Here is a 248,397-nt window from a genome sequence, read left to right on the forward strand (position 1 = left end):
CAGCAGCCCTGAGAACCTGGGGGAAACCCATACACAAAAAACAAACACTGCTACAAGTGTGAGATTTAAATCCCCTGACCTGCTGTGCAGCGGTGAACTTGCCACCGTATGCATTTAAAAGGTGTTAGTCAAGCATGGATACGGGCCTGCGGGTGGGCTTTTAGTTGACACACACACAGATGCACAGACACAACTCGCAATTACAGTCATCGCATCACTCTGAAAGGAGAGTGAGTAAAGCTGTTTGTCTGTGTTTCTGCACTTAGCTGGTGTAGTCACACAGGTGACCTCAGGAGAGCCTCAGAGTACGTGCTGACACCTGCTCCTCAGCACGTGTAAATGTATCTGAAAGAAAACCAGACAGTCCTTATATGGAAGTCACAATGCAAAGTCCAAAACAGATACATAGGGTTGTGAATTTCTTTGTACTCTTTTAGAATCTGAATACATGATTATAAATATGTGTATATGTCCAATTCATTTCAGCCTTACTTTTCTACCTTCTACCTAAGCTGAGCTATCCCACTGCCACATTAGTTTCTGTCCTTTCTACTCAGTCACAGTGAATATCTTAGCATCTTCCAGTCTGCCACCTCCAGCTCTGCCTCCTGTGGCCATTAGTTCCACTTGCTCCATTCTGCCTGCACTCTTTTCTTCACCTCTCTTGTTCAGTGTCTGTAACTTTGGATGGTTACTCATCCACCTTCACTACCTCCGCTCCTTGCAGCTTCACTGTGACACCTGTGTCCATCCCATTGACACACATGTGTTCTGTCTTGCATCTCCTTACTTTCATTCCTCTTCCTCCTGAGCATACCTCCACTTCTCCAGGCTCTCTTCCACCTGCTGCCTACCCTCGCTACAGACCACAATGTCATCTGCAAAAACAGTCATGGTCCACAGAAACTCCTGCTTGACTTCATCTGTCAGCTTGATCATCACCAGTGTAAACAAAAAGTAACTCAGACCTGACGTCTGATGTAATCCCACTTTTTGCAATATATTTACCTTCATATATCCCACCCCCGCCTTGAAACCACACGACACTCCTACCGCACACCTGACCACTGTCTTGTTGTCTTCATACATGTGCTACACCACCCTCACATGCTTCCTTGCCACTCCTGATTTCCTCATGCAGTACCTTTCCTTCTCTGTACTTCTTCAACAACTGTCTAAAAGTAAACATTGCATCTTTCTCATGCCATTTTATTTCATGTCATTTTAACTTTGGGGATAAAGATAAAGAAAAAACATTTTTTCTTCTTTTCTTTTTTGTTTTGTCTTTACTGTATCTCCTTGTTACCCCTTAGCCTTATCCTGAAACCCCTCAAGGGAAACCCTCCCCTACAAAATTGGACATGACATAATCTAAGTGACATCACTTATGAAACACAAGCTACTCCACCTGCATCTTTGAACATTCAGTTTGTCAGTGATGTCTTGGTTTTCCCCTCTATTTACCCCACTGGCTGTATTTTGCTTTAATAATTTATACATCTGCTTAACCTTTCTTCCCTTATCTACTATCAAAATCCAGCATCATCACACGCTCATCCTGCTATTTCAACAGGATTGTTGGGTTAGAGTCCAGCTCGCCATTCTCCTTCCAGCTCTAAATTCATGTGGCTTATTGTTCCCATTTCATCCGCTAAACTAAACAGAGGATATCCAGTAGGATGTGTTCCTGTTCACTTCCTCTGAAAGGAATACAAACAGTGACAACTGCTATTGTCCTGCTGCTTCGTTAACAGTAAATGGCATGACAGTTCGTCAACAATTATCGTGTCACATTTGGCTAGCTGAAAATTTATTCATGAACGCATGTACCTCAGTGACTGTCACTGTCTATCACTCCTGTCTCAGTCAGTTTCAATCATTCAGAAGAGCCATTGCAGCAGCTGCTCCCCATTTGTTGTATAACAAGCAAAACTGATTTGTAATGCAGTGATTATGGCTCTCAAATTACCCATATCATATGGGTTTTTACTTTATATATTATATAGCATATTTACTTGCCATGTTTTTGTCTATTTTAAAATGCCTAAACTTTGCTCTTAACTCCGGGGTATTGTCAAATGGTCCAAGTAAAACATCTGTGTAACTTGTTTATGCAGACGGTGTTATCTGGGTGGATACTTCCTGTGGGTGTCAGGTGATTAACACAAAATAAACACAAGTGTAAAGTAAAAGCATGGTGATAAGGAAGATAAGTTTTGGCAAAAAGCTAAGACAAAGACAGTCTGAAAATACTGTTGCAAGCATCATGAGCAAGTTACCAGTAAGCTGAAAGCAATGAGAGAAAAGAACAAAGCTGTGATTAGGAGAGTCATTTGTGAATCAACTCTTGCAACAATATGAAGTTCACAACCTTAGTTTTTTTGGTCACCATAACATAAAAATTGTTTAGATATTATCACTGATTAAATCGAATTCATATTATGTCTACAGTAAGCCAAGAAAAATGATAAGTTCATTTACCTACATCTTTACTATGGCCTCGGTGACACAGTCCAAAGGTTAATGACCACCCATCACCTATTGATCACTAGATAAAACTATTCTCCAACTGGTTGGCAAGTGGTTGTTGGAGGTTTCTGGCTGTTGCTGGGTGAAATCAGTCACAAAGAGCATGTTGCCAGAAACAAATCCTTGTAATTGCTTTGGTCACGAGCAGATTTGCGTGGTTGCCTTTAGTTTGTATGGAAAGTCGTCGTCGACAAACACTTACCAAAACCATTCGCCAAGTGTGAGTGAAACTGGAAACAGTGCAATGCAGTTGCACCTTTTGGAACACCTTAGTTGTAGCAGCAGGGATGGCAAAACTATTACTATGAAAGTGAGCGTTCTCAATTTCAGGTTTGTGCGGCACTTTCACTGTGTGCAGTTTCACTACTGCTCTGAGAGTAGTTAACGAGTGTTTTGAGACAAGTCTGTGTTTGCTATACAAACTATGGGCGACCGCAGCAACCTGCCTACAATCAAACCAATCACACAGAGGTTTCTGGTGTACTGATGTGTACTTCTTTGTAACAGTATTAACTTAGCAACTGCTAGCAAACACTCACCCACCAGTCATGAAATATGTATAAAACGTGGATGTTGCTTGGAAACATTAACGCAATGCAAAAGTGTACTTGCATTGTATATAAAGGCCAAGAAATATCTCATAAACAGGACTTTCACAAGTCAGTGCATGACATCACAGCAACTACATCCATACTGTCTATGAGCAATACACATTTCTAACTGCATAACTTTTGCTCTTTAAAGCATTATGAGCCCTTTTTTTTATTCGGTTGAACGTTTTAAATGATGTGTAGGGAAAGATCTCAGTTTAGATATAATGCTTTCGCATTTGTACCCTGTGAGACTTGGTTATCAGTCTATGAAATAATATTATTGCAATGCTTAACCAAGGAGGTGTGCACGCAATTCAGGATGACTAACAAAGCAGCCAAATTAATAACAGCTGGATGTTTACATGCGGGCGAGGATGAGAGTGCCAGTTGCCATAGGAACAGTAGTGTCTCCCACTCAGCTCAATAGCAGAGCAAGTGCACACTGCAGATCTATTATTGCAGATGATGCATTGATTGGCTCATTGATGGGGCCGTCAGGCAAGCCGCCGGAAACATTTATCTTGACCACGCGAACCTCATACCTGACCCTCCCATTTCCTCTCTGTCCTGGCATTTCAATTTTTCTCTCTCTTGCTATTTCTATGCCAAAGCTGATTTTTTCATGAATGAGTGAGCGTAGACAAAGGAGAGAGCAAGAGCATCAACAAAAGGCAGTTTCAGCTATATAATGATAGCTTCTTTTCTTCCCTTCAGTGAATATTTGCACCTGATACCCTATATTTAACAGCACACAAATACAGTTTAGGTTGTAGCTATTCTCAAACAGAAATTTAGATTTGAAAAATCGCAAATTAAATATAACTTTAAAAATGTTTTCCCTTGAGTGTGTAAGCACTGGCCCTGTGGAGATTCATCTTCCCCCAGCCGTCATCATGGAGAGTCCTCCTCCATCCAGCACCACAGTCCATTTGTCCACCCCTGCACTTGCCTAGTGCATGCTGGGAGAATGGCAATCTGGGTAACAGTACTTTTGGCATTTACCAGACGAAGGCGTGTTAATGTGGGCATGGAGAAATGCCAAAGGTCCATGGCTTTTTGACACAGACTTTTCAGTTAGAATAGCTGAACAAACTTTATTACTGAGTCAGAGATCTAAACTCCTTGAAGTTCAGATCTTGTTACAGCAAGTTGACATTCCTACAGCGATATTAGGAAAAGACAAGAGCTTCTGAAGAGCTTAAAGAATACACAGTCCTCTGTATCGAGCAGTTTTACTGGCACTTAAGTGTGTGGGCAAGTTATGACAATGTGAAAGGTGCAGCACTGAATCAAAGCTTTTTGTATCAACAATGCTGAATCGGCTAGATTCAGTGACTCTGACATATATTTACATAAAAATATAAGATTTATATTATGTTTAATCTTTGCAGCACATGAGCAGCTTCAGCACAACTCTACAAAGGCAGGTTAACATTAAAGTGTGAACTTGTTGAGCAACCCAGCCCCACTTCTAAGCGTGTGTGCATGTGAGTGCCGTGCAGGATTTGCTTTGTCCATGTGTCTCCAATGTGAATCACCGGATTGAAATGCTGCTTTGAAGCCTCGGGAGTTTCCTCCCTCCACAAAGCAGGGCTGTGTTTCAACACTTGCCACACGTTGCAGATCGTTACTAAAAGCTTTCCACACTTGGTGACACTAACACTGCTTTCCTTAAGTACCCTTTGAGCCGTGTGTCTGTATTATTTGGCATGACAGAATCATGAAGAGAGGACCACACTTTTCTTTTAATCTCACGCAGTGTGAGCAGTACAGCAACCAGTCAGTTTGCTTTTTAATTTGAATTTTATTTTGTATTTTTATTTGGTCGTATTGTATTACTTAGCCGGATTGTACTTTTACAAACTACTGTGGCAGCTTTTGAAAAAAAAATCACTAAGCTGACCTTCAAAATGACAGCTTGAGGTGATAGCTGGAACAAATAAAATTGCGAGTGACTCAGCTGTAACTCCCAGACATGTTGAAACTTTGCAAATGTAAGAATTTTAATATGAGAAAGGGACTTTCAGAAAGCCTCACAGCACATCCGTTTATGTGCTGGTATGGATGGAATTTTTACTTAGCGATACCAAACCATAATTATCTCCCAACCCGATGCATTTCAGTGATCATGTGTAAAACCACAATGCTATAATGAAACGGATGCGAGGATGCTGCAGGACTTTTGGACGAGCTTTAGTTTCCACAGGAATTGCAACCAAATGCCTGTAATGCTGGTGACAGAGACAGGTCTGACTGTTTGTGCTACCCTAATCAACGGTCTACAGAAAATCTGTATTATGTATCGTGTTTTATGTGGTAATGCCATAGAGGGTATGTGAAAGATAATGGTAACCACATGTTTGAGGACAAGAGAGCACACTTGTAACTAATTGGATAATGCTTCCATGGACACTGCATGGGTCCGTGCCAGACCAAATAATTCATGGTAAGTAATAGACGATTAAAATACCACAGTTTCACTCCCCAAAACAGAAGCACAGGCTTCTCGGATGGCATCTTAGTGGAATTAGCTACACGGCAAGTCAGTTTTTTGGTAACACAGTTGCATTAACAGTGACTGAAGCTAATGAGAATCTAATGACAGCAAAAGTTTATTTATTGATTGATTTCACTGACCAAGATGTAAACATCTCCTGCAGAGTTGGGTATTTTAACATGAAAGTCTACAGGGACTGAGCTGCTTTTAGAGGAACTCCAGTTTTAGGAAGTTGCGCTGGCTTTATTTCTCACCCCCAGAGGTTGCCCCTCTTTTAATGCAGGCTCTAAAAGCAATTCAGTCCCCACAGGCAGAAGCGAATTGAATCATCCCAGTTAATTGTGTGCTATTTTCTGCTAGCAATAGTGGATTAAAACTTCTACGTGGCAGAATTTTTCATTTCAGATAAACCTCTTGCAGATTTTAAAACTTTTTTCTGTTAAGTTCCCCCCTTTTAGTTTCATCCTTTCCCTCTTGTCAGAGGTCTGCCCACACATTCATGTGATGTGTTTGTGGAAATCACCAGCAAGTCACATTCTCTACTGACATCACACAGGAGGATGCTGGCAGAGTCAGCGAAGACGTAAGACAATCTGTCCTCAGAAAGGGACCCACAAGAAATAAAAAAAAAAATCAGTCACTGAAATATAATGATCAGCCTGTGATGCTCATCCACTGCATGTGACAGTGTACGACAATCCAACAGCCTTGTTACGCAGGCTGTCTGCAGTGGTTCATCTCGGTTCATTCCAGTATAGTTAGTCTGACACATGTGACTAATATCTGAATAAAGAACCCCCTCCCCATGTAATTATGTGGTAATTAGATGCATTTAATAAAAGATGAAGCTCAAGCATTTAACTAATAGAGTGCGTTTGAGAACAGGAAGAACTGCAGCAGGCAAAATTATTATCTTGAGGAAACTGTGAATGACTGGATAGTATAGAAAACTGCTGATTTACCAGTTGTGTTACTGGTTCTGGTGAAAGGTTAGATCTTTACCAATACCCTTATTGATTACTAATGCATGTTTTTAACATCAGAGTAGAATTGGTAGAAACAGGCTTACATGTGGCTAAAAACATTTTGCATGTGATATGCATTTTACATGAAATTACACAATTTAGTACCGGTTTTTGATTCCCGTCTCTACAACATGGTGCAAGTGAAAGAAACTAACCTTTGTTGGAATAAAATACAAGCAGCGATCCAGTGATGTTTGCTTTTGCTCATGAAATCTGCCTTTATCCTTCTTACATTCTCTGAAATTGAGCTGGACAACTCTGTGATCCACGAATACAGCAGAAAGTATTTTAGACTCAAGAAGGTTCTATTTTCAGCCAGAGTAAAAGACCTTTTCCGAGAGTTGATTGTAGGAAATTATAGGATTCAGATGGGAGAACATGAACGTCACTCTGCTGAGCCACTGAATGACCACTGCATCGTGCAGGGTGACTCACTGGGAACATTATACGTCTTTGAACACCTGAAAGAAAACCAAACATACTGACAAGCAGTCACGTGCACACAAATTTTTGGCATGCTTGAGCACACTCAGGAAGCACATTTTCTTAATAAGATTACAGTAATTAGCTGGAGTTTGTGCTGTCAACTTTGCAAGTATGACTGCTGAGCATTGCTCATCGCTCTGTTCAGTAATGTAGGCTACAGCAGAGAATGGGCAAAGCTACAGTCATCCCAGCTCTTTCTACAGTACATCTGTTTTTGTACACATAGTAGGAGGAGGAGCATTGACATTTCATATGCAAAGGCTTTCTAATCCCTCGAGTGCATCCCAGTGTGTACGTGTAAGAAAGAGTGCTTTTCTCTTCAAGCAAAATATGCCTACCATCATTTTTAATACTAAACTGACTCATTCTTTGGCCTGCAGAGAACTTCATCATAGACGCTGAGGTATAAAGATCGCCTTTGTCATTTCAGCTTAGACTCGTTCCAGAGCTAAGCCTGCCCGCGTGCACAAGACTTTTCCCACCGTCAACGTGACATAGCAGAGTAGCAGCTTTGTGTGGGTGACACTGAAAACTAGCAAGTCTAAACATTTTCCCTCCAAACAGCAGTGACACTAAGAACATCAAATAAGCTTGCACTGCTTTCCTTTTTGGTCTCTGCAAGGTTAAGTGCTTTACTCACAAAAAGCCAATGCAGCTAGTCGGGTAACATTTGCTGACTCACTGGCAGAATCATTTATATGTATGATCTAGCCACCATAACATCATCCACTTTCAGGACTCTGCGTGCTGACCCTTCAATATTAGCTTGATGGCCGTCAACATGTTGGATTTTTTGGAGCAGGTAGTATGTTTCAGTTAATTTGAAATAGCATCTGTGCTTCAAAATGGATATGCTCCTAACTAAACTTTAATAAGAGCAATCAGAGAGCTCAACTCCCCACGATGGGTAAGGGCTTTACCAAAACTTTGATATTTTTATTAGTACAATGGTGTCCGCCTGTTATGGCATCATTGTCACATGACAAGGCATAAAAAAACAAAAACAAAAACAAAACATGTGCTGTATAGTTGTCACCTTGCTCTTTCGTTTGTTATTTTTCTTGATATGGTATTTTGAAAGAGAAAAAACGTCAAGGTCAACTTTGACCTTGGGCACTAACAATGAAGGTCAAGGTCAAAGGCTTAGCCTAGTTACTCATGTCGCCCAAATCATAGTATGTCAATGTGTAGTGAAGTTTGAAGATCATCCATAAATAATGTAGGAAATATAAAGTTTTTACTGATTTTCACATTTCATGTGACCTTGACCTTGACCACCAAAATATTAAAAAGTTGTTAGTAGCATCTACCGTCACACAAAATTCAAATGCGATATCTTGAAAACTGTGGATGCTAGAATGCTAGCAAATAGACAAACACATGGAACAGATTACACACTCCCTCCCTTCGGGATGGGACAAGGCTTAATAAGGTCCAGGGGCCAGAATCAGCCTGCCAACTATTCCAGTCCAGCCCAAAAGACAGCTTTGGACAATGTGAAGAATGTTTTGGCCTTTTTAAAATGCATCTAAATAAGTTTACAGATTTTCCCAAGAACTTCCCCATGGCAGTTCATACTACACTAAAGTAATTAAGTAATAAGTAAAAAAAACAACAAAAAAAATGGTAAATGACAGAAAAGTTTTTGTTTTTTCACTACTATATACTATAAGTCTTCTTTTGTTTGTTTGTTTTTTATGTGTTCCCAGTAAAAAAAAAGAAGAAGAAGAACATTTTCTGTGAATAAACAATTCTTTTACTGTTCTTTCACTGTGATGAATGAGGAGTGAATCTAGCCAGGAGATCAAGGGATGCTGCAAATTCATAGGCCTCCTGTTTGACTTTACTGTGCTATAACTAAATTCAAAAGTGTCAGTATAACTTGAAATCACAATGTCGTAATATGTAAGTGTTTACTGCGGCAAAGGAGCTAAACAGAATGTCTTTTGCAGCAAGTGAAGTCATTTCCTGCTCAATATTTAAGATGCTTTTGCATTGGCTTCATTTTTCGTCCCCACGGGCTGTCGCTTTGTTTTCGATCAAACAACCTCAGAGTAAGTGCCCTTCTACCTCTACCCTGCTAGCAAAGAGTTACCATCCTGTTGTCAATTTAGCTCTGCCCAGTGTATCCATCAGACAGAGATGCTGCACTCATGTTAAGATGTTAGGACCAGCGGTAAATGCCCTTGAAGAGCAAAAAAACTTTACATCGACAATGGGATCTATTTCTGTCTGACAGATGCATCCATTTCAGAGGCCATTAATGTCAAAAAAACCACACACTCAGACCCGGAGGTGTCGTCATGAATAATTCCTGAGCAACTCTTGCAGGCTACTTCCTGTTCTGGTTCTGTCTGTGTGGGTATGTTTATGCATGAGGCATTCATTATTGAACTCTGAAGAGCACAGATATTCTGAGATAGCATCCAAAGGGATGACTCAAGCGTCCATGTTCAACTTCCATCATTACATAAGCCGGGAAGGTGAAGAGGTGCTCAGCAGACAGCTAAATCAAATACTCGCGGTGGAGAACAAAGAGAGAGCGGCGAAAAGCCTGACCAAAAGACACAAGTTACACAATTTTATCACAACTGTGTGATGACACGAGCTCTGACTCTCAACGAGGAGACGCCGTGGCAGGTGTCTTACACGCAGCCCTCATCGATTTCCGACTCGAGCAAAATTGGTCGGTGCCGGCTTGTTTCTATGGTTACAGCCAGTGAACGTGAAAGGATGTCCAAGAACCACTGAAGCCACTTTGCCTTAAAAGCTGTGATGCAATCGCTGACATAGTTGGGCCAGCTCTTTCGTTTTGCGTCTCGCCTCGTAGCTTTACGTCACTGTCAGTGTCTTCTCTCTTTCTCTTCCTCTGAACAATCCAACAAACCCATGTGTTTCTGAGACAAGGCCAGCCATATTGCACAGTCACTCATCTTTGCCGTCTTCCATTTATCACTGCAGAAGAAAACTCAGCAAATGAGAGGCCTTGAACCACGGTATAAACAACTGCGCTGTAAACACAACCTCTATCAACCCATCTCTCTCACTGCACCCATTTCCTGCTGCAAGTTTAAACATAGGGAAGATAAAATACTTGCTTTGACCTAGGCCCCTGCACAGATATGGGCATAATTAGCTTGAATCTAATTCTCACCACACTGAACAGGAACCGCTTATTTTCTTATGAAACAAGGGCAGCCCCCGCTCCCCCAAGTATGTTTGAGAATAACCCTAATACATGGCATGTCCCTAATCTATTATTAAGGCCACTCTCAGAAAGAGTAACGGCATGAAACATCTTAACATCTTCAGGGAGTTTGAAAATAACAACAGTGAAAGGTCTGCACTTGTATACTGTCTTTTAACGTAGCAAGGCTCTAAAAATCAATTTACAGCACTTCACATTCACCCATGCACATGCACGGCAGTGGGGTGAAGCTTACATTCAACCTACTGGCTGATGTTGGGAACATCTTTGACTGTGGCCACACCCCAAAAAAAGGACAAGTACTCTTTTTTTTGATAGAAAAAGCTTGTTTATTAAATAAATAAATACTGCGCTTTTTTACACAATAAGTTATGCAGGACATTTTTTACCCAGGTGACAATGGCTCTTAAGGGATCCTCAGAGGATGTATGGTACTAGTTTTTTAGTTGTTTTTTTGTTGTTGTTTTTTTAACGTCATTTTCTCCTCCTGCCCCCTTCCCCCATATCACCCCTTTGGTTCTCAACTTAATAAGCTGAACCCATCTGTCAGTAAAGAGAACAAATCACAGTTTTTAAAGTTAGTGTGACATTACACCCTTCCCACTCAGACACACACTCACTCGTACACACAGCCAAACTCTGTAGCATCCTCACATATTAGCCAGTAATTCCTTTGCACTGGTGAGTTGGCCGCGACATAAGCTGTACAACATTTACATTATTCCACAGTCAGGCTCTGACATTCAGAGCATCAATATATGGATTCCCTCTGGATTAATTCAGCTATACTCTATACAGTGAAGCTGGTGCCAGCCCAGCATTTCTCTCTACTTCCCAAATATCCCTCTTTCCCCATCCCCATAAAACACTTGGGGATCGCATTCGTACCAACATACGCCCTCCTTTCTCTCCTTCCAACAATCCACATACAAGTCAGCCCTTTTCCATCCACAGTTATTGTGCTACATTTCAGTTTCTCAGTCTTTCAGTCTCTTGCTTTTTTATTTTTTTCCACACCTCGCACTGGTGCCCGAGTGATTATGACACCGCACAGCTGGATTAATTTACTCTGCTCAAATCCATTCTTGAAATCCACTCGTCTTCCACGGATTCTTTCGGCATCCTCATTCCACCGCAGTAACACGTTCGGTAGGTTTGCTCGTCTGTCCAGCACACGCTCTGTGTGGGTTTAGCTGCATCTCTGCAGAAGCATGTTGAGGGAATACACCATGCGCTCCCGCAGGTCAGTAGGGCAGCCAGACTTCAACAGGGAGCTGAGTTTGAAGGTTTTGGAGACGCGGTCTTCGTTAATGTATGTCAGCATGTACTCCTCCCTCTGGCAACACAGGATGATCTTGGTGTGATCGTGGTAAAAGTTAACCTTTAAAGATAAAAACAAACAAGAAAACTGATAAGTTTGGAGAACAATCTTTTTGTCTATTTGATTTGTGGTTTAAAGCTCCTTGATGCCATGCATCGCACTTGTAACTACGCTTCTACTGAGCATGCCCAGCAGCAGCTATGCTCCTGTGATAATGTGTGTTTACCTGGAAAGTGCCGTCATTAAACAGCATCATGAGGGCGCGGTCTGACTTGAGCCACTGCAGCAGGTAAAGTCTGGGCATGTGTGAGTCTGTTATAGTGCCAAGGTCCCCGCCCTGAGAAAGCAAAAGAGTAGCACATCAGGTTTAGACAAGCTGCAATGTCTCTAAGGCTACAGGGTGTGGAAATACAAAAGGAACATAACAGCAACATAACAATTTTTTTAAAAATGGATAAAGGAGTGGAGGAATAACGATTTTTTACTTACATCCATGAGGTTTTCCTCCATGTAATGGGAGAAGTACTTAAGCACAGTGACCTGCCCGACAAAGTGTTCAGGAACCTCACAGGTGGGAAAGACAGAGCGCTGGCCTAGCTCTGCGTAGTAATGGATGGTCCTGAAACCCAAAATAAAACAAAAAAGATCAGATTCGGTTAGATGACATTTTTGAAAGATTTGACACGATAACCGCAGCATGCTTAGACAAGTTAATGTTGTGACTAATAACTTTTAAATTTAAGGGAGGGCGTTGAGAAAGAATACATACTTTCGGTCGGGTAGGAGGCTCATGTGAGTGCCATTGTTGAAGAGAACTCCCACGGTGTGATCAGATAACTGGTATCCAAAACCGTACTTGTTGGAGTAATCCACCCATTTAGTCACCCATTGAAGACTGCAGCTGGTTGAGCCCTGAGGAATGTCACTGGCTGCAGGGTGAACAGAAAGAGGAGGAGGGTTAGAATACAGTTAAAGGTATAATGAAACAGTGAGCTTAAGTGCACTATTAATTGCAGCTAAGGCATGCATGTAGAGGTCAAGGCTTTGTTAGTTCACTCACCTTTAGGCATATTCTCCAGACACCCCCTCAGCACACTTGCAACAGTCTCAGCCACACTCCCTGTCGTGCTGTCTTCCAGGCCTTTTGGAGCAATAACAGGTGCTCAGTCAGCTTGACATGACAATGGTACTAAACACTCTAGCTATGGCAGCAGCTCTCTGTAACATTGATTTCTTTTCCATAATACATCAAAAAATAATTCCAGTCTGTCTGCGCTCTGTTAAACGTGTGGGTGAACTTACATTCACTACTGCTGCTGCAGCTTCCCAGACTCCCCCTGACGATCAGACGGATGGTGTCTTGCGTCGTCGGGGACTGGCTCTCTGTTGCCGGGGCAACGGGGCTCTCGGCAGATGGCGGAAGTAGACTTCCATTCTGAGGTGGGAATGAGTGACGACAGGGTTTAGAATCTGTGAGTTTAGATCATACCTTCCTACTATGACTCAGTGATCACCCACAGATGCAAAGAGGTTGGCTTAAAGGTTGAAAATAAGTGCTTTTAGCACTTCGGGAAAAATGTGCTCGTTATAACGTTTTGGCACAGCTCCAGAATGACTCACTGGATTCTCCTCAACGTGATATCTCAGATCTATTTAACTGCCGTTATGATGAATCTACCTGCAACATCACCCACACTCTTGCAAATATCCTGTCTTCAGTTCTTACCTCAGACACCTTTTTGCTGTGCTGTTGGCTGATGGCAGTTCTCTCCAAGTCATGCTGCAACTTGTAGATCTCCTCTTCCTCTTTGGTTAACTTATCTATGAAGGACAAAAGGAGTGCAGAAAAATGAGAGGATGACCTCCATGACCAGCCTAAGGGTGATAAAATGGGTCATGCACACTCAGTTAACGCTAGGTGTAATGATGCCCGTGCTTCGAGCATAAATTCAGACTCAAATACAAACTATTAGTGTGACAAGTAGTATACTGAGAACTTAAATGCTGTTGCAATACTCACTCAGAGTCTCGTAGTACTTGACCTTGTCCCTCTTCCCACCAAACAGCGCAGCAGCAGCTTTCTTGAAGAAACTCTTGGCAGGGCTAGAGATGTGGAAATCTGGTGCTGAATGGCAGCAGCTAGCAGGCAGACGTTCTGGACTGAAGCCCTGTGAAGAACCAAAGTGGGTCATCTGGTGGGAAGTGGGGGGGGGGGGGGGAGTGTAATTGTTAAACTCCTACGCTGTGACATTTACAGTGTTCAACATAGAGTGACATAGAGTTGGCAATCGTGTCTAACCTGTGTGAAGAAGTCATGCCTCAGAATGTGGTCCAGGTTGGGCCTGTCCTCTGGCATCTTGGCAAGCAGGCTGGCGATTAGCTGCTTAGCCTGTGGTGACAGGGACGAGGGGAGGGAGTAGCGGGCTTCTCTAATACACCTGTATGTCTCCTTCAGGTTGGTGGTTTCGAAAGGAGGTCTGCCCAGCAGCATAGTGTACCTGGAGGAGGATAGAGGGCATTGAGTGAGGGAGCTATTTATGCCATAGGAGATGCATGGGTAGTTTATCACACATATCACATATTTCTAAGTGAAAGAAGTAAGACAAGAATAGGCCTGTCCATAACACCCGATGCCAATATAGATAGTTTCTTAATAATTCATTACTAAACCTTTTGAAGTTCCCTAATGCTAAATTTATAGATATCCGACTCACATTACACAGCCCAAGGCCCAGATGTCTGATTCACAGCCGTGGCCCTGCTTGTTGAGAACCTCAGGGGACAGGTAGTTGGGAGTCCCGCAGATCGTCTTCCTCCTGTTTCCCGCTGGCTCCAACTTGGCAGCCAGACCAAAGTCCCCGACCTTCAGCTCCATCGTCTCGTTCACAAAAAAGTTACCTGTCGGGAAGAAAGGGAATGAGATGATGAACACTTGATATTCAAGCCAGGATCAAAGCATGAGCACAGCAAATGTAGAGGTACAGACTGAGGTTTAGTTACAAGGAATGATGTTCTCCCTGCACACAATGAAAGATTATGCACAGCACTGTAATATCACTAACCAAGTTTCAGGTCTCTGTGAAGGATTTCCTGTTCATGCAGGTACTTCAGTCCAGACACAATCTGTCTCAGGTAATAACGCACCTCTGGCTCAGTAAGCACTTTGCGGACCTTCAGGATATGGGCTAATGACTGCGGGAAAAAAAACAAAGCATAGAGATGAGAATAATTATAGAGCTTTCCCAAGATATAAGCACTGTCCTCTGTGCAGAAAAGCTTATCACACTTGACTACTTCCCTTAATTTCAAACCCCGTGGTAACACATTAAAGTTTTCTACTTTCGACAGTTAATTAAAACAGTAAAGCTCTTTATAGAGTGGGGCACATTCTGAATACCAAGTAGTGCCTCGCTGGATTTTGGGTGCAATGCAGGTCTTGTTCACATTAGAAACACGGCGGCAGTAAAGTCATTTCAAATTTACCATGTGGAAAAAACAGCACTTACTTTCCTGCTGCAGTACTCCAGCAGGATGTAGATGTTCTCCTTGTCCTCAAAATGGTGATAAAAATGCACGATGTGTTTATGGTGTAGTAATCTGTGCAGCTCAATTTCTCTGTCAATCTAGCGAAACGAAAGACAAAACATGTCTTAAATATATATATATATATATAAACATATAAGTTGAACATCACTGCGCTCAAGGATCGGAGTTGCGCGCTTACCTTTTCCCGTTGGTGAGGTTTGGAGACGCGCGCATGAGGGATGATTTTGGCTGCGTAAACTTTGCTGGTGGAGAGGTCGGTCATCTCATAACATTTAGCAAATCCTCCCTGGAAAAAGGAACAACACTGTTAACATGTTTTGTCTTCGGGTTAGGTAAATCCCAAGGGGGGAAAAAATGTTTTTAAAGAAAAGAAAAAACGATGGAATGCTTGCGCTACCTTTCCCAAAACTTTTCCACGGCAGTAGCACTTCCCCGTGGCAGGATCAGTGATTATCCTGGCCATTTCTGAGGGTGCACTGCGCTCATCCATTTTCTTTCGGCGAGGCTCGCAGGACCTCTGCGTGGATTCACACATGGTGCTGCCGTTTGTCTGTTGGTGCCCGGCGCTTCTCTGTACTTCCATCAGTTATAGGTCTGTCGTACAAAACTCAGAATGGATCCCGGAGAGCTCGGCCAGGAGTCTTTATACTCTGGCGCTCAACCCTCCCCCTGTCTGCCGCCCTCTCTCTGACGTCACGGGCATGAGAGAACGGGGGTCTGGCTGTTATCGATTACCTCACATGTACGTTTGTGTTGGTGGTGGCACAGATATGGAAATATGTAAAGCGACGTGCGAAACTTTGGTTTTTTAATAAGCATTATATATATGCTTATATATATATATATATATATATATATATATATATATATATATATATATATATATATATATACATTTTGATATATACATACAGTTTGATAATGAAGATAGACACGTGCTGTACTGTAGTATTTATTTAATCGAATCTGAATTCATCGAATAAATAGCCCCTTTAAGAAAATATACTTGCACATATCCACTATGCTGAAGAGAATCATTTGCATTTTCTTCAGGCTCACACCATCCGGTTGCTGCACCGAGGTCAGGTTGGAGCACGAGCGCCCTCAGGTGGAGATTTTGGACACTATTCAGATTAAAATGCGGGTTTCAGACATACCTTTGGGACCTGCAGTATGTTTATCAATGTAGTGCATGCCAGCTGAGCAGTGACACGTGGGACTTCACTCAGCTGGTTAGCGGTTGTATCTATAGATGTAGAAAATGTTGTTTTCAGAGTCATTTGCCTGTGGCAGTAGAAAGACCAGATTCATCCATGTGCAAGGCTGAATAACCCAACCTCATATGTATCCATTCCAGTCTTCTCTTCAGTGGCTCCTTGTTAAATTCAGAATTCACACAACTGTTGGGTTTTCTTTCTAATACTACTGAGGTGACTGTTGTTGTGAAAACTAAATAAATAAAACTGAATTGAATTGAAACAAAAACAGAAAGACACAAAAACTTCACCTCTTCTCTGCCTAAAAGTGAAATATTCCAACACATGTTGTTCAGATTGCTGTAAACAAACAGGCAAAGTGCATGCACCCATGTATTGCAAAGGGCTCAAATTACCACTTGCAGTTATGGCGTGGCTGTGCGGGCCATAACAACTACGTGCAGTGTCGAAAGACCAAACAAACCAATGTTAAACCTGACCTCCAGCTGTGGCCGCAGACATTTATTTTAGAAAAGCCACACACACACACAAGAAACCACAGCATTTGAATTTAATGTCAGTGTCACAAAACCAAAATGAAACAAAACTATTCACAGACTCTCCTGCAGCATCCCAGTGAAGGACATTTATCGGTGCTGATGCTGGAAATAAATGGCTTGCAGTGTGAGAGCTCTCGAGGAGAGATGCAGTCAGTCACAAACATATTCTTTATAGTGAAGCATGATAACATTTAAAACAAGGACTTCAGCATTATGGCTTAAACTCCATTGGTTCTGAAAGTGCAAAGACTTAAAAAAAAATAGTACACGCGTCAGGTGAAATCATCCTGACATTTTGCTGCCGAGTCAGAGTCCTTCCATGTTCAAAGACTTCTTTGAACAATCTCTCCTGGTCAGTGCTTATAACTGCCAGACTACCAATTTATGCTCTCTTTGTCTGGGATTCTTATCATATTATATTGCACTTACTGCCCAAGAACAAAGTCCCAGGAGGGTACAGTGCTGTTTTGAGTTACAATTCTAGAAAGTGCTGTAATTTTATTGCACTGCTGGTTTTGCTTCGCTTCTAAGGTACGAGCGCACAGTGCTGATGTCGTAAGCAAAGGTCTGATCAAGTCCGAAGCCAGCGGATGACTGCTGTGGCCAGTTAGGGAAAGGAAAGCGACAAGCGATAACAAGCGCGTCATCTGAAAGCTCTTTCAACAGCTTCTCTCCGAGCACCTCCATCTGTAAACCAGCAAGAAGAGCCAAATTAGCACAGCATCAGATGACCAAAAGCAGAGGAAAACAATCATTCTTCACGGGAAAAAAACCCACTCACCACTCCCGGAGCAAGGAACGCTGTCACATTATTGTATGGAGACAAATCGGTCTAAAAGCAAGAGACAAACATGGTCAAACTACAGCTATTACCAAGTGTAAAAGACTATATTTCTATCACAGTCTTACCTTCCAGAAATCTTTTTTAACAAAGACTGCCTCCCTGGAGGGGACTCCTGTCCAGCAGGCCTTGCTCCTGGCATATGCCACTAAAATGGAGTTTATTTCAAAGCCTGTGGACTGGAAACCAGCAGCAGAGGCTGCAAATACCTGGCAAGCAAACAGGAGGAGTTTCCAAAACAGTTCAACTCACAGCATATTCACAGATACCTTTTTCTCTAAGACAGGTACACTCACTCACCAGTCTTCCATCTCCTGATCCCAGATCTGCCAAGCGACCTGATCTACCCTCAAGCAGCTTCATCACGTTCGCAGTCTGATCTTTACTGGAGGGCAAATAGGGCACCTGGACAACAGTGCAAACATGCAGTGAGTCAGTACACATGGCAGGCATGATGTCTCAAGACTCTCCTTTTCAACACTGCCCTATTGCACAACTGACAGCATGCATTACAAAGTAATTGACATGAAAATATCCCAAATAAAATACAAATTGCTTCCATCTGTTGTTAAAGCTCCAAATTAAATGTACTTCTCTTCACAACAGTCAAGCCTGCTGTGACTATAGCCTTGAGTCAGCTCTCCCACTCACTGTCAGTGGAACTGCTTCACAATAATCTTCCAAATTACAATCTCAGCAGGACTCTCTGGTTCCCAGTTGTGGTAAACACTTTAAATCTGCCCATTGTACAAAACCATTTTTCTCCTAGCATAACATGTTTTATTTGAGCTATAGCTGGAGTCATGTCATTAATCCAAACCACACGCATGCGTACACACACTCCTCTATACGAGGTAAACTGGTAAAAGCAATTTAAATTATTGCATATTCATATTAACAAAAGATCATGGTGCAGTTCTCCATAGAAGGTCATCATGATTAGACTTACCGCTGTCTTCTTTCCCACATTTGTTGCATGGAGCTTTATGCTCCAAAGCAAGCAAATCAATGTTAATGTGCAAGTTATGTTACATGATCTGATTTCACACATGCAACATTTGATATGTGAGTCAGAGCAGGTAGGTAAAAACCCTAAATCTCAGGGCGATCTCAGGTACCTTGAGCCTCCATGGGATTTTGCGGAAGCCCGGTAGGGTGAAGAGGCTCCATAATCCGTACAGGCCTGTAAGCAGAGCACCTGTGCAGGCTGAGAAGATGGGATGAGGTCTGTTGGTAGGGAAGACCCCGCTATAGTTTTGCAGGATTACTTCAATGGAGTCTTCCATGGCAAACTGTGGCAGGAGGGGTTAAAATACAGCAAATAAGTGGAAATATTACTGCAGCCTGTATGAAACAAAATGCTACTTGTATGTGAGATATTCTGATTAACTTACTCTCTGTTGTAATAGAAGGAAACTGATTTATTCATGTTGAGTAATACTGATTCTTTTAAACATAGATAAAGATACAGGGTTTCAGAAGTATTTTTGTGATAGTGGTTTGGTCCTTCAGAAATTGTCTAAGTGGGAGGGTGGCTGTCTAGAAGAAATTCTTAAGGAAAGAAAAGAGCGAGAAAAGGCTGAGGTATGACCAATTACACAAGAGGAGATCAGGAGAACAGTGAGTGTCTACAGCCATCTAAAAAAAAATAACACGGTGGAAACTCTGCCATAGTTTGGAGCTGCATTTACAGCCTGTGATGCTGGGAATTGTGTCATAATCTATTAAATTATGAATGCAGAAAAGTCCTGTTAGATTTTGATCCACCGTGCAACACATTCTGGAAAGAATCTGATTGGTGACAGCTTCATTTTTCAGCATCACAATGATCCCAAACACACTGCTAATAAAGTAAAAGCAAGCATGAATAGAAAAAGACACACAGTGGATCACTATCAGTCATGAATTGGTTTCCCCAGAGCCCGGACCTCAACATTACTTAATCAGTGTGGGATCATCTTGACAGAGAACGGAACAAAATGCAGCGAACATTGAAAGAAGAGCTTTGAGCGTTTCAAGAAGCCTGGAAAACTATTAAGACTTCAAGACTATGTAATCAAATTACCAGAAAGCTTGTCTACAAGAGTTCAGTATATGTTGAAAAATAAAAGAAGACATGCCAAACATGGACTTTCAAGCTCATTAGAATTGTACAAACTCCTGTTTTTGCTTTATATACTGCATTTCCATGCATGTTTGCACTCGTTTCAACAAATTGCAGTGTCTATTTTCCATTTTCCTAGCAAAATATAAAGAAAAGAGGAGAGGCTCGAGGTTTTTCAATTCAATTCAATTCAATTTTATTTATATAGCGCCAAATCGCAACATAAGTCGCCTCAAGGCGCTTCATAGATACAGAGAAAAACCCAACAATCATATGACCCCCTATGAGCAAGCACTTTGGCAACAGTGGGAAGGAAAAACTCCCTTTTAACAGGAAGAAACCTCCGGCAGAACCAGGCTCAGGGAGGGGCGCCCATCTGCTGCGACCGGTTGGGTCAGCACTGTGGTTATCAGAGCAGTTAGAGGCAACAAAATTGCAGATTTCAATAAATTCACTGTGATTATCTGGCTCGACATTTTCCATTTCATAAATTAATTCTAATTTAAATGACTTCCTTTCTGTACTGCAGTTTCTAATTGGACAATAAAACTTAAGACCAGTAGTGGCCATCATTCTGACACAGCTTACCTGCTGGATTCTGAAATACTCCATATATACATCGGCACCTTTTTAAAGAAACTGGTTACCATGTAAGTTTGTAAATGATCATGGTGTGAGTTTGCCTTAAAATATTCACAGAATTCAGCATTTACAGCAAAAATCAAAAGCAAAAAAGTTTTAAACTATATATTTCACACAATCTAAGAAGAATTTGGTATATATATATATATATATATATATATATATATATATATATATATCTTACTATCGACCTCTTGTATTTCACGAGGAAAGCAACATAACAAATAATTTCAAATTCCTCTTATCACTATTAAGACTATAAAGCAAGCTGATTTCCACACCACATAGCATACACCACCAGAGCAGCGTTTCCGACAGCAGGTGGGGCTACAGTGACCTTTCACTCGCCCACAAACCTTCTAGAAAAAAAAAATATTGACAACATTTAGGTCATGCACCGAAACTACTCGAAGGAACAATCCTGTTTATTCTCGACAACAAGGAGTTTTACCAGTACAAACTATCCCGAAAGAGCTATTTTCAGACACGCAGACATATTATAAGAGTTTTAGATTCTGGATGAAGTCGATGCAAGCGCATGCACAGTTAACCCACTCACAGCAGGACAGACAAACAGTTCGGTGTGTGTGTGTGTGTGTGTGTGTGTGTAGACTGGAGAAATGTGCAAAGTTCTAACAACACCTGAAAAACTCAACTATTGTTGACAGTTAAGTCTGTCTACCTTACCTGACCCTCCCCCTCGTCTCCTGCGCACTCAGCAGCACGCACGCACGAACAGATCGTCCAGTCAAACAGCGTTCAGTCAGCATGTCCCGCCCTCTCGCTTCACGCACTTCACTCACACCCTATCAAACGTCTGCTTACTGCCTGACAAATGAGCTCTGACTGAATCCGAGTTGTACTCCACGGTAATTTCATGCCTCCTGGGTCTGTGCTGCTTATCGCATGGCGCAATAGTATAAGATAAGCCACTTAGGATTCAGGTGTGAACGCGTAAAAAAGCCTCTAATTAAGGCTGTTATATAAAAATAAATGTGTTTAAAATGCTTTAAATAGGTGTTTAATTACGATCATACATTTCAGGTGTGAATCTCTCTGCTCCATCTAATTATAGGCGCGATTATAATTGCAAAGATATTTTTTGTTGTTGTTGTTCATTTCCGCCGCGGCCTCATCCCAGACTCATTGAGCCGAAAGGTTCACAATAACAATATTCATCAGCATTCAGGGGTAGGCTCTTATTTGCACAGCCGCTTGTTCTCTGAAGTGGGGCTTTTTTGCTTCATGGGCGGGGGGACGGCAGAAAAACCGACCGACAGTGACGCAAAAGGAGAGGCTATTATATTTGCTTCCTGAAAAAAAAAAAGACGAAATTATGCTCCTGAGCTGGGAGTTTATTGGATGCAAGAGAGAGCTGTAAAACAAATATTTGGAGAGAAAAAAAACTGATAATAGAATGGACTTGTATGGGAAGGTAAGATTCGCCATTTTTAATATATAGGCAAACTATAGCAGATACCCATAAAAGGTTTTTATCCCTGCACTCTTGATTTTGCATGGCAGGGGTCTGTACACGACATAGCCTACTGTTATCTGTTACTCTGACGCCCGTCAAAGGGTGAACTACAAAGGTTTTCTCTTTCTCTAAATATTTCAGTTGTTGACAGTTGGACTGAGCTGCATGCTGAGTAATGTAGTCAAATCTCTTCTTTTGATGCTGCAGTTTTCCTCCGCTCTCCTCCGGTGCAAAAACTACAACCCCCGTCTACGGGGTGACGGTGACGTCGCAGACACGCACGAAACCCGCTTTTCCACCCTCCTCGTGTGCTCGTGCTCGGCTCACGCGGGCCAGCCTTTTTCGTCAGCTCGCGGGGTGGAGGGGAGGGGTGAGAGGCGGGCGCGTGCCAGATCGGAGGGGGACAGCTCCCAGGTGCTGAAATTGGTCGGAGCTCCACAGAGAGAAAGCGAGAGGCAGAGGGGGGAAGAAAACCAGCGCCCGCGTTAGATTCAGATATATACATATATTAATATAGATTTAAAAGAAAACGCATTCTACTAAAATAAAAAATAAAACAAAAAACAGGGCCAGATACAGATAGAACCGAGGCCTCCAAAAACAGGTTTGTTCACATAAATGTCCTCAACGCTTCTTCTTCTTCTTCTCTTTTTTTCTGTAGCTTGTAGTCGTAATTGCGTGGAAGAATTTCATTGATAGATAAAAATGACCTGCCCAGAATTGGTCGCCGAAACACTAGCTGGCATGCGGCTTCTCGCTCATCCGCGGGGTGTAATTTTATAGCAGAGCTTCTTGCTTTATGCGGTGCGTGTAAATGACATCGTTGCAGCGATATTTTCAACACTGTGTCCTTGCAAAAACACTCCTCGGTGGTGTTGTTTCATACGCGGAAGCGAACCGAAGTCATGATCTTGTGTGTGATGGAGGTCCGGCATCATTTATTAACTGCACAGGTTTGGCACAGAGGCTTTGTCGGAACATTCACCTTGGAGGCGGATATGACTGTGCTGGTGTCGTCCTGTTCGTAGTACTCTCGTCCTCGGAGGTCGCTGGCTGCTGACAGCTTGCACTGAAACGGTTTGGGTAGATGCTCTGCTAAGGTGAAAGATCCATGTGTGCTCTGTCCTTTGTATAACACCAGTGTGTGGTAATATGGGATGAGATTTGACGTTTTTATCAAACAGAAGTCAATTTCTAGAAGAAAACTTCACAGAGGAAAAAAATCAGTGAGTCTTAAGGTTTAAATAGCTCAATACAATATGAATAGGAGTTGTGTAAAATTAAACATTAAAAGATCTGAATCTGAAATATTGCCCTCGCTCTCTCTGCCATAACATTAATCATCTTCATATGTTAAAGAAAGTATTTTAAGAAAAAATCAGGCTTTTAAAAGTCCTGGTTATCCAACAGTCATCGATACAACAGCTTGTGGTGCTGCTCATGCTGGTTTGCCTTACACAGCCTTCTGTCACCTCTGATCTGGCCTTGTAGAACAAGCTTGCACTTTTTACTCTGCATCTGTCTGCAGCACTCTCTTTTACTTTGTGGTCAATGGACATGAACCATCTTAAAAAGCACTTTTCTAAAAATGTTTCCAACCCTTTGCATTAACCTCCCCTCCCCAATCTCTTTTTTTTTCTTTCTTTTTTTTGCAGATGGCTGCCACTCAAGATGCGAAAGGAAAAGGAGAGGGAGGGGAAAATTTTGACTATATGTTTAAGCTGCTGATCATTGGTAACAGCAGCGTGGGCAAAACGTCTTTCCTGTTCCGCTATGCAGACGATGCCTTCACCTCAGCTTTCGTCAGCACCGTGGGCATCGACTTCAAAGTGAAGACTGTGTACAAGAATGACAAGAGGATCAAACTGCAGATCTGGGTATGAAATATTCAAACGCGAGCATTAAACATTTAGCGACATTGAGCCACAAAATATTTGACTGACGACCTAGCCAGAAGAAACAACTTGACAAATTTTGTTGAGAAGGAACGCTCTTTTAGAATCCGGATTCCTATGTAATGCCGTCTGAGCACAGGCAAAAGTTTGTGTTATATTTGAGTCTGTTTGAGGACGTAGGAGACCTGAAATGACACCAAAGCAAGCTTTAATGGTGATAGTCCAGGGCATAAACAAAGTCCAGAATCTATCAAATGAATTGCAAAGTAGGAGTTCCAAAACTTAGTAATCACTAGGAACATCAGCTAAGTAGGAGTACTCGACAAAGGAAAAGGGGAGACTGAGATAAAATATATAAAAGGTAATACAGGAAGTGGAAACTGCAAGGAACACAGACACAGAGAGCAACACTTAGCAAAATAAAAGAGGAAGAGCCACAACTGAACTGATAAAAACAAAAAGACCAACACAAAGATGAGACTGAAGGAACAAAATGGGAACACTAAAGGGAACTAATAAACCTAAAGTCAACTATGCCTAAACTACAACTAAAGACACAAATAACAAAACAATAAAGAACCAATCCTGAGCATCAGAAGGAGGAAAAACTCATAAGCATAAGGAAATACAAAATGAAAACTATACAACAATCTCTCGTTTCCCTCCACCTTTGTGTTCCTGCTGAATGACCCCTGTTTGTAAAAGGCTGTCAATCTATCACTTTGTCCTGACCTCTGTCCATATCTTCTTGTGTTTCAAGGATTCGATTGCTTTATATTTGGCAAAGTAAAAAAAAAAACCCACAACTGCACACAAAGGTATTAATTTAGATATTGGATAGAACATAACCACTTTAGCTCTGTATTTGGATTTGAATTTTATCTATTATCTCAATTGACATCAAAACATATCTCTAGTGATTTCTTCATCATTCCTATGGATTTCTCACATTTCTCTCTAATTTGTTTACATTCTTCCAAAGCAGTTGATAAGTTTGCAAAATTTTCCCCGTGATTGATGTCTTTTCACACAGAGAAAAATCCAAGTGAACCAAAATGCATCACTGCAAACCACGTGAGAATGGTCAATCTGTTTATTGGCCAGATGTGACCGCGTGCGACGCAGCAAAAGTAAATACAGGAAGAAGGTGCTGTGCTCTAGACTATTGGAGAACATGGAGAATTTAGGTGTGAAGACGCTCTTAGAAAACGTGTGGTGCATTAAGCTGGTCGCTTAATTAACTCCATAAAGCTTCAGGAAAGGCTATAATGTGTTTGACACTCTAGTGTAAGCACTGAGACAGATGGAAGCTTCAACATCATTGACAAGATACTAGTAAGTGTTAGTTTGCCGCCCAGTGGGAGAGGAAACAGAAGCAACACCTTCTCTAGAACGTGTGGGAAACTGAAGAATGTCTGAGTTTGTTTAATTAGGAGTTCATCTGAGCTGTGAAACCAGATTGTCTCACTACACCTCTGAGATAGTGGGGAGAAGCAGAAAGCTTCTTGCTCTCTTTCTTTTTCTTTGACTTCCTTTCTACTCACTTACTTTCTGTTTTCTTTCTGTATTGCCACAAGTGTCAGCTTTCCTTCAGAGGTTCTGCTCTCTTGTTTGTCATCATAGCTGACTTTCTCAGCAATTAGCGATCCCCCAGACATTCGGCGTCTGCAAATCACATAGCGAGACAAAGCAAAGGCGCTTCGTCAGGATGTGGAAACAGACTTTGAACAGTCAAATAATTGGCTAATGGAGTTAATGTGTTTCCATCATAAGCACAGAAAAGCATAGTCAGAGAGAAAATCACTGGCCTCGCGTTCATGTAATCAGCCTATTGCTTTTAATTGGGCTAAGAAAGAGCTGTGGCACACACTAAGTGCCCATCTAAGGTGATGGGTGTTGGCTAATGTCACTGCGGTATGCACATCCTTAATCTGCTGAGGGATAAAACCGCATGTTGCATCACAGAGCTGTCCCTACTGTCGCATTAGGCTGAGCTGAATGAAACCAAGAGTGCTGGCAGCGTCATCATAGTGGAAAAACAGAAACTCACTTCACTCAATGAAGAAGAGAGTCGGGCTCCCTCTCCACTTGAAGCAGTCAGCTTGTTGGATTGATTTCTGGTGAATTGCAGACTACAAGCGAAGCTTTTCAAGGAGCTCAAATTCTCTGTACTCAAGCAGATTTTTTCCCTCTCGCTCCATCTTTTTAAGCAACTCACTAAAACATCCTTGAAATGCAAAGGTCATTGTCAAGCACTCGGCCAAGAATCAAAAGGCTTCTAAAACACTTCAAACTGAAAGAAAGGAACAAGACTGTGGTTACACTAGCATTCATACGATTGGAGGATAACTTCATATATGCACAGTGAGAGTGAACAAGTTTCTGAAACATATCTTCCCCTTTTTATGTTGGTCAGTCCACAAAAAAAGCTGTTTATGCAGAACCACACAGACTAGCTGCTGACATTAAAATGCACGTTTGCATGCATTCGTTTTTGCAGCATTGTCAACTGACAAAAGGTCCGAGCCGTGCTGTGCGTGGAAGCTCGGCAGGCTGTGAGCTCTGTCTTTGTGGAGTGAAGGTCAGAGCTGTCCTCTGGCTATAACAGGCACACTGTTGCGGTTATGTGCAGTATGACAGAAAGCAAAAGTACTGTGGCAAATACAATCCACTGCTGCCTTCTGGGCTTCTGTTTAACAAGAGCCAAGTAGATCAGCCAGAAGTCCTCTGTCATGTTTCACAGATGGCTGTGAGCACACTTGTTGTGGGTGTAACAACAGCTCAGTAAACATACAGTATCTTACTGGGATTTCTGGTTATGTAACTGTGTGTAAAATTGCAGGTCTGCACATATTTAAGCAATCACAGGAACATTTATCGTGATATAGCTGCCTGGATCTATTTTTCTTTGTTTCTCATGAACAAAAAACTTCATCTGTCTGTACTGACATCTCAGCAAAGCCTGTGGCGAGTGCTTGCTTTTGCCAGGGCGATCTGTGTGCAGTGTGCTGCTCCTCAAATGCTGTGTAATCACTCGCTTTGCTTCTGAGCATTTGGTCCAGACTCACAAACAGCGAGCAGGTTTCTCGAGGTTCAGATCATTGTACTTCTATATTTAACCCCCTTTTTCTAAGAAATATATGTCACGAGGCTGGGCTTTTAATCCTGCACCACTGAGTATTCAACACTACTGAGCGATTATCAATTATTACTGAGGAGAGAAAAGAATCAATCACATCAGCCAAAACTGAATTGCTCTTTTTTGGCACTTCATCAATGCATCACCAGTGAGGCAATTAGTATAATGATTGTTTCTGCATCATGGGCACAGTAAATGAAGCTGTGAACATGTGTACATAACATTCCAAACTTGAGTTGATTTAAACCAAGCAAATGTCTCAGTTTGAATCATGTTTGCGCAATCGGCTTATTCATATGTTGCATGTGGCTGAACCTGACAGTGTAAAGTGCAGTTAGCTGCTCACAGCAGTGATAAATCTTGTTTTCTGTGCACAGGACACAGCGGGCCAAGAGCGCTACAGGACCATCACCACTGCCTACTACCGCGGGGCCATGGGCTTCATCCTCATGTACGATATCACCAATGAGGAGTCCTTTGGTGCTGTGCAGGACTGGTGAGTTATGGCTGCCCATATTCGTCAGTTTTGTGTGACAGGTGTCATCTCTAGGCCCTTTTTATTCTGGATATCATTTGCATCACATCAGCATATCAGGCCTGTTTGTTTTCATAATGCATGCAGTTCATATCTGTTGAGGCTGATGTGAGTAATGGCAGTCTTTAGTCTGATTTTAAACATGCTGTGGTGGAGCCTGTTCCTAAAAATTATCCAACTTCAAACTTCATTTCTAAACTCTCTTTAATTTCCGAGGTCCTGGAGAAAGTCTTCATCTCCGGTCTCTCAGTTGGATCATGTTGTTGGAATTAAAGCAAATACAGTACAAAGGTTAAAATCATATTCAGCCGGGCTATACAAAATTCTCATGCACCCCACTTTTATGTGGGGCCCTCAGCCTTTTTTTCAACTTTTATACTGGTCTCAGTATGGTTCATATTAATGTTGCACAGTTTTATCTGCCACTGGAACATAAATCTATGATTCCTCTGAAAGGCGTACTGGGCTGTCTGGAGAATGTTAACACATGGATGCACTAAATCTTCTTAATTGAAAAAACAAAAACAGATTTTATTGTGTTTTTTATAAACCCTCACCTCCACCACTTTGACCTTTTTTTAAAAAAGTTTTTTAAAAAGCCCTTTGCAAGGAACCTGGCAGTTATCTCTTACTTCTGATAAATAGATAAATGCTGCATTTGAAAATCCGTTTTTATTCTTGGGCTTTTAAATCAGACTGAGTTCTGAGTATTTTTATTTGTGTTGCTTTTCTCATGTTTTCTCACTAAATGTTTTCCTTTTTAATTTCTTGTCTTTTTGTTCAGTGTTTTATGTCATTTGTTTCTTTTAACTGTACAACACTTTGGTCAGCAGCTGCTTTTAAGTGTGCTATAAACTAAACTGGACTTAATGTTGTACATGATCGATACTTCTTCTATTCCTCTCCTGTGAATATCAATGCATTTGCTATGCAGCTTTCTTTGAGTGTGCAGGAACTGTTTGCATGGACTGATTAAATTCTGGTGGTCTTTCTTTTAGGACACTGGCATAGGTCAAGTCTCACCTTTACTTTGTTTATTCATATTGTGGGACAACACTTTCCTTGCAATTATTCAACACCACAACTGTTTAATAGCAGATAAGACTGTGACATAGTCATGGATATAAACTTAACCTAACTTGTTAGCGGAGATAGTTTGAGTTCCTTGTGAGTCTGAGCTGTTTTAACTTTCCAAAGTCCTCGCAGTGGCCACAGCACTGTCTCACATTTGACAGGCTTGTTATGTAGTGTTTGCAGCGCTGTTGTCAGATTTAAGAATCAAGGAAGGGAACTTGTCAAGGTCATGGCTGCGGTCCATTCATGAGTCACTGAAGTGTCTGCGGGGTGTAACAGTAAGTCTGAGCCAAGTCCAAATATCTGTGATTCATGATGATGCACCCAAGTCTAAAACGGGACTTAGAAGGCTTCATCGAATCAGGAAGTGGGTTTTGGGTTAGAATTTTCACTCTAGCAACAAGAAGTTCTCCTCAGTGTAACCATTACAGCACAACAGCATCAAAGATTCATTAAAACATCAGATCCACACCCCCCCCCCCCCCTTTATATTTTGCTGATCCTTCCTCTTGACTGTACAAAGGTGTTGGGATGGGAAACATCTTGTAGTTTATTTACACTGTTTCTTGCACTTTCCCAGCCTCACCCACTGCCAGGCAAAAGAGATTACAGGAGCTCAAACATGCATTTTTGAGAGGAAAGATTTGTGAATCATCAGAGGCTCATCCTTATGATGTAAATGTTGTAGCAGCTGCACTGAGTTATACATATTGCGGCACTTTTGCAGTTGATCCAACTTCATACTTTATTTCTAAAGTCTCTTTAATTTCCGAGGTCCTGGAGAAAGTCTTCATCTCCGGTCTCTCAGTTGGATCATGTTGTTGGAATTAAAGCAAATACAGTACAAAGGTTAAAATCATATTAAGCTAGGCTATACAAAATTCTCATGCACCCCACTTTTATGTGGGGTCCTCATAAAAGTGGGGTGCATGAGAAATTCTTTGTGTGACTTGTATGATAAATACCATTACTGTAAGACCGCTGTCTTCTCCGCTCCAGTCACTCAGCTGTTAAAGTGTTTAATCTAACAAAACGCATATTTGTTGTTTAACTGGAAATGAAATGTTTAAAAAAAAATCTGCTGGGGTTCTGTACATCAGCAGGAACTGCTTCATATCATCTGCCTGATTGGTATTCAAGTGCTTTTTCTGTTACTGTAAGCCAGAAAGGCTTTCTTGTAAAGACAGCTCAGAGCCAGACACACCTATTATTCTTTTAAGGCCTGCTTGACACTTTAATAGAGCGCTGCAGTCTGAGCACAGTCTGTGATGGGTATCTCAATTAATGGAGCCAAGTGTGTCACTCGCAGCAACCATCCAGGAGAGTCACCTGTGAACTTGTTCACCAGACGGTGCACAAATCCATCAGCTGTACACAAAAGAAGAGGCTCTTTTTTTACCTGCCACATAACCAGAATCCTTCTTTTTTTTTTGCCTTTACCACAGGCCTCAGCTCTGATTTCTCTCTCTCTACCTTGTTCCTTGTGACAAGGTTGGAGGAAAAAAAATAGAGGTTGCCAAGGCAACGGCTGCTTCCCTGACAGTGGCTGACTAAAGCCTGTGACGCGCTCATTTCCTGCCTATGTCATAGGAAAATGAGGGAAGCGCTGTGAGATTGACATCAACTGCTTAAGATTCCAATAAAATAAATATTGGACAGCAATAGGAAAAAAGGCACTTACCTGTTTAATTTAACACCTCTTAATTACTTGTGTTGCTTCGTTAAATGCGATACAAACACCAGTGCTATTTTTTTCTTGGTCAGTGAATAATACCTGCACGTAGATTCAGACTGACCCACATCTGAAGCAATAAAACAAGACAGAACTGGACAGAGAGCAGCGGTGTGCCGACATCATGCTGCTTTCTCTCTCTCTCTCTCTCTCTCTCTGAGATGTTGTTTCTTCCTTTTTCTATGGCTGGCTCCTTCTCTCCTGTTTTCAGCCTGTGGTGTGTTTACTGCCCTACTTTCTGTCAAAACTGCAACACCACGGGAGGAATTTGTTCCTTAAATTCCTTCCCAGATTGCAAGCAGCCTGCAGAGGTAAGAGCCATTCAAGCAGCTCACTGATTTGCTGTGAAATCCTTGTTCATGTGGATGTCGTTATTAGCATGTAATGATATTAACACTTGACACAGTTCACAAAACTATTTTAACAATGGAATCCAGTGTTTCCCGTGTGTGTGTGTTTGTGACTAAAGCCAAAAAGCTTTATAGCTATCTAAATATAAATTGTATATATCTAAAAAATAGCAAATAATCACCTACATTACAGCAACAGTGACTACGAATTTTCAGAACAGAGCTGCCACTGACCCACTTTTCCGCAATGCCATCAGTGACTCAGATATGACACGATGCCAAACAAAAGGAGATGCAATCATTGTTCATGACCGACCCAAATGGTGGACAGATTTACATCTTGCCCTTTCTTCCGGTCCAATAAAAAAGTGGCACAGAATCTGTTTCTAGCACTTTCTGAGAAACCCGGCAAACAGCACTAATGTGAATGTGATGTATTTTTGTTGTGTTTTCTTTCTGATTACGTGCAGGTCAACCCAGATAAAAACCTACTCGTGGGATAACGCGCAGGTGGTGCTGGCTGGGAATAAGTGTGATATGGAAGAAGAGAGAGTGGTCTCGGTGGATAATGGCAGACTGCTGGCGGAGCAGTTGGGTGGGTCTCAGAGCAACATTCAGCACTTGGTGTTTTTAAAACTGGGTTGCATCACAGTCTGGTTTTTGCAGAAAGACCTTTGACATTTATTTGTTTTGTACAGACAGTCAAGGTTGTTCTAAACAAACAAAAACACCCCACATTTATCTTGTGATCATTAATCGGTCATTTCTACGTTCTGATCCCAAGGTTTCGAGTTTTTTGAGACAAGCGCCAAGGACAACATCAACGTGAAGCAGACCTTTGAGCGTCTCGTCGACCTAATTTGCGACAAGATGTCTGAGAGTTTGGACGCTGATCCAGCTGTCACTACGGGAGCGCCCACTGCCAAACTCACAGACAGCGCTCCACCCCTCCAGCAGCCCGGCTGCAATTGTTAGTGAGCCATGTCAAGGAGCAGGAGAGCAGCACAGGTCCTGTAAGGTGGTAAAAAATTGTTCTCCCTGAGCGTTATCACTCCTGCTATAGTGCTGCTTTCCCCTGGACTACACTTCAAACCCCGTTTAGTAGTAGAATTACAAAAATCTGTCCTATTATCTCTTAACTTTATCACCTTATATCAATAGCAAATAACCAGGAAAACAAACGTGGCTGTTGTAAGATGCATAACATTACAGTATAACTTGAATACACAGACACCATATTCTCATTCTTTGGCTAGTTAGTGTGGTTACAAACCAAGTATGTTTCATAGGCTGCAAATAGTTCACACTGTACACTTAATCCTTAAGACCTTTAAAAGCTATAATAATGATGATAATACCTTGAAGGATAGTCAGTGAGTGCTTTAATAAGCTTTTTATTTTTTATGTTTTTGTACAGTATGTTTTTTCCTTTTATAGGTTCCTGAAGCTGCCAAATCTATGATTTAGTGCACTATAGGATGTAGCGGCTTTCTTTTGTGTAACGCGTGTGTGTGTGTGGCTGTTGTGTGACTGCACAATAAGTGAGTGCGGGTTTGCGTGAATGCGAGTATTATGTCCGACTGCAACTTCGCCATCTTAAAATCATCTACCTTGGAAAAAAGTGGCCTTTTAGCATCTTCAATACGGCCTCTGTAAGTCCCTCTGTCCTGTTTTACTGTTGGAGTGTGTGTAACGTTGACGTGAGTACTGTTCCACCCTCCGCTGTCTGTAGATGTGATTCCTCTAAGTATATCTAATAAGTATATCTTAAGCAAACATTTCCATGTGCTTAGCCTCCAAGACACTCTTTTATAGTTCGATCCAATGAGCATGCTGCCAAAAACTCAATAATGTGTGCTGTTTTATTTTAAGATAGGCCTTACCCAAACCTAACCATCCCCTGCTCCATATGAAAACAGTGATTTAGCATTCCATTAAAGGAAAAATCTCTTACTGTCAAAGCACAGCTCACTGTGTGCGATACACAACAAATGATCAGCTCTGTCATGGAATAAACAGCCATATATTAAAATATGTTTAAGTTTTGACTCAGCATGCTTAAATTCCATGTTTGTATGATAAAATGAAGTCCTCCATCCTACCTCCACCCTCTGAAAAAATTGACAACAATGTAAAAAGGGAAACTTCTCATAGCGGGCATATACCGTACTCTAGTGTCTTAATGTAATTCCATGTAATAGAAACGTTGTAGGTTGTTTGAAAAGCCAGAAAAGTTTCAGTTCTGCTAGTCTTAGAAGAAAATAAATTGTGCCAAAACATTACAGTTCTTTTCACATCGTCGGTTGTTTGTCACATAGTTGAATAAAAGCTCTAAACAATTGCATGAAGTCAGTCCTGATATACCTGTGTAGATTTATATGATAAGATACTGTATATATCACGCTGTGTTACAGATTTAGGAGCATTGTCATGGCGTTCGCCGTGAGATGCAATGGGCCAATAAGTGCAATATTTTATGAATTATACCCTGTACATAGTTTCTCCCGTCCTCGAGTACAATGACCCCAGCTGCCGTATGTGAGTGACAGTAGGTCAGAATAACTCGTAAAACCCGAGGATGTGCTTCATTCAGTAACTGAATGTGCGACTGTAAGTGTGTATGTGTGCGTGTACCTGCCATATTGAAGAGACAAATTACGTAATATAGTGTACTGTTTGTGTATACCTTTTGTACAAATGTATTCACATACTATATGCTGTTCCTGCTAACTGTTGGTTGTTGACCGAACTTGTATTATCATGTCAAAATGCAGTGTTGTTGTGACAGATAGTCAGGGAGAAAACTTAGTCCATGACATATGCCATACTGTTTTACTAATGCCAAGAATAGGAATACACATGAACTAGTTTAAAGCGCCTGCGTGTACACATCTGTGTATGTGTGTGACATTATGATTTGATGCCAGTAGCCATGAAATAAATTACTGTAATGATCGCATTCATTTCATAGAGGGATGGTTAGCCTCAGCCCAACAGTCACTCGAGTAAAAATGCCATTTTAAAATATTATGTCTTTACATATAACTGAATATATTTATTTGTTGGAGTGCAAGCAGACTAAGAAGTATGTTTTTGAGATTATAGGAAATAAATCCAATTCTATCTGCGGGCGTTTGTGTCCTTCGTGACTCTTTGTTCACTCGTGAAGCGTGAAGATTGCTCTCCAACCCGCACCTGATGTTTCAGTGAAACTGCTCTGGTCCCATTTTAAGGCAAAGTGCGCCACCTAGTGACACGATGCTGGATTAGCACCAGAGCGGAAGTGACGAATTTATGGTGAGTCGAACCCACTATGACTATATTGTACATTTGAACGTTGTACTTTTATCGCACTTATTTTGAGTAGAAAATGTTGCATTTATCGTTTTATTTACTTTTTTACTATAGTTTTACCTGATAGGCATTGTCATAGGTACACACTGTTAACTGTAACTCCATTGGAGGTGCAATAAAAACACAATTGTGAAGCTACTTTAAGTATACAGTCACCAGACATTTCATTAGGTACACTTTGTTAGTATTGGGTCAAGCTTTGCTTCATTCTTCATGACAAAGTGCTGAAAACATTCTTTAGAGATTTTGGTCCATATTGACATGATCGCATCGGACAGTTACTGCACATCCATGATGCAAATCTCCCCTTCTACCACATCCCAAAGGCGCTCTGATGGATTTAGATCCAGTGACTGTCGAAGCCACTTGAGTACAGTTGTCATTTTTAAGACAACAGTTTGAGATGATTTGAGCTTTGCTACATAAACAGTTTGCTAGGTAGGCTGTGGTGTACTTTGGGGTGACTGTAGCTTGGTGGTTGGTTGGAGGTTCGATCGCTCACTCTACAATCCAAACGTTGCAGCAGAAATTGAGAAATTAAGACTCGTCTCCTGCTGTCCTAATCTGCTGAGCCTGCGTGAATTGTAGACCACACTGTCTAACACTTTTGACAGTTCTTAGTTGACAGTTCCAACTGCTTTAGTGTTCAACATGTTGTGTTTTCCCTGTTCTCTTGTGCATACTTTGGTTTAGTCTTTCATTTATTTAATGTTGCCTTCTGATCAGCTCGACGCATTCTGGCCATTCTACTCTGACCTCTGGCATCAACGAGTTATTTTCACCCTGAGAACTGCTGCTCACTGGATATTTTTTCTTTTTCAGACTGTTCTCTGTAAACCCCAGAGACGGTTGTGAGGAAAAATCATAGTAGATCAGCAGCCTCTGAAATACTGCCATGTTAAAAGTTGCTTAAATCACCATTCTTCCCCACTCTAATGCTCCAACTGAACTTCAGTAGGTCATCTTGACCATGTCTACCTACGTATCTACCCAAATGCACCAAATTGCTGCCACGTGATTGGCTTATTAGATATTTGCATTGATGAGATGCTAATGTTGTTTGTCCTAAATTGCTCACAAAGCCTATCCTTGTTGTCACAGGGCAAACTCTGGTGCGCATCCTGGACAGGCCGCCAGTCTATCGGGGCTAACGCATAGATGCACGGGATCTTTCACACCTATGGCCAATTAAGAATCATGAATTACCCTAATACCCACGTCTTTGCCTCAAAGACATCATGTCACTCAGATGTACAGCTGCTTTGTCTTGGCTCTTCCTCTTGAGCATTTCAAAGCAATTTGTGCATTCATAATTGCTGAGAGACACGTGCTCTACAGCAGTGGTTTGCCTTAGTATTTTGCACACCAAAGGGCAAGCCACAATTTCAAGGCACCGTATGAAGAATGCGAATGAATGTGATGTTGGTTTGGGATTCGACCGGAGAGAAATGTCAATATTAGTTTGTTCCTGATTTTTGGTGCCCACCGGTGATATAAGTTCGATGGTAGATAGGGGGCAGGGTTTAATAAGAATATTTTCTTCTTCCTGCTCCTTTTCACACATGGTTGTTGTGTTTTGTTGACAGAAGATGTGGTTGTTTTGTTTGATTTGTAGCACCAAGTGTGAAATAAATAAAAATGAAATGAAATGAAATGAAATATTCATATCAGCAGAAAGTTTCTATTTTTTCACTGCTGAAGTGTCAAAACTTATGCCTCAATCACCTTATGAGACACCTTCAGAGTTCAACAAGTGGTCTTGCTGAACCCTGATTCTTTTGAAGTAGGTATGAAGAGATTGTTTTATGAGGAAACTGTGACTCAATTCTCCAATACCTTAAAAAACAATCCAAGCAAGAAGTGATTAGGCAGAATCAACCCATGCTTTTATTTAATCCATTGCATATAAAAACTTTTTTCATTCTTTTTATTTGTTTTTTACATAAAGTTGTATGATCTACAGTGCTATCCAATAGACTGCAATTAACAAGGAATCCATTAAAATAAAATTTTAATTGTCCTGTGAAACGTCCAGACAAGTTGGCATTCTAAAGACATAACCCAAAATATAATTGTCCCAAAGACCTTTTTTTTCTTCTTTTTTTTGTCTTAAAGTTACAGTTTGTATTCTCCTTTCATACCATAAAAAAATAGAACACATAATGAGAAAAGAACCCACTATTTCCATTGGTCCAGGGCTGTTTAGAATCTACAGTATGTGTGTCAAAATAAGAGTCCATGTTTCAGGACAATGATGCAGTTGCCCAAACCCCTTGAATCCCACCCCATACCCCCACCCCTCCCTTCACTACACAAATATAATAAACCCTTCTCCTGTGCAGGCAGAGAGATGTCAGTGGTTTTGGATATTGCAAGTAATGTGAGTGGTCGTGCGGGCAGAGCATAGATAAGCAACACACTGCCAGTGTTTCAGCCATAATTAATGCAGCAGTGGCTGAACATGCAGATGTGTCTCGAAGCCTCTGTGCTTTGTAGGGCCGTAGTCAAGCAACAGCTATACACTACTGTTGCGCCCCATTCAGTGTTTCTGTAGCTGCGAGACAGCCACGCAGAAGCAGGTGATGCGGCAGCCAAAAAAGCGACTCCCGCATCACGTCTCCTGACAGGCTGAATCACATCTGTGAGTGTAGAGGCAGAGCGTAAAGGAAGTGTGAGCTGTTCAGACCAGGTCTACAGCAAACTCGACTCTGGGGACATCCGGCTGGCTATAGGCCACACATCACTCATGTGGTAAATCTCAGGCTTGCGGTCGAACCGAGTCTCCGCACACGTCTGCACCGACGGCGTATTTTCAAAGCAGCGCCGTAGCTGCGAGACAGAGCAAACCGTGTTTGGCTGTGATTGTGGAAAAGGCAACTTTTCTCAGCAGGAGATCGGGCCGACCCAAGCCAAAAAGATTCACCACTGCAGCAAAAAGAGAACTAGAGAATTCAAAAAATAAAAAGGCTAAAAGTAAATGACGTGTTGAATTTAAGGCACAGCCCATGGGCCAAGGAACAGTTTCTTTTTTTTTCTTAAAAAAAACAATTTGGCTTTCCCTCTCTCTTCACTGAGCTACTTCTCAGCTAAGCAACATGTCGATGGATCGTTTTTGTTTTGTTTTTTTCTTTTTTGTTGTTTTTCTTTTTTTTTTACACTGAAATTCATGTGTAAATAAACATTCTCTCAACAAGAGGTACATAATACAGCCACGCCATCACCAAAAGGGATGATAAGAATCAACCATTTACAGCAAACTGCATTATGATAGTAATAACATTAATAATTATATATTATGTACAGCACAATAAATATATGTTTGTAAACAGCGATAAAACCAGAAAATTTTTTATTACAGGTAAGGGCTCTGGGTGAGGATGGGGGGAAAAAAGAAAGAAAAGTATTGGCACAAAATGAAAGATTAAATAAAAAGTTTTAAAATGACACATAATCAAAACGAGCACTCTTTAAAAAGCGGTGTGCAGTACTTCAAGTGGTTTTTTTTTCTTTAAAGAGGTGGATTTTCTTTTAAATATTGTATGTACACTGGGGTTAAAAAGTATATTTGGATATTGTAACCTGCAAGCCTGCGATGTGGTCTATGCTACAGTAAAATATTTACTGTACCATCTTCATAATGCAAAAAAACCAAAAAAAAACACACACACACACACACACACACACACACACACACACACACACACACACACACACACACACATACACAAAGAGGGGGAAAAAAAAGAATCAAGCAATAAATAATAAATTGAGGCGTAAAATATGATAGAAAAAAGTGAAGAGTTTTGGCTGTGATGTAGGGCGACAACGTTCAAGCCTATGTGCGCACGCGTTTTGGCGAGTTTAAATAAAACAATAAATGTAATCATAAACGAATATATGTATCTGTGCAAGAGTATCTGGATATCTGTAGAGGATATCTGACGACTGCACGATGGAGCTGATTGTCTTGTCGAAAACAAAGACAGTAACTGGAGTTAACGTCGTGTAGGCAAAAAAACCCTATAAAAACAAAAATGTGTTCGTGATGAAAAGCACATTTACAACAGGTAAAAGAAAACACAGTGACTGGAAAAAAGCAGCAGTTCTTGATGTGCGTGTCAAATAAGGGCAAGAAAATGAAAAGAAGGACGATAAAAAGCTTTCGTAGCATTTGTATAAAATCACCCTATAATACCATTTCTATTTCTGTATACTTGGAGCACTAAACAAGCTTCTAAAAAAGGTGCTTTTTGTATCAACTACAAAGCATTGCATTGTCTTAGGATGTGTTCAAAAGAACTGCAGGCAACGACAATTAAATTTAAAGGCTTGTAACAATGTAACTGAAGTGTGAAAACCTCGGCTTTCACGCTTCCTTCTCGGTGAAGACGCTCACCAAAAACAATAGTTATTATGAATGAATTCCAAAATTCAAACTGACAGGACAAACCAAATATGAGTACAGTGGCATGGAAATAGTAGTATAAATGCTATTGGAGCAAGTGCAAACAGCTCAGAACACTCAATGTAACCCAGCTGTAAAGATATCCCCTTCAAGAAAAAAAACAAAACAAAAAAACACTGAATATCTACGACACGTTTCTCCCCCATTAGTTTCCAAAAGTTCCCTCGTTTTCTTTATTTCTAACAAAACAGAGCCTAAGATTGCAAAAGTAAATTCTAGAAAATATCTGAATCTTACATACAGTACGATACAAAAAAATTAAAGAGGTCTAGGACAGCGACACAGCCGTTTCGATTTGAGCTTGGTGTCAGTCAGGTTTTCAAGGAAGACTTCCACAGCAGAAATGTGTCTCAAAAAGTTCCCCGGTGTGCTGCAGCTTTCATCTCTGCGGCGCCCCGTCAGGTTTTCTCGACCGGATGACAGCATAACGTGCCTCCTAATTTGTAGCGGGAGGGGGGGGATATGACCTAACCGAGAGGGAGGTTCTCCTTGAACACGCCAACAACTGTCTCTGTAGAGTATGGGCACTTAATAAAACACGGAAACACTGGCAAACCTTCGGGCGAGGCTGAGACGAAGCAGAAAAGGAGGAAAACGTGATGTTACGTACAGTAAGAACAGCACGGAGGAGACTGAACTGCTGGTCCACAAACTTAAGCCTGTAAAAGGGAGGGGGCTGTAAAGGTGAAATAAAGACACACCACTTCAGTACAAATGGGAATGGAAAGGAGTTTTCCTGAGTGCAAAAAAACTTGAAGTAGTACCAGTGGGCGTGTCTGAACAAAGCGGGCAGGGAGGAGTGGCCAAGGTGGGGAGCAGCGCACGCTTTGGAACCAGAAACATGGATGTATAAAAACCACACACAGATTCAACAAAACCCAAAAAATATTCTATAAATAATCATCTGTCATTACTAAGAAGAAGAGTTAATCAGATGCTGTCCATAAACTGCTATGTGTCAGGGGATTTCGCTTTCTCTTCTTCCTCCTCTTCCTCCTCTTCCTCCTCCTCTTCTGCTACCTCTTCCTCGACAACACATGATTGTGAGCAGGGTGTTTCTCCCTCTTCTACTACCTCATCATCATCGTCATCGTCCTCCCCCACCTGTTCGTCCAAAGGTATCTCTGTTGATTCAGAGTCCTGCGTACAGAGTGTTTTAGAATCAGTACAGCTGTTTTCCTCCTCCTCCTCTTCCTCCTCCTCCTCCTCTGGCTGGCTGCCGCTGTCTTTCTCAGTGTCCGACTCCCCGTCCTCCTCCAGGGTGAGCTCGAATTGGAACTTGTCCCCTCCCGGAGGTCGAGTGCTGTCCTCAGGCTCGTCCAACGCAGGGGAGGGACTTTGGGGGATGGTGCTTTGGTACCACTCTCTGTTGTCTTCTAATGTGTCCAGGATGTCCTGGGCATCCGGATGGACCAGGTCAGCCCACGTCTCCCACAAAGGGTGGACGATATAGTCTATGAATCCAACCTACAGAGGACACGCAGGAAAAACAGGACTCTCAGTGTGTGTCTACACAGCACACAAGTACAGTACACTTATCTGCCTGTGTGTGTGTTACCTGGCTCTTTTCTACTGAGGCATTGTGTTTGTCACACATGGGGCTGATCTCCATGCCCCTCTCCCGTTCTCGGTCACCTTGGCTGAAAAACTCTTCCATGATGCGATCCGTCCACTGCCGGTACAGCTGCAGAGGCTTGGTGGGGTTGCTCAAATCTGCACAGTGCACCATGTTCTGGAGAACCTGAATGTGACCGGTAACACAATCTAAAACACAGCGCCAATGTCCCAAAAGACAATATAGACAGCAGCAGGAAATACTACAACAGAGACGTGGATATTAGACAGCCAGTTTTACCTGTATCCTGTCAGAATAGTTATCCAGCAGTAAGACACCAGAGCTGGTCACTTTCTTAGTTTCCACCATTGTTTTCAGATCAGCCAGCAGATTCATGTGCTTGGACATGTCTGTAGCTAGCACCTTATAAAGACCAACAACAAACTGTTACTAGTACTCAGCAAAGAACACTGTCGCTTAATTTGTACGTAATATACTACACAAGGCTTTCTACTCAGCCTTTATTACAAAAGATGAAACTCTTTTCACTTACGATGTCAATGACCATCTTTCGCAGTGATTGTCTTTGTTTTTTGGTCAAGTTTTGGAAGATGTCACAGTTCTCCTCTTGCAGGAGCTTGAAACCGACTGCTAGATGATGGTTCTCTAAGACGGAAGAGTCATTGTACATCAGTGCCAACTCTGAATCTGCAGGGGGGAAACGGTTGGTTAGTTTAGTTTGCAGAAACTTAGCAGGAAGCTGATAAGTCCGCTGGTACACTTCTGTACATCCAACTGGAAATTCTTTTCAAGTTGCTTTTAGGCTAAGCTTAAGTTGATACACGCTGCACGCCACTTTGTAACCCACCCCATCTCTTCCTTTTCATGCTTTGTCCTGTTAAATCAGTGTCTGCAGTCATGCATGCCTGCTCTTGTTCTGTTCTGGAGGTGTTGCTGCTGCTCTCAGTGCCTTGTGCTTTCCACACATGTGCATGTGCCAAAACCATACTGCCAAATACAAATTACCATAGATGGGAACAGCAATTCTAAACTGTGCATTTCAGTTTAATTAGATCCATAAGACAATAAATGTGCAACAATCGCCTATTAGTGCAACAAATTTCTCTAATGGTGTCTTGCTGAATTTTATGTGTGCTGCTATGGATTCCTTGGTGAATGAGCAGCAGAAGAAAGCCCCATCATGTTTACCGCTGAGAGATTTCCCACTCGCGGTCATTTGAAGGACCTCTAGCTGTATTTAGATTTTCCATTAAGATGCATTAGTCTTGGCCACAGTGAAACCGAGCAGCAGAACAGAGAAAGGGGATCCTGCTCCGTTGCTCTCTGGCTGACAGCAGATCATTCTGGTGGCACTTAACAAGGATGACTCACACTGCCTTTACTGCAGGGATTCCCCATTTGGGGCTTATGGTAAGCACTACACATTTATGTGTGTGCTACGTGTATGCGACTGCATAGTGTGCCTTCTGTTCTGAGGCTGGTGTTAGTAATACTCTTATGCATTTGTGCCCAGTGGATATAAACTGCTTTTGTTTGAGTTTTCCTCTAAACCGCCAAATTAAGGTGATATTTGTGATACTGCTAACCATAAGCAAGTGAGTCAGTTAAAGTGAGATAACAGGGGTTTAGTGTCTAGCTCAGGGATACATTAACAAACACAACAACATGAAGCAGGCATGCAAGTCTGGCATGGTTATAAGCTCAGTTGAGATGCTTCTATCACTACTCTTGGTGTTAGTGAGTCACACAGATTATCTGGCTTTTATTTCTTTAGGTTTTGATAAATCTGTCTTTGTGATGTCTACCCTTCACTCAACAATGGAGATTACTGGAATTTAGCAACCAAAATGCAATGGCCTATAAAAAGAAATAAGACTCTCAGCGTTGATTAGCTACCGCTTGATGTAAACAAGAAAATATTGAGGTCAGCACATATAGTGTGGCTACATTTGTCCTCAGAAGGACGTTTTCCTAAGAATCCTGAATGATGTTGAGTACAGGGATTAGGGCAATTATTGATCGTCTCTTTGAACTCCTCTGCTTTGGAATCACATGTCAAAGCCATCACACGTGCCTGCAAAAAACATGCTGGTAAACACGTGCATGTGTGCAGGCACTAAGTGTTTAAGCCCAACCTGCACATTTTGGAGTTGATGCAAGAATCAATTCAGAGTTTGGATTAATTATGAAATGCGATTTATGAGAGAAATTATATTTATAATGCAGAGTGTGTGCATATGTATGCTTGCTAACGAAGCAGAGGCATCAATGTGCATGTTCTCACCTTTGTGCCAGAGTGTGTGCGTTTGTGAATACTCGGTAATGACACAGTTGCTAACACTCATATTCAGGCTTACTGGTGTTAATGAGGAACTGGTTCGAGACTCCGGGATGGTCCACGTCATGAATTGCACTGGCAAAGATGGCAGCGAGGATCTCAAGGTCTGTGAACACAGCCTGGAAAGAAGAAGAAGCAAGTGTTGAAGGGAGAGCGGAGGGCACTGATGCGAGAGTCAGCTCGCTGGATAAAAATACCCTTTCAAGTTTAGAGCCATTGATTGGACGTGGAGAAGGAGTTTGATTGAAGCTGATTGTGGAAGCATGGCCTACGTGTTTGTGAGTATATGCATGTCAATGCATGTGTACAAGAGTGCTCCATGTCTTTGTGTGTGTGCGTGCACTTGCACCTCACCTCAAGGGCAGGGGTGGATAGCAGCACGTGAGTTGACTGGGTGACGTCAGCAGCATGGATGTTGTTATGATAGGCCACATCGGCATGGTAATGGTCTTCTAAGGTCATCAGGTAGGTTATAAAGGTGTCAAGTGGAATTTTAAAAGTTTTTAACAAGTCTCTCTCCTGCAAATAAGAAATAAAGGGGGGGGGTATTACAATTAAGACGATTTGGACAATTTGGGGATTCATCAAGCAGCAAAAGAGCCAGAAAAACAGAAGAAGGAAGTCTTTACCTGGAATATTGTGTACATCATGACTGTCAGTGGTCGATTCCCAGAAAATTCGGAGATTTTAAAAACATTAAGGCCCCATTTATTCACATGCTCCAACTCCTGAAAAAAATCAAAACCCCAAAAAACAATGAGATAAGATCAGAAATAAATTCCCTCAACTATATACATCAAATTGCACACACTGTGCACTATATTTATGTAAACTATGCACACAAACACACCTTAGCAAGTTCATCTTCGGTCTCGGTCTTGACCCCAAATCGAGGGATGTTCGAGTTTGTGAGGCTGGATGAGTGCTGCAGCTTTTTCACCCCACTGATCTGAGACATGGGCTTGTTCTTCTTCTCCTTCTCCTTTTGCGTTTGAGGGGATGGCATCTCGACTTCATGCTGCTTGTCTGGAGAGACACAGTGCAGGAAAAAAAAGAACAGAAAAGTGAATACAAAGATTGTCACGATGCAGGAAGGAGGGCGAGTCTATCTACCCGTGTCATCACTCACCCAGGAAGGTGTTGGAGATGAACTCAGAGACTTGGTTCCCAGAGCGGCTCATCTCCGAGAGGTGCGTGAGCTCTCTATTCAACATCCTCTTGAACTGAAAGCGGAGCACACACGTATATGAATAATGGGTTCAGTGTCTCGGAAAAAGGCATAATCACAATTACTTGGTTTTTCAGGTCAGAGGTGTTCAGAGGCACTTAATAATGTCATTTTCAAGTAAAGAACAGAAACTGAAAACATAGTTCAAGTTCCAGAACGTGAAAAAAAAAAATCTATGCATGTAAAGAAAACAGATGATTTGATGGCATACACATTCCTAATAGCAACAGTCTTTTGCAGACAGATTTTTAAAATTTCAAGGAACAATACAGTAGTTATTCCCAGAAATTTCACCTTCTCTCACTTTAACACACACACACACACACACACACACACACACACACACACACACACACACACAGATTTAGAGGGCTGCTGCCCTGAAAAAACTGACAGCATTTATTTATTCCTCATTTGCTCTTAGCTCTCCGGTGCCTAATTGAAGTGGCAGGCCCAAATTTAGCTGCAGCTTTGGTTTTGAAAACCAAATTGATTGATGTGGAGGCAAACGCTTTAAATCACTGATGTTCCAAACCACAAAGTTACAAAACAGATATTTAAAAAACCCCTCAATGCATTATTTAATTATGAATGAATTTAATTATGAAATTGTAAAATGCACAGTGTATATCAATGATTTATGTAAAGCCATACTGATCACTTTAAGCAAGCCATAACACCACAGGAGTCTCTTTAGAGCTCAGTCCGATTTAAGAACACCCACAGGCTTTTTTATAATGATGACACCAGAGGCTGCGAGCCACTTGCAGCCATTGTTGCAGAAAAGCGACAAATACAATAATTACAAACATATAAAAATAGCAACATATAAATAAAAATGCAACCTACAAGATTTCCAGATATCTGTATAAAGTAAAATTAAAAGATTATGGACCTAAAAAGGAGAGACCTAAGAGTTGCTGTTTTCTTTGACCTAAGAGGCCACTTGTGCCGTTTAACCTTTGAAACAACCAGAATGGAAATAACGATCCAGAGATTTTGCGAAAACATCTTTGCTCTTGAATCCAAAGTCACCTAAATTATCATTTTTTTCTGTGAATTACACCCAGGCAGCACCATGCGAGTACAACATTGGCTCTTCACATCAAATGCATCAAAATGGAAAACGGACCCAGAAATCTCACACCAATGCAGCAACAGTTTGAGGAGATATATGACGTGCTTCGTATATCTCAACTGGTCTGAGGGATGAAAGTTACAAAAAAACCACGTCCTCTCGATGAAAATTAATTTAAGCAATCACGTCAAACTAGGTGTGAAGCATATGAATATATAAAAAAACTACACTAATATAAGAAGGGATCTTACCTGTATGTATCCCCAGGACACAGAGAGCAAATAATTTGCTTCAGGCATTTTGACAAATCAAGCAAACCGATCCAGAAGCAGAAAAGGTGCAGGTTTATAGTCCGGTATACTGCTCAGTCAATGAAAACACTAGACAGCTAGTAAAACAAAGGCAGTTCCCGCCAGTTAAAAGACCTCAACCTGAGGAGCCCGCAGAGCTCGATTCCAAGTAAATCAGCTGTGCAGAGTCCGTAAGTGAAGCATTGCGTTCTTGCCCTGCAAATAACCAAAGAACCAAGCCGAAGAAAAACAGATTCTGACAGAGAAGCGGAAGAAACGTGTCTCCCCAAAGATCCGATGCGAGCATATTGTGACCACACACGGTGACACAGATTGGCATGTGAACACACAGAGTCAGGCACAGGGATGCACTGCTGAGTCTGTGAATAATTGATGATGGTGCGGATGCTTAGTAGATGCCAAAGCACCAGGACAGCAAAATTTTTCTCTCAGCAGCTCCCAAACAGGACTGCCTGGCTGCTTCTGTATGTGTGACACAAGCTCCCATGTGAAGCGCACAGGCTGCCTCCCTCACACGGTCGTACGACGGCAGCGAATCAGGGCCCGGATATGAAAGAAGTGTGAGCTCATCATCATCTCTGATTGGTTTGGATTGGAACAGACCTGAGACTGCCTGCTGTTTGATTGGCTGGGACTGAGGTCAGTGGAAAAATCTACCCCTTCCCTTTCCTTTAATTCCTGCGGTGCAAGGGGGATGTTAGTTTGCGTATGCATGTGTGTGTGTACAGTACACACCTACATTTGTGTGTATGCAAAACATGTTCATATAAGATGCATGGCCAACTGTTCTAACCTTCTGCACAGCTTGATATACAAGTGCAGGTTACCTCATCCAACATGATATAATATTTAAAAAAAGGTCACCTTCCACCCCGGTATTCAAGCGAGGTGAGTCACAGCAGCATCACTGATGAGATGATGTAAACACACACACAAAAAAACCCCATCATTAGTCTTACAATAAGAATGAGCGTCACAGTTATCTGAAGTGGGCTCAATAGGACAGAAACTAAAAGTGCTGCAGCCACACAGGCTGCTCCGTGTGCGTGTCAGCAAGCTCGGGAGGTCGTCGCTTTAATCGAAGGCAAAAGATGAAACCGTATTCAGGCTGGAGTTTTTTGTTTTTCTTTCTGAAGCAGCACCAAGCGACAAACACCTCCAAAGTGAGTATATCCACCTGATGCTTTATGAGTGCATTTCATGTCTCCAGCAGTCATTTTTTAATGTTGACATCCAGCATTATTGAATTATCCGCCGATAATCTCAAGTCTTAAATTTGAAATTTTACAGGAAAACCCACGTTGAGTCAGCTCGCCAACGATGTCCCAGTGAAAAAAAAGGGCATTGACAGAGAGCTGTTTGCAGTTTGCTGCAATTCAAATGTACAGGGCATCTGAATCTTGTCCTACCAAAATGAGTGATATTAGATGTGTAAGCTCAAATAATTACTGGACTGCTTCTTGTAATTGCAGGTGTGGAAAATTCTGAACTGTGATACTATTCTTAGGATCTGGACAGGGGGTATTTCTAAGAAAAGCAGAACCAAACTTTGGTGAAAAACATGTTTACTTTGGACTTTGGTTTATTTAAAGAAATGTCTTAGTATAAACACTTGTGTATGCTCTTCAAATTACCTGTTGAGGTACTGGTCCAAAAACATTTCCAATCAATGTTCAGAGTTCAGACAGCGTGCAAGTTTTGATATTACAGCTTTACTGATAAATATTGCAGTGATGATGATGATGATGGATCATTTTTCTAATCATCACCACCATCTAACTTACCCCACCCCATAAACCAGGGGTGTCTGACACATGGTCCTATCCTTATTAGGGTTGTGGGGGTGGTTGGAGCCTATCCCAGCTACCATAGGGCGAGAGGCAGGGTACACCCTGGACAGATGGCCAGTCTGTTGCAGGGCAGGGAATGTACAATGAAGAGATAAAACTTGAGAGAAGAGCATGTTTGCCCCTGAAAAAAGGGCGGCATCAAACATCTGGGAGATGAGGGGAAAAAAGGCCCAGCATTTTATTAATTTCTATCGGCTGGCACCACATGTAAAACAGTGGAACACAACCGCACGGTAATTAACGCGTAATCCATGACACACAAGCATAAATGTCGGGGATGATGTCGGCCGCTAACATAGCTAACGTCGAAAGGACTGCAAAGGCTGCCTGCAAAAGGCCTTAGTAATGCTGATGAGCATTAATAAACAGAATATAAAATTACAATTGTCAAAGTTAAAAAGATTATTCCAGATCTTTATATGGTTCATATAAACTTCTTTTTAAAAATTTGAATCTTTAAAAAACAGTGAAAATTTGAACCATAATCAGGTTATTGAAACTTGCGCACACCCACACAAAACATCCACAGCCCCTGCGTTTCTTTAGATTTAGAGTCTGTTCTTTCTTTTTCATGTTGTGTATGTAAACGCACATGTGTGCATGCATGTGTCGAGTGTTTACATTGATTGAAAAGGGACCAAATCTGTCTCTGATTACTTTACGCCCCACTTCCACAGCCTGTTTGGCACTGTGAGTAATTTACAGCTACACTGGAACAGATGAGCCCACCGGCTCGCTGAGATCCAGTCGCTTTGATTGACTCACAGCCAAGCAGGCCAGCACAGGCCCAACACACACGCACATGTGTGCACGCACAACACATGGTCTCCTCTCAGGTGGACAGTTTAAACAACGCCCGCTTACACCTCACTAATCCACACAAACTCCCACTCGCTGTCACGCAAACACACACAAAGCAATAGCTTAGCCAAGAGGTGTGAACTCAAACTATTGGGTAAAAATTGGAAAGTGTCACACCGAGCATAGATGTGTGTTGTGACCAAAAATATCTGTTCCTGCTGTGTATATATAGCTCGCAACACCTCCAGATCAATGTATTTTTTTCGTTTCTCACATTCTGCATTTATTCGGGCAGCAGACGCCCCCTCTCCGCAGAGGGAGCAGGAACACTTTAATTGTTGTCAGTGTTATAGATGAAATGGGTCTGTCACCCATTCATGACATACAGAAGACACCAAGGAGGAAATCCATATGTAGGAAGGCTACAAACAGGTAATGGTAAGACTGGTTGGTGGTTCGATCCCCCGGCTCCTCCAATCCACACATAAAAATGTGTCACAGGGCCAATACATAGTGCATGACTGTTAGGAAAAGGGCTGTACCACACAAATACTAGTCCATGTACCATTTATAGCACAAAGTATACCTATGAAAACTAAGATCAGCAGCAAGATGCAAAAGCAAAGAGAACTAGCCACTAATTCAGCCACTGAAGAATGAGTCTGAACCGCATCGCATGTGTAAGCCCTCCTCGCTGAACTAGATCCAACTTTTAGGGACAAGACAGTTTGAATTCTTAAGGGAAGCTACATGTTATTCAGAAAAAGCAGAAACCTCTCCTCGCACAGATCTGAGATCAGTGATGTGAGGCTGCTAAACTAGGTGTTTCCTAAGGAACCTCTTGCTCTTTCTTGAAATGAGCTGCTAAGAAACACTAATAGTGAAATATCAAAAGAATAATACTTTTAATCATTTAAAAGTATCACTGCAACAAGTGGAGGAGATATAATCAGTTACTGGTTATACTTGCACATATTGTCTGTTGGCCTCATTATTTGAAACTTTGGCCACATTTAATAGCAGCACCTGCCATTATAGCAGTGTACATATATAACAGGAAAAGCATAATTTAGCACAGGTCCATATTACAGACTTTGGTATTTACTTTATCTGCTGCAACAATTAGAGAGTCATTATGAAAACAGAAGATATCCACCAACACCCACTGGCTGCTGCTGATTTGCAAAAGACAGGGAAGCTCAACCTTACAGGTTTATGTTAAAAAGAGAAGTGACACGATCCAGATTCTTGTTCAGGTGTGGCACCAGTCGCACTGCAAGTGAATCAGACTTACTAAAACGGTGATGCCAGAAAAACAGAAAGAAAGTTTTAATGAGTCACTTGCCATATGCCAGGAGATCCGCAGATGAGATCACGACACAACCAAAATACACAAGTCTTAACTCCTTCCCACATAAAAAGACATTTGATCACCTCCCCAGTACCCTTAATGACGAGTTCTGAGACCTCAATAAACATCAATAAAGACAATTTTTGACGACCATCAGAATAGGTTCTAGGTTTTTCCAAGGGACGCCCTAGTAAGTTGTATACAAAAAGATCACAATCACTAACTTCTGATTCACACCTTGTCATTTTGTTCTGGAAGAAACCACTCAGTTCAGAAAAGAGTAACAACAGTTGCCCATAGTAGGAGTCCAAAAGGGGGAAAGAGTTCTTGCCTTTAGTAAAAAGGACACCTTCGAACCTGAACATCCAAGCATGACACCCTGATATTTCAAATGAGAAAACAGCCAACGCTAATCAGACTTGACTAGTGCACATCGATCTTACAGAAGAGCAAAAGAATCCCCGAAATACTTAATCACACACAAAGGAAAAATATCTAACCACGGGAGTATCCTGAACTTGAACCCACAGAGAACCAACAAGTGTCACCTCAGAGACCTATACGAGATTACAGCAAAGCGTCTAATAGACACGCTGTCTGTTAGACGTGTGTCAATTTCACACTTTGCCTCTGCAAAAGGGTGAAATAGACACACATGCAGAAGTTGAATTACCAGCAGGGGGAGATGATAATAATAATAATAATAATAATAATAATAATAATAATAATAATTTTAAAAAAGCCAAGAAGTCAGTAGTGAGTAAAAAAACATGTGAAGTACATTTCAGGGTCCTTAATCAGTAGAATCGATTAAGCTAGGTGGCTAATATGTACATATTGTCCGTGTAACTGTGTTAATAATGTCTAAGAGTCAAAGCTGGAAATGGACAAGCTATGCCAGTGGCTCAGCGATTCTATTACAGGTTTTGCCGTGATACTGGGTTGCAGAGACATGTGCACTTTTAATGTCAAAGAAGGTGTTACAACTGCAAACGACTTGTTTCATTTGGTGTACAATGGGTGTGTGTGCTGTGTGTGTTTTTAGCTACTGTGTGAAAGTGCATTAAGTAGAATGGCAGTACGAATGTCCTGGAGGGCAAACTGACCTTGCCTAACCTACTGTTACAGCAGCCTCTAAGCCTAACAGAGTAACCTTGGGAATAGTGATATTCCGAGGTGACGTGCAGTATTTTACCAGAATATATTGTGACCTGATTTGAGAGCAGAGATGATGAATGGGAACCCACAAGGAACTGTACTTTATGGGCGGTGAGTTTTAACAATGGTCCCAAACACTGAGAGAAGTGATTTTTCTGTAATTTTATTCCATTTTCCTCAAATGAATTCAATCTTTTTTTTTTTTTGGTTTCTTTTATTTATCTCGACGATGAGCTGAGGATACCTTTAAACACCGATGTTAAAGTCTGCGGGCTCCACACATAAAGTAATGGCCATGTGTGGGAGATGTAGCGACTGTATTACATGTGATGTCTTTGTCTGTACGTGTGTGAGTGTGTATGTGTGCATTGCTGGAGTGAGATAGCAGGGCGGCTGAGCCTGTGGCTGTTGCCATGACGACCAAAGATAGCTGTGCTGATAAAAGAGAGCATGTTACAGTTTTTCTTTTACCTCTCTCTCTCTCTCTCTCTCTCTCTCTCTCTCTCTCTCTCTTTTTAAAGAAGTGATTTTTTAAAATTTAAATGAGGTAGATGTGCAGCGTGATGTGTGTGATCGCACTAACATCAGAGGTGAACCTGTGCTTTTTGTTTGATTCCTTTGTCTGTCTCTCCTCTTGGTTCGTCCCACCTCGTGTGACATCACAGTGTGTGACATCACCACAGCCCAGAGCTGATCAGCATTCAGAGCAGCACACTAACACTCTCACACACACGGACACACACACGCAGTGGAAGCGACTGAGCATGCTCATACCAAAACTCCTCGCTTGCATGACGATGCTATCGCTAACATATATAAATGGTAAATGGCCTGCATTTGTATAGCGCTTTTCTAGTCCATAGGACCCCAAAGCGCTTTACACTACATTCAGTCATTCACCCATTCACACACACATTCACACACTGGCGATATAGACCATACAACATAAACAGACCAATGTGCGGTGTAATGACTGACGAGTATTAAGAAAGACATTAAACCACATAATCAAGCAGCACATAGATCAACCACACACACAAAAACAAACAAAATGTGGAAGAATCAAGTTTCTACAGTGCTGCTTTTACAGTGGGTTCATAACGAGTCATTATTAGGGATGAGGAGGTCTAAAGACAATGGAATTATGTTTAAAATCAACTACATCGACAGCCTGTGATACAATGGATCTCACTATTGTTTGTTAGTTTGCTAATGCAGTGCTAAAAGTGACATAAGCTTTGTCCAAGAAAAAAACCAAGCCATTACGGCATTTAAACTTATACAAGAGTTTTGTATAAGATGAGTAAAATGACTGTATTTTTACATTTCTTTTTCTTTTAGATGGACGTGTAAAAACACAGGCGTGGGTTAGCAACATGACAACTCCCATGAAAGTGTGCTGCACAATTTCTTTTTAAAAGATATATAAAGTTAATCATTGAACGCAGTTCTGTTAAGCAGTCAAGCTTCATTTAGTAGTTTAGCTTCTTAGCACTTTCAATCTGCAGGAAACTCTGTATATACTGTAAATATTTGTAAAAGTGCAACTTCAAGTAGAGTTTAGCACATACAGTGTACTGCATGTCCCACACAGCATCAGCACTACACTATATTTTGCTCAAACGCCACAAAATTAAAACAAAGCAGACAAACACTAAAGTGAAACCCAGGAAGCAACTTCCACATTACAGAGACAGAGAATACTTATAACATATACTGCCATGAATTTAAAAAAAAAAAACCCACAACAACAACTTTTTAGCTATTCTTACCTTGTTTGAAGCCATCTCACTGACTGAGTGTCTCGTCTGCAGCGTCTCCAGCTGGTCCAGGCACCAGTCCAGCTCCTCCAGGGTCTCAGTGGCCAGTTTCTGGTAGGCCTCCTCTGCAGGGGCAAGACAGGAGGGCAGGGGATCAGTAAGGACCCGCTTCAGAGGGCTAGTGGACGGTCCAGGCCCGGGGTCTCCCACCCCACAAACAGCTAAGCTGGGATACCCCGAGTAGACACATGGGTGACTCTTCATACTGGACAGGTGAGCCAGCTGAGGGGGTAGGGGTGGGGGGCGTGGGAGCAGGGCCTTTATGTCCCGTATCCTAACCCGCAGATGAGCAGAGGTCAGCTGTAGCCAAGCTCATTGATTCCCCATGGAGAAAAGAAACCTTCACCGCAGTCCCACAGTTCCCGGCTTCTTCCTTTTAAGTCAGATACAATCCCTGGGAGTATGGCTGTGAGAGATGGGTGGCAAACAGCCACCCCGAGTCAATTCAGTGTGTCCAGATGCTCGTTAACAGTAAGGAAACATCGGCAGAGAATAGAGACGTAAACCACAGAGCAAAGAGAGCAACAGCAGAAAAACAGACTTCCTCACTATCACCCATACACAGCACACATATTCTACTCAGTGATCTGGGTGTATAGGGTTTACTGTATGATTCATAAGAGAAGTATAATTCCAGTCATGTAGCAAGATGAACAACAGTCTGCTTAGCAGGCCCATGTCTGCCATAGGAGGGATGGAGCGAAGACGGGGATCAGGGAAAAGAGGATCCAGTGAGAGGCTCAGAACCAGGCAAGATCCATGTCACTATTGTCCAGGGTGGAACAAACACAAGATCGTTCACAGCAACTTGACATGGTTAAGAAATACATCTCACAGACACACACACATACAAATACACGGACACCAACAGACGCACACATGCATACACATGCACACTCACACCAGACAAAATGCTAACCATAACACATCATGATTTTGTCTCCATAGCCTCTCTGCCAATGAAAACATCCATGGTATCCGGGAAGCAAAGGGTATAATCCAGTGCTGTGTGTGTACGCTGGACAGTGTTTCCTATGGATGCTGTGTGTGTGTGTGTGTGTATAGGGGGTGGGCTGCTGTTGCTTCAGCGTCCCTGGTAGCCAAACGTGCTGCTCTCCCCAAGCTGTACCTAAAGCCTGAGAGGACCGCACTGTGGATGGGGAAGGGAGATCATCAAAACATGGACTGGACTGCTGGAAGTGAGAAGCCAGAGCTGGGAGCTCCCTATACTGAGTGTGCATGCATGCCAATATGTGCTCAGCATACAAATACACCAAAAGAGAGAGGTAAACAAATAGATGGCAGACCATATGGTGAAGATGGCAGCGGTTTAGCGTGATGAGCCCGACATCGCAGTGCCACGGTATCCTTTTCTTTTCGTTTGAGATCAAAGACATGCACCTCTCAAAGTCAGCCTATGTTAGCAGAAAATGTCACCTTGTCAGAAGCCAATTAATATTGATGCCTTAACTAATTTAGGAAAGCACACAGGGGTTTAATGCAATGTGATCTGTGATGTGTGGTCACTAAAGCCATAATTCAGTTACACAGACAAGGCAGCGGCAGATTAAAACACACGAGGACTACATTTAGTTTCGTGATGCCATATCAACTTAGCATTTGTAGGAAGTGTTTAAAGTGCCTTAAAGCCTTTGGGAAACACTGCTCTGTCTTCATATTGACTTTACTGATGTAAATGTGTACAGTTAAGTTTTCAAGTTCATAGCTCTCGATTGCACAAGTAGGACAAGATAAGTAAATTTTATTAATATCTCATGCTTTATATTTGGAAGAGATGCACACTAATTTTGTTACCATATGGGTCTGTTTTGTGCACAACAATGCCTTTCTATGACCTCATACTCTGAACCCCTATCCCGCTTCATTGTCTTTGACAAATCTTTCCCACCCTGCTTCCATTAGTCCCCTTCCTCTCCCACACTTCTCCACTGATCATCCTTCCCCTCTTTGTCTCTCTCTCTCTCTTGCTCCTATTTTTTGTCTCTCGCTTCGCTTCCCCTCAGTCTCCTTTTCTCTCTCGGTGTCTCTCTCCCTGGTGTGGTGTCAGTGGCTGGGGTGCTACTCTTTCTGACAGCAACTGCACTGACGTCAATGACATTCTTCTCATGCTTAGTGCGACATCAGACACCGGCGCTCAGAGAGGCCACTCTGCTGCACAGACGCAGGGCTGCAGCCAAACTATGTACCGGAACAGCTTGACAGTGAAGTTGGAGTGGGAGACGATGAGAAGAAGAGAGAGGAAGAGGAGCAGCAAGGAGGAAAAGGAAGGAGAACGCAGAGCTCGGGAGGAAGGACAGCTCTTGTGACACTGAGTTTAGCATCAGCTTTGAAAATAGCTTCTGGCCGCATCGCGTGCAATAAAAAAAGGAAAAAGAATGAATGTAACCAAAAACATAATTCTACTGTGTTGAATACTGAATGCGAGTGACACGTGCATCTCTTTAAACTCACCTCAGTGCCTAAATGTTTAAAAAGCTGCCATAACCGTTTGAATCAATTATGCAAATTACTGCCTGCCTGCATTGCTTGAAACTTGAAATCGTTGTCTGTCTCTCCCTCTTTACTTTAACCAGCAACTATTCTCATCCACAACAGGTAAAAGGTCAAAGAACTATTAGTGCATCTTTCCGATAACAGAAGAAAAAAAAAACTGCTCTGGCAAGCAGGGGCAGGAAGCTAAAGATGGAAAGACAAGCAGAGGAAGGGGCAAAGAGCCCTACATGCAATCTCACTTTTATTGACCAGCATCTTCTCCTTGACTGATTTACCGACTTAATTTTAATTATACTCCCTTTATTGTCTTTCTCTGCAATGCGACTTGTTGCAGGCTCAATAAGCCTTTGCGTTACAAGTATCAGTCAATAGTCTCAAATAATTATGCTCATGACTCACAGCTGTCACCAGTTTATGGCAGGGCTGTGCACCAGATTATTTTCTAAATATAGCACGATGTCAGTGGTTCTTAATATATAAGCAGGTTGGTAAGTCTTGAGATTTCGATTTTAACATCTGTAAGGATTGCCCACAAATACAAGAGTAAGCAAAAATTTGGCACCCTTAATAAATGACTATTATAAATATATAGAATAATATATAGTTTTGTCCTTTTATTGAGCATATCTATGTCCATGTGTTTGTGCGTGCGCGCTCATGATCATTTTACCGAGCAATGCACAGTGAAATTATTTATTAATGGTGAAGGTTATTTGGTCTTTCCTGCAAACACAAGCTGGGTTGCAGCCATTGACACTGCTAAAAAGCAAAGTGACTGTCAAGGGCAAGTCTATTCTAGCCAGCTAACACTGTCTGTGCCATGTCTTCCTCACAACAAAAACACTTAAAGCAGACCAGACAATCTGTGCAGTACAGGGTATCTGTCCAATGTGTTCAACACATTAGGTTATCCAAGACAAGTATTACTATATATATACACACACACACAACCTATTAATCTGTTATGGGAACAGTGATCTGTCTGTTGCTACAGCCCCATGAGTGCTTCTTAGAATAGAGACGTGTTACCAAATAAAAACAAACACTTCACCATACTATCGGACAGTCTAATTATTGTTGCTGTGAACCACTTCTCTGTGAAATATACAGTTCATATTTATATTCTGGCTCATGGGTTTGTTTGTTTGTTTGGACTTATTGCACAACTTTTTGTGTGCTTGACAGCCCTTCATTGTTATCATATTTATCATCTTAAAACTGATAAAAGACATCATGATAATGATAGCGCTTCCGTTTTGTTACTATAAACTATTTAATCCCAGTTTCAGTTATGGATGAGACTACTCTGGTAAGGCTCTCCTTTTAGTTCTACTCAGAATTGATCACCAGCTTTTAGACAATGAATGAGCCATTTATTACATATTTTAAGTTATTATCTGTATTTCACTATCGTTGCTTATCATCTGCTTCCGCACTAGAGATCCCTGTGTGCCAAAGTGAGGTAAATACTGCTTTACAAAGTGCTGTGAACCACACGCGTACACACAAGGACACACAGTAGACAAAGATATCATCAAGTCATGCCGTTCTTCTGTCTACGTACCTGTGAAGGTGGTCTTGGTGATAGGTGGTGGGTTACACATGGGTGATCTTCTGTCATGGGGGAAACAAAGAGCCACACAAAACAGTCGGTTATTAACTCTAAAAATAACAGTAAGTAAAGAAACGTAATCTCCTTTTGCTGGTTTTTTGTGACTATTACAACAGTCACACTGTTGTTGTAATACTGAATATATCCAGCAGAGGGCGAGCAAAGCCCGACTATGTGTGAGCACAGGAGACAGTGCAGGCAGGTGAAGGATGTGAACAGTAGCGGTTCTTGATACGGGCGACACGGGCGGTTGCCCGGGGCAGCATCGTGGTGGGGGTCGGCATCACGGGCATCGGCAAAAAAAATTTTTTTTAAAATTGCTCGTTCTCATGCTGCCCTGACGTCATGCCAGCGCATATTAGGAATGGCACAGGCACCGATCGGTTTTCTATCGCCCATTTGCTGGGAGTAAGGGCGCCCTCCGTTTGCAAGGTGCGCCTGCTGCGTGCGGCACAGGGAGGAGAGGACGGGGCGGCGGGGGATTCTCTGGCTGACTGAAGCAGCATCTAATAACCAACTCGCAAAATAAAACAAAATAAAAACAAACAAACCAACAAAAACACCAGACAAACAGCCTGCTGCTGAAGTCAAAGTAAACTTTACTGTCATCTCCGCTACATACAGTCCAGTATATAGAGAGACGAGACGACGAGGCTCCAGTTACAGCAGTGCAAGTAAACAAACAATAAATATAAGAAGAGTAAGAAAATAAACATACACTTTAGGACCAGGGGTAAAGAGAGGGGTAACAATTTAAAATTTCTATTTTACAGTTTGATGATTTAAAGTCTCAAACACACAACCCGTCGAAAGGGGAGGGGCCGGCTGCTTCGAAACAAAGCACATTTCATTCATAGTGTTGTAAATCCAAGCCCATTATGTTTTGAGTCCTGAGTTGTGCGAAATCCCAGAAATAAACCCTAGACAAAGCGAGTCTGTGAATTAAGGTGTAGGTCTATTAGGTTATGTCGTGGCGATCCTCGAGTTGGGGGATTTGTGTTCATATTGGAGTGCAAAATTAAAACCAATGGAAGATGGACAAGAAAAGTTCAAAGCCATCAGGTGCTCAGTTTAGAAAAAAGAGAAAAGAAGAGGAGGAGAAACGAGCAAAAGATACAGGTAAGCAGATGTGTCATTGGATAATGGCAGGTCATCCTGAAACCATCAGAATCAGAATACTTTATTAAATTAAGGAAATTATGTGGGTTACAGTAACAGACTAAACTCCAAACAATACAGTATGTTACAGATTTTAATATTAATTAGTCATTGTCAGTTGTTGATTGGTCCTGTTCTCATTGTATGATGAATTATGATGGCTGTTTGGTAGCCGTTTGCATACTATGCATACTCTCTCTCTTTTCATATGTGTGTGTGTTTCTCTGGTGAAATTCAGTATGGTTCCGACAACAGTTTTTTGTTAATGTACAATCCTTAATATGTTTTATGTGTGTGTGTGTGTGTGTGTGTGTGGGGGGGGGGCGCGCCAGAGGGAGAGTTCGCCCAGGGCGCCAAACAGGCTAGGACCGCCACTGGATGTGAATGACAAATTACTGCCACATGCAGAGTAGAACAACTCAGCCATAAGGTGACTGTGATCAGATATCATAAGCTGGTCACACTGATTATTAGAGTCCTCTCACTACAGCAAGGTTTTGTTTCAGTAAAGCTTTACAGCCTTCCAAACTTACTTATTGGATGTTCTGTCTTGTTGTAGGTTAGTTAATGCACCAAAGTTGTTTCGTACAGTTCTCAAGCTTGCAAGAACCTGAGGGGGACATGACAGAATTGAACGTCACATTATGGCAGTATGTAAGGCGTCAAGACATCAAAACTGGTGCAACCGCTCACCTGTGCAAAGGGTGTTACAATCATGTCATCACCATGACTGGAAGAAACAGAGAGAGTTTTATGTTAGACGTAGACTCACAGTATAATGATAATGATTCAGCAGCAGAAGGGTGATTCATTTCCATGCCTTTGTCCCTATGTTCACAAATCAGAGGAGGCCATATACTTCACAATGTTCAATAGTTTAAAGGCAGTATTAGGCTTCAGTGAGAGAACTGAGGGGCTTTATTGTTGTGTAACTGTACACGTAAGGTAGCTCAATGACATTTGCAGTAACTACCAAACCTATTCTCATGGTACTGGATAATGTAAAACATGGAAGCTGTTTTTGCATACACCTATAGGGATCATTAAGTTCTTCTTTCATGTTTTTACTGACTTTTATTTACCCAGGTAAAAGTTAGCTAAGCACATTTCTGTCTTGTCTTCACTGATTGCCCCCATTTTTTTTTATTGTCGCTAGACACGCTGCTCCTGGAGCTGGGGTTTATGAGCCTTGCTTAAGGACACCTCAGTGAACACTGTTAAGGGAGAGAAAAGCCTTTCTCAGTCAACCAAGGTAAAATAAATTTAATCAGTAAACTTTGAGTCAGTACCTGCTGACCTCCAAGTTATGTGAACACCATAAACAGCTTCAGGTGATGATTAGTGTCACAGAGCCTCTTTGCTTTACTGCACTGCTGAACAACCCCACGGCTCTGCTCTGCGAACACCTGGCAGCACCAGTGCAGTAAATACTGCAAATTTTGGTATCAATCTGACAGCAAATACAAGGCCAGTAATGGCACTACCAATACTGATACCAGTAGTTTTAACCTAAAAAGGCAGCTTATGGGAAAGCAGTCTATTTCGATTTATAAAGCAAATGTCATCAATTTGCAAATTCCACTAAATAAAAGCACTTTGGGTCGACTTCTGTTTTTTAAATGTAACAGGCAGGGGCGCGACGGGGGGGGGGGGGGGGGGGGGGGGATACATCCTGTCCTACCTCTATTTCGAGAGAAGCTGGGATAGGCTCCAGCCCCTGTGACTGTAATGAGGATAAGCGGAAGATAATGGATGGATGGAATTTTGAGTTTTCCTATAATTTCTGGAGAGTTCTGAACTTTAGAGGTCGCTGAAAACAATTTCCTTCCATTGACTTGACCTGGATTTATGTTTATAAAGCTATGCTATTAAGTATTTCATAAAGCTTTCTTATTGTACTTCCAAATTTCATCCTGTAAGATGTAAAAGAGAGAAACATGCAGGTTTTTTTAAAACATGGTAACTAGTGTAATACCACAGAGCAAAAAGCAGCAGCAAGAACAAGGTCTAAGGTTACTGCAACTCCTTATTATTCATCCTTTTGTCTATTTGTCTTTCCTTCGGGCAGATCCAAGTGCTCTTTTTGTCAATATTTTTATTTCCTGTAGCACAAAGTGTACAGTACATGTAACTGGATAGGCACCATTGTGTGGGAAACACGAAAGAGCTATCAATATATATACTCTGACCCTGGAGATACCAGCTGATTTGTGTGTTACTGGGAAGTCTGAGTTCTTTGCTACAGCTGTAAGATAATGTAAAATCACGATTATAAAAGATAAATGATAAAACAAAGACATAAAAGTGAACATTTCAGAGCACAAATCCTTCCCATTATCTTTAGGAGACACAAACCAGTAACTCTGAGAAAACAAACCTATAGACGGATGCTTGTGAATGGTTTGTTACACCGTGCCCTTTCTGTGCTGCTGAATGTGGCCAAGAATAGATATGACACCAGAATCATCTGCAGGCCATGCACACGTTCCATAAGGCCCAAAGGATGGAAGCTTTGAGACCTGGGGACTGTATTACAGGGCGAGTTGAAAATACCTGGGACATCTTTCTGTTACATGGCTCCACTAAGCCTAACAGCCACAACAATGCTAAGCAGTCACAGTGACCCTGACACTGCTTATAAACACAGTAAGTCAATCCACATTTTTTGGGCTTAGCTGTGTGCAAGTTCACGTAAAAAGCTTGGTGCTGTCGCCAGATGAATAATCGCAGACACGGACAGCTGCACATTTTTTCATATGAAGAATAAACTTTAATCTAGGAATAGTACGACGAATTAAAAGAACATAATACAGGCTCAAAGCAATACAGATACTGCAAGCAAAGCCAGAAAGGAAAGACTGCACACTCTGTCCTGTCATTAAAGCAAAGGAAGATATTTCTGCAACTACATCTGTGTACGCTATAAAAAGTGTTTCTTATATGCATTCAAAAGGTGTGTAGGACATGTTTATCCTTATTCCTTCAGCTGGAACCATGACCGAGAATCCAAATTCCTCTCAAAACTGGAGACACTCACACTATCCCTGCATTGAGCAACACAGGATCTTCTAAAAATTGTGCTGCTATTTTTTTAGAGAATGGGTTGGTCAGCTGGTCATGGTTTTCTGTGATCTGTTATACCCAACCTAATGTGCTCTGATGCCAGTTATGATTGAATTATCATCTTTATATAACTCTTTTAGAAGTAAACCAGCATAACTTTGCAAACCCAGATTTAAAACTAAAGTTATCTCACTAATCCCAAACTCTACCGGTCTCAAGTTCAAGCTGAAGAAGAAGACATTTATCAGGATTCAACAGGATTATTGTTAATTTTATGAAAGTTGGGATGGAAGCAGAAGATACCATTTACTCACATGTCACTGGCAATGGAGGAGTTTCGCGACATGGACTTGGGTGAGAGGTCATAGTCGCTGTCAGAGCGGTAGAGGAATGACTCTCTCCGTTGACTGTGGACAAAATTGGCCTGCAGGATGAGGCCTGAGCCCGGGCTAGCCATTGGGTCCAGGGGGCTTCGACCTGATGATGTGCCATTGTCCACATCGAAACTGTAATTAGATAAAGAGAAAAGAACAAATATCAGAATCAGTATGTGAAAAAAGTTATTTGATCTTGCAAAGTGAGATTTCTACCACTGACAGATTCAAGCAAAATTTCTGAAGTTCAATGGTGAAAAAAAGGAAGGGAAATTTCCAGAATAAAACCCAATTATCTATGCTTCCGGAAAACACAGGATTTATGTACACATTAGTCACATGTTAGCGATGCTGATGACTTTTCATTGCAGCACCAGGCTCTCATGTCCACTGGTTGGTTTGGTAAATCTCCAAATCCATAGTTAGGTTCATACCAGACATGGTTTTAATTATTAGCATAGACCGTACAGAAAAGAAGGCCTTTATAATAATTTTTTTTGATTTCTGGTTGGGGGACTTTGTGAGCAAGACTAAGCCATTACGCTGAGTTTTTCTCCCCCAGAGCAATATCGCTGACACAGCCCAAGTATCAGCCTTACACTCCTGGGACCATTCATTATGCATGGGCTGTCTCTTTCCCACTCACTCTCTCTGTTATATGTTATAATCCAAGTGTCACTGATATCCACGTGATGTCCAGTGTAGGAATTGCATACATGGCATAGGAATAAAATAAAACAGAAGAATTTTGATGTGCAGTTTTTTCTTAATCTGCCCAATCTAATGTGCATAACATGCTGGACTTATTTTTCTTTTTAAAAATGTCTTTGTAGGGCTTAGCTTCCAGGTCTGAAAAGCAAAGCATACAACCTGCATTCTGTTTATTTGCCAGCGGGAAGCAAATAATGTGGCTCAAAAAAAGAAATCCAGCTGTAGAAAGGTCAATGTGAAAACAAATGTATGTTCCCCTTGGATAATTACCACGGTAAAAACTTATTAAATGGAATAAGATAATCATTTTGTATATTATGGTACCTGCTAGTGCCCATGAGGGTAGTAATCCAACATACCTATTAGAGCTGGCCTACTTTGTTACTCACATGTTCTCTTCACAATCAGATCCACATCACACTTTAAAATCTAAGCTGGTGACAGACAAAAAATGTCCATGTTGTTTTCTATAGTCTATGATTCACAACGAGTTTAAGGGAGAGATAAAAGTATCTTATCACCCCAATCACAGTCACTTAATTAATTTAAGATTGGATCATCAACATAAAATAAACTGCGTAATTCTGACGCATTTTTTGTTCTCTTTATCTGAATGAGCCTTACACATTAGCTTTGTAGAGACTAGCTTGCCTTAACAAGTCATTACTAGCTCCACTTGGCTAACTAGCATGAGCAAAATGAGCATATGGCTAATTAGCATATTCTTACATAATGCTGTTATTCATCTTATATTCTTACATGTGCCCTGTCCACCAACACAAAATGTGCTCTTAAAGAAATAGTTCAACACACAGTCACACAATCCCTCAGTTTTTCTCCCTTACGTGCTGTTGCATTTGACTTCAGCAGCTCTAGGGATAACACGCTCCCCCCATTACCCAAGGTGATGAGCTTTGAAAAAGCATAACGCACGTCTACTCCATAGGTATGTCAGCCCCACGGGTCCACGCTACTTGTGGACTGTTGGCTGATATTAAATTACTCACGAGTTTCATCTATTACAATTATAATGAGCCATCCATTTATTATGTAGCTGATTATGATTGGTGGCAGGCTAATTAGCACATCATTAACAGTAAACGACAAATGTTGCACGATACAGAGCCATCAAACATACAACTACAGACATTAACCTTTGTTTAAAGACTGCACAGAGAGCCACTGGGAATACCCCTGCTCCAATAACGCCACTGACTCATAGCTGAGAGGTATTTCTTAACCAGTGACACCATTTCCGGCTGGGACGTCATGGTGAGCTTCTTAGTCTCCTAGGTGATTGTTCACCCAGGTGATGACTAACGCTAATCATCAGGGATATCTGCCTTATTGCTACAGCTACTAAGCAGTCCCATAATCTTGTCTGGTGTAAATGCAAAGGTCAGGGGGGATTCCCCTCAGGAAGCTGCTCAATGCACATAAGAATGACATCTCTATCATTATAATTGTTATCTTCTTGATTATCAGCATCCTCTGAAATAAAACTAACACAGATTTAACCTGTCAGTGGTGTCCAGTACTCGATCATCTTCCATGTGGAAGAGCACAGGAAGCCAAGAACAGAGCGAGCACTTCGAGCGTGCACAAATACATGCTTGCATAGTATAGAAAGCATGTCCCTAAAACATTACTGAAACATTCCTTCTCACTACAAAACGACAAATTATTGATCTTGTACGATTTCTGCAGTTTATTTCCCAACTTAACCCTTCATAAGTATCATAGAGTCATAATTCTCATCTTTCAGGAACCATTTTAATGTTCTCTCTAGCCCAAATTGGTTGAGGAGTTACGGTAACCTGAAACACATAGTAAAATCTAGGAAGCGCTGATTTTTTTACTGTGTTTAGACAGCAGTGCCTTGTGAGTGCTTTGGGCTACCGTGATACACCAAATATCTTCACAAAGCTCGTTTTCTCTTCTTTCCGAAACCGTTTGCATTTTGTCTCTTGCACAAATGGTAAAGGTGTTACAGTCGTTTGAAGACTGCTTATAAAATAGGCCCGCCGCCGGGTTGATGGTTACAAAAAAAAGGGGGCTAAGCAAAAGACAACTCACTGACCCAAGAGCTACATCTAATGACTTTATAATGACAAAATCTGGGTTTTTGTTTGTGAACACGAGGGACTTTGTGAGGAAGAACAAGTCATTATGCTGAATTTTCCTCCCCCAGAGCAATATCGCTGACACAGTCCAAGTATCAGCCTTACACTCCTAGGACCATTCATTATGGATGGGCTGTCTCTCTCTCCCACTCACTCTCTCTGTTACATGTTATAATCCAAGTGTCACTGATATCCATTTGATGCCCAATGTATGAATTTCATACATGGTATAGAAATAGGAATACAATAAAGCAGATTACGTTTGTAGTGCAGTTACTTTGTAATCTGCGCATCTAAATGGTCAGATACCCAAGGTAATACACAGGACATGCTGGGCATATTTTCTACAGTAATTAAATGGTTAAATGTCACCGCTGTAATCTCATGGAGTGGCAGAAAGATAAACAAGTGCAAGCTTTGATTGTGGAATTTGATAGCTTGGCTATCTGCCTTATGCAAGAAAAGGCAACGGTATTGCCCTTGTCACCTTGCAAAGTAGTTTGCAGTCATGGTACATGACTATATCCATCTTTCTCTCTCACACACACAAACACATGCCTACTCAAACTCTTATAGCAGCTCTTGCCTTGCATATCACCCCATCTCCTTCCCAAAGTACTTCTCTTCTAGAAGTGTGTCACTCTAAACCAGTTTTATCTTCACTCACACACACAACCCCCTTTTCCACACACTTTTTTTTATCACGTCAGGTAATCCATCTGTTTTCCTCACTGCAGGTGTGAAAACACATACTCACACAAGTGACTGATAAGTTGGCATTCCTTGCACAAGTCGGTCCGTTCTCCAGCTGCTCTGTAGTGAAGTGTTAATGGGTGTGCGGCTCATGTGTGCAAACAGGACAAAGATGACACCGTGAAAGTGTTGAAAGAGAATACTCAGCATATGCGTAACGACCGATTCATTATCGCACCTACTTTGACATCACCGTCTACTCCCATTTGCGCCTAAAACCAGAGACACGTAACCCCTCTCCCAGCATGCGAGGGTATGTGTACAGTGTCATTCCACTGACACACCCTCTTCAGGAATGACACAATGGATCTATGTGCTTGAATTAGTGGGGTATTGAACGGGCAATGACATCATAGTGGGAATATATAGCTTTTTTCCTGCGTTCAGCAAGCAGAAAACAGAAGAACAGAATAACGTCAACACCCCTATGACTATGTTGTGACAATCAACAACAACACATGAGTAAATACATGAGAATTACTGTTAAAAAAAACAGGGGGGAAAACCCCTGTGTTACCTCAGGGCTTAAGAGAATGGAAATCCTCTGTTTACCCAAAAAGGAGTGATCCAGAACTGAGATATATATAATAGGCAAGGAAATAAACATTTGATCTGCAAGCACTAGATTGATGACAGAAAGCTCTTTAATAGAGTTCCAGACATCCCATCTGCTGAACATCATAAGGATAACACTTGTCTTATTCCACATTGAAAGGTTTAAGGTTGCCTCACTATTTTGTCTTGGACAAAATAAGGGACAGACGAATAGATAATAAGAGTCCAGGCTAGTTTTACACTGGCCTTTCCTTTTTTGCACATGGTCAGAAAGCTTCCTTGGAATAGGTTTGTCAATTTGGGTTAAAATGCCAAATAGCTATAGTTATACACAAGTTTATAACAAAAACTTCATTAAATGCACTTTTCCAACCTATTAATTTATATAAATATATGTCTCTCTATTATACGTAAAGCTCAAAATCAGGCCTGTGTGAGAAGATGATTCACTGAAAAAAAAAGAGAAGAGGACACACATGCTAACATAAAAGTACCTTATAGAGTGCGTGGCATCCACAGTGCGCAGCTACAAGAGCATACATGAATATTTGGAGCAAAGTTTCTCACAGGAGTGGAGTTTCATGTTTGAGTTTGGGTTGCATGGGGGGAAAAAGGGAGGGTGGACTGTTGCCAAAAACCTTTCAAATTTACTGTAGCAAAGCAGTGGTCCATTTAAAAATAAGAAACTTTAAGCGCACTGAGATAGATGAATAGTGGCTGCTGTGACTTTCTACTGCAGGACGTGGCTGGGTCACATACATGCCTAAGGACACTGCACAGCTCTTTTATCGCTTCTCTTTTTGTGTCTGGCTCTACATCATTTTTGTCTCCGTCAGTTCTCCCATTCTGTCCGTCCGTCTCCAGCACACACTCTAAATGGCATAGATCACTGACTCATTCATTTTTAGCCCTGGGTCACTTGAGCAATTACAAACACCACGGGAGATGACGTGATAGAGCTACGGGGAGATGCACTGGAGAAAGAGGTCAGTGCACAAGTGTCTTTGACAAATAATAAGCCGAGTTGCAGATAGTGAGGCTCTGTTTTTCCAACAGTCATTCAGAGTTGGTGGACAAGAAAATCTGCACCAGTACCAGACACAATACGTAATGGAGACACAATGTTTTCCTTTGAGTTTATGCACAGTGTCTAAAAAGATCTCATAAACTGAAAAAAAGTGAAAGGGATCATTTTTAAAAAATATATATAAATAATCAAATTGATGCATATTTAAATGTGGAAAGTGTGCAGTTGTGCGAATCAGAACAGAGACGCGTTGAAGCAGACAGAGGAAAGATGACACTGGATTTATTTTAGAAAGCCGAGGGCACAGAGGGGAGCAGGCAGCAGAGTTGGACAAGGAAAGAACTGCGCATGTATAAGCATTCAAATGTGTATGTATTTAAGAGGATTGTGATCCCGTGCATGTTTGTAGGCGTGAGGTACATGATCCTGAAGTGTGTGGTAAACCTGGCCCTGCTCTAAATGCAAAACAACCACCCATGACTTAAGATAAGAAGAAAAAAAACCCACAGTACTGTAACATCCACAGATGGAAGAGTGGGCACGGATGACACATTTGTTGCAGGCATATGTTGAATAACAGAAAAGCTATGTTTGTTTGCTGGAGATACTGCAGAGCCAACACCTCTGCTTGATGGTATCATCAGTCCTAAATGTACGTGATTTATTTTGTGATTTTTCACCACTGAAAAGCACACAGGCTAAACACAATGTGCTCTGATAAAAAAAAGTAGCATATGTCTGAAACTTTTCTTTTTTTTTTTTTTCATATGTCTGAAACTAAAATTATGATAGTTTAGAACCTGTCTCGGAAACGACCATGTTGTTGGGTAGTACATGTGCACCTGGCTTGATTTTAGTTTCTATGAATGCAAACTTTTTGAATAGTTGTTAAAGGTAACACTGGATGTAATGCAAATACAGTACAGTACAGTACAGAGTGACTTGACTATTTTGCATACTTAAAATAAAAGCAACAATTTTTTTGAGGTTTTAAAATTATGTCTAAATTCTTCATTCTCAAGTACAAAAAGAGCTGTTTTGGTACTGATTAGAGCTGGGCGATAGAACGATAACGATATGTATCGCGATATAACTTTTACTCGATAGAGAAATTAAGCTATCGCGATAGACCTCGCCGCTCTCGTCCTCTTAAAAAAAAAAAAAAAAAAAGGTCAGCCAATCTAAATTAAGTAGCGCAGAGCCGAACCAATCACAGCCGCAGCGTCACGTCGCGTGACTTGTTACGTACAGCACAAGTGCCAAGCCGCACGTGGGTTTGTTTGGGAAGCAGCCAGCGGGTAATGGAGCCAGCGCGTAATGGAGGAAATGAGTGTGCCGACTAGAAAAATCAACCGAGCGTGACCGAAGAGAAAACAGATGATGGTTCCAATGCCGGAGAGATTGTCGAACGGAAGAGCCATAGAAGTTCCGTAGTGTGAAGGTATTTCGGCTATTTCAAATCTGACAAAAAACAGAGTAGCGTGCACTGTAAATTGTGCCGAAAGCAAGTCTGGAAATACAATAAACTGGTGCATGCGTCACACTGTGCGCCACGTTATTGTTTCGGTGAAATGAATTTCTACAATACTGTTTCTGTTAATTCTACTCTCTGCAGTGTTTAAATGCTTACATATATACACACAGTTACTGTCCCTCGACACATACGACTCGGTTCTGCTTCTATGCCCCAGCTTTGTTTACTTTTTCCCACCGAGGCTTCTAGACTTCTGATTGGCCAACATTTCTGCACGGTTAGGAATCTAGCGCCACCTGCTGCTTTGGCATGTTCATAACAGCGTTTTCCTTCATTTCTGCCTTTATGTGTGGACGGGATTATTTTTTAAAACGAAAACGGAAAATCTCCGCTTTCAAAAATACCCGTGTACGTGTGGACGTAGCCTCAGTCTCTGACTGGAAGCGCTAATTCGTCATTCGGCTTTTGTCAGACTAAAGTAACTGTTAAAACTGTTTGAAAAGCTAAGCTATACAACAAGGAGAGATTGAGAATTTCCTTTTAGTTCTCAGTTTATTTGATATTGACAAAAGTTAGTCAGTTTTGTCTGTTCTTCTGTAACACAAACTAAGATTTATTTTTAGAATTAATATTTTGTTTCTAAGTGGAATTGACAATTTAGTCTGTTTCGTTTGTTCTGTTTTGAAACTTAAACGCTTTAGCGGCTGCCTTTTGTGTAGTTTGCAATATTTGCCTTTATTTATCTGAAAAAGTTTCATGTTCCTTAAGTACATCTACCCTGTTGAACTTATTATGGGAAATAAATATTTAAATAAAAACAAGCTGCTGATTATTTCACATTTTACTTGTGAGCAACAGCACATTTAAATCTTACAAATATAGTTATTTGGCTTATATCGTGATAGATATCGTTATCGCCTGAAATGAAAAAAACATATCGTGATATGAAAAAATCTCATATCGCCCAGCTCTAGTACTGATATTGTATGTTTTAGTAAACTGAAACTAACTATCATAAAATAATATTTAAAAACTGTCTACAAAAGTTGAAAGCTGAAATGAAAAAAACATATCGTGATATGAAAAAATCTCATATCGCCCAGCTCTAGTACTGATATTGTATGTTTTAGTAAACTGAAACTAACTATCATAAAATAATATTTAAAAACTGTCTACAAAAGTTGGACGTAACCACAGACACGTCACCCGCTTATTAGTGAAGTCCCATCTTGAGGCAAAGATGACACCGTCAAAGTGTTCAAGCATAAAAATCAACATATGAACATAGAAGTTTTCAGTCTTGGGTAATTAGCAAAGAAACATGATGTGAGAATATAATTAAATTCTTTATCAGAAGGAAAGTGTGATTTTTTTTGGACACTTGAACCTAATGTTAGCTGGTATAATGTTAGCTTATTACTAGCTACTGTTGCTGTAGCAACTCGCTAACATTTTTAAAGAACATACTCCTCACAGTAGCACATTTCTGACCGGTGAGCACTCATTTATTGTGTCACGGTGTTATGATACCTCTAAGATTAAGTTGTGATGAGTCTAGAAAAAGGAAATTCAGTGAAACGACTCTGACTCTAAAGGAAAGAAATTTAGCTGTGCGAGCATCTGGGGCTCAACCTTCTTCTCTGCACAGGCTTATAAGCACAATGGTGAACCTAATAATGGGAGAATGGCTCCCTCATGTCTGCTGTTCCGCTTTTATACTAAGAGACCTGGCCAAAATACTGTACCATGGTAATGCTCAGCACTTTCCCTGTCATATTTTATTAAAAATGACAGAAAAGGCTGCTTTCAGATTAAATTAACAACAACAACAACAACAACATGAGTAACTGAAAAAACAGATTATGAGGAGGCCAATACCCTAAATGCATTAGGTCAGGCTGATAAGTGGCAGACTAGGGCTGGGCGATATGACCCAAAATTCATATCTCGATATTTTTTAGCTGGATGGCGATATAAGATATATATCTCGATTTTTTTTTTTAAGCCATAAAGTAAGAACAAAAAGAGAGTTCTTAGTCAAAGCTGTGTCCCAGATGTCACACAGGCACTTTTATTAACATACAGCACAGATGTACATGAAAAATTACTCAAAATTAAATTATGAGAATTCATTAAATAATAATGCTCCATAAATAAAAGAAAACAAGGTTGTTTTTGTGCTAAACAAAGAGCTCACAATTGTGCAGTCAAAATGTAAACTAAAAGACGCTGAGCGTAATAACAAAGACAGATTTCACAGCTGCTCTGTTCCCAAGTTTTACTGTGTGACTGATAGCCTGGAGTTTGAAATCCGCTTCATAACCACCTCTCTTACAGGTGCCATTTATGGTCCTTATACACACACAATACGGTAATATTACGTTGATGCACAGTACGTATCACTCCGCGAAGCTCCTCGGTAGCCGTAATGCGCTGACAATCTATCAAGCGGTGCAACTCCGTAGCTTACCAAAGTCGTACTCAAACATTTTTGACAGATTGCTGAGCGCCGTGTACCACATAAAATCGGTTCGCGGCCATCAAGCACAACCAGAATTCATACATAAGGCGCGCTATCAACTTTTGAGAGAATGAAAGGATTTTAGGGTTAGCGCTGTTAGCTCGTTAGCATGTTTAGCTCGTTAGCACGTTGACGCCGTCCAGCCCCACGCATGGGGCGATGCGCAGTAACTCGTTAACGGAGATTTGCCGTGTCCGTCTTGTCGCTGCCTGCACGTGAAGCGATGGGGGAGGAGGGGGAGTTGTCTTCAGTGAAGGCGAGGCGGAGTAACGTTGCGTAGAGACAAAAGTGGATGAAAGAGAGGCAAACTTGCGGCTCCACAACTATAATTATAACGTAACATAGACTATATCGATATAAAGGATATTGTCACATCTTATATCTCATATAAAAATATATCGATATGTTTTAAAAACTCGATATATCGCCCAGCTCTATGGCAGACTACTCGCTGATAACCAAGACACTCGTCATCTATCTGCCCCATACTCATGCACAGCCCTTCATCGTCACACATTCATTGGCACAAGCAGCTTTGCAAATGCACACACATTACATGAAATTAGCACTCATCCGTTGGCAAATGCATCAAAAATCTGTCTTTGGCGTTTAAAATCATCACTGAAATTCACTGTGTCACTGACTAGTGAATTTTAGTGATGGTAACATTTTATATAGGAGTTTATTTAAGTGTAACTCTAACATAGAAGAAAGCAAATTGTAATGTCCTTGTTTTCAGTAAAGCTTTATGTTTGTTTGAATTTAATTCCCAGCTTCTTGCAGTCTCTTGTTTTCCCACTTCTTCCATCTGGTTTTTCTTGCCCTGTCAAATACAATAATGCCAATCCTTCACTGTAAGCTGTGACACTACCTTAGCGCACTCTCTGCACCATTCAGAAAAGTCAGTCAATCATGAAAGACTGACAAAGACGGAGGTCACCATGGCAATGCTGCGTCATCTCGGTTCACATATTTCAAAGCAAAGCAACACAGCTCTGCTCCTACATACATTGAGCTCCACTTAAATATAGACCTATTTTCAGTCTAATGCATCATCTTAGGACTGGCTTGCTAAAGGTCAAACCTGGGAAAAATGTTTGATAACTTGCACATTTTCAGGCCCTATGACAGGCCAGACACGTACGTAACCTTTGGCATTTACTGCCTGCCTGAAATGCTCAACGGGGACTGACAAAAGCCAGATGCAAACGCTCAAGTTTAAAATCACACATTTCCTGCTCTTTCATTCTTTATCTGATCACACCAGATATTACTGATGATTACAAAGTGGGTGGAAAAGGGGAAAAAGCGCTTCTTCAGGTATGAAGTTAACCAGATATCACAAACATCCGATCCTTCCCATTTCCTTATCCATCACCTCCAAAACTCAAGCCATGTTTACTGAGCTAACACTCTGATGGATACCAAAAGTTCATGTACACAAGCCTACATTTGCAAGGTTGGGTGGAGAGGGGTCTGTTTGAGTTTGTTCAGGTCAGGGGACAGATCGCACATCCAGGCCGCGGAACAGTGTTATACAGACTCAAACACGCAATCACATGAGCATTCAATTGAGCATACAGACACACGCTCTGTCGCCATAACCATATAGCTACAAAAAAGCCTACAGTCACCCATAACTTGAAATAACGCTAACGATTCAGATATTTAAAGCGCCATTATTAGTCACAAATCTATGTTTGCCTTCTAAGTGTAGCAATAAGAACCATGAAAGAGAAGCAGTGCTGTGAATTAGTGAAAGAACCCTTCATATAACAGTAAATAACAGAAGAGAGGAGGGCAGGACAGACTGAGGAGGCGGCATGCTTCGTCCAGCTGAGTGCTGCTTTTGGTAGTTGTTCAAAAAGATGGCTCATACAAACCTAGCACTGCCAGATTCTCGGCTTTATTGAGAGAAAGCTACATGCTGCAGTCACCACTAGCACCAGTGTCAGTTTTATGCACGGCCACACTGTGAGTTTTACACCCTCTCAAACCGTATCAGGTACAGTAATGACTGTTAAGAGGACTATTTGGAGAAACTAGTGCAGTGGAAGACCTAATTACTGCTGCATGTCTTCACTTCATTTGAGCCTTGTTTTTCTGTTGGGGAGGTTGTAGAGCTGTTTAAAATATACCAGTGTGAGAAGACTGACGCAAGGTCGGTCAGGTTTAAAACACGTGCTGCTGGGCCACACAAGCACTGCCATCACCTCTGACACTTCAGCACATTATACACTTGCCTAAGGTTGTTCTGATCCATTATCCATGTGAAAAAAGTGAATTTTAACTGCCAAAGCTCAAGCCACAGGGCAGTTTCTTATACAGACATGAATGCTAACAGGCAAGGACAAGCTCAGGCAGGAGGGGGAAGGAGACAAGCCGGGGACGCCAGGACAAGTTGCGCTTCTGGCACTGCATTCTGCATCCTGAATTTAATGGGAGCCATGTGCATACACGAGAGCGCATGGTGCAACATGACACGCTCCTCGATGAATGATGCCTTTGCTGTCTTGTGTTTTAAATAATCTCCTCGGCTGAATAGATGAGAGTTGGGAAGAGCATACTCAGGGTAAGACTCTGGGATCACTTCGAGCCAGACTCATGTCAATGAAGTAGTCTGATGCAGTCTAACAAATAGTAAGGTTCATGATCGCAGAGGAAGCCACAGAAAACAGTCCCTGAAACACATAACTGGCATGTGGGAGAAGTTTTGATTGGAGAAGAATGACGCTACACACCACACAGTAAAGCATCACTGACAAAAACAATGAAAGGAAGGATTTTTGACTGTGCCAGCAAGGAAGAGCAAAAAATATTTGCGACAGAAACAAACAGGCAGATGGAGAACAATAGAGCAATACACACACCTACACACACAAACCACAAAAAACACACAAACACATGCAGCAGGATTAACATGGAAACGCAGCCAAAAGGGAAAAAGTTTCTGGTCTATTTACCATATTCCCTCTGTGTTCTTCAATGAGCTGGTGGAGCGTGACCGTGGCTTAAGAATGATACTCATGGTCTCGCTCTTCTTTCCACATTCAAACACAAAACATATGCGCAGTCCACATGCACATAGAACCAAACACACACCCGCCCTCTGGGCCACCTGGAGCCCACTGGCCAGCCTCCGCTGTGCTCCTAAAGTCCTCTCTGGTCTGAAGAGATCCAGAGAGAGCTCACTTCCCACAGTCCGGTAGAGTGGTTAGGTCTGCCGAGCTGTTCAACAGCAAAACCTCCGTCCCAGCACAATACCACGCTGCTGCTCCTCGTCAAGCTCAGATCATTTGAAAGTAGGCGGCTTGTTACCCTGCTCTTCCTCTCCCTCTCACTCAATTGCTCTTATCTTTCTTGCCAGATCAGCATGTGGTCTTCCACTTTCCTAATCCAGCCATGCACTTGCTCTGTTACTCTTTTTCACTCTTTCCCCCCTCCCCGACTGATTGAAATAAGATCTCCTCCTGTTCCTCCCCCCCTCCCGCCCCTTACCTCTGTCTCCCTTGCTCTGTCTTTTATATGTGTCCCTGTCAAAGAGTTACATGACTCCCCACTCTGTCTTCTTCCCTGAGCAGCAGCTATGGGCTATGTCCTGGGTGGAAGGAGTTGTTTTGGTAGTAGTAATTCTTTAAAGGGCGGGGCTTGTATCCCCAGGCAATTCAAACAATAGTCTCAAGTGTCAATCACTCTGCTATCACAGTAACCTGAAACCAGCAGCTATGAATGCCACTGGTCAAGACAGTCTGATACAGAAAGGTACAACCACACTACACAGGTGTCTTCTGTGAAGACTCATCACTCAAATTGAGAGTAAACACTGAGGGAATAAACTGCTAAGATATGAATAGAATAGAATAATCCTTTAACTGTTCCACAAGGGGAAATTTGGGTATATATATATAAAAATGAACTTATTCACCTCTAAACTTCTAAAAATGGCAACAAGATAAAGTCTGACTGCCTTGTTGTATTCAGGAAAATACATTTCTTTCCACTATTATCTTAAATATTTTAACATTAAGTGATCTCATTTCAGCACTCACACTCAAGATACATATATAAGAAGCTCAACTGGCTCTACCAGGCCCAAACAGACAGCTGTCTGTCACACCAGTCATTCAGCATCTGCAGCATGTGATCCCAAAAGAAATATGGCACCTTCCAAGCAGACAACACAGGGAATATTCAGATGCAAGTATGGTGCATTTATTGAGAGTCTGATTAAAAAATATTTAATCACAGCTTGCTTATTTGCTTAAAAAATGCTTTAAATATGGGATCAAAGGAAAAAAACAACAATTGTGCCCTAAGAAATAAAAATCTCCAACCAAGTGCAAAAACAGGGAAAAAAACAATCCATATAACAATAAACATTATTTGAGCACTTTTATTTTGAAAGCGCCGAGAAGATTTTCTTTGTCACCCACAGTGCGAGTGACATCAGTTGAGTTATCCTCGTCTTTTGTGAAAAAGTGGAAATAGAGCAAGAGATAAAAAGCATCAGAAAAAGGATTTACATACAATTCAATACAAGACAGAGTTTATATAAAAGGATCTGCTTCCAATGCACAGGAAGGAAGAACCATGAGGACCTGAGGAAAGTGAAAGTGTCACAGTATTGACATGGTCCACTAACCGTACATGTATACATGTAACAAATTAATCCCCACTAAAAACGTATATGTGCACAGTTACAAAGCACTAGCCTGCTTGTCTTAAATCTCATGCTGAGGCCCTGTGTTTAGGTTTACATAAGATAAGATAAGATAAGATAAGATAACTCTTTATTGTCATTGCACAGTCATACATAGTACAGTAGTACAATGAAATTGGAAAAACTGTCCTATGTCGGCACTACATATAACACAACACGACACGATATGACACATCACAACGTAACAAACAACACAACACAGTATATTAACTTAGTATAAAAAAGAAGAATAAGTGTATGTGTATTGCACACTGTTATTATTGCACATTAATTATTATTGCACCTTGTTATAAATATAAATATTATTGTTATCGTTTTAAACATTGTTACCTCCCCCTAAAAAGTCCAGGGAGGTATCCAGTCAGGTCAGCTATTTACATTGATCAGGGCTATTGCCCTGTTGTAAAAGCTGTCCTTGAGTCTATTTGTTCGGGACCTCAGCAGCCTGAACCTCCTGCCAGACGGCAGCAGCTTAAACACCCGGTGTCCTGGGTGTGTGCAGTCCCGTAGGATGCTGCGTGCCCTCTTGAGACAGCGAGTGCTGTACAGGTCCTTCAGGGAGGGAAGAGGATGTCCAATGATTTTTTGGGCCATGTTGATGACCCTCTGGAGTGCCTTTCTGTGTGCTGTGGTGCAGCTGGAGAACCACACACCGATGCAATATGTCAGCACACTTTCAATGGAGCAGCGGTAGAAGACGGTCAGCAGCTCCTTCTTCAGGTCCATTTTTCTGAGGATTCTCAGAAAGTGGAGACGCTGTTGGGCCTTCTTTAAGACCGCAGAGGTGTTAGAGCTCCATTGGAGGTCTGTGTCTATGTGCACACCCAGAAACTTGAAACTGGAGACCCTTTCCACGCACTCCCCGTTGATGCTGACAGGCTGCAGCTCGGACTTCCTCCTTCTGAAGTCAACTACCAGTTCTTTTGTTTTGGTGGTATTGAGGTCCAGGTTGTTGTCTGCACACCAATCTGACAGCCTCTGAACTTCAGCTCTGTATGCAGTCTCATCTCCCCCTGAGATGAGCCCCACCACAGTGGTATCATCTGCAAACTTGATGACTGTGTTGTCTGGGTGGGAACTAACACAGTCATGTGTGTACAGAGTGTACAGTAGGGGACTCAGTACACAGCCTTGTGGAGAGCCGGTGTTGAGGCTGAGGGCTGAGGAAAGATGAGGCCCCACTCTAACTCTCTGTACACGGTCTGAGAGGAAGTCTCTGATCCAGCGGCAGGTGGTGGAAGGAAGTCCAATTTCCAGCAGTTTATCTATTAGTCTATCCACTATCCACTTAAGATTTCATGGGAGACCAAAAATGAACACTTTGAGAGCTTTCACCCTGATGGATATCTCAGTGCCTCTGCCTCTATAAGCAGTGCCTTAGATGGGTTGGTAGTTTTTTATACAGTTAAAAAATGCAGTCATGTGATTCAAAGTAATTGTAATAGGCACATCTAAAGCTTTCAGTGTAGCATGGCAGAATGATGTACTTTATAACATGGCCAAAGTGGTGAAACTAATCCTATTACCACGGTCTGCACATTCCATGTGGTCAGAGAAAGAACAACAAAAGACATTCCTCAGAAAACTGGCAGCTTCTCTTCTACGTTAAAACCGCACGAGTCCCAAATCCCTCTGAGCATAACCAATATACGGCTCCCCTCCCTACTGTATCTTGTGAATAAAAATGTAACCCACAAGCAAACGCATCTATTCACACAAACACACATTTATACATAGTGAGTATTTAGTCTATACTAAGCCGTTATCCCCGGGGCACAGAGGTGCAAGACACAAAGATCAAGAACAAAATTATCCTGCTTAAGAAGAGAGTTGGGTGTGATCGTTTGAGGAGGGGGTGGGTGGTTTACACATGTGTGAAGTGAGGGTCTTACTTGCTGTACTCTTGGGGGGATTTTTACATTTTATTTGCTATTAGCACTTGTTTTATGCCTTGTTATGTTTAGTTATATATTGTTTATAGTAAGCTATGTATAACACATGCATAACCAATTACTATAACATGTATACGTACATTTTCAGAATATACTGTATATACTTTAACTACTCTCTAATAAGCACATTAAATTACTGGCTTTAAAACAACTGCATAGCAGACTCTGCAATTCAGTGCAACTCAGAGAAACACTACTGCCACCTAGTGTTGAAATGTGTATATTCCTCTTATGAAACCAGTAACATGGATGAAGCAACCTCATTAATTGACAGCATTATTGATTTCTTCTTCTCTCGCCCTCTCTTTTTTTTTAAAGAGCCTCTCTCGTGGACGATGTTCAGTATATGGTGCCCGAGCCAACGCTGATATAAATAGCACTTAACTAAGGGAGTGAAGCACAGATGGCAGGTCACAGTATTGACAGGGCTCCATCCATATCTATATGTTTACAGTCGCCACCAGCCATTACTGTTGCTTCATATTTAAATGCTACAGAGGCACACACACACACACAGACACACACACACACACACACACACAGACACGCACGCACAGGCTGATGAGCACACTTAGTTTCAGGGGTACATGTTTGTCAGAGAAATGCAGTTGGAAAATTGACCTAACAAGGTCTTAACAGTTCTGTGTGAGCCTTAATGGACAGAGTGCTCCGATGATTGGCTTACGCTCAGGTCTAGTTAGTGAAGGGACCTGTCCTGCAGAAGGACTTGAAGCTTTCCATAATGACTTGATTGGACCTGCATATTTTTCATTTACCTTGCTCGCAACCATGTTTTGTAAAAGAAGACATTTTTCCTCATGGAGATGCAATGACACTCAAAAATGCACACACACACTATTCAGTCCAGCACTAAAGGTTTAGCAGAGCCAAGACAAAAAAAGCAGAACTAAACTAAACAACACAAGCAGCCACCAAGCAACGACCATTTACACAACACTTGGGTGTGAACACTGCTCCAGGTCTGTGTTGTCCAGGTGAAACTATTTATCAGTTAATGCTCTGATAACAGAGAACACACAGACTTTGTGTACATTTATAGAAGTAGTACAAACACAAATTAAAACGCATGCATATAACATAGTCTCAATATACACACAAAGCAATAAAGAGAAATTACTCTGACGCATAACTACCCTTGAGATTCACTAAATTTCCCTTCTGAGTTCTCTTACCACTTATGTTCTTATTTACTCCATAATTTCGACACACAAGACAAAGAAAAAGTAAAAGAGAGAAAAAAAGCAGAATACATTGAATATCCAACAACTCGAAACATGCAGATGAAAAAAAATTAGGTCCCTTCTCTGGCATACCCTCTGCGACATAGTTTCAGTTTCTAAGATGAGCCATACCCTCTCCTGCCACGAGGTTTGATGTCGATGGGCTTGTTTGTAGCACAGGGTGACCCGGTGGAGCAGGCGTGCCGGTACCGGGCTATCTTTTCCAAAGACAGATAATTCACTGGCAAACTCATTTTGACGCGGTTCTTAACCAATGATGAACATGGACTCACGTCAAAGACAGATGTGGAGAGAGAAACAGGGAGAAGTGACAGAGCGGCACGCCTAATAGAGCTATCTCGAAAGGAAGGAGGGAGGAGTGTGTGAGGAGAGATAGGCAGGTGAAGAGGGGAGGAGAGGCGAGCAGAGGGCTCAGTATGGGTTTGACTAAAAAAGAGGAAAGCATGGAGAAATATGGAGACTGAGGAAGGGGAGATGCATGTGAGGAAGAGGGAGCTAATGAAGCTTTTCTTTCAGAAAATGAAACTGAGCAAAGCAATGCTTGAATTTGTTTCTTCCATGCTGATTTCTTCTGCATGCAAACTACTAGAAGATTTTAAAAAAATGTGCAAGAAACTGGGTGGGATGATTGCACGCTGGCTTGCATGCATTTAAACCAATCTATTTTGGAAATAGAGGAGCAATAAAATAACAAGCTTCTAAGGAGTGTTTTAATGTTAAATTCTCTCTCAGTTTTTTAAGAGTTCTTAAGCCACTTATTATGGGCCATCATGCAAATGATGAAATTAGCTTACACTGATGGTACAATGTGTAAAATAATACTTTCCAAGTACTCCAAGTAAACATTACACAAAACAGGAGGAAGGTTGTTTATAACGTTGCTATAGTATACTTTAATATATGTTAAACCAGACAGTGTCTTTTAAATTCTTTTTTTTTTTTGGGGGGGGGGGGGGGCAAAACTATGACTGTGCAATGCACATTTACACATAATATGACGACCTGAAAAATAACAGCAACAAAAGAAGTAAAGTACCTCATTCCATATAGGAGCGATGTTTCATCCTGGTAGTTCCTATATTTTACCTGTTGATGGCAGCAGAGCAGCACAAAACATGCCTTTCACTATATTACAAAATGTAAAATGAACAGTAGTAACTTAAGTTTGAGCCAGAACACTTGTAAACGAATTATGGAAAGACATGTTTATTATTTTTATTTTAATTTTATTTCAAATGAAGCCTATGGGTGGGTTTTGCAAGATAAGGTGTCATAATTAGAGTTGCGAGTGGAATGGGATCCACTAAGCAAGGAGATTTATGGCCTTTAAAAGACACAACTATCATTTATTATGTTATATCATTTTCAGATACTTCACTGCTATAAAGACAAAGAGCTCTAAATCAGCAGTCCCCAACCTTTTTTGCACCACGGACCGGTTTATGACCGACAATATTTTCACGGACCGGCCTTTAAGGTGTCGCGGATAAATACAACAAAATAAAACTAGTACCGGTACTGAAAAAAAGAAGATTTATTCATAACACACGTGAAAAGACCAAGGAAAACCGAGTTAACGATCAAAACGATAACAAAATAACGCTGAAAACCGATAAAAACCCTGAAAACCATACATTTCACACCTGAGCCTCAACTCTCTGTCACAGCATGCCAGCGACATGCTGTGACAGAGCGCCAGGTGACGGTTTGAACGTCGTCACTCAGTGTCCCTGAGGATCAGAGCTATAAAACTGGAACTACCGTATCTGAGCGCTACATGCAAGCTGCAACACCTTTTCAAACCAAAGGTGTGTGTTATACAAACTATTTTTAACAGTACACTGTAAATCATACTTAAAGGGATTTCATCACCATGACTGTGCTGTGACTAAACTCTGGAAAGAGGGTGGAAAAAAAAAATACTGCAGAGCCACAGAAGAAGAAAAGTGAAAAGAAAACAGTGGAGGGAAAAGCTGAATAGTGTAATCAATGACGAGGTCAGGTGACAGGGTTGCAGAGTAGTAGGTTAGGTCAGGTAGTAGTAGCAGGTTAGTACAAAGGTGAATACAGTACACGGCTAACAAACTGGCTGTGTGCCAGAGAGACAAGGAGGGCTTCGATTTACTGCGTCCTCTCATGACTGGCAGGGACAATGCACCCTGGGAGTGGGAGAGTGAAGGAGGCAGAGAGAAGACAGAAACAGAAGCATTAAGCAATCCGCAGGACATACTGTATGACATCAAGTCACTAAAAATATTATTCATTTCTTTCATTTCATGTCATAAATACTGCTGAAAAGGTGTATTCTCATGTTAAACAAGGCAAAAGTTTCAAATAATGTGGAAAAAAAACTCAAGGTTCTCAAAACTGAGTAGTACCATTATAAAAAATGTTCTCATTGCCTGGACTGATTTACACTTAATTGGCTGCTCTTTTAATATTCCGATGAGATCCAGAAAGCAAAAAAGCACTGACTAGTATGCAGCACCTTGCAGTTTTTGTAATATTTTGTTATCTTGTGCAACTACTATTTCTTCACAGCTCTGCCTTTTTAGTGAGTATCGCTAGAGTTTGGGCAACAGCAAAGATACTCTTCTCACTGCTCTGTGACTCATGGCTTCTTCAATGATTTAATGATTATAGGGCAGCAGATTAGTAAGATAAAATTATTAAGATGGGCTGTGAGGAATAGGCATAAGAAAGGGAAAGGGCTTTATTAGTTGGCCCACTGTTGCCAAGCTTTTTCTATATACGAGGACAGGGAATGAGAGGAGAAGCTAATGAAGAAAGCGTCTCCATTTGAGCTAACTGAACGGCAGTAGTGTGATATAAGAAGAAAAAGAGAGTCGTAACTATGAATTAATGCTACTGAAGCAGCTCAGGGCCATGGCAACTGCACCTACCGTTGCAAGAAGACTGAATATGATTAGAGTGATTGGATATTTGTTTTCAAGTAGATAAATCAGCAAAGGTAATGTGATTAAGAGACAACAACTGATTGGTAATTGAGCTTCAGGCGGTACTGTATTTGCAGCTCTCTGCCAGTCACGCCGCATTAAAGGCAGCTGTCATGTGTGTCAAGGAGCAATTCCTTCGCCTCAGCTCGACTCGCTCTTCCCGCCTGCCTTCACAGTCCCCCTGCTAGATTCATGTTTATAATGTGGTTGCCATGGTGACCTGGCAGAATTCAAAAGGGACAGGTAGGTCCTCGCAGCCAATCAGGTATCAGTTGCTAAGGACATGGTGGCAGACTGTGTAATGAGAAAAGGAGAATTGACAGGGTCAATGGTCCACTCAGGGAAAGGACATCTGTTGCCAAGAATTTCATTCTAAACAGCAGCCACCTAATGTGTGACAGCCGCCATGCATGAGTTACCTGTGATCTATTTATATGTCCAGCTGAGTCACAGGCTGGGGAGGATTTAAGCTTTCTCACCTATTGTTTAGGTCAGAAACTCACCAGAGTACAGAGGAGAATAGAAAGCACATGCAGCGCAGACCGGAGGGAGAAATAAAAGGCTGGAGAAGCGTGACTACTTAAGATAAGACCAACAAAAGCTCTTAGTTATGCTGTGCAATATGCTCTCTGTAAGTGCAGATGCATTCTGCTGCATGCAGTACTGAGAGCGCAAGTGGCGAGAGAGAGATGTCGTGATGTGTTAAAGCTGAAGCGAAGCCGGACATTATGAATGTGAGAACCGTGTATTGACACCAGCATGAAGGATTTTGTCTCAGAGGCATAAAAGCACTTGTGTCAGCACAGCTCTCAGAGTCACATCAGAAAGTTGGCGAACAGGATCATAAATGGCTTCAAGTAACCACTAACACTCCTTCCTCCTGAATCTGCCAATTTCATTTCTTTGTTCACGGTTTAGTTTATAAAATAGCAAAATTTTAAATGCTTTACATGGTCAACATCGTCATGATGGAGGGTGATATCAGAAGGTCTTTTCTTATGCTTTCATGTAGACTGACTAATTGTGTCTCAGCGTCCAAACTATATCTGAAACAGACACGTTTATACATTTAACACCTGCAAGTACAACAAATACTACTCTTCCTTCAGGCAGGGGTGGGTGGTATACAGGTTTTGACACCACCATCGCAACATTACCATCATATCGTGTTTCGCAATGTTGCAGTTTTGCAAGACATGTTTTGACTTTTGCAAATACACAAAGGACAACGTGCAATGAACAATGTCTAATGCACACGATAATAATTTGGAAGCTGATCTTATGGGTAACGTATATTGTCCCTAAAGGTTAGGGTAGTAACACTTGGATGAACTGCCACTTGCTTTAAGATGGTAGTTCTAAATGAAGTGTCAGTTTACCTGTAGTCTCCATTTAAGACAAAGGATCTTCTTGTTAGGTGTAATGAAACAAAGAAGTGTCTAATCTAAATATAAAGGGGTTTAAAGTAGGACTGGCTGATATTGTGCGTGTATTACAGTTTAAGAAAAATGGGGCAGTCTAATATGTTCAGGACACAGGTTACTCATTGCTGTGGGTTAGTTACATGTTCCACCTCTGTAAAATAAAACATGTGGATGATATCTACCTTTTATTTCTTCTTTCACAGGCAGAACTTTTAATTTTCTTTTTATATGTGCTCCCACACATTGCAGATTAAGGAAGGATCAAGATTGAAAGAAATACCTCTCTCTATATATTTCACATAGAAGCATTTATCGCATATATTTATAATACATTGTCTCCATTAAAAAGTTCCACAAACATTTTGGGGTTAGGCTTGCAGGCATGGAGCTGTTGTTGATATATCATCAGGGGTTTTAATATTCCATTGTTAGAAACAGCTGTGGTGCACAGACTTAGTCACTAGTCTGTTGGCTGCAACCCCAACAAAGACAACTGTTTACAATTAAGGCTGATGCTATTTAGCGGTTTTATAATCTGGAAAAAAACAAACAGTTTAAGTAGCCTTTGCTTGTACAGTCCAAATGTGATCACAGCACTAACTATTAATCTCAAAAGTGGTTTTTCTCAGTGACGCTTGCTGCCGCGCGTTAGAACAATAGAACAAAGCGCTGACATGAAATTTGTTTTGGGTATGACTTCCATGAGCCTTTGTGTGCTTTGGGCAGTATGCCAGTGTGTACTGACAATACATATTGAGTAATAATATTATGATATGGGTGTTGAAGTGCTTTTCATTGTCACGGCTGTTGACCAGCTATGTTGTTAATTCAAAACCACTCAGTAGAGACTCAGCTATGGACATCACAGATACTGTTTTGGCTGGCAAGCTGAGGCAGGTTTTTTTTGAAGGACACATTAATGGGAAGATGAATAGATGGAGAATAATGCAAATTCCCATGTCCTGCACAGCTTGCTCAATAAGCTCCTACATATCACACACACACACAGAGGGTCACAACTCCAGCTCTAGCGCACCTCAAGCACATGGTGAGGCTAATAGGCTTAACTTGGCAGCAGTCCCGGTGATGTCAGAATAATCCCTCATTAAAACCCTGATGACATCACCACGCTGTTGAGAGTAAGTAAGAGCCGAGGCCACATATTTACGTATGTAAGGGATACCCTGCCAGTATACGCCAAGGATGCCCTCCGTAAGAGATTATCCAGGTTAAGCTGTTCCTCAAAACATACCCAGGGAACACTAGCGTCAGAGCGGCTAGCTTAATTATAGTCTCTCCTCATATGCAGTTTATTAGGTACGCCTTCCCTTTCACGCAAACAGCTCTAATCTCCAGAAATGGTTGATGGGATCTTGTTAACCTTACATGAAGGGTTAATGAACTGCAGACCACGACTGTGTTTGCAGTTCAAATAGCGAACAATAAGGACTACCACTTCAAATTCAGCAAGACAAAAGGAACTAAGCCTTGTCTTGAAAAGCTTCTGTGAGTTATGCTGCAGCTTAAAATTAGCAAAGTAAATACTTTAACTAAACCATGCTTTGAAGACAACCCAGTATGCAGGCTTGGATCAGCAAGATGTGTAAAGTCGACTGATTTCTTCATTTTTTCTTTCATTTAAGGACAGGCTCAAAATGGGACAACTCAACAGTGTGTTGCCAGGCCCAAAGACTTGGATATTAAGGTCTAAATTTAGAGACAGCGGCATGGATCTATCCAGGTGTTGTCCACTGTGCAGGATTGCAAGCCTCACTCAGCTCACTGAAGTTTAACTGGCAGTTTGCATGGCAGAAAATGGCTTATGTGATAATGCAGTTAAAGCAGATGAAACCTGAAATACTGAAACAGCTATTCATGCACTTTTAGTACACACAACAGTAATGCTGCTGGACAGTTTCTGATTTAGGCTGTTGCAAATCTCCTAAATAACAACAACTAAATTAACAGGGAGGAAACAGTCACCACATCTGGGAGCATGAACTAATTTAACAGCTTTATTAGTTCAACTATTCCTAATTCTAAGACTAGCAGAATGGATGGATAAATAACTGAAAAATATTCAATTATTTTAAACAAGTTTTTAACAAAAACCCAAATTTGCTTCAGTTCAAAGCTTAAAACTTCCAAAGCCTACACTTAAAAAAACAGGCTCTTCTCTTGAACATGTTCCTGCCTTTACTTTGTCCCTCTCACAGTAAAGACAGTGCTGAGCTGCACTGTCAAAAATTACAAGTCTGTAGTGGTACTAATGCAAATGCATAATGCTTACATAGGCTTCTTTAATGGCTTAGTAAATACTGTCAGGGCACAGAGAAACTAGGCTGATTTTTACTTATTTAGAGAAGACACAAAGGCAGAAAGTCTCTAACAGACAGCTTCAGCGCTTGCCCTGTGTACCAAGTTAAATAGAGAATATGTGCAGGTAGTGTTGTCACAAATTCGCTCAGTGTCCACGTTCATTCCTTTCCTGCTGCGAGAGTGTTAATCTCCACCCCGCGAGTGAGAGTCTGTCTTACCGGATGGATGAGAAGTGTAACAGTTTGGATTGTGCAAGTGGGAGTTCCCTCAAAGGAAGCACTCAACAAATACATTCATAAAATGCCAGTGCTTATGAGAATACCGAGAAAGGCGCATTATGTAGACTGTTTAGTCTGTTTAGTTTACTGGTTATAAAAAGAGAATGGATGTGCAGCACCTGTAAAGGATCTCTAACTCAATGCACCAATAAAACTGAAACCGAAAATCTGTAACAAGTCATTGCAGTAACATTTTGACTGTCCAGGTTAGTGGTTTTATGTGGACCTGAATGTTACTTGTTGCTCAGCTTTATAATATAGCAAAATATAGTAATATAGAAAAAAACAAACAAGCAACAACCCAGAAATACATCTCAACAACTAACTTCACCTTCCTTTGTCTTGGGATTGGAATTAGTTGAAATAACAAAACTGCTTGTGTCTGTAATATTTCCAAATCCAGTCAGGTATGTGTGCATGCAAGAATGTGTGTGTGTGAGTGTGAGGGGACTCCCTCTCAGCCTAAATCCTCCTAATCTGTTTCTATGCCTCCTCATAAATGCTGCCGTCATCATGGCAATCCTAATCCCCATCATCGTCACGAGCAATTCCCCCCCAGAGACAAACTCCGTCATCAACATGTTTTCCTGCTATTATGAGGTAACTCCCAGTACGTGTGTGATGTGTCCGTCTCCTATGTCTACGATACGCATCGCAAGGGAGGTGTCTCAATTAGACCCGGCTGATGGGGTGACTAAGAACTGAAAATTAGCATAATTTTTATGGATTACTAAACACCTGTTTGGCAATGAAAACCTACAAGGGCTTAATCATTAAATAACAAAAACAAGCAGCCAAGAAATGGAAGCCATATGACCCTTGACCCCAACACACCTTCTATTCTCCACATCTTTTTCTTTCATTACAAGTGTTTGTTTTTAGCTGCGCTGACAGTTTATAACGAGCTGCCGCAGAGGGCGGCTTTGTTCATCCAGGAAAGGGCCTGGGCCCGATAACATCTGCTGGCAAAAGAGAGGTTTTGTTTAGGTCAAACAGTGACGTACAAAGCTATAATGATATTTCCTAATTTCTTTGTTTTTTGCCATCAGCACTTTTGAATCAACAATGACATTTGAATGTCAAGAAAACAAAATGATCATGGAACAGCGAGCGGTGAAGGACCTTTGTCAATAGGCTGTGTAGCATGAAGGACAACGGAAGTAAGAAAATGCTAATTATAGTTGCCTTGAGCCCAAATCTTAACATTCCATCTTTTGTACAGTCAACAGGCCATGGATGGATGGATGGATGGATGGATGGATGGATGGATAGATAGATAGATAGATAGATAGATAGATAGATAGATAGATAGATAGATAGATAGATAGATAGATAGATAGATAGATAGATAGATAGATAGATAGATAGATAATCTCCCTGTCCCTTGATCTGTGTCTATTAATCAAAATCATATCTGTGTATATTTCCAGTTGAGAGCTGTATTTAAAGTTCAAAACTGAAAATACCAACACACTAAATACTGTGAGTGCATTTTTTTAGTTTTATCACCCACCAGAATATTAATGCAAAGATACAAATGGCATATGATTATTCAATCATTTTTTAAATGCTGAAAGCAGTCCATCATTAACTCAGCAAACAAACAAAGGTTGATTCATTTTATTTGTCTGGCCTGGATAAAATTGATAATTGATTAAATAATTTTAATACTGCCAATGCAGCTAAAATGTGTTAGCCCATTGTTGTCTGCCAAAGTGAAGGCGTGCTTTTGGTTGTGCGATGCTGTAATGAACAACAACAAGAGCGCCTTTGGACGCTAGTTGTCATGGACTGCATCTCTTTGGGTATATTTCATGTAACACATGAGGAGTTGCTGTATTACACACAGGAGAAAGGGATCAACCGTGAATAAGAGGCAGCATAACACAATGAGAAATCCAGGAGCAGCAATGTGTGAAAGATACATTGGATGATGAAGCAAGTGGAAGGCTGGGGAAAAAGAAAATCTCAAGACTGCCAGTACTGACTGAGTCACTGTGTGTGCTCTGACAGACACGCACCAACAGCAAGATGTCCTGGGAAAATAGCTGTGAAATAATGATCATTTAGCAATTCAAAAAAAGGGGCTAAATGAAATTTCTCCAACAGAGAGATGGAAACACTGCTGTTGAGTCTTTAAGTCCGCAGCAGCGTGTGCCAAACAGAGAACCTCAAAAATATAAGTAAAAACATGTCAGCCAGGCTTCAAGGAAGTTTATATTCAAGCTGGGATGGCAAAGCTCCAACTAAATTCTTACTAAAGAAATGCTTGCACAATGTATGACTTTTATATGAGCAGAGACTACATACAATAATAATTCAGCCCTTTTGTCGTAGGTGTTTGCCACCCAATCTGCTTTTGCACTGTAGATTAATTAAATAGTCATAGATCTTTTGGCCTGACTGGGCTGTCAGATATGCAGCTGCTGGCTTCTCTGTATGACTGAGAGTGCAGACAAGTTATAACAGGTCATCACGTTGACTTGATGCGTTTGAAATTGGTTATTTTATTATTTGCTCTGAGGCAGACGTGGCTCAGGTTGTGGAGCAGCTTGTCCACTAATCGCAAGGTTGGCTCCCCCTTACCCATCCACATGCATCCAAGTGTCCTTAAGGCAAGGCACAGAGGCCCCAGTTGATCCTAATGGCAGGCAAGAACCTTACATGGCAGCTCTGTAGGCGCTGGTACATGAGTGTGTCTGTGCATGAACGGCAACCGTGCTGCAAAGCACCCTGCAGACCAGCTAAGCTTAAAATTTACAATCGATTTAAGATGCATTTGTGTATGCAGACCATAGCAGCCAATATCATTAAAATATAACCAGCAGTGCAGCGAAGAACCTGGTAGATTTCTGCTTCAAGAGACACCATTCAACAATATCCTGTTACACTGCTGGGTCACAGCTTTCTTGGCACAAACTATAGCTAGTATTTTTCTTTTCATGATGCTCTGATTTGCACTGTAAAATGCAAAATAATCTGAGCTGCATACAAGGCCAGGAGCAGTTATCAATCATTTCATTCACCATACACCGATCCAAAGCAGGTAGAAAGAATGCGGCGTGAGAAAATGTGTGAAGAAGAAACCGTGTTAAACTGTGTGGCCTTTATAGGGGGGAGTGAATTGGGAGAGCTTTTAATAAGGCTGAATATATCAGCATCACACTGCACAGTAGGCTGGCAAAGATTGATGCTGTAGGTGAGCAGTAACGCTGTATTTCTCTCTCTCTTCCACACACACATACATACATATACTCCTGTTCTCCGGGACGCCAGTGACTGATGACTTTGTCTCCCCAAAAGTGACAGCAGGTCTCTGCAGCCTCCAAAAAGCCCATTTTAAAATCTCTGCCTCAGTCCCAGCAAAGTAACTCAGAGTGATAGAAAGCAATCTAAAGTTTGGCTGGGATTGGCCCAGAATCAATGACAATGTGCAGTGGGAGAAGGCCTCAAAGAAATGAGATAACAATGTCTTGTGTCTTGTTATCTTACTGACAAAATGCGGTACATCTGAGGTAGCCACCCTCGGGGCCAACGACAGTTAAGGACAGGAGGGAGAAATGGAAGGGAATGAGACCTGATGTACTCCAACTGCTTGCATTTTTTTTTTTAAATACCCCTCAAAAATGTACTATTTGACAGTACAGTAATAACTGACAGTGACAGTACACACCACCAATGTAAAGCAGAGGGAGGAACAGAGAAAAGCGATGCGGCAATTCATTTCCAGCCCATGTTCTAAATATAGACTCTTCTATTCTCTCTCCCCAGCCTGTAAGGCGCTGGATTCACTTAATTGGATTACTACACACACTTTTCATTTCCTTTCTGGTGAGTGTTTAATGAAGTTTAGACAATCATACATCTCAGTTTATTCATTGTGGGCCTGTGGGCAACACCCAGCACAGTCAAACATTGCAGGACGGAGCAGTTACTGCACAGCTCTCGAGAGCCTGGGTATTTTAACTTCAGGTATACAGAGGCTGGAAGCACGGTGATCGATACAGATGCAAAAAGTAAAAATAACCTGACAATAATGCAGTGAGGAGGCAGAAAGAGGGAGAGAGAAAGAGAGGGTGCATAATGTTCTTCCATGGCTTGTGCAGTGAGTCGCATCTGCTCAAATGCGTTATTTTAGCTTTTAAAGGTTCAACGAATCCAGTTACGTATTCGCGTGTGGGTGAGTGCATATATGAATTCATATTTTAGACAGGAATGGATTTATCTTTTTAATCTTTATCAGCCTTCTTCTCTCAGTGCTTCTTGACTCGTATGCCACAGGTTTAAAACGAAGAGAAGGGGATATGTCCATTATCACGGTGGAATGAATAGCTCCTCCTGAAAGCTCCTCCTCCTCAGGAATCCTGCCTGAGGTATAAACCGAGTCTGACAAGCACATCGCCCATTTTCAGATACAAGTCTCTGACAACTGTGACAGGCGTGAATTGTCCAACACTGTCACGATATTTGCTACATCCATCCAATTCAGCACCGCAGTGCATTCCAGCAGACTGTGAACCGCATTAGTGAGATTTTGCTCCAGTAAATCAAAGAATCTCATCCATGGAAGATTATACAAATACCTGTAATAGCTTTGATTATTTATGATTGTTTATCATTTGTGGCTTGTGAATTTCAGGTGAAGCAACAAGAGAGTAAACTAGGTGCAAATGAAAATGCAAAAACCTAAGACAGGCTTGGATGGTAACGTACAGCGACTTACCACTTACAGGCTAACTCACTTAATCTTTACACAATAGGCCCCTATAGCCCCAGGCTATGTTTACACAACCTGACATTGCATGCATGATAATCACTTCAGTGTATGTGGAAAGAAGAAGAAGGAACCAGGATGTTTTGCTGTGTATCTGTTTACAGTATGTGCATGTACAGTGTTACCAAGGAGGTACTGCTTTTGTAATCTGCTACCTGACTGGAAGGTAAACCCTGTGTGTGCATGCAAGTGTGTGTTTGTATACGTATGTCTCACTAGCTGGGTGGACACGCTTGCGTGTATCGCATCCATCTGCTTCATCACATTTATTCTTCTGTGCTCTTTCCACGTCTACAGAATTTTCACTGTCTCTGCTGGAAATGTCACTAAATGGTCCCATGTTTGCAATATTCAGGCGAACAATACACTCAGTTCATGGCAGGGTTTTAGATTCGACATCTATTTCATGCATTTATCATGCACATGCTGTGCAAAATAAGCAGATATGTCAGCCGAATTATCCCTCTGCTTTTACATGCATCATGCACCAGTTTACACCGGGATAATCCTAAAATACTGTGCGCCATACCAAAAACATGGTGAAGCTAGAAGATCAATAAATAAATAAATAACACATCAGTCCTTTTCTGAGTGCACTGACATTAAATCTATTTTGCATGATTAGCATGAGAAAGTCAAACCACTGGAAATAAGAATGCTGCTCATATCCCAACAGCCCACTCTAATGACATCACTGACTGCTGTGTCCCTCCCAGTTTGAACATAGCTGGGAGGCAACTATTCCCATAAGATAGCCATCCTAAGTATGACTAATCAAAACAACAGCAATAAAAACCTAACAGCACGGCCCTTTTATCAAAATATTTTTCCAGCACTCAAAAAGGGGTCTAAGTGTTAGAGCACCCACTGTGAGCGTGTGTGTGTGTGCGTGCACTATTCCTGACTCGCTCTCACATTTATGGATCAACTGAAGCATTTAGTGTGGGAGAAAATGACAGGAAATGTCTGGCCCATTAAACAATAAATTTCCCCAAACACATCTGAGCCAAGCTCGGGACAAAAATGCCACAAGGCTGGGCTAGGCTAGACCTAAGGGAACTCTAACCATGCTATAAAATCAACAAACGTGCACAAACTGTGCGTGTGCTAATACACAACTTCACGTGTTTTAAATTAACTTCTGGGGAAAAAAACAGAACAAAACAGTAAACCCACTTGAAGATAAAACCAGAAACAAACAGTTTCAGCTGCATGTTTAAAACCGTCACCACTACAAATACTCACCATATCCAGGAGTGCCTTCTAAAAGGAAAATGACCGAGGTGCATCATGGACCTGTCAGTGGGAGCACCTGGGCATTGTCCAGGCTTCATACCAAAGCTGTGTCAGTGCTGGTCCCGCTTCCTGTTAACCTTTCACCCCTTAGGCACCCCTTTTTAAAAAAAATCTATTTAGCTATATATCCACAAACACTGCCCCACAGTGTACGTGGGCCGCGGCACATAATGTAGTGTCCCATGGTAAAGTTCACTGTTGTAATGCGTACATTCAGACCAGTTCTCAAGTAAAGAATGAGCTCTTTCTGAGTTTCCAGCTTCACTTGTTAGGTCCTAGGGCATCATTACCAAAAGCGCCAGCTTGTATCTAACAAGGCAGTCTCACAAATCAAACTATATAGCACCATAAAATCCATTGAGATCCTTAAGGAAGATAAAAATCCTGCTAAATGTGACGGCTTAAAAGAAAAGAAACGTAAACTGGAAGAAACTGAAAAGCAGACTTAAGCCCAGTGTGAACTCAGTTTTTAAGTGAGAGTTTCAGCAGAGCGAGCACACAGGCGGCCACCCAGCAGGACCAGCTAAGCTCTCCGGCCGCTGCTCTTTTTTCCGTGGGATTCTTCCGGCAAAGGTTTGGAAATTACTGTCCCACAGCCACATGGTGAACCGGTTCAGGGACTCATTCCTCCGGAAAGCATTCCTTTTCCTGACAGCCAAACGACGCCGGTTGGGGAGGCAGCGGTAGTCACACCAGCATGACAGAGCATGTTACACACAGAGTCACTCACACATTCACATTTGCTTTCATCCTCTCGGCTTTGCCCCCTTTGTCTCTATTATTTTGCGTCTCCCTCTCTGTTCTGCCCTTTCACAACCTCCCAGGGAGCGAAGCGAGGAAATAGAGAGGGAGAGAGAAGAAAAAAACAAAACAAAACAGAGAAGCGTCTCTTCAGTATCTCGCCGTCTCCCTCTGTCTCGCTGCTGATCGTCTCTGCCCTCCTTCTTCCCGCCTCCCTCCTCCCTCCAGTCAGTGGGATGTCCTGACCCTGTGTAATAGGTGTGCCTGCCCTATCCAGTCAGCTAAACCTATGGATCCTCTTAACACTTCATTCAAGAGAGGAACAAGACAGCACATGTGCAACTTACACACACACGTACACATACACAGAAAACCTCACTGCATAATCAAAATGTTGACAGAAGTAATCCCTTTCATTTCCTCCCCTTAAATCAGCTGCTTTACGTTTCATAGTAATGTGTGTTTGTCTCCGTTGGAGCCCTCCTTCGTCATAACAACGCAAGCACTGCTGCTGCCCTGTCAGTTTGTTTTTGACTTTTGCCACTCTAAGCACACCCTCTGTCTGTTTCTGGCGTCTGCGTGCATGCCGGTGAACCATGAAATTTCAAACCACATAAAGAAAAACCATTGTTTTGTTTTGCTTTTTCTTTCACTTGCACATATTTGTGTGTATAGAGTGTAACTGGCGCCTACAAAAGCATATAGGGGGCCTTCCAGGCAGGTTTGTCTCAGAAAACTTGATGTACAGGATGTATAATGCATTCCTCTGTTCTTACACCAGCGGCTCCAGATGGACTTTTAAATTCTGACTGTAAGGAATTTAAAAAAGTAAATGTCATGCTGTCTTTTATGTATACTCGGTTACAACAATAACCAGATAAATCACAGCATATCTACAGTGGATTAATTTCCATGTCAGTAAGAGTACATGTCTGTCCGGTGCAGCAGTCTGCCTGCCTGAGTGTGTGTGTGTGTGTGTCGTGTGTGCGTGTGTGTATATGCGTGTGTATGTGTGTGTTTTATTAAAAGCCATAGCTGTGGCTAAGCTCCAGTAGCTGCGGTCTGAAAAACAGGATCCAGCGCTGCTTCTTACACACATCCTGCCCAACATACACGTCAGCAGCTTCTCAACTCCTGCCAAGAGTCAAACCACCTCGCAGCCTCTCTAAGTCTGCACCTTCAGCCACAACAGCCACTCTTAAACAGGGCGGAGGAGTGCTGAATGTTGAGGAATCTCGCTTGTAGGGAAATGAATGCTGAAGAAATGCGGCTCGTTTGGGAAATGTGGGGAGTCTGTGTGCATGGACGGGGCCGGGTTGACAGCTTAGGCAGCAACTGGGAGTAAAAATAAAATTTAAGTGTCTTTAAAAGTTAAACAGGGGAGCAGCTAGAACGCACTGAAGCACCTGTTATTCATTATATACACATACAGAAAAACATTAAATCTCCATCTGTCTCTCTTCTTTATTCCCGAAACAGTCATATTGTTACAGAAATCATGTCTACAAACGGAAAGCAAACTCAGATGTCTAATTAATATATATATATATATATATACATACATATATATACATACACATACATATATATACATACACATACACACACATATATACATATACATATATACATATACATATACATATATACATATACATACACATATATATACATACACATATATATATACATACACATATATATATACATACACATATATATATATATATATATATATATATATATATATATATATATATATATATATATATATACATATACATATATATATATACATATACATATATATATACACATATACATATATATATACACATATACATATATATATATACACATATACATATATATATACACATATACATATATATATATACACATATACATATATATATACACATATACATATATATATACACATATACATATATATATATACATATATATACATATACACATATACATATATATATATACATATATATACATATACACATATACATATATATATATACATATATATACATATACATATATATACACATATACATATATATACATATACACATATACATATATATACATATATATATATATATATATATATATATATATATATATATATATATATATATATATATGTATATATAGCTCGTTAACGGAGATTTGCCGCGTTGTGGCGTTAACGTCATTTCAACGAGATTAACGCTGACAGCACTAGTGGGAACACAACGAATATGACTGCACATTTACGCCAACATCATCCTAGTGCAAAGACAAGTGGAAGCAGACAAAAACAACAAGCATGCATGCTACAAACTTTACCCGAGTCATTTAGACAGCCGTTAGCACATGATTCTCCTCATGGGGACCTGATATGTTTAATATTGTGGAGACGGAGGTGTCGTTTGGTCTTGCTTCCCATGAGCTAGCCAGGGAGCACAGCCGTTTATTGACATCTGCAGAAGAACACTGCCGCTAGCTAACCGCTCAGCGCGGCAACCGCACAGCAACAACAACAACACACAGGGCGCCCTCTGACCCCGGAAGGACACACCGTCGCAGCGAGAGGGCGTCACCCGTCACTATGGCAACATAAACAAAACATAACTGTACAAACAGAACCCCGAATAGCCCTGACCCGCTACATAGCCCCCACCTAAGGGGTCAGTCGTCCCCGACGACCCCATTACCCCACACAAAGTCCTGCAAATGTCCAGGTGCCTTCTTTTGGCGCACCGGCCGGTCACGACCGGCGGGGGGAAAGTCACTCGGGTCAGAACATGGGGTGCCACCATCATCCCACTTCTGACACCAATGTGGCGAGCTCAAACAACGAGGAGACGGAGGTGTCGTTTGGTCTTGCTTCCCGTGAGCTAGCCAGGGAGCACAGCCGTTTATTGACATCTGCAGAAGAACACTGCCGCTAGCTAACTGCTCAGCGTGGCAACCGCACAGCAACAACAACACATAGGGCGCCCTCTGACCCCGGAAGGACACACCGTCGCAGCGAGAGGGCGTCACCCATCGCTATGGCAACATAAACAAAACATAACTGTACAAACAGAACCCCGAACAGCCCTGACCTGCTACAATATGCTGCTGAGAATATAGCCCATTAGAAGCGGATAGTATAGCTTTTATTTTGGAAAGAGCCATTTCTCTGTAATAAACTCTGTTTTCCAAAGATGAGTGATTCCTCAATCAGATACAGAGCTCGCAAAATCGCTAGCCCGACGTCCTGGGGCTAGCGATTTTTCCAGTCGCGCTACCAAAATCTATCTCTGCCCCGGGCTATTGTAGGAAGGAAAATATATGTCAATGGTTTTGCATTCTTTCGGAAATGTAGCTGGGTAATTATGTCATTGGCATCGATGAGCCACTGTCAATATGTGACATATTGAAATCGCGTTTGAATTTGCGCTTGTTTTTTGCTTTCACTTTGCAATCGCGCCAACTGTGTATAGAGAGCGACAGCACTGATTGGTGAGTGATGATAATTTGCGCACCAATTCCTCTGACATCATCTTATCAATCATTAGCTTACTATGCAAACATGACAAGTGAAATCTCCCGCAGCAAGCTTAAACATGTGAGAGGTTGATCGCGCAGAGAATCGCTGAGCGTTATGCGAGTGCGTGTGTAAAAGCAGCAGGATATATATTTTAGTTCTGCTGAGCCAAATAAGACAGGTCAGGGTGAAGAAGTGACAGCCAAAGAAAAGCTTACCACAAAACGGAAAAGTTATTACAAAGCAGACTATAATGCAAAAAGAAAGTGCAGCTTTATGGTTTCATGGACAAAAGAATTTCTGTGGCTGCAATATTACGAGCTAAATAACCAGGGCTCCACATAAGTGGTCCGCAGGTGCGCATTCGCTGTCAAAATAAAAAACGCGCACAAGATAAGAAGTTGCAACGCGTGTTTGCGTACATAAGATTTTCAGGAGGAGGACAGACATTTGTTTAGAACTCTTAAAGATGTCGAAGAAGCTCCTTTAAGCAATTACTGTGATGTTCCTCCACCTCCAAAGAAATGTCAGAAGGAGTCCGAACCACAAAAGAAGCACGTATTCTCGGAAAAGTAGTTGCAGGAGGTGAGCTGGCTTCAAACAAATGATGAACGCACAGAGATGTGGTGCGGAATGTGCCGTGAAAATGTAATAAATGACAAATTAAAAAGGCATGAACATTTTTTTTGTATCGAAAAAATATCGAACCGTGACACCAAAGTATCGAACCGAACCGTGAATTTTGTGTCTCGTTGCACCCCTAATAAATATATATATATATATATATCTATATATATATATATATATATATATATATATATATATATATATATCAGGGCTCTAGAATAACTTTTTGCCATGGGCGTACCGGTACGCCTAACTTTTTAAAGTTAGGCGTACCGGCACAAAAGTTAGGCACACACAAATTTTATAATAATTTATATAATATAATGTGTTTTTCTGGATACACTGTGCTTTTTCAGCATTCAAAGATTGATGACACCGTGTCAGAGCACTGGCTATGAATTTCAGAAGGATCAGGCCTTAACTTAACAGAAAGATTAGCAATAGTTCTTTTCCTATTACAGCTACAACCACTTCTGTCATGCCTAGGCTGCTCACTAGGGCTGGGTATCATCACTGATTTCTATAATCCATTCGATTCCGGTTTTCAAAGTCCCGATTCGATTCAACTTAGCCGCAGACAGTCAGAAATATTATAATTCTGATCATTTATCAGTACTGACTTGATCAGAATTATGAACATCACAGCAGATGCCTTTGTGTGAAAGTAACTGAGAATAAAACAGAAAAACATGAAGGAGATTTTCCTGGTCTGGCTTTTTATAGCAGATAACCTTAAAAATATTCTACAATGTTCTGCATATAAAGTTTAAATTTCTTCAGTATTGAACAACAGAAAAAATAGGCTTTCTTGTCTGAGGTCATTTAAGTGAAAAAAAGAAAAGAAAAAGACAGCAGCCGACAGCGCTGTAAACAACGGTAGACTGGTGGGTAATAAGCGAATGAATAATACAGAAAACAGAGATTGGAGACGGGAAACTGTTCTTGAAATACAGAGAGAGATAGAGAGAGAGCTAGCTGTGCATGAAGTGTGATTTTAATAGTTGTGGAAGCAAAACAGCAAAATTCATGACGACATTGATCAAATGTGAAGCGCAGTTTGCTGCTTCTTTTGCTGCTGGCTTGGTGAATTTTGGTTGGAGAGAGACAAAACCTGCAGCTCAGAATCAGCGCAAAAAGACGTAATCACAGTGCGGACCGGACGCATCAGAATCGCTCTACGGGCCGTCGGGTGAGAAAGTCGAGAAAGACAAAGCTGATTGTGATGCGTCGGTCCGTATATATATATATATATATATATATATATATATATATAGATAGATATGTATATATATATACACGCACTGTCCCAGCATAAATGTGTGTGCGCTATTGCATAACCCAAGTCACTGCTTTGGGAACTGTTGGTCCCTGTTCTGCACAATGCTGGTGAGCTGTCATGACTCATCACGGAGAAACTGGAGGAGAGAGGAAAAAAATAAAGCGAGTGTAAAAGCAGAAACAAATAAATACAAGAGAGATAGTGACAGCGAAAGAGGAACAGAAAGCAGAGGTATGGCGCAGGGTTGAAGCAGCAATAAATGCCAGCATCTTTAATATAAAAAAAAAAAAAACCCAGCACGCCCCTGCGGGCGGTTTATCCTTCAAGCTCGGGTCCTCTACCAGAGGCCTGGGAGCTTGAGGGTCCTGCGCAGTATCTTAGCTGTTCCCAGGACTGCGCTCTTCTGGACAGAGATCTCCGATGTTGTTCCTGGGATCTGCTGGAGCCACTCGCCTAGCTTGGGAGTCACCGCACCTAGTGCTCCGATTACCACGGGGACCACCGTTACCTTCACCCTCCACATCCTCTCGAGCTCTTCTCTGAGCCCTTGGTATTTCTCCAGCTTCTCGTGTTCCTTCTTCCTGATATTGCTGTCATTCGGAACCGCTACATCGATCACTACGGCCATCTTCTTCTGTTTGTCTACCACCACTATGTCCGGTTGGTTAGCCACCACCATTTTGTCCGTCTGTATCTGGAAGTCCCACAGGATCTTAGCTCGGTTATTCTCCACCACCCTTGGGGGCATCTCCCATTTTGACCTCGGGACTTCCAGGTTATACTCGGCACAGATGTTCCTGTACACTATGCCGGCCACTTGGTTATGGCGTTCCATGTATGCCTTGCCTGCTGGCATCTTGCACCCTGCTGTTATGTGCTGGATTGTCTCTGGGGCATCTTTACACAGCCTGCACCTGGGGTCTTGCCTGGTGTGATATATATATATATATATATATATATATATATATATATATATATATATATATATATACACACACACACACACAAAATTGTACTATGTAAAAAGTGTACCAGTGACAGATCTAGGTAAGACCGATGAGCTATACATGAAATGCAGCGGTAACGCAGGGCACGGAAGCCTTGAAACAACCTAAGGCTAGCACAATTACATGTTGTTGGCATAAAGTACTGGAACAGTATTAACGTATCATCATCGGTGACCTCTGCTTGTAAGCAGAACAATGTATTTTCCATCTACAAAACATCATATTTGAATCAGGCCTTTTCCATTACATTAGCGGTCTGCGTCTATAACTGGGCATCGGGGGGGAGAAAGGGCTGGATTACACAACGGAACAAGTGCGTATCGATTGCATGATGTACTGACATTTAGCAAAGTACTTTTCTTTGGTTTGCTGCAAATCGATTGTCCAGAGAGCCCAAGCTGAACAACCTCTGCGGTCTAGTCATAGAGCTGGCCCAACAGCATGGCCTGCCAGCAGCATAACTGCTCCAGGTGTTTGCAAACCAACACTCCTTTGACTCTTGACGCTCTAAATAACCCTCAAGAAATGTAAGGCGAAATTTATAACAGTGGAATCAATACTGTGTTAATCAGTAATGCCTAATAAACATGCTGTGACATTCAATTAACAAATTAAAAGGAGAATTATATCAATACAAGCCCACAGATCTGGCAGTTTAGCAACTCAATCAAGGCATCTGTATGAAAAAATTCCACCTATTTTACATTCAAATATCAGAGCAAATCTCTCTAGAGGTTGACAGAAAACTGGGCCTGGTGTGCATTGCTCCTCTGAGGTAAGCCAACTGTCCATCACTCTGAGTGTCACCCTGGAAATGCCTTGCCCCTCCCCCCTTGCCATTCAAAGATGGTTATGCAGTGGCATTTCAGCAAAGGTTAACTCATTCCCCCTTCAAATCAGATATTTGTAATTAGATTCCTACATCTAATGGGGACACGGAGGTTTCAAGGGCCGTTTAAAAAATGTGAAGAATGTTTAAGTAGCCACAAAAATCACTCACTTGTGCAATGGAGAGGTTTTACAACTCTTTGATTCTTAAGTCAGACCAACAGACTGAAGGGAGGGGCTTAATTTATTAGGAAAATATGCAGTGTTACAACAAAGCAGCAGCTGTGGTTAGTGACGCAGAACGTGTGCTGTGCAAACTCAATCAAATAGCTCACTTTCACAGTGATGAAAACTAGACTGCATACGTTTAGGTAACTAAGAATTGAAAACACATCAAATTCAGGCCTATAATGAAAGTGAGTGAAAGATGACTAACAGCACAAATCTGCCACAGTAAAGATTATCCTTCAATTTAAGCTTGTGCCAATATTATGACTGCATTTGCTCGGCAAAACAGTTTAAGTACAATGTGACGAGACTAACAAACAAACAAAAAAAATGTTCCTTAGCAAACAAAAAAAATGGATTAAGATAAATTTGACAGGTGCCTAATGTGCCTAATTACACAACAAAAATATCTATACATAAGTGAGAGTTAGACTCTAACACTGTGTCAATCTACCACACACAGATAGTTAATCCATGGATGTTCTCATCAAATGGTAAATGGCCTGCATTTGTATAGCACTTTTCTAGTCCCTAAGGACCCCAAAGCGCTTCACACTACATTCAGTCATTCACCCATTCACACACACAGGCGATGGCAAGCTACATTGTAGCCACAGCTGCCCTGGGGCGCACTGACAGAGGCGAGGCTGCCGGACACTGGCGCCACCGGGCCCTCTGACCACCACCAGTAGGCAAACATGGGGTTAGTATCTTGCCCAAGGATATTTGGCATGCAGTCAGGAGGCAGCCTGGGATCGAACCACCGACCTTCTGATTAGTGGCTGACCTGCTCTGCCACCTGAGCTACAGCCACCCCAATACAAACTATGAGTTTAACAAAGCTCAGGCCTAACATCTGAAGAGTCACACTTGAGCAAACATGACTGAAATAAATAATTCAAAGCGAAGATTCAAAGCGAACAGACACGAGGCGAAATCTGCCTCAATTAATAAGTCGTCTCAATGAGACGGTGGGCCAGACAGCGCGGTTAAAGGCTTCACGAACATCCCGTTCGAAACCACCATTGTAAATGGTTAGGTCTATTTTGAATTCTTCGCAAGGCTGTTCTCTGAGAGCAGGTACAGATGGGATCGTGCTGAAATATCAGCGGTCCATTACCAAAGGCAATCCTCGCTACAACACCATCTGGTGAGGATGGCTCTCACTAACAGTTGGTGCAATCAACTACGCTCTTCTCTCTGATACCTTCATTATCCAACTACTTACAGAAGTAAATGTTACTGCTTTAAAGTGCCAATAGTGGAATAAAAGTTAACATGCTTATTGTAATTTATTACAGAAAACCTGCTAAGAAACCACATTTAAAGAAGCTTTAAAGAACAAAGAGCACACAACTGCTTAAATACAGAGCACTACACTAGGTATGGCTGTGTGATTATTTACCTGTAATTGCCCACTGACTGCTACATGAAGATATAGGATATTTTTGAAAATTATTAGAAAATTCTCTGGATAGTTTTTCTGTGACTTGTGCCGTGGAGTCACGCAGTATGTCCAAAATGACAAGTCTCTTAAGCCCTAAACTGTCATGCGTATGTAAATGTCCATGTGCAGCCTACAGATCACAGTACTTTCTAAGTGTTGTGTCATCTGGCGGCATTGCGCTTTTGATCTGTTGCCATCAGAGAATAAATGCTGCACTGCACATTTCAAGGACAGCTTTGTACCAGGGACATCAAATTAAGATCACCCACTCACCCCACAGGGGTAAGTACATTTTGGAGGCTGGTGACTGTGGGAGCAAATAAAATTTCACTGCTCTACAGTCAGATGACTGTTTTGTATCCACTTTAAAATGCAAGGGTGCATTGTTGCTCCTACCGCTCACTGCTACGGATCAGACAGTTTGAATTTAAGGTATGCTCTTTATGCAGTTTTGTCAGGATTAGATGCTGAAATTGTGTACATTATAAAAATGCTTGATGCCACAGTTTACGTTTGTTTTACACATAATATTAGCAATAGCAACAAATACTTTGTTTAGTTTAATAGTAATATGTGCCTGTTTTTATCCTACTAGAACAAGTCTTCTTTAAACGGAGAATATAGAGAGTAAATCTAGCATATAGAGAATAAAAAGTCCTCTGTGGGATATATGAAGCTGTCTAAAGCTCCTGTCGAGCATGCACTCAGATGACATTCAAACACATTTCATGCCTGAGTGACCATAATAGTCACTTTGCCTTAAAAAGTAGCAATGGCAATCTCACTAGATTGGACATTTAACATTTACATATCACTTTCAATATGAAACAAGACTGAGCAGTGCACAACTGCATTAATGGATAAGCAAGAGCATGATTCCAACTGTACATGCGTCTGTCTGACTTTCTCAACTCACTATGAAAAATAGTGGCGTTGGAGAGGGCTCTAAATGCCAATGTACATAACAAAAATCGAACTCGCCCACTTTGTCTGCCTTTCTTTTAGTGTTTAAATATTAACACAAAGCCAACTGCTAAGTTGGGGAAAACCAGCCCAAAGAGCACTTAAAAAAAAATGTTGTGGTCACAGTGATTTAACTGGAGAAATGAGTACCTGACCCCTCCTCACTGCTTTTGTTACACGGGAAAACCAAGTGTTAGATGCTTGGCTTGGGTCTGCATGGTGTCATTTTTAACATGACTTCTCTGTCGGGACTCTTCTGAAAACCTATGCCACAACCTGATGTGTACATCTCTAGAAATGCGATGCGTCGACAGAGCTGGCAAATTTTGCTCTGTTGGATATCGTCGATTCCTCCTGTGTATTTCCGGCTACTTTTTAACAACGTTTTTTGAGTGGATGGTTGAAAGAATAATAAGGAATAGTGCAGACGCTGGAACCACTCGTGTGGGTAAGTCAGCCGTTAGTGAAAGTGTATCTTTTGAAATGCGTTGGTTATAGCAGTAAGTCACAACTTTTACTTCAAATGTCAATATTCTTGGTTTTTGGTTTATGGGCCACTTATTCAAGTGGACAAGTCAGCAACTATAGGCAACTAAAGAAATTTGCTAGCAATCAGAGCAATCACAAGAAACAAGTTGGAGATAAAATATTTTTCCCTAGCAACTGTAGGGGAGTGGGGGAGTCGCTAGTCTGTAGTACTGTGTGACTGAGGCCTAACTGCTTGCTGCACAAGTCTGTAGAAAATGTTAAAATTAATTAAATACTTAATTAAATTTTAAAATAAATAATCCAGCGTTATTACTGATTTTAATAAACTGTGAGTGAGATTACTGTCTTACAAAGAAATATAAACTTTCAGTAACATGTTACTTTGTAATTCAAATGAGATACCATGTGTTAGAACATCCTTCTCACAAATGGAAACTGTTCAGTTTAATTGTCCGTTTGGCTTAAACTGTCTCTGTTGTTTTTAATGCTGTGGTCCTCTCTAGGCTTGTTTGTTAATGATGTAGAAAGATGTCTAGTCTACATACTGTTTGCAGATATGTTACAATAGCTTGTACTGTATATTGCTATCATATGTATACAGTTTGCCCAGGGTCACACTGCATTAACATCTGTGTATATCCTATCCAATATTCCCCGTACCTCCATTACCAGCCTTGGTGTCAGCTCTGTTGCTGAACTCCTCCAAAAATAGACTTCTCCTGCATTGCACCAACGTTGTGTCACAGTTGCAGCCAAAGCATTCGGCTGGCTCCCCCTGCATTGTCTGTGCCTTAATCACAGCACTGGATGAACCCAGTGTCTGGGTGTGATTAGTAGTTCCTCTGAGGGATTATATGACCCAATGATGACCTCCTCTGATATGCTAATTACTGTAGGCTCAGGGGAAAATTCAGGTGGCTGTTACTTAGATACCATTCAGCCTAGTCTGTTTATTATCAGCAGCAGCAAAAAATTGTCTTAGAAAGTATGACTGTTTTGTCCAGTCATTTTTCGCACGCGAAAGCTTTTAATGTGACACCAAAGCCTACTGGAATTTGTGCACCTGTTCGTTTCATTTATCTACCACATTAAAATGCACATTTCATTTCTCATAAGATGAGATTTTTATTTTCAAAGTATTTTTAACTGCTTTCAACTCAGAAGACAGGCATTTGAAAAAGATTTTGATAGACATATGATATCTTTTATGAACTGTCTGATACACTGTGGACTAAGACTGCTTTAATCCACACTCTGTTTGCTTTCACTTGGCTCAAACATGTGATTGTCAGTATGCCACTGGAGGGTAGAGTGATAGTTTTATGATTTATACATCATATCCAAGACAAAGAAGCATTTGTGTTCTCTAGCAGCATAATCTGCCCCTGATATTGTACCATGTGGCTGCCGGCTGTAGCTGAAATACGATTTTGAAAGAAACAGATAAGGTAGTAAACAGTGACAGGACTGCAGCCATACAGAACTCATCTGCATGAGGCTCCAAAGCCTCTTTGCTTTCATATAAGTTTATCAAAAAGAAACAAATTCAAATCAGATAAACAGTTTCTCTGATCTGTACTTTTATCTCTGTGATGCTGTACTTAACCTTGTTAGCTAGGTTATCTGTGCACTAAGCTAGCATATCACACATATAATAAAATAGCTAGCTTACTGTTACCATCTTGGTTTATCTTGTTGGCTTCTTATGAGCACAAAAGCCATTGCACAACTAAAACTGATGATGGCTTTTGAAAATATTTGTTCAAAACCAAAAACACTGAAAATTTGCTCCAACTGTACCATGAGAAAATTTCACTCAAAACTATAAATGTCAACTTTATGGTGGGACTAGAAGAAATGACAGAATCACCACATTCACTGAGATCCACACTAAAATGCGTCATCTGGGAACCACTGACGTGGTGGCCACCAATTCCAGACTCATGGCTAAAAACAGTCAGGGAGAAAAGAAAGACGAGAATAAGGAAGAATATACCCCTTCAAGCCAATGAGCTACACCAGAAAATTCCTTGAAAGACGAAATGGTACGTATGGCTTAAACATGGGAATGACTATACTGAAGGAAATTTGTGTAATGGAAATTAGTTGCAAGGCATCTCCCTCTCATGTGTTCTCTGACTGTCCTAAATTCCATTAAAGGGCATGAATTATGAAGAAAGAGCAGCATGTAGGAAAGAGCACTGTGGGGGACTTGTGTGACATTAAACTGTTAAAGTAATTACACGTTAGGAGGAGGCTTGCAGGCTGTAAAATTATCTTACTCTGAAAATGGCTGTCTGTGACATTCTGTCTGCAAACTGAAGAGGAAACCACTGAACTCTGTTCACACAGAAGAGCACACGCCCTTCCAAATACTTGTATAACGGGCTCACAAGTTTAGATACACAGCAATAAATGTTAAGCAAAGGGCCAGAGCTAATATAAAAGGTAAAAATCTAAGAACTAGTAATAATAAAAAAATTCTAGACAATTCTAGGCATAACCTGCTGGTTCACAATAATCATAAACCTCTGAAGTATCATATTAAAGGCATCATTATACAGACAGATACATTTTAAAATGTGCAGCAAATGTGCATACTCATCAAGTATACAGTTAAAAAAAGGTGTTAAATAGAAAATAAAGTGTGTGATACAAATGTGTTGCATATTTATTCATTGAGTCACTCAAAAATCAGTATGCTATTTATTAGATTTACAGAATACTATATGTGGCAAACAACAGTGTATATGCTAGTAGCCAGACATATTATTTTTTTAAAACTTGCACAGTAATAAACACTGTATCTGTCTTGATTTATAGCACTGTGTAGAAGTCTTGAGTTACCGCTTTTTATTTATACCTTGTAGGAAAATGGTAAATAGATGCAGTGCTTTACCAATTAGCTGCGGTAATGTCTTAAAGACATAAATAGCTGGATGACCTCTGATGTTCTGCTTTTAAATTCAGATAAAACTGAGGTTATTGTACTCGGCCCTAAAAATTTTAGAAATATGGTATCTAACCAGATTCTTACTCTGGATGGCATTACCTTGGCCTCCAGTAACACTATGAGGAATCTTGGAGTTATCTTGGAGTTTTTGACCAGGATGTCCTTAAATGGACATATTACACAAATATGTAAGACTGCTTTCTTCCATTTGCGCAATATCTCTAAAATTAGAAACATCCTGGCACAGAGTGATGCTGAAAACTAGTTCATTCATTTATTATTTCTTGGCTGGACTACTGTAATTCATTATTATCAGGATGTCCTAAAGACTCCCTGAAAAGCCTTCAATTAATCCTAAAATACTGCAGCAAGAGTACTGACAGGGACTAGAAAGAGAGAGCATATTTCTCCTGTATTGGCTTCTCTTCATTGGCTCTCTGTTAAATCCAGAATCAAATTTAAAATCCTTCTCATCACATACCAGATCTTGAATACTCAGGCCCCATCTTATCTTGATGACCTTATAGTACCATATCACCACATTAGAGCACTTTGATCTCAGACTGCAGGCCTACTTGTTGTTCCTGGAGTATTTAAAAGTAGAATGGGAGGCAGAGCCTTCAGCTTTCAGGCCCCTCTTGTGTGAAACCAGCTCCCAGTTTGGATTTGGGAGACATCCTCTCTACTTTTAAGATTAGGCTTAAAACTTTCCATATGATAAAACATATAGTTAGGGCTGGACCAGGTGACCCTGAATCCTCCCTTAGTTACACTGCAATAGGTGTAGGCTGCTGGGTAATTCCCATGATGCATTGAGTAATTTTTCTTCAGTCACCTTTTCCACTCACTATAGACCTCTCTGCATTTAATCATTAGTTATTATTAATCTCTGCCTTTCTTTCACAGCATGTCTTCCTTCTCTCACCCCAACCGATAGCGGCAGATGGACGCCCCTACCTGAGCCTAGTTCTGTTGGTCGGTTTCTTCCTGTTAAACCTAAGCGCTTGCTCATAGGGGGTCATATGACTGCTGGGATTTTCTCTGATGTATTATTGTAGAGTCTACCTTACAATATAAAGCGCCCTGAGGCAACTTTTGCTGTGATTTGGCGCTGTATTAAAAAAACTGAATTGAAAAGTTTATTAATGCAGTGGTTTATAAATCTGCAAACAATAATGGAAATACAGTGGATAAGGCAATTCTTCAAAAAAGTCTTAAGAAATAGTTCTCAAGGCTTCTTAAAGGACATTCAAAGATTTTCTTTGGATATTGGCTGCCTTTTCTTCCATTTTCTGTCATGATATCCCACACTGCTTGAATATTGTTGAGGTCTGGGCTCTAGGGAAGCTGACAATGCACTGTTAGTGTCTACTGTGTGTTGCTCTATTCAGGTATGCTTTTACTGTATTGGCAGTGTGTTTGGGATCACTGTCATGCTGAAAAATGAAGATGCTGCCAATCAGATGTTTTCCAGATGATACTGCATAGAGAATCATTATCTGATCTTTCTGCGTTCATAATTTCATAAATTTTAATCAAGAGTTCCCACAGCACTCCTTGAAATGTAGCTCCAAATCTTGACAGAGCCTCCGCCATTTTTTTATAGATGGCTGTAGACCATGATTGATCATGATTCAAACCAAAAATTTCAAATTTGTATTATTGAATCTATGAGACCATTTGCCACTGATTTTCAGTCCAATTATCATATAATTACCTCAGCATTTTCTCCCTGTTTTCCTTTCTTAAGACTGTTTTCTTGACCCTTCAGCTGAGACCCTTTTTGATAAGGCTTCAGTGAAGGGTAGATGGATCCAGGTGCATCTCCCAGGTCCTATGTTAGGTCTTTGCTGGATTTTCTTTTCCCCTGCTCCTTAAGAACATAACTTTACTGTTCATCTGCCGTAGATAGTTTTTTAGGCCACATCTTCTTGTGTCCTCCACTTGTCCTGTTTCTTTAAATCCTTCAAGGACACACTGCACAGCACACGTTTTTGGCAAGTAGCTGGGATTCTTATTGGTGCAACAATGCTAATTTTGCATTTTTTACAGATTCAATTAAAAGAAAAGGGAAAAACAATATGTCTTTTTGTGACAGGTGTGTCCAAAGACACCCTGTAAAACTGATTCTTTGGTAAGTTGTCTGTCATGTGCAGACAACATTGGTTTATCCCTTGGATTAGGTCCCTTTTTAATGCTGGAATGATTCATAGGTCAGTGTTAAGTGGTTCAAAAAAGAAAAAAAAAACAAGGACTATTCTGAAAATGAGCCACTGTCCAAAGAGAATCTCTGAAAGACTTTCAGAAACCCTGGAGAACTATTACTCAATACCACTTACAAAAAAAAGTCTTGAAGCAAAATATAGAGAAATGAGACGTTTGCACGGTACTGTAGTTCCTGTTAAAATGAGTCATTGTTGTGTGACTGGATAGGAAAAATGATTTCCATTATCCTGAATAAGGTTGTGACAACAATGCTGTAACCATACTGATATTCCATTTTGGAATTTTGACCACTATATAGTCATTATTAGTGGAATACAGTGACTTTATTTCCTAGTCTTTGCACAGTATATTGACAATATTCAGATAAATAAAATCTTTCTTTCACAACAATAATAAATGTAATAAAATGACCTCTATTACCCTCTGAAATATCACATAAAGCATAGACTCCAAAACAATAAGTCCCATTATGGTTGCATTAACTTTTTTTTTCTGTAATCAGTATCATAGTACACATTCATCATTGCTTCTTGACTAAATCTGACAGGAAAAGCTGAGGAGCAGACAGCAATGGCCATGCCACCCCTGTCTTCTCTCTAATATGACATTTAAAAGTCAAACTATCACCTTCCTTTCTACCACACCTCAACATCACCACATGAAATCTGCCAGCATACTAGGAAATGCTCCGCAGGTGGGTTCAAGTTGGAAATGGCTGGTGAGAGAATACTGTCACTAATAACGGCAGAACAACATTTAATGTAAAATAGATCCTATGATGAGATGAAGAGAAGAGAAGAGCATTATGTGGCGAGAGATCCACTAAATGTTTTATAAGATGCAGTGTTGCAATTGGGGATGGGATGGGAGGGTAAATGGAGTTTTAAGATGTGTAAAGATTCTGTAAAAGTCAGCGTGTGGGTGAGAGGAGATCTGTGTAAGGCTTGTTACATTTTTGTGAAATCTACGCGAGGCTGGTGGGGTGTGGTGAACTTTTCACATCATCTGGAAGTAGCTCACTTTATTCAAGAAATAAAGAGTGAGAGTTACTTGGAGTGTGGTGGAATAAAGTAAAGTAAAGTAAACTGAACTCATTGTTAAGTTCAAGATATCAATTTGAGATGATGATATGGTGTTTTATCCTGCTGGAAGCAGCCATCAAAAGATGGGTAACATCTTGATGGCTGAGCAACAATATTCAGGGGTCATGGTGGCCTGTGGTGCTTTATGGTGTGGTCCTGGCACCTTGGAATACAGAGTGACTTCACTCCCTAAAAGCAAGGAAAACCTGGATTTGTTCTGGTTCTTCAGCATGGTAGAGCCTTTCAGATATCACCAACAATACAGCAAAATACTTGTATGTTTGCGCTTAAAAAAACGCTGCACAATACACAACAGTGGCAGAAGAGATTAGTATTTTTTAATTAAATTCAATTTTATTTATATAGCACCAAATCACAAGAGTTGCCTTAAGGCGCCGTTTTACTATTTAGGTTCACTGTCGACATCTTGGACCGTTTACTTGGTTGGGTTGCTCCAACTTTTCAAGTAGGAAATTTCTAGTTGCCATCTGGCACCAACAACCATGACAGATTCTAATTCCAACAGGGAACTTGGAAATTAAGACTTTGGATTTAATCAGGGATGCATCAAAAATGATGGTCAGGGGGTAGCAGCCCACAAAATCCCAAGAAAACATCCCCCACACAATTACACCACCACCAGCAGCCTGATACAGACTAGGATGGATCCATGCTTACATGTTTTTTATTACACAAAATTCTAGCCTTATATTTTGCCTAAATGTTGCAGCAGAGCAAACAATGTTTTTCATATCTTATTGTGTACTATTTAAGTGAATACATGTAAACTGAAGGCTCGGTTTCCTGTTCTTAGCTCTTTGGAGTGGCAAAGAGCTGGTGGTTTTCTGCTGCTGTAGTCTAAGGAGCTTGGAAAGAAAAGCGTCTGGACTTCTTTAAGTTGCTTGAAGACGTTTCACCTCTCATCTGAGAAGCTTCTTCAGTTCTAGGGTCAAATGGTGGAGAGTCCCAGATTGAAACCACGTGGGAGTATCCCCCCAAAGGTGGACAAAAAGGACCCCCTGATGATCCTCTACCTAATCACACAAGCCAAGGTGTGAAAACAGGTGTAGGTCACAATCAGCCAGGGTTTCGGGTGAGCTCATTGTGAAACCTGGCCAGACACTATCATGTGATTTCCTGAGGTCAGATGGCCCAGGATGTGAGTGGGCGTTAAGGCGTCTGGGAAGGGATCTCAAAACTGGATTATAGATGGCAGACAGTTGGTGTCGTAAGCCACCGCCTCTGTTCAAAGATAGTCGCTCACAGTGGACATAAATGGCTTCTTTCACTCCTCTTTCAAACCATCTGTCTTCTCTGTCCAAAGTGAACATTGGCATCCTCAAAAGAGTGACCTTTGTCCTTTAGATGCAGATCGACTGCTGAGTCTTGTCCCCTGGAGGTGGCTCTTCTCTCTTCTAAATCTGGGACTCTCCACCATTTGACCCTAGAACTGAAGAAGCTTCTCGGATGAGAGGTGTAATGTCTTCAAGCAACTTAAAGAAGTCCAGACTTTTTTCTTTCCAAGCTCCTTAGACTACGATGACCTGGATGACTGAGAACCTTCACAGACATTCTGCTGCTGTAGTCCAACTGCTTCACGGTTTGAGATGCTCTTCTGAGCACCTTGGTTGTATCGAGTTATTTGAGTCACTGTTGCCTTCCAATCAGCTGGAAGCGTTCTGGCCATTCTTCTCTGACCTCTGACATCCACAAGCGATTTCGGTCCAGGAAATTGCTCCTCACTGGATATTTTCTCTCTTTCCTGAGATGGCTGTGTGGGAAAATCTGAGCAGCTCAGGAGTTTCTGATACTTAGACCAGCCCATCTGGCACCAACAACCATGACATGTTCAAAGTTACTGAAGTCACCTTTCTTCCCCATTCAGATACTCAGTTTACGCTTTAGCAGGTCATCTCGACCATATCTACATTCCTGAGTTGTTGCTATGTGACTGACTGACTAGATATTTGTGTTAGGGATATACCTTTTGGCACACAGGCCTGCACTTGATATAGCTGTGGGCTTCAAAATTGTAACCGGAGAAGAAATCACAACTCTGAACAGTTTTAACATGAGATCAAAGGAAGAGCCTACTGCTTTACTGGGAGCCATAAAACATCTTGTTTCAAAAATTTAACTTACGTGTAGACTGACACAGAAGGGTGTATCATTCCAATAAGTATATGTCATCCAACAAGGTGACTCTGCTCACTGACAAATATTCACTCCAGTTCAAGTAAAATTCCTCCCTCGGATATGTTATATAAAGCTCCCTGATGCTCGCTGCATTCTAGGAATTATTTTGTAATCAAGTGTTATATCCGCTCTCTCCTAACCTGCATCATCCACTTGGTTTTCTACAGTTCCAGGATGAATTTTCAACAGGCTCCAGGGAACATTTCTGAACACTCTGTATTGCAGTTGTGCTGTACATGTGGGTGGAGGAATCAATGTGAAAATGACAGCCTAATGAGTTTTCCCAGTCAATAAAAGTGTGAAGTCATTCCACTTAGTCAAAGTGCATCTTCAAGCATGACAACTGAGGCTTATGTAGAAAAAAGAATGCAGATGCTTTCTCTGTATTGGATTTTAATTTCTCTAAGACTGTTAAATCTTAGAGGAAAATGCGAGTAGTGGACACTAAAATTGATCACACTTTTGATGCCTCAAAGACATGCAATTAATAAATCTGATTATAGATGAACAGAAAATATCTCCTGTATTATAAGAGCTTAAGTCACAGCTCTGACACAGAGAGAAACTTTAGCTTTCTAATGATTTGCTTGATTAAAAGGAACAAAAGGAGGGAAAAAAACAGTGATAAAGTGACAAAAACGTAATTTTGTTTTGAAAATAAATAAAGTCTTGGTAGTGGCGCTTAGCAGTTAAATGAAAACATTTCTAGCTGCTGTGTTAATACCACCTGTAGACATTGCCAGTACTTTTAAAAATGCAGATGCAATATGCAGCATCGACCATGTGTTCGAGGGTACTTGTGTGTGTGAATGAGACAAATGAAACAGGCTGTATTTCATAATGCTACTGGAGGTCAACAGGGTACCTTTTAATTGAAACACCGGTTCTCTTACCAGGCCACTGAAAATCTGATCCCACCAACACAGTCCTGTGGAAGCAGATGTAAATGCCATCCTCTTAAATAACTACAGATGTTTTCTTTCAAATTCTGTGGACTGGCTGGCTGAATTGAAAAGGAAAGAAACATGTTTCTAGATACCCTCAGGAGAAAGCCCATTTGCCTAATGTTAACATTTACACAGAGGAGTAAATGGGCATATCCAAAAGCTAAAGGTAGGATGTTTTTTCTTTACAGGTGAGGCAACCATAGACTATATATAGAAGAAGGATAAAGCCTCCAAGGTGTACAAAAATGAAGCTAACGCAGAAGTGCCTTAAACCTGCATTAAGACCCACATTAGAGGGAAAGCAAAGCTGTTGATATACCAGTTGCTTTATGTTCCTACCCTGACATAAGGCCCTGAGCTCTGGGCAGTGACCAAAAGAATGATGTCATGGGCTCAAATGAAATGTAGTTCCTCATAATGGTGGAATCTCCCTTTGAAGAGGGAGGGCCTGAGGGGAGAGACAATACTCTTCCACATCGGAAGGAGCCAGTTGAGGTGATTCAGGCAACTAACTAGTATGCCTCCTCTGTGAGGTGTTTCAGGCATGCACTGGGGTAGAACCAGGACATACTGGCTTGAGAACACTGTGTAGAGGGAAGTCTGGACCTGAACAACCATGGATGGATGGCCCTCGTGTTTACTTGATCATATTACTTTGCTGTTGTAGTCTCAATCATCAGTTTCATGTCTTAATGAATACAACATGATGTTCAATTATGGTTTAATTTAGATGAAAAGAGATTGCAAAGTACGAATTATTGTGTGGCTACCTTGTGATTGACAAGTCACAACCGTGTAAGCACGAAGTGTGCCTCGGTTCCTCAGCTACATTTACCACTTGCTCGTCAAGCCCAGGCCAGCAGAGTGGTGCGGTGGTTTAAAATGTCACTTAACGAGATTGTCCTGGATTCTAACACACCACTGAGCTGGTTGTATCATATGTCCCCCTGCGTTTCCATGGGTTCTTTTAAGGTACTCTAGCATCCTTGCATAGTACAAAGATATGCATATGTACATGTCCATAGGTTGGACTGTGAGTGTGAATGGCTGTCTGGGGTGCACCCTGCTCTTTGCTCCGTGGCAGCTGGAATAGACTCCAGTCCATCCATGACCCTGAACTGGGCAAGCAGTTAAGAAACTCGATGGATGATTGTCAAGTTGAGTTTGAGAAAAAAGACGGCAATGGTGAAAATGCTCAAATAGCATGAAAATCGCTTCACAAATGAATGAATCTCATTACGGCAGCTATCTTTAATATATAGTCTATGCACCTGACACAGTGTCAGCCACAGACAATAACAAAGCATTATGTTACTGCTATTAAGTGCTACTGACTGAGTAGCGGCTAATTCCCACAGCTGAGTTATGGACAGTGAAACATCTACTTAGCAAGCCTGGCATGCCATCAGTCAGTCAGCTGTTGCTGCAAGGAGTGTTTCAGATTTAGTAGATGTTAAGTATAAAGAAAAAAACATGCTTTAAAAACAAATAATTACCTGGATTATATTATGCAACTGAACGGTTCAATAGTCAAGATATAAATGTATTTATCATACGTTCTTCTCATCTCCTAAAACCAAGAAGAAAACAAAAAAGAATCTCTGCATTTTTTCTTTATGAGGAATATAATAGGTCCCTAAGAGCAGAAATGAATTCTCTTCAAAGTGACTGGTATAAAGGGAGTACTCATAAAAATTCTTGCTTTCTCTGACCGTGACTGCAGTTGTATCACAGGAAGTATGCTGCAGAGTGGGTGGGGATGGATGCATGAATACACCAACAAAGAGAATACAGTTATATTACAAGGAAGGCACAAGCAGAACGAGGCACAGAGCAAAGCAAAGACAGAAAAACAACGAGAGAACAAACAGAAATGCTGATTTGAATGCCTCTACAAGTTGTTGTCTACAAGCTCCGTATCAGCACAAAAGATCCCTTAAATCCCAACCAAACTCCACATCTCCAAAAATTGCTATACTCCACACAAGCAGTACATGTACAAATGCAAAAAAAAAAACCCCCAAACAAACAAAAAAAGTAGAAAGGGATTGAGGAGAAAAAGAGAAGAGAGAGTGAGAGAAAGGCCAATAGTATGAGAACATGACAACAACATAGTTACATAAGAGATAGAAGCAGCATGGGAGCTACCATAGGGTAGCTCCTGGGCTTCTGCGAGTTGCAGAATGACGCATTGCCCTCACATACACACACACACACGCACACACACACTCACAAACCCCTCTCAGTGCAGTAAATGGCACATATTCACACCGATGTGCTCTATGCAAGAGAAGCCACACCCACACATTTATCACAATCTAGCTCACGACAGCAGGAGTGACAATACACTTACTATAACACTGCCTAGCAGCAGAGGAGCAGAAATACAATATTTACAATCAGTTCAATCCATGTACTATTAAGAGACCACAGGGTACAGCAGCCATGAGCCAATAAAATAATAAGTAGCCTTATATCCACCCACTCTTCTTGTATGGGGTCCCTAACTGATATTTTGGCTTTTCCCAGCCATTACAGCTGCTTCATACCTCTGCATGCAGTCTGACTGATAATAAATGGTGAGATTTATCAAGTGCAGCTCAGCTGCTAAATGTCAGATTTTGAGCCTAGGCAGGAATAGATGACTGATGGGGCTAACCTTTTTTTTCTAAGATCTATAAAGCAGGAAATTTTGCAATCAGCAAACCTACTATCTACTTAATTTATTCTTTCAATGCAATTTATTTATATAGCACAAAATCACTACTGTAGTCATCTCAAGTCACTTTCTGTTGTAAGGTAAATAGGGCTTTCTTATCCCAATAACGATATATATTGCAAAATAGTACATTTTCTGTAAATTCTGTGAATCTCGGGCAACTCGACTTGTGTGAAATGTTTTCAGCTGAGCATCGTGTACCTGGAGTCGAGTGTTTTGACCGATGCATGAAGCTACACCTTTTTAGACACAAGTAGTAATGGCCGCCGTTTTCTCTGTGAGTATTTATTACACAGCGTGCTGCGGGAAAAGCCTGTTCTAACGTTTGAGTCTAAGGTTTATTTTCAGCCCTTATGTATAAGTAAGCGTATAATATGAAACGATAGATGTTTTCATATCGTCATACATCGTCGTATCGAACAGCCCTAAAGGTAAAGACCCTACAAAAACACAGAGAAAACACCAACAATCACATGACCCTCTTTGGGGGCTCAAACGCTTGGTGACAGTGGAAAGGAAAAACTCACTTTTAACAGGAAGAAATCTCTGCAGAACCAGGCTCAGGGAGGCAGTTTCAAGCGTTGATACATTTCAAAATAGATGAATATTTTGACGCGCTTTCTTACTGATGTTTATGAAACAGTGTTCATTTTCAAGCCCATCTTTGTGTTAGATCTTTTTCACATTGTCTTTAAAAATACAATTTGCTTTTGTAGCAATCACGCTGCTTTGGTAGCTATTTTTAAATGCGGGCACACACACACACACGCATAGGTGAGATCAACTGATGAGCTTGAGGAACCTGCATTCCTCCCATCTGGGAATGTAGAAGCAGGCTGCTGTAGAGCGCTTTGCCCTAAACGCAGGAAATCAATATCCTGCAAGTTAATGAGATAGACCCCCTAACCTCAGCATCTGATTAGATAAACAGATTAGCAGCAAAACACACCACCGCCATTAGGTGAAGGGAGTGCAGATGCACACTGCTCATGATAGGCCCATTACACACACTGGCAAACTAACAATTAGTAACGAACATAAAAACAGAATGAAGCTGCTGATGTTCCTCCCAGAAAGATTCCCTTTGCGTTATTATCATCGTGTTAGGGATTAGTGCTTAATGCACTAGAAGTAGCAGTAATTTGATGGTGAAGGTGTTTTAATTGGGTTGTTTTTCAGTTTTTAACTATAATAAAAAATGTATTCACATCACAAAACAGAAAAAAAAAACAGCTACATTACCTTTTGAGGCATCTTATGTTCACATATAATCCATGCTGTTTTGTCACTTACCTAAAAAAGAGAACCGAAACAGAAGGGAGACAGAAGGGGAGAGAGAAGGTGGGGGAAACAAAAGAATAATAGTTATCAGGATAATCTGTTGACTGCCCTGAGTTGTAATTTGTGCTTAAACAGGTAGCAGGGTATATTGTATGTTACTCCACCTGCTTCTTTTCACTCACATACACACAAGCTGGAGAAATGAGAAAGGCTGGGATTGTATATCAATACACTGCAGTGATGAAAAAGCTGCTCTCTCCTTATCTTTCTCCATCCCAATGCAAGAAACTGATCTGTGTCGAGCCTCCCATATTCAGCTTCCCATACCTGCCCCCCTTTGTTATCTGTGTCCAGAACTGATTAAAATGCCTGTATAATTATAGCGATGTCATAGATGCTGAGAAAAAGAAGGCCACTGCAAGAACCACATATCACTAGTAAACTAATGTAGTTTAGGAAACTGGGGGAGAGCAGCCTGCCCTTTGGATAACAGAGATGAAAGAATACTTAAACAAAATAAAAATTTGAGAAAATGAAAATTTTAACTAATAAATTATACTAGTACTATACCATTAAAATGGTGGTTAAAACACACAGACACACTCACATACACACACACACACACAATCATACACTTGTGCCTTCCACCTGGCTGCGTCAGCAACAGCACAACACAAAAGGTTATAAAAAGTCAAGAGGTGCAAGACTGACTGAATGCCATTTGTGTGAGGTCACTTTTGTCAGGCGACACTATTCGCCAGGGTGAATATAACGAGCATAATAGTACATTTTTAGACACACCAGTTTTTATGATTAATTTCAAAAGGTCAGTCAAGCTCTTGTTCCAACAACAGGAGCAGTTAACATAAACAGTTAATATAAACCTTGGCTCATGTGTGGATTAATGTTAGCCATTTAACTATTAGCAACTCCACATTTTGACATCTCTGGTTGGTTTTGTTCTTACACTATCATAGTAACCTGGTTAGATTAGCATTACAACGGATCTATGACATAGTCAGAGTCTTCAGTTAGCATTAGCCAAGATGTTAGCTAATGCTAAAAAGTATCACTAGCAAACCAACAACAGTAACCTAAATTTGGCTAATATCAAACCTAACTTGATAATATATTTATTATATTGGCATTTTTTGAACCCACATTTCAAAGCTATGACATCCCAACAACATGATTGTTCAGTTGTAAAGTTGAATTTTAAAAGGTCAGTAAAACTTCAGTGTTTCAACCACACTTAAGTATTTCAACCACACAGTTGGCATAAACATTAACCTGGTTCATGTGCACATTGACGTTAGCCGTTTAACTAGCAGCCGCACGATCTGATATCCTTGTGTTGGCGTTGTTTCTACGTCATCATAATCACATTGGTCCAGGATCAACATTGCAACTGTCCAGGGACATTGGCTAAGCATTCAGTTAGCATTAGCCAAGACATTAACTTCTAATTAGCAAGCTAATGTTATTAAAAACTATCACTAGCAAACCAACATGAGTAGCCTAAATTTGGCCAGTCACATAGTTTATCCTGGACTAACATTATTATGGCAAAGGATGCAGAAACAACACCCGCACCTGGATATCAGACACACCATTTACTCATATTAGCTGTCTATTAAGTTATCAGCAAGGTAGCAGCTAATAATGTGGTCGCTAGAAAGCAAATGTTATCAATCTATTTTGTCTCTTTGAAATTCTAGTATCATGACAATAATCATCACTACATTTTTCTTTTATTAGATACCTGGAGCAAAACTTGGATCAGTTTTAAAAACTGTGACACAAGAGAAACACTAAACTGAAACAATGAGCAAGCAGCATCCACATAAAGGATGACTTTTTAGTATAGGTAAAGTCACTACTGCTGCACTGCAGTACTGCAGAGCAATATTAAAATATATGTTATAGAATCATATAAATGTGTTTATGTCCTGCAGCTGTCAGACTGCATTTATACTGTTTATACTGTAAAAGCTATCACATTAATATCGGAAGGGGCACTATCTTTAAAAATTTGAGGTTTTAAAGCTTTTTTTTTTTTTTTAATTACTACCTCAGTGCTTAATTAACAATAAAACACAGTATTACTATCAAAGTCAATATTCGTTCATACTGACAAGACTACAACCCACCAGTGGGCCTTTTGATTTCCATCCATCAACTCCCATCCCCCACACGTCTTCCTTCCCTGCATTTTTCTGTCTATCTTCCCTCTTGGCCAAAAAGATTTGTAGCACGTTTAAATTGAAATGTCAAACATCTAGAAGAGGCACACCAACCAAAGTGAATGGCTGGTGTAACAATCAAAAAGGCAGACTCAAAGGAAATGAAACTAAAATGTTTCTTGCAGAGTTATGCTCAGAAGAAATGAGGCAAACTGCAACACAGAACGAAATCTAGATCCACAGATATGACAGTAAGCAGCGTCTTAAATGAAAAGGCCAGACACACAGGCAGGATGGCAAATGAAAACCGGCTTTCTTCTTCCAGCCATTGAAATCAAATTTATATCCCAAACTACTGATAAACACTTAAAATGTCACTATGCATCATTCAAGACAGTGAGAAAGAGCCTCAAGGAAAATTTTAAATCCTTATTTACTGAATATTCAAGAACATTAGAAATATTCTTACTGTTGATAAAATGAAAACTTGCTTTCCTTTCAGAAAGGAACCACCTACCACCTAGACATTTTTTTTTTTGTCCTTAAAGCATGCGTGATTTATTCCACCGACAATTTGAGAAAGACATAAACGTAACATTGACGGCTCTTGCATAACCATCTCAGTCTACTCTGTCAGTCATTATTCAGGAACATCTTTGAAATGTCTTGCTCAAGGGACAAAGAAGAGCCTTTTAAAGGGAGAACCTGCTGGAGATATAACACTATCCATTCGCAAATTGTCATTGGTGACATTTATGGAGAGGCAGAAGGTTTGCAGGCAGCAAAGACACCAGGCTTTAAAGAATACACATACTTTCAGACTCATTTCTTAGTATGGCAGCCCAGACCTGACTGCACATTACTTGAACTAAAAGATATAACTTGGAAATATGTAGAATCATCAGTTCAAAGCCCTTTATTTTCTACAAATGGATGTGCACACTTGACTGCACTGGGAGAAAAGGGAGGATATGATGTATTTCATATCAGCTATCCTTCAGCCCGTATGTAACCTCAGCAAAAGCCCCATGACTCATGAAACCAGGCATCACCAGTGCCTTTGACTGCACACACCGTGAGCTCATGCTATACATGTCCTGAATGGAGCCAGTGCCAAAGGGTAGGCTGAAAGCTACAGTGACTAAAGCCCATTCTGCTCCAGGACTGTGAGTGAAGGGGTAAAGGACAACTCTCTTCAGTTAGCAGATTCTAATGAGGCATGTTTCCGTGGTGACTGGATTCTCAGCAGGTGATTTATGACATTGCGTAGTCATCACCTCCAGAGCTTCTGGTCCTAGAGTGAAGGGCGACAGCTTGTGATTGGGAACAGCTGTGGAAAACAGGTGTGTGCTTCTCATTACGGCCATAGCGAGATAATGATGCTTTTTAATCACTAGCCCAAGATACGAGACTGCGTGCGTGTGTGCATGTAGGACAGCGTGAAGATTCTTAGCTTTGTATGTGCCTAGTTGCATTGGAAGTGCATGTTTGCACCTTTCATGAAGGATTTGTAGAGAGATTTGCATGTCTTTTCAAGTGTAATTCTGTACATGTGTATCTGTGTTCTGTGAGCACTTGTGTGAGAGTGGATGGATAATGAAAGAGAAAAATCAACCGGTAATAGGATACGAGCACAAGCATCCTCTCCCCAGAAAATACTTGCTTTTTTATGGGCAATTCCAAAATGAAAGCACCAAGCAAGAAAGCAGTGACGCAAATAGTACGAGGGCCACATGCCGCTTTTCCACAAACTGCAAAGCATTGTCTCCATGTTGTAGTGTGGATTAAAACCCTGTTATCGTGTCTTTTCCCTCTCTTTTCTTAAGCTCAAGAGGAAGAATAATCAGGACTATAAAGGAAGGTGAGGGTGGTATAAAGGCAAAAAAGAGAGAGGAAAAAGAAGGTCTTCAATTTTGAGGCATCACCTCTGAGCAACACTTAAGAACTTAAGCTCCACAATAAACAGAAATAACAAAGCTCTAATTAATCATAGCAGCTTATTCCTCATGTCTCGGTCTAAAATTGGGAACCCACCGATAGCTGCTTTCCCACCCTGAACAAGTATTGTGGATCCCCTCATGGGGAGGCAGGCTTGTACACATGCATTACATAAAGTACACAGGCAGAGGAGAAAAAAAGCACACTTAAAAAACAAATGCATGCATTGGTTGCACATTCAGTTTATCAACAAATACTGTCTGCTCAGCCACCCACTCGCAATATATAACTGCACCGTACAAGCCCTGCATGCACTATCAGTAAATACACATTAGACTTGGTCTGAGCACTTGCTGCTAAATTTTGGAAAGAATAGAGAAAATATGTGTGATTTAGCGATCAATGTAATGGATTAGAGTTAAAGTGGAGTTCTTAGGCCTGGTCATCATAACAAATGCCTTTAGTTCAGTTCAAATCATTGATCTCGCTCTGCTGTTTTTCAAATCATCTCTCGGTGGTGAAACTGAAGCAGGAATTATGTGCATGTACGTGCACCGAATAAGAAGCAAGAATGGCCGAACAAAGGAAAAATTACCAATATCACATTTTGGAGATTTTCTCCAATGCTTTACTTGTATTGTTTCTTGTACGCTCCTAGCTGCACATAGAAAAGGTTTGCAAAGTCTATACCAAAGTTATTTTCATGTAAAAACAACACTGTTGCTGAGCTGTCAGAAATAATTAACCTGAGGAATAGCTTGGCCTTGTAGCCCACCAGTATTTTCTAGAGACACTTTTGCAAAGTCAAACTCTAAAATTCATCAGTTGTCATGGTCCTGGGCCATGTGGGCCCAGTATTCTTAGTTCCTTGTATTTTTGTATTTCGTTCCTTATTTAGGCCATGTTTTCTGAGTTGCCCTGTTGTGTTGTTCCCTAAGTGTTTTCCCTTCATGGCTTTTACCCCCTGTGTGCCCCTCTGTGTATCTGTGAGCCCTCGTCTCTCCTTATGTTTTATTCCATGTTTCCCCTGCCCATTATGTCTAAGTTCTCCCCGTGCTCTCTCTCCCCCCTGTGTGCCCTCTATGTATTTATGAGCCCTCGTCTCCCTTTGTGGTTGTTTCATGTTTCCCCAGCCCGTTATGTCTGTGTTTTCCCCGTGCTCTCTCTCCTCCTGTCTGAACCTCTGTGCCTGTACATGTCATGTTCAGTTCACCCCGCCCTGTCTCGTTATGATTATCAGTGTCACCTGTGTTCCCCGTGTGTGCCCACTTTCCTCGTTTACCCTCTGTGTATTTCTGTCTGAGTCTCCCTCTGTTCGGCGTCGCGTTCTCCCTCATGTTGTGTGTAATTCTCCCCGTGGTTCGGTTCCTTGTACAGCTCATGCTTTAGTTTTCCCAGTTTTAGGTTATTTTGTATTACTTCTCGTGGCCAGCAATAAAGCTGTGTTTTTTGAGTTTATCCCCGTGTCTGTGAGTCTGCATCTTGGGTCCTTCTCCTGCCTGCCACACAGCAAACCATGACATCAGTCATAAACAAAGTCGAATGAACCCAAGAGCCTGTTTATGTACGTCCCCACAACAATTTATGGAATGGACTTCATCATATGTTATTTATAAACAGACAATAAATGCCAGTTAATACGTTACTTTATCATACTCCATGATCATCACTTCATCAGCAAAGTGGTTACTGAGTTCATAAATTGATTAAAGGGTTATTTCCCATAGACTTCTACACAAATTAGCTTCTTTTTGCAGTTTGGTGAGTCGCCCCTTGCTGGCAAACGGAAAGAATGCAGGTTTAAGGCAGTTGTGCATTGGATTTATATACTATAATTCATACTAATGTTGCACAATTAAATTAATTTTCATCTCTAAATGAGCATGACTCCATCATATTTAAATCAGCATGTGCTACATTCTGAGGCTGAGTAACACTGGGTTAAAGGCAGATATGCAGCAAAAATCATGATGCAAGAAAAACATTTTTTGCCACTAAAATCAATAAATAATTATGACAAGTAATTGTGATCTCAATGATGATCAAAACAATCATGATGATCATTTTGCCTCCCAGTCATGCAGCCCTATTATAAACCGTACGCAAAGCGAAAGCTGTTGTCTTCCCTTTCCTCTAGAAACATTCTGAAGGCAGAGATTTTGTGAATAATTTCAGGGGACAGGAACAAACAGCCAGACAGGGCAACAAATTATAGATGATAGAGAAACATTAATGACATTGCATTGCTCATCTGCGTAGCTTCTTGCCTTGTTTTCACTCCCAATACTGAGCAACGAAAATGAATTAAAGTAGGAATGCTGCCAGCATCTCTAAGCAAGGTGACGTCTACAATTTTACTTAGACTTGACTAATTAGGAAGGGATTCACGGCATGAATGACCTAGCATATATTCCAAAAGGAAAACACAAGCTGCTTTAGGCTGTACATGGAGCTGAAGCCTTATAGGAATTATGCCGAGGATACTCTGCCTGTCAGTATACATTAGGTTTCCATTATATTTATGATTTACTTGTACGGTTGGGCTACGAAGGTCTGTTCATGTGCAGTTGTATGGTTGTTTGTTTTGCAGCGTTATACGTTGAGTAACAGTCTGTCACGTGAAATGAATTCCTCCCAGCAGACAATAAAGATATCATCGTCACGATCATCAAGTTACTCTTGCATCTTGTCACGGTCTTTTCCATCTAAATGAATAATGCAGGCTTCCTCTCCTCATGTGGAATCAGCCTCCGAATGCCAAGATTCTAAATAAGGTTGTACAAAATGAAAATTTAAGCCCTCTATGATAATATTCAAACATTAAATCTTAAACAAGCTCTGCATCACTTTCAAATTTCATACATTTTTTTTTAGATTTCAGTTCCAGTGCACTCATTTAGACTGTAGTGTTACGGATGTTAGAGTGTTTTTGTGATCACAAAGGTGAAGATTTTTAATACAACAGGAGGATGTGACAGCAGTTGCACGTCTTGCATCGCATTACTTGGCTCAAGATCAAATGCTAGTTGCTGAATCACACGTAAACATGTTCATCAGCAATCTAAGAAAAGGGCCTCTGGAAGTTAATGTGCTGATGCACGCTAAAAATCAACTTTGTAATATATGGTGGATCTTTCATCACTTACTTCACCATCTCTTAAAGATAAATGGATGAGGTTTTCTTATTTATGTCTCTGCTTAGGCTTGAGTACTGTAACACCTCACAGAAAGACAGCAGGGTTTTGTTTGGTTTGTTTTTTTTGCCAAGCTAAAATGGGCCTTTGGGAGGTTACTACACACATAAATCTTTATACATTTAAGACAAAGAGTCGGTGTCATCTTACCTAACAGCGGTCTATGTGTTTTCCTGTTATTTCTGGATATTTGAAGAGCAAAAGTGTTTTTTATGCGCAAGTAAATGAAACCCCACAAAACAATTTTGTCACACTAATGGCAATTTTTGTTTGAGGAAAGACCAAAATCTCTTTAGCGGGTGCCTATTTTGTTTTATATGCAGCCCTGGATAGAAACTTTAGGAGGTGCCATATCAACAGCCTGGGGCATTGTTAAAAAGAGGGCTTGCACTGGCCAGCTCAGCAACCCAAAAAAGGCCTGTGAGACCACAGAAGAAAACTAAACTGCATTCCTGGGTGAAAAAAAGCCCAACGCAGAGTAAGGAACACTTTTGACAAGGTAGGTGTGTTATTATCAGCATCTACAATCAAATACGTACCTTATGAATATCTACTGTTGAGAAGGTTTCCTTCAGTATGCAACGCACGGCTAAAATAAAGAGCTAAATTAGCTGCAATGAAACCACAATTAACTTGTACCGGAAAGTGAAGAAACAATCCATCCACCTATCCGATTCAGGGTGACGGGGGCTTAGGTACACCCTGTACATGTCAATAGTCTGTCGCAAGGCTAACACAGAGACAGACACAATTTGCACACACATTCACACCTATGGGGAATTTTAAAATCATCTAATACCACTCTCTGGATTTCTTTGATCTGTGGGGGAAAGCAAGAGTACACCAGACGAACCCACACCACACGACAAGGGGAGAAACTACCGGGCAGATGGTGGATTCAAACCCAGAACCTTCTTACTGTGAGGTAATGAACGACACCACTGTGTTACCTCAGGAAAGCAATGGTTCTCTGTGGCTTTTATTGCTGGCAACTAACTGGGTCTATTGATGATATGATTGCTGATTGAAAGCATGAATTCTGAAGCATGTAGAACTTTCTGCTCAGATTTTGTTGCAAAACTGTCAGGATGGGCCACTCCAGTGCTGACCGAGAGTCACTTAAAACATACCATGAAAGCAAAGCATTCGCTTCCTAAGGCAAAACATTAAATGTTATAAAAAGTCTCATCAAGTATGCTTTTCACTAAACTGAAGGCAAGTGCATTAAAGGCTTCGCCAAGCATCACAGTGCAGCAAACTCAGCATTTGGTGTTCCAGACTCCCACGCAATCACTGACTGTGAAGGATTTGCATTCAAGTATTAAAGATAATTCAGAGTATTTGCAATAACTTTTAAGCTTTAGGGGGGATTACTTAAAAAAAAAAGTTTAACTTTTAAATGGTTAATTACTTTACAGCTTTAATTGCTCCCATCAAACAAAGCTGCAAGCCAACACCTTCATTTTTCAAATCCAGCGGGGCAGTCTGAGAGCCCGAGATGCAGCCGAAGAAGGCTAAACAATGCAGACATCCTTTTCCTCAGCTATATCCATCAGCCTCTCCCGTGGGAGTCTGCAAACCGTATTCAATGTGTACCAGGTCTTCTCCCAGTTGGACGTACCTTATAACCTCTGTTGGAAACATTCACAAGAGGCAAAGAGCACCTTTGGTTCTTTCATAGCAAAATTCCAGTAGAGCCCTTGTTCAATCTCTGCGTGTCAGCCCAAACACCAGGAGAGTGAAATTCATTTTAACAGCTTGAGAAATCAGATTTCTCTCACACTAAACCACAATATACTTCTTTCAGAAGAGGAAGAAAAACTATGTGTGCTTCTTGGATGGACTTTTAATATGGATGAATACTGCTTTAAGACATCTGGCTTCGATATATTGTGTGTCCCTCTGCATACAAGAAGAAAAAAAAAAAGAAACACAGATTGCAAGTCCCTTGCTTTATGCAGCAGAAACAAGTTAGAGTCTAAACAAAGAAGCCAATGCAGAAGAAGGCCACTGATGCAAAAGACACCAATCGCACTTTCATTTTCTTCCTTCCATTCCCCCCTCCCCCCTCCCCTTCCCCTCAGACCTCCACATCCTCCTCTCTGGCATGTGAGATAAGCTTTCTGTCAAATACCAATTTTAAAAGAAGATTAAGTAGTTCTGGCTCTCAAATCAATTTTACCCCCCACTGCAACATGAAGACAGCTGCATACACATAAATGCACACCAGCACATAAGGGCCAGCACACCGAGATATCAACACACATTTCATTCCTGAGAGACGACACGGCACCGCGGCGCCTTAATCAAACCCACAACAGAAGTAATTAAGAGACGCTGTGGCATGATGGCCATTATTTCTTTAGTCAAACATCAAGGTACATTGGATTCTAAAATTAGCTCCTTATTTCCAGCTTATTCAATATGCCAGAGCACAATGAGGTTGGAGTCTAGCAGTGTTTTTTAAGTCCAGTGACAGCTCGGCGCTGTAACACACACACGATAACATTTCTATTGTGATCTAAGCCAAATAAACAACTATTTTCTCCTCCTTGACAGAGAACCTTTTCCACCTTTTATACAAAATAAATCATTTATTAGATAAAGAAGGAAAGGAAAGCAGTGGTTGAAGACTATGGCTTGAACAAAATTCTTGCAATGAATTTGGATCCTTTTTCCATTAAAATGCCCACTTGCAGTCAGCTGTCATCCTCAAAGCAGCTTTGCTGTGTCAAGCCATGGATAAAATGGCAATAAAACTGAGTCAGTCTGCTATTAGTTTGTAATTGAATGGGGCAAGTTAGCATTTTGGTCCATGCAATCTAATTGTGATAATAAAGATTAATAGTCACAAATTCACATTAAGTATTTACACTCAGATTCCAGCCACAACTTCATAGATTTTAAACAGAAATTCAGAAATTCCTCCGCAAACATTGACATAGTTACAGCAGGACAGGGATTTAACTGTTAGATGGCAATTATTTGCAAGTCTTCCTCAGTCTCTCAAATCTGTTCTGACCCCCCCCCCCCCCCAAAAACAAACAAACAAACAAACAAACAAACAAAGAGACAAACAAAGAGACAAACAAAAACAAAAATGACCCAGGTCAAAATGATCTTGGTTGCTCCTTTGCCCAGCCTTTGCTCTACCTCTCCATCAAATCTAATCAAAATCAGTCAGGTGGTTTTTGTGTAATCCTGCTTACAAACTGACAGATGGGAAAATATGACCTCCACCAAGGTGCCACCTACTCTGCGGAGTTACAGTCCAAAAGTGAGTATAAATGAGTGCTGAAATTTAGGTTGCATACTCCAGAAAATACAAGACAAGCAATCAAAGCTCAAATCAGGTCGAGCAAAGCAACAGTGAAACAGAAGAGCAATATTTCCACAAACGGTAAGAAAGCAAGAGGGCGTTTGATCACAAAGCCTTTCAACATCCTTGGAAACACAGCACTGCCTCAGCACTGTTGGCATGAAGAGTTCATTTCCAGGTGAGCTCCCTGTTGTCACGGAAACCAGTGGGTATATTTTTCAGTGACCAGTCGAAGGAAGGCCCTTTTCTCATAAATCAATGAGCAATTCAAACGTGACAAGGTCCTCTGACAGCTTTCTAAAATCAACAGCTCTATTTTTTCTGAGGCTTAATGCATTCTTAAGTGTACTTTCAGTATGTATGCAGTGATGGGGAAACTAGTTTGAAAGCACAGCTTTACAGGCTACCAGTTACATCACTGGAAGAAGCAGTAAGAAAAAGTTAGCTTATGGAGAAACCAAGTTTGATTAACAAAAAAATATGATAGTTTACTTATAATACAAAATCAGAATAAAATATCATTTTAAAAAAATCACATGCCAGCAAAAGCGGCATACAGAAACCAAGAAACATAATAGTGTTCTTATAATCCTATAATACTGTGAGAAAGTGGAGGAATGTATGCTTGGTAATGTATATATTTGTATTTGTATGCATCCATCAGTCAGACACCTTCCTTCAAGCTGGTGCACTCATTGATTACTCAGGTAACCTCTAAAGTTGCACAAATAGGCATTTCTAGACACTTGTTAATTAAAACCAGTAATCACTATCTGCACTTTACACCTAATATGTTCATGTTTCTTTTGATAAACATTAAGAACTACTGAACTGAAATAACACTGACCCAAAATTGTTTGTACTACAGTAGCTAACACAGAAAAAAAGATGACAAAAAAAGGAAATTTAACAGCTTCAAACATTATGGAAATATGAGTACAGCTACCAGGAGTGCAAAATTAATTCACTCAGACTGAGCCTTATATCTGCTTATTGTAGATTTAAAAAGAAAAAACATCATAATGTTATACACGTTGAATGCAGGCTTCTTGAAGTGCAGGAGCTTTTCAGCCAGAACAGGTCATTCAGAGTTCATATCGTGTGAATCACTCTACCTCACCTCGCTCTCATCCTGTGGCAACGTTCAAGTGCTGGACAGGCTACATCCTGGATTGAAAGTATTATTTTCTTGATGAAGCTGTGCTGTTACTGCCAATTACATACTGTATATAGCGACGGCATGGCCATGCAATGTCACTGGAAAGACGAGTGGAATTGTAATAATATTACAGTTTTGTCTACTCCTAAACTGTCTACATTTAGGAGCATGATTGTGCTCAAAGTATTCATCCACTTTAATCATGCATGTCATCAGTAATCCTTTTACTGGCAGTAGTAGTTGGGGAGTCAGAAAATAGCAAGACAGTGTAAAAAGGAGAGAATTTAATACAAAACATGAAAGAATTACCATTACACATTACCTTGACTGTCAGTGATCGTGTGTGCACACTGAATACGAAGCTACAGCCAGTTAAATCCCATCACTTCTAACACCAACCACCCCTTAACTGTTTTACCTTGAAATTGTTTATAGCAACTATTACCCCACGGATCAGAATGCACACCGACCTGTGATCCCTCATTGTTAGCTAGCTTACTAACTGATATAAAAGACATTTGTATTCACTGTAAGCAAAATGATTTTTTTTTTATCTTTTAAAGTCAGTCTAATGCTGCAATATTATATTGATATTGCAATATTATATTGATGAAAACCATTGTTTGCTGGGATCAGCAAACAACACAGCCTAATGCCACAGTGTATTCAAATATTAGAGCAGCAGAACCAACACGATTGTGCAGCAAAATTAATTTACAGCCCGGAAAAAGTGGACCATCTGTTTTATTTTTTTGGTGTTTTTTTTTAAGGCCTCCCAACTTTCTAAGCTTGCTACATGTAGTCCAAGGAAAGAGATGAAGGTTTTCCAGGAACAGCACAAAAAGTTATGGATGTTTAGGTACTTGGAGGAGGACCACATTCAGCAACCATCAGTGAATGCAGGCTTCCAAATCTTCCTATGCTGAAGCCAGGAGAGGATGTTTTGAACAGAAGAGGTTCCTGTTGCACTGCTGCAGATTGCAGTGTTTAATCAGACTTATCTACAGTACAGTATGCACACATGACTGACAAAGCTTTTTCTGCAGAAATGATTTTATACTTTCAAAGCCATCAAACCGTGCGGATAGCTTTTGATTAAAAAAACCCAACACTTATCTGCATTACGAGGCAGCATTAACTCACTGCACTATCCTTTGTATTTATACTAGCCGTCTGATCAGAGGTAATTTGTAATTCTCTTGTCATTCATCTGTCTGAAGTGGATGTTGCCTGACCATTTCCACCTACAAACAGCACTGAATTAATAAAACCTTTTCAAAAAATTCACCGCATAAACTGACGACAAGCTAAAAGCAAGGCTAAGAGCTTGTATCACAAATATATCTCATTAGTGTGACAGCATTTACATATCCTGCATTACAAGATCCTGAAAGCATGTTAACAGGGAGGGAAACACTCGTGTCTGACACTTCCAAAAAAAACGTATATTTGGCTGAAGTAAACCTGCAGACTTTTGGAGTTTGTGCGTATGAGTGTGTCCGTGTGCTTTTGTGTGCTGTGGGGGAAGTGTGATGTAACTATTTTCCAGTGTGTTTCCTGTTTCCCTGTTTACACTGTGTGTGGGCATTACTGCACTGTGTGTTGCCAAGCAAGTGAGCCTTGGGACTGAAGAGCAGACATTTTTCAGTTTACTGCGCCATCTACTAAGAGGTAATAAGAGTCTGCTGTATACAATCCAAGCTAGGTTTACTGAGCGACTGAGAGTAATGCTATGTCAAGCAACTTATAATGCTGAGTACCTATTGTAAAATTTGTGAATATGGTTGGCTTTAAATTTGAAAAATATCGCGGTGAAATAGGGACTAAAATGTCTAAAACCTGCCCAATGGTGTATAGCATATGTAAGCTTATATCTTACATATGCTATACACCATTTTTTCACTCTCCTGTGGTTTGACAGTTGCAATGAGCATCCATTTGAAGCTATTGGAGGGCTGAGATCAGTTCTAAGCACCCTGAACTAATCTTTTCCCTCCAGGCCATTAGTCAGGCACTACCTAAAACCCAGCACAAAGGCTAGTTAATGTAGCTGGACACAATGCACGGAGCTGGGTCTACAATGTATTCACAAATCTCAACATTTACTGGATAGCACGCAGCATTCATTTTCTTTTACTGCAATGATGAAATATTGTTAGCTTTACTAGATTGCAAATATATTATTTACTAAGCGATTAGACATATGTATTCCCCAGCCAAATTCAAGTGGCTGCTGGAGGTTTCCCGGCAGTCCCTGTGAAATTACTCAAGCCCCAGTCACGCAGGGCTAGTGACTGGAAGGTGAGCCCATGGCAACCACTGGTCGCTAGGGAAAGGTGTGTAATACCTGACCATTTGGTGAGCGGTTGTTTACTATTGGTCACAAAGAGGTATGCAGTGCTGACTGAAAATCCTCTTTCCAGTTGCTTTAGTGGGTATCTGCAAAATGCTAGACACCAATTTGACTGCAAATTCTCACCACCTAGCCTCTTTGATAATTTAAAGAAGGATATGCAAACCAGGAACGGTGACTGATCCCTTTCAAAGTAAAAGTTGCGTCTTTAAAAATATGTTGGTTTCAACAGCAAAACTTTTACATCAAACCGCTTCAACTCATTTAGCTGGTTAGTTTGTGAGTTTTTGAAGACAAAAACAAGAAGGTTTGTGATGCAGCACCCTCTTTGTCACAGATTTCACCCAGCAACAGCAATTCTCACCAATCGGTCAGTGAATAAACATCTTTCCTTAGCAATCAGAGGATTCCCGGGGCCATGAACCAGTTCCTAGGCCTGTGTGGCTGAGACCTTAGTGAGACAATCACACATAACACATTTTTTTTCTGCTGAAGTACTTTGTAGTAAACTATGGGTGAGTCTTGTCTTAGGGGTGACTTCAGCTCAGGAAGTAGAGCTAGTCATCTGCTAATTGGAAGGTTGGTGGTTTGATTCCTGACTGTTGTAGTCTGTATGCCAAAGTGTCCTCAAGCAAGATGCGTTCATTAGAGCATGACTGTATGTGAATGCCAGATAAAAAAAACAAACTTTTAAGTGTAGAAAAAAAAGTGTTTGAATGAGGCATGTTGTACAGAGTGCTTAAATAGTGAAAAAGCACTATATAACAACCAGTCCATTTACCAAATGTGCACTGATAAAAGCGATGAAATTATTTTGTTCTGCTTTGAAAGAAAAGGTCAGTGACTCACATTCAGACCAGTTAGATTTACCTGACCTTAACCAAAGCGTTTTGTTTCCAAACCAAATCAAAGACAGAAATCTGGATGCGAAAGCTAGTGTCTGCTGTGAGAGTGATCATCGCATGGCCGCCATCCACTTTCTGACGAGACTTATTCTTCCAAACCATCTGCTCACTCACAGACAATCCTGCCAGTCAAGCATCTGGCCCACACAGCAAAGTGGCTCTGCAATGCAAATATCAGCTTCTTTTTTATGGTGCTGCTTTCCACAAAACACACACACACACACAAACACCCATTATGTAGAACTAGCTAAAACTAATGCAGTCCAATAAAACAGTCCTGTAGTGAATCCCACCTACTCCATCCAGCCTTCACCACATAATTGGGTGGAGAACTAAAACCAATTGAAATTCAACTGAAATATAGTACAGCCCTGCAAAAAATTTCTGTTCATGAAAGTGCAATTTATTGCAAGAAAGCTGCATAAGACGGTACCCTGTTTAGCCACGTGTGCTTAATAGACAGCCAACTGTGTGCTATAGTGTTAGCAATGCATGAGCAACATTGGGTTGAGAGAACACGGGCTGTCAGAACACACGTCCAATTTTCATGCTCTTGCCACTAAAATCCCACAGAAGCATGAAGATCACAAGCCTTAAATGTTTCCTATTACCCCCGCCCCCAAAAAGCAAAAGACAGAGATGCTCGCACAAAGCAGCACTCGCATGATTCCCTCGCACACTAATGTCTCCTAACATCCTCACCCTCAGTCTCATGAGAGCGATGAGAAGCAAGGTGCAGGCCAATTACCTCATAGTCAGAGCATGCTGTTCATTTTTCATCTTTCATTACAGCATGCAGCGGGCACTAAATCAATGCAATCAAAGGAGACAACCCTAGTGGTCAGACAGGCAGCGTAAGACTGGTAATCAGGATAGGAACCAACACCGACAAGTACACACATACACACACACACACACAAGAAAATGTTTTAAAAAGGATGCACGGAGGAAGACGCGCACACAGAAATTTGAATATGCACGTATACATATTGCACAAACACAAAGCCACCAGATGTATTTGCACAGTCTATATTTGCACACATATGCACACAAATGCTAGCACATAAAAGATGAAAACAGGCTCTCATAAAGAGCAGGATATTGGAAGCAGCTGTGAAAAATGATCAAGGGATGACATCAATAACAGAATGGCTCTCACAACACAGGAGGCAGCTGCATCTTAATTGGACACGCACCTCATTAGAACTGCTAGAGGTGGACCAAGACCCCATTCGGGTAGATAAAAAGGAAAAGGTGAAAGAAAATGACCGGGTCACAAAGGTGTTTCACCAACAGGATTAGGGATCAACCTAGAAATGCCAGTTTTCCCTGTCAATATATAAGACCACTGAAGACTGGAGCGAAGTGAAATGGATTGAATTCAACAGGATCAGACTGGAGATAACTGATCAGGTAATAGAAGCTGTACAACACCGTGAGCTCATGTCTGCATTTTTTAAATATCAAACCAGGTCTTAAAAGTCTGATACAGACAAGATGACTATTATGTGAGTGCCAACCTAAGGAAAATGAAGAGTGGAAGAGCACATTGTAGAAAAAAAAATGTAGAAAAAAGGTAAAGAATTTGCACAACTTTTTCCCCCCATTTATATTTATACCCCCAATGTTTTACCAGATGTCTGTGCAATCGTTTTCGTTCAGCAGCCCTCTTCATAAATACCAGAAGTGATTCGTGAGACCACAGAAAGTGAATGATATTTGGCAACTGCGAAGTGGTTGGGATATGAGATAAACTTCAGGCGAGCCACTGAAGCATCTACCAGCGAGAGTGAACAACACTGTTGATTGGCATTAAAGTAAGTACATTAGAGGGTCACCTAGCAACCGGTGCCCAGGATATGTGTAAGCAACCAGCCATCGGTTTCAAAGTGATGTGCAACGAGCGTCCAGTGTACGCGCAGCTCACAGTGTCAAACCAAAGCAGCTTTTTTTTGCAGATGTTACAATATCTAGAGCTACTTTCAGCTGCCGCCTTATTCACAACTGGTTTTCAAAGCTCCACATATTTGATTTTTAGGTCATATGCAATCCCCAAAAGATCTGCGTCTTAATAATATGCTGATAAACCAAAACCTGACTGTTTCAACCATCTTGACATGTTTTCCAAATATAACATGGACAAACTTTTCTGCCTCTCAAATCCAAATATTAGAGAACTTTTCTATCTATCATACAACTAGTGTGCAGGTTCAATATTCTTTTGAAGAGGTGAGTTGACCTGAACAAAAAGAAGACCTTAAACTAATGGTTTCTAAGTCGAGAAAATGGGCATTATGAATGGAGAGGGTGCTACTTTCAATTATTGTTTAATGAGCTGAGCCTGCCAACTATAATCACACATGACCAATGGATTTACCACATCCATGCATCATTAATGGATCTCACCTCAAGCTAATAAGGCTCTCTCAAAGAAAAATGATAAAGGAAGCTTTAGGCCACATTGAAGTGTCTCTTTGAGTTTTGAAAATCTTCTCTCTCTTTTTTTTCCTCCCCTCTTGTTACATTTAGGAATGTTTCGACTGTGGTGGGAATGGAGCTGTGAAAGAGATGGAAATTTAGCCAGCACCTCTCAAACTACACAGTAGCTGCATCAGATACGCCTAAAAGAGTGCACGACCATCTGCAATCTGTTACAAAGATACTCAAAGCGATTAACAGCTTCCCCTTACATCGCCACTCCTCTTCTCAAGGCTCTCAGTCCTCAGGCTATTCTGGTGAGGCCCTGGTGCAGCTGCAGTTATCAGTACAGCCCCCTCATCAGCGGCTGAATTCTCCCTTAGCATTCAAGTCGAAGTTCAGATGGTGAAATCAACCGAAATATAACACGGCTCGAAAAGATAATGAAGGTGCGGCAAAAAAACCCCTAAAGAAAACAAGTGGGAAGGCGCTAAAGGGGCAGTGGGTGAGAACGGCAATGTCCAACATGTAGACTCTGACGTGGATACGTCGATCAATCTAGAGGTAGATAGATGCGTACTGCACAAAACAAGATGAAAACAAAAGCATATGAATGGCTGACATGTCGGACCAAGCACAGGCAGAATCTTTCAGTAATTTGGTTGAATCAAAAACACATCAACATATCAAAAGGCCTTTGATGAAGCCCCCGCAGCTGTGGCCTCTTCAATGCAGATTAATTCTGGTCATCGTTTAATTAAATCTGGTAGTGCAGTAACAGCTGCTAAAACACCTTCATGTGTCTGGACCTGTTGGATTCAAATAATTATCAATATGCACATAACCCCCCCCTTCATTACGGATCACTGTAGACCTGCGGCTAACTGTGCTTCAGGGAAATTACAATGTTTAGCCTGGCGTCATGACTTTTAAGGGCTGAAAATACACATCAGCAAGCAGAATCTGAAGCAGTGTCAATCTCTTTTGGTTTTCAGAGCCATATTTCTATAGCCATATAGAAATTTTGCATGTAATAGATGTGAACCTTATTAATGCTGGCACTGAATTCTGGCTTGATGTGAAAAAACGTGGAAAGTGAAGGAAGGGGACCGAGGGCAACGGGAACTCACAGAAGCTTGGACAAGCTCAGGTGGACAAATATAGACGTATCCACTTATTTCAATATTTAAAAAAGGGCAAGAGGTGGTTTGTGACTGCGACTGGGGACAATGAACTTGTGATCTCACTGTCTTTAAATGAGGACCAGCCCTGCAACCATTCTCAATCAGTTGCTATCTTCTAAGCAGCATTGGTGCTTCACGTGCTAAACAGCAATAAGAGTCAGTCTGTTTCTAAGTGAATGGGGCGGTTACATCCAATCTGTTTGTGACAGTACAGTGATTACTGAAACAGCTAAAATTAGCAAAACTTACAGAGGAAAGAGAATTTAACATTTTTACTTTTAAAATACTTTCACAGTCTACTTCTGTTAATGTGATTGTTGCCACCTTTGAGCATCATGAATTCGGTCCAGTTGGTGCTTTATTGCAGGTTGCGCTCATACATGCATCAGAAATGTTGAGGCAACACGTGCGCTTTTTTATTATTGCCATGAAATATTGAATACATTATATAACATATAATGTCATTTTGAAATTCGAGTTTCAAAGTCAATATTAACAATTTGGCATTTTGATTATTTTATTGTTTGAAGTTAAGCACGCCACTTTTCTTTTTTCTTTCTTTTTTTGACTAATTGCAGAAAATCAGCAAAATGAAAGAAAATCACATTAAACAGAAATTCACATTAGTCACTTCAAAGTCCAGATCACAGATTTGGAACAGAAGTTCCACCACAGATAATGATGCAGATGCTGCAAGACAATAATCTAACTGAAAAAATATAGGCGCTCAACAACCTTGCTATTATATGGAAATATAACCAGTTATGTCAAGTCTCCTACTGTAAAACAACGCTCTGCAGACAAATTGCACTCACTGGTGAAGACTAACTGTGACTAATTGGAATGTGCCGGCAAGACTGCAGTCAGTCTGACTTGGACTTGGACTGACTTGGATTGTTTGGAGACAGGTTGCTTCCCACAAAGCGATCTATGCAATCATCTTGCAATTGAAGGAGGTCACCCAGAGACTGAGGTTGGGTGACCGATTTGTCACTGCAACAACTTCCAATCAGTTATAAAATGAGAAAAAAAATTAAATGTAACCCACAGGCAACAACTCATTTTGTTGTAAGGAGGTTGCCAACCTATTTTCACTCTTGTATGACTGAGCCATCAACTTTAAGTAAATAATTAGCGTTACGCTATGGTGGCTCTCAAACCTTTCACTGACACGCCCCATTTCAGAAGCTGAAAACAGTTTGCTGCCCACAATAAATCATCAACTACAAAACAAGAATTCAATTTCAGTTTCTGTGAAATAATGGTCAGCACGATAGCATCAGCAAATTCCTTTTGTTTACTTTCCCTTCAAAAAAGCCCTTTATTGACGTTAGTTTCACATCCTGGGTTTCCTTTGGTCATTCATACCCTAACCTGCATTGGCTGCATTCACCACACGTGGGGCCGAAAAAAGTCCAGACTAAACTAATTATTATTACTGCAATTCTCTCAGTGTATCACTTTCTACTTTATCACATCCTCTCGGCAAGTATTCATGTTGATCATAAAACTAAATTGCACAGTTCAACCTGTACCTGACCCAAGATCAGGCAGTCCGGCTCGGATTACCTGACTAGAATTTATTCTGTAGCCTCAAAAGATGTCTTTGAATACTAATTTGGCATTTCATAAAGCAGTGATTCCCAATACAAAATAAAAAAATTTAAGAACATTTGTATTACGTGTTCAGCAGCAAGTCAGGTAGGTGGTTATAGGCAAAGGTCACTTTGCCGAAAAGCCTTCCTGTAATCTGTTTAATGAATGGCCACTCTGCAGTTACTCCAGGTCAGCTGATAGCACAGAGTGACCAATTCTATTTATACTGAGGCAATGAGCCACTGACGTATTAATAATTTCTCAAACAATGCAGTTATGTTCTAAAACTGTACAGGAAATGGGATGATGAGATTACTGCTGTTCTAGAGGGCATTTCATTAGTAAAATATTATTTCTGGTAAGTTCTAAAATACAGTGTATAAAACATAAACAATCATCACTCTGTGCCGTACTTATCGTTGCCTCTTTCACAGTCTCTCTCTGTCACACAGTTATATAATCTTAGCTTTCTTATTCATCTCAGCCAACACTGACTCGGCCACTACCTCAGAATACAAAGTCAAAGCTGAGTCATATAACCGGGGTCCTGTCTAATCTCTGACAGTGAGAGAATGACACAGAATAAGCATGCACATATCTATTTGTGTACGTTTGAGTGAATCCATGCGAAGTCGTGTACATGCTATTGATTGTTCTAAATCTGACTGGTCATGAAAGGAAAAGCCTGAACTGTGCCGATGTGTCGTGCAGCCAAGACTGTTAGCAGAGCAGCCACAGCAGCATGGCTCAAATGCTCATATGTATGCAAATCACAGGCGCTCTATTCTCCTGGGAGGGGAGCGGTGTTTGGGCTGATAAAACCTGTAGAATCCGTCTTACTGCACAGCAGGATGAAAGCTGCGAGCTAAAAAACGAATCGAAGGTAGAAGCTACATCTTTAAAACAAAATTTGTTAGGAATGTGTGAAGTATGAATTGGATATTATCATGCCAGACAAGGAAAACTCAGAGGATGTCACATTATCTGCAGTTTGCTTTGGTGTTATTGCAGATAGTAAGCAGATGATTTTAGCATTAATATCCACAACAAATCAAGCATGACAAGCCTCTTGTTTGAAAACTTTGCTAAATTAACCTGTTCGCTTTGAGAAATATGCTTTCACGTATCCATTTTCTGGCAGAGCTGGCTCACAGGAGCGATGCATCTCTCGTGTCTGTATAGTAAATATAAAACTACTGCCATTAGCTGGATACTGCGCCTCAGCATATCTGCCTACCAAGCTCGTCTTACATAACACATTATACACGGTGTTGTTTTATCGACACAAAACAAAAAATTGAAGGTTTCACGCCTGAAGCAGTGACTATCTGTAGCTACTGTCAAACTAATTCTTTAAAAAAGAAATGCATGTTTTGTTAGACTCCAACCATGGCCAGCTATGAGTCATAAGGCTGTTAAGCTGTACGGATAAGTTGTGAACAAAAATGGGAAACCTTGACCAACAATTACTGTAGGAAGTTTGTCAGCCGCGTTAAGATAAAAATGAAAAAATACATAAATAAATAAATAATATATAGTGAGGGAGAGAAAGCAAGACAGACAGACAAAGAGAGATGATATAACCAAGTGAGAAGTGAAGTGAAGACAGTCATGCTCTGCCTAGATTAGCACCACTGTGTTTAGCTTCAGGTCCTCTACTCCCACGCTCTTCCTCTCTTCTACCTTGCCTCCCTCCCTCCATACCACCCTTACCGCATTTATCCACACATCAATCACGCATCCATCAATTCAACATCCATCTCTCCTCAACGGTCCAACCGCTATCCCCACCTAAACCCCCGCAGTCGGACCACTCAGCAGGGGGAAGAAGCCCCGGCATCAGCACCACCAGCTAAAGCCACCTGTTCTCCCCTCGCTGAAACCCCACTCTCCTCTTACATAAAGAGACACTTACACTGTTGCAATGCAGCATCAGACGGTGTTGTGCAACAGCATTAAAAATACCTCAGGGTCAGTGAGGAGGAAAGTTGAAAACAGGATATCATCAGAGATATTCTGGTGGAGAGAATGCAAAAAAGAGTCGTGAGTGTGTCTGTCACTCGAAGGTGAGAGCACACCGTTCGACGCTCCCTTTGTGTGCACTCTTCAGCAGAAGAGCTGAGAAGGGATATTGACGAGCACCTCAGAGAGAGCACGGGCACATTTCAACCATAGCCATTGCGGGGGTCTGCAAGCGCAGTGTCAGGACATGGGACGTGACTCTTGAAAGCGATTAACCTCCGGTCACGCTGTATCGCACAACCAAAATGGTAGAGAAGCCTCTTGGTGATCAATGTGTCCATATGCAACAAAAAACAACACAAAAAACCCCCCACATACATTTAATTTGGCAACTGCTCTCCGGTTAAACCAATCACCCCCCCCCCCCAACTGACTCTGGTGGCTCTCAAAGTAATACATCCCTTTATTGCAGGGCACAGTGCCAATCTGAGTCTTAAGTCTGTTGTCAGCACACCCCATTTTGTAGATACTACCTAATTCCATAAAGAAAGCCACACTAATGCGTCTGCTGCTGTTGGAGGTACTCCTGCAGCTTAGGTTACGATAATGCCGGCAACAATTAAATAAGAACTACCGCACTCTACTTAAAATCCTCTCAGCTAAATGAAATCCAGCTCAAATATTTACTTCTTTCAGAATTCTATTATATCATCGCTGTATCTTCCCAAGAACTGGGACTTTAAAAGTGTCGCCATTAAATGAGGCCAAACCCTTTTTTCGAGGAACTCTGTAAACCATTAAATTCCATAAAATCCCCCATAATACCTTTTTTATGTCTTTGCAAATAATTACGCCAATCAAATTCACTCAGAACAAAGAAGCCAATCAGCATTTGGGATACATTCTCTAAAGTGTTCTCACAGTGACTGTAAAACAATTTGTGAATGGTTTTCACAATGTCGAGTCCCTAAGAACAGCGACGCTGTACATCATACCAATCGGCCCGTGGAGGAGGATTGTCTTGTTAATGAAGTGTGGAGTGGCGCCACCGAGGACTGTGTATGTCACCAGATTTACACCACAGTGGTCTGTGATTCCCTGCAGCTGTAAAACAATGAGGTGGTGATTGGAGTAAATTACACTGCAGTTGTCAACCTCCGGACCGCTCACAGCCATTTTATGGTGTCTCCCTCTTAGAAACAAATTGTTTCTCTCCCGTTCCCTGGCTCGCACATGCACACACAAACAGCCATTCTTCTGCTTTCCTCCCACACTCTCTTTATCTCTGTCTGATATTCTGTCTGCTGCCTTTTTTCAAATGTCAAGACACAACACAGGTACATGACCAACAAGTTAGTTATTAAGTGGCCATTCTTCTTTCATGCTCTTGTTCTTCTCTCACCCCAAATGTCATGATCCAAATACCAGTATCTAACCAAATACACATTTCACAGATCCACACAGTCACCCTGAAGCAAACATATTTGGTCTCTCCATTTCAAGGACAGAGATGTTTTCTTCACCAGGATCGGGGGAAAGAAAGAAACTAATTAAACATTCATTCATCCAACTATCCATCCTAATTACCCTACTCAGGTTGCAGGTAACCCAACTGTCAAAGGCAGAGAGCCTCAGCAATGGCCAATCCATTGCAGAGCTTCTTCAAACATCCATTATGAATTTTAAAAGTGTTTTATTAAAAGACACGAACATATAAAAACAGAGTTGTGGTGTCTTACAGCAAAATGTCCTGAGTTCAAATCCACCACCCAGCTGTGGGCTGTCTGTGCAGAGTTTGCATATTCTCCCTGTGCTTGCATGGGTTCCCACAAGGTTTTCTGACCTCCTCCCAGAGTTCAAACACATGCATGTTTGGCTAACTCGTGATTCTACATTGTGAGCATCAATGCTTGTTTGTCTCTATGTGTTAGACTGGCAATCTGCCCAGGGAGTACCTCACCTCTCGCCCTATGATGGGATAGGTTAGGCCCCACTGCTATCCTGAACTGAATAAGCAAAAACAAGAAGGACGAAATGCTTAAGCCACAACCTGATTCTACTCCTCTGTGTCATAATCCACATTTTCTTTGTGCAGTTTAAGCTGAAACACTTCTGTGTTTCTTTTATCAGTCTCAGGAGAGTATATCTATTTGTGGATGTTGCATGACCATCTCTCAGGCTTGTGGTTATTTTATGGGTATTCAATATTTATTGGGTTGCAGGGGACATTATTCCCATCAGGGTGTGGCTTTGCAGACAATACTGGTCTTTTTATGGGATGTTCCAATAACAATAAAAAATACTCTCACAATTCATCTTCCTTAACAATAAGAGTGTAGTAATTCCTGATAGACTTTTTCCATATACATCTTAAGCAAAGTAAGAAAATCAGTTGAGCGACAGTCACCAAAAATAGAACAGCTAACTCGTCACGATGGGTTTTTTTTAAACATCACTGCTATTTTCTCATCTATAATAAATGACTCATCACGCCACCAGTGTCACTTCCTTTCTTTTTGCACCTCTCGTATTTTCACCTGTTAAAGATATATACCATTCTAGGAAACCAAGCCGATGTGCCCTACAAGACTGAGCGTCATTTAGAAAAAAATGAGGAAAAAAAGAAAAATCCCAATCCAAGAATAAACACATTTCTGCTTCTTAATATGGAAGAGCGAGAAATAGCTTCCTTTTTAGAGTGGCACTCGGGAGAGATGGTGTCGAATGTTACATAAGCTTAATTAATAATCACATACAGACACCCACATTTGCATGTACACACGCAGAAAGTGTATGAATCTGCACATGGATAATTAATTCACAAAATTAAAATGGTACAAACACGCAGGAGGCTGCACTAAAATAGCAAGAAGCCATGAGATACTGTACATCTTTTATCAGGTATTTGTGCCATCGGCTACAAAGAGCAAAGAAAAAGAAGAGAGGGCACAAGACAAATGACCAATAATGGCAGATTTATAAATTAATAGTGAAAAAGAAAAAAATGATGATAAAAATCAAAAGAATATAAAGGAGAGTGAAAGGCAGATGACTGGATAAAACACACCTTGACGTAGAATCAAAGGGTGAAATAAATAACAGATCGGGGAGTAAAGAAATCCTGATATATGATTTTCTTTATGAGAATATGAGTTTTTGATCATGAGCCATATCCAAATGCCAGAAGGGAGACAAATCACTGAAGAGATTGAGAGTAGAGGAAGTGGGACAGAAGACATTCTGAAAAAGAAAGAAGGAAAGAGGCAGGAGAAAGATGGAAGAAAAATGGAGAGGGAAGAGAAAGAGAGATGAGTCGCAAAAAATGGGGAGGGTGAGGCGGAGGAGGAGGGGATGGGGTGTAGCGGAGGGGGTGAAATTGATTAAGGGGGAGAAACAATGAGAGTGGGGAGGAGGCGAAAAGGCGCAATGGGAGAGAGAGGCTGGAGACTGGAAACGACTTGAAAGGAAGGGATGAGGTAAATGCAACAGAGGCTGATAGACAGCCAGGAAGAGACTAATTAATAGTCAAAAACTGCAGGGAGGCAGGCAGGTGTGCAGAGAAACCCACAGCAGGAGGGAATAAACATAGAGATGGATGGCTTCTCCTGCCTTGAATTACCTAACAAGACAGGCAGCTTTGGGGTTTATCTCGTGACATATTGCATGACTATACATCGCAGAGAGATAAAAGCAGCAACAGCGCAGGAAGGCGGATGGGGGGGGGCTGCATAGTGCAGAGGGACACTGGAGAATGAGAGAAGTAAGGGGGACAAGCACTACCGTGAGGAAAAGGCAGAGAGGATCTCATTATCTAGAGGTGGGAAAAGGGTTTAGACATGAAGAAAAGCTAACAGGGGGATTCGCTCACACACATACCTGGCATTTCTGCAAGAGGAAAAGCGCTGAAGTCAAACCGCGAACAAAGTTTAATTACACAAATGGCTTTTCACACTACCGCCTCCCACCGCGCACACAGCGCTCAACAAACACAGTTGCGACCTTGAAAGTTTGCCACGGGTGTGGTTTAGACCACATGTTGTCTGATAAAAAAAACAAACAAGACACATTCCCTTTATCAGCCTCCCATTTATCAGCTCCACATCTACAGCCGCCAGCACACTGAACACCTGTCTGTTTAGCCCTCACCATGTATGTGCAACAGTGAAGCGCCTCTGTTTGTGGATGTTGTTGTTGAGCAACATGCGGCGAAGCAGTCGCGGCGAGTTGCGCGGAGAAAGGCGGGGGGAGATGGAGGAGGGCGATCGCCGGTGTCCTCGCGGCCTCTCCGGCTGCAGCAGGTTCTCACGCAGGATCTTCACCAGGTCTTCGTTCAGGCCGGAGTGTTTCGGCATGGGGGGCACTGCCAGGGTGTCCTGGTGGGTCACCCCCATGCCTGCCTGCTGGGCCATGCCTACCCCGGCTTCACCACAAAAAGCACCACTACCAGCCAAATGAATGAATAGTAAAGGTAGCCAAGATAAATCAGATGTAATGCAATAAACACAGGTAAAATATGTGCCGCTCCTTTGTCACAGTCAGAGTTTAGTAATGTGCAGAGAGAAAAAAGAAAAGAAAAAAAAGCAGGCGGAAAAAAAGAAATGACATCCAAAAATCCTGTGGATAACAAACTACAAGAAGCTCTGCAGGTAATTTGTCACGATAGCAGCTCCCTCTGTGCAAAAGCGAGGGGAAATAGAAGAAAAATCCCCCACTCCTTTTTTGTCTTTAAAGGAGCAAGCACAAGAACAGGACTGAGAGCTGCTGCCTTTGTCTGCTCTGCAACACTGAATATCTGCTGTGAAAGTGCAAAGGAGAAGATGAGCGCAGCACGAAAGCAGGAGAGAGGGAGAGCGTGATGCAAAATCTTGGAGGTAAAAAAAAAAAAGGGGGGAATTCCATTCCAGCCCTTTATCCCCCAGGCCTGCAGGCAAACTCAACACAGTCCAGTGAAACCAAGCCAGCCAGAGTTGAAATAATTCTGAAATAATTCAGTCGGTTTGAGCACAGAACAGCCCGGTTCTGTCTGGCTAAAGCCAACGGTGAACCTGTGGTGGTTCACTTCACTAAAAAGCCCCAGCCCAGTATGACTCAATCCAGAAAGGAATTCTGTTCCATCCAGTCACAGCAATTTATCCTTTCTTCCTCTTCCTACATAGAGTGACTGCTGAGTGCAGCCAGTTTATAAGCTACTGATCCTTCAGAGCTGAGCAGAGCGCGAGTATGTGTGACTGTTTGAGAGAGAGCGAGAGGGAGAGATGGGGAGTGTGTACACAATAGAGAAGAGAAAACAGAGAGGTATGGAGGGGGAGAGAGAGAGAGAGAGAGAGAGAGGGAGAGAGGCAGAGAGAAAGAGAGAGAGAGAGAGAGAGGCAGAGAGGTTGAGGTAATGGTGCTGTTTGCATGCTTGCGCTCGAGTCGAGGCACACGCAACTCTGCAAGGGTACATTTCCCGATGCAGCAGACCGCACTTAAGTCACACTTTTGCTACTGAGTAACCCTCAATCCAGACTGAGCTTCAGGGGACATCCCCTCTAAAAGCAAACAATTCCATGAGTACAGCTGTGTGTGCACATGTGCACAAATTTGCATTTCCATTTTACTAACATTTGCACACCCGAGGGAAAAAAACCAAAAAAAACCCCAACAAGCTAGGAGAGGGTTGCAACCAGCTAAACATCTTCTGCCACTAGCTGTGATTTCTTTCAATCAGGACAGACTCAGTTTTACTTTTGTCAGTATTGTCTGCTGAATTTAATAGGTAGCCACCTAGCCTTTATCCTCCTCCGCCTAGTGATTAGTAACTGCCTCCAACAAGCTTCTAGCCATTCTCATTTAAACCTTATGTCAACTGTTTCATTCTACTATGCTTACATGTCCAGCTTCTTCCAAGCGACCCACAGTACTTAAATATACTTTAGCTTTAACTAGCCCAGCAACAAATCTACAGCAACATGTGTGCTATGACTTCAATGTTTCTTCTTAAGATTTTCAAATCACCCTAATACAAATAGAAAGATATACAATTAAAAAACATTATAAGTTTGGTTTTTGCTGTTACATGTTGATAGCCTATACTTGTATGGCATACTCAGAGTTAGTTGCACAAGTCTTTCTTTGAACAAGGACAATTTTGTAATTTTACCTCACCACGGTGGATTTTAAAATAAGCAGTCAACATGTGATTGAAGTGCAGTGTGACAGAACTGATTTAAGTGACTTTTTGCTTTAATTCAAAAGGTTTGGCAAAAGTATTATATTGACTGTTTGGGAATTTCAGCCATTTTTATACATAGTCCCCCATTTTCAGCAGTTCCAAAGTAAATGGAGAATTTAAAAGCAGTACAGGTGAGACCTGTTCTGTTGTTAGTCCAATGTTTTTTAAGTTGTTAAACTGCCATTTTATAGCTTTTCACTTAACTTTCAGTTTGAGGGCCAGAGAGATGTTGATGCAAGTGAAATGTGCTGAAAAAGCAATTTTAGATAGCAAAAACTTTAGGAGTAACCTAATAAACAATCTGTACATTCTTAAAAAGAAGGAATGCCCTGGGTAGCTCACAGAAGACAAAGTGCATGATGACAGAATTATTTCCATGATTAAGAATTACACCTTAATAACATCTAACCATCTCAGTAACATGTGTATCATTGTCAAAGTCTACAAACAACACAAAGCTTCATGAATGAAAATACAGTGACTTTACAACAGTGTTCAAACCTCGAGTTACATTCAGGAACAAGAAGGCCAGATTAGTTCTGGAGTAAAAAAAAAACATCTTTGGACAGATGACAGAAAGACTCATTTGTAGCAGAATGATTGGAGGAGAAAAGTATAGAGATGGAAAGGAACAGCTCAGCTGATCCAAAGCAGGTCACATCATCTGTCAAACATGGTCGAGACCATGTTATTCTACAGGCATGCATGGCTGATAGAAATGAGAAAAAGCTTCTCAAGGATCTGAAGGCAACTGCAGCAAAAGCCTGGCAGAGCTTCTGCAAGGAGGAAACACAGCACTTGGTGACATTCACAGATTCTAGATCTCCAGCATTTTCATCCAAGTACCAAAACCAAATTATGTTATCTTGGCCAACTACTTTCAAACCTCTGAAAATAGAAGAAAATGGCTTTAAGTCCTAAACAGGTAATGCAATACTACAACAATCAGATCCTAAATGTATGATTGAAAATGCTGGTGTTCAGAGACAAAATCACAAATATTCCGCTATTATACAAATACTCATGGACCTACCTGTAACTATTATGTGACCTCCATGAAGGCATTCCATATATACAGTAACTTAAAGAATAAAGACACACACAGCACCTCTGGCTACAGATTCCTACACAACAGTGACGCTGTAGAGGTATGGATAGCATAATTGTTCACAGTGACAATGTGAACATGTAGCTGTGTTCCAAATATGTATAATGATTATTCTGAATAACCAACAACTTTGAATTTTTGATCAGAATACTATACTACTATGTAGTAGTGCTCAATTTATGCTGTATGTATTATTATATAAATACATTCAAAATATCAAACATTGCAAGTATAGTATTAAAAGCACAATTGGAACCCAGCATGCACTCACAAACACTCTAGCAACACTAGCTTTAGTATTTCAAAAAGAGTGGGTGCTCCTCAAAGACTAGGAGCAAGGATATACAAATGATTCCAGTCAACCACGTTGGAGGAATGCCCAGTTGTGTTCTACAGACACAGTGTACTTACATTTTTTAAAAACAAATTAAAAACACAGTCAAATACCACCAGGCAGAAACCATCTGAAATGTCTCCTAACACCACAGAAAAAAGCAAAAACACTACCACAGGCTACCTATTTGACATCTCCCAGAGAGGTTTTAGCTAATGTCAACATTTTTTCAGACAAGATTATAAACTGAAATAGAAACGTTTGACTTCCTGCAATCATAACTGTAACTACGCTTTCTGATTGATAAGCCAGCCTTTTCTGGAACATAACATTCTGCAGTGAAGCTAACTCCCCAGCACTTTCCAACCAATATTTCCTTACTAGCAGGCTCTCCAGGTTGCTGTTGTGAGAGTCCTGGCCATTATTTACCTGTCTCTCTATAGGGAATCTTTGGTCCACTGGTTGGACTAACTCGTGCTGCTGTTACGAACAGCATTTGTGTCAGTAGTTCTTGCCTTTCTCAAGCTCCTCTGTGAGCTGGAGGGCCAATCTAACCTGAAACTGCAGCAACACCAAGCTTATCTTGCTGCAGGGCAAAGCAAGAAGACTAGCGCCACCAGCTGAATCATTCTGTGTATAAAATCAGAAAAGTTCCCACCTGACCATCACAGAATCAGCTGACGTTATTTTGTACAATAACTTTAGTACATATTTTGAAGTCCTGCTAAACTTTACTTTAAGATCTATCCAGTTTTATATCCAGTCCCACCAAGTGTGACAATCTAAAGCAAAAGTTCCTTTTTATATATTATGATACCTCAGAGTACAGTAACAGAAAAAAGCAGTGGTTCCCTGAACGTCTCGCCTGTGCCCTGGACAGTGGACTGAGTGAAAAGGGAAGATGGTCATTGCTCTGGTATTTAGTTCCACGTTGTCACTGTAGTTATTGTTATTTATTGGCACAGTATTTATAACTTTATTTAATAATCGGCGTGGGAGAACCTCCTTTCACACACATGCGCGCGCACATTTCCACGTATGGGTGCGTGCACTTTAACTCTACCACCACAAATAGAATCAAATCCTGTGAGGAAACAGAAGAGAACATTTTATTATTACTTCTTTTTGTCTGTGGGAATAAAAAAATTTGATTGCTCAGCTGATATTTATTACGTGAGTGTGTAATGGTACCCAGAGGAAGATTTCAAATCAGGAAATACAAAACTAACAAACTCAAGCTGTTTGGATGTTGTTCTTTTCCCACCAGACAAAAAGGACTATCAAAAGACGACTATAGGCTACTATATAGAAGACTGACTATAAAACCCACTAAATGTTTTCATCATTTGGGATATCAAATTTTTGGATATTATCTTTTGCACATCTATCGCGTTTATGGTTCCTTCTAATTATCACTTTTATGCCACAGATTACTGTTTTGTCAAGTAGAAGTGCTTGCTACCAAATGTAAGCCTTTCTATAGTCAGAAGAAAAACAGACTGCAAAATGTATAGATATAGAAGCTAAAAAAAAACTTGATATTACTATTAGAACCAACAAATATAGGATTTTTGAGACCAGTACCGATACAGATATTGAGCAATTTAAAAATCTGACATATGGACCCATATTTTTTCTTTCAAGCACACGAAAAAAGCTGATTTCCTGAAATTTTGTTATGTGCAGGTTTATGAATCTTTACTAAGACAACATGACCTGTCGGTTTAAAAATAAACTTTTTATTGTCATAGCAAGCTTTGGATTATTTGTTAACACTCTGCCTGACACTATCTCTGTTTATCCTGTACTTTCTTTACTTTGTTAAATTCTCATTTATTGCCTGTTGTAAATGCTGATGCTCATATATTGCTATATAGCCAACAAGGACCGATAACATTAGACGGCCAATATATCAGTCTGGCTCTAATTCCAATAAATTCTAACCATAACACTTGCAAACATGCAAATACAACCCAGTGACCACTACAGGCACTTTGGATCCATCTGTCTAAAATCAGCTTTCCCTATGAACAAAAGCAGCGCACTGGCTGCCAAAAGATCAGAGAATGCATTCAATAATTTTTTTTAAGTTAGTTACAATGTTGCATCAACTACAGCAAAAAAAGATCAGGGAAAGCAGATTTTCTTTAAAATCTAATTAAGAGGATGCATGTTTTAATAATGTGGATAATATGGACTACCCATTTCATTTTTGCAGATTTGAATAATATTTCACACATATTTACAGAAGTAACATACATTTAAGACAGCAATGCAAAAATTAGACAGAGGCAAAACTAAGTCATGGTCAATACATCCTTCTGACTGATGGTTCAGCAGTGAACTTCTCACACATGAGGAAAAAAGGAAAATGAAACCACAGCAGGGAGAGTTTCCTCATTAGCAGTGCCTCCAGCCTGGCTGTGTGTTAAATATCATCATAAATGTCATCATCTATGCATACTTGGAATAATGGCTTTTAAAATCTTTTTTAAATTAATTTCAAAAACCTTTAGTTGCTAAAAATGTGACATTTTGGAAGCTGTAATGGTTGGGGCATTTGGCCTTTCAACACCATCACAGAGCAACCTCTACTACAGGCAAGCTGATGCAGTCAGTAAGACACTTCCAGCCATGATGACAGTGGAGAGCTGTTGGCCTTCGGTTGACGGCTCGCAATTCATCATCACCTTACAACAGTCAGTCAAAAGGGATGAATGCCACTCCGTGAAAACATGTTTTATTTGTTTTCCTCTGACGGACTCACATACAGTAATTGCTGTCATTGTTCCATTGTTTCTCTTCTCGTGCTACCTTTCTTACGCCTCATCTTCTACGCTTTGTAAAACATTTCTTTTTTCAGCGATTACTTCCCCTTGCCACGCGTGACGTCAGTGTGCGTTTCCCCCTGGTTACCAGGGGCAACATGGCTGGAGAGGGACAAGTAGATTTTTCAAGAACCAAAGGCTGGAGGAACAAAAGCAAGAAAATGGAAGCCAATCTACAAGACAAAACTCAAGTGCATCACGCACAAAAAACAGTCTCAGTTGCTGCAAACACTACAACACATCACTGTGGTGCACACATATGACACCTCAGCATAAAGCACAAGCGACCACCTTCATTAAAGCAACAAAAAAGCGATAAAGAAAGGCATGGCAACGGCTAAGTGGATAAGTAGAATCATAGATTTATTTACTACATCAAGTAATGACAAGATCTGAAGGCTTGTGCATTATATATTAGCCTTATATTAAACAAATGATTGATATCCAAGATAGCAGAGCAGAAAATAGAGTTCACCACACCTCGAAGGAAACCAGATATTACAGAGTGTAGCTTTGTATGCATTCACATTCATACATATTTTAACTATGATTTAGTTTTGTCAACATTTTAATTTTCCATTTCTATTCTTTGCAAAACAAACTAATAAATCAAATCTTTGTGTCTCTACTCCTTGAAAAAAAAAAAAAGCGGGGGTAATCTTGACAGATTGCGTGTGTTTCTTTTGGCAGCACACAGCATGCTGTCACCTCCCAGACTGCAGCCTGGAGTCTGGCCTAGTACTGGCAAAAGGGCCTCCGCAAGACACTAGATAATCAGATCAGTGCACCGTATTTCTTAATTAGAGCTGGGCGATAGAACGATAACGATATGTATCGCGATATAACTTTTACTCGATAGAAATTAAGCTATCGCGATAGACCTCGCCGCTCTTGTCCTCTAAAAAAAAAAAAAAAAAAAAAAAAAAAGGTCAGCCAATCCAAATTAAGTAGCGCAGAGCCGAACCAATCACAGCCGCAGCGTCACGTCGCGTGACTTGTAACGTACAGCACAAGTGCCAAGCCGCATGTGTGTTTGTTTGGGAAGCAGCCAGCGGGTAATGGAGGAAATGAGCGTGACCGAAGAGAAAACAGATGATGGTTCCAACGCCGGAGAGATTGTCGAACGGAAGAGCCATAGAAGTTCCGTAGTGTGAAGGTATTTCGGCTATTTCAAGTCTGACAAAAAACAGAGTAGCGTGCACTGTAAATTGTGCCGAAAGCAAGTCTGGAAATACAATAAACTGGTGCATGCGTCACACTGTGCGCCATGTTATTGTTTCGGTGAAATGAATTTCTACAATACTGTTAATTCTACTCTCTGCAGTGTTTAAATGCTTACATATATACACAGTTACTGTCCCTCCACACATACGACTCGGTTCTGCTTCTGTGCCCCAGCTTTGTTTACTTTTTCCCACCGAGGCTTCTAGACTTCTGATTGGCCAACATTTCTGCACGGTTAGGAATCTAGCGCCACCTGCTGCTTTGGCATGTTCATAGCAGCGTTTTCCTTCATTTCTGCCTTTATGTGTGGACGGGATTATTTTTTAAAACGAAAACGGAAAATCTCCGTTTTCAAAAATACCCGTGTACGTGTGGACGTAGCCTCAGTCTCTGACTGGAAGCGCTAATTCGTCATTCGGCTTTTGTCAGACTAAAGTAACTGTTAAAACTGTTTGAAAAGCTAAGCTATACAACAAGGAGAGATTGAGAATTTCCTTTTAGTTCTCAGTTTATTTGATATTGACAAAAGTTAGTCAGTTTTGTCTGTTCTTCTGTAAAACAAACTAAGATTTATTTTTAGAATTAATATTTTGTTTCTAAGTGGAATTGACAATTTAGTCTGTTTCGTTTGTTCTATTTTGAAACTTAAACGCTTTAGCGGCTGCCTTTTGTGTAGTTTGCAATATTTGCCTTTATTTATCTGAAAAAGTCTCATGTTCCTTAAGTACATCTACCCTGTTGAACTTATTATGGGAAATAAATAATATAATCAATAAATAAAAACAAGCTGCTGATTATTTCACATTTTACTTGTGAGCAACAGCACATTTAAATCTTACAAATATAGTTATTTGGCTTATATCGTGATAGATATCGTTATCGCCTGAAATGAAAAAAACATATCGTGATATGAAAAAATCTCATATCGCCCAGCTCTATTCTTAATACGTTATGAGAATGTCAAAGGTGACTTAGGCTTATTAAATTAACCTTTTATCATAGTTATAACTCCGATTACTGTAGCAGACATATGAATGGGAAGGAAGCACAGATGAAATACAAGGAGCTGGTGCACCAGGCAGTTTAAAAGCAAACAAGATGACCTGACCAAGACTGATTTCACCAAGAATTTCTGAGCAATTCCACGTAGCAACTACCAGCTGCAATATTAATGGCACAATACAGCCAAAACCTTAATGCAGCTCTGTCTCCCCCAAGTGGATATCTCCTTTTATTGTGTGAGCCAGGACTAGTCTAGAACACACACCGACTGTATATATCACTAATATACGGAAATTGCCTCCATCACACCAGATGAACATTAATTCCAGTGCTCGGCGATATGTTTTTAAAAAGGCACAGCAGAGAGAAATATGACGCAATAGAAACAAATTTTACAATTTGCTCTAATCTTGTTTCCCGCCAAGACACATAATAAAGTCATAGCCCTGTAAATGTCTGCATTTTAGCATCAGCTATACCACCCTGCTGTGGGATCAAATATCCATGCATTCTTGTAAATCTAATATTAAATGAAACATTTATTTAAAATTTGAATTTTTATAAATTTTTCTTTAATGCTGCAATATTGGGTGGCATATGATGTCTATACATAAAAATGCATTGTTTGCTGCACAGAAAGTGATAGAGATTCTTTGTTTTCTATAAAAACAGACTATTTTGAAGGCAGTTGCAGATGACACAGATGCAAAATCTCAGAAAAAATCTCTGTGAAAACGACTCCTGGTTTTTACACTTCCATCTGTATTTCTGGTCACCATGCTCTTTCGTGTAGTACCATATACATATAAGCACATTATGAAAATAGAGTAGTGGCTGATGGAGAATCTGATGCGAACCACTGAGTTCTTTTTGTTCATTTTGCTTATTGGACCAATAGATGGCAGCATTTTCTCAGAAACATGAAGACATAAAGCAAGACCACACACGGCAGTTCATATAAACCATTCAGAGGCATCTTTGTGTGTCCTAGACAGAAACACAGCTCCATATATGTCAGACTTTCCACTGTGTGTTGCCCAACTGAGGCCATGCAGGGGTGCTCAGAGCTGTAATTTCCTGAAGATCTGTTATACCAACTGTCTTTTTCAGCACGACTACGAAGCGCTACAATTTTCTACTTTATGGGCAGTGACATTTTTCTTTATAGTTTTAACATTTAAAGAGCTCTCACTTTAGATGACTCACAGCCTGCGGTGAAAACAGTAAGTCTAGTGAATGCAAAATGGAGCCAGTCCACTCTTATGGAAAAGAAAGTGAGACATGAACTGTATATTAAGTATGAATTATCAATGCCTCTCTTGCTAAGGACACTGTAGAGCAAAAAAGATATGATAGTTCTCATGTTTTGTACAGTTTTCTCAGCGTTTCTCCCCCCGACTGCAGCATACATCACGGTCCACTGGAGAGGCTTGCTATCATACCTTATGAAGTGCTTTTCCCCAGAAAAAGCAAAGGAACGCAAACTATAGATTCGGTTGGAATTATCAGCGTATCTTGAGAAAGAGCCAAATAACTCACTGTTCCCTCACGAGAGAGAAAAAATACTGAAGGCAACAAAACACAGTGTTCACGAGCGGATATGAATATGAATAAAAGAAATTCTTTGGGACACACTAGAGCAATACTTAATTTGGAGAATAGTTTCCATGATCTTCCGCCCGTTTTCCTGCTGTTTTGTGCAGCTGGTGTCTCATGCACAGTGAGAATATTTCATGGTCAGAAAAGCTGTCATGGTGACCCTGGCAGGGACTGTGGTCTAATTCCCTCAACCCCACTGATAGTAGAAGGTCACACGCTCTTGCCTCATGGTCTGAAAGCAAACACGGACATGCTGGGGAATACAGAAAGATAAGAATCCGAATCCAACAGGATGGCTGTGATAGAACTAGATTGTTTTGCTGCTTCCAAACTCTGCGTGTAATGGGCAGTGAATGTTTCAGTTTGAAGTGAAAGATCAGACCGTCCGATTGTTAATTATCTTCCTTCTGCCCGCAAGTACTAAGTAAGCTATAGGATTTGCTTTTCAATGTATCATTATGAAATCAAGTGTGTAGAAGCGCTTCAGTGCCAGGAACACTCTGTAAATATGTAAGGGGTGGCTGTAGCTCAGGTGGCAGAGCAGGTCAGCCTCTGAAGGTCGGTGGTTCGATCCCAGGCTGCCTCCTGGCTGCATGCCAAATATCCTTGGGCAAGATACTAACCCCATGTTTGCCTACTGGTGGTGGTCAGAGGGCCCGGTGGCGCCAGTGTCTGGCAGCCTCGCCTCTGTCAGTGCGCCCCAGGGCAGCTGTGGCTACAATGTAGCTTGCTATCGCCAGTGTGTGAATGTGTGTGTGAATGGGTGGATGACTGGATGTAGTGTAAAGCGCTTTGGGGTCCTTAAGGACTAGAAAAGCGCTATACAAATGCAGGCCATTTACCAATATGCAAGAGTGTTATTAAAAATAACACCAAGGCAACTTATTAAATGTTGAAAGTGAGATTTTTCTTTTTTGCAGGAAATATTTGTTTTTCTTTTCCTTCAATTTAGATGCTAAAAGGGCAGCAAGTCTATAAAGCATGCACAAAAACACAACTGGTTAGGTTAATTGAAAATGAAAACACTAAGTGAGCAAAAACAACTTTAGAATAAAATGTTTTAATTACAAAAGAAATGTGGGATTTCATCGTCTAATGAATATATCATTTAAAATACAGAGAATCCAAATAACTCTGTGCACAAAAGAGAAGAATTGAACTTGATGGCTACAATTTTTAGGCCCTTAGACAGAGATGGATTAAAAACACACATGACTCTATAGTGGAAATCACTAAACGTGCACCTCTGACAAGCATCGTCAGTGAACACAGTACTTATGACAGGAAGACTTTAAATGATGCACATGCTATGGGTAGCTTATAAATTTGTGAAAGCACCATTATGGCTAAACGACTTGCGCATGTTTTTGTGCGTTCCAATTTTACAAAGAATCAGGATACTTTATGGTTACGTTTTTCAAATCACTGCACTTCTCTGTAGTTGACTCTAGCTTTGGATGTGAAAATCTGCTTCAAAAAAATAAAAGAACTTCCTTGCCTTGCTGAACTAGCCTGGCTGCAGTTCAGACCTGTCACTTACTGAAAACATTTGGCGCGTTATGAAATGAGAAATGGTGTACAGTTGAAATCCCTTCTGAAGCAATAATAGGAAAGCATTTTGCTTTCTAAATTGCAAAAATTGCTCTCAAATGCTTACAGAGTGCTGTAAAAAAGGAAAGAGGTGATGGAGCGTGGTGGTAAACATGCCTCTTTCCCAACTCTTTTGCGACATTATATACGTTTTATACCACATCCAATTTGAAAACCAGAAGAAGGGTGGGAAAAGGAAAGAAAACTGAACAAAAACAAATGGTGAATAACAATCTATTAGAATTATTTTTTTGCAATTCTCAAAGCATTATGAGTCAAAGTCGATGTGCATCAGGACTGAATAATAACCCAGTAAGCTAAAACTTCAGGGAGTCTTTGGTTATTACTGGGTTCACTGCCAAAGGAAAGTAATATAGACCCTGGTCAGGATCCATGAGAACACTCCACTGGAACGTTTGATTAAAAGCGTGCATGTGAGTGTGCATGCCGTTGAATAACTACCCTTGTGCAGACGTCTCATGTTCAGTTGTGCTTATTTTGGAGCGCGGTAATAGTTGTTATTTTATGAGCGGCACTGCATGCAGCCTGCCATGATGAGAGGAAATGGGAAGGGGGAAGGGGAGGTGGTCAAAAGTGAGGGACTGATGGAAGTGAGGGGAGAAAACTAGAGGAACGGCGTGCCAAGTGAGAGAGAGAGTCAGAGCAGGCTGTAACTGATGCAGGGTGACAGTAAATGAAAGTGGATGAATACAAATGACCACGGGGATAAGGAAGAGGGATCGCGAGAGAATGAGAGGGGAAGAGGACACAAAGATCAGGGTGGTTCCAGAAATAACCAGTGGTTGTAAACATGGTGGTCCCAGGAAGTCAGAACTTCCTGTGTGTCTCTGTGTGAGGGGTGTATACCTGGAAGGAAGAGCACGTTTGCTTACTTGTGGACATGTTTGCATACATAGACCAGTGCATATAATACATGCACAGGCCAGTTTATGCGTACTTTGTAACGCTACGGATTTAGGAGTAAAAGCTGTGTTTCTCAGTGTTTTTGTACTAATGTAAAATTCAGTGAAAATCTAATTTTTTCACCTCACTCATACTCTATTAAAAGTGCATGGGCCACAATTCACACTTCCATTCCATATAAATATACATATGCATGAGAGAAAGTGTTTCAAATAAACACTTTCTGTCATGCATAAAGAAATAATGATATAAGAACTCAGAGTGTACTAAATTATGGCTCGCACAGGAAGGGAATACTAGAGCGATAATGTTGGGACTTGGATGTGGAGTGGCCACTGGTGGATAATGAGATGGGAAGTGACAATGAATAATTAATGACAGTGAATTATTTGCAAAATAACACCTGGGTGAAAAACATTAGGCAGGATTAAAATAAGGGAGTTTTTAAGTGTGACTTAACACAAAACCTGCACGGATAACCTCGTAGCAAAGGCTGAAGGGTTCGAATTATATTATTGCCAGTAATTATAGATTTTATTTTTATCTCCATCTTTATCTGGTTCATTTACATCTCAAAAAATAACATAAATAACAAAATCTAAAGAGTGTAGGGTAGCTTATATAACACCTTTTTTTAAAATTAACATATAAGGAAGAATAAAATCAGCTACAGAATCACGACAAGAGTGAGAAAAAAGAAAGAAACATTAGATGATTAAAGGCATTGTCACACTAAACATTTATCACAACACTGAATAATTATGTTAGTTCTATACAATGTTTTTACAACTATATCAATGCGCTGCACATTTAAAAGTGCGCCATGTTAGGGTTGCATAGCATAACAGCCAGTGTAACATCTGTAACTGTGATGATCATGAATGTATTGAAAGCATGATTTTTCCCTGGCAAATTATTACACCATCACGATTATCCATGATGCAACTCACCCACGGGCAGTTCAGTGTGTGAATTTCAGGTTTGTTGTGATAAACATGGCTAACGCATCCTCAAGCTGTTAGCCTAAGGCTAGCCTCAAATAGAAATGGCATCAGGTGATGCTGACTTTGCAACGCTGACTTTGGGGCTACAAAAAAGGGGGGAAAAACAGAAACCTATGATAATAAAGTAAGTAAAGTTTATTTATTAAGCGCTTTTCATAGACAGGTAGTCAGAAAGCGCTGCACACAGAGATTAAAATAAACAGTACGATAAATAGCAATGGCTGAATTCCATTTAGGCTTAGGGTTGGGGTTTTATACGTGTATCTGTGACACTGTCATAACTAACTGGAACCAAAGAGAGAATAAAAGGTGGCCATAGCTACTATGACATTCTCAGTTGGCCTTGAGATTTGTTTTCTCCTCCTGTGAAGCTGCTTTCTCATTGGCTAATCACTTGTCAATCACACGTTGTTGTGATAAAAAACTAAAAATTCTCTTTTATGAAACACAGTATGACCATTAATTACAAGGTGGGTTTGTTTTATCTATCTGGCAATATGGCCCAACATGAGTGACTGAGCACATAAACTTAAAAGAGTTGAGGACAGAAAGTCATCTACATACATGGCCCTTTCACACTGGAAGCAGAATGCGCTGCATTGACTGCTAGACTGAGCAAATCGCCCAAAATTTGTGTTGAGCTGTCAACTGTGCTCTGCCTGTATCTCATTTGCATGCACAAGCAAAAGAAGAGAATGGGGTTGAGAGTGCATTTGAATGCACTGTTACCTATGTGAAAGGACCTATTGCCTTCTATAGGACCAGGAGTCTTCTTGCAATCTCCATCTGGTGACCTCCAGATAGAATGCAGATGTAAAGCACTTCAGCAACAGATTCATTTTTCTGTTTTGTACCATCTGTAACTGGAACAAAGCAATTGTTCAAGACAAACTAGACCGCACTGATGTCATGATTTAAAAACACCAACTCCTTTAACTAATCCTAAGTGGCAAAAATAAACCAGCCTTAGGACTCGGAACTTAACTTTGATACCTTCAAAAATAAAAACCAGCTATGTCGCAGGCTCTCTTACATTATGCAATATTACAAACACATGTCAGAAGCATGCTGAACAGAGATTTGGTTCATGTGTTTTCATTGTGTTCTGAGGCTTGAGTCACATAGTAGCAGTAAATAAGTCCAAGAGATGTAAAGTATGGCTCCATTTTATCAGACTTGATGCAAATAGCATACAATGCAATATGCAAAAGGGCAGCGCTGCCAAGAACAGCAAAACAGCACATTTGATGAGACGCTTCAATGTGAACAGAATAAATATAAGAGCGGAAAGTTGCTCTGTTTCACTACAAAAAGGAACTACAGTCAACTTCTTCTCAATACTCAGACCTGTCTGATATTACAAAGCCGTCTGAAAGAGTCAGCCTCTCCAGGGTGTTCTTTCACTCCTGTTACGATTAATCCCATAAGTCATGAGACGTCCCACCAGGCCTCTTCTATTTTTCACTCCTGTCATCAAAGGCAGATTTATTTATTTTTTCAAAAACCAATAGCATCTATTTTCTAGTTGAAATACTTTTCAGACTGTTTCAGCTTATTAACATTTATATTACCAAGCCCAGTTTCCAAGCTCAGAGCCAGCAAGTATCGAGTTTGTATCACAACTTCAAATAAGAAGTTGTGGACAGTTTCAGGGCAGTTTCAGCTGGTGGATATGTGAACTATAAGTCAACAGTACTGACATTTACCCAAAAGAGCATAAGAAGCAGGCAAAAGAAGTGTTGTATTGTCCTGTACGGGCTGTTTTCCTGCTGTGAAACCGATTTCAGTGAAAAGACTTGATGGGAGAAGATGGGATATGTCCCAGTACCTGGAGTGACCCTGAATTGGGGTTAAAAAAAATGGACCGGGAAGGACTATGACCTTGAGATATCCAGAAAAAGCCTCGAAACTCGATACCATTTTCATCACCTTGGGGGTAAAAACAAAGACAAAAAATGAAGTTTTTTTGTCTAGTTGCTAGTCGACGTTTCCCTGCTTAAATCTTCAAAAGAAACAACAAAGAAAAGACACACAAATAACTGTGTTATGATGTTAAATTAACACCATCTATTAAAATGACCAATGAGCAGGACAGATCATGTTTGCTGCCTGGCTCCTACATTAATGTCCTCATTTTTATTATTAGCGCTACCTTAATTATAAACTTAACAATGGATAATCTGGCCCTTATTTCCCAAGGGGTCTTGGCATTAGAAACACACTAGCCTGTGACCACCTGAGGCTGGGTTTGTATCATGTGATTGCTAATGTTGAAACAGCTAATATTAAAGTATTTATACACTTCAACGTTTTTGAAAGGGGAGCTTTACTGACTGCTCGAAAGGGTTGTGTAGCATTGTGAACATCAACTCCTTAAGTTGCTGTCAAGTAGAAAGCAACTTGTATATTAATTAGTACTTGACTATCAATACCTTTCAAGAGGTCAGTTAAAGGCTCATCGCAATATCAAAGCCAAACACTTTTAACATATTCAATAAAATTGCACTTGCAAAACAGCACACGACTGAATTTGCTTAAAGGTTTAAATGTTTTTAACTTTTTTATAGAAAGTAAATCTTTTTTTTAAATATATAATCCCTTTAACGTGACTTTACAGTGGACTTCTGTGTGCTGCAGGCCTTCAAATAAAATGGGCTGAGTCATTTAGACTGTACAAAATCTTATTTTAAAGCTTGCACTGAGGTTAAACTGGCTTGGTTTGATATACTTTTAGAGTCAGACCTCACTTTTTTTTACTGTCCAGTTCAGCTACCGGCTTCTTTATGCTCTCAGTCCTCTAGTAAAGTTACAGAGAGAAAATCTTGAATCTGAAGCCAACATATTAGTCTTTCACACACCCACATAGCAGCGTGGCACATGTTTTAACACCAGCTAAAGCAAAGCACTTCCATCCAGTTTCCGGGCCACACTGGCATAACAAAGATGCACAGTGAGACCGTGTGAACTACTAAGTGATGGAAATAAAATTGAGGAAAACTGAAATATTCAAAGTTCAAAGATCTTGTCGGAATACGAAATGATGGCCGTCGAGAAGATGAACACAAGTTTAAATTACAAAGAAATAAAATTCATTTGCAACTGCAAAAATGGCCTTTTGGTGTACTCGGGATTTGGTGGATTTCACAACTGCTTTTCTGGTCTACATATCCCAACCTCAGTTAAATATTATTTTTAAATCTAACCACAAATGTGACATCTGCAGATTCATATTTCAGCTTGTTGAAATGCACTTATGCACCAGGTCTTGTACACCAGCCAGGGGAGTCTCTGAAGAAATGTTATGCACATGGTTTGTTGACTTTGCAACTGATGCTGCAGCCACGCCTGACAGCTATCCACTGCATCATTCACAAGGTAGAACCTGCAGTCCATGATGGTGCAAAACGCATTATAGAGCTGAGTCATTTTCAGATATTTACTGGCTTTCAAAGTCCAAACATCTGCTGTTAATCTCAGTAAACGCAGCATGGCCACCTCCTTCCCTGCCTGGAGATTTGCGCATGGAGGTAAAAGAGGACCAACACGCCTCAGATGACCCTCGATGGGAAAGCACAAAAAGTCTTTCATTAAAGCAGACTGTTTTCTCGTTGAAATGTGCTGTACATGAATATTTTTATTTTGACAATATTTCATATTAAATATTACAGCTAAGTGGCACGTTTGGTTGACTGGGACTAAGTGAAAGGTTAAATAGTTAACATTTGACCTTTTGTAGTTTTACATTTGGTTCTGCATGAGGAGAACACGAAAGTCAGTATATTGCAATGGTGGTTATATTTTCAAGTTCTAAACTTGTGTAATTGAAGTTTATGATTATTCTATAGATGCTACATTGGGCAGTAATAAATAAGAAACACTATCAGGCTTCAGAGCATATAGGACTTCTCTAGGTCCCAAATTACTTTATTAGAATAGCTGACTCCTGGGCATACTTAGTAAAAAAGAAAAGTTTTCAAATCTCATAACTTCCAGAAAAGGTAAATTTCCTTCCTCTTGTTGAGATGAACTGAAACTGGTAAATGTCAAGCTGATATGTCACAGCATGTCATAGGTCATGCTTGCATCCTCCTCACATTCTTGTGAACATGGTGGCTCAAGAATGATGAAGAAATCATTACACAGGTAGCTCACATGGAGAACATGACCTGATTAGATATTAATGTGGCTTTGTGAATAGATTTGGAGGGTAAATATTAAAACAGTCAAATTTAATGGTAAAAGGCGTGTGTGTGTCAGAATAGTCATTATTAAATTTTGATTAGTTTCAATTAGGGGCTGAGAAATTTTCATTATCTTAGTTACTAAGATAATGACATAACATATTAAATACCAGGTTGCATAAAAAGGGAACTGTTTCTCTTGCCCATGAGCCCAGTGAAGACATTGATTTTCTGCATCATCATGAACTTTTTAATAGGGCTCCAGCTCTTGATATATAACTGTACACACAGCCTGGATTGTTAAATGCATTTTTAAACACACAGCCGTTAGGAGAATTGCTGCTTACCTCTCCACATGTTTGCATGGATTCTCTTTCTGGCATTTTCTTACAATCCAAACATATTCATGGGGTTAGGTTTAATGGTAATTCTATATTGGCCACAGGCATGAATATGAGTGCTAAAGGTTGTTTGAGTCCCTGTGTTAGCTCTGCGACTGACTGCCAACTTCTCCAGGGTGTACCCTGCCACCCTAAGACAGCTGGAATAGGCTCCAACACCACATGATCCTCAATTGGATAAATAGAAAAAAATGGATGCAAGGACAGACCCTTGTGTCACCTGGAAAGAAAAGCTGGCTGTCTTTGCTATGGTGTATTAAACTGATGTGTGTCATAATGTCCGCTGTTAGATAAAGTAAAGGAACCCAACACATACAAGGAAGTATGTGTGGACTCTGAATGTGTGGTGAGTTCCTAAGTGATTGTATGCATGTTAAACAAAAAAGGCAACTAACTGGTTTGTCAGTCTGCCACCTGGAGGATGAGAGAGTGAGAGGATGTGACTGGGCTGCTTTATAGAGGTTTCTCATGTGACATCATGCACACACTGCCTGAAAGCTTTCAGTCATATTGAACGTGATGCAACCACTAGTGAGGAAAAAGAGGATATGTGTTTCCTGACCAGTTAGCAAGTGGTTGGCTGGCAATCGCTAAGTGAAATCAGTCAGAATGCTGCTGTTGTCTGCAATCTGTCACTAACTAACTAACCACTGAGTGGAAATGAAACTTATACAAATGCAATGCAAACTGGAAGTGGAGAAGGTCTGCCTTCAGAGTAAAAGCACTGAAACCAACACTTTTCAAAAGATGCAATTTTTTCCTTGAAGGTGAGCAATATTCCTTTCTGGTTTTTGTTGCTCTTTTGACAGTTTTACTAACAGTCAGAGACCAAATCAATCACCTACAAATCAGAGCAATCTCAGGGAGATTGCCAACTGGTCAGGGTAGACACATTTCTCTAGTGTCCAGTAGCTGCGAGTGTGCCACTGACCAGTGTCTTGGCCTGTGTGACTCAGGATATCAACCTCTACCACTCGGCAAAGAGTCAAGGAACACACATTTTTTTTTACTAACATCCGATGGTTGTCAGATGGATATCACCATGTTTGTCACATGTATAAATAGCATATAAATTAATGTTACACAGTTAGTCCCAGTACCCCATTATTAACCTCCTAGGACCTGGTGTCCACATATGTGGACATCACATTTTGGGCTATTTAGACCAAAATATTTAATTTTGCTCTACAAGGGCCTGATATCCACTTACGAGGACATTATACTGTTACTGTTCTATCTAAATCTTAAACAAATATCCTCATTTTTCTTAGGAACAAAAATCAGGTAAAAAAAAAAAAAAATCTGGTAATTCTTTGTTTTTACATTCATCAGGTCCCAATCAGCCCAAATATCAAAGAGAAATCAAAAATGCATGCCGTGGAGGAGTTCAGGTCTTAGGAGGTTAAGGATATCTCTGTACCTAAAAGGCATCTTAAGGATAGAGAACAAAGGACAGAGTATTCACAGGTGTATCCTATGCGGAAGTGTTCAGAGTATAAGAAAGGCGTGGTACACAAGTAGAATTTACAAACCGTAGCAGGAGGAGAACTCTTTAAACAACTCATCCTTTTTTATTCATATGTTGTTTCTGTAATTTAAGATGCTGGGATGTTTCTGTCCTTATCTGGTTTTCTCTTTGTGTGAGTAAAAAAAAAAATCTTGTTACATGCTATCATGTTGTGAATTTAATAAAAAAGTTACCCTGACAATAGATCATGTTATAAACATGTTATGAACACTGTTGCACCTGAGACAATAAAACACAGCTGCACTAGGGCTATAAAAACCCGCCCAAATATTTATGATGCAGATGTGGAAAACGTCATATTTAACTGACATTGCTTTAAAATGAGAGCTCAGAAGAAGGATGTCTCATTTCATTAAATGCATGTTGCCCCGACTTCTTCACTCGTATGTATTGAGGGAGGGACTAAACCGGTGAGGAGAGAAATCCAGTATGTGCAATTTGGGAAATGAGAAAGGGAGTTTGGTAGATCCTTCATTTCTTGCCTTGCTTCCTTTTTTTTCACATCTTAGTCCTTCCCACCAGAGGGAGGGAGGAGTTGAGGTGATGGGCACTTAGAAAAATGAGACATCTTGTCTCAGAGCTGTCATTTTTAAGCATTGTCAATTAAACATGACGTTTAACACAGCTGCACACCATAAATTGCTTTGTTATAGCCCAATTAATGATGTATTTTATGATCTCAGATGTAAAAGTGCGCACTACTTGTTTTAATCCTTCACAGCCCCTTTTAAATTAAATTCACAAAGCCAATGTGACAAGATATCACACTTTTTTTGTTAAACGCACACAGACGGTGAAGGACAGAGAGTTTGATCACCGTGAAATAACTGAATCATCTAATAAACAAAAGGGATGAGTTGTATCCTACACCCAGTGCGTTTTGACTATTCCAGCTGTGAAAACAGCTGTTTGTAGCTCCTCTGTCCTGTCTCTTCCAGATGCATTTTAAGAAATGAGACATCCATCAGCACGGGATATTGAGATTCATTTCCAAATCAGGCTGAAGGGCTTGGGACAGACAAGAGGAGGCTGGTGAGGTGACAATTTGCCTATTTTTTGTATATGGCCAATAAAAAAATGAAAAAAACTTGGCACACTGATGTGTAATACACACTAGCCATGCTTTTACTCTCATGATAGCTTAAGAGTAAAATTCATTCCTTACTAGACCTATTGACAGCAACCGTTTTATCACAGTGCTGTGGAAATTTGCTGATTTTTTTGAATAGCACGACTGTCTGCGCTCATTATTATTTTTAGCCTTTAATATTTGTGTTTGTGCCTGCAAGAAAGATGAAAGAGGCCATGCCATGAAGTGTGTGGGGGGTCACGTGGTAGCTAATGGTGTGTGTTGTGCCTGCTGTCAAGGGAGAATAATCCATAAAATGAATTGGCTGGCTGGGATGTCTGGAAGAAAACAGGTTTTCTTCCACCCACTTCAGATCATCAGATTTCTTCTGAGGCAGAAATACAGTGACATATGTAATGTTTGTCTACTCAAGGACCAATCAACTCATCAAGCATACTCAGTTTTGGATTTTGTTAATTTTTTTTTAACACGATAACATCTGAAGAGTCAGCACAGTGGTTTTAATCTAATCGTGAGCGCACATGCTCGCTGCAGTGATAGCTTTATGTCCGATATCCTCACATCATCACGTTACTTTTCGAGACGCAGCTGTCCTGCTCTCTGCTTTATCACAGAGCATTACAATATCTGTTCTAGCCTTTGACTCCTCTGAGCCTCAGAGAGCAGCATCATCCACTCTGCCTCCCACTGATCCTCTCCCCCTTCCTCCATCCCCGTTCCCCTCCCAACATGTCATTCTTGTGGCCCCAGAGGACATGGTCGGTATGACCCTGTCTGAGCCTGATGGAGGAGGAGGAGGAAGAGTGGGGGGTGGGGTGACGGGCTCTTTGTCCTCTCCGGTGTTGTCCCTCTTCACTCCTCTGTGGTCTCTTTAAGCGAATCATGTTCAGGGACGCCGCGCACATCCAGTGTTTTTGCTCACATCGTCACAGAATATTTACTGCTCTTCTTCTTCTGATTCCTTGCTGAGCTAGAGTTAGCAGTGGGTGTTTTTCACAGTGGGCTGGTAAAACGTTAGGTGTCTTTAGATGAGGCTCATATACATTGATGCCTAAATGTAGATGCCCTGAAAACATGCTGACTTTGCAACACCAGCCTCTGCACACTTTACACCGAGCCATAAAATTCACTCTTAATGCCCTGTTCATATCACTTGTTTAAAATAAGGCATGTTTAAACGCTTAAAAATAATAAAATATGCTTATCTGCTTTTGCTGGGAGTCAGATGAAAGCATCTTTACAGCTCTTATGAACATGCACTAAACATGAAGCTACAGTCATGTAGCATTGCTCAGACTTGAGAAATACTCCTCACAGTAATTTGGACCTTGTCATAGTGTATCACGGAGTACAATGGCGGCTATGGGATGGTTGTTAGCAAACAGCTGCAACATGATACCGCATTTGCTCAGGTCTTACTCACACATCAACATAGCAAAGAAGTGGAATAACCGTTAATATGACTGTTACTGCTTTAGTCCTGCCACTGTGGCTGTCAGTCAGCCTCGGATCTATGCATAGTGTAGTGCACACAAGCTTGGAGGACTGCACATATGTGCATCGATGTAGTATGTGCGGTTTGTTTTTGGTTTTTTTGCATCATTTGCAGTAGATCTGAGCATATGGACACCTGTAAATCAAGCTTTGCTCAGCTCACCCGGCCCCTGCATTCCCTTCTGTGTGTCTACCGAGTATCAACCTTGTTTTCATCTATACGATCTTTAACAACTCCACAGCACACACGACACATATTTGCTACTTGATCTGCTGATTTTGCTAACTTCCACCCTCCGACCCTTTGGCTCATTTTTATTTTAAATTTAATTTGATCCAAGCCAGTCTCTTGTGTGGACTCCCTACTTCTCACTTTTGTTCGAGCCAGTTTGTGACACTATTTTTTTGACCAGGCACAGTGACTTCCTGGAGTCTCCTAGAGTTGCCTAGCAACCTTACATTGACAACAAGCCTCACAAATAGGCAGATTGTGTTTGGACAGACTTGCTGCTTCCCCCTGCATCTAGTCTCGTTGATAAGCTCACTAACCTCATATTTAAAAGAGAGATGCGAGAGTGGCCTCAATCTTCTCAGGTAATAAAGTGAGTAAGTGTGTTTCTCAAAATAACAAACCTTTCCTATCTTTAAAAAAAAAAAGAAAATACCCACACGGGGTTACCCGCGATCAGTTAGGATTTAATATGCACACTTTTGACAGCACAATCATCTTGTTGCAAAAGCACTTACTGAAGCATGCAGCGCTCTCTTACACACACATGCCTCCTGTGGCACTGAGACTCCCTTGTCAAACCAGGAATCCTATTAATGTCTTCTACCAACTACATTAAAGTTCTCTTTTTCCTTTTATAAAAACTTTTTAAATGGCTACACAGACATTAAAAAGTACAACAAAAATGTGACAAGTTGTCTTAAAAAAAAAAAAAAACCTCTTGAAATGCACTGACAAGTGAGAATTTTTTTTTTTCTTGGTCTTTTGAACTAATATTTTATGTGAAACAAAGTTACGTTAAATAAAAATGCAAAAACGTTTTTTTTTGGGGGGGGGGGGGGGATCATTTTATGTGAGGTAAAATAAAACAAGAAGAGACCGAGGTAGAGAGTTGAAGAGATTCTGGGGAAGTCGAGAGTTCACACTCATGTTGCACAGAGAAAGAGTGGAGCTTCTCAAATATGTCCTGCTTTTTTTACACGTGCTTTTTACAGAGCAGCCACTTAAAACGGCTCCACTTTCGTCTTTTCTGGTGTAAAGACATTATGCAGTCTCTTCGAACTTCAAATAACACCTGCATTTCTCATTGGGCCTCTGTGATGTATAGCCTATTAGCACCTTCGTGTACAGTATGCAAGGTTTGCCGGGGTCATAACTTATTCATGACTTGCTCTTAGCTGCGTTTGTAGAATATGCTGTGCGGACATCTCCCACACATTAATGTTATTTCTGACTGATTCTTTTACAATTTCATTCCTTTTAGCCCTGGGTGATTACATTCACAGCACCAAATCAAATTTACACGGATCAAATGAAAGTACAAAGTGCTGCGTGATTTTCAGATTACAGAAAAGCTCCAGCCTGGCAATTACCATATTTCAACATGTGCATCTGAAATAATTATTGGCTGATATTTGCTTCATATTAAATAAACTTGAGTGTCTCTCCCTCCTCCTTTAGATCCCTGACCACCTTTCCTCGGAGCATCTGCAGCATCTGCATTCATTGGTTCAACCAGACAAGGTACACATTTCTGTTCTGACAAATCACCATAATTAAGCAAGTCAAAGGTTCAAGCAAGAGAGCAACAGTAAGGGCTAAAAAGATCCAAAAAGCACATTTCTGAGAACTACACTGTACAAAAAGAGGGTGCCATTTCATTCAACAGTTCTAAAAAACATGAAAACATTCATTCAGAAAGCATTGTATACATTGGGAAAAAGAGAAGAGAGTCTACCGTTTCATTGCAGTGCTAACGTGTCTGGGATTCAAACAACTATATTTGTTCAATCTGTCAGCCAGACCATGAGTCGTGCCCCCGGTCATGCTCACACATCAAAAGCAATACAAACAAGAACAAAAACAGAAAGATAAAAGCAGCTGTGTGGCACTGAAAAAAAAACATAGGTAAAAGGGAGTTTAGCATGCAAGAACATTGACAGTGTAGCCGAGCAGAGTAAAAGAGCACAATAATGGCCCCTCATTTGTGGCGTCCAAATGGACCCAGGAGCAACACTAGAGATTTTTATTTTGTTACACACTGAAAGACGGAGGAATGTATGGATGACTGACTGAATAACTAATAGACGTGGCAAGCAGATGGTGGATAACCTGAGGAGCAGCTTGCTTTCCGAATGAAAATTTGGTTTAGAGCCCAACGGATCCTAGAGTTTTGGGACGGATGCCGAAACTGATTTCTATGAAGAAAAAAATTATAATAAAATGTTTGGTACAAACTATTAATCAGCTTATTGTGAAACGCCGTTTGACCGTGCATCAACTCTACACAATATGTGGAATATGCTTGCGTGGACAAACTATGTGATAACACAGAAACACAAAAATGATACTCTTTTACCAAAATATCGGCCATACTCTACTCCGACTCAATAACTGGCTGCTGTTTCTATCATCCTCTGGCTGGGGAATTGGTTATATGGCTGCCTGGCAGACTGGTCTGCTGGCCAACCTTCTGTTACTAAGAGGAAAGCTGCCCAGAACATAAACACATACACAGTTAACCTTTTACTTCAGTTACCATACTCAGCTTTGCAGGCTGTTATTAATGAGGGCCTGAGACACATAATGCAATAGATATATTAATTCTAAAATAAACTACATTTTAATGAGACTGTGTTCGTGATATCATGTACATTACTTCTGCGTGCTTGTCACTGACTCGCTCGTTACATCTACAGCAAAAATTAGATTGCGGTTGCTGTCTATCATTGCTGTAGAGTAGAATGTCTTACATATTATAGTGATATAGTATAGTGAAATATATCAAGCTTTACTTGTCTTAAACTGCAGGCAGCTTCATGTTCAGGGCTGAAACATGAAGCAAAGTCTTCAAAAAAAAGTTTTTCATTTTTTCTTCTTTTTTTGAAAAGATGAAAAGAAAGTGGAGCAAATTTATCCTCCATGTCTGTTTGCTAAGCCCCATAATGGTATTTTCAGAACCAGGAGTGGAACCTTTCAGTCCCTAGCTAAATGCTTAGACAGGCTTTGCCACTAATAGGAAGAAAGTAAAACATACCCTATGGCAGGAATTTTAAAATCAGCAAAGCTTTTAGTGTGCACATATTCTAATAAAACAAAAAACAGACATAAAAAAGCAGGTTGTGGACATTAAATTCAGAAAGCTCAAGCAAGCAACAGAAATAGTTTGTCTCCTTGACTCTAGTAATTATTATCATAATAAATGATATCAGGATCATAGAAGCTAGCCCTTTACCAGTCCCTATATTTAAAATCCCTACTCTCACCTCCACATCCCTGCCTTTCCATCTCTCTTGCTATCTCCAAACATGCCTTATCTGTGTGTCTGTTTTTATATCGTCTGACTTCATTAGCCAATTCTGAGACGTTTCTACAGTAAAATAGTTCAAATTCTGTTCTCCGAGGTGTCACAAGAAAGTTTAACGGCTAGCTATCCGTGAAGAAGGATCTAGAAGGTTTGGCAGCATTGGAATTTCTGCTAGCTAATAGAACTGCTAGCTTAAAAAAACTAACAAATGTAACAGCCCATATGGAAAAGAAATAGTAAAAACTTATATGATTTACTCATGAAAGTGGCCACTTTCTCATTACTTTCATATATTGTTTTAGTAAGTATCCAAAACATACAAGTTTCATTATATAATTTTTCAAGGGATCTTATATCTGTTTTCACTCTTGTATGCTTTTCATACAAGTTTCACACAAGACAGATACAAACTTTATAAGATTTATATATATCTTTTCCATATGGGAGTGCTATAATTTTAGACACAAAAAAGCTGGAGAACTAAACAATGTCATTTGGCAGTGGCAGAATGTCGCCTTTGGCAGCAAAGATATGGGATGACAGTTGACTTGTTGTTAATAAGAGTTTATGTTAAGTGCACCCAAGACAAGCAGAGACAAACACCATTAACCAAATCTTAGCCAGAGTGTTTTTTTATCTGAAGCATTCAAAAATTTGATGTGTGGGACACCGTGAGCCCATGGGCTGTAGTGTACACCGCAAGCTTTAAAAACATAAAGACGCACCTTATATAAATAATGCTAATAAAATCCTTAGAGATAACAGAAGAGACCACAGATTACTTTTGGGGATTTTTTTAAAATGTTGATTTTTAAAGATGTTTCTGTTGAGACAAAAAGCATTATAACACAGCCTCAATCAATGGACGCTTGGATCTGGAAACAGAGTTGATACGTCATCACTTAACAAGCAGGTAGGTTCAACCGGATGGTAGCACCCAGCAGGCACGCCTGCAGGATGTTGCCATGTGTTCGTTCATCAGCAGCTGAAAATAACCACTCGTTTAAAATCTGTCTAAAGTATCTGTTCAAAACTGGACGAGCAGTTTGTTACATTTAATATGGAATTTGGCAGATGCTCACGTTCTCTCTCTCATGCACACCAAGGGCTTTGTTTATTAATTAAGCTCACATTTAACTCGTCCCTACAATATCAATAATAAATAAGGTCAACACCTCAATGACAGTGTCAACAAAAAGTCAACATTACATTTTCCTGTCTATGATAACGCGTTTTAATTTTGCCCAGGGATATGACACTCATTTGTTCATGTCAGCTGATGTGAGCCTCACACTGCACTCATTGTTTTCATCATAAATAAAGTGACATCTAATGATAAAGCATTTGAAAATGCCATGGATGTGAAATGTCGGTCTGCGCACTGGTGCACTGACTGAGAGCAATCCATTTGGGTGGAATCAACGCAGACTTAAGTGTTCAAGAGGCCCAAACACAATCAATGGCCCTGATTGATTCGTCAAGTAAAACACTATTACATCTCACACTGCATTGATATGCATCACCAATAAGCAAAGCACCACACTACCTCTGTGAAATGACCTCTGTTGACCTCAACACTGCAAGCTACCTCTCAACATCTCCTTGTGCACAGATGCACTTTATCACCTTTTCAGCCATCTCGCCAAGGACAAACACTACAAAGCTTTTTGTAGCACTAAACATGTAAGAATGACACCTTATTCTGCAATAAGAGGCTACCACTAAATATACCAATGGTATAAAATGTGAGTACCGTGAATACAGTAACTGTCCCCCAGCACAATTCTGTTTTCATCCATGTTTTTTGAGTGGATCTGAATGCACGCAGGATAACTCAAAACATATTAAGTATTCATGCTAATTATGTGTTTTGTCTTTTACAGTATTCATGAACCAAAGGGAGACTGAGACTTGATTAAGAGAGTTGCATCCTTGTAGTTTGCATTCTTAAAAATGCTTCATCATTCTAATTATTTCATAACTTTTCAAAATAAAGTTTTAAACGCAGTTGCGTAATGTCTTTCACTGAGATGCGCATAACTGAATTGCTGATTTTAATGCTTTTCTTTTTTCAATAATAGCTGAAGGAAACAGAGAGACTAATTGCACTGCTGTGTTTGTTTGTAGAGCACTGGCTTTTCAGGGAACCCAACAAGCTTTTAGTTTCACAGCTGCTTTTTGATGACATTTAACAACTATATCCCCAGAAGGGTTTTAATATATAACTACAGCCCCTAAGGAATCGTTCCCGCTTACAACATAATCAGTCTGTAACAAAGCAATGACAGGCGGCCGAGGTCACCAGCAAAAGGAAAAAGCTGTGTCTGTGTGCCATTTTATGGGGGCCCACATTAAATTAGGAAGTCCCTTTGCATCTGTGTTATTACTGCAAACAAATTCATGCAGCATTACACTACTGATGTGTAAAGATAAAATGTCTACAGCTGAAATACATGGCGATGATTTGTCTTACAATTTCTGATACAGAGGAAATGGTTAACAATTGTGTTGGACTGCACAGTTTAAAACCCCAGGCTCATTAGCCTCAGCCTCGTGCATTATCTATTTGATTTAAAGCCACTTGGAGCAGACTAAAGCACAACACAGTAGCATATTCCATTTCTGCTCAGTCCATATGTCTTACCAGTTGCAGGACAAAACAGGCCCTTGGTGCTTTTGTTATTCAGCTGTGGGAAGATGCAGAAAGCCTGTTAATTTTAGTAGCTCTCTCTCATTAGTGGAGTACATATCAGGTAACAGACATCTGCAGAGGAGTGGACCTCGTAACACTTCAACTACTCTAGCCAGATGGCAGGGACAGGTTGACCCCCACAGAGACCACTTAGAAACAAAAATGTCACGGATAAAGAGAAAAACCTGTCGGATAACAAAAACAGTTCATAAACCACGCTGTTGGAATTTTAAAACACTTGAATGTAAATTGCAATTAGAATACCAAATGCATTTAATATGCTTTTCGACTTATAAACAAACAACATTAGCTCATTAAGTTCATTTCAAAGGCACTACGGCTGTATAAAGTGCCTGAAGCCTTTTGTGACATTTTAAGTGTCATGGGGCAATTTATTTGTGCATCTCTCCAAAATAACAGAGTGTTTACCCAACAGTTTTCAGGTTTTTAGTCATGGGACCATGAGACTACATTCACACGTACACGGGTATTTTTTACAAAACTTTTTCCAGGTCAGTTTTGAAAAATATGCCCGTCCACATAAAAACTCAAAAAGCATTATCAAGAACATGCCAAAGCAACAGGCTGTGATATAACACAGTCTGACGTCAATAAAGAATATGAAGCAATGTCAGAGCGCATCTCGAACGTCCATGCTGGCAGGAGTTTTTCATACCTGAGATTTCAGTGATCCAAAACACCGTTTACGTGTAAATAGAGAGCCAAAGTGCATGCTTACGTGTGTATCTAGCCACACGTCTGGATTCATTTTAGACCGGTTAGCAGTGATTTCAATCTTAAGCACAACTACAAATACAAGTACACTATCTGCAGCATATCAGAGGCAGTAACCTATGGTGGGTGAACCAAGCACTGGAACCAAAAACAATAACATTCAATCGAATATATTCGATATATATTCAATTTATTTGAATATATTGCTCCCTGCCATCTGGCAAAATATTTTATCAATGTCACCTCCTAACAATGTTATTTGTTTTACAGACATTTTTTAAAATTACCTACTGTAATGAAATTTGGGCTTTGTTCATAATTCTTGAAATTCAAGTAGCTCACGAGGGCAATTCTGCTCATATTAAATCTAAAAAAACACATGACATATAATCTAATTCACACCCACTCAACCATTATTCGTCTGTTTAATCATTAAAATGGATGACACATTTCAGATTTGAGTATTGTGACTGAATTTGCCTCTTAACAATTAATCTCTCTCAGTATTGGTGCACTTCACCTCTTCCTCTTCTACTGAATGTTCTTCACTTTGTCCCAGATTTCAGATGAGAACGTTTTCACAGCCACTAAAGGTGCTCTAAACAGTGTTTTGCTGTCATTGAGCTTTGTTAATGTATCTTAGTTAGGGTTTCTGTTTAGGTTTTCCTGCACACTAGAGCTTCAGAGAGTTTTTCATGTGAGTTTTCTTCATTGTTTGGTATTTATGTTATTTAGAGAGTTTAAAGGATCTTCTAGTCCTAGTTTTGAGTCCTTAGTCTTTATTTAGCTCCAGCTTACGTTTGAATTGGTCATTTCCTGTGTGCTTAGTTCCCTCAGTGTTTCCCTATGTGTTACTTCCTGTCTAGTCTTTCAGTGTTAATGCCTTCGTCCTCCAGTGTTCCCTGGCCTCTGTCTTCACGTTTGGTGTGACTTTTCTCGTCTCCGTGTTTCCTAATGTGTCTCTTTTGGTCATTTCCTGTGAAAGATAGTTTCCTGTGCTGTCTGTGCTTTACTTCTTACTGCATGGCTATCCTGATAGTTCTCATCTGTGTTTTTTTTCTCTTTATGCTCAGCTTCATTCTCATTTCACACCTCGCAGGTGTACATACAGCACTATACTGTATAAACTGTATATACAATATAGTACTGTGTTTCCTTTGTCCTCTGCCGCATCCGCGGAGGTACATGGTTTATTCTTTGAATATAAACTCTTGCTTGAATTCATAGAGTATCAGATTTCCAACTCTCTAGCTCCTTAGTGATTTCTGAACTTTCTGTTTCTTCTGTTTCTGTGTTACATTTTTATATTTTGGACTGGAATATCAGCTTTAAAGTTTGCCAGTCGATGGATTATTTTGGTCCTCTACACTCCACACAGCTAACTGTGCCAAATAGAGTCTGAAGTCCAAAACAGTTTTGTCCATTGCCTGATCTTTAGTAATTAATACCAACTTAATACAATATGATGGGCGTAATTTTAGAATGCCGTAATTATTTCTCGATATAACCAGAATACAAATACTGTGGAAAAGTGAGGCTACTGGAGACAGAAGAACAGATTGTGGTGTTTACTTACCTGGATGATTGAGCATGCATCAAGACAAATGATTACATGCCTTTTCATAGGAAACATCTATGAACTTGTCTTTCTCTCAGGAGCCATAAACGAGTTACAAAGTTGCACATTAAATGTGCAACACAAGCACAAGGTGCTCTTTGTATGAAAAGAACCAAAGTTTTACCATCAGCTGTGTTATGTTCTGCCCAGCCAGTCAACTTCCCTCTGCGCAGCAACACCACTAACAAGGCAATTTCCAATTATAGAACCCAGACACCCCTCCAGTGGTTCTTTCACTTTGCCAGCATGAAACAACACATTTATTAAATCAATATTTGACCTTCTTAATTCTTTATATTTCTGCTGTCTACAATAGAGAGCATTTGCCGCTGTTCAGACATGCTCCCAATTAAAGCAGACGGCAGAAATCTGGATAAAAGTAACAAAATTTTAACTAAGACAGCTCTTTCCTGTCTCCATTTCTGTTGTGAGTACATTCTTTCCTCGCCTGAAAGCTGTCAACCCTGACTTTTGAATTTAGAGAACTTCTAAAACGCCTCTTCCGGACAAGAGTCTTGCAATTTCTTTTGGTATGTAACTCACCACGAAAAAAGAGAAAAAGCACGCTTCTTTCTGAATCATCAAAGCACGGACAAAATGTGCTTATTAAAGCAGCAATAGCACCACCACTCTATCACCCGATTTAGAGCTCAGTAAATCTCAGTCACCATCAAACTGTCTGCACATTCACTTTCAAGTCCAATTGAGCCACAACCAGAAATACCGCACGCATAATTTCCACCCCAATTTGGTATACGATTTCGGATTAGGATATATTACACTACTTATTTGTGGAAAAACAAAAGTTAAATGGAATGCACATTAAACATCACCCAATCGATCTCTGCCGTAGCTGGATCAGTGACGCGGTAAAAACAGATCAGATTTCACCACAGAAACAAAGAAGGCGGTCATATCCGCCACAATAAAATAAGTCAAGAATTGGTGGGTTTTCTGTCCCACTGCACCGTCTGTGCTTCAGAGGTTTTCTTTTTTATATTAATGTTGAAATTTATCTTTGGAGTGAAAGGAAGGAAATCTAAGGTCGTATTTTTATAGCTACTCATTCCAGTCACGACAATGCATGAGTCCGTGATATTAAAGCTGGTGTAAAAAGCACTTATTTTTTTTGACATTATTAGCCAGAAATCCATAATAACCTTTTAGCATACTGTAGTCCCACTGCGTTCAGAGGAAGGTAGACGCTTGTACCTCTTGAGGACATGACAAAAGACTACCACTGGTCTCTTCAGAAATGCAGCATAAAGGCTAAAAAAAACTGAATGAAGAACTAATGCGTGGTGGCACAATGCGTAAAGCAGAGGACTTTCACCTGGGAGAATAGGCCAGAAAGTCAGCAGTACCTTTGAAGGTGGTCTGGTGGAAGCGCCTTTAGTGCAGGAGTATGGTCAAGTTTGCAGTTTTTATATCATCAGAGAATCCCATCTGATGATGGCAAACAGTTATTCAATATGATGCTCAGACCTACAGCCTTATTAAATACTGGCTCAGGGGAAATATGCTAGAGGATATACCTCACTCATTATGGCACACTTTCTATGTATTATTTGAAAACTGTGCTGCTCACAGATTTAAAAACGCACTGCAGTGCACAACTGAAGCATTTATTTGATTGTAGATATAGCAAAGCTGTCTGAAGTTCTGAAATGTACTAAAGCTTCCTGTAAGATCTATCATTGATTTACAGGGTATGTACTGGATTTTTAACAATGTGATGGGCATAAAAATGATTTGCTCTCTTTTTACGCTGCCTCTTCTTTAACGTTCACATCATCCATTTGTGGCTATTGTGAGTCCTGATAGTAAGGACAAAAGACAGATGGAGCATGACAAAAGAAGACAAATAGGTGACATTTCAGTCTGTTATAGCACACCCACTGTATGAGAATAGTGTGGTTTCAGACTGTCAACTCATCCGTAACCTCAAGCAGAACCTTGCTGTGTGAGTGCAGAAAACGCTGAGGGACAAAATATCGTTAAGGTACTTTAAGGTCATATTCCACTCTACCTTTAAAAACACAAAGCAGCATGGTAGTGGTGTGTTTAGTCCTGTCACTTCACGACATTTCTAGGTTCTTCCTGTGCTTGCCTGGATTCTCTCCAGGCACTCTGGCTTCCTCCCACACTCCGAAGACTTGCATGCATGTTAGGTTAATGATTTTAAATGGGCCATAATGTGGATGCAAGTGTGTGTGCAGTTCTCTGTCTCTCTGTTTGCACAGTGATGGACTGGCAAGCTGTCCAAAATATATTCCACATCTCGACTGCCGTCAACTGGGATACATTCCAGGACAATGGTGAATTTAATCTGGAGTCTAGAGCACATTGATTGGTCAGCATAACATAATGCTATAGAGACAACAGTCCTTTTGCATTTAGTGAGCGCACAGCTGAAGACTGCATGATGAGGGATCTTCGTTAGCTTGAACATCTTCCAATTGTTTTGCAGCAGTTACATTTCGAGGCGCGAATAAACAAACTCGCACCTTCACACTCTACCCTGCGGGAAGCTACTGCATGCCAGGATTTGTGTGAATGCAGCTGAAAAACACAGTTCATCCTGTACGTCGTGTGTGTCTACACGTGTGCATGTGAGTGTGAATGAGAGACCAGAAGTGATAAATTCTGAATTCTGGTTGTTAATTTTTTATAAAACCCTGACTACCCGCGCGCGGGATTTGGCTCATGACGAAAAGCTGCAGCCCAGAAACTTCCTGAAGTCCACAAAAATATGATGAAATGAAAGAGTAAATACACCGCGCACCTCATACAGGTTACAAGTCATGAGTATTGTGCTTTCTCCTGATACCTGTACATATATATTTATGAATGTTATTGGTACGAAAATGTATAGATAAATATTCAGATTCATTTAGTTATCATATTTAGTCAAATGAACAGTGGAGAAAACTGAGTTGTGTCTCACATTGTCAAGATAAATTAAGCATTTCCAGCTTTCTTTTTAACACTTTCAGAACCCTGCAGCTCCTGAAATATATCTGTTAAGGTACAGTTAATCCTTGAGTCATCTTGCGCAAAATGACGTAGATGCATACAGGCAAGTAGGGAACTCCGGAGGGAAAGGAAGGAAGTAGGCCACAGTCATCCAGTTCCCTAAGATGCCCTGCAGATGTGTGTCTATTTTTTAATGCTGCTGCATTTAGAAAATAATGAAATCAACTGTGACTGACTACTTCCCTAGCCGTGTACGCAGCCATACATGGAAGAACAATTGAGTATGGCAAAAATAACAGGGAATCCCTGCTTGCATGAAAACCACAGCCTGGCAAACTGGCCACAAGAGAGATTGATGTTAGTAGACATGTGTGGCGATCGTGGCTCAAGAGTTGGGTGGTCGCCTTGTAATCGGAAGGTTGTCGGTTTGAGCCCCGGCTTGAACCGTTTCGGTCGTTGTGTCCTTGGGCAAGACACTTCACCCGTTGCCTGGTGGTGGTCAGAGGGCCCGATGGCGCTAGTGTTCGGCAGCCTCGCCTCTGTCATCTTGCCATCACCAGTGTGTGAATGGGTGGATGACTGGATGTGTAAAAGCGCTTTGGGGTCATTAGGGACTAGTAAAGCGCTATACAAGTACAGGCCATTTACCATTTTAGACATACATTTAAGACTAAAAGTATTTCAACAACTGCACAGTTTCTGTAATTGCCTCAAGTTTAGAACCCATGGGCATCACCAAAGGCTGTGTTTCCTCCCTTGAGATGCTCTGCTAGGCCTTTACTGTAGCCACCTTCAGCTGCTGCTCGTTTGTGGGTCACCCTGCATTCAGTTTTGTCTTCAGTAACTGAAAAGCATGCACTATTGTGTTGATATCAGATGACTTGGCCATTGAAAGATATCCTATTCCTTTGCCTTGGGAAACTCTTGTGCTTTGGGTCATTCTCTACTTGCACTGTGAACACTGATCAGTTCTGCATTTTTTACTTGATCTGATCAGACAACGTGGCTCTGTACACTTCACAATTCATCCTGCTACTTCTGTCTACAGTCACATCATCAATAAATACTAGTGACCGGCTCAACTAGCAGCCATACATGTCCATGATATAACATTGGCTCCATCGTGTCTGATGATGTGGTGATGTGGCATGTTACTCCCACATACCTCTCTCTTTCCGTCATCCTGATACAAGTTAATCTTTGTTTTCCAGCAAAGTCAAATATCTCTTTCCTGTTCTTGAGTGTAACCAGTGGTTTTCTACTTGTGTTGTAAACACTCTATTTATACTCATGAAGGCATCTCTTGATCTTTGACAATGACACATCTACCTCCTCGACAGTGTTTTTGTCTTGGCTAGATGTTGTGAAAGTTTTTGGTGTTTAACCAAGGAAAGAATCCTGTAATCATTCACTTCTTCTTCTTCCAGCTTTTTTGGTCCTTTTGGATACTTCCATCTTATCCCTCTATATCTTCACCAAAACTGAACTCACTGCCATTGCTAAGAGTTTTTTCCTTGGAACAGCACTGCAGCAGCCAATCCTAAAAACATAGATTTGGGAAAACCCTTTTACAACAAACCTCAGGAAATAATGCAGTCACTGACGACCTTGAATGAAGCCTATCTAACAACAGCAACAAATCATTAGCTCTTTAATAATTTTGTTTAGAGCTGATGTTGTCTATGAACAAATTGCTTACCATCAGCTCAGCAGTCTCCACAATGGTTTTAATGTACGGTTGAACTAGTTTCTCTCTGTTCGACTGCTCTCTGCTTTGTTTCTCTCTTTTTCTCTCTTTTGTAGCAAAGAAGAACATCTTCATTACAAAGACTACAGTAAGAATTTATTTAAAAATATATATATAATTCTCAGAGCTAATGTTTTGGTTCAAGAGCAGGTGTAATTTCAGTGAACCCAGACTTTGTTTTCCTCATAAAAAAAACTTCCACTTTAAGATTTCTTGCTTTCACTGATGCTTCTTTGTACATCACAGGCACCAATGCTGATAAGTAGAATAACATGAAATGCAAGGCCAGCGAGTGTTTTGCAAGCTCAAAATGTGGACGTGCATATGCCCTTGAGCAGTTACACAGTAAAAACAAAGTGGGGACCTACTGGTAAAAACATCACTCCACAGCACTATCAGTGTTTCAAGTCTCTGCTGGGTACCTTTTGTAGATTTCATTTTTAGCTTGAACAGCTCTGACTCATGTTCCTGTGTTCCTGCTGTTGGAGAAAATGATAACCTGAGCAACTTAATTAAAAATCTGTTGGCACAGGGTATGGTTGCATGGGGGAAAAAATAATTTAGCTGTAGACCCAAAAATGCTAAACCCTGAAGACTGCTGCTGGCATCCCCTTCCAAGTCTTAAAGTTGAAAAACTTTAAGGTTGAGTATATTTAAAATGCTAGCACAGGGTAAAAGAGATGAAAAGTGCTTCAGACAAAAACTTGCCCATCTCCGCCTACTCTCCAACAGATAATTTCCCCATGTTCCTATTTCCTGCACTGTGCTCACTGTCCTCCAAGCATCCTCATGAGATCTCATCTCTAATGAAATCAGCGCACCCCTCTAACTAATGTAGCCATGGTGACTATTTCCCAAATGAGCAAGGTGACCTTCAGTGGAAGCATCCAGGAAAAATACAAGCAGATTATAATTCGCCTTAAATAGGACAGATCTATTTCATACTACAGCATGATATTTAAGGCACGATTGGACCTCAGTGTCAGTAGTATGTGTAACATGGCTTGCACGCTTCACTCATTTTTAAAGATTTTTCATCAGTATTCATAATACTGACGTCCTGTAACTTTGACAGACAAGGCCTAGCTTTCAGCTTGCCTATGAACAGGCGGCTGATGGCGTCCTGTCAAGTGTCAAGCCTGGGAAAGGTGAAAGCTAAAGCCCTTTTGTGGTTTTTAGCCACCCTCTGCGGGAGTCACACTGACATGTTTTGATATGACAAAATACCTATCTTTGGAGTTAGACTTCAAAAAGCAAGGATCAGACTGATGTCAAGGAGGTCACAGCACAAATGGATGGATCAGAATTATTCGAGCGCATCTGACGGATGCTTGCTCGGATTGGGAATTGGGATGTTCACACCCCGTGTCAACCAACCTCCGGCTCTTTGTCATGTTATTCAAGCAGTATTTGCAAGGGGGTTTGGGAGGGCTCTGCACTCAAGGAGTTCACAGATGCAAGGTTGCCAGCAGAACATCGTTAGCCATTTTAAATGGCTAAATTTGGTTTCCATAAATGTTATTTCATGCCTCCACTGACCACATTGAAGATATTTTTTTAAAATCACCTTCCTGCAGAAACTATCCTTAACACTCGGCAAAATTAAACCTTATTAACAGTTAAAATGTACAACTCATTTACAACAGTGACATTTTTTCAGATTTAGATCTGCAAAGACAACGATTTTGTAAAGATCATTTCAGCTCTAACACCGGAAAGCTGAATAATCCTACTGGGTCACATTTTGTCTCTGATGATGATGTAAGTGCAGAGATTGTACAAAATGTGAAGAGATCCACTAATGGCTCTGTAATAGGAGTGGTCAAGGCCAGCATTTCCATCCTTCCCCATGGAGTCCTATGAAATCCATCTCCCATTAATAAGCACGTTGTCCCGGCCCATTCATTAGCCAGTCAAATCCCTCAAGTGACATGAATTCAAATCCAATTCATGAGTCACAGTTTTAAACTGCACCAAAAAACCTTTACAGTTTTAAGCAGAGACACATTATACGCTTGAAAGTTAAACCCAAGAGCCAGTATCCATTACAGAAAGCATGTCACAGTCATACTGCAAAGATTCAAGTTAAATGTGAACTCTGAAAATGAAGCATCATTTCTAAATGGAATACCGCTTTAGAGGTCACAGCCATAATTTTGCATATAACACATATAGGAAGAAGAAAAAAACATTTTAAAGTTTTATTTATTTATTTATAGTTTTCAAACCAGTGGTTCCATTCCCTTCCCGGAAGACGACCACTATCACTGCCACTAGTGATGAACCATGAATTATGCATGCTACTCAGATGGGCTGCTTTTTTCTGTCTCAAGGAAACTAAAATGCAAATAGCAGATGACCTTGTTTTTCTTCAGGGTTGTTACGACTGTACACCGAAAAAACTGCTTCACACCTGCTAGCCAGCCTTGGCGGTAACTTGACTGTTGATGCCCCCTCCTACCACCACCCCCAGTTGCAAATTTAATTCATTTGCTTTGTGACTATATAAACTACACTGTGTACTACAAAAGAGGCAATACATTCGATTTATGCCTCCACGATAGCCATGTGCCCTCAAGGGTCTGAATAAGATGAATGGAAGCCTGGATTAGGAGGATGCAGACTTCTCTTCCTCTATCTTGTGGATCTGATCTTATTAAGATGCTTATGTTAAAATCTATAAATGCAACCTAATTTCAACTACTCAGCATCTAATCAATAGCAAGAGTTTGCCACGCTTAGCTTTCAGAGTTTAGGCGAGGTCAGAGGGAGCCCACAAAAGGCCTCTGAACATAAGTGAAATGTGTGATTCATAGTGAACTGACTTTTATGGGTAATAAACAGAGTAATATACACTCACTGGATGCTTCATTAGGTACTCATTAGGTGTTCAACTGCTCATTAAAGCAAATATCTAATCAGCCAACAACATAGCACCATTAAGGCACATCGACATGGTCAAAGCTACCTAGTGAAGTTCAAACTGAGCATTAGAATGAAGAATAAAGGTGATTTAAGTGACTTTGATCATGGCATGCTTGCTGGTGCCAGACATGCTGGTCTGAGTGTTTCAGAAAGTGCTGATCTACGGGGATTTTTTTCCAGTGAGCAGCAGTTCTCTGGACAAAAAATTCCTTGTTGATGCCAGAGGTCAGAGGAAAAATGCCTGATTGCTTTAAGTTGATAGAAAGGCAACACTAACTCAAATAAATTTACAACCAAGATAGGGGGATAATACCACAAAGCTCAAATCAGAATCAGAATCAGAATACTTTATTGATCCCTGGGGGAAATTATTTTTTGTTACAGTGCTCCATTTTAAACCAACATTAAGACAAGACAGACAATACGCTAACTAAGAATAGTACAATATATACATATATATACATAATCTTCTCAGACTGGTTTTTTGAACATAGCTGAGGTTTTACTGTCCTCAAACGGTCTTCACAGTCATCAGATCTCGGGAGAAATGCATAATGGATGTGGAACCACCAAATCTGAAGCATTTATGTGACGATATCATGTCAATATGGACCAAAATCTCATTGAAAAGTTTCCATCTTCTTATTGAATCTGTGCCACGAAAAATGTAATCCAGTTTTAAAAGCAAAAAGGTGATCAACCCTAGCATTGCATAGCTGAAGAAGTGACCAAAAACTGGCCGGTGGATTTCTTCATATTATTGAGTCTTAATCAGGGATGATGAAGTGGCTCAGGAGTTAGGGTAAAATCAAGAATCATATAGTAATGCCATGACTTGATGCAGTCATAATGACTGATTTTAAACTAGGACTAGAACTCATACCTCGATTAAAGTGGCACTGTGGAAGTTCATACCAACAGAAATTTGAGAATCGTCAAGCTTTCCATGTTTACAATTAATACAGACGTTGTAACCTCTGATTGCTTTGCATCTGTTGTATTTATCATATGGATTTCATTCATGGACGTGCACTGATGTGTTTTTCTCATTGTGCTGTTTATGTTTATATATAGCTGTAGTTATTCTGCTGCCTTTTTCTTCTACCTGACCAGGTACAATGGACGCAAATTACCAGCACGCTAACTTTGGTCCAATTACTTTTAATTGTGCAGTGTCTCTATAAAACCAAACGATAAAAGTAAAGGAATAAATAAATAAAATACCAGTTCAAGCCCGGTCAGTGACATTTATGCATGCCGTTCCCTATTTCTCCCTCTCTCTATTTCGTCTCTCATTTCCTGCCTGCTACTCAGAATATCAAATAAAATACATAAAAATACCTAAAATTGCTTCTTGATGATGAAAATGATTTGGTTCAAAAGAGAAATGGAGGAGTTTTTTATTACAAAATTAAGCCACAGTGGTTCCCGTAATGCAAATAGAGAAGTACCCAAGCTATTTAGAAGAAAATGTGGCTCGTTTATTTATCCTTTGTTAAGATTAAAGTAGAGCTAGTGGAAGCTGGTTGCTAAGATGGCGAAGAGCCACAGCAGGGCTACTTTCATATTTCATGACAATTGCGGGTTAGCTCACGTGTGTGTGGCAGGCTTACTGATAAAAGTTGATAGATGTGACAGGAGACATGTGGAGCTCAGAGGCATATCAGCCAAGAAAAGGATGCTTAAAAAAGAAGGGAGAAAACAATATATAGATGTATATACATATATAGATACAGCATATGTGGAGCAAGAGACACATAAAAAGAGAATAGACGAAGATATGAAAACAGGAGAGTAACTGTAAATCATGGTGAAGCTATGTCCTTAAATCAGCAGCATTTGTGAGCGTGCCCATGCCACATGTGCCCCTGCCTTTGTTTAGTTAAAATCCATTTTCTCAAGCAGATGGCAACTGCCATCTTACTATCTGTCACAATATGGTCACTGCACATGCAAACTTTGCCAACAACACAGTGCTGTACCCTTTGCAATTCAACTTTAGACTTTTGCCGGAGTCGTCTTCTAATGACAGGTGCCAGCGCACGTCATCGAATCACAGTCGGGGTTTGTTCCACAGTTTTCTGCAAAAATGACTTTTGCGAGTTGTCGCAACAATCTCCCTCCCTTTGTGCCATCTGGAAATCCGTATGCTCGTTATTGGTTTCAAATTTGCTGTTCAAGTTTCCAAAAATTTCTTACCGTCCCTTACTGTGGATCAATTTGATGAGAGCTAATGCAGTAGTGCAGCGCGAGTACGAACAAATCCCTGCTGATGACACAAATGCCCTCCGGAGACAGACCTGCTCACACACTGGCGCCTCCAGTCTGTCAGTGTTGGATATGAACCAGGTGAGCTACTGTGTGCAAAACTTGGGAGGTGCACAACCAACCGTAACACCAAAAGTGACCAGTACGCCAGTCAGCGGCATAAACCCAGCTTCACTGCTCCAAATACAATAAGTGAGATCACCAAGAAAATCACTGAATGTGGGTTCTGTTGCCACTGGAGCTGTGTTAGATTAGAGCTCTAAACAACACTGCTGTCATACTCACTGATGACAAGCATCTCACTGCCACCACAGAGAATCTGGTCACCAGAACTTGAAACACAGTTTGATGAAAATGCATCTTTTTAGTCTTTATTTAAGGAATTACTAACATTTAAAAATGCTTTGCTGTCATGTATTCTATTAAAATTCAGAATTTATCAGTTTTTTTTAAACTGCATCCTGACAGAAATAATGAACAACTGAAAATTCTGCACAGTCCGTCTAAAAGCAATCAGCGTATCTTAGACTAGAGCAGTTGCTAGCCCAGCAACACTCTTTATTACCATCATGTGTAACATGATCAGCACAGCACAGCCAGCCAAGTGCTCAGGAAATCACCCAGCATCAAGCCGGCAGTCTGGAGTGGCTTTGGCTTGTAACCCCTTACAAGGCTGTCCTTCAAAAATGGGTTTCAAGCATTTTATTAGCCTAGCAGATGACCAGCGAAGGCAAAAGAGCCAGGGGAGGGCTATGAATAACAAATGGCCGTTCCTGCTGGTAAAAAATTAGATGACCAGTCTCCTCCACTTCTCATACACTGTTGAGCTCTGCTTGTATTTGAGTTTCACCATTTCAGCAAATCTCCTCAGCTTTACAAAGCATTTTCCCCCAGAGCCACAATCTGAACATTGTCCAGTGTCAAAACCATAAATAAATGATTTTCCTGAAGCGGGACGTTTTTATCATTCATTTCCATAATGGATGTTTGCATTAAATATTCATGTTTCCAGTTTTTCCTGCTAATTTTAAATATCATTTGCTTTGGTAAAGAAAAAAATAAACAGGGTGCAATCCACTTTCCCTCTAAAACTGCAGGCTTGATTAGGCATAGATGCATTATGTTTTATTCAGAAATGTTGGTCTTAACCTGAAAACACAGAAAGCAATTCCGGCAACCACTTATTGTGACATCAAAATTGCTTGCACATACTGACGCAGTTTTTTGTTGTCATGAAAACAAAAGCATCAGAGGAGGCTGACCGGTCATTTGTCGAAAATCGCTGCATTTCTATGCTTCAGAGCTCCATTCGCTATTAAATAAAGCATCTACTGTAGGGACAAAAATACAGTATGCTGGAATCAACACACCATTTCATATATATTCAAGTCCAATGAAAAGAAAATATATGTTGCCTTAAAACCTAGAAAAAATGCAACAGCCACTAGACTTGTAATGTACCCCTCTATTGTCAGCCTTGTTAAAGAGTTACAGCTACGAGACACTGAGATCAAAATGGGAAGACCTGTGCTATATGGATGAGAGACAGTTGGGAGGATTTTGAAATAAAGTAAGTCTCATTTTGCTTATAATCAGCTGAGATTGAAAAACTCCATCTAGCTACGCTAAAGCCTTTCAGCTGAATATCTTATCAACATATCAGCATATCTTATCATGAGAAAAATAGCACAACAAATTAGAGATGTCACAAGAATCAATGTTTTTTGATACAGAATTATGAATTATTATTACTTTGTTTTTAGTATCGTAGGTACCTCAAGCAGTGTGTATACTGAATCCTGTTATCAAACAAATATTCAGTATTGAAGAATGAAACAGGTATAATAAATGTTATGGTGACTAATAAAATGGTAAAGTTGGGGCAAATGTTATCAGTCCTGCCCACCTGTAATGTTGACGGTCAGTGTTAATTAGATGTGTCTAAAAAGTTTTATGCTCCTGACTGAATTCGAGGACAGTCTATCAGAAGAAGTGGCAGCAGTCCACCTTAGCAAATATTTGATCGGCAATGGAAGTATGGTCCCAAGTCACCAGAGGCACAGGTAATAAACAGGGCTATAGCTGAGTACATTTTTACGGACCAGCATTGCTCTGATCTTGATTTATAAACAAATATACCTCTTAATTTGTCATTTTTCCCCTGAAGTATCGAAAATAATCCTATATACTGAGCATTTTCCTGAATGTCTATATCAAGTTTATAATAACAAATCCTTTATCTATTTTATACAGAATAGTAGACGTTGGCATGTTTGGTGCAATGTGTCCTGCTTCGCAACTTTCAATTAATGCCCATGTATTTTTATAACAAACAGCTGGGAGCCACAACACTCTGCGGAGGAAGAGGTTAAAAAAGTAGGCCTAAGTATAATCCCAAACACTCGTGGAAAACAGCAGTGAAATTCAGGCATTATTCACTTCACGCTTAGACAAATAACATGACTTAGATATGGGTTGAAAGTGTATATGAGAGAAAACTGGTGGTAAGGAAAATCTCCACCTTAATTACAATTTCCTATGGTTTTATGACTATTTGGATGCATTTACATGGGCATTCACTATATTCCTTTAATTAAGCATGCATGTGACTGCATGTGTTAGGAAACCTGCTCTATATGCATGCAAAGGGCTGTCTGAGATATTTCATTATATAAGATCCTAATGCACATACTCAGCCTTCAAAGCCTTGGTAAATCACAAAGCTGATCCGAAGGGTAAACTCAATACACCTTCCATTTCTGTACGATTGAGTAGGTCGGCAAGTCACAGACAAGGGCTTAGCGTTCGTGTAATTATCAGCTCTGCCTGCCTTTCATTCTGCGACATGAAACACAGCAGAAAATCATACAGAGTGCATTTCACTCATGCCCCATTTAATTACCCAAGACACGCCATGTCTGATGCTGATCTCTGCTAATGGAAAGTTTACTACCCAGTTCCTAGTGTGTTTATTAACATGTTCTAGACATCTTCCTGGATGACAAAAGCCTTGCAGTAGATGTCTACTGTGACAATACAACAGCATGTGCAGTAAAGTTCTGTGCAAAAGTCTGGAATCGCCCCTTATTTCTTTATATTTTGTTTTCAATAAGCCAGACTTTCTTGTAATTCAAGAAAGCTTGGCCTCTGGACTCTGTTTCTCAAGGTTTTGAGAAACAGAGTGAAAACCAGGCTTTTTAATTATTTTAATCCCGGCCTTGATCATTTTCAGAAGAATGTTTTTCTTTTTATTTAAAGCTGCTTAACCCTGACCTACAAATGATTCGAGAATAAAAAAAGGCACCTAACTCAAGAAATTAACCACTCTTGTGTCTACACACAATAGACAACTTAATAAAGAACTAGTTTTAAATTATATCTTTAGCCGTCTGTATAAAAAAAAAAAACCCTAATTGTCACCATTTGTTTCATCGAATCTATAAAATCTGACAAGGATAACACAGTTTTACAAGTATTAATTTTTTTACACCAACAAGATGATTCTCAAAGAGCTATTAGCTGAAAACATGGTTTACAGTGTGTCCTTATAAAATCAGAGAAAGCTGGACAAGTGGGGGATAAAAGATCAAGTGACCGACATGAAAGTCATGCCCTTAAGAAACAGGACCTGAGACATGCATCTCTCGTATTTAATACTTCACCTGTTCACTGAAGTCTCATCAGAAATGTTCTCAATGGAAGGATTCGGGGAATCACAGAGAAAAGGCTGAGGTATGCCAGATTGCACAACTGGACTGAACATGATGTCTTACGAAGAGACGAGTGCAAATTTGAAATTTTTGGTTCAAATCATTCTCAGCATGTACGGAGGACATCGGGAGAGCATGACAATGATCCCGAACACCCAACTAAAGCAGTAAAAACATACCTGGAAAAACACTAATGCTATGAAATACTATGAGTCACGGCTTGTCCTCGCCGAGTCTGGACCTCAACATTCTTAAAGCAGTGTGGGATCATCCTGACATAGAACGGACCAACAGGAAGCAAAATACAAAGAAGAGAGTTGAATGTCCTCCAGGAAGCCCAGAGAACCACAACTGAAGACTACTTAAAAAAATCTACAAGCTTGTCTACGAGAGTCCAGGCTGAGATGAAGAATAAAGATTAACCCTATCCCAAATATTAACTTTTAATATGCTCATTAGAAATGTACAAATATACTGTTTTTACCTTATATGCTCCATTGCCATTTATATTTTTATATTTCAAATCGCTGCACCTATTCCCACTTTCCTAGCAAAATATTTAAAAAAAAATGAGGAGTGACTCAAAATTTCTGCACAATACTGTATGCCTGTGATTATGGCTGTGAGTGGTTATATATAACCACGTACCGAAAAGCAGTTCCGTCTTCACTCTCTAACACCCATGGGATCTAATGACACAGCCAGGGGGTTATGCTTCGTCGTGGCTAAAAACCTCACTGGTAATGGCATTCACAGCAGGAAGACTGGCTGGAGAAAAATCAGCGGCCTTTAAGTACAATGCAAAGGTAGAGGACAGAGATAGAGTTTCCAATCTGCCAGCCAGTGATGAAGTAACTAAATATCCAAATTAAGCACTTTTCATCCTTTCTCACTTCCCTCCTCAGATGTTTCTGTTTTGTTTTTGGGGGGTTTTTTCTTTCAGTTTTGACATTTGCTTTTCCACCCACTGAATCATCAAATCTTAAATTGTGTGATTGTACAGCAAGAAGGCACCATTATCCTCCTCTTCACTGACATCTCTAAAGATAAAGATAACCCCCCTGTAGCGTCCCCATGGCAGGGACAGGCAAGTAGCAGGAGAGGAATGGGAGAGATGCCATCTCCTCATCAAAGAATGCTCCAGATTTTAGCTGAGGTCTCACAGAAGCCCTGAGCAGCATCCAGGCCCAGCCTAGCCTAGACTGTGACACATTTGGGTGATGTCTTTTACCTTGGGGCTGATTGACCTCGCACCAAACCAGCTACTCAGGCACACGCAGCCACATCGACAGTCCTCTCACTGAAAGATTTGCTGTCTCTTTCTCTGCATAAGATTGACATCAATTGTACGTGTTGAGCAAGTAGCTGGCACTTCTTATTAGTTTTCTACTGGGGCACTGCCGCAGAAGTTGTTTATGTCTGTCTGTTACAATCAGGAAACACGTCTTGTTTAGCTGACTCGCAGCAACAACTTGATTGCTGAATTTTCATGTGAATTTGTGTGACCTTCTGGAGCCTTGTTAATTAAAACCGTCAATCAAATAGGTAAATAATGCATGCATCACACATGAACACTATGTAGCAATAAGTGTATCTGAAGAATGAAAAGCTTTTAAGCCTGCAGGAGAAATAAGCTGTGTTTCTTGTCAAGTAGCCTAGAGAAGGTTTTATGTTCACAATGGCGGTTAAAGGCTCTAAGAGAAATCAGAGTAAATGCCAGGAGGGCAAACACACTGCTGTTTGAATGACAAAATCAAAAATGCACAATGCCAAGCAATGTTGTTTTAATGAAACTGCAGAATATGTATTTTACATGTTTGTATTTTTGTGCTCATGTGCTGTTTGGTTTCATTTAAAGCAACATTTACAGCTCAGTCACACTAGAGTAAAGAACGGGACAGCAACCGCCTTGAGACATTGCCTATAGTTGCATTGAATGTTTTTGCTGTTAGCCGACAACCCCAAGTAGTTGGGGCAACCAACAGAGATTGAGAGACTAAGCGTATAGCATCCTTGACCTCTGGGTGACCTGTTTCGATCGCCAGGTGACTGCACAGGTCACCTTGTGGGAGGCAATCTGTCTCCAACCAATCCCGGTCCGACTCGGACTGACTGCTATCACTCTCAGACAGGTTTTCAAAGGTTTGCAAACAACTGGCCACTAATTTATAAATGCAGACAGATTGCCAATGTGTTGCAATCAATCTGAGTCAATCTGCATTGGTGACTGCAACTCATCCATATTCTTCCACTTATCCCACTCAGGGTCAAAGAGGGGACAAGCGGAGAGGCAGGGTCTACTCTAGACTGGTCGCTGCTTTGTCACAGGGCTAACACAGAGAGTTGGACAACCACTTACTCTCACATTCACTCCTATACTCCGTTTGGAATCAGCAATCAACTTAACCTAACGTCTGTGGGAGGAAGCCACAGGACCCAGAAAGAATGCACACAGAAATTGTGCCAACATGGATTCAAACCCAGGACCTTGCAGTGAGTGGTCTTTAAAGCAACCATTTCAAAGGCAACAAGATCTCATGTTCATTGCACACAATTATATTAGATTTGTTTGTGCTGTAATACATCAAGGCTGGTCTTCTGAGTGTTTTGTAATATATTTTGTGTCACACAATAAGCCCAACACTTGGGAAACGGTGTAATAATCCGATTATATATCTAGACTGATGTTCATCTAATGACATGTTCACTGAATGAAGGTCCCTGGGGGGGCAGTTCCTGAAGACACTGAAATCAGTAATTACTAAAACATGCAACCCATTGAGCACACACAAAAATCAACAACCAATTACGTGAGCCTATTGACCAAGTGCAAATAACAGTCCAATGGGCTGCGGTGTTCAAGGGCCATTGATTTGGTTTTGTGTTAATGTTCCTGCATATGTGCTGGACTGCAATGTGCCTCTTGCGTAATTAGCCACCTGTGTGAAATTCAATTTCTTTGGGTTAATCCAATTTTAATTTTCCTTCTGAAGCAAATGTATAAGGTGCATAAACAATCTTCAAATGTGTGCGTGCATTTTCTTTTGCAATTGAAATCAATATATTTTCAACATAGCATTGCACGGTTGTTTTACTAGGCCCACACACCACCACCTCTCACCACTCCCTCCTTCCTTCCCCTCTCTGTCACTCGCTCGCTCTCTCCTTCTCTTTAGCCTCTCCTCTTTGTGACAGGAACCATTCGGCTGGCCAGACGAGCCAGTGTGCTTTCTATAGCTGACTGGTGACTGGACGCTGCAGGCGAGTATCACTCATATCTAAACCAACAATTATAAAGAAAGGAGGAGGAAAGAAGAAAAAAAAAAAGGGAAACAGCGAGCCATTTGACAGAAACTTACATCCACAGCAGTCACTTAAGCCTGAGAGCTGAGGTGACCTTCTCAGATTTCATTTCATTTGGTCTTTTTTTTCCCCTCCCTCTTTCCCAGAACATGTGAGTAATTAGAGCAGAAACATTTCCCTCACACAACCAGGCTGGCTGTCTGAGCACGGAGGTGCTTTAGTGTCTCTGTCTGTATGCAGACGAGATTCACTAAAACTATTCTTATAGCAAACATTGTTACAGTAGCTCCTCTGGATAGCGGATAGCCTGTGAAAACACAGCAGTTGTCAAGAGCACGTGTGTTGTGATTATCCATATTGTCGCATGCAGTGAGTCATTTCAGAAGATGTGGTGATCATATAGCAAAGACATTCTACTATATCTACTTTGCTTATCGAGAGCAGAGTAGTGCCAAATGCAGTCATGAACGCCGGGCTTCTTGGAGATACTAAAACTAAGTGGAGCCCATCCCTCAAGACCCCTAAACACTTGGGATACAAGGAGGTTGCATATGTGTAATATATTTAGGATACATCATATATGAATAATTCCTGTGACCTTCCTTTGGTTAAAGCCTGCCTCTGACTCCCACAAGACTCTTGTCATTCCACACAATGACAATTGTGCCAAATATAGACCACCTAATTGATATTAACAGAGAGAATGGCTTGTGACAACCAAAAGAAAAAACTCTTTCTCTTTGCATCGTTATTCTTGCTTTTCTTCTCTCCAGTATGACACATCTTTCTGACCCAAATGAAACAGCTATGCGTAATCTTCCGTACTCTCTGTTATTAAAGCATATTTAAAAAGATACAAGTTATGGGATGAGGTGGTTTTATAATTGCCAAAGAGGGTTTATACCGATAAGACTGTGTCCGTTGTTTCTTTTTAACCCTTTAGCGCTGCACGGCATATAGCATATAGTTTATTCACCATCTTCTTCCTCGTTACAGCGCAGTAAATGTTTGGGACCTTATGTTACAAAAAAAGTGATGTAAAACAGAGGTCGAGCACCGTGTAAGCAGAAAGATGTACTGTAACCTTCTCAAAGTTAGGACTAAATAAGAACCGAAACACTTCTTCGCTCAGTCAGCCACACAACGCCCATCTTCATCGAGGGGGAATTAAAAGGAAACAAGCCGAGGATAAGCAGTTTCCTTTTATATTTTGTCCTTACCGTCGAAGACCTTGAAAGGACGACGGCCACGACATCCTTGATTTCTTCAGCCCGGGTCGGTGCCCCGTGTCCACTGCGTAAGTCCGGTCCATGTTCCTCGGGTTGAGGTATCTCTCGGTGTCCGAAAAGCCTCTTTGTCTTACACGGTCGTTCTTGCGCACTACCAGCGCGTGGTGGAGCGGAGAGAGCGCTGCCTGATTCTGCTGCCTCCACAGATGTTTGGGCGCCTTTGCACTCACGCCGGTTCCGCCGCCAGCGACCAGAGGCGCCGTCCCCACTTTGCCACAGGCGGGATCCATCCTCCTCCCCACGCTGGTTATAAAATTGTTTTTTAAAAACGAAATCTACACTTTGGGAGCATTTAAGTTGAATGAGTCAGGAAAGCTTACAGGAGGTTGACTAACAGCTGCGAGTTCAGGTGTTTTTTTGTTTGTTTGTTTTTTGGTTTTTTTTAATAAAACAAAATCAAATAATACAAGCAAGTAGACAACTTTGTTGTTTTGTTTTGCTTTTTTAGCTACCCGGGTGCTTCACGTCCAGTTTTTGATTTTTAGCTCACGTAATGAGCTTAACTCCATCAACTTTATCGCTGACACCATGCGCAAACACACTGAAGCAGTGAGATAAAAACGAATCCATTTACGCATCACGAGGAAGACCTTTAAACTGCAGTTTTGGGGATGTATCCCTGAGTAAAGCTACGAGAAAGAACTCTCAGGTCAGTCTGGTTTCCAAGTGCTCCCCACTTCCTCCGCACACGCCCATTTCTGCAAGGTGCTTGTATTGCTGCGGCAGTGCGAGATGTTCAGCACAGGATGGTCCAAACGGACGGATGGTCTCCCCAAATGATGCAAACTTGTGCAAAACCAGTTCAAGGTAACTTGGCGCAGAGTTATGCGTAAAAGCATCCGGACTTGACAACACTGTCTCCCGTCTTCATGTCCCCTGCTGGAAAAAAGCGGCGACAGGATATAGGGAACAGGATAATACATTAAACATGAGGGACCCACCCAAAGTACCTCCCCTAAAAACCTCCATGATTGGAAAAAAAAAAGAAAGAAAATCAGGGGGTGGGATTGTGCAGAGCCGCTATATCATATAATACCACTGAACCAGTTTTATGACACAATAGTCCAAATGAGATTTAGGTTTAACACACACACACACACACACACACACACACACACACACACACACACACACAGAAACAGTTTTTGTGGAGATGCACTGGATGGAATGAGAAAATGAGAAGCATTTTTATAGCAGCTGACATTAAACACACTGCAGGTAAAACAAGTTCACCTTCACACTAATTAATGAAACCATTCCTGTGATGTCCACAGGGTACAGGGGAGCGCAAACATCCAGCCACCTTGTTAAATCCCCCCCGACTCTCTTCTGTTTGTCTTCATTTTCAGGGAAAGGGGGACTATCAGGGAAGAGTTCTTTATTTCCTTCCTCTCCTCACACTTCCCTTGCAGCTCAAGCCCATTACTCAAGAAAATAACAGCGTGGGGATTGTCATCTCTCCAGTCTTAAGCGTAAAAATGTAATCTGAGAAACGAGGGGAGAGAAGACTGAAGTGGCGAGTAAGAGTATTGGTAGCAGGACAGAGGAGAGAGAATAAAGAGCACATGCCTGCCATGTATGCATACACAAGAAGCTCATGTGCTTGCTTTGTACGCGTCCAAGTTTACCTACTTAAGCCAACCAAACACCCTACAACAACACGCACGGCAGAACCAAATACTCTACATACACTCTAAGAACTGACCTGAAACTTAAACCACAGGCTATAGCCATTTCATTTACTTTCCATTGCTTTGTTGCTAAACAGGGTCATATAAGAGTATCCCAACATGCATTTGGGGTCACCTTAAAGAAACACAATACCGACTAATATTAGCAAACCCTCTATAAAATGTTTCCCACTAATGTTGCAAACAGCTAACATCTGTTGACGCATAAATCTGTCAGTAGCCAGCACAGCCATGTGTAATCTTCTGCATGCTCTGTTATTAAAAATATTAAAAAGCTACAAGTTATAGGGCGGGGTGGTTTTAATTGTGAAAAGAGGGATTATACACAATGCTCTAATGCTGATAACACTGTACCCTCGATTCCGTCTTCTTTTTTTTAACCCTTTAGCTCCGAACTGCTCATAGCAACACAAAACCTTTGGTCGATATAATGAAAATACTGACACAGCAGAACATTTTAAAGTCAAATAACTGCAACTGAATCAATGTTTATCCCAGCTGTCACTCTTGAAACATCTGTGACATTAACTGGCCGCCTGCTTGACCTCCTTCATGAATGTTTGATGGACATTGTTTTTGGATGTTTTAGCAAAGTGGATCTTTTTCAGAAGAATTTTTGTATATTATTCTTTTATTTGTAAGATTGTTTTTAAAGTAGCACAATGGATGAGTCAGACACACAAAGGTTTATTATAATGCTTAAAAGAGAAAAGCAGACAGGTAATTGTTATGCACTGTGACACATTTGGCACAAATTTGTTTTTGTATTAATAAAAAAACTGTCTTCCATTAATATTAGTATATGAATCGAATGCTGCATGGCAATGGGTTTGTACTGAAATGTCCCTAACAAGAGAAATATGATTTCTTTTTCTTTTTACTGGTTTGCAAGCTAGGGTCTGATTGAGTGACAATTAGATGTGGAAACAATGTCCCCCTCTGGCCATCCACCTCAATAACCACACTGCGCCATTTCTGGCACAGGATACATATATAAGATATTTAAACACAGGTCACGAGTGTTTAAATATCTTATATATGTTTTTATATATACAGTGCTCAAAAATAAAGAAATAAAATGACATGTTCTTGGACAAATGTTAGTGGGCTGTGAGTACAGGCCTTAATTCCACCTTCTTTGTTCTATTTCTGACAGTTTAGTCAGAAACACGCACGAGTAGTCCGCTGGAGGTCATTTTTCTAGAGCTCTGGTAGCTCCTTCTGTTTCTCCTCCTGCTGCTGGGTTGAACCCTTCTATAACCCTGCTCAGCTCTCCTCATATAAGAGCCTGTCTCATAGTATCACAGTATCTCCTCCACACTCTTGAGACTGTGGTTGGACAGCGACCCACTTTAAGATCGCAAGCGTGGGTGTGCCCTCCGGAAGGTGAGAGATGGACTACCTGTGCAACCTGAATGGGCTGCATGGACCATCTCATGCTACTGGCAGTTAAAAGGACATGACAAAAAGCAAAACTGGAGAAGAAAATACTCAATTTTTGAGGGCTATGTTGTGGTTGTCTCGGCAGTGTACCTGTTCACCTGCTTGGATTTCCACCAAAAGCAGGTGAAAGTAGTTTTTATCTCTGAAGTTTAACTGACTGTCTGGTATACTGCGTTCCCTTCATTTTTTAGAGCACATTTAGAATCCTTAGATTGTTTCACGTGTCACGCCAATTTCCCCCCAATATGTGTTTCTTTTCTGTTCGTGCTGAATTAAAACGCTAGGAGATAATGGGAACGGGATAAGTATAGTGCGGTCAGTAATTAGTGATTACACCTGATTGCTCCAATACTGATCTTATTAGTACTGGAGGATTCTATCAGACACACTTTGCTGATTTACATTAAGTCATATTTTTAATCATGACATGGTTATCTAAGCTTCCTGTAATAACTATATTTGGCGCTAGCCTAAAAAATATTTGCATTTAAATGTTTTTTTTGGGGGGGGGAAAGTAAGTCAAGTTGCAGGCTTATGTTTCCTCACAACCAGGAGAATGAACTCAATCAGTTCCTCGCAGTGAGCTGTACAGACTTTTAATGAAGAAAGAAAAAAACAGAACTGCTATTGGATTGTTATCAAGGGAGAGAAAGTGGAATCTCTAGCCTGTATCTATAACGTGTGTGTGTGTATAAAATGAAAAATAAATAAGTGTTTATTTCCAGCTGATCTCTCACATAACACTCCAGAGATGACATTTTAGTGTCTGGAAAATCAATAGAGTGGTAGCTGATTTGATCCAGTATTGAGTTAATATCCAGCGCTGATCTTGTTGTGCTGTTCTCACTTAATCTTTTAAGACACTTTCTTTCTCATATTAATAAGTTAATTAATACCTGTTAGCTGGTGTTGAGCTCTTTTGTTGATTTGCTCCTAACATGTTGGGCTCATGTGCAAAAGAAATCCATGCACACTAATTTGTATTTAATGTAAACTGTATACAAAAGATGGGCCGAACTGCTGCAAAATAACACACAGATGCCTGACAATCAGGGCAAAGTAGCAGCTGAATAAAATTCTCACTGAGCCGTTCTTGGTAAGTTTGTTAATACAATCAGCCACACACGTGAAGCCATATTATTGGTCAGATGACTCAACTGAAATGCTTCAATAGGCACCAAACATGACAAAAAGTGAGAATCAAGAGCTCAGGTTCCTTTCTTCCTCTTCTTCGTCTTTCAACTCCTTCCTTTAGGGGATCATCTGTCTTCAGCTCAACCGAACCCTAGCATCCTCCTCTCTCACATCAACCCTTTAAATGTCCTCCTTCGATACATCCGTGAATCTCTTCTGTGGTCTTTCTCTTTTCTCCTGACTGAGAGCTCCACATTCAGCACCCCCAACAAAAATTTTAGCTCCTTCTACTCTGCCTCCACCTCGTCCCCCAGTCTTTTTGTTAGCATCACAGACACCAAACCATCATTTAAAGCTTCCCCTTCACTCTTTCTGCTATCCTTTTGTTATAAATCACCCCTCTGGACCCTGCACCAAGGTCTTCACCTGTTTTGTGCACTGTCCAGTGCTTCGGATGTTTGACCCCAGGTATTTAAATTCATCTAACTTCATTATCTTTACTCCTTGGACAAAAACTCCAGTTCCAGCCACTGGAAGTAGTAGAAGTGACACATCAGACAGCGATGGTCTAAAGCCCCCTGTAGCAGTATCCACCTGTCAGTCAAAGTGGTGATAAACGGATTGGTATTTGGCACTTTTCCTCTCTGATTGAGCACAAAAACCTCACTCAGCCAATCACACACACATTCACACTTTATTCTATGCCTAAAGCACCTTGTATAAAATGTAAGCACACACTCACAGTCCAATGAATACATCAGGAGAAATTCAGTATTTTGCTCAAGGATACCTAGTAGACGGACCCACTGTATCTTGTTAGCTGAGCTATGTGATGAAGATAACAAAGTCCAACGGGTCTATGATTCATTTTTGGAGGATGCATGAAGTAGCCCAGTTCAAGGAATTGCAGCTTTTGGCGCTTCTGTGGCAGCTTCATTTTTCAGCTCTGGAGATTGTTGGCTGTTATTTAAACTGAGCAGGTTTTCATCCACTATTTTCCACTGTTACATTATTTATAATATCAGCAAATCAGCTTCTCTTGGGATATTACAATAAGCGTGTGTTTATATATTGTAAGGCTTTGGGGGGAACTCAGATTTTTTAGCTGTTATGCAGCGGGTAAATGCTGGTGGTCGTAGAAGAGAAGCAAAGACAAAAACACTGAAATGGTTTCATGCATCATTCTTTTATATTAATTATGTGAGGGCATCTAATGGAAAGACAGCGCACCACTTTTTGACCATTTCATTAATACTGAAGACAGTCTCATTTGGCAGCATACAAAGTTAATGTCACTGAATTTTACTAAAACACCGCAGTTGGAGCATTTAAAATGGCACGCTTTCAACCCTAATGCTTCCCCACTGTATATTTCTTCCACGCTGCTGTGCTGAATTATGAATGAACGGAGCTCGAAGCAACGTTAAGACATATGACCTTTGTTAAAACTCATCCCAGCATCCATTTCCTCCCTAAGCCTCTTTTTTTGTCTTTAATTGATCATTCTATGTTCAGTTATGAAAGGAGTCAAATTTACTGGATATGGGTTTAAAATAATGGATTGTGATTTTGAGTCTGTCAAAGCTGAGTGACAATTAATCTTAAAAAATAATCAGTAACATAATCGAAATGTTGACAAGCGTATAATATATTACACCACAAAACACTGATCTAACATGTAGCAGTATTTTTGGTACTGCTGGCAGATTAATTTAGAGAAAGATGACAAAAAAATGTTCCCCCTTTCATGTTCTCCTTAAGAAAAGGCTCATTGGGGCAGAGAGAAGTCAATACAGCTACGTGAAGTAGAAAAGGAGATGACAAGCCCCCTCCTGTCTTTGTCTTCTTAAAATAATCTCTCAAACCACCTTTAAAAATACCAAATCCCTGTCTCGCAAATGCAGCACGCTTTTTAAAGAGTGGTCAGCAGCCCACACTTGGGAACAGTCTGCCCTTTTGTGAAGTTCAAATAAAAGGGATTTGACACTTTTTGGCATTATCACAGTGCCATAATAAATTATTCAGTATTGACTATGTTTCTGTATTATGGGTAGCAGTTTCTGCTGCTTATACAGTGCAGCTGACAATGTGTGACACATCAAGCTGCAGACGACACCGCCAGAAACAAAGACACAAATACACTGTATTTCCTAAAATGAAGATGCTCTTGACGTGTAACAGCAATTTTGAAGACAAAGAAAGCCTTTCAGCGCTATTGTGAATCAGAGTTGCCTTGAAAATTGCTCTGCCTGCCTGAAAATGTAATTTAGACACAACTGAGTGTCACCAGCTTCTCACGCTTCCTTACAAAAGTCTACAAGTCAGCGGCACTGTCTTCTTGCTAAAGTGTGTTCACAGCACCCTATAACAAATTCCTCAATCTTAGGCTTAATAAGAGCTGCTCATTTCTCTGTCGGTTGTTCGTTGTTTGGAGTCAAACTTGCCAAAGAGAGAAAGGGAAAAGGACAAATCAGCGGCACCAAGGGGAAAATCAGAGAAGGCCGATCCATTTACTTTCACATCTGGCACAGGATGAGCCAGCGAACAATGTTATGCAGGTAGCACAATGTGTGTGTGAAATACCGAGCTTCGTGAAGCATGCCAAGGCGATCAAAAATGAGTCAGAGGGGTGTCACTTTCCCCTTGGGTTGATGAGTAGATTTGTCACGTTTCTAAGTGCGATACTAACCCAAGACAATGGGGATTTTCCACTGACAGATAGGTTTGACCACTGAAATTATATGCTTCTTCAAACTGCCTGAATATATTTCCTTTTCTGAGTTAAATTATGACTTCCCACTAGACCACTGGCTCTGATACAGAATGCTGTTTGGTACATTGTTCCTCTCTCCCCTCAGAGCAAGCTGGTTGGAGGCTTGGTGTTTGTCTGTGCCAAACCTCATTTCATCTGAGGCGCTCATTCTCCAACATTCTCCGGAGAGGCTGCGATTCTTTTCTTAGTTGTGGTGCAATCTTGTTTTCCAATCACGGAGAGGCTGCGAGGCTACACTACAGACTGTACAATATGTTACAGAACGGAGGATAAAAATAAACGCCACCTAAAAGGACTCGGCGCACTACACAACAGATCAATCAAATCCACAGTTCAGTCCCTGATTTTAACTTGTTTAGCATGTTTCACATGGTAAATTACATTCACTCTTTTAAGATTAGTGAGTGTCGGTGCTGACAAACAGAACTCTGTTAGACCTCTACATCTGATGAGTCACATTCTTAACAGCATGTAGCCGACAGGAATGATTTAAATGCATGTTATTTATCCACTAAACAACAAGCACACTCTGCACTGCTGTCAAATCATGCTGTATTTGATTTCTTACCTTTCTGATTGTTTCTATTCATTTCGCCACGCCATGAAACTCAACTTAAAGACACCTTAAAGCTGTCAGAAGCAGGTAATCTATCACAATAAAGAGCTGTATTCATATCTTTAGTTTTTGCATTATCATAGTTATCATATTATCTAGTTAGGCTAAAATAATGTGACTGATCTGAAAGCTCATATTGTTGCTATGTTTAGTATACACGGGCATCTACAAAGTGAGAGTTGGCTGTCCAATGACAACCTTTTTCACTTTGATTCATGAACAAACCTCACTGCCAGCAGCTATTTTTAGCTACTTTTGTTCTCTGGATTCTTTGCCTACATTATATGAGTCCTGTTTCACAGGAAGGACTTTAACTATGTCTGTCATTTGATTCTAAAATACAATAAAATGCTGCTGTATGGTGGCTCAGTGGTTAGCAGTAACAGTAAGAAGATCCCGGGTTCAAAGCATCATCTGGCTGAGGCCTTTTCTGTGTGGAGTTTACATGGTCTCCGCATGTCTGTGTGGCTTCCTCCCACAGTCCAAAGACAAGGAGCACCCACATGTACTTAGTGGGTTAGGTTAACTGGTGATTCTAAATTACCCAAAGGTGTCAATGATTGTCTGTCTCTGCGCTAGTGCTATGTGCCCTGCATCTTTCCCTGTGGTAGCTGGGACAGGCTACTCCCTCCTCGTGACCTTCAGTTGGAGAATAGATGGACTATTTTGCAAATAGTAGCTTGACGATTTCAGGGAATAGTTGGATCTCTGTATAAAACACACTAGAATCTCAAAATGTCTCGCCATCATTCGTTGCCGTAACGACAGCATACACTTAAGCTGGCGTGAACTCAGTGGCGGCGCAAAAATTTGATTGCCTGTGTTCACCCACCATGATTTAACAATATTCCAAAGATTTTCCTCTTGGTTTTTCTCAGCCTTCAAGAGTCCCCACAAAAGTTCAGCTGGGTTGAGGTTGGGTGAGGAGTCGTCTTTGATCTTTGTGTCCTCGATGTGCAGAATATGAATCCTTCTCTGAAAAGATTTGTCTGACGGCTGAAGTGGTGCCATAAGCTCAGCCTGGGTAGACTTAGCTCATTGCAGGTGTACAACTCCAGAGAAGTGAAAACATCATCAGACTTGTAAATAACAAACGCTTTATTTAATCAGTAAATAGTCATCTGTGAAATGTTGGTATTTCTTCACCTACCTGAAGAATTTGAGGTTATAAGGCAGCGAGACTGCTGCTTGTCTTCTTTTGACAGCCCTTGTACTGACTCAGGTAATGTCTATGAGTGGGCAAAAACTTGTATGTACCTGCTGAAACCTGTTTTTGGCTTGTAGTGACAACTAAACATCTGATGCTACATGTGCATTTCTTTAGAGGTAAATATAGTTCCCTTAACTCACGGCATAAAGCTGTCAAGTTCCTAACTGAAGTATGAGTATTTTTCCAGGAACAGACTTTTAAGCATGAGTATTTAACGATCAGAGCTCAGCCACCAGTAAAGTTTGAACACATTTTCAAACTGTATGTAAAATGAAGTTACCTGGAGGACTTAAAAAAACACTTTTAAGAAAAGCAGCACACCCACATCGTCCTACCTGCTGGTATCAGCCGCGGTTATAGCAATGAGTGGCGGTGTGCGCAGTGGCAGTGTTGTGGGCCGTGGTGGGACTGTCACTGTGTCCGGCTCCGGCTTGCGATCACAGTAGTACTGCTCTGCCTGTCGAAAGGCTAAAGGGGGCAACTGGACTGTCCTGCAGGAAAGCCTCCGCACCATGAAGGGCTCCATGCAGGTGACTGGCCCCGGCTCTGGGGAGTCGGACGAGTCATCGGACACCTGGAGGGGGATGATAGAAAAGCAGGTAAATTGAAAATGCCTCACAGATAACAGATTTCATCCTAACGAGGGTGAAACATAATATGAAAAAAGAGGGAAAAGCAGGATCAGAAAGAAAGGGAAGACAGAGACTGAACTCCTGGTAGCAGCTTGGAGTAAAATGGCAGTCAGGTGGTTTTGGTAAATACAGAATCCCTCGTTCTTTCCTTTACTTAAGGCGTGCAGTGTTTGGTTGGTAGTTATGTCCATCAAAGGGCATAAAAACCAATGTACTGTGTGTTTTAGGCTTCTGATGCTTCTCTTAGCACAATTTTGCCTTGTGCTCAAAGCCAAAGATTACTCCTGTCCAGAAAAGTCCATTAAAAGACATCTTGCTCTCTCAGCCTTCAATATGTGGCCAGACCATTCATCCAGCACCACTTGTACAAGCTTTCACTTGACTGTTTATTGATGAAAAGCACAATCTGATAAAAAAAAAAAAAAAAACAACGAAAAGAAAATCGGGCTTTTCTTGAGATCTACGGCATCCTTAACTCTGACTTTTAAAAAATCGAATTTTATTAAGTACACTTTGCTAAACCTAAAGCAGTATAATACAACTGTCCTGCAATAGATCCTAATCCCTGACAGAGAGAGGGTGGGCAAAAATGATCAAATTTCCAGTCAGGATAACGTAATATCCAACAAACTACAGCCTCTAAAATGATCATAAAGTTGAATCATCAACTTTTAGCAGTTTTTATAAAAACTGATTACACTGATTTTTTTACAAGTCTCTCAGACGCCATAGCTTTTAAAAAGTTCAGTTCAGTTTTATTCATTTTGTGTTCATTTGTAGTCTTCTCTCAGGGCAATTTACATTACTTGCTTACTTTCTCACAATATCATAAAGACTCAAACTCTCTTTTAACAGGAAAAAAACCCCTTTGAAAATCAGACTTAACCTTTCAGGCCGGGCTGAGGGACAAAGAAAAGAACATTTTAAAAGAGGAAAAGCGGCTGCCATAACAAAGGTGTCCCCAGTAGACCTGCCACTCCACACTGCCCATGTAAATAGGGAGAACATATCTTGGTACTCCTTGTTAGATTTTCCATGTGGATAAAATGCTAACTAGCTGCGCTTTAAAGTTAAAGCATGTTTATTGAAGGGTAGTGTTTACATTTGTACAAACAGTAGTTTTATAATTAAAGGGAAAGTGCAGGTGTATTAATGGTTGCTTGACTAACTTAGGGGAGGTTCTGCTTTTGTGTGTGCTTCTCACAGTCATGGCTCACTCAAAACGCTAACAGAAGTGAGCTTTCAGAAATTCCATCAGTGCTTTTTCAACTGTGACAAGTGTGAAAAAAGATCCCTAGGTCATTTGTGAAAGGCATTTCTCAGGTCACCTTTTTTTTATCTTTTTCACTTCAAGACACAATACGTGACTCGTTCAGGGGCCCAGTGATGGGCTATTTCTCAAGAAGTGATGGCAAAACAGATATACAATGGCTTGCAAAAGTAATCAGCCCCCTTGAACTTTTCCTCATTTTGTCACATTACAGCTACAAATCTTATTGGAATTCCACATGAAAGACCGATACAAAGTGGTGTACACGTGAGAAGTGGAACGAAAATCATACATGATTCCAAACATTTTTTACACATAAATAACTGCAAAGTGGGGTGTGCGTAATTATTCAGCCCCCTTTGGTCCAAGTGCAGTCAGTTGCCCATAAACATTGCCTGATGAGTACTAATGACTAAACAGTGCACCTGTGTGTAATCTAATTTATAGATTTATATTTTTTATTGGAGGGTTAAATATCTCCCGTGAGTCTGCGTAAACTAGCCTGTGGATATTTGGACCAAATTCCTCAGAATCTATCAAAATTAACACCGCAACCTACAGTCCAATTTGTTTAGTTAAATAGCGCTCACTTTCTACTGTGATGCAGGTGAGTGACCCCCTGTTACACACAAACTAGCACTCATCGGTCGGGTGTCTGTTTTCATATAACACTTCTGTGTTCTGCGTAAAAAAAAGAAGTATACATTTGAATGCATCTTGATGATTAATTTATCCACCGCGAACTTGTGAAAATTGTTTTCTTAGTTCAGTATTAAACATAACAGAGGTGAAAAAAAATAATTGCTTTCTCTGAAACCTAAAAAAACAACAACCATGATTGTAGGTTATAATTACAAAAAATCTAACAAAAATCAAGATTGATTAAATACAATGAAACACAATTTCTGAAGGGCAATCTGTTGGATTTAACAAATGTTCAAATAGGAAGTTGCTCGCTTAAGAAATAGAGGAAGCTCAAAGTGAAAATGACATAGCACATGGGGTCAAGACAGAAGGGAAAAAAACTGATAAGAAGTTCAGCAGGGGGGCAAGAGCTATCTGAAAGACTGTGTGTGTCTGTGGTGACACAAAGTGAGAAGGGACAGAAAGTCATTTACAGCAGCAAGCTAACCTGGAGGAAACACATCAGGTGGTCAATGTGCCATTAAGGAGTTACCAGAAAAGTTGATTCTACTGCTTTGATGGCAGCAGCAGAGCCTCTGTTTTAAAAACAGAACTGTTTTAAGCAAGCTTTCCTGCATTAGAGCCCATTTTCTCAACAAATCATGCAAATTCCTTTTTTAAATAATATTACTATCAATTTTGGGTGGCACAGCTGCAGCGGTTAGCACCATCATTGGCTATATTAGAGTTTAGCAGAATAAGCCTTGAACACAAAGCACGAAATTTGAATTCTTCTTAGGTACGCTCTCCTCATGGACAGGAAGGAGGCAATCAGTTATTTGTGTAGTGAGTGGCTCCAGGACAATCTTTGATACACGACACACTTGATTGCACACACACACACACACATATACACACACGCGCGGACTGGGTTTGTGAGGTGGTATGATAAATCAAGGCTGATTCTGTGCCATTAATCTTACAGCAACCACAGGGAGTTTTTGCTCTGCATGAATAACAAGGGTTTCCTATTAAAGTAAGGGTCAACCATTATTCTTTTACAGGTGATTACTCCCTACATAACAAGCCTTTAAAGTGAACGTGACTTTTCATTCATCTTCCATAGCGACAGAATTAACTAATAATAATGCTCATTAGCTGATTTTATACTTTAATTGTGAAAATTAAAGTATAATTGTTTGCTGCTAATCAAACAATTAACACGACCAGCAGACCAGGAGCTTTTTGTAGCACCCATGGGGACTAAGACCTGAGGCAAGTTACCCATTTTGTCAACTCAATAAATTAGACCTACTTAAAATAATTCAGCTGTCGAGGTCCTTATTCACACCATGTATTCCTGGTGTTCTTCCCTTCCTCTTGTTCCTCTGCCCTCTGTATATTTCTCTTTTCGGTTTGGCATCCTTCTCGTCCTCTACGGCTGCGGTCAAACTGGATGCACACTGCCATCCTTTCATAAAAGCTGGCACTGCGCCTATGCTTACCGAGATAGGAAAGGAAGCTTAACAGCACCTTTATTTAGCATTTAGAAAATGTGACTAGCGCTAATCATGGCTTCTACTTTAGATACTTCCAGGCCATTTCACTCTGTAAGGAGCTTTCCTTAGCAAAAAGAAAAAAAAGACCATCTGCAGCACATCAGGCCCAGATTTCCACCCACTCTAGGCTAGTTTGTTCACTTAGCACGGTCCAGTGCCCCTTCGTGTGTTTGCCTGCTTGCTCATAATGTTAGGAGGTAGAAGGAGATGGAGATAAACTAACTCTGTATTTCTATCATGGTCTCTGTTTTGAGTTTTGGGATGTTTTGGGGTTTCTCTGGTTTTGTGTGTTTGATTATTCTTTGTTCTATATTCTATATTGTCTCCCTGGTTATGTGTTTTTTGGTTACTTTCCCATTTTATTTTTTATAGTCATCTCGTGTGTGTTGTGTTTCGTTTTGCGTCCCCTGTCTCATCGGTTGGATTCTGTTCAGCTGTTTTCCCCAGTGTCTCCACTCTGCTTTAATCTCCTTGTGTTTATTTAGACCCTCAGTTTGCTTCGGTTCTTTGTTGTATTCTCCCTCGGGGTTGGATCCTCCTTTGCAGTTTGTGTTCCTTTAAGATTACTCCGTGCTTGGTTTCCTAGTTTTTTGGACCTGGATTAATTTGTACTTTGGGTAACTTCTGCAATAAAGCTGTCTTTTAGTTTAAACTTGGTTTTCGAGTCCTGTGTATTCGGTTCCTGCCCGTTACACAGCCAGCATTTACCTGCACGCAACCTTAGCCTTATGCTTTCCTAGCTACAACACAACACGTGACAGAGGACATGAAAGGACATACATGTTTATGTGATGTTGCAGCAATCTTAGGGCCAATATCAAAGTTAGGGTTGGCATAAAAAGTCATCCTATTACCTAAACAGCTGCTTACTGGACACTTAATCTTTCCCTTCCTTCACGCTACTCAGCCCTGCCTCTCCAGCCACTAGCTTGCCTGCCACTCCATCCTCTCATCCACACTCACTCTCTTCCCTACGTCCCTGCTCTGCCCACTCCACCAGCCTTCCTCCTCAGCCTCACTAAGCCACCAGCTCTCCCCGGCCTCTGCCTGTACTCACCACTACCTGCTTCCCTCCATTACCTCACGGCTTCAAAGAAGCTGCTGTCGTTTGAACTTTTAGTCTGTGTCCTGCATCTGGGTTTGACACCCCCCCCCCACACACACACACACACACTTTTTCTTCCTCTGATTGCAAATGTAATAACAGAACGCTCAAAAACACATGTTCACCTTTCAACGACGAAAAGTAAATTTTCCAAGCAGATCGCTCTAAAGCATTACATACGTATTACCCCAGAATAACCTTTCACGTCAGTGACTTGTGTGTGTGTGTGTGTGTGTGTGGTTGACTTCCCTCTCCACCTCTGTCGTGACTGTTCTGCCTCACCCTCCAGTGTACAGCGCAAACACCTCACCCTCCCACCCGTCCATGCTTGCATTAATCAAGATGCCAATCTTCATCCGTGAAGCTATTGAGCCTTTCATTCCTACATAATTACCTGTATTAGACTCGTTGCCACAGACGGTGGCTTGCAGAGGGAAACGAGGGGAGCTGGCATGCTTAACCTTCACTTTTCTGCAGGCTAAATGTAAAGCAGGCTCAAATGAATCAATGGGGCCCAGTCAGGATTAACCATTCCTCCAACAGTACATTCAGAGTCCTTTAAGCGATTTATGTAATAGTCATTCAGTCTTTTGTCAAAGCGATACAGGCTAGTGCTATTATATTTGCACTTGCACTTTATGTAATATGCTTCAGGCCCTATTGTAGTGCTCTATTAGAATCCTGTGAATTTAAATTCCTTTGATTCGTATTTGTGGGCAGCACGGTGGCACGGTGGTTGCACTGTTGCCGCACAGCAAGAAGGTCCTGAGTTCAATTCCACCATCAGGCCAGGGTCTTTCTGTGTGGAGTTTGCATGTTCTCCCCGTGTTTGCGTGGGTTCTCTCCGGGTACTCCGGCTTCCTCCCACCGTCCAAAGACATGCAGCTTGTGGGGATAGGTTAATTGATTAATCTAAATTGTCACTAGGTGTGAATGTGCGAGTGAATGTGAGTGTGAATGGTTGTCTGTCCCTATGTGTTAGCCCTGCGACAGACTGGCGACCTGTCCAGGGTGTACCCCGCCTTTCGCCCTATGACAGCTGGGATAGGCTCCAGCGCCCCCCGCGACCCTGAAAAGGATAAGCGAATGGATGGATGGATGGATGGATGATTCGTATTTGTTTGTTTTTTTGTTTTTTTATTTGACATGCTGTCACTAATGTCTACAACAAGCATCTAAAAGACCGTTAATCTTCATCATGACAGTGTAATCAGACAAACAGACAAATACTGAGAAAAGAAAAATGAAACAAAATAACGTTTAAATTATAAACAAAGGAAGACGAGAAATTCAAAGTAAAACTGGAGGGAACACGAGTGATCACGATGATTTCAGTGTAATTAAGAAGCCATGGGTGAGAGGTAGTATAAAAGTGACTGAGGTTGTGAGACTTTTGAAACGTGTGTGCGTGATTATGGACACAGTACTTCATTTTTAGGCACTTGTGCTGTCTCTCCTGATGCCTGAAGTGGCTCTTTATAATAAGTGGGATCACTGAAAGGTTAATTGGTCTGCTGTGACTCTCCTGGGTTCTCTGCACACTTCATATGCCAACCCAATGATGGTCAAGTCGAAATGCGTGAATGTGAAAATTAATGAACAGTTTCTGGTAAACAACCAAGATGTGCCAGGTTTTTAATTCAGTCTTTAGTAAACAGTGAAGGTGATGAGGAGTCTGATAGTAAATACATAATGAAGAGAACTGATTTGCCACTAACACTATCGCTACTCCATCCTTCAGTTCTCTCAGGGAGTTAATAACAAGAGCGGTGGCAGAAAAGCAGCACATACTCAATAGTAACTTTGACACAGTCTAGGCAGAAAGTTAGCACATAAATCCATGTGTAACAGCTGTGCTCTTGGAAAGGTGCGTATCTAAAAGTCCAATCAAACATCAAAGATGTTTGTCCCAGCCAAAAGTTAAAATCGGTCAATATAAAACTCACTAACCACTTTATCAGGTACAGCTGTTCAGCTGTTAAACTAAATATCTAATGAGCCAGTCACATGGAAGCAAGCATTTATGTAGACATGGTCAAGATGACTTTTAAAGCTAAAACTGAGCATGAGAATAGGAAGGAAAGGCGATTTAAGAGTTTGAATGTGGCATGTTGATGACAGACAGACTGGTCTAAGTATTTCACAAACCGCTGATCTACTGGGACTTCCCCACACAGCCACTACTACAGTTTACAGAGCATGTTCCAAAAAAAGAGGAACTATCCACTGAGCAACGGTTCTCTGGGTGAAAATGCCTTGTTGATGCCAGAGATCAGAGGAGCATGGTCAGACTGCTTCGAGCTGGCAACAGTAACTGAAATAGTAACCCACTTATTACAAGAAAATTTTGCAAAAGAGCATCTCTGAATGCACAATGTGTCAAACCTCAAAGCAAGGTGAGCTACAGCAGTACAAAACCACACCCGGTGCCTCCTTTCAGCTGAGAACAGAAAACAAAAGCTTCATTAGAACCAGACAGTAAAAGACTAGTCTGTCTGATCTGATGAGTCTCAATTTCTGCCTTGACATTCAGATGGTGGGGTCAGAATTTGCAAAAACAACATGAAAGCATTTAGTCTGCCTTCTATCAACGCTTCAGGCTAGTGGTATAACGGTGTGGGGGATATTTTATAGGTGCACTTCAGGCCTCTTAGTACCAAGTGAACATCAGCCTGCCTGATTATCACTGATGACCATGTCCATCTCTTTATGACCCAAGTGTACCCATCTTTTGATGGCCGCTTCCAGCAGGAAATACACCGTATCACAAAGCTCAAGTCGAACTATTTTTTTGAAGATGACACTCTACTCAAATGGCCTCCGCAGTCACCAGAGCTCATTCCAATAGAGCACCTTTGAGATTTATTGGAACAGGAGATTCAAATCCTGGATGTGCAGCCAACAAATCTGAAGCATTTATGTGATGCCATTGTGTCAATATGGAGCAAAATCTCTGAGGAGTGTTTCCAGGACCTTGATAAAGCTAGCACAAAGAATTCTGCAGGCACAAAGGGTACCTAACAAAGTGTTCAATAAGTGTATATAAGCCTATTATACTACAGAAGTAACTTTGAGTTTTTTGAGTTTAACCATGTGGTGGCACTTAACTAAATTACAGTTATCCCCACCTCCCTATTTACTTGGATAGAGGATTGGTAAACCTACAGCTTAAATGTAGTTACATCAGCATGGTTACATGTTCAGATGTTTTGAATTTCCATAGTTGGCAAATTTACTTTCTTTCATAAACTATAAGAAAATAAAATCCCCTTCAGAGAAACTCTTAGAAATACTTATATTTTATCAGCCCAACTCAGCCTCGCGACAAAGTAACATGCTCCCTACTTCTTGCTAGTAAAAGTACTTAATTCACTTAATTTGGTTTTGGTGACAGAGGGAGTAGAAAAATCAATACAAAAAGGGTCATATTCCAACTCGAGCCCTAAGCTTACAGCTGACAGAGGAGCTATCTGCAAGAAACAGGAAATGTTCATCCAGTCTGATGCTTTGACCACACAGGTGCATCAGTATGTATCACCAATGGAAATCCCTCCAGCTGGGTAATCTGGATACCAATCAACATCCTGTGCAATATAGTTGAGAATACACAGCTCACACTCTGCTTTGATTTTATGCTTTTTTATTATGGAAATGATCAAAAATGCATGTGAATTGAAATTTATCTGACAAAAAAAAGAAAAATTCATCTTTTCTGCAGGATGCTGAAGCCTTTGATGACGACTATTGATGTGAGTCTTCTTAGATATGCAGGTGGCTCAATTTTGGCACTATTCAGTTATTTTGCACACACGCAGGTCTCATTTATTCACGTAAGGATAGCCACACACTCTCATTTAATATCATTTCCTTCATGCTAATTCTGTCCTCTTCCTGTCTTTTCCTCTGGCGCTGTGAATAAGTCAGATGATACGGACTCTTTATCACTGCTACATATTAGTAATGGTCCTGCTGCACATCAAACGTTACACATTTCCATGCAGTTCAGATTTCTAGTAACATCACTGAGGATTCAAACTGTTCCTCCCCCTTTCGTGTGCATAATTTATTAATTAATACATGTCAATTAGGCCACAGCAAACAGGAAGCCATCCCTTTTTCATAAACAGAATTTTTCATTAGGCTCCCTTTTTTTTTTATTGGTTGACCTTTTGGGAGGATTAAGACGAAACAAAAAAACTGTTGGCTTGGCTTTTGTAGAAACAGCTGAAAGTGGTATCTAAACAGGCCTTTTTCTTTTTTTTGTGGATTTAGTTTGTTTTTCATCTGTTCCTTGATGCTGCTTTCTTTGTCTTCCTGCAACACCATCTGCAGAAAGTGTCTGAGCATTGCCGAAGGCAAACTGAGGGCATTTCCTTATTTTCTCTATTAAAAGAAAAGAAGAAGATGAAGAAGCATTACCTTACCGATGTCAGTTTATTAATATATGCTATTTCATTTGACTTTCAAGGACTAAAAAGGGTCACTCACGTGTGGAACGATGTGTGCTAAAATAACAGGTGTGTGATCTTGAAATTTATCTAACACTTTAGTTTGTCAGGCTACTTAACAAAGCGGCTGTGATCAGCAGCTGGAATAAAATACAGGGTTGCACCATTCCAATTTCAAGCCCGAGGTAGCCTGCACTATACTCAGTATGTGCAACCCCTCATCTTCAGTCACATCATTCATCTCTGTGCTCAGAATTTAGCAATTGGTTTTTATCGGAGAATAAATCTTAAATGGATTCTGGGTGAAGCCCAGAGGGGAATGAGAGAAGTCTCAGAAGTGGGAAGAACTTAACACAAAACGGAGGAAGAGAGCAGGGGACTGAGAGAGGAGATGAAGGAAGAGCGATACCTGCAGAAGATGCAGTAAATCTCCTGGTTAAAAACAAACAAACAAATAAACAAAAAAAGCCGTTAAGTTCAAATTTATCTGAAAGCATAGTGAGCTTTCAGGAAGTCACCAACACATTTGAAGCAAAAAACACAAAGGTTTTATCTGCTCTGTCTCTGAATGCAGAATGCATACTGTTTGCAACCGCGTCTATTTTGGACACTGTAATAACCACAGCTTCCAGCATGTTACTCTTCAATATGAAAGCCTCACTTACAGGTTTGTCTGCTCAGTAAAAGGGTCGCTGTAACAACGCAGGTTTATATTTGGCTCCATGGTGAGAATTACTGGCATTTACAACCAGGTGTGTTTTTACTGCTTGGCTTAGTGGTTAATGTAGCTGTAAAACACAGCATCCCGTGGGGTAATAAAAATTAACTTCAGTTCATCTTCCACAGCACACAGTGATCACAGCAGTTTTCCCTGTATTATATTCGGAAAGTGAAGAAGGGGTGCAGTGGTCTGCAAATCAGTATTATTTAAATTTAGCACCTTTATTAATAATATTAAAAGAAGCTGCACAAGGAAAAAATACAAAACACAAAGGGATTCCAACTGGATGCAGACAACAGATGACATCATGGGATTTCCGGGGATTTACAGTACAGCAGAGTGCATTCGAGACTAGGCGTGCTTTATTGTACGCTGACATCAAGGTTTTTATTGAAAGAGAAAATGTGTACATCTCTAGGGATTCTGTGAAGGCCTTGAGGCTTGATCACTCATTAGAAAATGACTGACATTTCTTTGTGAAGTGCAGAGTGTGAAAGCAGCTGCACAAAGATGGCATTAATAGTACATCATACCTCCCTCCTACTACACTTGCAATTGTGAAGAGGGTGGCGGGGGGCAAGTTCTGAAACACCTCCCTCCCTGCTAGGCATATGCAGCTGCTGTTATATGCAAATTGTCTTTCTATTCGTAGACACTCTCGTCATACATGAAGCCACAGGATTTCTTTTTCTTTCTATTTCAAGCAAACATTTCAGTTCAGTTAAAATAAACATGTATATTTTATTGAGACATTGCATGCATGCAATGCTTTAAGACCGTAGGTTGTAAAAGCAAAACAGACACATTGCAGTGACGCATCCTTTTGTTTACTTGCTATCACAGCAGCATTTTGGACAAAATAGGATGTGCAAAAAAAAAAAAGAGATTACTGAGAGAAAACTAGAAGGCGGGTGATAAAGAAGCCACAGCCTGGTTGTACTGACATGTCACCCTGAAGGTGAGGTAGATGAATCAGTTTGTTTCAAAGAGCCCCCTATCTGGTAGCCTCAAGGCAGAAGAATAAACGTCTGGAAGGGACAAGACCAGATTTTTCTTGGCTTCAAGCGTGGCTCTGTGATGCTCTGGCCTGAGAATAATAAAATGAGATGAAAGTGCCTGAAACCTACTGTTAGGAGAAAACTTTGCAGAAAAGTCAAGAAGGCAAAGCTTGATAAAAGTGAAAACTAGAAGAGATAGGGTCAAGATACTTGAAATCCAAAGCGCGTTTCCTTACCTGTGCAAAGGGGAAAGGTCACTCTACTGTAATATATCCGAGTCTTATTGCAGTTTTTGTATCCGTGCACAATAATGGTGTTCTGAAGATTGAGCATTAATGTCCTGAGGGTTTTCTTTGACGCAAACATGATCAATGTGTCATCCATGAATTAAATATTGGTAAATTTTGACACTTAACAGATTTAAGATTCATCACTCCACGCAGCCACTGTGCCGACCTTCCCTGGCAGAGTTTATACACCCTTCATGCATCAAACCCACATCCGGAACAGGCACGCTGCCAAACATCTTATGCAAGATTAATCACACTTAAAATCCAGTCAACAGGCTGTGAAATGAGAATGGCGAGCAGGTGGTAATGTTTCTTTACACACAGTGTAGAAGACTAAATAAATGTCAAGCCTGTCTAGATAACATAAAGACCAGAGGCCTCAAATCTAATGTAAAAAAAAAATACACAAGGCCTGTGCCGCTTTCCGTGCACATGTTGGTGCCTACAAAACCAAACTTGATGGGAGAATGTGCACACCTGGGCAGAAACTCTGATCCATTCATGTGCACAAACGTCTGAGAGGCAGAGGAAACTGACAAGGCAGATGGTGCATTTGTGAATAAAATGAAATTAGTACACATATATGAAAGCCTGACTCACACATTTAGTCTCACTTTTAACTGCACGTTACTTCAGAGCCGGTTTAACAGTCAAACCTGCAGTCTTATTCGCATGTGTGGGATTAGGCAAGCACCTTTTAACTGTAAAATATATGAAATCCCAAATCAAATTCCGCTCAGTATTTCATCAGCACCATCTCGCTATCACATTTCCCACTCCTGGAGCACCGGAGAGCAAGTCAGCCTGTATGCTGCCTCACTCACACCTGTGGTTAGCTGAGCAGTTGCAGTTGTGCGACGCGGCAGGTGGATTTAGGAAGGTTTTGCCGCACTTTACCTATCAACTGTGAACACAGGCCGACTCCATTTAACTTCACACGGGCTAAAATAATGACTTTCAGTGTTAGAAATTCAAGACAAGAAAGTGCATGAAATAACTGCAGATCAAAGTCTCGGTAGCTTTAATCTCCTAATTCTGTGCATGTATAACTAGTCAGATTAGTTGTGGTTCAGTTTTTGTGTTTAAAATTGTGTCTGTAAACACAATCTGTGTCGTGCAGCGCACAGAGTGCACTGAAAACTCTGCGACGCACTCTGTTCCTCTTCCAGTCACCACACCCCGTAGATGCACATGTGGATTGTCTAAATCTGCAGCTTCAACATCTTCTTTTCTTTGATCCCTTTTCCTTCAGCCTACTAATTGGCTGTCCCTTCTTAACCCGCTTTTATTGGATGTCACTTCCTGTTAGATAAAAGTTTTTCCTCTCCACGGTCGCTGAGTGATTAGTCACAGAGCATCAGAGAATCAGATTCTCTCTAACATTGTAGGATTTTTACCTTATAATATAAAGCACCTCAAGATGGTTGTCAGTTGGTGCTGTATAAATAAACCTGGAAATACTGCTTGCAAAGCTGCATGAGGGACGCGGGCACTACACGCGAGTATAAATGGACTGGAAGAGCCATTGATCAGCAGGCTTATTTCAGTTCATTAGTATTCACCAGGTGCTTTGCCTTGACCATTTATGGCATCAAGAAGGCAGAACATTAGGCTGGTCCACATGAGCACATTTCCAGGTGGATTGCGGTTTATAAAGGGAACACTGCATGCAGGTGTGCATGAGCACACGTTTCAGAAATGTGATTATTCCTTTTTGGAGCACGCCATTTTCAGCTTTTGTGCACATGTCCACTTTTAGTATGCTTCCAATGCACTGTTTCATAAATGAGGCTCCAGACAGATAAAACAAATTCACCTAAGCCAAGTTTTGGCAGGGTTGAGAGGAAAACAGACATAATTTCCCTGAGTGCTTGAGTATGTCCCCTCTGTATTGAGCTGCTAATCTAATTACATGTTCAAATATGCAGGACATTGGTCCCCTTGCTCATAAATAAATAAACAGGTAGATAGGCAGTAGCTCGAAATCAATTAACATCGTTTGCACTCAACCAGACAAATCAGAGATAAAGAGACCGCTAGTGTCAAGTGTGTCAGTGACCCCTGCTGTGCATGATGCAATAAAATATTCATTTAAGTGAAAATATTTGTTGAAAGCGGTTTAAGCGCAAAGAGAAACTGCCATTATGCTAATGTGCTAAACATTAAAAACAAAATACTGCTTGAATTACTTTGGTGGGTAGCCTCTAATCTTTAATCATGAGAGGGATTCCAACAAGAGTCAGAGCAGTGGCTTTGTTTTTTAAGATAAGATAAGATAAGATAAGATAGAACTTTATTAATCCCTCGGGTGGGTTCCTCTGGGAAATTCGACTTCCAAAAAAAGCACAGCAACGACCAAAGTTACAGTTACAGAACTGTTTTCAGCTTTTGTCAACTGATGATCTCTTGAAACTGCACTTCAGAGCTCCGCTGCCTTTCGTGAGACGCCGGCAAAAGAGGACGGAGAATTAAATAAATCATTACGTGCTGTCCGATCCTTTTATTCCATTACATTGTTGTCCATTTTCTTTACTTCATATCCTGCCGCTGTCTCTTGCCGTGCTCATCCTTCAGTCACTTTTCCGCTTCTCCTCCTCTGATCCTGTTCAATTAAATTTCCCAGCTCTTTTCATTAAACATCGTGTCATCCACTTCCCCTCTGCTCGTCCTGCCAGCTCTCACCTGTACGCGCTGTGTGACAACTGGCTTTAATGTGATTTTTTAAAATCATCAAATGATTTAGGCTTGAATTGAAATGTACCTCCCCTCCCCTGTTACCACTCTTCCAGACACATTAAATTTCTAACCATTACCTTCACCGCGCCCCTTTGTCTGTTCACCTCACTGCAAACCTGTTTACCTTGTCCTCGATACAAGCACATGGCCTGGAAGCTCCCCTGCTGGGCTCTAATTGGTGATCGAGATGTGCGCGGGAAGGAGACGGGAGCAGCGTTTGGCCCATTTCTATTCCCTCATCACATTCACAGGGCCACAGTCACATCTGCGTAACCATGGTGATGCTGATAAGGTGACTCATGACTATTCATCAATGGCGCCACCTGATTGGACAGCCCCCGAGAGCCTTGCAAAACGTATTCATCAGCGCAGCCTGTGTCCCTGCTCTACCTCAATATGCCCCTCAGGATGATGAGGAAGCATCTCTGCTTCTGTTTGTTTTTAACACCCGCTTCTTGTCTTCACCTCACCTCCCACCTCTCCCCTCTAATTACCTGTCCTCTCTTCACGTCCCACCTATACGTCTCCCAACGGTCTCTCTCTCGTCTCTAACCCAGTGGTCTGCTCTCTTCGCTCTGTCTCAGTTGATGAAGACATCAATCACGTGCACATGTGACATGAACTCTTGCTCATCTCGCCGTGTCCCTTGCTTCTACTTAGAAATCTTGCACGTATCTCACACAGGTTATTTAATCACCACAATAACGTTGGAGTAGTTTCTGACTAATAACAAAGGGAGAAAAAAAATTATTTAATCATATTTCCCCTGGACATGTTTTTGTTTTTACTAAAGCGCAGTTTTAAAGCCCCACAAGAGACACCAAATGTGACTCATCAGCCAGTTTTTGTCCCATTAGTAGTGTTATTTTATTCCATTTCAAAGGTCATTTGCTCTTGTCATTATCAGTTTTTCCAGTAACCCTTTTAAATAATGTGCTTTCCTTGATTCAATACAATATTATGAATCAGTTTGAGCGATCTATCTTGCAGGCAGCTGTTCCTTTGGATGTTGTTAACATGATGACCTTTGACCTTAGATCTCCCAAAAGGAGATGCAGGGAGCTCATCAGAGCTCACTGACCTTCAAGTGAAGTAAAGCTTGCAGTTTGCAGACTAAAATCCACAGTTTAGTGCAGAAAGCTGTATTTACATGCATTCGCAGCCCACATCATGTCGTTGGAACTGTAAGGTAGATAATAATACACACCAAGACAGATTGGAAATGTGTGGGAACCTATAAGCGCCAGGCTGTAATAGCCATTTTGACATTTCTATCTAATCTTTCACTATGATTCACACAGAAATGAAAACCATGTGGCAGATTTACAACAGGAATGAAAGTATCATTTTTTTACTCAGCTGAAATCTGTCATTTATATTTTGGCTAATAATCCCACTACAGTGTTTTGTGAAGAGAAATTTTCCGTTTTTATTTTCCTCTCTGATGTTTCAAAGAGCCAAGACGTGGCCCAACATTTGAAGCTCAACCCAAGTTCAAGTGTATGACTGGATATATAGCATCAGTAGTTTTTCTTTCTTATTTTCAAACACAGCAATAAGAGAACAAATTCAGAGAAACATCTTCAGACTGATTCAAAAAATGAATAGAAAATAGAAATAGAAAATAATTTGTTACTAAAACAAGTGTCACAGGTCTCTGTGATTTTTAAGGATGAGCCAGTTTATCAACTATATGATTGCATGTTTCATTAATACATATGCAGGTAATCCTGCTACTGTTTGCTGCTATGCAATACTATCTACCCTCTTATTTCTCCTGCTATATGGGATCTCTGATCTCTGACCTCTCTTGTTTTTCAGGATTACCAGAAAGCTGCCAGTTAAAAATCCAGATGGACAGCGGTCAGTGATGGGCAGCTTGCACATAGCTCAGGGAACATTATGTGAGAGCACAGACATATTCTGTTTAGGTGGTAGTGTAGCTGTCGTGGGGGATGCGTGATGAAGGAGGTATGCACTGAAATAAAAATTCCAGTTTTGAAATGTGTGGAGTTTGTGCTGTAAAGTATAAATACTTCAGGATGTCTAAATAAGAAATGAAGTCATTCATGCTGTCTGAGCATACATGACAGCCAATAAGGATTTAATGTATGCTCAAAGAGCATACAGCTATGAGTTAGCTTCGCTGGCTGTATGTAAAAGATGGGCCTAGCTTTTCCGTCTGAAAAGCAAAAAAAAAATCATAAAAGCTGCAGTCTCTGTAATGGCCAGCAGAGGGCGACTCCTGTGGTTGCAAAGAGAGGTCAGATTGTATGAAAGCCTATTGGAAAATGACCTTGCAGCTCATTTGTCCACTTGATGACCTCGGTAAACATTAGGTATGAATAGATTTGCTTATGTCTTATTTGCTGGTTTCTCTTAATGAATACAAATGATGTGTGCATATATAGTATTGTGCAAAAGTCTTGAGCCACCCATCATTTGCAAACGGGCAAACATAAATGGAAATGCAGCATAAAAGACAAAAGCAGAGTTTGTATCATTCTAAAAAGCAATATCTGGTATGACCACCTTTTTTCTTTATCACAGGCAAGCTTTCTAGGGATTTCTTTAAGTAGTCTTCAGGAATAGTTTTGTAGGCTTCATGATGGGGATTCAAAGCTCTTCTTTGGATGTTGGCTTCCTTTTGTTCCATTCTCTGTCAAGATGATCCCCGCTTCAATAATGTTGAGGTCTGAGCTCTGGGGAAGCCAATCATGACTGATAGTGTTGCACTGTGTGTTTTTTACTGCATTGGTAATGTGTTCGGGATCACTGTCATGATGCAAAATGATGGTATTTAATGATGGTTTAAAATCTCACTCTATAGTTCATGTTCATGATGCCATTAATTTTGACAACAACACTGGCTGAAACACAGTCCCAACTCATGTCCAAGATGATGGCTGTAGACACTTAATACTGCACCTCTCTCCAGAGCTCGTCTGCACAACACTGACAGTGATTTGAACCAAAATTCCAACTTTGGATTCGTCATTTCCTAAAATCTGTTGCCACTGATTTTCTGTTCAGTGCTTGTGTCATTTGGCATACATCACCTCCCTATTTCTCCCTATTCTCCATATTTAGGAATGGCTTCTTCACAGCACCCTTCCACTGAGACCATTTCTGATGAGGCTTCAGTGACTGGTCAGGTCTTCGCTGGATCTTTTCACAGCATGACTTTCAGATACTGTACATCTGCTGTAGATAACTTTATAGGTCGGCATCTTTTGTGTTGTTAGGTGCCTTTTTATGATTCATAGGTTGGTAAATGGCTTAACAAAAAAAAAGATCACATTACCCTGAAAATGGTCTGGTTCAAGGAGTGGACTGAAAAAAAAGCAAATGTGAAAAAGCATCTGATGTCCAAAGACAATCTTTGGATGACCTTTACCAAGCCTGGAGAACTATTGCTCAAGACCACTAATATGTTTTATATCCAGTCTGCCGTAAGCTTGTTAGTTGTGTTGTATTTGTAGTGCAAAACTAATCAGTTGATTATCAGTTAGTTGACTGAGGGAAAAATAATTGGCAAATATTCAGAAAACTGGTTTGAAACCATTTTAAGGAACAATTTGCAAACAGAATCTAAATTAATATTCTCTTGTGAAAATTTGCTTTCTCATGCTAAGTGAGAGAATCTCACAGTGTGTCTTTGCTTTGTAATGGATAACGAGAAATGTCACATCAGGTCAGGCTCTTGAAAAGTTTTTTTTTTTTTACATTCAATGAACCAACCAATTACTCTGGAATGAAAATAATCATCGAGGAAAATTAAAATTAAATTAGTCACTGATGATGATGACTGCATGACTAATTAAACCCTAAAAACATGATTGCCGAGGTGAAAAACATTTGTCAGTCAACAGCACAGCTTCTTACGTATAACAGTCCCAGTAACCCAAGCTCTTTATCATCATCTAAAAGAAACCACTGGGCTTTAATCACAGAGTGATGAACAAAAAGATTTAATTTGTGTAGGAAAAACATTGACTCTGCCATTTATAAAGCTAATGTTAACATACATGAAGGCAAAGGTGTACATATGGAGATCTTTGAGGCTGGACTACATTTTATATGAGGTTCATTTAAAAGAAATCATGCTCATATTGCAGGTTTATAGCAAACATTGAAATGCCATTTTCGTCTGGGCATGCAAGGGAATTTGTGTTTTATTAACACATTATGAAGACTAAGATGTTTTCAAAAATAAAAAATAAAATGCACTATCTTCCTAACCCTTACAAAAAGAGACCTCTTATTTTTTTTAAATCACAAGTTTGTTTGTTTTTCACTAGATTTCACAGACCAACCCTATAAAATGTACATATTTAGTACATTTAATTTGAGGTATGTCTTCCTCTCAATGTGAGCCAAGCAGTTACCCATTTGAGCATGGACTCTACACATGTCCAGATGTGTTGTTGAATTGCTCTCTGTTCCTGAACGAGTGTGACTGTGCAATGGTAGTAGCTGCCTCGGATAAACATGTTGACCCACTATGTTCTAGGCATGCTCAGAACATAGTGGACATATCAGGACTAAATGCTGGCTAAAGAAGTCTCTGATTATGCTTCTCATCCAGCAAGGATCTGGCAGTGTGTGGGCGTGCAGTGTCCTGCTGAAACAGCTGCAGGGCAGTGTGCTGCTGTGAGAATAGCAAAAGTACAGGCTCGAGCACCTTGATACCTCTGTCCAGTCAGATCTGCACCAAGAACAAGCAGAGTTGGTGCTCGCATGGATGCAAACCTGCAGCAACAACTCCGACACATATACCAACATTCAAAATCCCAATAGCCCAGCCTTGGTCAACTTTAGCGATGGCTAGGCTGTGCATACACTGTGGCAGTGAAAGTAAACAAATTCTGTGGTGTACAAGTGCACAAATTACAAATTCCTCCATTAACCAAAAACGACTTCCTGAACACGTTTGGCTTTTCAAAGAAATAAGAATTATAGACCAAGAAATGGATTTAAAACAAAGATTAAAAATGTATTTCAAGACACTGAACTTGTACAACAGAATCTTTTTGGCTTATGAAGAGAGAAAACAGAGAATACTGAGATGTAAATGCATGTAAAAAGGAAAAAAAATCAATAAAGCTGCAAAAATTGCAAAGCTGGTGTTCACTCACGCTGTCTCGCTGGCTGTCGTCCCCGGACCGGTCATCCTTTTGCATGGTGCGGGCCACCTCTGGCAGGGCTCAGTCAGTCAGAGTTAATCAAAAAGTGGGCTAACAAAACAAAAAGAAATAAAAAAAGATATAAGTATTATTTGTACCCATTTCACACATTTGTATTAACCTAATGTCATTATCAAACTGGTGATGTAAAGTGGTATAAAAAAATCCAAAGTTCTGCTTGTTCTTTGTGAAGATTAAACCAAATGGAAAAAAACAGATAAATATTTAAAGAATTTATACGCTGAGTGTGGAGTTTCTAAAATGTACTACTTATTATTTTCAGGTAAGAAAGCAGTAATTTGACAGGCTGAGGCTCTTCCACCTCCTGGCAGCTTTGTGGTTTCAGAATATGAAAGCTTTGATCTCCCAGACAACATGCACATGTGTATACATGTGCATGTATGTGTGCGTGGTAAATGGGGAACATAATGCCCCGAGTGTGTTGGTAAGAAAGGAGGCATGCTGGGATCCACTGGCCTAATAGGATGCATTAGAGTGTAAAATGTAAAGGTCAGTGAATTATCAGCCAGAGTTGCACAACCCTTTTCTGTTTACCTGGCCTAATAACTTTCTTTCTCTCTCTGCCACACACACACACACACACACACACACACACACACACACACACACACACACACACACAGATAGGACCAACTGTGTTTAAATGGATGTCCAGAACCATTCCCAGAGCCTAAAGTGTTTTGACACATGCACAAAATCCGGTGTAGCTTCAAAGAAATGAATAATCTAATTGGTATGGTCTGTTTGCTGCATAGATAAATAGTCTATTTGAGTGTTAGCATTCTTGTCATCTCTTGTTTTTATGCACCTGCGAGAAGCATCAAGAAAGTAATCAGACAATTCAGAATTCCTCGTTTCACTCTCTCCTGCGGTTCTGCCTATATTTCTGTCAAGGCTAGTGCGAATCCATATGTGGATTTCTCCAACAGCAACTTCTTCCGTCTGTGTTCCGCATGAGTGGTACCCAGCCAAGCAATGAATTTTTATCAGCCATATAAAGCAACCTATATACCTTCACATCACTTCTTATTTACTATATAATCCTTTGTTTCCATGGCCCACGAGCCCAGGTACAACAGCAACTCCATTCTGTCCCTGCCTGCCTGACAGGACTCAGCAGAAACACTGGATGTACTCTAAGTGAGAGATCAGCCAAAAAGGTCAGACATTATCCTTCTGTCTGGTCTGTCAGACCAGGTGCATGTCCACTAAAAACATGTGGAGTGACAGGATGGTCAATTAATCACCACAGACAGAAAAACTGAAGGGCTGGACAGACTTTATTGATTAGTCTCTGAAGAGAAGAGAAGAGAAGAGAAGAGAAGAGAAGAGAAAGTATTGCTTTTTATGTTAGTCCAAATCTTAGTACTCATCACCATCATGAACATAGGGTAAACATGTTCTTCACTAAGCATGCACAGGCACCTAAAATTTACACACAATGATAATACTCAGACATTTTCACAGACAAGTTGCATTCAAACAATGTAACAAACACACAACAATGTAATGTAAGGCACACAAGGCAGATTATAGTGCATGCAGAGCACAACACAACCTCAGGGCAAACCACAGCCTTGACCTATGCCGAACGCTCATGATCAACTATTTGTTCATTTGTTAACTGTTATGAACCCATACACTTCCCCACATTTACTACAGGTCATGCATTTCAACTGTTTTGCTTCAGTGTTTTCTGATTTAGCTTTAGTTTTAAAGTGCCATGAATGAATAAACAACAAAGATGCAAATAAATATTTGTTTGAATCTCTTATTTTACTTTTCCTCTACAGTCACCTCTTTCATGACAATGCAAGGGCCTGTGATTATGCTGTCTGCATGTTCTACCAGTGCCCGTCTGGAAAACCCTGTCAATTATTTTGAATTTGGTTATGTTGCAGTTTGGCAACACTATGCAGCTATTTATCAGTCAGTGCAGCTCAATGCTACCAGACTGACAATGCTGGAAAAACTCTGACAGACAAATTGGTAAAAACATTCTGTAAAGTTTCATAATTGTAACCTGAAGAGTCGAGATACCATCATCTGACAAAACCCATCCACAGACAGACATATAAATACCTGCCAAAGAGCTCAAAATGGCCTTTGAGGTAGTCACCGCAACAGCAGGTTTCTCCAGGACCAGATTTTCCCATTATTGCACAAACACACACCAGCTGTGTTATTTTTGTGCTTACACACCATAAAAAAATACTTCATATAACAAATGTAAAAGAGTGTGTGGCAAGAATGTAAAGTGGGCCTGCATTTAAAAATGGAGATAGCAACAGTGACATCATCCATTGGTTTATGGAGATTGAGTGGAGAAACTTGTTTGGGGTTTTGTTTGTTTGTTTTTTAATGGATTTTAATGGAGAGTCATTGCCAGCTAGCTTGCTTAGCTAAATGCATCTGCAGAGTCACAGCAACAGAGGCTTAGAAATCGGTCTTGCAACCACCAGTTGTGAGGGGAAAATGTGTATTCGCTGACAGGTTGTGAGTGGCTACAGTGCCAGTCATACAGGGCTTCGGGCTGGTCAGCAACACCCTGGTCATTAACTACCTATGGTAAAACATGTACTCCTCACCCCGCCCCCAAAAACCTCCTTGTGACTGCTTTGATAGTTAGTATATTGCTGTAATCACAGTTTGAATGGAAGTGACAGACGTGTCTACAAACATTGTTTTGTTACAGTGAAAAGTCCAAAACGACGTGGACATGAGGAAGGTGTGCCTTCAAAGTAAAGGTTTTGACTCAACAAGTTTCAAAAGACTCAACTTTTACTTTGAAGTCACGTTTTCAAGTATTACTGCCACTCGTCTAATAGTTAGCAAGTGTTTGCAGACAAATATAAAATATACTGGGAACCACCAGTGCCCCCCCTCAGACACACCTATGCTATCAATTTCAAAATCCCACTTTGCTTTGTTCTTGAGTTATTTCATTCATAACATTTTCAGAAAACTTGACCTCTTACCTTGACCTTGAGGTCAAGGACGCTGAGATTTGAACTTGTCAGAGACTTTTGAGAGAATTTTTTACAGTGAGAGAATTTTTTGCAGTGGTAAGAAAATACAAGAAACTGTAGCCATCTGCTAGCAACCAAAGGAATTAGTAGGAGGATTTGGGTGCAGGGCGTAGTTTGCAACCAATTTCACCCAGTGACAACCAGTAACATCCCAGGAACCACCTCCAAGCAGTTGGGCAATACACAACTCCCTAGCAAGCAGTGGCTGCATCATGTTCAATACGGTCGACAGCTCTTGAGCAACGTGTGCATGAAATATGTACACTAGAATTATGTTCATACAAGGGAATTCTGGACTTCTTGGAAGGGGCTTTAATGTTGAAATAGATAGCTACAAGATTAGTTGAGGTGAATTTGGGATTTTTAACTTGGATTTCTGTAGAGCTTTCTCACAAGGTTAAGCCCACCTTGCTGCTGAAGTTGTATAAACACGAGAGGTTGTATCATGTGCAATATGGACATTGTGCAGCGCTCATGAGTCAGCCAATCCATCCATCCAGTAATCATAAAAAAATATGTGCACAAATACATGACATCTGTACATCTTTCAAAGTATTTATTTTGCCATGACAACACACACACGCACACAGAAGTTGAAAACAGCCACACTGTTTTGGCTTTTAAGGGGAAGAAGCTCTTAAGGAGAATGAAGCAGACTTCTCTTCCCTCGCCATCTCTCGAAGTCTCTCTGGTCCTGGCCGGGAGCCCAAATCTGATGATTCCTCAAAATAATCAGAAGAATTTCAGCCTTGAAAGCACTGGGCTAATTTAACAAAAACTGAATCAACAGGAGACATGGCTCAGCTACAAATACACAGAGAGAGAAATAGAAGGATAAACGGCATCGCACTCTACATCTCAGCCAGCTATTAGTATTCACCTTGTTATAACACGCTGCTGGGAGCTACGCTAAGTGGATGAGAAGAATACCAGCATGTAAATTCTCAATTAAAAGTGCAGACAATAATTACAGTTATCTGAACTGTGCTATAAGGATTGGTCATGCATGCCTGCACTCCTGACAGAAAGTCTAAATAAAGAGTCAAAAAAATAATAATAACAATGGCACACTCTCTTCCGGAAACAGCAACACCTCCCCGACAATTTACTTGTCTAACTGATCTCTCACAGACATACGAGTCAGCAGCACCAGAGTTTGTGCATTAAAACAAATCCTTTTGTTATTTTTGTTTTGAAGACAAAGGGTCCTTCTTGCTTGTGTGTCTGAGTGCATGTGCTGGATCAGCGCAGCAGAGCATGTGCCTGCACCGCGACCACAGGGGGCTGATTTCTGTCTGAGCTCAAGCATTAGTTACACAAGGCACGATTAGACTTACACATCCCCAAATCCAGACATGAGAACTGCCCTCTGCTGGTGCCAATTTCTTCCCATGTCCCTTTGATACATCCTCTGTTGGCTTTTTCAATTAACTTCCTGCCACCTTTAGGAGAGCAATGAGAGTTTATCCTGTATAATCACATTAGGCGAGAGAGCAAAAATACGATGAGGCACTGTATGGCCCCGCTCCCCACACCCAACTCAGTAGTAGAAGGTCACGACTGTCTAATATGCTCTAAATTTTAACTGCTGTTTGAAATGTGTCTTTTTTTTTCTTGTTGAGAGCTCACAGCTGGTTATTGAATAATCCCTCAAAAGTAGCTCAGCCTTTTATTGTAGCCGTTCAATCAGCTGAGATGAGCAGACACTGCGGCTTTTGTTGAAATAGCCAGTCGCTTTTATTCTCTTTGTAGGCTGATCTGCCTAGACTCTATTAGTCAGTCTAGGCAGTCTTTTTGTACAATTTGTCAAGCTAATATTTTGTCGACAAGCCGCTGGGAAGTCATATATAAAATATTAATATTCAACCTTAGATGGGAAACGCTGAAGTGGGACAAATCCGTAAACAAATCAGTCAAAGCTGTTGCAAAGCTTCATATTAGACTCTTCAAATTAAAATAAATTACAAACCATTATGAGGTACATTAAAGTGTTTGCTGGGTGAATAGGCAAGGAAACGTGTTTGATGCGCACTAAAAGCTCCCCACATGCCATCCAATTATGGGTCTCATTTCTCAGCCACTGACAGAAGAGGGCTTTTTTTTCCCACCTCATGTAGCTCCTCCACTTATCTGAAGATGGCAAAACAAATAATATCCAGTTGATTTAGTCATTTGATTTTGGTCACTGATTGCTGCTTTAAGATCGCTGTTCAACCCCTTTTGAAGTAAGATGAGCTCTCGCACGGAGGAATAAACTGATTTTTTTTAAAAAGAAGTAGAAGAAGAAACCTGGCTTCTCAGTGCTGAGCAGCAAGCAGCTGTCTCCCCACTCACTGACTAAAACATAAGCTGAAACAAGGCAGTGGCTCCTCCAAGTGGTGCTCTGATTGTTAGTTATGACAGTAAAAGCAGAAAAGATGAGGCTGAACTTGTAAGGAAACAGCGATGCCGACGCCTTTATTTGCCTGACCTTGTCTTGTCCTATATACTAAGGGCAGCCATTTACTGCCATTCATTACATACGTCAGCTAACCAAACCACTGAAGGGCACACACACACAAACAAACACTCACTTATACTCAAAGGCATGCCACTGTAGATTTGCAAACACGCGCCCTTGGAACACAACACACAAATTATAGATGTGTGCTGTCACTTCAGGAGGGATTGTGACAGTCCTTATTCTCTACTTCAAAAATATACGCTTTATCTTATGCAAAGCTCCAATTCACTGTCAAGCACGGACGAATGGAAAGCGTCTGTAATAAAGCCATATCTGGCAGAACAGCACAAATTTCCTCTATTCATTATTGCAGCGCTCTGTTGACAGTGATGAAGTCTTTGCGGCAGCTCGAAACAATTCCACAGCAAGTCGACCGTGAAAATACAACAACATTTTACCTGAAATGTAAATTGGCTACCACCCCTCAAGCCTCCTTAAAAATAATTGTCTTATATTCCACCTATTGTCTGACAGACCCAGGCGTGACTCAGACACTACACTGTTTTCTTGTTGTGTAGTGAAATTGAGGTCGTCACACGTGGGAGTATTTCGAAAACAATTCGATATTCAGCTGCGCCGTGACAACAAAGTGCCATCTGATTGAATTTCCTTCAATTTTAGGCAATTCAGACACACGTATTGGATCGCTCACCGCTAAAAAAAAAAAAAAATTGATTGGTGTTATATTTTTAAAAATCGTTGAACGCTTAAAAAAAGACAATACATTTCCGAGATCATCTGAAGACCAACTTTAGAGTCACTGAGATCTTTCCTAAAGCACTAAAATACAACCTGGTTTTATAGCAAAGCATGAAATAGTCATGAAAAAATAATAAATATGTTTTGTTTTTACACAACTTTGAAATGAATGTAGTTTAATAGCAGGTATACAGGCAGACCCATAATTTAATGGACAGACACACACATACATGTCGCACTGGCTATGAAAAAAGTGACAACTGTTGTGTTTTATCTCAAACGATCATTTTTTCTCACCCTAACCAATCATTTTTTTTTATTCCTAAACTCTAAACAATGGCTAAACCTTTGATGCAATCACCACCACCACCACGCCCTCCAGATTTCAAATGTGGATGGAAAACCTTGAAAATTAAAGGTGGAAGATTTGTGTCCAGTAAACCGATAAAAAAAGAGTCCATTGATTAGAGCAAACGCAGTGAAAGGATTTAAAAAGTGTGAAGAAGTGCATAGATTTTGAACTTAGAACTACATGTTCATGATTTTTTACAGGTTCTTTCTATTGATACAGACCTCCCCCACTGCTATTCATACTACACCAAATAGTTACTTAATAAAAAAGTAACTATTTGGGCAAGATACTGAACCCTGAGTTACCCCTGATGCACCCATGTGAGTGCAGGAATGCTTGGGTAAAAGTCTCTAGAAGTGCATAAGAAAGTGCTTGGTTTGTAGTAAGAAAGCTCTTTCTATTAAAACAGTAGAAAAGCATTATAAGCATTAGTAGTCCATTTATTTCACAAACTGCCTAAAAGACTTTTATAAACCATGAGTTGGAATATACAGTGTGGAAGGTTATGTGCTGTAAATTTATATAACTTTACAGTTTTAACTGCTGCAGCTGCTGTCAATCTTCCATTTTCACCAAAGACCACCTCTTCAGTTTAAGAAGTCCTTGAATTCATGACAGTTTTCAAACCCTTTGACCTTTCATATCTAACCTATCGCTTCTGGCAACTTCTCCAATTTATCATAGTTAATACAGCACTAATTGTCTCATTAAACCACTCTAATCAGAGGGCTGATCCCCCTCCTCCCCTCATACAGGATTTTGCTCATTAGGTTCAGTTTATCCACTGCACTGCAATTCTTGTGAAAAGAGCAGAAAATGTTCTGGGTCTCAGAGGGGAGCTTTCTAAAGCCTGAGACCATTACCAGGTAAGTGGTGTCTATTGGAAGATAATGCTGAGTAAAACTGCAGAGCTACAGTCAAACAATTTTGGAGACTGTTGGGAACTAATGGGATAGCTTAGAGTCTATTGGCTTGACTTATTTTTTTACGTGTTCCCTATCGCAGATCCATTAGCTTAATGTAAGCACAATACAAAGCCAGTGGTGTACCCCATTAGTATATCATGTATATGACTTAATAATTGTTTAAAGAAAATTTCCCATTGCTCTCAGCAATTACAGATAATGGTTTAATGGTCTTTTATCAAAACTTGTGAGTGAATGTTCTGATAAATGCACCAGTCACTGAACGGTGCACTTTTGTGCACTTTCACTGCTTGGTTCAGTTTTCATCAGCCTCGCATACAGCCTCAGAGGGCAGCTGTTGTCAGGAATAATGCACAGAGAAAGCCCTTGTGTGCTACTGCCACATGACAGTATTATCTTCCTGTACTGTATTTACAAAATGTTGTATTGTGTTTGCAGGCTGTAAACTTGGATCAAATAAAATGTATCTCATCCTATTTGAGACAAATGTAGCTGGAGATTACAGTATAATACAGTAGAACTCGTTTTTTCTCTCTTTACAAGGTATTGATGATCTCAGGACTGCTGTATTAAAAAGTGAATTGGAGATGCTTTCCTATGCTTTCATCTCCTTGGTTTTTAGTTTTGAGGCCTCCACCTACATAATCAAACTCCTCCACCCCTATTCTCCAAGCCAGGTTCTCAGGGTCTCAGATCAGGGCCTTCTTCTGATTCTCTGTACCCAACTTAAAAGCTCCTTAGCTAAAAAAAAACAACCTTTGGAACAACTGACCACTCCCACTTTGCACCTGTGGCTCATTTGGTCAGTCAGGCATTTGAGCAGTCTTTGTGTTTTGTTTTGTGTTGTTTTGGTTTTCATTGGTGCATCTATAAAACACTTTCTGCTGATAAGCAGCTTTGCTGTTCCATTGCTGCCCCCTTGTCTTCATTTGTTAGTTGCAGTTTACCAGAAACTTCATGATGTATACTTTAAGTGCTGATGTTGTGTTTGTGGCTTGCTTTGCTGACCCCTGGTGGCCAAAATATATACATATGAAATTATGCTGGGCTGATAATGATTTAGTGTCATTAACAGCATAGTATAATATTACATTTATGCAAAAAAAATCATTGCAGATTCTGCATATAAATGTGTATATATTTCTATCTATTTTATTGTCGGATACGTCCTATACTGCAGATGCATGGAAGAAGTGTTTTGCTTTAAACTTCCAGCAGAGGCTCCCAGAGAACCAAGATTTATTTCTTGCCTTCTACTCTGTATAAATTTTAAAATGACAAAACTTAATGATATTATAAGACATGCTGCAAAACAATATGCTTTTGAATACGAAGCAGCGATATATATTCACTATATGCTGCTTCTAGAACAGGTTTTTCTTCTATTTCCGCTAATATCAAATTGCAGAGTTGTAAATATTTGTGGTTTTTCCCTGAGCTGTGATACCCAAAGACAAAGTCTGCTATCCAATGTCCCCCCTAAACACATGGTACTAGCCCTGTTGACATCATCGACCCCAGGCATTAGAAGGCCCTGCAGAGCTGGTGATGAGTCACTCCTGTCGGTCCAGGCCAGTAAAAAGCAGCAGACACACAGTGGTGGGGCTCTATTGCAACTTGCATCTCTTTCATCAGATGTGATTCGATATGCACGCTGATGACCAGCAGGACAAAGAAATGAAGCAAGGTCACGAACCCGCGTCTGCTGGTTTCTTTCCATGTAATGACCCGGCTAGCCTGACAACTCCATGCTTTCACAAGAGCTCGTGGGTAAAATTCTGCAAGCTAAATATGAGAAAGATTTTGGAAGTAGCCTTTCATAATCACATACAGTTGATTTTAAACTTGAACTGCAAGTTGTTGTACTTTAATGTAATTATTTTATTAAGTCATACAATTAACTAGAAGAACCTTTAAATGGATTGTCGGTTATTGTAAACATCACAGTCGACAGTCTTCTTATCAGACGTGTGATACACAAACTGTTCCACACACACATACGCACGAATACACACTTCAGGGGGAAAACAAATGTGTCAAAGCACATTAAAGCATTTCCACCTGAGGCTTTTCATGGTATTTCTCTTGGCTCAGTAGCTTTATCTCGTGCGAATTTCTGCAGTGTTAGTGTTGCACCTTTTCTGCCCCACAATATTTTAACAGGCAATTTTTATTCCAACTGAATGAACACAGCTCTGCCGAGTGCCTAGGCTTGTGGGGTTTTTTTTTTCTATCTGTAGTACAAATGAAAAACTTTTTAAAATATAAAATATTACATTTAGTTGGTAATTTCTTGATTTGATCCTTAATTTAAGCAGTGTTAGTGCTGGTCTTCTGCACACTCCAACGCTTCAGGTCAAAATTGCCATAAAGCAAGCAAACAAGATACAAGTAAACAAAAGTGGCAGACTTTAAGTGCCCTTGTGGATTTTGTTATATTGAGGTCTAGACTGAGAAGGAGCATTAGAGTAATATCAGAAATAATGGTGATTGGGCCCCTACAGGCAGACATTTTCACTCAGCTGGGAATGAAATCAGCGTGTGTGGCTGCACTGATGAAAAGGGGTGGTGATAGGGAGCGGAAACTTCTACAATAGAGAGGCCTATTTCATATATCATCTGCAAACAGTGTATTCTGAAGGATTCAATGATGAACTGTTATTGTCCATGTCTGTAGTTCTTATTAAAGATCCTACCACCTGTATAGAGACTGACTATTGTAGTTCCATGTAATGGTTTGGAGATAATCATTGATTTTCAGATGTATACTTGAGCTTATTCAGACAGAATATGTCATTTAGGATTTTTTTTTTCTGTTATGGGTTTTCTAATGTGGGGTGGGGATGGTACATTTTAATACCTTGATAGAAAAACACACAATGGAACAGTGTTAGTCATGGTTTGGTTTCCCCAGAGTCTAGACCTCAACATTATTGACACAGTGTGGATCATCCTGACAGAGCACACAACAAAAAGCACATTCAAGCTTGTTAGAGTTGTAAAAACTCTATTTTTGCCTTATATACTGCAGTTATATACTGAGTTAGCATATGTTTCCATAAGCTGATATACTAAAAGCCTGTATAGATACACTACCTACAATTTTTACACATAATTGTGAGCATTTAAAATTCAAACTATAGTTTTTACCTCGAGTTTGGTGATATGTGTTTCATCATTTGTGTCTGCAGGGAGAAGCCTTGCTCTTCATGTGGTTTACAACAGCTTAGCTTTGAAGGAGAAAGTGCTTTTGTTAGCTAACTAGCTAGCGAGCAAACATTCAGGAATATTTGGAGTTAACTGTGTATCTAGATGCAAGTTAGGCCTACAGGTGATAAATAATACATTAAATGCCTTTAATCCTCAAGTGACCAAGCTATCATAACTGAATGAGGTCATTTTAAATTTCATTTTACACAGGAATACTTTCAATGGCTACATCAGGTTCTGTAGAGCACCCCCGGGCCATGGACTGGTTTGGTACTGGGCTGCGAGAGTTGAGGCTCGGGTGTGAAATTTATAGTTTTCAGGGTTTTTATCGGTTTTTATTGTTATTTTTTTGTTGTGTTTATCGTTAACTCGGTTTCCCTGGGTCTTTTCCCATGTGTAATGAATAAATATTTTTTTGTACTGGTACTGGTTTTATGGACACCTTAAGGCCAGTCCGTGAAAATATTGTCAGACATAAACCGGTCCGTGGCAAAAAAAAAGGTTGGGGACCGCTGCTGTAGAGAACACTTTGAAAAGCTACAGTACCTAGATAGCTAGATCATTGTGTTACAGCATTTACAATAAACAACAAATAACTAACAGTTGAAATAAAAAGTAAAAGAAAAGTAAACAATTAAGTTAGGTAAAAATAGTAAAAGTAGGACAGTAAGAGTGTAAAAGGAAAATGCCATTGTAGGAAATATTATCACCCCAGCCATCTCTACATGTTAAGTCAGTGCTCATTACTACATAATTTAAGGAAGACAGTGATCCAATCTGCTCCTTTATTTTGTAAGGCTGGGGAGAAACATTTGTTTGCTGATTCTGACCCCATGCAAAAATGGTAAATGGCCTGTATTTGTATAGCGCTTTACTAGTTCCTAAGGACCCCAAAGCGCTTTACACATCCAGTCACACACTGGTGATGGCAAGCTACATGGTGGCCACAGCCACCCTGGGGTGCACTGTCAGAGACGAGGCTGCCGGACACTGGCACCACCGGGCCCTCTGACCACCAGCAGAAGGCAACGGGTGAAGTGTCTCACCCAAGGACACAACGACCGAGACTGTCCAAGCCGGGGCTGGAACCGGCAACCTTCCGATTACAAGGCGAACTCCCAACTCTTGAGCCACAATCGCCCCGGCAGAAATACATTTGGTTATGTTGTCATGCTTTATTGCAATCATATACCCTCAGTTTACATTAAACTGGAAAACCTTTGTTGGCCAACACTGCTTATGACAGCAGCATTTCCCAATATTTAATTAATTTGTTTGTTATTTGGTCCAGTCATAAATTAAACTCTGATGAAATAAAATGCTTTTACAGCTTAACGCTCATATCGAGCAATGACTTTTGTCTAGAGCCAGATGTAACACTAAAAGAAAGTTAAAATATACAACACCTGTAAATCTAATATGATCATTTTTCTTTCTTTATAAGCAATATGAAATTATGCAGCAACAACCCTAATAGATTCTAGCAAGCAAGCTTGCATCTTAGTCTTTACATTGGTTCCCAGTTGATTTTAAAATGCATTTTAAACTTTTCATGCTTAAATACATATGACTAAATGGACTAGCTCACTAACTTATTCTTGTTCATGCTCAAAATTAGATTGAGAACTAGGGGGAGCAGTCTACCACCACACTACTGCAGCTACATTTATCTTACCCTGTGGACTTTTCGGTTTAACCAGGTCTCCTGGGAAGAAAAACTTTAAAATCAGAGTATAGCAGGAAGTCAGTTAAACTTATCTGGACAATTATGTATCAGAAGAGGTTCTTAATCAGTTACAGCTGCTTTTGTGTTAATTATATTAACAACAGGTTCACTAGAGGGGCAACAATGAGACAAACCCCAAAACAGGAATGGGTTTATAGGTTAGGGCCACTGACATTTTTTCCCTCCTCATTTTTTTCCGACTGTTTTTTGCATTTGCCTAGGCTCAGTGTCTCTACTGGTAGCATGACATACGGTGGCCCCTAGAGACAAAGCACATGCAAACTCCAAAACACTTGCAAACTCCAAAACACATGCAAACTCCAAAACACTTGCAAACTCAAAAACACTTGCAAACTCAAAAACACTTGCAAACTCAAAAACACTTGCAAACTCCAAAACACATGCAAACTCAAAAACACTTGCAAACTCCAAAACACATGCAAACTCAAAAACACATGCAAATTCCAAAACACAACGGAGGTGCTCCAGGACGCTAGGGGCAGTGTTGTTGCAAAATAAACGGCAAGTTTGTCTGTATGGGACGGTCTAGTCTCCATCTCGCTTCCCAGGTTGCCTAGCAACCATAATACTAACCGCTGGAAACGTGTCATACAACTTTGTTTGACAGAAATGAAGGAGAACATATTTTGTTAATTTGTTTGTTTGTTTCTACAAGAGCTTTGTGTGATTTGATAAGTATCTGAGGCTGAGACCACAGGACAGTAAAACATGATTTTTGGGCTTCATTTCTGTACTGAACAGTCATTTAAGATTAGTTAGTAAATAACAATTAGCTAATGTTGTTCATGAGACTAAAGTCATATCACTTTGGTAATGTAAATATAATATGGCCAATATTATAGTTATTATATTAATCATTATTAGCTATTACAGCAGTGAACATGAACTCTGTGCCAAATACTGAGCCTCAGTACAGATTCAAGTTGCAGTTATTTATATGTCTTATCACCTTAAATCTTCACTCAAAGACAAGTGTCTTTGACAGTGTATATATAGGTGTATCATATATAAGAGACAAATGTTGTTCCTTCAGTATGTTGGCATTACTAAATTTGCCGAAAAATATAACGGTGTACAGAAAGAGTTGAGCGCGCACAGGCAGAAATGTTGAGAGCGTAAGCAGCACATTGCGAGCAAGCGCAAGTGCAAATACTGAGCGACAGGGGCTGCTAGCAAACACTGAAATACATTTTTGCACGCAGCAATGAATTTTGTTCACTCAAATTTAGCTTTTCTTTGCTCAAAATAAATTTCTCCTCAAAATGCAACACTTGCACCTGCAAATTTTTTTTTACGTGCGCTCAATTTTTTTTTAACGTGCGCTCAGAATAGTGGCACAAAAATAACGCCATACTAAAGAGGTAGGACAGGTAGGTAGGATGGCACATCAATACATGCTGTTGCTGTAAGGTTTGCTGTGTCTCCCAGCACAGTCTCAAGAGCATGAACGAGATTCCAGGCAGTTACTCTCGGAGAGCTGGACACGCATGTAGAAGGTCCTTAACCCATCTGTGCAAGGAGGAACAGGATGAGCATTACCAGAGCCCTAGAAGATTATCTCCGGGATACCACTGGTGTTAATGTCTCTGACCAGACAATCAGAAAAAGACTTAATGAGGGCACCCTGAGGGCCTGATGTCCTCTAGTCAGCACTGTGCTCATTGCCTGGCACCAGAGCCCAATTGGAATTTACCATAGATACCAGAATTGCAGGTCCACTCCTGGCAGGTTCACCCTGGGCACATATGACAAATGTGAAAGAGTCTGATGAAGCCGTGAAAACCATTATGCTGCCTGTGACATTATTCAGCATGACTGGTTTGGTAGTGGATCAGTGATGGTCTGGAGAGACATGTCCATGGAGGGATGCACAGACCTCTACAGGCTATACAACGGCACCCTGACTCCCATTAGTTATTGGGGTGAAATCCTTGGACCTGTTCTCAGACCCTACGCTGATGCAGAAGATCCTGGGGTCCTCCTGGTGCACCACAGCACCCAACCTCAATATGCAGGTAGGAGCATACTCGCCTGACCTAAATCCATATAATGCTACCAAGAACGCCGCCAGGCTGCACCTCAGACTGTCCAGAAGGAAGGGATGCCCTAGTCCAGATCTGAGAGAACATCTCCAAGACATCACCTGATGTTGTCAGGCCCTGCATACAAGCATGTGGGGGCCGTACAAACTGCTAAGTACCATTATGAGTTGCTGCAATTAAGTTTTGGCCAAATGGATTAGCCAGCTGCATGATTTCAGGGTGTCTTTAAAGTCAGCCGTCTGTAGGTTTATCATTTTCATTGTTCCTCACACATTACCCAGTCCATATCAGTATAGATATGATATTTTTCCCATTTCGATCCTATGTGTTTTTTGAGTCTTCCTTTAATCTACAAGTTCTCTTCTGCATCTTATTCATGGCACCCCTTGTTGATTTAATCTACCATTATCTAGCATTCTATATCGAACATTATATGCAACAAAACCTTTCATATCAGGAGGAAATATAATCTCTTACAAACTTTACTCCAAGTAATTGCATTCTGTGGTACCATTGTACAAATAAGTGATTCTAATCAGCTGAGCTGTCCTGAACTACATGGTTCAGAAAAATTATGGCTTCTGTATACTGGAGGAGTTTCCTCTCATGGGAACGCTGTGTTAAGGTCACCATGGGTTAATCATAGCAGGCAAACCAATGAGAGCAGCAAAATTCTGCTGCTCTCACTATGATTTCGTGTTTCTGATTTCTTGTCATGTTATGTAAAGAAGACCCACCCTCTGAGGCTTAGTCTAGCCTCGGATTATATCAGGAGAGCCAGAAAGCTGATTACATATCTGTAATCTTATTTTTATAAAAACATTTCCAGTGGCAGAAATACAGAGCAGGGCTCTTTTTTTTCCCAACAAACCTCCCGTGATAATCAGATTTGCCAATTTGAAGCAGCACCAAAAACCACGGAGAAATGTTGCCATATTGTCTACGTAATAACGGTCAGCTATAAACCCAAATACTTTCCAGCAGATATGCTTACACAACTGGTTCATCAAGAGAAAACATTTGCCATTAATTAACACTGTAAGTCATTTTCGGTGTTTCAAAGTGAAACAGGACAAGAGACTGATCACAATCCCCTGAATTCTCTTTTTAACCATTTAAAAGGGGCATAGCAAGCTAATCGTACAGATACACAAGACCAGAAGAGTTAGAAAAGCTCATTTTCATAGACATGTCATAAACACCTGGCCTGACCTCTGCAGGCATCAAAGAACTATGTGAATACTTTTTGGCACAACTCACTGTTCAAAACTCTGCGACTACATAAGTGACCCACCTTTATGCTATAAGACAACATGTTATGAGATGTGAAATTCATTTAGGTCTCTCTGAGACCTGTGATCCAGCATCCTTAAACGGTCTCATGGCATTAAACCCTGTTCCACCAAATATGGTGGGGAAAGAAAGGAGAGTGGGAGTGAGAAAGCAAAGCATGAGTGACATTTTAGGACAGAAAGCATTTGAACCAAGAGAAAAACTGCCGATAAACAATGTCGTTTTTTACTTTGCATGAGAGTCTGTGTTGTTCGAATAGGAACATTTCATTTTAGTGCAATCTCATATCTGTGTGAGGGACTATTAGAATAAGGATAGGATGAGGATAGATAAGAGTGCGATGATGCATACAGATATCTGTAAATGACGGAGAGTTTTATTGGGGCTTTACTATTGCACTGTGCTAGAAAGACTGTGACTTACTGAGTGATTCCCAACTTGATTAAGAAAGTAAGGACTGTGGTGTTGGCCTGTTCGTGGGTTTCAACTGCATCCGGAGACCTCTATATTATGTTAGCGTTTCTAAATGTCCTGTAGGTGAGGATCTGAGCATGAATCTGTCCAAGGTCTACTCTGTCTCATGTCCAAAATTAGCTGAAATATGCTCCAGCCTCCCGCCACCATAGAGGGAGAAAGAGAGAACAGATTAGTGAAAACCTCCTGTTTTAGCCAGCCGCATGGGAAGAAGAAGTTTCACATGAGTTGATTATCTGTGACAGAGCTGATAGCTGGCATTTTCTGATCCAATTACTCACTCACCAGAGTAAATGAGGGTTAAATGGTAAAAATGGTAAATGGCCTGTATTTATATAGCGCTTTACTAGTCCCTAAGGACCCCAAAGCGCTTTACATATCCAGTCATCCACCCATTCACGCACACATTCACACACTGGTGATGGCAAGCTACATTGAGTTAAGTGAGTAGCTTGCTGTATGTTGCATACATGAGTACCACATTGAGTTCCTCGGTACCCTTGCAATAAAAATATGTAACTCAAAACACACTAAGGTAAGTACTGGACTGCCTACACCTACATTACAAGGCGTTTACACGCTGTAAGTAACCCCACTGAAACTTTACAATGTAACCTATGGCTAATGTGCACCTCCCCAAACTATACATCACATTGGCACAGTCTGTAAAACTACTGTGAGTGGCCTGTTCAGTACTGTTGACTCCTCCTGTGCACTTCCAGCTACTTTTTCACCACAGATTTATCAATGACAGCATAAAAATCATTGCCTCAATATAAAGGATTTTAATAACAGCCTAGATAAAAGAACTAACAGATATCAGCAAGAGTTCAAAATCAGAATGGGCACGAGACGATATATGAAGATGGCTCTGAAAAAAGCTGATGACAACAAAGGTTGGGGACACAGGCAGAAAATAAAGTCCCAGCTTTTAATCAGTTTGTATCCATATAAAAAAACAGCAGGACACAACCACAAGCTAATTAACATACAATGTATTATAATGCACAAGTATTAATGCTGCCAACAACATCACCCACTTGCCGAGGTCATATATAGATTGTGCAAAGACTTTCATAATCTGACTTGTTGCGGCTGTGGCTTCCTATTACAGTACCACACTCAAATTAATTGAGCTCTCTAAAATAACTATACTGCATACTGCATTGTTAGGTGCTTGATTTTATACACCTGCAGCAATGGAAATGAAAACACCTGATTTCAAGGATTAAGAGGTCTGGCCCAATGCTTTTGTCCGTATAGTTGACACTGAGTTCAGTACAGAGCAGAGAAGTCTACTTTTTCATCTCCAGTAAATATTTTCCAGTGCTCTACAAAGTGAGATCATAAATCCTTCTTCTGTGCTTCAGCTGGCTAACACATGTCACTAACAAAACAGATAAATGTTTTTTCTCTGTTTAAACTAACAAAAACCCCTGTTGGACAAATTAGCCACCACTTGTGACATCACATCAGATAGATGGATATTAATACACATATTTGCAATGAGCGCGTCAACAGCAACATAAATCAAAAAGCTCAGCCCACTGGATGTCACGATGATGCGAAACAGAAGAAGAAAGCTGTCACATTAACCTTTCACTTCTACGCGGAAACATTCTCCACATGATTAGTGAGGAAAATGCATCATTGTGACGCAAGTTATAGTTCCCAAGAAGCTAATATAACAGGAAGATCCTAGCAATGCGAATGGCCTCAGAGAAATTACAAGATTACTTTCACTGCTGACCCCAGCCTGCTGTATCAACAGGAAGCACTCCCCAGAATAAGGAAAGAGCCTTGGGGGAGAAAGCCTCATTTTCTCTCTGTTTTGTTTAGTTACCCATAAGCCACGCCCAAAGACAAATTATATTCTCATGGATGGTAAGAGTTTTTATGAATGTCAATATTGAACAGTTATAGATGATCTTACATAAGCCTAAAGCAAAGCCATCTGCAGAGCAAACATTTTAACTCAACCATTAAAACGATAAACATGTATAATAAGTACAAATGTAAATACTGGATGAGTGTTTATATGGACAGTTTAAAAGTAGAAACCAGCAAACAACACACACGCAATTTATCTCTGAATTTTTTATAACTTTGCAAAACCTGAAAATCGAACACTCGTGTTATTTCCTGTCACTTTTCTTCTGAAGAGGCAGGCTACTTGAGAGTTCATGAATGCATGGGGCATTATTCCCAAAGTTCCATGGGTGGGAAAATGTTGGATAACAAGTGTTATTGTAGCATACCATGCTGTTAATGCAGGAGAGGCAGAATTCAACGCACCAACCGTATGAACCCAGTGAAAACAGGATTACTCTGTCCTGCAACATGATTGGACTGTTCCCAACACAGTTTGGCGGAGCTTAGCCAGTTTAAATAGACAGCTGTGCTTAGTGAAGACAGTGCTAAATGCTGCAGCAGGATAAGCAAATCGTGGCAAGCAGATATCACTCTGTTCATAACGTCCTGGACCAAGCAGGATTTCTATCAGGGTCATGACCTCACAAATACTCCACAACCAAATGACCAATTATAAACTCGCTAGCCAACTGGCAGGCCATCTCTACTGATAAGCTGCTCATATACTAGATATAATTTAGCTGTGGGTGGAGGCTAGTTATCATGAGCTAAAGGGGGTCATTTTGTGTTTTCTTGCCAGACAAAAAAAAAGTCAAGTAATCCATTTGCCACCCTTGATGTTTATTCATCCCTTCCTTGTACAAACACTAGCTGTCAAAGGCACTTAACTCCAATTACTCTGTGGGTTGTGCTCACTCCAAGCAGTGCAATCAGTTCTCAGTGAGAAACGATTTGACATGTTACAGTGAAACTCAATCCAGTTGTTTGACTGTGCTGGAGACGTTGTGGTGGGACTGGAACGATCATTAAATGCTGAACGCTCTCGTTTCGCTGTTAATCTTGGACGTGGACTCTCTGTGTATGTGTGTGTCTGTGTGTGACACAGCAACCCAATGTGGAATAACAACAAAAAACGAGTCGAGTTTCAAAGAAAACACTATTCAAGTCTCCAGTAGCACAAAGCCTTTCTGGTCTCCTGGACCAGGAGCAGCATCGCTGTGACCCAGTCCAAACACTGGAAAATGTCAACATTTGTTTACGGAAAGTTTTCCGAGGTTGAGGAAAACAAAGTATTTTGTATTTGTTAAATAAAGCACGGGGATGTGCTGTGAAGGAGATGACCAAAACATAACGAGCACATACCACCACCCTCTAGAGACATTATCAAGCCCATCCAACCCCCACCACCCCCATTCTCTCCACAATTAAGTCCCTGGGCAGTTCCCAAATCCCTAGTTGTGTTTCTATAAAAGTAGTTTAAGCTCTTAAACTTTATTTTTTAAAAAAAAGAAAAGCCAACAAGCACAATGGCAGGACTTCCAGAGTGACAAAGGGAAAGGGAAGTACAAGTAAGCTGCAGGCCCCAGATGCTTCTCTCTTCTTCTCCTCTCTCGTGTCCCTCAAAGGTCATTCTTCCTGTTTAACGCAGCAAAGTCATCACACACAAAAGCTGCAGAGGCAGAGATCCTCAAGAAATGTCATCTGCTTATGTCTGTGTACATGACTTCAATTAAAGACTAAATCTGCCCTACTGCTGGTCATTACAGTGTGGTTTATTAGTAAGACTTTGTGTTGCGGTTCTTTTGGTGCTTTCCAGCTGTGCTGAATGCTCGTGGGTTTTTTTATTAGCTTCATTGAGGTCGAATGGTGGAGAATCGATCTTCTTGTAAGTTTCTGTCGACACTGTTAAACACGTGTCTGTCTAAGTCTTTACACGCCAAGGGATATCGTTATTACATGTCACATTTGTCCTTGGACTTAATATCAGACAGCGCGCTTTGTACTGGAATCGCTACAAGGTTGCCAAACATCTGGAGTCAGAGAAACACCCTCTGAATAAGCAGCAAACAATTCATGACTCAAAAAGCGTTTATCATGTCACCTTGAAATGGAAAACAGATGTAACATTAATTGCTGAGAGTTTATTTCTTTGCTGGTGATCTCACAACTAAGGCGAGAGATCATGACCTGACTTTAACTATCTGCAAGCTCCGCAAAAAAAAAATGGATAGTCCCAAAATGACTTCTAACATCCAGAGTACACAGAGATTTTCCTGCTTATGGTTATGAGAAAACAGTTTCCAATAAAAAGGCACTTAAATGCTGTTGGCTTTGCCTGCTTATATGTTCTTGTGCGTGCGTGTCAGCGAGTACGTATGCATATTGTAGTGCTTTTGCTTGAGAGCTTTGGAGGACTTTAGCATGCTCTTACTTCTACTTAGTAGAACAGAAGAAAATAAACACTGCCATTATTACAATAATGAATATGCTTTGGGAAGCAAATGATATAATTTTCCATTAACTCCCACTCATAAACAGCCAAGAATGGCTCAGGGAAGCCTGTGACATTTGACTTTACTGGCACAAACACTGCGGTACTCCGCTATTGCTTGACCCCTGACCCCTCACTTCTGAAAACTCACAAGACTTACATCGCTATTTAACTCAAAGCCTCTCATGCTAATTGAGCCATCTGAGAACAACAAAGTCTGATAAACACTGGAGTTGACATTGTCACTCTAAGTTAAGGTCTTAAGCATCATCACGGCTGTCCACATGCAGTGTGTGCGGACAGTTCGCCAAAACCTGCAGAGACCTTCATTACAAGACTGATACAAAAGACATCAGCAGCAGTGCAGATGCCTCCTGTCCCTGCACACTACACACACAGTGCACTGAGCCAAGCTCATTACTCTGCATTCACACTGAGCAGCAGCAGCACTCATTCAGAAAAGAGACCCAGCCCAACATAACACCAGGGATAAAGAAAGAGGCTCGTAAGATTAAACATTTTCATGTTGGTGGTTTTAATGCAGTCATTGTCTAGTGAGCACAGTTATTCATTATTCATCCTAATCTGACTTGTTCTGATCTCTGCAAAGTGGAAAAGAGCACAAACACTCCTTCATGTAGGTCAGAGTCTAAGCTTGCGGTTTCAGCCACTATCGACGCACTCAGGTGCTGCACAGGTGAAACAATGGGCTTAGTGTGTCGCTTGCATCTCGCTGATTAATCCATGAGGAGGTGGAGTGCGGCACTCTACTATATTTGCATAGTAGAGGTCAGGTACAACACAGGGCTCACTGTGTTCAGCACGATAACAACAAGGAGCTTAAACAGACAGGAAGGTATTAAAAATCGCACCACTTAGAAACTACAAAGGAGACAAGAAGTGTCATCATTTCCACAACTTTTAACTGGCTTCACAAATAAGGTGTGCTGAAGAGTCACCGTGACATCACAACAGTGGTCACGGTCATGTCATGAATCACAGTCTCCATCTGTGAGGTGCAACACATAAACAGGTCCACATGTTTGTTAGCTGGTCATCTGGAGCCACATTAAAGCCTCCTGGATCCAATGAAAGTGTAACGCTGTGTGAATATGATCTAACTTTTGAAACTTTTCCTGTGTTCACACAAGCGAGCACACATTATCCCGAGACAAAGCCCAGCTTCTTGTATGGGCTCTAACACACCTGTTTAACAATCTGGCGAGCTGGTTTGACTGGAAATTTGATAATCACGTCTATGGAAATCAAGAGAGCAAAGCATGTGACAGTTTAACATTACTAACTGACACTTTTCACACCCTGTGCATTAACTGAGTCAGTCCACACTGGGAGACAGACTCCCAGGAAACACTGTTTGTTTACCTTCCTCTCCTTCTTTTCCCATTCATAAGGCTGTTGCTGTTATGATAAAGAGATGAAAGATGGGTAACAGGTTATCCTGCAGTGTGTATTATCAATCATATTCTGGAAGGAACAAAGTTTTCTTAAACAAAAAATCTAACAAAAGAAGAAGAAGAAGAAGCAATGACTGTGTTCTTTCTTCCCCCACCCTGAATTTATGTGTGACTGCAGCACAATTTGGAGCAGGCCTATTTATAGCCGACTACCGCCACAACCACCCCGCAGCCTGAAAGTCACACCAGGAGATTTTGGGAGGGGAGTCCTTGAGCTCCTCTGTCAATGCAAAGCATTGCAGTGACAAGTTTGCTGATGAGGTTGGTGACTGTGAAGTCGCACTGCACCGGTCCCTCCCCTAAAGCACAAGCCTGCTTTCTATGCATTCTTCCAACACACCGAATCTAAGTCCAGCGCATGTGCATTTACACATAAACCAACCGCACGCACTTACTTGCACACACATGCAGATGGCTTCTAGTATTTGATTAGCTGTAGTGATGAGCTGGTGATGATGGTGTGAGTGTTTACTATAACCGCTGTCACACTGTATCAGTATTTGCTCTGATGTCATATTACAATCGCACGTGTGTGACTTTAGCTCCACTGCCAAGTCCACAGAAAGATAAGCCACTGTCCTACAGCTACTGTTATCAATACAGAGGAGTGACAGACAGAAAAGGGAGGGCAATGTCAGAACTTACTTTAAATCCTTCTCAGAAAGTTCCAGAAAGAGATTATTTGTCCTCTAATCTTCTGTTTCCTCTCTGAGTCCAAATGAAAGATCAAAAACAAACAAAAGTGTATTGTGTGCATCTCACACACCGCAAGTCCCACTCCACTGCTCACTGATGTTCTCTGGAATAAGACTGGTGTCAAGCCAGCCTCCAATTCGAGACTTGCAGTCAAGCCAGCCTCCAGTTTGTTTTACGTTCCCTGTGTATTCAAAGTATTACGGGAATGGATGTGGAAACCGGATTTCAAAATAAAAGCCAACTTCGAGTGAATTAACAGATATGTTAAGAACATAATAACATATAATTTAGGCTTTTTTTTTTTTTTTACAAACTCTAATGTTAGATCTATATGACACAGCCTTGTACCCTAATTGTGCCCTGTCACTATCAAGGCCATCTTATTTTGGATTTCAAAGTAAAAGCCCTGTGAATCTTCATTTTTGAACTACTCTTTCAATGACTTAATAATGCTCTTAAAAGCAAAAGTCGTATTTCCAAATACTATTTGAACTTTATATCAACACTTTCCAACCACAGTCTTTTTACAGTGATACCATATCAATATCAAGTCAGTCTGATTTTGCCTTTCATAGTAATGGCCCTTTGAAATTGTCCATAATTGACTTAATCTTCTAACGATTCAAAATGCTCTAAAATGAAAAATTCTTGTTTCCACAGGGTAATTCCACCTTAGATCAACAGTATACAGCCCCACAGTGATACCATATCAATATCAAGTCATTCTGATTATGCCTTCCAAAATAAAAGCCTTTTTAAATTGTCCATAATTGACCTAACTTTCAGTGATTTCAAAATGTTTTAAAATGGAAAATTCCTGTTTCCACAGGGTAATTCCACCTTAGATCAACAGTATACAGCCCCACAGTGATACCATATCAATATCAAGTCATTCTGATTATGCCTTCCAAAATAAAAGACTTTTTAAATTGTCCATAATTGACCTAACTTTCAGTGATTTCAAAATGCTCTAAAATGGAAATTTCCTGTTTCCACAGGGTAATTCCACTTTAGATCAACAGTATACAGCCCCACAGTGATACCATATTAATATCAAGTCATTCTGATTTTGCCTTCCAAAGTAAAAGCCTTTTCAAATTGTCCACAATTGACCTAACTTTCAGTGATTTCAAAATGCTCTAAAATGGAAATTTCGTGTTTCCACAGGATAATTCCACTCCAGATCAACAGTATACAGCCCCACAGTGATACCATATTAATATCAAGTCATTCTGATTTTGCCTTCCAAAGTAAAAGCCTTTTCAAATTGTCCACAATTGACCTAACTTTCAGTGATTTCAAAATGCTCTAAAAAGGAAATTTTCTGTTTCCACAGAATAATTTCACTTTAAATCAACAGTATACAACCCCACAGAGATACGATGTTAAGATCAAGTCACTCTGATTTTGCCTTCCAAAATAAAAGTATTTTCAAATTGCCCGTAGACGACCTACTCGTTTAACAATTTCAAAATGCTCTTAAATTGAAAGATGCTGTTTCCACAGGATAATTCCACTTTAGATCAACAGTATCCAACCCGACAGTAAAACCATGTAAATTTCATGTTGGTCTGATTTCGCCTTTCAAATTAATGGCCCGTCGAATTTGTCCATATGTGATATACTCTTTCAATTATTTCAGAATGTTTTAAAAATGAAAATTGCTGTTTCAACACATATTGGGTTTTCATTTTGAAAAGCAAAATCAGACTCAATTGATTATGACAGAATTGAATCATAAAGATGATGTAAAAGGAAGCTGAAATTGCCACTAGGTTGTAATTGATAGTACGTTTATATTTTAAGTCTGTGGAAAGATGTCATGGTTGGTTTGCAAGCTGTTTTGTAATTTCTTTATTTAGAATGACATCTTTCCACAGACTTAAAATATAAACGTACTATCAATTACAACCTAGTGGCAATTTCAGCTTCCTTTTACATCATCTTTATGATTCAATTCTGTCATAATCAATTGAGTCTGATTTTGCTTTTCAAAATGAAAACCCAATATGTGTTGAAACAGCAATTTTCATTTTTAAAACATTCTGAAATAATTGAAAGAGTATATCACATATGGACAAATTCGACGGGCCATTAATTTGAAAGGCGAAATCAGACCAACATGAAATTTACATGGTTTTACTGTCGGGTTGGATACTGTTGATCTAAAGTGGAATTATCCTGTGGAAACAGCATCTTTCAATTTAAGAGCATTTTGAAATCGTTAAACGAGTAGGTCGTCTACGGGCAATTTGAAAATACTTTTATTTTGGAAGGCAAAATCAGAGTGACTTGATCTTAACATCGTATCTCTGTGGGGTTGTATACTGTTGATTTAAAGTGAAATTATTCTGTGGAAACAGAAAATTTCCTTTTTAGAGCATTCCGAAATCACTGAAAGTTAGGTAAGTTATTGGCATTTTCAACAGGCCATTATTTTGGAAGGCAAAATCAGAATGACTTGAAATTGAAGTAGTACCATGGTGTGGATGTACACTTTTGATCTAACATGGATTCATCCTGTGGAAAGAGCAAGTTTCATTTTTAGAGCGTTCTGAATTCTTTAAAAGAGTAGGTCGTATATCGGCAATTTGAAAAGTCTTTTATTTTGGAAGGCAACATCAGACTGATTTGATATTGATATGGTATCACTGTGGGGCTGTATACTGTTGATCTAAGGTGGAATTACCCTGTGGAAACAAGAATTTTTCATTTTAGAGCATTTTGAATCGTTAGAAGATTAAGTCAATTATGGACAATTTCAAAGGGCCATTACTATGAAAGGCAAAATCAGACTGACTTGATATTGATATGGTATCACTGTAAAAAGACTGTGGTTGGAAAGTGTTGATATAAAGTTCAAATAGTATTTGGAAATACGACTTTTGCTTTTAAGAGCATTATTAAGTCATTGAAAGAGTAGTTCAAAAATGAAGATTCACAGGGCTTTTACTTTGAAATCCAAAATAAGATGGCCTTGATAGTGACAGGGCACAATTAGGGTACAAGGCTGTGTCATATAGATCTAACATTAGAGTTTGTAAAAAAAAAAAAAAAAAAGCCTAAATTATATGTTATTATGTTCTTAACATATCTGTTAATTCACTCGAAGTTGGCTTTTATTTTGAAATCCGGTTTCCACATCCATTCCCGTAATACTTTGAATACACAGGGAACGTAAAACAAACTGGAGGCTGGCTTGACTGCAAGTCTCGAATTGGAGGCTGGCTTGACACAAGTGGAATAAGGAGGGAACTCTGTTGCCAGCTCCCAGGCTTACAGCCAATCCTGTTCTTTCTGACTCTTGGCCAATGGCGTGCGCCTCATTCTCCGGCCCTCCCCGCCCCCCTCCTCTTCCTCCTGCTGCTGAAGCTTCTCATGATTGTGGACAAACTCATAGTTGTGGAGTATGACAGAGTAAGAGGAATTACTGTAGTATTTACAGTGTGAGCAGCGGTGGGGAAGATTTCCATTACGAAAGAGTGGCGAACAAGTGGACAGATAAAGAAGCCAGAGATTAATTATAGTGGTTGGTTTTAATCTGTCAGGATACTTTTCCCTTTTTTTAAAGGGTGATTTATCAGCATGGATTATTAGTTTAAAATAGTACAATCCTGCTCCGTCTTTTTAAACTTAGCTCAGGCGCTGACATGTTTAATTATTACATGATTGTAATAAAAGAATTATGATGGGGGTTGACGGGTCACTCCATCCTCACGATAGATTATCTGCTTATCTTTTTAGCATCTGTTCACATGAAAATAAGGACTGTGACGCAAACAGCGACAAAGACTGAATCGTGTTTGACATGTTTTACTACATAGCTGCAGTTCTACAGATGATGTGACACCCTATTGCTTCAGTGGCCAGAGGGAATATAGCATGCTCCGAAAGACATGAATTGCAAATGCTCCCAACAACACACGGACAGATATGGCTTGTGTTCCAGGACCAGTGAGCATCTGCTCTGCTTGTATATCACGGAAGCCTCTCTAGCTATCAGTGGTACTGATAACAACTCACTTGATAACATGCACACTCAGACATCTTTCTTTTTGCTCCCGAGGGGCTGGAGCCATGGTGTTTGGTCAAGAGGTATTCTCCCCTCAGTCAAGAGGTGGAATTAGTCAGGTTGCTTTTACTCCAGCAAGTCTTCGGGCAAAAGCATGAGCAGCAGTAGCAGAGAGTCTTTTTTCGAAGGGTAGATAATAACGATGATATTTGAATCAAACTGCGTTTTCAGCCCGTCTCATCCATCTCAGGCGCAAGATGAAAATACTTTATTTATTTATTTTTCAATTTCTAAAAAAAATGCAATTCCAGGAAAATAATGGAAAAGAGGAAGAAAAAGTAAAATCATAAACAAAATGGTATTACATATGAAAGTCGTGCATATTAATTTATTTTCAAACACAGTCTTTTATTTGAGGTTAAACAGGTTTCACCTTCGAGCCTGTGTTCATAAATGAGGATATGACTTTATTAATGATTAAAAGCTACAGTTTGTTTGATGCCTATTAAGACTCTCTATTGACATATGATCTTTATTTAAGGGATTTAAGTGACTTTGAAGGCGTCGTGGTTGTTGGTAACAGACGGGCTGGATTTAATATTTCAGAAACTGCTTATCTACTTGGATTTTCTCATTCAACCGTCTCTAGAGTTTAGAGAATGATCAGGAAAAAAGAAAAATATATTAGGTGAGTGCCAGGTTTCTGTTGATGCCAGAAGTCAGAGGAGAATGGCCAGACAGCTTTGAGCTGATAGGAACAAATGATAATCCACCTTTGGACACTGAGGATAGTCTATAAGACAGAAGTACAGAACATTTGGAAAGAAAAATGTTGCCCAGTCTGATGAGTCTCAGTTTCTATTGTGACATTTGGAATGTGGGATCAGCATTTGGTGTAAACAACATGAAACATGTCCATCTTTTTATGACCACAGTGCAACCATCTTCTAATGGCTGCTTCCAGCAGGATAACACAGCACAGAGCTCAAATCATCTCAAACTCAAACTGAGTGTTCACTGTACCCAAATGGCCTCCAAGGTGACCAGAACTCAAAATCTGCAACTGTGCAACGCGAACTTGTTTCCAGTACCTTGTTGAATCTGTGGCATGGAGAATTAAAGCAGTTCTGTAGGCAAAAGGGGAGATCAACACATCACTAGCAAGCTGTAAGCAACAAAGTTGCTGATGATACTTTTATTTATCCATACTGTTGAGTAGATATGAACTCGTATTCCTTCTCGTGTTTCTCCATGTTCATATTTCCTCCTATTTCCTTGTTTCTTGCGTTGCTCACCTTTGCCTTCCTTTGTTTAAAATTTGTATTCTGTGTCCCTGTGGTTTTTCCCGCCCAGTATTTTAGTCGTAATTTTCCTGGTTTGTCTCTTGTTATGTTGCATCCTTTGATTTCCTTCCTTTGTGGCCATCTACCCCACCCTTAGCAGGTTCATTGTGTTCAACAGTTATCACCTGTGTCCAATCAGCCGTGTGTGTATAACAGTGTCACTCCCAGTGTCAGTTTATGTATTTTCCCCCCTTTCCTCTGTTTAACCTTCTCAGTGGATTTCTCTTTTGTTATGCCAGTTATGTGAACTGTTTTTTCTTTTTCCTTGTTTCTTAGCTGCAGCTTATTCTGGTGTTTGCATTGCATTTTTTGGTAATACATAAAATCTATGTATTACCTTAAAAGTAAAATTGTCTTTCGGGAGTAACTTTGTGGTAAATATCACAATGGTGGTTCAGTTTTATGACAAGCATGCAAAAAGGCAGGCAGGGATACATGCAGCAGAGCTGGGAAGCCCTCAGAGAACAGCCAGGCATTCAGGTTGGGCTTCAGCAAAGAAAGCAGAGTCCTACTACACAAAGCTGTCTGGCCCCAAGGTTTGTCAAACTCACAGGAGTGGAAGGGTTATGCTAATACTGTGCAAAGGGTGAACATTTTGTTCTTCTTTTGCATTGTGGCATCAAAACATACACAGAGTAAACAGCAGGAAATGAACACAAACTTACAAATGCAATTTGTCGGAGGAAAGGGAAATTGTTTTGAGTTTAACCTGTAAAAGCCAAAGAGCGGGAATTCCTTGAAGACATGAGAAAG

At 40.6% G+C, this 248,397-nt stretch overlaps 5 protein-coding genes across 7 annotated transcripts; 1 reads left to right on the forward strand and 4 right to left on the reverse strand.

Annotated features, from left to right (window-relative positions):
* Positions 1 to 10,693: 10,693 nt before the first annotated feature.
* Positions 10,694 to 15,828, reverse strand: plk2b (polo-like kinase 2b (Drosophila)). Of its 2 annotated transcripts, none has more exons than XM_085368410.1 (14): positions 15,603 to 15,828; positions 15,384 to 15,491; positions 15,166 to 15,282; positions 14,722 to 14,851; positions 14,374 to 14,557; positions 13,959 to 14,157; positions 13,680 to 13,827; positions 13,386 to 13,480; positions 12,962 to 13,094; positions 12,720 to 12,800; positions 12,429 to 12,588; positions 12,149 to 12,278; positions 11,886 to 11,996; positions 10,694 to 11,719 (listed from the first exon to the last, which is right to left on the reverse strand). In XM_085368410.1, exons 1-14 carry the CDS (start codon positions 15,786 to 15,788, stop codon positions 11,528 to 11,530), a joined length of 1,974 nt encoding a protein of 657 aa, XP_085224536.1. In that variant the 5' UTR covers positions 15,789 to 15,828; the 3' UTR covers positions 10,694 to 11,527. The 2 variants fall into 2 exon arrangements, with proteins under 2 accessions (XP_085224536.1, XP_085224535.1); XM_085368409.1 differs by having other exon boundaries at positions 13,680 to 13,851.
* Positions 15,829 to 16,286: 458 nt separating this feature from the next.
* LOC146621394 (ATP synthase subunit C lysine N-methyltransferase) lies at positions 16,287 to 21,283 on the reverse strand. The gene is made up of 6 exons (XM_085368411.1): positions 21,236 to 21,283; positions 18,921 to 19,094; positions 18,103 to 18,207; positions 17,871 to 18,011; positions 17,743 to 17,793; positions 16,287 to 17,648 (listed from the first exon to the last, which is right to left on the reverse strand). Exons 2-6 carry the CDS (start codon positions 19,086 to 19,088, stop codon positions 17,460 to 17,462), a joined length of 654 nt encoding a protein of 217 aa, XP_085224537.1. The 5' UTR covers positions 19,089 to 19,094; positions 21,236 to 21,283; the 3' UTR covers positions 16,287 to 17,459.
* A 682-nt stretch (positions 21,284 to 21,965) lies between these two features.
* Positions 21,966 to 31,834, forward strand: rab3c (RAB3C, member RAS oncogene family). The gene is made up of 5 exons (XM_085368412.1): positions 21,966 to 21,983; positions 23,681 to 23,902; positions 27,437 to 27,555; positions 31,221 to 31,345; positions 31,535 to 31,834. Exons 1-5 carry the CDS (start codon positions 21,966 to 21,968, stop codon positions 31,723 to 31,725), a joined length of 675 nt encoding a protein of 224 aa, XP_085224538.1. The 3' UTR covers positions 31,726 to 31,834.
* Positions 31,835 to 38,640: 6,806 nt separating this feature from the next.
* Positions 38,641 to 191,907, reverse strand: pde4d (phosphodiesterase 4D, cAMP-specific). 2 transcript variants are annotated; one of them, XM_085367373.1, is made up of 15 exons: positions 190,955 to 191,907; positions 60,742 to 60,933; positions 58,058 to 58,094; positions 57,898 to 57,974; positions 56,159 to 56,208; positions 52,033 to 52,145; positions 43,613 to 43,706; positions 43,334 to 43,509; positions 43,113 to 43,211; positions 42,838 to 43,002; positions 42,503 to 42,602; positions 40,678 to 40,832; positions 40,425 to 40,547; positions 40,128 to 40,310; positions 38,641 to 40,036 (listed from the first exon to the last, which is right to left on the reverse strand). In XM_085367373.1, exons 1-15 carry the CDS (start codon positions 191,251 to 191,253, stop codon positions 39,521 to 39,523), a joined length of 2,379 nt encoding a protein of 792 aa, XP_085223499.1. In that variant the 5' UTR covers positions 191,254 to 191,907; the 3' UTR covers positions 38,641 to 39,520. The 2 variants fall into 2 exon arrangements, with proteins under 2 accessions (XP_085223499.1, XP_085223500.1); XM_085367374.1 differs by lacking the exon at positions 190,955 to 191,907 and adding an exon at positions 141,850 to 142,244.
* An 8,269-nt stretch (positions 191,908 to 200,176) lies between these two features.
* Positions 200,177 to 242,382, reverse strand: LOC146621397 (3',5'-cyclic-AMP phosphodiesterase 4D-like). The gene is made up of 3 exons (XM_085367375.1): positions 242,239 to 242,382; positions 219,412 to 219,510; positions 200,177 to 200,464 (listed from the first exon to the last, which is right to left on the reverse strand). Exons 2-3 carry the CDS (start codon positions 219,454 to 219,456, stop codon positions 200,222 to 200,224), a joined length of 288 nt encoding a protein of 95 aa, XP_085223501.1. The 5' UTR covers positions 219,457 to 219,510; positions 242,239 to 242,382; the 3' UTR covers positions 200,177 to 200,221.
* Positions 242,383 to 248,397: the final 6,015 nt, after the last annotated feature.

The sequence above is a fragment of the Diplotaxodon limnothrissa genome, linkage group LG12, assembly GCF_057381915.1.
Source record: "Diplotaxodon limnothrissa isolate DT_005_m linkage group LG12, D_limnothrissa_male_GT1.1, whole genome shotgun sequence".
Taxonomy (NCBI): domain Eukaryota; kingdom Metazoa; phylum Chordata; class Actinopteri; order Cichliformes; family Cichlidae; genus Diplotaxodon; species Diplotaxodon limnothrissa.

Bases quoted from the DNA above. Each gene is read 5' to 3' on its own strand.
- plk2b (XM_085368409.1), bottom strand. From the start codon at position 15,788: ATGGAAGTACAGAGAAGCGCCGGGCACCAACAGACAAACGGCAGCACC. The intron at 12,801-12,961 runs GTAAGTTCACCC...TTGCTCCAAAAG, and splicing joins CTGCAGCAGCAGTAGTGAAT to GCCTGGAAGACAGCACGACA. The intron at 12,279-12,428 runs GTATGTATTCTT...TTTGGGTTTCAG, and splicing joins AGCCTCCTACCCGACCGAAA to GACCATCCATTACTACGCAG.
- LOC146621394 (XM_085368411.1), bottom strand. From the start codon at position 19,088: ATGGAAGACTCCATTGAAGTAATCCTGCAAAACTATAGCGGGGTCTTC. The intron at 18,012-18,102 runs GTGAGTGAGTGT...TTTGCTTGCCAG, and splicing joins GATCAGGAGATGGAAGACTG to GTATTTGCAGCCTCTGCTGC. The intron at 17,649-17,742 runs GTGAGTGGGTTT...GCTGGTTTACAG, and splicing joins CGTTCCTTGCTCCGGGAGTG to ATGGAGGTGCTCGGAGAGAA.
- rab3c (XM_085368412.1), top strand. The intron at 27,556-31,220 runs GTGAGTTATGGC...GATTACGTGCAG, and splicing joins TTTGGTGCTGTGCAGGACTG to GTCAACCCAGATAAAAACCT. The intron at 31,346-31,534 runs GTGGGTCTCAGA...TCTGATCCCAAG, and splicing joins ACTGCTGGCGGAGCAGTTGG to GTTTCGAGTTTTTTGAGACA.
- pde4d (XM_085367373.1), bottom strand. From the start codon at position 191,253: ATGGATCCCGCCTGTGGCAAAGTGGGGACGGCGCCTCTGGTCGCTGGC. The intron at 43,510-43,612 runs GTGAGTGATGAC...GTGTCTCTCCAG, and splicing joins CATCTCCAACACCTTCCTGG to ACAAGCAGCATGAAGTCGAG. The intron at 40,833-42,502 runs GTAAGCCTGAAT...TCCCCCCTGCAG, and splicing joins CCAGTTCCTCATTAACACCA to ATTCAGAGTTGGCACTGATG.
- LOC146621397 (XM_085367375.1), bottom strand. From the start codon at position 219,456: ATGCAAAAGGATGACCGGTCCGGGGACGACAGCCAGCGAGACAGC. The intron at 200,465-219,411 runs GTGAGTGAACAC...ATCCCCCTCCAG, and splicing joins ACGACAGCCAGCGAGACAGC to GTGTCCGATGACTCGTCCGA.